Source organism: Lithobates pipiens, unplaced genomic scaffold (genome assembly GCF_037356315.1).
Source record: "Lithobates pipiens isolate NorthernLeopardFrog02 unplaced genomic scaffold, aLitPip1_a1.2 Scaffold_16, whole genome shotgun sequence".
In the NCBI taxonomy this organism is placed as follows: Eukaryota; Metazoa; Chordata; class Amphibia; order Anura; family Ranidae; genus Lithobates; species Lithobates pipiens.
In genome coordinates, this window is record NW_027507748.1 from 349318720 (window position 1) to 349607077 (window position 288358).

The 288358-nt window shown below is 41.0% G+C and overlaps 1 protein-coding gene across 1 annotated transcript; it reads right to left on the minus strand.

Moving 5' to 3' along the window:
* Positions 1-19769: 19769 nt before the first annotated feature.
* Positions 19770-203815, minus strand: RUNX3 (RUNX family transcription factor 3). Its single transcript, XM_077481884.1, has 6 exons — positions 203518-203815; positions 79850-80091; positions 67908-68064; positions 52982-53086; positions 28325-28489; positions 19770-20408 (listed from the first exon to the last, which is right to left on the minus strand). Exons 1-6 carry the CDS (start codon positions 203573-203575, stop codon positions 19891-19893), a joined length of 1245 nt encoding a protein of 414 aa, XP_077338010.1. The 5' UTR covers positions 203576-203815; the 3' UTR covers positions 19770-19890.
* Between the last annotated feature and the right edge of the window lie 84543 nt (positions 203816-288358).

Below are 288358 nucleotides of genomic sequence, written 5' to 3' on the forward strand. Positions count from 1 at the left end.
GTACAAACCACCCCCTTCATCAGTACAGACCCCCCCATGACAAACCACCTCCTTTCATCAGTTACAGACCTCCCTCAGGACAAAACACTCCCTTCATCAGTACAGACTCCCTCAGGACAAACCATCCCCCTTCATCAGTACAGACCCCCCTCAGGACAAACCACCCCCCTCCATCAGTACAGACCACCCTCGGGACAAATCATCCCCCTTCATCAGTACAGATCCCCTCAGGACAAACCACCCCCTTTCATCAGTACAGACCCCCCTCAGGACAAACCACCCCTTCATCAGTACAGACCCCCCTCAGGACAAACCATCCCCCTTCATCAGTACAGACCCCCCCTTCCCTCAGTACAGACCACCCCCTCCATCAGTACAGACCTTCCCCAGTTCAGGCCACCCCCCCTCAGTACAAATGACCCCCTCTGTCAGTACAGACCCTCCCTTAGGACAAACCACCCCCCTCCATCAGTACAGACCCCCAGTACAAACCACCCCTTTCATCAGTACAGCTCCCCCTCCATCAGTACAGGCCCCCCTCCAGCAGTACAGGCTCCCCCTTCCATCAGTACAGACCTACCCCAGTACAGACCACCCCCCTCAGTACAAACCACCCCCTCTGTCAGTACAGACCCTCCCTTAGGACAAACCACCCCCTCGGTCAGTACAGACGCTCCCTTAAGATAAACCACCCCCCTCCATCAGCACAGACCCCCTTCAGTACAGACCCCCCTCATGACAAACCACCCCCTTTCATCAGTACAGACCACCCTCAGGACAAACCACCCCCTTTCATCAGTATAGACCCCCCTCAGGACAAACCACCCCCTTCATCAGTACAGACCCCCATCAGGACAAAACTTCCCCCTTCATCAGTACAGACCCCCCCTTCCCCCAGTACAGACCACCCCCTCCATCAGTACAGACCTTCCACAGTTCAGGCAACCCCCTCTGTCAGTACAGACCCTCCGTTAGGACAAACCACCACCCTCCATCAGTACAGACCCCCCAGTACAAACCACCCCCTTCATCAGTACAGACCCCCCTCATGACAAACCACCCCCTTTAATCAGTACAGACCTCCCTCAGGACAAACCACTCCCTTCATCAGTACAGACCCCCTCAGGAAAAACCAACCCCCGTCATCAGTACAGACCCCCCTCAGGACAAACCACCCCCCTCCATCAGTACAGACCACCCTCGGGACATATCATCCCCTTCATCAGTACAGATCCCCTCAGGACAAACCACCCCCTTCATCAGTACAGATCTCCCTCAGGACAAACCACCCCCCTTCATCAGTACAGACCCCCCTCAGGACAAACCACCCTCCTTCATCAGTACAGAACACCTCAGGACAAATCACCCCCCCCCCCTCGCAAGTACAGACCCCCTCAGGGCAAACCACCCCCCTTCTTCAGTACAGACACCTCAGGACAAACCACCCCCCTTCATCAGTACAGACCCCCATTATGCACCGGGGTGGTGGGCAGAGGAGGATTCCACGTGCAGCCGCCTGGAGAGTTGCTTGCTTAGACTCTCACTCTCCAGGTGGCGGGTTTGTGACAGGAGCAGCCACATCAGCAGTGAGAGTGAGACTGAGCAGACTCACTCAGGGCTAGCACGTTCCAACTGAAAAGGGATGGTGTCACCCATCTGCGGTTGTCACCCAGGCGTGGGCCGCACCCCCTGCACCACCAATATACCTTCCTTTATACTTAGTAATGCTAACAGCATAAGGATTAAAAATAGTTAATGTGAATTGAGATGTGTTGTATGGACCTAATGGCGGTGGGCAGGGCAGCCATCAGAAATTGTGGGGCCTCTTACACAGATTTAGGCCTGGGCCCCCCCCCCCCGAGCCTGACCACCAGCATTCCCCAGGGTCCCACCCACTGGCCGTCCCACCGAATCTGCACACTAGCCATCCCACCAAGTCCTTCAGTGCCTCAGCCCCTCTCACACCTGTACACTCTGAGCCCCCTCACATCTGTATGCTCTCAGCCCCCTCACACCTGTACGCTCTAAGCCCCCCTCATACCTGTACGCTCTCAGCCCCCTCATACCTGTACACTCTCAGCCCCCTCTTACCTGTACGCTCTCAGCCCCGTCATACCTGTACGCTCTCAGCCCCTCTCACACCTGTACGCTCTCAGCCCCTCTCATACTTGTATGCTCTCAGCCCCCTCATACCTGTACGCTCTCAGCTCCCTCATACATGTATGCTCTGAGCCCCCTCAAACCTGTACGCTTTCAGCCCCCTCAAACCTGTACGCTTTCAGCCCCCTCATACCTGTACGCTCTCAGGCCCCCTCACACCTGTACGCTCTCAGCCTCCCTCATACCTGTACACTCTCAGCCCCCTCATACCTGTATGCTCTCAGCCCCCTCATACCTGTATGCTCTCAGCCCCCTTCACACCTGTACGCTCTCAGCCCCTCTCACACCTGTATGCTCTCAACCCCCTCATACCTGTATGCTCTGAGCCCCCTCATACCTGTACACTCTCATCCCCCTCACACCTGTACTCTCTCAGCCCCCTCATGCCTGTACCCTCTCAGCCCCCTCACACCTGTACGCTCTCAGCCCCCTCATACCTGTATGCTCTCAGCCCCCCTCATACCTGTACGCTCTCAGCCCCCTCATACCTGTACACTCCTAGCAAGCACCACTCACATGTGTGTATATGACAAGCATGTACATACACACAGGCATGTACACACACACAGAGGCATGTACACACACAGGCATGTACACACACAGAGACGTACACACACAGAGACATGTACACACACGGCATGTACACAGTCACACACACAGCCGCCCTTACTTGTGGCATTCCTAGTCCAAGCTCTTGTTTCCACATGCAGAGGGATGCACATGCAGGAAATGGCCAAAGGTGGCAGCAAAGATCCCAACGTCAGCTCATGACAGAGCAACAGCCCTCTGACACTAAACCACATACAGGAGCATCCACGGAGCTATTCTGCACCTGACCCTGCCTTCTCATATCCCTGGCAGTCAGCCGGCCCTGTCCAGACGTTGGGGTCCCTCACATGTGTATGGGCTGTAACCCTCTGATGGCGGCCCTGGCGGTGGGTATTACACATAATCTGGTGGTTGCAGCCACTGGGATTGTGTGTGAAACTGGCAGGCAGACTCCTGCCTGTCAGATGAGAGCATTTGGGCAGCTCTGCTGCCGCCCGATGGCTCTCCCCTGTTACCGGCACACAACCCCCCGCCGCCATGCCATGCCACGCCATGCTTATCGGGCTCTGCTTCCCCATTGGCACACCCGGGATCTCCATGGCGGGTGCTGGCAGGAAGGGAAGGAGAGCAGATGTGTGTACGCTCTTCTCCTTTCCTTCTTCTTGTGACTTGTAAAGCAACGTGTCTGACTTCACTTCCGGGTCAAGCTCTCTGTGTCCCTGGCTCGATTTGCTGAGAAAGTATGTTTTGCAATGCGATCTGCATTGCAAAACATTCAGTGGAGTACAGGGAAGACATGCAGGGTCTTTTAGATTTCAATAAAGAGAATCTGTCACCTAAAATACATCGCATAGGAGAATGCTTAAAATAATTTCTGAAACGTGTACAAAAAAATAAAAAAAAAAAAACGCGAAAACGGCTCTGGCAGCGAAAGGGTTAATATATGTTTTGTATATTTTAGCAAATTCTAAAAAGGTATGCTAAGGTTTGATATTCTAAGTCATTAAAGCAACTATGGTTTTAACTGAGTTATGTTACTCCTAACAAAAAACAACATGGACCCATTGGTGATAGCCTTTGAATGAAATTGCATGCGTTAATCTCTATTTCTCCTGTTGATTCATTTATATTCTCTTCCGTTTCCTTTGCCTTTCTAATACTCTTCAGGTTTTCACTAGACTCCACTGTTTCCTTCATATGGGTTCCAGATGCCCTATGGTAGAGCAGCACTTATACATGAATAGCTTTGCAACTTGGCCTGAAATATATCCATGCTTTGCTCTCTGATTGATATCGTTCCTGATATAATTATCTCTAATATGCCATAAATACCTAAAAACAAGCCTTGTGTTTCTTTTGTAACATTGTTAATTATAGGGCTTTGTGGGACAACATGTGGATAGCTATCAGAGGAAAGATTTGTGTGTGTACTGCATATGTGTAAAATGTACTGAAAGATAAAGTCGACTTTGGAGCTTTCCCAAGAAACCGTATTCGTTTCTTGAATACATTTATATGTGTGTGTGTGTTATACTTTTCAATTTATGTACATTTCTATTTCTACAAGACATAACATAACAAGATATAATTACATGTTATTACATTCTTTCTTAGGTTTACACTATTGTGGGTGCAGAGGTGCATGTAAATCATGTGGTTCTGTGTGGCTGCCGTAGGACTGGTCAGGACTTTTCCCCTGCAGGAAACAAAGGTACAGCAGCCTATACAAATGAATGGGCAGCTATGCCTGTGAAATCACAGCATGCAGGACACACAGTGGTGGGAAACTAGTCTTACAAGGCAGCATGGTGTTTGATGAAAGCGGTGGTGTGTCTAGCACATCTGGCACCCAAGGTCACTCATTTTTTACAACACCCCCCCCCCCCACCCTCCAAACTGATGAAGAATTGGTAGAAATTGATATAGTGAAAAGTCTCCATTGGCTTCCGCTCACCCAACAACTAAAATTCAAAATGCTAGCAACATCCTACAAAGCCATTAACAACTCTGCCCCTACATCACTAGCCTAGCTACATCACTAATCTTTTCTCAAAATACTAACCAAACACTTCTTTTTGGCCCTTACAAGACCTCCTGCTCTCTAGTTCCCTCATCACCCTCTCCCATGCTAGCCTCCAGGACTTCTCCAAAACCTCTTCTCTGGAACACCTTGCCCCAATCTATCTGGCTATTTACTACTCTATCCACCTTTAGGTGATCCCCAAAAATCCAGAGACGTCTACCCTGCATCTGATAAACTGTACTTTTATTTTCTCCATCAGCTCATCCCCCACCATTATTACCTTTTGTATCACTTGAACCTCCCTCTTAGATTGTAAGCTCTAACAAGCAGGGCCCTCTGATTCCTCTTGTGTTGAATTGTATTATAACTATACTGTCTGCTTTCATTTCGCAAAGCACTGCGTAAACTGTTGGCACTATGTAAATCCTGTATAATAATAATAGTAATTGTAGGCATGGTCAAATTGTTATAACGGTGAGAGGGGCTTTAAGGGGCATAGTTAAATAAAACCTGAGCCTACTCCTCCTATACTTACCACATACATACCACAGTCATTTTACCCACATAAAAAAGCTTTCATGAATGTACCACAAGCAACAGTGTAATGCCACGTACACAGGACCGTTTTTTCTGTCAGAATAAACTCTTATCCGCTAAAACATACTTGCCTACACACGATCACACCAAAGTCCGATAGTTTAGAACATGGTGATGTACAACATGTACGACGGGACTAGAAAAAGGAAGTTCAATAACCAGTAGCCAATAGCTGCCCTTGCGTCGTTTTTGGTCTGTCCGAACAGCATATAGACGAACGGTTTTCCAGATAGAAATTTATTCCGTTGGAAAGATTTAACCACTTAACAACCGGCCCATAGCCGAATGACGGCTACAGGGCGGTTGTTTAACTCTGGGAGGCCGTCATATGACGTCCTCCCAGAATTCCGCTCTCGTGCGCCCCCATGGGGTGCGCACTCGAGAGCATCCGTGACCGCCGTGTCCACAGGACCCAACACATCACGGATCACGGTAAACGGCCGCTCATCACGGCCGTTTACCACGTGATCGATCCGTCAAATGATGGCGTGATCACTTGTAAACAAGCCGGTTCCTCCCTCCCCCTCTCTGTACCGATCGGTACAGCGGAGGGGGAAGAGATCGTGTCAGCAGCGATGTGGGCTGCATCTGCAGTGCCCACATCGCTGCTCACCAAAATTTAACCCCTCAATTCCCTGCCAATACTCTGCAATACCAGCCAATACTCTGCAATGCCAGCTAATACTCTACAATGCCAGCTAATACCCTGCAATACCCACCAATACTCTGCAATACCCGCCAATACTATGCAATACCCGCCAATACTCTGCAATACCAGCCAATACTTTACAATACCGGCCAATACTCTGCAATACCAGCTAATACTCTGCAATACCCACCAATACTCTGCAATACCAGCTAATACTCTGCAATACCCACCAATACTCTGCAATACCAGCTAATACTCTGCAATACCCACCAATACTCTGCAATACCAGCTACTACTCTGCAATACCCGCCAATACTCTGCAATACCAGCTAATACTCTGCAATACCAGCTACTACTCTGCAATACCCGCCAATACTCTGCAATACCAGCTACTACTCTGCAATACCCGCCAATACTCTGCAATACCAGCTAATACTCTGCAATACCCACCAATACTCTACAATGCCAGCTAATACCCTGCAATACCCACCAATACTCTGCAATACCCGCCAATACTATGCAATACCCGCCAATACTCTGCAATACCGGCCAATACTCTGCAATACCAGCTAATACTCTGCAATACCCACCAATACTCTGCAATACCAGCTAATACTCTGCAATACCCACCAATACTCTGCAATACCAGCTAATACTCTGCAATACCCGCCAATACTCTGCAATACCAGCTAATACTCTGCAATACCCGCCAATACTCTGCAATACAAGCTAATACTCTGCAATACCCGCCAATAATCTGCAATACCCACCAATACTCTGCAATACCAGCTAATACTCTGCAATACCCCCCAATACTCTGCAATACCCGCCAATACTCTGCAGTACCCGCCAATACTCTGCAGTACAATTCCAGCCAATACTCTGCAATACCCTGCCAATACTCTGCAATACCCTTCCATAAATTGCCATACCCGGAGATACCCAGCCATACTCAGTGATACCCTGCAATACCCAGCCATAGACATCCCCCCTCCCGCCACCCTCCGGTGCTTCTACCGACTCGCCAATACGATCAAACCAGAATCTTTTTTTTATTTTTTTTATTTCAGGCTTCCCAGCTTAGAGGTGAGATGCGGGGTCTTATTGACCCCATATCTCACTGTAAAGAGGACCTGTCATGCCATATTCCTATTACAAGGGATGTTTACATTCCTTGTAATAGGAATAAAAGTGATCAAAAAATGTATTTTTGGGGAAAAAAATGTCAAACTAAAATAAATAAAGTAAAATGAACAATACATTTTTTTTTTTTTAAAGCGCCCCTGTCCCCATGTGCTCGCATGCAGAAGCAAACGCATACGTAAGTCCCGCCCGCATATGAAAACGGTGTCCAAACCACACATGTGAGGTATCACTGCGAACGTTAGAGCGAGAGCAATAATTCTAGCCCTAGACCTCCTCTGCAACTCAAAACATGTAAACAGTAAAAAAAATTTAAAGCGTCGCCTATGGGGATTTTTAAGTAGCGACATTTGGTGCCATTCCACAACCCTGTGAAATTTTGAAGAGTGACATGTATCTATTTACTCGGCGTAACTTCATCTTTCACATTATGCAAAAATTGGGCTAACTTTACTGTGTTTTTTTTTTTAAGCACAAAACAGTTTTTTTTCCAAAAAAAAGCATTCGAAAATTTGCTGCGCAAATACCGTGCGAGATAAAAAGTTGCAACGACCACCATTGTATTCTCCAGGTTGTTTGCTAAAAAAACATATATAATGTTTTGGGGTTCTATGTAATTTTCTAGCAAATAAATGATGATTTTTACATGTAGGAGAGAAATGTCAGAATTGTCCTGGGTGCTCCAGAACGCTTGATGGCGCTCCCTGCATGTTGGGCCTCTGTATGTGGCCACACTGTGTAAAAGTCTCACACATGTGGTATCGCTGTACTCGGGAGTAATAGCAGAATGGGTTTTGGGGTGTAATTTGTGGTATGCATATGCTGTGTGTGAGAAATAAACTGATAATATGACAATTTTGTGAAAAAAAAAAGTAAAAAAAATCTTGATTTTGCAAAGACACAATCGGAATATCTGATGAAATTATTCCGTCTGACTTTTTCCGCCAGAAAGCCTGACCGGGTGTACACGGCATAAGGGCTTGTTCACACTAGCCTTGATCTCTAAAGAGCGATTGGTGTTTGGTCCCAGTACAGACTGACCCCTCCCAGCACAAACCCCTCAGTACCAATGGATCCCTCCCCCCAGCTCAGACCAATCCCCCAACACAGACCAACATCCCTAGTGCTGGCTGCCCCCCCCAGCATAGACCGATCCCTCCAATAAAAATTCCTCAGTACATATTGACCCTCCCAGCACAAACCGATCCATCCAATACTAATTCCTCAGTACATATTGACACCCCCAGCACAAACCAACCACTCCAACAGAGACTGACATCCCCAGTGCAGCCTGATCCCCCAAACACAGGCCCCCAAGTACAGACTCCCACAAAGTTGTGGGGCCCAGTGCGGGCCACACCCCCTAGTTATGCCACAGAGTAAAAGTCACTTTCACTGCTTAATAAATATGCCCCTAAGTGTTTTCTAGGTTTTCTTCAACAGTCCTTTAAAAACATACTAATAGGTCTGTTCAATCCAAAAGTGATGATAGATATATTGTTAAGGGGGTATGGATTAATGTTTGTACTTACAGAAACTATTCTAATTGAAAAGCTACAGAAAGTTTTGATGCTGTATGATGAATACAATAAATGCTTGTGCGATACCTGTTCTAATGGGACCAAAATGGAACTTTGTAACATGGGACCTGCCTACATGGCACTTAAAGGCTTGTGTAAAAAATCTTGTGGCATTTTCATGTCTATGGGAAGTTGTAGAGTTTGCCAGTTGATAGACTTTGAAAGTAAAAGCAACAGGACGGTTTAGAAGAAGAAGAATAAAAAGAAGATAAACCAGCTCTAATGAAGGCTGCATGTACTTTCTACTCAATAACATAAACATGTACAGACAGTCCCCGGGTTACAAACAAGATAGGTTCAGTAGGTTTGTTCTTAAGTTGAATTTGCATGTAAGTCGGAACAGGTAAATTTTTTAAGTATAGCTCCAGCTGAAAAAAAAATTTTAAGCTTTTTGGGAAGGGTTAAAGAAATTGTAAAGGCTCACTTTAAAAAAAAAAAAAAAAACAAACATGTTATACTTACCTCCTCTGTGCAGTTGATTTTGCACAGAGCAACCCAGATCCTAGTCTTCTCGGGTACCCTTCTCCTTCTTCCCCTTCTTCTCGGGTCCTCTTCTCGGGACTCCTGTAACATTTGTTTTTGTGATAAAGCTTCAGTGGAGACACTTTTTTCCCATGACAACTCTTACAGGAGTGAATTTCCCTTCCTAGGGGTAGATTTCCTCTCACTTCCTGTTGTCTCCCTCTGTTTGTAAGTAGGAATCGTTTGTAAGTCAGATGTTTGTAACTCGGGGACCGCCTGTATGTGTTAGAAATTAAAGCTATATTCATATTTCCACTTACATTTAGCATGCATGTCTACAGCCAGCTATAGCCAGTTTACAGTGTTAGTTTGTCAAGATAGATATATTTGATTTGATAGAATACATTTGTTTAATTAAACACTTACATAAAAATTTCATAAGCGTATATATGTCCATAACAAAGGAGAGAAATCAATATTTTTATTGCCAGAGGGTTCATTGAAATAATACCTGCTGATCCTGCCATGAAAATCCCTGTTCAGGTGCTTCCTGTTTTAGGGTGATAGTTCCTGTCCCTGTTTCCCAGTTGTACCACTCTATTGTCATCCTGTCACACTGGCATTTGATGAGGGCAATATATGACTGTACCCATATACATTCCACAGACTTTGTTGCCATTAGGAAATCCGCCCTGAGAAATGTCATACAACTATCTCTAGAGCGCACACATGCAGAAAGAAGGGTGCTTCAAGGAGGCTGCAGGAGGTCCAATCAAGGATAAAAAAGAGGTAAAAAACATTTATAGTGCTGTGAAACAGTATTTGCCCCTTCCTGTTTTTTTTTTTTTTTTTGCATGTTAGATGATTCAAGTCACCAAACAAATGATAATATTACACAAAGATAATGCAAGTAAATACAACATGCAGTTTTTAAACAATAATTTAATTTATTAAGGTAAACAAGCTGTCCAAACCTACCTGGCCCTATGGGAAAAAGTAATCCCCCCCTTTGCTAAATCATGAATGAACTGTGATGAACTAAATTTTTTTGGAAAGCTGATTTAAAGTAGTTGTATACCCTAATTTGTAATTTTTATTTACAGGTAAGCCTATAATAAGGCTTACCTGTAGGTAAAATTAGCGTCAGCGGCTGCATGCAAAGGGAATATCTCCTAAACTGTACAGGTTTAGGAGATATTCCCTTTGCATGCAGCCGCTGACGTCAGTGGCACATGCGCTCTGAATGCCCGGCTGAAGGTCCAGCAGATGCTGCCGGACCTTGCCGGGAAGAAGACTCCCATACAAATAAACTCTGAAAAAACGCAGAGGGCAAGATGTCAGCTCGATCGGCATGGACCAGTTGCAATACTGGAGCTTCGATCTAAGGTATTTCATAATGAGCTAGTATGCGTGGAAACCCTGCGGCTCTCGCGGCTCCTCCCGCATCAGATAACTCTCTAGGAGAAGCACTCTCCCGAGGGGGTTACCTTGCGGGCACGCTCCCGAGTCCAACATTTGCGTCCACAAACATAAATTCCGGACACGGCCCCACCCCCAATGCCTGCGTCATTGGATTTGATTGACAGCAGCGGGAGCCAATGGCTGCGTTGCTATTAATCTATCCAATCAAGAGCCAGGACCCCATGAAGAGAGGGACAGCATGTCCCCACCAAGGAAATTAAGGGGCTCAGATAAGTAAAACGGGGGGGGGGGGGGGTGGGTGGCGGTTACTGCCAGGTGTTTTTTCACCTTTACAACCCCTTTAAGGTTTTGGAGTGGCCTAATCAAAGTCCGGGCTTAAATCCGTTTGAGATGCTGTGGCCTTAAACAGACAGTTTATGCTCGAGAACCCTCCAATGTTATGAGTTAAAACAATTCTGCAAAGAAGAGGGGGCCAAGATTCCTCCACAGCGATGTGAAAGACTTAGGTTTAGGGTGTAATTACTTTTTCACATATGACCAGGAAGGTTTGTACAATGTTTTTCCCTTAATAGATGAAATCATCATTTAAAAACTGCATTTTGTATTCACTAGGGCCATCTTTGTGCAATATTACATTTTTTTTGATGATCTTAATAATTTAAGTGTGACAGATATCCAAAAAAATAAAAAATCAGGAAGGGGCAAATACATTTTCATAACACTGTATTTTATAACAGAAAAATCTATGGTAATTGTTTTAGCAATTTATATGTCATCTATTTGGGGCTTACATTTAGTAAATTAAAGTGATACTAAAGTCTATTTTTTTAAAATAAAAAAGTGGTTATGATATTTCACAAAAAGCACCCTCTTTTGCTCTTTTGATTGGCTTCTCTCTGCTCCAAGGGGCCTTTTTAGCAAGCCAGGTGCTAAGAAGGCACTGGGGTGTATTTACTAAAGGCAGTGCTGAAGTGATATGGAGCCTGGTAAGTTTAGATGGTGGTGGGGGGGGGGGAGGGTATCTTAATGGAGAGAATACATTAAGGTAAAAAAACACTCAGACATTAGTACAACTTTAACTACTTCTGGACCGCCCGCCGCACATATACTGTGGCAGGGTGGCCTGGCTGCACGCAGGGCCGGCGCTCCCCCTAGGCGCACTGCCGCCTAGGGGCGCAGCCACAGCCGCTGGGTCCCCTCAAGAGGACTGGCGGGTGTTGGCTGGTGCGGTGCCGAATATAGTGGGAGGTGGCTCCCGCAGCTCCATCTGGCTGGCTGCAGAGTCACTCGGCGAGTAGGAAGAGGCAGTTCCCCCCCTCCCCCAGAGCCAACCATACCAATGTCCAGCAGCCGTGGGTGTAAGCTCTCTGCCCTCCCCGCCCCGCCTCCCTCCCTGGGTGATGTGCAGCCATTGGAGGAGCAGGGCGAGCGGCATTGTGCACAGGGACAGCCGGATGGACTGGCCATAGGACACACGCTGGTCCTGCAGCCCGCCCTGCTTACCCAACCTCTCCGCGGTCGTCAGCCGGAGCCCGGGGGTGGAACCAAACAATCAGCTGATCGGATGGGGATGAGCTGGAGGAGGTCTCCCGTGCATGAGCTATGACTCGCAGCCTGTAGGAAACCCCATCTCCTAATCCCGGGACTTGTGACAAATCGACTGCTGCCCGCTGCCATGTGGACGGAGCTGAAAAGAAGTGCCCCAAGGTAAGAACTTGTTAGGTGGTGGGGGAAGTGCTGCTGGGAATGAAGGCTTCCAGTCAGACATTTTTCACTGGTGTGTGTGACTGAATCCACCTGGCTTCATCCCTCCTCCTGCTTACACCCCCCTCCTGTCCACCTGGCTCCACACCCCCCCCTCTTATCCACCTGGCTCCATCCCTCCTCCTGCCTACACCCCCCCTCCTGTCCACCTGGCTCCACCCCCCCCTCTTATCCACTTGGCTCCATCCCTCCTCCTGCCTACACCCCCCTCCTGTCCACCTGGCTCCATACCTTCACTTGGCTACATCCCCCTCTCCTGTCCACCTGGCTGCCCCCTCTCCTGTCCACCTGGCTATAGCCTCCCTCCACCTGGCTGCACCTCCTCTCCTGTCCGCCTGGCTCAATTCCTCCACCTGTCTGCACCTCCCCTCCTGTCCACCTGGCTGCACCCTCTCCTTTCCACCTGGCTGCACCCACCCTCTCCCGTCCACCTGGCTCCATCTCCTTATCTGGCTGACCCCTCCATCCTGGCTGCACCCCTCTCTCCTGTCCACCTGGCTCCATCCTCCCTCCACCTGGCTGCACCCCCTCTCCTGTCCACCTGGCTACACCCCCCTATCCACCTGGCTCCATCCTTCCACCTGGCTCCACCCCCCTCCTATCCACCTGGCTCCATTCCTCTACCTGGCTACACCCCCTCCTATCTACCTGACTCCATCCCTCCTCCTGGCTATACCCCCCTCCTGTCCACCTGGCTCCATCCCTTCACCTGGCTACACCCTCCCTCCTGTCCACCTGGCTGTCCTCCTCTCCTGTCCACCTGGCTATAGCCTCCCTCCACCTGGCTGCACCTCCTCTTCTGTCCAACTGGCTCCATTCCTCCACCTGTCTGAACCCCCCCTCCTGTCCACCTGGCTCCATCCTCCCTCCACCTGGCTGCCCCCCTCTCCTGACCACCTGGCTATAGCCTCCCTCCACCTGGCTGCACCTCCTCTCCTGTCCAACTGGCTCCTTTCCGCCACCTGTCTGCACCCCCCCTGTCTACCTGGCTGCACCCCCTCCTTTCCACCTGACTGCACCCCCCTCTCCCATCCACCTAGCTCCATCTCCTTACCTGGCTGACCCCCACTTCTGACCACATGGCTCCATCCTCCCTCCACCTGGCTGCACCCCCCTCTCCTGTCCACCTGGCTCCATCCCTCCACCAGGAGTTTTTTTTAGGGGGGGGCGCAAGTAGTCGATCTCGCCTAGGGTGCAAAATAGTCTTGCACCAGCCCTGGCTGCACGAAACAACGTATCTGTACGTTGTTTGCGACTTCCGAGTCTGGGGCCTGTGCCCACCACCCATGATCATTCAGAGGAGAGCCAGAACGGCAGTCTGGCTATGTAAACAAGGCAGATATTCACTCTATCAGACAGAAAGAGAGAGATCTTGTGTTCCTGCTAATCAGGAACACAGATGTCTCTTCCTCGAGTCAGTTCATCCCCCACACACTTAGAAAGCACTCCCTAGGAGCACACTTAACCCTTTGAGCGCCCTTAGTGTTAACCCCTTCCCTGCCTGTGTCATTTATACAGTGAGTGAGCATTTTTTTTAATCATTGATCATTGCATTGGTGTCACTGGTCCCCAAAAAGTGTCACTTAGTGTCAGATTTGTCCATCACAGTCCCGTTAAAAAACACTGATTGCCTCTATTACTAGTAAAAATAAAAATAAAATAAAAATATTCTATAGTTTGTAGACATGATAACTTTTGCCCAAATCAATCAATATAAGCTAATTGGGATTTTTTTTTAGCAAAAATATGTAGCAGAATACATATTGGCTCAAATTGATGAAGAAATTAGATTTTTTTACATATTTTTATTGGGTATGTTTTATAGCAGAAAGTAAAAAATACAGTTTTTTTTTTTCAAAATGATCACTCTTTTTTTTTTTTATAGTGCAAAAGATAAAAACTGCAGAGGTGATCAAATACAACCAAAAGAAATTCATATTCCAAACACAGTACATTTTTGGAGGCAAGATAACCAAGGGACAGTGCAGAAGAATGGAGATATTGAACTAAAAACAACACATCTACAAGTGGCCTTGTTTTTATTTAGTTTTATATTTATTCTATATATTATTTTTTTAATTTTACATGCAACCTTTTCTAAGTATGATGACATTATCGTAAGAAATTATGCAAATGCATTGATTTTAACATCACATTTATTTCACGTACAATGCCTTTTTACATTTATTTAATCATTTAATAATTAACAATCAATATGTACATTTTTGTTTCAAAGCTGAGACAAAACTGAAATTTACATCATCAATATTTCCGGTTGATTCTTTGTACCCTGATATTAGTTTAAAGACACTCTGTGCATTCTATTTTTTTTTCTATTTTATAGAAAAGTTCCTAATAAATACAGTAGATACAGATAAAATAATTGTATTGTATAATATGGTAAAACCTGTTGTATAATACTGTTTGACCAGCCCAATGACTTCAATGTTCATCTAATGGCACTACTTTCACATTCTGGCTTTACAGACACACTGCTCTATTAGTTTGAAAAAGCTGACTATACCTTTGATGAATGCGGTATGTACCACAGGGAAATACTTGGGAATTTTGAGATCCCAAAATGGTTCCTGGATCCATAGAATATTTTTCTGGGTTTTATTCAGAACCAACATTTTTGTCCATAGGTGTTAATCTTTTTTTTACATTTTTGGAAACCGCAACCTTTTTGAGATCCCAAAATAGAAGTAAATCATTCATTCAATCTGTATGAAAGTAAAAAAAAAAGTCTTATTTAGGTTGCCAGCTCTCAAGACTTCAGAGGGCATGGAAAGCTCTTCTCCTTGGCTTTTGGTGGACCAAGCATATAAAGTAAAAAGAGGCCAATAATTATGATAGTTGATGAATGTTTTTATGTCCATTGGTAAACATACATGTCTTTGTCTCTACTTATGTCAGTATCTGGTGTCGTTGAAAATCATCTAAAAACCCAGATGCATTCAGCCCATTAAACTGAAACAACAACGCAAGCATTGAACTAAAATATATTCAGTTAATGTACAAAGTCAAAGTATCTCCACAGTTTGTAGTTAGACAGGCAGTATATGAACTAAATGAAATAGGTGCAAAGGAAAGAGTAATTAAACTGTGCTAACTGTGCTTTGGTGACATAATCATTTTAGAACATATTTTATAAATAATTACTACATGAAATAAGGACACAAAAGAAATTAAGGAGAACATCTATGCCATAGTGATATCATCAATGCCTTCACGGAAACCCTACAAATGTGTTAAAGTCAGAAATCCTTCTCATTTTACCTTAATCTGTAAATCAAAGTGGATTAGCTCCTTACATGTGGCTTGAGTCTGCTTCCTGAAGCTTGTTCTTTGTAAATCCCTCTCCTTCTAGTTGATGTATCACAAGTCAGATTTAAAAGTCCAAAGTAGGTTTATGTATGACTGGTGAATGTATATTGAGACTCCAATGGGTGTATTTTGGAATGCTTTTCCCACATTGCAAACAGGTACAGAAAAGGTTCCCAAATCACCAGATTAACAAGTGGGAATGGGATGGGCTGGTGCACTACAGCTGTTTCTAGATAAATACCTGAAGCATTAGGAGGGTAGGCTCTCTATATCTGAAGGCATTATTTTACATTTTGACTGAAAAGAACTTTTGAAGAGTAACCTTATGCTGACACAAAGTAAGCATTAGGGAGGTTTGATGTGCCATCTTACAACAGCTTTGGTATCATCTGCCACAGTAATGTGTCATTTGTAAATCTGAAATTTGCATTAAGCAGTCCAGGCCCTAATGCTTTATTCATTTGTGCAGAAATACAGTTCCCCTTTTATATGACACAAAAGATTTTTGATGGGTATTATAAATGTTATACTCACTTTGCAATGAAACACCAATAAATCATATTTATTTACTTGTTCTTAACAACATTTGATAAATGCAAGGTAATAATTTTAACACAACAAATAAATAAACAGCTTGTAAATATATAATGCATATGATTGTCCCTGCATTTTACGAAGCAATATGAAATAAATTTGAAAAATAGTATTTCATATATATATATTTATATATACAGTATATATACAAATGCATAAATTAAAAAATATCCATTCCATCTCTTTAAAATAATGCATATACAAAATAAGCAGAAATAGTGCAAAGCAAATAACATTAATAGAATTCTTAAGAAAAACATTTTAGCATTACTTTGAAATAAAGTAAGTCACACAGGCTTGTATCAAGCTCAATAATATCTACAGTATAGTACAAATAGAAAAAATTCAATAGATTTAATACAGTGTATTGACAGAGAAACACTAGATTTATACCATTTATTTGAACTAGACCACATGTGCATAGATAATTAGAATATCTTGTAAAAAAATAAGAGGAATTGTCTGTTTTGCTTCATTAATTTTCTCACACCTACTAATGAAAACGCACTTGAAATGAGAATGTTTTTTATGTTCAACACAGATACGCTAATTTCTTCAACTTTTTTGCATGGTGTTCTTAAAGGCCTAAAGCACTTTAAACTGGTCACCCACCTACTTTGTGAATCACTCAAAAACTGGGGCAACAAGATTGTCATGCTAGATTTACCAGATCCCCTGCTGTGGATATAACACAGATAAAGAATGGTATCCATCTCTTTAAGTGGAATTCTCCATTCTGTTGAAAAAAACAAAAAACTGCAAAGGTGGGGAAAAGTGATTGATTTACTAAAGGGGCTGAGAATGTTCACTTAATAAATTGTGTGAATATTAACTTAAATTATCCAATAATGCTCAAAAGATACAAGAGAACACATGATTAAGCAATCAAAGTAAATATTCATAGAATTTATTGAGAGAACATTGTGCACTTCCTAAGTAAATCAGCCTATGTATCAATATATAAATCTTACTGTAGCAGACCTCAAGATACAATAAATTATTGATGATTCAGCTCACCAGCATCTACCCAAAACTGAAATTTTTGTTTTGGCTGGATTTTACCTGCTAAGGTATAAAAGGCTAACACAAGATTGTTTAGAGTTTCAATAATGTCAGTTACGAATAAATTATTTTTACATTGGACAAGATTTTATGGCCCCTTGTTTCAAAAGATCACATCATTTTCTCCACCAAAAAACGATGTTAATGCAAATAATAAATCAAGAAAAAATCTAATATATTGTAACCAGACATAATTATTATTTGACATTTTAGACTTCCAATATATTTCCTTTCCTACATATTATCATATGTTATCTTTATTTACTGCTAAGAATGGGAGATAAGGCCACGTGATACTGCCCTTTTTTAACATAGTTTTTATAATACTGAAAAATATTTTAAAAACAGGATTCTAAGAATTGATTGTATTGATAAGAATTGTATTTGTCATAGTTTCCTTTTTAAGCACTTGACAGGGACAAGGATGTTCAGTAAAGTGCACTGTTGATATAATTAGCTACCAACATCCTTGTGATTTAGTTCAGCCAGACTTTTAATTCACACACTTCTACCATAGCACATCTGGAGTCTTGAGAGTGAACTCTATTTATGTGTCCAAATGTTCCCCTTCCTATGTTACCTGCCTGCTTGTTGTACTATGAAGGAACACTATCACGTAGCTAAAGGGTCCTTTCTGTGCTTCCCTCTGCAGGTAAAATCTTAAGCACACATACTTTCTCCACTGCTTGAATACACGATGAACATGATTTGCTGAAGGCATTACTTCCCAGTATAATGTCTATGAAGAATCTCATTTATCCAGGTCATGGTATAGCTGGTGGTAGTTAATACAATTCATTTGGACTTGCTTTGTAATGTTGAAGATGTTTCATAGTTTATACTAGCCACTTCTGCAGTTCTAATGAGTGCCAACATTTATCATCATCTGTCTTGACCATAGAATGTGTCAAGGCAGATTTTCAATGTCCAAGAGCAGGGTGGGAGGTGTGAATGTTGTAGGATCTAGTTACACAAACATGTGAAGGTTGTAGGTTCTAGTTACATAACTCCATCCTTGGTGTCAGGAAGTCTGCATAGGTTTTGGTCTTTATATTAACATGGCTGAAGGTGTGAATTGTTGTTGAAGCTCTGGGATACAGATAGCATAATATGTGGGGAGACAAACTGGGGAAAATTTACTAAGGCACATAGACTGTTCACCCCCCCCCCCCCCCCCAAAGCTTTGCTATTTGTTTTTCCTTGTATTTAAACAGCCTATTTGCCTTTAATAAATCAAGCGTATTTTGTAAAATGGCCATATTTCTATTTAGGGATGGCTGTTCAAAAACCGCTACGTCTTGACTTGTAGAATTTGCCTACCTATGATGGGCCATTAATTTGTTGAGTTGTTATTTTGTCTACATGGTGCACACATCTCTTCTTTATCCCTTCCACTGAATTGCATTTACCAAGTTACTTTGCTTAGGGTGAGGAGCTGGGTTTTTCAGATGCATAGACTTCTGTTGCACAGTGTTGTGGGCTTGAAAGACAAACAGGTGTAATATTTCCCAAGGATCTTCCTGAGTTTCTCTGATACTTCAGCTACATACAGGATGACTATATTACACTGTGTGTTCTGCATCTTCCCTCTTATAGATGGTCCTGTGTTTTTACTTGCCCTTGTGGATATTTTATTAAAAGCACAGTCTAGGTAGTTACAAACTGTCATCCCGAGATGTCAGTTTTTTTTTTTTTTTAGTTAATTTAGTTTTTGTTGTTTCCATTTTAGCCCAATATTACAGCAGACATCTAATAACCTCTAGGTTGTGTTCCAGTGGGTGGTGGGATTCAAACGCCAGACACTGACTTGTGTGGGTATAAGTCTGCATGAATAAATTCCTGACTTGAATGGCCCATCCATTGTCAGCAATCCTTACTCCTCCTGCTCATACAGGGGAATGTAATCACATGACTGGAGCGGGCTTTTTTCCTACATAGGTTAGTAAGTATAGATGTCAGGAGGGGAGAGGAGTTTTAAGAGTAGTTGTTGTATTGGGCTTCACTTGAACTGCTTGATATGTTACTTTCCCCCTAAAAATAATCAATGCAGTGCCTGCACTGCCTATCTTCACTTTCCACCACCTCTGAGTCTTCAGTATGTAATACACTGTTGATTATGTTGGATGCCTGGTCCCCACCACAGAGCATTGTGGTTCCTTCCACCAGGTACTACGTCAATACTGACTCCAGTAGTGAAGAAAAAGTCGAGGAGGAACCAGAGAGCCTAGAGGGGGATGAGGCATCCAGATACAGAAGATTCTTTGGGCAATGATAACTCTGCAACAGAGCAAAGTGGGCAGCGGAACAAGTGAGTATTGCAAAACTCTGGTCATATCCCTGAACTTTGTTGAATGATGTGGTTTTCGTTTGAGATGATAATGCTTACATAGGTACTAAGATTGCTACACTATAAATCTAAAAAAAACTGCACATACAGTGATAGTTCTTAATACATTTATATCTCTCTTATAATACAGTATGTACCATCAAGTGATTATAATGGCATCTGCTTTGCACATTCCAGTAACTTCTGATGTCTCAATATTTTTTTGCTATACTTAGTATGGTCTCCAGACAGGCTCATCCATTCTCCCGCTGCTGGCCAAAGTTGTGGGAGAATTACTATGGCTTCCATCTGCATCCACTCCATCACTCTGGTTGGCCAGGTTGTGATTCATCAAGTTGTTTCCAGCTGCCACACTAGTGCAAGAAGAAAGCATTCGTGAAGGAGAACGTTCTCCAGCAACCATGGAGAAATGGTATGATCCAGAAGATGTGCCATAGTATAAATGATAAGGAGAAGCATTGGCTTGGAATGGTCCACTTTGGTTTTGAGATGAACCAGGATATGGTGGAGGAAGGTATGTGGGATGGAAACGTGTTGTGGTAGGCATACCTGTCACACTAATGCCTCCTATTCCAGTTGTTGAGGGAGAAGCTGTGTAGGAAAATGCAGAAGACATGGCTCCAGGATAGTGCACTCGAGCATCTGAGAATCTTGTCTCTGAGAGAGATGGCAAAGTAGAAAAGGAACGATCAAATGATCGTGGATCTGAGAAAGGGCTTAGATCTTGTGCTGCAGTTAAAAGAATAAACAAAGCTCAGTTAATTGTGAATGACAAACTACTAAATGCAATCATACATCAAGGCTGTATCCGCATAAACATTTACATAAATCTTTTTGTTCTACAAAATAATATTATTACAGGCAGGGCTTCACGTTCTTGACGCCACTTCTGCTGAACACACACCCATGGTCAGAAAGGAAGAGTTTTCTAGTGCCGATAGTAGACACCTTTTATGTAAGTGCACACTTTGTATGTTTTTAATTATTTGTAATAAAGGGAATTACACTATTGTGGGTTTCTCTGATGTTTGCCTAAAGTGTGACAATTGTTACCCTAACTGGATGTGATGGGAAATCCCCCTTTTACAATACCAGTTCCGGCTGCAATTGTCAATAGAGTAATTTAAAGCAGTAATAAACGGCAGTTGGAGGAAAAAAATTACCTGCAAGGCAATGTCATAATGTGCTAATATGCATAGCATACAAGCACGTTATGCAAGACTTACCTTAAAACAATGCCCTCCAGAGCCGTGCTGTCACAGCTGAGAGGGCTTACATCTTCCCATTGTCCTTCTTCCGGGTTCGCAGCCTCTGGTTAGATGAGTGGCCGGGGGCAAGGTCACTTCACTCCCTTCGCATGTGCATGGGACCTGCTGTATTTACGGCATGGGCTCTGAAGGTCCGGCATGGTATGCTGGACCTTCAGAGCGCATGCACCGTTATTTCTTAAACAGTGCAAGTTTAGGAGATATTCACAGTATCTCACAGTACCTTACCTGTAGGTATAAGTGGTGTAGCAGAGTTTACTACCACTTTAACTTTCACTTTCCCCAAGCAAAAAGTGAAGGGAAATCTTGTAAAGGTAGAAATTAACAGCAATAAAAACCTAACAGCCTTTCCCAGCCTGAAGTTCTGCTGTAGATCTGTCTTTGTCTTTCATATTACCAGGTAAGTTCTGCGATAATAACTGCTTTTACACACAAATTCTTTGTGAGTCCCAAAAGAAAAAATAAACCAAATTTGCTGTCTGCAACCTAACCATTTCATTTTTGTATCATATAATAAACTATACAAATTATAACCAATAATAAAACCTGTAGACAGCGGCAGTAGTAAATTGTACAGACATAGCGAAGGAAGTAAATCTTCCACTAACACTACTAATTACTATTGTAATTTTACAGATACATTGATGTAATGTGTCATGTGTACTTTTTCAGATGTGGGCAAGTTAACACAAATTCCCCATTAATAAGAAGAGAATTTTAGCTACCACACCATGTAAAGGATTAAAACGGTTAACCCAAAGGAAGATGCCTTGTTAATTGCACAGCATAAATTGTTTACTTCATTGCGTGTCACACATAATCTGAAGAATTTACATATGGAACGAGCTGACTTTTTAATGCATTTCTCAGATGCATTGCAGTTTGTACTGTATATAGTTATATAAACAACTGTATATATGTTTGTGTATTTGTATGTTACATTTATACTCATAATATGCGTTGTCCACTCTTATATTGTCCTATGTGGCACAGCCGACTGGCTAGAGTGCTGAAGTGCACTTTGACTTTGCCAATCAAAATATTTCAAGGATATGTTTATTTTCTTCTCAAAATCACACCAGCTGCTTCACCAAGTGAATGAGCCCATTTATCCCTAAGAATTTGGCCATTGTAAGCTTGAGCCCAGGGACCAAGAGCTTCCAAATCTGACCTGATATATCTACGGAAATGTCAATGTTTTGGATTGGGAAAACGGCGAGGTGTGGTATGTATATAAATTAGAAGCCATATAGAGGTCAGAACTGCTGATTAGTTGTGTCCGTGTTCCTGGTTTATGGTGTCATTGCTTATGCTTTGCTAATAATCTGTCTTCTCTAACCTCTAGGAATCCTGCGAATCATGTGAAAGACTGTCTTGCCCACGCTATTAAGTTAATTAGTGATAAAAAATCTGTAAAGTGAAAAAATATTTCATTAATTGTTGACGTTGATACTGAGAGATGGCTTGAGGATTATGCAAGTGCCCAGAGACTAGTGTCCCATCCACATTACAGGTATTTTTATGTCATATATTTCCCACTGTTTCAGGCAAATTTTAGGCATGAATTCACACACATTTGTAAATATTTTTTGGATTTTTCACGCCAATTTACCAGAGGCAAGTGCAGAGGATGAATGCCAGCAAATACGAATGAGAATGTAAAGCTAGAATTAATAACAAGTCATTTACAAACACATCCAGTGTTTAAAAGCAATAGCTGCCACTAAAAGTAAGTGTAGTATATAATGTATATAGCAAATGTTACGGAAATTTGGATTTCTCTATGAAGAACCTGTGGGCAGATGGAATCCATGTCCATAAAGACATGAACGAGCTAGTTTGGGGTGGAGGAACTTGACTGGCCTGCCCTCAACCTGATAGAACACCTTTGGGAATTAGAGCGGAGACTGCGAGCCAGACCTTCTCGTCCAACATCAGTGCCTGACCTCACAGATGTGCTTCTGGAAGAATGGGCAAACATTCCCATAGACACACTCCTAAACCTTATGGACAGCCTTCCCAGAGGAGTTGAAGCTGTTATAGCTGCAAAGGGTGGGGCAACTCAATATTGAACCCTAAAAACTAAGACTGGGATGCCATTAAAGTCCATGTGCGTGTAAAGGCAAGCATCTCAATACTTTTGACAATACAGTATATATGTATATATCTTCATTAAAGCACACGATAAAGTAGACTAATACGGAACTAAATATCTTACTGTATGACAAGTATATGTATTCCAACAGGATTATGTTTTGGTTTATATCTCTCTCTCTGCTATACATGCCACCTAATCCGTTTCAGAATAGTTAGAATGGTTTGCCAAGAATTTAGATTTAGAATATGGAAACTTCCAACTCCTGCTGACATTAGATATTGGCCCTAAAATAACAGTATATGTTGTTTCTCTCATAGCTGGATTCTTGTGGGGAACAGGAAATTCCTATGTTTGCTACTAGATGTCAGACACAATTATGGTACAGCCGCTGTATAATGTTCAGGTCTCTTTTATTCCAAAAAGGACAAGGTTTTATATGTTTTCCTTAAGCTCAGCTCAAACAAGAAAAACATTTACAATAATTGTAGCTAGATGGAGAAGTAATGCATGTACAGTGTATGAGGGTTGGACTGTGTTAGTGGGGTAGCCTCACTATTATTTTTTTCAGGAAATATTGAAAAAAAAAAAGTATATTTTGGTTAAAAATGCCTTTTTGCCATTGGAGGTCACTGAGTATTAAACATTTGGAATTACTCTGTCTAAGCAACAAAATATACTGTAGTAATACATTACTAGACCTCCCCCAATGATGTGGCACAGTTGAACCTCACCAGCAGCAATTACAGGTAGGTAGCACAGAACTTTATTAGAAGTGAGCTTGAATGTACGTTGCACCTACAGTGACTGTCACAAAAATTTCTGTCCTGTAAAGAAAAGACTAAAGAGACAGAATTGGGTTCCTTCTGGCCGATGATAGATGATGACAGACTTGACCATGTATGGCTAATAAGATATAAACAAACCAATTCCGTGTGCTAGCATTATATCCTGCTATTTTATGTCTCCTAAATAGTCTCTATCATCATAACTATTCAAATCTAGCGGAGGTGAGGTCAATATCATCATACAGTGTTTATTTGACTCCTTAGCTGGGTCCTAGTTCTTGAGACAATGGCCATTTCAAGGAAAAACATTTGTTTTGTTCTAGTCAAGGATAAAGTGTAACAAGTGTCCCTTTAACCATGTGAATTGTCATGCCCTTTCTGCATAAATCCTCTTGAGGCTCTGATAGTTTTTTTATTTTTCAGCAATGTCTGAGTTCCATGCGTTATATTTTTTAGGTTTTGTAGTCTGCCCTAGCATATTATACAACTTTTTTTTGTTTGGTCACAAATTTGGACACTTATACTTTTAGTTCTTTTTTAATAATAACTACTAAAAAATTTGAAATAAAAGCATTTTCATGTAATTTTTCCCAAAACGCTGTTTTGTTTGTAATTTGTGCATCCCCATATACTCACTTCAAAACATAATCAATAAAGTCTCTTGATTAAAATAATAAGTGGTAAAGCTCAAAGGGAATGTATGTGTTTTACTGGGGGAAAAAAGAGGAACTTTATTACCCTTTCGACACTACATGGCTGTGCATTTATACAAGTTTGTATAAATTATTAGTGCAACAGTAAAGGAGTTTTAAAGGTTACATTTTTTAAAAATAAAAATAACAAACATGCCTATACTTACCTGCTCTGTACAAGGGTTTTGCACAGAGCAGCCCCGACCCTCCTCTTCTGGGGTGCCCTGCCAGCATTCTGGCCCCTCCTCTACATTGGGTGCCCCCACTGAGAGCCACTTTCCATTGGGGCACCCATGCAGGCGAGCTCCCTAGTCCTGCTGCTGCGTCCATTGACACAGACAGCAGGACTCAGCCCCGGCTCCCATGCCAATGGCTCCTGCTGCTATCAATATATACAATGAGGACAGAGACAGGGGCTGGAGCTCCTGGTCTTGTGCACGTCTCTAGAACTGATGGACTCAGGTAAGATAAAGGGGGGGGGGGCTCTGGGGCAGCTGCAGCATAGAAGGTTTTTCACCCTAATGCATAGAATGCATTAGGGTGAAAAAACGAGTCTTTACAATCCCTTTAAGATAAAATTAAATTGGTTTGACGAGGGCACAAATTAGAGCAACTGCAACTTTTTCACAAGTTTGCTATTGCTAAAAGTTTAGATGACATGGCTTTAATTTCTGTGAACATTTGATGCTTACGCAATGAATGCAAATGTATTTCAGATCATCTGACTTTATTGTTGCAACATGGGGATTACTCTGGGGAGGGAATGAGGGAATACAATATATTGTATATTAATTTACTTGTATTTTTTTGTTTTATATCGTGTTTTGCCTTCATGAGAGGTCTGGATATGATCAATCCAACCCCCCATGCAGCTGTGCAGCAAAAGATTACTTCTAATTGTTGTAAAACAGTGCTTGGGACTTAAGTGGTTAAGAATGTAATAAGAAAAGTGTATGTGTATTTGGTCAATTTTATCTAAAGTTTTGACATTATTTTTTGCTTTACATATTGATAGATGTTTTATATTTATTGTGTCTAATTTTTAATTGTAAGATAAACCTTTAGATCCCATTCACACATGTGTTTAAGCACACACCAACACATATAAACAGGTTAGCCATTGTTTTCCACCTGTGTGATGCGTTGACCTACATTGTTGTTAATATTTTGATGCACTGATTTTTTGGTACAGGGCCTATTGATAACAACTGCTGAGTATCAAAATGCATGATTGTTGCTAAAGCACAAAAAAACACATGAAAATGCGCAAGAAAAGGTGTGAAATCATCCATGACACTCAGACTGCAGAAAATGAAAGCCCAGCACTATTCTTATCATTATTATTATTATTCAGAATGTATATAGTTTGCACAGTTTATACTGCACTTTACAACATATAGAGAGATGGTGCAGTTCCTATATAATTCAAGACAAGGGGGTAGGGCCCTACTTGTGCGAGCTTACAACCTACAGTACTTCTGCTTTCATGCATACACTACCTGCATGTATGAAATCAAATATCAAAAATATATATATCATAGTTGTAAGCTCCTTAAAGGATTGGATTGATGAAAAAAGTACAGTATATAAAGTGCTGCATAAATGACCAGCACTATATAAATACTTTAAATATACAAAAATAAAAACAGTATAAAAATATAAAATATATATAAAACAGTATAAAATATTTTTATGCTGTTTTGTATTATTGTAGAGGATGATTTTTTACAATGGCTAGGAAATGGGAAAACACACCACCGAAAAGGAAAGTACACTACCGTTAATTTGGCTGCAAAATAGAGACTGGCCTGCCAATGGCAGCTCAGGAGTTCACATATATAGCTTGCTGAAGTAATTTATTGTTTCTTTTTTTTATCCCTAAACCAGGATTCTACAGTATATAAATGGAGAATGTTAAATCTGGTGTAGCTGTGCATGGTAGCCAATCAGCTTGTAACTACAGCTTATTCATGTAAACTTTGACTGGTTGATTGGTTTCTATGCGGAGCTGCACCAGATTTTGCACACTCCAGTTTTAGTAAATCAAACCCATAGACTTACATAATAAAGCAGTGTAGTCACCCATAGAAAACCATTGCACCATTCATTATTTTGAGCATCCAGAACAATGAAAGATGATTATCAACTCATTACTATGATTTACAACAGATTTGATGTTAGATCAATTAGATGGCCTTTTCTGTAGATTAAAATAATGATACAAATACAGAACATAGTTTGTTCTCACGGGAGACCGACAAGACGATCAATACCTTATTCACTGCCTCTGGCAAAATGAAGTGCTGCCTTCCCACAGGAGAAACTTTGTGGAAGCTACTTAACAAAATATGGTATTCTTCACCGCCCCTAGCATGACCACATAAGCAGAATGCTTACACATATAAATACATGTGCTCTTATATACACACACATACATTCACGTGCTTGCCTTTTAGTAGTGCTGGCACTTGCAATGACAACTTGGCAGTGTTCTGTTTAATTGCATGCCAAATACCTCTTGCTTAGGGGCATTTCCCATGGAGATGAAAAAGCCCTTGTTTCCAGTCCCAAAATATTGTAAACGGTTATGCTGCCAGAAGTGACTACTTGGTTATGAGGAAACAGTGAAGGATAACTGTTCTAAAACATCCAGAATTTAGCAAGTCACCTAATCATTTTTCTTAATCATAAACTTAGTGATGACATGTTTCAAAGCTCTTACCAATAAAGAGAACTCAGTCTTCCTATAGATTATTTATTATTTATATCAATGTGCACAAACTATGGACACTGCTCTTGGCTCGATGACATCATGAATAGTCCACAATTCAAGTGTGGGGGTGCCAAATTAGTCTTGTGCTGGGAGAATCGGAGGATTAGATAAGTATATGTCTCTTCTTCTATCCCCTAAACAAAAACGAGCAGTTAACCCATGCAGTGCGAGCACATCCCCACTGCATAGGAAAACTTTTTTTTCCTTGTAGATGGGCTTTAATAATAACCCAGCTTTATCTTTTTTCTATTGTAGGCTGACAATTTTTATTAGTTTCTGAATTAATTTAAAATTTAGTTTTGTAATAGTGTAATTGTATGTGACAATTACAGTATTAAATGGAGGCCCACTGCCATCTTTAAGCTTCAGTTCCATCTGACAACCTAAGGCTTATTATATTTGAATGAAACCTTCAGCCTGCATTTGATCACAATGTCATAGCCGACACTCTAATCGGTTCCCAATCTTTAGTGTCAGTAATCAGTAGCTTTCAGTAACATCTGGATCTGACAGGTAGCATCTGTGACCTGTCAGCAGGGGGAGCAAAGATTAAGGCTCTATCATCATTGGGTAGGGGAACTTTAATGTAAAAACATGTAGGTGGTAAGGTGTTAATCTATCATTCCTCCCTAGTAAATTTTTACCGATCCTTCTTTCCTGCTTTGCTCTGTTCAGCACCAGGAACATGGAGGAGAATGATATCTACTTCATTGGACAGAGCTCAGACAATTGTCATATGGGGAGTCCCTAGCCCAGTATAAGTTATGGCTTCTTCAACTCATAGCTAACACAGGACTAACTCTCCTGAACAAAGCTGTGTGTGAGCAAAAAGAAGTTGAATTTATGTTGCTGAGGAGGGCTAAATTGAGTGAGGTTATTGTTTTTCGTTACATGAGCAAAGCACAGTTTCATTTTAAATACTTTTTAAAGACTTTTTTTTAAAGACAATGTAAGACAAAGTAGATCATAAAATCACTTAATTCATTTGAGACCATGTAGATAACTTCAACAATTGATTTTTCATCTTACCTTGTAATTGAGATTGAGCTTGGCTGCTGAATGGGTTTGGATTAGCCAGTGATGGTCGTGGATTTGGGTTCGGCTGAACCCTTATACTTTGCCGCCGTATAAGCTCTAGATCACTATAGCGTTCGGTGAAATGCTTCCCCTGTTCTTCAAGTTTCTGCCGATGCCCTGAAATAACCAGAATTAAATAGAAATTTAATCAGATGCAAGAAGCTGTGATATAAACAAGGGGGTGGGCAAAGGCATAGCAATTTTGCAAGATAGGTACCTAATGATAAATAACAGTTCTTTTGGCCACAGTTGAAACCATGTCTGTGTGTAAAATTAGAACAGATTTCTAGTGGGATTATCAAGCAAAGCTTGCACATAGGCATCTGGTCTGCATATGAAGCAAGATATTCTTTTACACTTTATTTATATTCATGACCACATAAAAAAAAATTCTAATGTAATTTACTAAATAATGCTGGGTCATCGCTCAGATAATTTATTATATTATTTCCTATTATGACCACTCAGGGTCGAAGCTTGACCCCAACCAAAATGCACAGCTTGGTCATCTAGTGTGAGGGACGGGAAAAGGACTTTCATGCTGTAATTTTTGTGAAGTGTAAAACCTAATTGTCTCACAACTTTTAAATTCTTTATTGTCCTTTACCTCCAAGTTACAATTTGTGACTTATTTTTTGCTAGGAAATGCCTTAAGTCAAAGGAAAAATTCAAGTGAAAATATAATCGCAAATAATATCCTGCATACAATTTTGTTAAAATCAGCTATAGATCCACTTTAGAAAAAGAGCGATGGCTATTAAGGAAATAATTGTGAGACCATAGATTATGATAGCTATTTCGTTTTCTATAGGGACATTGAAATAACACATTAGGAACATAATTTGTTGTTATAAGGAGAATGAAACAAGCTGTAACTGGATTTGCACATGTAAGATTATGTACTTTAAAGCAAACCTGTGCTTTGTCCAGGGCAAAGAAACAGGTTTATTTTAATAGCAACCCCATCAGCAGCATGTACTGTCTTTCCTTTTGCTCCCCCATGTTCAACCACTGGCAGTGAAGAAAATACCGCCCATGTGATAGTGATAATGTCTGGGGATTGGTCACTGCTGAAGTTTACACTGAATTACCTCTTTCATTTCTGAAGCCTAAATGGAGCTGCAGGAGAACAAATGGAAGGTACAGTAAATATGTGCTGCTGGTAAGGCTGACATTGAAGTGTAACTGTTACTTTTACTTCAAGGATAAAACACTGGTTAATTTTAAGTAAGTAAAATATTCAATATGTCATTCATTTTAAATGTAATAGTGATAAGTGCTGATGAACTGTGGAAGCAGTATAAAATACAATTTGGACAGTATAAACAACTGTAGAGAATGATTGACCCACATACTAAGTATAATGTTACAAGACTGTTAGCTGATATGAATGCTAAAAAGGGAAAAGATGAAGCATATAGACCAACAATAGGCTCCTTCAATTTGCATTAAGTAAGCAATGATAATCAACAAGATTGGTTGATTGTGTATTTGAGCAAATGTATGAAAATAAGCAGTACAGACTGTGATAATAAAAGCATAAGTACAGCAACATGGATATCACCCAATGACAACTCAAACCAGATAGATCACTGTCTATCTGATAGAAGGCATGGAAGAAATATAATGTCCAAAATGGGATTTTAGACACAACATATTATAGTACTAAATAGACAAAAAATTTCATGTATGAACATAAGGAAAAGAACAAAGGTAAAGTGACTTGATTTTATTAAACTGAGTACAGATGGAAGTATAAAGTAGCAATATGGAAATAATTTAAAACTACTAAAACAGACAAAGTAGAAAATAAATAAGAAATAGAGGAAAGTACAAAGGTATTGAGAGACTCAGCAAAAATGTTCTTGGCCACCATCGAGAAGAAGGGAAGACAACTGGTTTAATATACAGGATAAAAAGACAATAGAAAAAGGAATACATTATTTAATTGAAAAAAACAAACAAAACAGAAGAGTTGTTTGTAAAAAAAAAAAATCAAGATAGAAATCAGCACAATGAACTTAGAGTAAAGAAAAGGCTTCAACCACAAATAATGATAAATACGGAAACCTAATTGGGAAGGAGAAGACAGTAATTAAATATTGGGCTGAGAACTTTGAAGAACTATCAAAGAAATGTAGAATCTCAAAATGAAAATTGAGAAGCCTTTTTTATCCCAGCCATTGAACGAGCCATTGAACAAGGGAAATTCTGTAAAGTCAGAAGTATTAATGGCATAAATTCAGAATTAACAAAACATGGAGGGCTGATTTTATGGAGGTGAAGGTATGAGGTATGGAGGTATATATACAGTATGAACTAAAATCTGAGCTATGAAAGGAGGCACTAATGTTAGAAAAGCAGAAAATGGAAGTTAGCTTGCCCAATCTAGAAGAAAGAAAATTAAAACAATATGTGAAAATGTTCTCACAAACTCCCTACTAAATGTCACATATAAAGTAACTACAAGAATTTGATCAATAGATTAGAAGCTTATGTTGAAAAAAAATCTTGGGAGACTATCAATGTGGATTTTGGAAAAACAGGTTAACAACACATTTTAAGCATGATGCTGGAAAAATTTGATGAATATAATATCAACTTACACTGTCTGTTTAGGTCTATGATAGTGTAAGAAGAAAAAGTATGATATAAAACATTACACAAGTGTAAAAATAATATTTATAAATGAAAGAACTAAAGTAAAAGTGCCAGTACAAAAACAGGAGAAATTACAATGAAGGCAGGTAGAGTGATGTCCTGTCATGTATGTTGCTGAATTTTAAGAGACTATATTTTTAAGAAAATAAAAACAATGTTGCTAATTGGTATGAAATGCCAGCCCCCAGCAACTTTCAGAACACCCCTGCTTCACCAGAATGCTGGACTGTTCTGATTGGTAAAGCTTTGGCACGTCCTGATGGTACTAAAGTTTGCCCACTGCTTCATGCCTCCTGCACATTCCTATTACCTGGTGGGGCAGCCCATCTTACTGATGGACACATCGTATTGGCAGACTAATAGGAATGGAGATGCGGGGTGTGGGAGGGATCTATTTAGCTCCGTTACTGTCTGAAAGTTTTGGAGTTTTGTCAGACTGGCCCAAAATTGGGGCAAAGCAAGGGGTACTGAAAGCTGTTACAGATACCCGTATATTATTTTCGAAGTGCACATTAGCGAATTAATCCACACTTTGGATGATTGCCATGTGTGAAACCACACTTTATTAAAAAAAAAAAAAAAAAACCTAGGAAATGCTTTTTTTTTAATTTTTGTAAATATACTTTTTTCTTGGTGTTACTAAGGCAACTAAAAAGAATACATTAAAGATACATACTGTATACATCATTCAAAGTGTTGTTTCATAATTACCAGCTAAATTCATTATCAAATTTAAATTGTAGACTTTTGATACAAAACACATAAATGATATCTGATTCCAACAAAAGTGCTTATTGTTAAATGCAATCCTACTTAAAATGCATTGGAATGGCTTTACATTAGCACTAAATTGTCATTTTGATAATTGCATGCTGTCAATATAATTAATAAATATATAAAATATCCTGCTTTTCAGCTCGTCATGATTTAGTCACATTCTAAATAATACTATTCTATTGCTGGTACATAGGACACATTGTTTATAGTAAATAGTAAGGCATAGGATTTATTAATATAATACTAAATCAATAATCATCTCACATCAAATATTCTACACACTGAATAACAGACAGTAACGTCAATACACAGGAAAAAAGATTGGGGTGTTTTCCAGGAATCAGCTGGGTGAAATTCTGCACTGCAGAAAGTAACTTGAGAAATTTACTGAATTAGCAGCTAGCAAATTAAATTGTGTCCCGATCTTGAAATTAAATAATGCCTTTGGGAGATATACGATGCTGTATTTTCATACATGTTTCCATGTGACAGATCACGTTCAGAATTGTGTAGAATGCCTTTATATAGATTGCATTGTTGGATGTTTTTAGATTTACTAATTATTTTAATTCTCTATGATTTAAGATCTATCAAACTATTGGAGGAAAAGTGGCTGGAGAAAGGTTACATATAAATAAAAATCTAAAAAAGGATGCCAACCAAATGGCAAACCCACACAGTGGATTTATTTTTTTATGTTCTGCCGCAGTGCAAACAAAAACATAGGTTCACAGGTAAAGTATGAGGAACAATAGTTTCAGGTGGAATGTCCTTTATTAGGTTTACAGAATAAACACGTCCTCTGCAATAAAAAGTGGATAGAGAAAGGATAAATTCATATAAAACACATGTATATAGCATGAGTATTTATATATATATCAATCAATAAACGCTTTTTGATCAAAAATATGTAGAAGAATATGTATCGCCCTAAACTGAGGAAAAAAAATCTTTTTTTATATATTTTTTGGGGATATATATTATAGCAAAAAGTAAAAAATAATGCATTTTTTTTTCAAAATTTTCAGTTTTTTTATTTATAGTGCAAAAAATAAAAACTGCAGAAGTAATCAAATGCCACCAAAAGAAAGCTCTATCTGTGGGAAAAAAAGGAGTCAATTTTGTTTGGGAGCCACGTCGCACGGCAGCGCAATTGTCAGTTAAAGCGACACAGTGCCAAATCACAAAAAGTGCTCTGGACTTTGTGCAGCCAAATGGTCGGGGCTTAAGTGGTTAATTTGTGTGTTTACCTCTCGTTCCATTTACACGTGTCTACAGTGGATTTCTTTGCAGATAATCTCTGCTGTGTGCTCAAAGAGGCGTGTCCTATTTAGGTGTGTTGAACACACGTTAATTATGGTTGTTTGTAATGCACCTTAATTTTTCTCTTTCCCTAAGGAGAACCATTACCAAAGCACCTGAATACAAACACAATGCAAATGACAAAAAGGCTATCCTATTGCAGTGTACATGTACCTATATACTTAGCTAAACCTATCGGGGGGGAGGAGGGGATGGGGTTAATCTGCATATGATAGATAACTATAAATGGACTTACTTTATCCCTTTAAATGATTTTGATGTTTTCTCAGGGTCAGTGTTAAAAAGACTGCCTGCAGAAAGTTGAACATTCCCAGCTCTGAAGTGGGAAGGCACACGCCAGAAGGGTGAAATTAGATGGTCACACTACATTCCTTTGTTTGTTAGGACTGTACAGTGGGAATCTTTCAGTCCTTGCCTGGAGCACTAGGGACATTTATAAAAAAAACTGAGAGTTGTCTATAGGAGGAAATCTTGTATTCTGATCAGTGTTTAACCGCCTCAGCCCCGGAAGATTGTACCCCCTTCCTGACCAGAGCACTTTTTGCGATTCGGCACTGCATCGCTTTAACTGACAATCGCGCGGTCGTGTTACGTTATATCCAAACAAAATTGACGTCCTTTTTTTCCCACAAATAGAGCTTTCTTTTGCTGGTATTCAGGGGCGTAACTATAGGGGATGCCGCAGTAGCGACCGCAACTGGGCCCTGTGATGCAGGGGGCCCATGCAGCCCCCTCTAGATATGGCCGGCAGCAGCATGGGCAGCTAGGGGTACCAGTGCACCATGCACATGGGTGGCTAGAGGTGGAGCTCCATGCTTGACTATCGCACTGGCTCCTCTTTAGTTGTGCATTCCCCGCATGACCTGTGTCCTTGGCCGGCTCCTCAGAGTACCCCTCTCCTGCTCCATGCATTGCCGCTCAGTCCGATGTCTGTTCTCCCCAGCCAGAGTCCCGCCCCCCCCTGGGTCCGGCCCACACTGCACTGCATACTTCTCCCGGGTAAACAAACTTTAAGCACACAGATGCAGTGCAGCCCTATGAGAGCCCCCCGGAGGACACTGCAGGCTTGTCTGCCAGCCCCCCTCCTCCCCCGTCATACACAGATGATGAAAGGTCTTTCTAGGAGACATGCTGATCGCCCATCCAGCACAATGGATGGAGCCCAGGCCAACATGGATGAGTGCACTGCCTACAGCTTGGTCATGGTGAGTGAGAGGACCCCATCCCCCCCACACTATTACATACCCCCTCCATCTCCCCCTGGGGACAGGGACCCCTTCTCACCTGGGGGCAGTAACTTCATCTGCCCTGGAGAAAAGGACCTCATCTCTTCTGGGGACAGGGACCCCATCCTGCCTTGGGACAGTCCCTCAATGGGGCACCTAAAAATGTAAAAAAAAATAATAAAAAAAACTACTGATACCAGTGGTGGAAGTACAGGGCTCACAAAGGTCATACCTGTGACCATGCCCTGGAGTTCCACCACCGTACTCGGAGGGAAGGGCCCTGGCTGGGGTTCAGGGGGGCCCTTCATGGTTTCTTGCATCGGGGCCCTGAAGGTTCTAGTTACGCCACTGCTGGTATTTCATCACCTCTGCGGTTTTTATTTTTTGCGCTATAAGCAAAAAAAGAGCAATAATTTTGAAAAAAGGTATTATTTTTTACTTTTTGCTATAATAGAAAATATCCCACAAAAATATATATATATAAAAAAAGATTTGTTTCCTCACTTTAGGCCAATATGTATTCTTCTACATATTTTTGGTAAAAAAAAAATGCAATAAGCGTATATTGATTGGTTTGCACAAAAGTTATAGCGTCTACAAAATATATTTTGCTATAAATCTGCGATTTTTATCGTGACTTTGACATTATGGCGGACACGTCGGACAATTTTGACACTATTTTGGGACCATTGGCATTAATACAGCGATCAGTGGGATTAAAAATGCACTGATTACTGTAAAAATGTCACTGGCAGTGAATGGGTTAACACTAGGGGGTAGTAAAGGGGTTAAGTGTGTCCTAGTTTGTGTTCTAACTGAAGGGGGGAGGGGACAGTGCAGTCTGTATAAACAGACGATTTGTCAATTCTCCCCTCAGAGAACCGGAAACTGTCTGATACAGACCGTCGGGCACTCGCATCGGCTCAGGGGGCATGCGCCCCTTAGTGGCCACCGGACGAAGCAACGTTACATAATGTTGTTTCGCCCAGCCTTGGCATTCTGCCACAGTACAACTGCGGCGGCTGGTCGTCATGTGATTAACTATCATGTGCAGGGAATTAGGCTAAAAAATACTGTTATCTCCAATATACAAATATTCAGACCATACAAATTATTCTGGTGCAAAATCTGGTTTTGTATGGAATGAAGGCATCAGGCAGCTTAGGTAATTGGAAAGAAAATGTGAGCCAATTTTAGTTGTGCCAATGGTATGTTCTTAAAATTAGGTGCAAAAAAAATAGTTAAAGTCACATAAAAATTTACTCAATTTACTTCAAAACATCTGTTCACTAAAATATATGCTAAACCTCTTCCTTGAAGCAGATATATAAGATAAAAATGAATGCAGTTCTGTAATCCTTAATGCCAAATTCTTTTAGTTTAACCACTTGCAGACCGGACCATTTTGCTGGTCAAAGACCAGACCACTTTTTGCGATTCGGCACTGCGTCGCTTTAACTGACAATTGCGCGGTCATGCGACGTGGCTCCCAAACAAAATTGACGTCCTTTTTTTCCCACAAATAGAGCTTTCTTTTGGTGGTATTTGATCACCCCTGCGGTTTTTATTTTTTGCGCTATAAACAAAAATAGAGCGACAATTTTGAAAAAAACGCATTATTTTTTACTTTTTGTTATAATAAATATCCCCCAAAAATATATAAAAAAACATTTTTTTCCCTCAGTTTAGGCCGATACGTATTCTTCTACATATTTTTGGTAAAAAAAATCGCAATAAGCGATTATTGATTGGTTTGCGCAAAAGTTATAGCGTTTACAAAATAGGGATAGTTTTATAGCATTTTTATTAATAATTTTTTATTATTATTTTTTTTACTAGTAATGGCGGCGATCAGCAATTTTTATTGTGACTGCGACATTGTGGGGGACCCATCGGACATTTTTGACACATTTTTGGGACCATTGTCATTTATACAGTAATCACTGCTATATAAATGCAGTGATTCCTGTGTAAATGACACTGGCAGTGAAAGGGTTAACCAGTGGGTGGCAGAGTAGGGGTTAAGTGTTCCTAGGGGTGTGTTACTAACTGTGGGGGGGTTGAGCTTTCATTTAGTGAACACTGATCTCTGCTCCAATCACATGGAGCAGAGATCAGCCTCACTAGTTGCTAGGCAGAATGGAGAAATGTTGTTTACACATCATTTCCTCCATTCAGCCGCTCCGTGAGACGATCGCGGGGATGCCCGCGACGATCGAGTCCGCGGGTCCCGCGACCGGACTCACGGGGGTCCCGACCAGCGCGGGAGCGCGCCGCCCGCGGCGTGCTCCTGATGGCAGGGCGGCATTGAATATTGGACGTACCTGTAAGCCAATATGCCTGCCTGTGCCATTCTGTCGTGCGCTGGTCGGGAAGTGGTTAAATCAGCTAAATAAATTCCAGGTGCATCAAACCAAAAAGTGTGCTAACGCTTATGGGCAATTGACACCTATGTGTTTCAGCAACACGTATTAACATGCAGTTACCACGTCAAATGCTGAATGCATTTACACACAACTTTGTGTGACCGTGTGTATGCAGGACACGTTTGGGCCAAAATCCGTTGGAATAAATCAGACATATTTTGTCGTTGGAATGTCCGACCGTGTGTACAGGGCCTAAGGCAGTGCATATGCTGTGCAATATGCAGAAATGCATGGTAATTTGTTTTTGATATGTCTGATAATCGATGATTTTGTTAATCGGAAACCTATTATTTTAAATGGGCTGTATTAATACAATGCATGTTAATAAGAGACGTTAATGCATGTGCCTAAATGTACCAACCAAACATAAAAGGACTCCTACAGTTTAGCCACATCCTGTTTAGAAAAGCCTGTCCCCTGCCAAAAGGTTGCAGAGAAGGACAATTGCTTACTTTGTGAAGGCAGTGGTCTCTCTGCAGAGGTCCGACACACCCACTGCTGAGTCAGAGTTAATGCCCATACACACAATCTGACTTTTTGACAACAAACATGCAAATGACCTGTTTTAAGGAAAAATCCGACTGTGTGTGCACTCCATCGGACAAACGTTTTCGTTTTTCATCGGACAAATGTTCGCTGTGCAAACAGACAAACTCCGGCAACAAAAGTCCTATAGTGCAAAATCCTATTGCGTGTACACAAGTCCATAGGACTTTAGTCCAAAGTACAAACATGCATGCTCAGAACCAGTGCAAAAGATCAGACAACAATACAGAAGTTGACCAAAGGGTGGCAGTAAAGAGCTGGAAAACCACGTGATTTGGTAAAAGTTGGCTGAAAAAGTCCTGCTGTGTGTATGCATACCAAGTTCACAGCCAATGCCCTTTGGACAGAAATTCCACAAAAAGTTTGTTTGAAGTCTGATCGTGTGTATGAGGCTTTACAGCTTTCCAATCAGCAAGGAACATAAACTTTGCTGATTAAGGTACTCTGACTCACCAAGGAGTGTGTCAGGCCTCTGCTGATAGACAATTGCTTCTACACACACAGAAAGGGTCCTTCTCTGTAACTTGCTGGTAGTGGATTGGCTTTTCTACTCTAAAGAAAACATTTTCCATCGGGAAAAGTTTGATGTGAACCTGATGTCGGAAAGTCTGACCATGTGTATGCTCCATCGAACATTTGCTGTCGTAATTTCTGCACACAGGTTCTCAAATTTTCCGACAACAAAAATTGTTGCACTGAAGTCAATTTAGAACATTAGTATTGTGTTTTTTTTATGGATTTTTGGTTGATATTCTGTCTCTATCATTTAAAATACACACGATAAAAATGATAGATCCTTCATTTCTTGGTAATTGGGCAAACTTACAAAATCTGTAGGGGATCAAATAATTATTTTCCCAACTGTATGACCAAATAAAGAAAGCATCGGGACAAAAAACAAACTCAACTCTCAACTTTCAACTTGACTGAGATAAAATTATCAAGCATCATACTGGTTGAAATACAGTGTCATTTTGTGCAGTTAAAGAGGAAAACCTCCGAAACCCCCCCAAAAAAAACCTGCAAGTCAAAGGCATAATAGTATTCATCGCATACTAGCTCAATATGAAATACTTACCTTAGAACGATGCCCTGCAGTGCCGTCCAAACTCCGCTCCCATGGCCGACATCTTTCACCGGAGTTACTTCCAGGTTTGCGGGCTCTGGTGCCGTGATTGGCTGTAGTCGGGATTACGTCACTCCCGCACATGAGCATGGGAGCCCCTGGTCATGGCACGGGCTCAGAAAAATGGCACCAGCAGACCGTTTCAGTGTGCATGCACCGATGATGTCGGCAGGAGCGTATATAGTGAATATTTCATAAACTGTGCAAGTTTAGGAGATATTTACAGTACCTACAGGTAAACCTTATTATAGGCTTACCAGTAGGTACTAGTGGTGTAACAGAGTTGACAACCACTTTAAATAAAGCTGTGGTAGCTAGACAGGTATCACAAGAATGGTTGGCCAAAATTAGAAACCGTTTAGAAGGTAAACATTTATCTGTTGCAACACTTTATATTGTTGTTTGCTTGGAGTTCCACTTTAAAGCAACACAAATGTGTATAAGTGGGTCAAATTCTGAACTCAGGTCACTTTTGCATTGTGTCAGATACTACAACAAGAGGAAGTTAGATTATAATTTTTATGCAATTCAAAACATATGTCGTGCTGTACATTTCCCAGTGAATCAATTCATCCTTTTTTAACATCTGTGTACCAAGTGCAAGTATCTTATTGGTGCCAAAAATCTGTAACCATTCAAAATCTCTTTACCGCTGCCAGAGAAGGAAAAATGATTAGTAGAGATACAATAACACCAACGCCATGTTTTTCAGTATAGGCTGCTCTCATAAAACAAATATTTAGGCAATGATATTAGGTACCCCTACAAGGAAGGAAGGACATATATGACAACAGGCTTAGTCAGTCATCTTTTCTCCAAAAATAGCAACATTTAGTTAATTTGGCAATTATACGACAATGAAACAGTATTGTCTTCCTTCACAGAATGAGTGTAACTGAGATTTTTTTTTCCTTTTCTGATTCAGTGGCATCAGTGACAGCTTAGACCTACTAGTAATACCAAGAGTTGGCTTTCTAATTATCTCTCATCGCAGCTTGTGATTTAGATACTGTTTTAACAGTAAGCCCCATGTTGCAACATCGGCGAGATTTGACATACTGCTGGCAACGACACCGTCCCAATCGGTGCGACGCCGACTTTGCGGCACCACACCAATTTCCAAAAGTAGTTCCTGCAATACTTTTGGTGGCTTTGAGGGCGATTTTAATAGATATATGTGCAGGAACAGATGTCTTTCAAATCGCCCCCAAATTCTCACTGAAATGAAGGTTTGAAATTGTGCGAGTTCAGCTGAAGTGTACTTAGCGATATCTGCAAATGGCCTCATCCAATTCCTTGAATATTCCTTAGGAGCTGCCGGGCCTAGTTCAAGTAAGCCCGCGCGGGGGGTGGGGGGTGGGCTTGGTAAAAACAGGTGCTTGATCCCCCGTTTTACCACCCCCTGACCGGCCACCTGAACGTTAGCATTCAGCTACTCAGGGATGTGCAAATTGCTTCACATCATAAATTATACCCCCTTTTTCATGTTCAGTGGGCAGTACTGCTGCCAAATGTGCCCATTCGCGTGAACAGAGCCTAAATGCAGGCCAAATGCCTGGTTCACGTTTGCTGTATGGCATTTACATACAAAATCCCCATTCAGCTTTCAAAGAAAAGGGCATTTAGGAAGCGGCAGTATAATGAGTACTAATGAATGCCTGGCAGCCACTCCTCTACTGCCCTCTAGAACGTGTTCCACCATGGATCACTTTTCAGAGGGATTTTAAGGGCTGCCTCCTGAGTGAACAAGCCCTTGGTGAGAATGGATTATCTAAGATTGCCTTCCTCACAGACTTGCTCTCACATTTTAAATGTTAAAACATTTCCTTGAAAAAAAATTCTTAAAAATTTTCTATACTTCTACCTCTCCAGACACTGCCTTACATACTGTATTTAATTGTATGCACTTTTTAGACCGCAATCTTTATCAAAGTGGACTTCGCTCTCTAAATCAACATCTCAATTGACACTGACTATTTTTAATCCTTATTCTGGTTGAATTAGTAAATACATAGGAAAATATATCATATTTACTTGTTTTGAACATTTTCTTTTTTACATTTCTACTGTTACTTCCTAGTTTCATGCATTGGCAAATAATGGCATACGTCCCAGGAGTCTTCAGAAGGGGAGAAGGGGTTTTCTCATCTAAGCACACCCTCCTTGTCTGCATGCCTGAGCTAAGGGCAGATTGATTCCAGGAAGTAAATGCTACATGGATCAACTGCCCTTCTCAAGATAGCCGCAGACAGAAATGCTAGGGTTGTTTTTTAGGGTGATTAATTAGCGTTTTTGGTTTGTGGTGCTCAGATGCAGTGCAGTTCCGCTTTAAGCAGGCTACTCTTCTCTTCTTGATTTTTAAATATAAATTACTTTTTTACTCCGTTCTGGATGTTGGATTACTGGCAGGGAAAAGCTGCATTAAAAATGCAAATTTATAAGCGTTTTGCATTGGCGTCAATGCGCATTTAGCTGCGTTTCTCTGCCTCTATTCAAAACCAATGGTTCCTATGGGAGCCCATTGATTTGAATAGAAGTTGCACCAGAAGTCAGATCATAAATGGAAAAAATTTGGCGTGGGGTTACCCCCCCAGACAATGACAGACCCTTCGGTCTGGTATGGATTTTAAGGGGAACCACACGCCCCAAAAAATGGCGTGTGTTCCACCCAAAATCCATACCAGATCCTTACCCAAGCATGCAGCCCAGCAAGTTAGTATAGAGTGGGTATGACCGAACGCCGCCCCCCCCCCCCACGGACTATAGCAGGTCACATGCCCTCAGAGGGGGTGGGTGCATTGTTGATGAGGACAAGTGCCTCTTACCAGAAACCCTGGCAGGTGGTTGACGGGGTCTGTAGGGGGGGGCTTATTGGAATCTGGCAGCCCTCTCTAAGAAGGGGGCCCCTGGATCCTGGCCCCCACCCTATGTGAACTAGTAGGGGGTACAATGTTCCCCTAAAAAAGATGTAAAAAAAACCACAGTACACAGGTTTTTAACCTCCCTGGCGGTACCATTATTTCGGATTTTAGGTGCTAAAAGCGGTACCATTATTTTGCATGAAAATTTGGCGTTTTATATTGTAGTCCTGCAATTCTTAGGAATAACTCTCTTAAATCTGTCCAAACCAGAGTCTAGCAGACATCCCGGGTATGATAAAGTTTGAAAAATTAAATCATAAATTATAATATAATAAATAATTATAAATAATTGTACCAAATAATAATATAACAATAATAAAAATTATTCAATAATGTAATCTAATCAAAAACACTGAAATTTGCCGAGTTGCAGAATTGTCACTGTCATTACTTTTCAGTATTTGATGACGGATCTCCCCACAAATCGCTATCGCTCAATTCTGCGAGTCATTCTAATTTATTATCGCTGTTTTCTAGCTGGTCTAAAATCATTTTTGATGTACAGTGACAGTTTTGGTTGCTATGGACAATCTCCAGTTTCCAGGCATAAAGAACAGTTTTTACAATATAAAACTGCATGCAGGACACTGGGCAGAGCACTAGGGACAAAGGGGATGTGAAATAATTACATACAGCAATGTAATCTGTAAGATTACATTATACTGTATGTATACTGTTTATTTCACTTTTTGAATTTGGCGCCGATCTCCGTGCCCGTGCGTCGCAACGCTCGCAGGGCACGGAGATCGCCGATGTGATAGATCGAGCGAGACACGGCTCGCTCGTACAGCGGGGAGACAACGCTGGATCCGAGGGAGAAGGTAAGGAAACCTCCTCCTGGATCCAGCGACGCTGTCCCGAGTCTGACTCGGGGATACCGCTTTTGGTATAAAAAATCCACCCCGAGTCAGACTCGGGAATACCGTCAGGGGGGTTAAAGTATTTTATTAAGGCAGCTCCTGCATCTCTTCTAATTCCTTGTCCCCTCTCTGGCTCTTCTCCCTCCTCCGGTGATGTCTTCTCCCTCTGCTGGTACTTCTCCCTCTCCGGTTCTTCTACTCTCTGCTCTGTCTTCTCGCTCTTTTGCTGGGGCTTTGCCGCTGTCTTCTCCCTCTGTGCTTTAGGGTAGGGGGTGCAGGGCCCCCCTGCCCCCACCTATCCTGACCTGCAGGGCTGCGTGCCTGGTATGGATTTTGGCGTGGGGATTCTCCTTAAAATCCACACCAGACCGAAAGGTCTGGTATCTTCCGGGGGGGTTGGTGGGAACCCCACGCCAATTTTTTTTTTCATTTTGGTGGGGGTTCCCCTTCAACATCCTCAGCACACAAGTCACACCGCAAGTTCGATCATCATGATCCAACTTCTGGTGCATTTTCTATTCAAATCAATGGGCTCCCATAGGGAACCATTGATTTTGAATAGAGGCAGAGAAATGCCCTATTTACAGCGTTAAACCGCGTTTAACAGCCTTTACCAGCGTCTGGCATTTTTAGGACTGCTTTTGAACACAATATTATGGCATACAGGCAACAGCCTATAAACATGGACACATAGGCTAACATAGAGGGGAGTTTATGGGCTGTTAAAAAAACACCCAAACTCCCAAAAACATCAGTTTATAAGCTTCACTGTACATGGAGCCTGAAATTCTATTTCTACTTATATCTATAGTTTTTTAATCAGATGTGGCAATAGATGCAGTCATTTTCAACGATATGCATACTGTGCTTCTTTCTATGTAGTGTTATATCACTGGAGTTCTAAAACATTTTAATCCAAGAACCCAAATAAAAAAAATGTATATGCCATATAAAAAATGTCAACAGAGCCATACAAATAACAATAGCCATATTATATATAAAAAAGCCTAAACCGTAAACATGTTTGCTTCCATTAAAGTATAGTTCTTATCCTTATCGTGTTTATTCATTTGTAAAGGGAACAATTCAATTGTTAACCCCTTTAAGCCCCCTCTTGGTGGTGCTTTAGGCAGGCTATAGATGGGTTCATTTTTTTTTTGTTGAAACAGTGGCTTGAACCTGATTGTCACATCCACACACTTGATGTGAATGAGGGAATACTTCCTGTTGAGCTATTGTATTCTGATGGTGGGGAGACTTCCAGGTTATAGCCAGTAGTGCTGATCAAGTGGGGAAAATCCAACAGGGTGGTTGTACAGAAGTCGACTAATAGATTGACTTCTGTACAACCAGAGGGGCCATACATGGATTAATAATTGGCTGGTCCTTGCTGAGAAGGCTGAATTTCAATCCATGAATGTGACTTGGTATATGCCTCTTTTGGTCCCTGTGCAGTAGAGCCTCACTCACACTCTAGCTTGCCACTTGAGTCTGTGCTGTCATTACAAACATTGTGCTATATCACTTACCACTTATCTACTAATTTTGTACTTGAACAAACTAGGGTATCCATTGCAAACACACCCATGACCCAAATTAGGTCCTGTCCCATAGAAACAATGGTTCCTATAAGTTCAAGTCTCTTTCATGTCTGAAAAAGTCATTGAAAAATAAGGTATTAAAACAACTAAGTCACTGAACCAAGTTTGTGTAATGAACTAACCTTGTAAAAGGATAACATAAATACTTACATTTACTGCTGTCCATGACACTGATTGCTACTCCTTTGTGAAGAAAACCTCCTCTGAAATATCACCTCTGAAATTAACATGTCCAGGTGTGTCAATTTACGGTGTCCCCTAATGCACTCAGCGATCCTTCCAGGTGACCCCTACATCACCATTGAGTCCTGCAGTGATGTGTAAATCTGCTGGAGCAACCACTGAGTGCAGCGCAGGGGGGTATAACAAATCAACACTCCAGGGAGTTTGGTCTTCGGTAGACTTTTTATTGGAGGATCTACTTGCAGCAGTAAGGGGTAAGGTCACTTTATTCTTTTATAGGATCTGCTTTTTTAAGCAAGTTTAGTAAAACTTTAGATTCATCTTAGTCCTAACTGTGGCTCCTTGACTGCACAGAAACACTAATCTCCCAAAGGGTGGCTAAAGATAGGGCCTATAACCTATAAAGCCTAACTCTGGGCTCAGCCAGCTGATCACCTCATATCCACCTTGGACATCCCCAGTATGTTATGCAGTTTTTAAAAATTCACCTACCTAAGTTTTTTTTTTAAAGTTGTCACATAATGGTAGTCTTTTACTTCTTCTCCCAGTGTTGGGTAGTCCTCAAAATGTTCTCTGCATACATAAAGTGTATATGAAGGGGCCCGTGTTGACACTCTCAAGGTGGGCCCATGATGTCCTACATTCACAGTATTTTTATCAGTTTTCTGAGTTAAGTGATGCTGAGCATGTTTCCACCTAGAAGACCGAGGACTTCTTGCAGGGGAAAAGAAGTACTGCTATGAACTGCTTTGAAATGCTATGAACTGAAGGTGACTACTGCAATCAGACTGCAATCAGAGATGTTTCAAGTGACCATGTGAAACAAATTGGGCTTTGAGCTTTAAGCGCATGTGAAAATTTAAAAGAAAATATTGAGACCCGTGTGTGACCACTCCTTTTTCTCAATATGTCCTAACAAAACAAATAAAAAAAAAGTCTTTGCTCTGTGCAATAGGAGAAATAGGAGACATCTTTGTTAAAGCAGAAAACCATTGTAATGGTAAATTGTAATGGTTTTACCTCTGAGATATCTTGGCCCTAACCATTCTGACTAGGGAGCCTTTTTAGAGCTTATTTAAAAAGCAGTATGCTATCGTTCACAGCAGCCTTTAGAAATCAGCTTTTACAATGTATGTTTAGTAAAACAAATTAATCAATTAAACATGTCAATACAACATCAATAAAGAGGCCTAAACTGAAAGACCGCTTCAAATGATGTTACATGAAATATAGAGAGGCCTAGATTTTTGAGCTTAGAACTTCTGTCTGTGAGCGATAAGTATCATAAATCAGTAAACTGAAAGTGTTTTCAACATGTCTGTTGAGAATAGTCACAGATGTGCTTGGTTAATGTAATTTCTGTTGTGCTCTCAACATGTGCTCTTTGAGGCTGGATATATGAATGGACTTACCAGTCGCATTTAACCTCAAAGAGCTGCAAAGTGTCAGCATGTTGTAGCCAAATTAAATGTAATCTATAATATTTGCATTTACACAAAGGCAGTTCTTGCATGCTAATAGACAGTTACTTAAAGGGAATGTACAAGGCTATTTTATACATTTGTTCTCTTTATTTATATTGACCAGGACTAAAAATACATTAAAAAAAAATGTAATTGTTCTTTTTTAAATATTGCATAGGTAAATTTTGCATTCTTATATCCAACCAGCTGCCAGTGCTGTAATATCCTGGTTACATTTTTATCACAGTATCCTCATCTGTTTTGCCGAAAAAGCATGTTATTTACATAGCTTAATAGCTCTAGCTATTGACACACAACCTATTGGAGCTATTGACACACACACACCACTGAATGGAGTTAATTTACAGTAGAGAACAGAGACTGTTCGCTTACCACAGTGGGTGTTTACTTAGCCTAGTGAATAATTTGAAGATAAGTTCACCTTGACTATTCAGTCATGTGCAAAGGAAAAATAAAAAAAACAGGATTTTAGTTAGCACTGATTGGATGATTTAGGTGAACACATATTAATGCTATCCTCTTATTCACTAAGGTGAGTAAACATCATTTTTTTAAATGTAAACATTCACTTTGGTGAGTGAACAGTCTCTAATCCTTTAGTAAATCACCATAATGAGCCTGAACCATGACTTATCCCCTTCCCTACCTGCCTGCCTTTTAAGGTAGTGCCCAAAAAGTTTCAGTCATAGAGAGAATCTTAAAGTCAAACTCTAACGGAAAAATGTTAAATGCTCTGAGACACCAGTGCCATAAGTATTACCAAGGATTTTATAAACATCCATTTAAAAAATAGACCAAATACATTAAATAAATCTGGCTCCAAACAATCACATTTTCCTTTGAAACATTTGCAGCAGTGCATAGAAAAGAGTGAACAATCGCTACCCCTTTAGTAAATCACCGTAATGAGCCTGATCAATGACTTATCCCCTTCCCTACCTGACCCCTTTTCCTCTTTCCTACCTGCCTGCCTTTCAAGGTGGTAACCAAAAAGTTTCAGTTAAACTCTCTGGAAAACCTATTATGCTATAGGACACCAGTGTCAGAGATATTACATATTTATTTAAATACGGTACTAAGGATTTTATAAACATCCAATTAAAAAAAAATAATGAAATACATTAAATGAATCTGACTCCAAGCCATCCCATTTTTGCTTTGAAATTCTTGTTTAGCATTTTCAGTGGTGCGTAGAAAACAAAGAAGTCTGATTTATACTCACCAGCAATTACTGTAAATGACAATGTGAACTTATTTATTAAGTAGAAACAATCCATTTTAAACCCAGCCTCATATTTATTTGGCTTGATTTACTGATCTTTCCCATTAAAACATCAGCCAGCATGTTTGCAATTATAGACAGTTTGGCTAGGGTATATACCGCCTGTCAACCATGCCATGTGTCTAAAAAATGTCGCTGGCACTGATCTATAGTTACAGGATAACAGTGCTTTGGAAAATTCAATAATAGAGATCAGAGGAGTGAAGGGGCAGATTTTTAAAACCTGTAGGAGAGAATAAAATAGTCTACTATGTTTTAGTTTACTAAATACAAATTGAAGCTGAACTCCAGGAATTCAGCAGGCATACTATGAGTTAAGTGCAACAAGGTGCCTGCCACCTAATGAATTTATCTTTAATTTACATCTGAAAAAATTGTTATGCTCCTGAAAGATAGTTTTTGGAGCTACTATGCTGGACCTTCTGCTCTCATTTCCTTCAAGTGTAGAGTTGATACAGCTACTATGCCTGCCCTGGCCCTCCCCTGCCCAATCGCAGAAGTCTTTATATTATGTGAACTTATTCACAAAAACAAAGGCTTCTCCAAATGGACAGCAGAGGGGAGGGGCGGGCATAGCTGCTGTGTGTACCTCTCTCCTTTCATGGCCCCAAGTGTTTCCTATGGGAATTTCATAAACCTGTATGATGTAAATAACAGGGATAAGTCCAGGAGGAGGCAGGAACCTCATTGGACTTAACTGATATTATGCCTGCACCTTTTACAAAGTTGCTGAATTTCTGAAATTCAGCTTTAATTGACAATTGAAGAGACAAGATATTACTGGTGTCCTGCATTTTCTTATGGGCATAGTGCTTGAAAGAAAATATATTACATGAAGTATTGGATCTTGTCTCAAACTGGTATGGCTCTTTTCTGCTACTGTTAGTAGGCATGGACTCTGCCAAAGTGTGGAATCTAGGAAGAGCCCAGTCTTTGCCAGAGATCCCTGAATGAGGACTGGAAAAATAAGAACAGATTCTTAAAATCTGGCCCTTGGGGTTTCCCCACTGGCAACAGCTGATGAGCAGGCAACCAAAGCAAGGTATCAAATCACTAGACAAGTGAAGTTCACAGACAGGGAAAGTGTCTCAACATAGGTAGAAAGCCAGGACAGTCAGCATTCCATCTTTAATACTAGAGACATAATGCTGAGAATGGCCACATACCTGGTAACACCATATAACAGCCTAGAGAGAAGACGCCTGTTTGGAAATTAGTAACATGAATAAAAGTTCTTGACCCCGACTAATCCTTGAATGCAATTCTATTCAAATTCTCTCCTTCAGTTTACCAGACAGTAGAATCTTTCAGCTGTTTTAAATGGATTTACACCATGAATTACAGATACTCACAACTAATTTGTAACTGTCTGTGCATATACATCTGTGTAGCTAAAAATCATCATTAAATAAAATCACCAAGGGCCCATAGCCTAATGTCCTGTAATATTACTGATGACTGTATGTTTGACCATATTTCTCATAGGACTCTAGCATGTGCTTCTATAAAATGATAAACATTTTCAATTAAAACATTTCTGACTTTGATGACATTCACGATGGTTAATAGATACATACAAACTATTCCATATAACGATCAACATTTAACAGGAAATTCATGCTTTTTCTCTCTTCCTGTTTGTTCATCTTTGTCAACACTTCAGCATGAAATGTGTGAGCATATTTTCATCGTTTTTTTATTTCCTATCAGAGTAAGTGTTGATAGTCAAAAAATTACAGTACTATATTTCCTGTTTTAAAAAGTATTGGTTGTTGTACAGGATATATATATATATATATATATATATATATATATATATATATATATATATATATACACAGTATTTCACAAAAGTGAGTACACCCTTCACATTTTTGTAAATATTTTATTATATCTTTTCATGTGACGAAACTGAAGAAATTACACTTTGCTACCATGTAAAGTATTGAGTGTACAGCTTGTATAACAGTGTAATTTTGCTGTCCCCTCAAAATAACTCAACACACAGCCATTAATGTCTAAACGGCTGCCAGCAAAAGTGAGTACACCCCTAAGTGAAAATGTCCAAATTGGACTCAATTAGCCATTTTCTCTCCCCAGTGTCATGTGAATCATTAGTGTTACAAGGTCTCAGGTGTGAATGGGGAGCAGGTGTGATAAATTTGTGTGTAAACGCTCTCACTCTCTCATACTGGTCACTGGAAATTCAACATGGCACCTCATGGCAAAGAACTCTCTGAGGAGCTGAAACAAAGAAATATTGCTCTACATAGAGAAGGCCTAGGCTATAAGAAGATTGCCACGATCCTTAAACTGAGCTGCAGCATGGTGGCCAAGATCACTAAAAGGTAAAAAAATAAAAATTTTGATTGCACAGATCACAGTACACTTGGATGCCCTGGATGGATTGGTATGGTCCTTCAGTCTATAGGATGCATTAAGGTGAAAAAACACGAGCCTTTACAACCTCTTTAAGTAGAACTTAAACAGTGTAATGATTATCTTTGCACTGTGCACAATATGTTAAACAGATGAAGGTACAGATAATCTACTGATATGGGTAGGTGTGTTATAATTTAAAGAGGAGAAATCAGGTCAAAATTAGCTATGAGTTTTGTCTTGAAGACTAAAAATAAAGCCTTATTCACACTCACAAAACTAAGGAGGAGGGAGACTCAGGTTTATGAGGACAGAAAACATTTATTTATTTCAGGTACTTACATAGCACTGTCAATATTACGTAGCGCTTTACAAAGTGAATGTTCACTTAGCTCAGTGGATGAAGTTGTTTTTACTTTTAATACCTAATCAAAAGCAGGATTTTTGCTGGGATATGATGGGACAAAGTGAACACAGCATATTTTTATTCAGTAAGCTAAGTGAACTTTTACTTTGCTAACTGACTGGTCTGTATAAATCAACCTCTTTAAAATGTAACTTATTTTGCATTTTTTGGTAGAGTAAGGAATGTATTTTTTTCCCCATCTTTGTCCCACTGATGAGTATTCCCTTCACTTCCTGCCCCATAGTCAAAACAGAAAGTGTAAGGAAATCCCTCAAAAGTGAGGGATTCCCGGGGCACCGCCAGGGCCACCAGAACTGGTGTCCCCATTGGAAGATTTCCCCTCTAATAATGTTCTGATGTCAAACCAAAATGTAGGATTTTTTTTATTTGCGATGATAATGGTAAACAGGACAAATAGAGAGGGGGAATGTCACTAACGGTGTCACAGACAGCAATAGAAGGTGTCAGGTGTTCTAATACCTGCCCACTCCATCCAAAACTAAAAAAAAAGTTTTAGTTGCACTTTAAGTAAATTTTTAGCTATTTCCGAATCCATACCTTACTTGAACACACCCAGGATGCTGTAGCTGTAATTAGCTGTGGATCTATTTGGGATCTTGCAACTGTAATATGAAAATATGCTAGCCACCAGGGGTGTTGCTAGGTCTACAAAAGATCTGGGGCTAGAGCCCATAGCAGCCTAGTAAAGAAAGTCATACGCTTTGGCAGGCATACACATGTATATAATATATGTGTGTGTGTGTATGTATATCCCTATAGAACCCCCCTTTACATCAGGGTCCCCAGAGAGCCTCCCCTCCCCTTGGGGACCCCTGCAGAGACTAGGGGCTATGGGCCCTAGATTCAGGGCTATATCCCCAAAAGCCACCCCTAGCAATGCCACTGCTAGCCACCATGTAAGTGGGTGACATCTGCCCATATATTGGCAAACAGGCATACACATACACCCATATACCAGCATATCACAAAATATTAGCTGTCTTTAAATGCTGCTTTAAAGCTTTGCAAATTGATTACAATTTCCTTGGTCTAAATAAATTACCGTACACCTGTCTTTAAATCATATAACAGATTACTATGTCCTCTGCTGCATAGTGGGACTTCTTCTTTCATTAGCTTGATCACGGCTGAGAGCTGCTCAGCATTCAAATGTTTGCATTCTGAGCCTACCTAATGTGGAACAACGCATCTTTGCAGAAAAGGAGCTGTGTCATTATATATTGAATAAGTTGTTTCAGTGGTATAAAATAAAATAAATGCACCTCCTGCAGTTATGCTTCTTTTTCTGCATTGAAGGGCCTTGCAGTAGATGAACTTCCTATAGTTATTCACTGAATTACAAACATGTGAACTGCTAATGTATTTGTTTAAAACAGTGGTTCTGAACTCCTGTCCTCAGGACCCACTAACAGGCCATATTTTAAGTATTACCTTGGGGAGATGCAGACTAGAATACTGCAATCTCTGAGCAGCAAATTATATCACCTGTGATGTATTTCAGTTATCTTGCAAACCTGGCCTGTTAGTGGGTCCGGAGGACAGAAGTTGAGAACCGCTGATTTTGTCCTTCAGATTTACCAAAACCATGTAATATGAGGTCAACTCTTAGGAGTTTCAGTGTGTATGCAATCAGGCAGGTCCTTGCACTACGTGGTTTTAGTAAATCTGAAGACAAAAATCATCAGAAAATCTGATAGTGTGTATGGGGCTTAAATCTGCTGTTGACTCCCCTGCTTCTAATATATCATGCTTCCTCTTTTTTCTCTATTGCTCAGCACTATGAGTATTTTTAGGTCATTGGATTACCAAACCCATACATTTTTAAAGTGGAGCTCCACCCAAAAGGAGATGCTACGCTTGTTCACACCCCCCCCCCCCCCACTGCCACATTTGGCACTTTTTGGGGTTGAGCGGGTACCTGGTTTTGACAGGTACCCACTCCCACATTCTGGTAAGATTGCTGCGGCAATCTCTGAGTATTTCCAGCTCTTCTTACTTTCTCCGGCTGCCTTTTGAGTCCCAGAAGACAGTGAGACCATTCAGTAAGCGCAGCGTGACTCGTGCATGCACAGTAGGAAACCGGCTGTGAAGCCTGATGGCTTCACTGCCTGTTTCCCTTAGTGAAGATGCCGGTACCTGCACCTGATGCCGATTGAAGAATCAGCTCGGGGGTGCCAACATCGCTGGATCCCTGGACAGGTAAGTGTCCTTATATTAAAAGTGAGCAGCTACAGTATTTGCAGCTGCTGACATAAATATATATATATTTTTTTTACAAACTGGAGCTTCTCTTTAAGATGATTGGCAATAATAATGCTTCAGAAACGTATATCTGAATAATCATTTATTATTTCCAGGGCACATGCAGCAGATTCAGGGTAGAAAGGGGTTTGATTGTGGGATTGTTTTGAAACCCTTTGACCTCCATTTCTTTTCCTGTACATCTTAGCTCCATCCTGTCTCTTGTGACCTGTATATTACCCCTCACCGTCTTTATCCTGCATATCTGAACATTATCCTCTTCATCTCCATCCTCTCACTGGATGTAACCTGTACAATAACCCCTTTGCCTCCTCCTCCCTCTGTGTATGACCTATGATGTTGCTGTATCTAGGGTATGATTGCCAAAGTCCATGTTTTTTTTTCAACCTTAATACAAAATTGTTTCTTCATTTCCAAAAAATTGTGGCACAAAAACGCCACCTTCAGATGACTACTTTCCATAAAGGGGTAATTTCAAGTGTGTTCATGCTGTCCTGTTTTATAACTGTTTTTTTTTCCTTTGTATATTAAAAGATGTAAAAATCCATCAGTTATTAAATACCACCATAAGGATGTATATGTCTAAAAAAAATTATATAAAATAAATTTGAGTACAGTGCAGATGTCACCCAAACTATTACAGCACTGAAAGTTGAAAAATGTCTTGATAATGAAGGAGTATATATAGATTGGTACTCAGGTGTTGTTGAATAATAAATACAGCCCAGTTTGCATCTGTGCTCATTCTACAGTTTAGATGAGTATGTCCTAATCTGTTCACTGAAGGGAAGATGGTACTTCTCTGTCTTTTAAGTGACAAAGTGAGCTATGAATTACAAATTAAAATGGAAAGTAATTTGTATTACGCAAACAAACTGATTACATTTGTATGGTTGATACTGTTTTATTAGATAGTTTGGTTAACTGAAGTTTTCTGAGAAAATTGGAACATTGTATGCAATTTATGAAAGTGATCCTTCATGTCGCTAATTGGGAGCCTCATTTGCTCTTTTTATCTTAAATTGAAAAAGGCTAAATTAAATTTATGGTAACAAGTTATGAAAGCCGATGTAAATAAAGTAAATTAGGCTTATTTTTGCTTTAATTATCATGCTTAGAACTTACTTCTCGGTTCTCGTGGACCATCCACAGTCACTTTGATGGCTCTGTGGTATGTAGCAACTTGGGTAGGGCTTGTGAAAACGGTGATTGTCAAAGTGAAACTCTTGCCTGCCGACCAAAAGAAAAAGATACATAATAAGTGAACACTGCTTACTTTATGTATGTTACAGTAGTGGCCTCTTTAGGCTGGGACACCAAGAGCTTTGAGGTTCTGAAACCACAGAAAAAAAAGATGTACATCCCAGTGTAAAGCACAGTGTATTGATACTACAACCCCCATAACCATTTCCCTCTGTATTAGTGATATATCACAATGTGGATATAATACAGTTGTGGGGAAGTTCCCAATTGGTCAGCCATCTAGAACCTAAATGCATTGAAACTTTAAAACGTAAAACCCCTTAAATGCATGTCTAATTAATAGAAAATACTAGTGTCACACCAATGTTTTTCAGGACATGGTTTCTTGCAGTTCAATATAAATTATACATAGAGCGAAGAGGTAATTACAGCTCACTTGAGCACAAAATTTAGAATACTGCTTCCCAAATTTACAGATTTTATAAACCTGGGAGGGATGAGGATGTCTATTCAGTGGAACAAGTATATAAAGTAGCCTTAAGCAGAATTTGAGACATATAAAAACTGCTATTAAATCCAGCAATGGGTTAGAAACAAATATTACATGTTACATAAAACTGGTAAAAGTACCTGCATCTTTCTTTGTATTGACTTCCTGTAATCCCTTGTGCAACACCACTGAGAGAATAAGAGGCAGCAATGTAAGTCAGTTTAGGCCTCTACTGATTTGCACAGTGCACACTAAAAATGTAGCAACTTTTTTTTGTTAATAAATTATGTAATGTTAGTTTTCTCATTGCAGTGCTCATAACATGGTAAATTAGACATTAGACCCCTTTCACACTGAGGGCGTTTTGCAGGCGTTATTGCATTGGAAATAGCGCCTGCAATCCGCCCTCAAACTGCTGCACCATTGTCTCCAGTGTGGAAGCCCGGCTTTTACACTGGAGCGGTGCTCTGGCAGGACGTCAGGAAAAGTCCTGCCAGCAGCTTCTTTGGAGCAGTGAAGGAGCGGTGTGTTTACCGCTCCTCCCCCGCTGATCCCCATGGAAATCAATGGGGCAGCGCTGCAATACCGCCGGCAAAACGCCGCTATTGCTGCATATTGTGGGCGGTTTAACCCTTTCTCGGCCACTAGCTGGGGGTAAAAGTGTCCCGCTAGCGGGCAAAATGTGTCGCAAATCCGATGGTAAAATGCCACTATAAATAGCGTCGTTTTACCACCAACGCTATGGGCGGCGCAGTGTGAAAGCCCTCTTAGCGCTTGTACACACGGTCGGAGAATCTGTCGGAATGAGTCTTATCGGACCGCGTCGTCAGATAATCCGACTGTGTGTGGTATGCATCGGACTGATTCCGTCCGAATCTCCGTCCGACCCAATTTTCCAACATGTTGGAAATATTTCCCGACCAACTGGGCCGGACGGACCTAATCCGATCATGTGTAGAGCATTTTTATCGGACCAAGTGCCACGCATGCTCAGATCAAATTCCTACATCAAAGCTATTGGCTACTAGCCTGAATGTAGTCCCATCGTAACAAAATTACGTCATCACGTTCTGAAAGATCGGGTTTTTTCGCCAACTTGGCCCAACCGTGTGTATGCAACAGTTTCGGACACAATCCGTCGGACTAAATCCGACGGGCAAAATCCGACGGATTTGGTTGGCAAAATCTCCGACCGTGTGTACAGGGGCTTAGAGAGGACCTAACTGCAAAAAGTCAATATTTGCTATCTACAACATAATAGGAAATATATAGAAAAGACTGATAATGCTAATGTTCAAAGTTTCCCTTTGTGCTTTTTCATCCTGACTGGGGGCACACTAATACAGAAGGTGTGTTACTGGCCAGATCCCCAGGTGAAAATAGAGGAAAAAATCCTAAAAAAAGAAAACTAATGCAACCATCACATCCAAGGATTACATTTTTGAATTTTGGTTTTAATACCACTCTAAGACTAGAAGCTTTGCAGCTGAAGTGTGAGTTCCTCTTATGCCGCTTACACACGATCAGATTGTCCGGCGTACTTAGTCCACTGAAACGCATTTCAGCGGACAATTCGATCGTGTGTGGGCTTCAGCTGACTTTTCCAGCGTGAAGTCCGGCGGACTAAGAAAGTATTTTTGCACTCCAATCTTCCCGTCGGACTTGGCTTTCAGCGGACAATACGTTCGTCAGTATGCTAGTACGGCGGACTAAGAATTACGCATGCTCAGAAGCAAGTACGAAAAATGAAGCTATTGGCTACTGGCTATTGAACTTCCTTTTTCTAGTCCCGTCGTACGTGCTGTACGTCATTGCGCTAGCAAACACCAGACTTTCTGTGTGTCCGTGTGTGGCCAAGTCCGTTTGGTAGAAAGTCCGCCAGACTATCCGCCGGATTGTTTGCCGGACTAAGTACGCCAGACAATTCGCTCGTGTGTATGCGGCATAAGGCATAGCTGCCTCAGACTGCTAGTCTTTTAAAATTTGGAGTGAGATTTGGTGATGTAATTACTGTGCTGCTCACTGTTGTCCTTGCTGGAGAGAAAGCTCTAAAGAGCTTCAGACAAGCATCTCCATGCTTTTGCTTCATTCATTCTGTGGATCTGTGCTTTCTCCACAAATGCTTCTGCCTTTAGAATATTACCCCAACTGTTAGCAGATACCTGGTCACTGAGGGGCAGCTCTGAAGAAACAAAGCTCTGTAACTCTACTCCCAAACAGAAACACAGTGTAGAATAAGGCATGTCTATAGAGAACTAAGTAATTGCAAGGAGCCTACAGGCAATATAGTTAATACCCTACTGTGCTTTGACCACTTCAATACCGGGCACTTATACACCTTCCTGCCCAGACCAATTTTGAGCTTTCAGCACTGTCGTACTTTGAATGACAATTGCGCGGTCATGCTACACCGTATCCAAGCTAAATTTTTATCATTTTGTTCCCACAAATAGAGCTTTCTTATGGTGGTATTTGATCACCTCTGGGATTTTTATCTTCTGCTAAATAAATAAAAAAAGGCTGAAAATTGTGAAAAAATAATTTTTGTTTCAGTTACAAAACTTTGTAAATAAGTAAGTTTTCTCCTTCACTGATGGGCACTGATGGGGCCGCAGTGACTGGCACTGATAAGGCGGCACTGATGGGCACTAATGATGTGGCATCAATGAAGTGGCACTGATAGATGGCACTGATATGCGACACAGATAGACACTGATAGGTGGCACAAATAGGCACTGATTGGTGGCATGGATTGTCATGGATAGGTGGCACGGATTGGCATGGATGGGTGGCATGGATAGGTGGCATGGATGGGCACTGATAGGCGGCATGGATGGGCACTGATAGGCAGCATAGATGGGCACTGATAGGTGGCATGGTTGGGCACTGATAGGCGGCACGGATGGGCATTGTAGTGTACAGTATTGTATAGGGATGGATGCCAATCAGTGCCAAACAATAATGCATGCCAATCAGTGATGCCCATTGTGGGCACTGATTGGCATCCATTATGGGCATTGATTGGCATCCATTGTGGGTACTGACTGGCATCCCTGGTGGTCTAGGGGGGCATACCTGTTGCTGGGCATCCCTGGTGGTCTGGTGGCATCCCTGGTGGTCCAGTGAGGGCATCCTCGGGGGGCTGTGCTGATAATTGATCAGCACAGACCCCCCTGTCAGAGGAGCAGCCGATTGGCTCCCCTCTACTCGCGTCTGACAGACGCGAGTGAGGAAAAGCCGATCACCGGCTCTTCCTATTTACACTGTGGTCAGCCGTGATTGGACATGGCTGATCACATGGTAAAGAGTCTCCGTCAGAGACTCTTTACCAAGATCGTAGTTGCGGGGTGTCAGACTGACAGCCCGCAACAACGATCGCCGCGCTGCGCACCACCGGGGGCGCGCAGCGGCTTCATATCCTGATCACGTCATATGACGTCCGGTCAGGATATTAAAACCACTTTGCCACCGCCATTTTGCTATATGGCGGGTGGCAAGTGGTTAAGCATGGTTAAAGTGGTTGTAAAATCTAAACATTTGTTACCTTAATGCATTCCATTCAGCACCCCCCCCCCCCTTTTTACTTACCTGAGCCCTCATTTGATCCAGCGCCATGCACGTCTGCAGTGCCAGCTTTCTATTACTTAGATAGTGGCACCTCATCTGACTGCTTACAAAAGAATTAGATATTGATTTTCCAAAGTCACCTATGTTTCAATAAATGTTCACCATGACACACTGGTGTTGTTTCAAGGATGTCATATCCATGTCACTTTCATTGGTCAGCCATTTTTTATATGCAAATGATAGCTTTTATTTCACGTTTGTGAGGGTACATACTACCACATCATATTAGTACATGCTTCACAAGGCAATTGCACTAAATGTTCTCTACTTAGCTTACAGGCAATATTGATGACTAGTCCATTGTGCTCGTCTTTTTGAGCACAGATTCTGCAGTACAGGTCTTATTTAATTCTTCCAGCAATACTGGTACTACAAATGGTTGTACAGTAATAGGATATTTGATAATGGGAGTAAGCTGTTTTGAAGTACAATATATATAAGATATTTATTAGTTGTCATGCACCACTCCCATCCGTTTATGTAATTTTCTGTTAAGCAGAAATTTTTTCTTTCCTTTCACTATATGACCATTTGTGGTTGGCACCAATTTAAAGCAGATATCAGTAGCTTCTTTGTGGTATGTAGTGATTACAAGCAGTGGAAATGTCGGTCAGCTACCTACAGTTTTCTCTGTTCAAGGAACTATGGGGTTGATTTACTCAAGGCAAATTGACTGTGCACTTTGCAAAGTGCAATTGCAGAAGTTGCTGCAGAGCTCAGTAAATGAGGTAAAGCTTCACTCTGTAAAGAGCACCCAATCACGTGTAAGGAAAAAAAAAACAGCATTTTTGCTTGCACATGATTGGATGATGGAAGTAATTTACTAAGCACTGGAGCAACTGCACTTTGCAAAATGCACAGTCTGGGGGAGATTTACTACAACTGTAGCATTGAGAATCTGGTGCAGCTGTGCATGGTAGTCAATCAGCTTCTAAGTTAAGTTTGTTCAATTAAGCTTTCGCAATAAAACCTGGAAGCTGGTTAGTTTCTATGCAGAGCTGCACCAGATTTTGCACTTTCCAGTCTAAGTAAATCCCCCTTATAATGTGCCTTTAGTAAATCAACCACTGAGTGTGCTTGCTTTCTGGGTATGCTAAAGGGTCTTTGACAGCTCTTCAAATTTGTATAAGCATAGTTCTTAACAGCAATTTTAGGGAGCAAATAAAACCAGTCATTGAAAAAGGTAATTGAATTGCTAATGCTGTCTAGTAAAATAGTAAAAACAGTGCTAACCTCTGTCCACCCACCTTAACCTAATATGAATGCTACACATTGCACTGAAACCATATTTCAAAGAGTGTCACATTAGTACTGTGGGTAGATCTACACCTCTAATTTTACCTCAATCTATCTATCTCTTTTTCTCTCTGCTTGATGTATAATCAGTTTTAGCATTGTCAATTTAATACATCAGACAGTCTGTAAGTGACATATGTCAAGAAGTCTGCATTGGGCAAGTTCGGGAATAGTTCTCCTGCATTAAAAACAGGTAAGGAAAAGAGGTATTCAGATCACTTAAACTGTTTCTAAAGTTAAAAATGTTTTTTTTACCTTAATGCAGGGAATGAAACCTTTTACCACTTGTTGAGGATTAATAAATGAATTTAGACCTTCTTGCTCCTGCTGGTGATCCCTCTACTGATAACTAAAAATCTATATAGAGGAATCAGGACCTCCTTCCCCTGCTGGGGGTCCCTCTAGTGAAAACCAAAGATCTATATAAGGGATCAGGACCTCCTTCCTCCTGCTGGTAAATAAACCCTCTAGTAATAACTAAAAATCTATTTAGGGGAAACAGGATCTCCTTTCTCCTGCTGGTAAATCTTCTAGTGATAACAAATATCTATATAAAGGAATCAGGACCTCTTTCACCCTGCTGGTGATCCATCTAGTGATAACCTAATATCTATATAGAAGACTCACGACCTCCTAGTTCCTGCTTGTAATCTCTCTAATTATAACTAAAGATCTATATGGGGGAATCAGGAGTTCGTTCCTCCTGTTAGTAATCCCTCTAGTGATCTTTATAGGAAAATCTAGATCTTCTGCCTCCTGCTGTTGATCCCTCTAGTGATAACTAAATATCTATATAGAGGATTCAGGACTTCCTTCCTCCCATGCTAACGATCCCCCCAAATATTCTACCTCTGACATGGTGCTCCCAATAATATACTCTGTTAGAGGATCTTTTTCCTAAATGCATTATTTTTCATTTAGGAACATTAAACTGCAGTTTCTACTGCTTTCAAATTTTTTTCCAGTAATGGCAAATTATGTTCCATGTTACAGACACCTCCTGGGATATCAACCCTATTACACACCTTTGTGTCATCAGCAAAAAGACATACCTTGCCAACCAAACCTTCAGTTATATCAATTGCAAACAGATTAAATAGAACAGGACCTAGTACAGAGCCTTGTGGTACACCACTACTGACTAGTCTCCATTCCGAATAAACCCCATTTACAACCACACTCTAATATCTCTACTTTCTTGTTCAATATTTTTATTGGCTCAGTATAAGACATCGTTTTCAAAATACAAAACGTGATAACATGAGGTCTCAGAGTACATAACAATCATATAGAAAAACATTACCATTGACATTAATCAAACAGCACAAAGAAAACAGACAAGATTTTATGTAAAACCTTGGCTAAAACTCGAGTTGGTAATTTAAAGGCAGTAAAAGAAAACCATGGGCTATTAGTTTGTATCAGGCAATATTCCTAACGCAATGCTAAGCATCTAAGTCTAAGAGGTGTAAGCTTGCAAGAAGTTGAAGGATAAGTTAACTTTTTGTAACATGTTACACCCCCATAACCACCGGCTCCCTGTTGTGACAGGTGGTGGCCATGTGCGGGTCTCCACCTGCCTGGAAACGCCATTGATTCACAGAGTTCTGTGAATAGAAAACGACAAGGTCCAGCGGCCTTTGTGGCTGTCGGCTTGTAGTTCTCAATGAACTACCATGGCATTGTTGAGCACTGTGGTAGTTCATTGATGCTTTCTGTTAGTGTGTAACTGCTGTACGGCCAGACAGCTTACACACAGACTCTGCATTGCACTCACAATCTTCTGTTAGTGAGTGCAATGCTTTACAGGCTCCCAATAAAAACAATAATAAATGCACATTTTGCACATTTTTTTTACCTGCAAAAAGATGTGTATTCATTATTTTTTTTAAAAGGTGAATTTATCATTTAAGTCTAATTTGGTGGAAAAAAAGAGAAGGGGGGGGGGAGGAGGGTAGAGGAGGGTCCTAGGGGCCAGGGGGCCTGGCTCCAGAGGGGGTAGGGGGTTAAATTAAGTAGAGTCAAGTTGGAAATGCTAAGGAAGCAATAAATAGTCATCAAAATGAGGAAGGAGGAAATGGCACACTCAGGGTTTCCACAGTTTTGTGTAGTATTCTATCCTATCTTGGAGAACTGTGTCAATTTTGGCATGGATCATAGACCTAATGATCCTGTGTTTGGGCTCTACTATATCAAGGGCGTTAGTCTTCCAATCCTTTGAATATGGTTTGGTTGGCGGCTGTGGTTATTTGAAGGAACAGTTTAAATTCAATTCGAGTTAGGTTCGGAGGAGCATAAAGCAATGCCAGAAGGGGGTCGAGAGGGACTATGATAAAAAACAGTTTAGAAATGACAATGTAGAAATGATTTAAAATATCTCCTCCCAAAACTGGCTAGCTATGGGGCAGGACCACCAGATATGTAAATGGGTACCTCTATCTTTACAACTTTGAAAACAGGTTGGCGAGTGGTTTGGAACGAATTTGGAAATTATAGCAGGAACTAAGTACCAGCGGGTCAAGACTTTATAGTTAGCTTCCAATGCTTTAATGTTTTGTACAGAAGATTTAGTTGGGGCCCAGGTAATATCTAATCAATTGCTTCTGAGAAGAATCTGAGGTCTTGTCCCTAGAGGCTCATAAATGTGGGGGTTTAGAATCAGGTTTTGAAGGTAGAGGTGAGATATGAGACCTGGGATGTGAGGGTCTCTTTTGCACACATTTTCAATCTTAGTAAATTGGTTTAGAGAGGAGCTTAGTGTAAGGTAGTGGGAGTAAAAATGTATGAGATGTAAGTAGTGGAAAAGTTGGGAATGCCATGTGATTACTGGAAGGATGAAAATAACTTGAAGGTTGCAGCGGTATTCAGCTTGTGTAGCCAATTAACTTCACAGCCTACCAGCCATGGAAGGTGGCATGAAAGCTGTGTAGAACGACAGTTTCTTAATACAGGCTAGTAGTAGATAATGAGGTGATTGAAGTGCAAAAGGGGTTTTGAGGTGGTCCCAAAATAGGAGAAAATTATTTGTGATATCTATCCTTTAGCCAACTGTGTTTTCAGTGAACCACCCAAAGGTTAGCTGGATTGGATTAATCCAAATCAGCTGATTTTAGTTGGACTGAGTAAAGGTCATTGAGGCTGATTTGCTAAGGGAGTTGAGAATCTTCACACAATAAATTGCAAACATATTCAAATCAATTATCCATTCATGTTAAAAGGACATTTCTTTTATTTATTTTTTTCATCTCTACATTCAAAGTGAAAAGGAATTTACCTTTCACACAATTAGATAAATGTAGTGATTTATTGTAAATCAGCTCAAAATATTATGTACTATTAAACACCTTCAGATGTCTTTCCTCAGAGGAATAGTTAATATTCTAATTTAGATTGTTTTACCTGATCACCCAAGGCCATATTTATTGTTAGGCTCGTGAACATTAACATCAATGACAAAGAGGCTGTTTTACTGTATAGCTGGGGACATACATTACAATTTGATTGTACAGTCTCAGTGTAATTTCCTTTAGCTTTACTAACAACAATGTGTGTGAATCATGTAGTCTATTGGTAGATCTACAGGACTTTGTAGAATCATATTGTAACTTGTGTGGCCAGCTTGAACACATTTTCTTCCATTATCAGCAAAAATACAGTAATTTAATATTAGGTTATTTGTGTATTATTACCATATTTTAAGACGGACTAAAGCTAAAGTTCACACTGGCATTGAAAGCAGGCGTTTGAATTTTAAAAGCTCCTCAAACACCTATGCAACTGATACTATGGACAGCACACAGTGCTGTTCACATTAACAAAACATGAAGCGTTAGCATTGCATCACTTTGCTTCAACATTGAAACCTCATGTGGAGTCTGGAGGAGTTTGAAGCCTTTCAACTCCTGCCAATCAAGTCTACGGAAACCCCCCGCAAACGTGCTGGCAGGTGTTTTGCAGTGCATTAAAATGAGTTTAAAAAAAATTATGCAGGAGGAATAAAACATCTCTTTTTCTCCTCTTCCTCTGCTCAGCTAATTTCTCATACATCAACTTCATCTACAGTAGGCTAAATATGAGATAAAGCATAGTAATGGAATCTATGCTGCTGCCTTCCCTGCTAATGGTGTATGCACAGGAAGCATTCACCATGACAAGCCACACCTCAAATAATTTATTTCCTGTAATGTCACTTCCCCTTATAAAAAAAAATAGGCATTTGTGCAGTTTTAACGCGCATTAAACGTGCCAAAACCATGCATAGGGCATTTGGGAAGCTTGTAAAATACCAGTGTAATGACCATACTAAAGCACATGAAAGTAATGAAAGTTTAACGCCTATACTAAAGTGCATTAACGCGAGTTTAATGCCCATACTAAAGCGCATTAACGCTTTAGAAGCGTTTGTTAAGAGTGAGAAATTTAAGTGTGAACAATCCCTTAGAGAAGTGATCCTTGTGGGGGGATGTGGCTTTGGGCAACAAAGAGTGTTTGCAAAGGCTCCATTGAGAGAAATCCGGTCCTGCTAATCACTGTTGTTTCCTCAAGATAAGTCTGCACCTGCTTCCCCTCTGCCTGAAAGTTTATGCTGCTGGAGATATAAATAAGCATGTTCATGCAAAAATTGTTTGACATAAAAAAGACTGGGATTTAAGTGTGCTTTCCTTTTCGACCAATATCTCATGTTGAAAAATATTTTAAAGTCGATGTAAAGCCAAAGCCTTTTTTTTACATTTTCTTTAAATTTTGCATAGAGTAGGGAACAATTAAACCCATCATAGGTTATTTTTTTGCTGTCTGTGTCCTGCTAGGGAGATTTCCTATCCTATTCATATCAAGAAATGAGAGGGAATCTCTCCAAAGCAAAGGAAATTTCCATCTTAGTAACTAAAATGTCTATCCCCCATATTATTTCACTGCAAGGGTGCAATAAAAACTTGGTAGAGGTTCTAAGCCTTGCCCACACTATCCAAAACTAAAAAAAGTTTGCCTTTACATACATTTTAAAGTGTATTTCCATATTTGCAGACAAATTGGGATAACACCTAAAGTACTTTATACAGTACTACAGTGTTATTTGTTCCTATTCACATTTAAATAGATCTATAAATTGCTGTTAACTTTTCTTTTTTTTTACTAGGTCTTTTCTGAAAACCTCAAAACTGAAAACATTCTACTTAGCTCTCTTCTTCTAGGTAATGTTCATGAGGGGGCTGAGTAAGTATTATATGTTTACAATAATTAATCCTGTCTATGAGTTTTGCAATGTATGTTGATGCACTTTTAGTACAAACTGTCCATGAAATGTTCCTAAATAAGTCAAATCGATATTCCTATCGCACACGTTCCTGGTATCAATGGCTCATAAAGTAGCGGGTGCTGCAGAGATTACCAGCTGGGTCCTGGAAGCATCAAACAAGCGTACATATTCGCCAGCACACCACATCCATGGTGTGCTGGCGAATATGTACGCATGTTCCTAAATAAGCACATTGTAAGTTATTCTGAACAGTACAAGCTGACTATAGAGTTCTGTGTATGATTATTTTCCAAAGAAACAACTAGAAAGTTGAGAAATAATAATAAAAAAATAACGTATGCTGTGTGAATTGGAACACATAATAAACATTTAGTAGGGGTTTCTTAAATTTGGCTGCAAAGGTGGAAATACATTTAAAGCTCTCATATCCACAATATTTTCAACATTGCTGAGGTATGTAATTTTTTTTTTAACTCAGGGATTGGCTACATTGCACAGCTGCACCAGATTTTGGTAAATCGTCCCCCAAGGCCCCTATTAATAACTCGTAGGGGTTGATTTACTAAAACTAGAGAGTGCAAAATCTGGTGCAGCTGTGCATTGTAGCCAATCAGCTTCTAACTTCAGCTTGTTCAATTAAGCTTTAACAATAAAACCGGTAAGCTGATTGGTTTCTATGTAGAGCTGCACCAGTTTTAGTAAAACCAGTTTTAGTAAATCAACCCCATTGGATTCCTAGTAGTTTTGATAGTAAGAAGAGAGTTTAGAGTTACTAGGGCAGCCATCTGTTGCAGAATGGTTCCATCCAATCAAAAAAGTCTGAGATGTGGAATGTAGGTATGTTGGAGTGTTTTATTATTCTTCAGTGGACACACCCTTAATGCCAGCTATCCTATTTACATCTATATTTACATCTAATAACCAGCATATTATTTAGCAAATTAAATTACAATCTGTTAAACACCAAATAAGACACATATCTTTTGCATATTTCTTCTTAGGCAGTCTAATGTGTCCTATTAGCCTTCTGGACCTTGCAAATTAGGCAGGTTTGTTGTATACTGATTGATATCTTATACATTAGTGCAACTTTTTATAAAGGTGCAACAGGTATTTTAGAATATGTTTAAAATTGAGAAGTTGAGATGGCTGACAGTTAAAATTTAAGTAAAAAAACTGACTCAATGATTTGTATTGCTCTAGACTGTTTACAACAGGTCCATTTACAACAGGCCTTTTTAGAAGCCTTTTGAGGACTCTGGCTAGTGGAGCTTTATGATATCCCTATTTTCTTTCTTATCTGGCCTGTGTTATGTCAAATGTGTCACCTTCTCTGGGTTTTATCAGACCTCAGTATCATCACATTCATGGTCTATTTTCTTGTTTTAGCTTCTGCTCAAGCCTCCCTAAGAGTATAAACAGGGGTACTGCATGCTTGTAGGGTTCTGTGGCATCCTATCATACTGCAATGAGCTCTGGTAGCCAGCCAAGTTCAGGGACAATTTACTCTGACATGCAATAACAATCCTGCGTATGACAGAAGGCCTTACCCTATATTACCAACCACTTGTACCCCAAACAGCCTGTTTTATCTTATCTAATGTTTAGAATTATACAAATATATTCACTGCCCAATGTTTTGGTAGTAGTACCAGTATACAAAAGCCTTGTGATAGATATAAGTCTATAAAGAGCTCTTATTCTGGATTTTTTTGAAATTACAGCAAGACGCACAAGATGAATCAGTTCAAAGAAAAGACTTGGAATTATAAAGCATTCCGGATTGGAAATTTGTTTTGGAAGCATGAACAAACTCTAACAGGATAATTGAGTGCAGAAATAAGAGCTTAATTCATAAAAGGAGAGATTTTTCCATTTGCCAATGTGCAGCCAGTTAAGTGCTGAGTTTGAAAGAGAAGAAAATAATAATACACATCTTTTAGAAACTCAAACAAGAAAACGGAAATGTTACAGAAATGTAAGCAATCTGGGTTTAGTAACATAAAACAAGTAAATGACAATTAGGCTATAAAACAATATATGAATTTAAAAGAAACATAACAGTGAACATTTGTATCTGTCAAAATAACAAGCCTTCCTTAGGATTTTGGTCCATGGCCTAAGTCTTTGGTAAATTGGTGTGCCAGGTGCACTTGTGTTCACTTTCAAGACAATAATATGCGGAGGATTTAAAAAAAAAAAGAATTTTTGTGAACATGACTGGAATGAGTACAGATTATTCAAGCTAAATGGAAATCACTTTACTAGTGACTTTTTTATTATTATTTTAAATGCACTGTGCAGAAGAAAAAAATGTTTTTTTATAGCTTCCAGCCTATGGCAGGAAATTAAGTTGGTCCTAAATGTACTGAAGTTATAGGTTCTGGAAGCATGCTTTTGCTTTTAGAAAGCTGTTCTAAGCCAATGAAGGGATTTTCAACATTTATTCAATGCAGTTCTGCAGCTGACAGAACATGACAGAGCAAATGCACACCACACCCTGAAAATATGTACCTTTAATAGTAGTCATTCCACAGTGAAGGTAATGAAGTTCTCCTTTGATTTTTAAAGTATATATATATATATATATATATATATATATATATATATATATATATATATATATATATATATCCCTATTGGAAGATTTACCCTTATCTCTTATTCTAATGACACATCTAATCATTTTGAATTTCCCATCCCTTTTTCTCTAGGTGGCATTGGTCACCATGACAAATAGAGTGGGGAGAATCTACTTAGCAGGGAGAAAAGCAACAGTAACATCTTGACAAGGATTGTAAACCTTTCATTACTCTATCCAAAACTGAAAAAAAAATAGTTTTTGCTATATCTTTAGTTCTATAATGTAAGTGAAGCCTCACAGAGAAAATTATTGAAGTGGCCTTTGCCTTCGCCCATACAGGGCACAGTAAAAGGATCATGTAACTCCACCATACTCTATGATCATATATTGCAGAAAACTATAAAAATAAAACCAAAAAGAACAAAATCTAGATAAAAAGTACCTATACATTTTTCACAGTACTCTTACAGCAGCTTACAAATTGTGGTAAACTCTGTAAAAAATCCTTATACTTGATCATAGAAAAGACAATAAAATATTTATAAATCAGTAAATGATCAATTACTCATAACCATGTCTGTTAACCTAAACCCTAAACCTTAAAGACATTTGCCAACACTAATCCCCAGCACCAATTTTCAGTGAAACTAACCATGCATTATCCCGTTCTGAGGGCCACATTTGGCACACATTCATTACTACCTAAATGAGAATTTTAGCCTGAACCTTGATTTGTAAAAGTAGCCTTTAATCCTCTGCATTTGGTGCTTTATTTATAACATCTGCAAGTTGCATGGGTGAATTCTGGCATATGAACAGTGAATGCATTTAAATTGTAAACTTGTTTGGATTCCACCATTTGTAATGACACTAATTAAAATATAATTTTATGCTAGGTAGACTTTTTAAATAATAACATATGCTTTAATTTATAGGTTTAAACAAATATGTCATCATAAAATATGTATACATACATATACATATTCCTCACTATACATATGTATAAATTCAATTTGTGGGATCTTGTGACTCATCTGTTGGGGGTCAAAGACAATGCACTACATTATAGCTTGTCTTTTTTTTTCTGCTAGCAAACCTGCAAAGATTTCACCCAAAAGTTTGCAGTTTGTAAATTGTGTGAATCACATTGCCACAAACTTCATGCTTGCAGATGATTAATTGTTTGAAAAAAAACAGTTTCATCTCATTCACTATTTCATAACATGGAGAACCCATTAGTGGCAGATGAAACCCTTATTTAGCTTTCCATGGCAGTTAGGCCAAACTCAACGTTCTGACTTGTTAATAATAACACCTAATTTTACTATCTGTTTTCATGGGATTTGGGTGCCTATAATTAAAAAGGTTCATTCTACATGACATTTATATTCTATATACTTTTTTTGCTTCACTGACTTGGGAAGTTTGTTTAAGGGTTCTGCTATTCCGGACATGAACGTCATGGTTTGAAAATAATCCTGCTATAAAAACACATATTTGTCATATTTCTAACATAGGGTTATTTATGCATTAACATCATGAAATTAAAGGTTGTTTACATTTGGAAATAATCAAAGTCAAGGGGGTAACCCACCTCTTCCGCTTCTTCCTACAAAACGGAGGTCATTGAATCGGGCTACTTGGTTTTTCATGACAGCAGAGGCATTCCTTAGCTCAGCTGAATAGTTCTCATCATTTCCAGCCATAACCGTCACAACTGTCCCATCTGGGACCTCACCCAGCGCTACAACCTGAAAATAAGAAAAAAAATCTGATTCACTATCCTTATAGAAATGTATTATTTATAGTTAACCTACACCAAGGTTTATAGCTTCATTTACAGCATTAAGCCAAGACCCTTGAAGGCTGATGAGCATGTAGCAGTATGTGCTTATACTATATGTCATTGGAGTTTATTTACTAAAGAGTTAATCATACTTCATCATTTAAATTGTAGCTGTGGTCACTGAATATCCAGTCATATGCAGATTACACAAATAAACAGGAATTTGTACATGACTGGGTATTTGTCAATGAATTGATAACTGAATTGTATGTATTGAGTGAAGATTTTCCACTCCATTAGTATACCAGCCTTATTATGTCTGCTTTCACATGTACTTAAAACCCATGACTTGATCATTTTTTTGTACCTGTAGGAATATTCATACTAAACCAAATGCCAGCCTTTCTGTACTGGCAAATCTCTAACACTACCTAGCAGATGGAGCTTGTCCGCACCTTTCATCCTTCTGCACAATTATATTGGTCAGTGATGAAGCTCATTTTAGTGATGGGCCAATAGAAATTTAGAATGTAACAGGGAACTGGCAACCTGGAAGGATCATAGCTTTCCCATTTCAAAATGCCTGCCATTCAGCCATAGCACAGGTGAATCAAAGGTGAATTAGACCTATTACAGGTATATCATTTTAATTATTATTTTTTTCAACATACCATGCAATTTTTCTCCAGCAGTTTGTAAATTGTGCAAGGTGTTCCAGAATGACAGCAGGTGCAAATACACAACAAACACACACATATATGTATATATATATATATATGTATATATATATATATATATAAGTGCTGCCATTCAGATTTCTCTTTTCTAAAAGCATGGATTTTTTCAGCAGGGATGCAGGGGAACACAGTTCTGGCAACTCCAGCACTGAATGTATCTAAAAGCAAAGGGGGGTTGGGGTGCGCTGGAGCATCTTATTAATGCTGGCTGATGGGGAGATCTATTGTTGTGGAAGGAAGATCTATTTTTGTTGGGGGGGGGGGGGGTGGTAGGCTGCTGTGGTGTCAATTATTGCTGGGAGGAATCTACTGTTAAGGGAGGGGTTAATTGTTTCTGTCTGCTGGAGTCTATTGATGATGGCTGCTGGGAGATCTATAGTTGCTGCCAGAGGTCTAATGTTGCTGGGGAGGATCTGCTGTCCTGACGGGCTATTTTATTGTGGAGGGTCTACTGTTGCTGGGGGGGGGGTGATTGTTGCTGGCTGCAGGGGATCTATTTTACTGCCTTTCTTATTACCATTAACAAATTCCATACACACTTGTTAGCATCAAACACTGGTTCTGTAATCCTAAAAAGGGGCGGTACTGGAAGATGGATAGGGGGTGGGACCAAGGAGCAATGCTTAGAGATGGGTAGAGAAGGGAGACAAGGTGTAATTTGGAAGGAGGAAGTACCTGCACATATTTTTTGATAAAAAAACATTTCTGTGTGGACAGTTTGGATTAATGTATGAACATAGCAACACAGCATCGCAATGCCAAACTACAAAGTAGCCTATGTGTGTTATAATTTTAAATATAGTGGTCTTTAAAGTACACCTGTTCTGACAAACATATAGGCTTTCTTTTGAAAATGCTATTCACCTGACTGTCTTTCTTTTTAATATTGACCCACTAGGTATGTAGCAAGGGAAGTAAGGATGTGTGTTTCAGGTCAATAATGCAAAAAGTATGGAAGATATTGAATCAGCATAGAAGTAAGGCAATTGCCATTTTGAAGAACCGAAAAAAGCCACAATGGCAGACTCCATATTTCCTTGGTTTAAGTACTTATTTAAAGCAAATATAATTAGTGAACCCATACCTGTAATTAAAAAATAAAATAAACTGAACCAGTAAGGGTCTATTACCACTAAAGTATTGCAGTGTTGTGATGTAAAATGCACATTTTCCCACACATTAGTGCACAATAATGCATAACATGCAGTGCTGTGTATTTTGGAGCCATTCATTTTGAATGGCACCCAAATGTACCTATTCAGTGCATCACAATGTGTTTTTGCTTCGTAGTGCACCACAGCTCACAGATGTGAACCATTCCTTCATTGTGATGCACCACATAAAAAATAGTGCATGTCCAATTTTCATTGTGTTTCTGTGTGTCATTTGAATGAGTTGCCTTAATGCAACACACAGTAACCCACGCAAATCGCACAATACTGTGTGGTTTTTACTGCAACACTCTAGGTATGAATGGGCCCTGGTACTTTCAGTCTTAAAGTTCTAAAGTAGACAGTCATTTACTTGTACACAGCTATAATTCATTAACATTTTCACCTAAACACTGATATGATCATCAAAGATGTTTGATGATACATAAGTACATTAAGTTACTGTATATAATTAAATGAGCACTATAATATGGGGTTTTGTGAGCAAACTTCACAAAGGCAAATAAACAAATTTTGATAGGTAAGGGACATCCCCAAAAGTCACACCCTCATGCCGTTTAATTAAGAAAATGTTAATAGATGAAATTTATACAATGAGTATTAGACACAGCAACTAACATTTTTTTTTTTAATCCAACATACTTGATATTTTTGTAGAGTAATTCTTTTGCAAATCTAAGCAATTTAAACTAAGCAATGCATATCATAAAAAAAAATGTAAGCAGAGGTTATCTTCTGTTACAACAACCAATAGATCAATATAATTGTATTTAGAGGTTAAGTTCAACTTTTCCTTGGCTTCACCCCCTTCCACCACCTTTAATTTTCCAATCTTTAGAGGAGTCAAATCAGTTATTTTCAACCATAATGCCCAGTGAATTCAAAGGAGCAAAATGGAAATTTTTTCTCAAATGAATGAATTTATAAAACTGTATGTGTTTTATATTTGGTAAATTACATTCATTCCATAATCAAATGCAAAGAGAACAACATTTGTTAAGTCATTGAATGTACTGAGAATTTTCATACTATTTTTCGTATGAACATTCATTCGAAAATCTACTAGTGTATGGTCAGCTTTATAATGTGACGAATGACCTTGCTGATCTATATTGAAACCAGGAGTGGGATGAGGCAAGGTCAAGACTGAAGTACAGGTAAGGTCGCTCATAATTTGTATCTAAATGTATCTGCCCATACCTCTGGAATCAGCTGTTTATTTTGATGTGCTATTTTACTGGCCTGTTTGGCATTTTTTCCTCATATGCTCAGTTTGATTTGCCTTGATTTGTGACAGCTTTTCTTTTGGTTGATTTAAAGTGGTGCATCACTTTAAATGCCGGTTCATACTGGAACGGAGTGGGGGAAACCCACACTCTGTGTGGGTTTCCTGCACCACATTCAAAACACAAAGAGGCTGATTTATTAAAACTGGAGAGTGCAAAATCTGGTGCAGCTTGTTCAATTAAGGTTTGAGAAAAAAAAAAAAAAAACTTGGAAGCTGATTGGTTTCTATGAAGAGCTGCACCAAATTTTGGAATTTTTCAATTTTAGTAAATCAACCCTAGTGTGCCTGCTGTGAGTGTCAGTGTAAAGTTAACGACACCCTAAATGCAAGTAGCAAATGCAGTGCGTCTGCCTGCACTGGATTGCATAATACCAAAATACCATGCGATCCAGTTGCAGTGTGCTTTTAAAAGTAGTGCATGCACTACTTTTGTTGAAACGCAGTGCAATTTCAGCCCATTCAAATGAATGGACTGAAAACACACTGCACTCAAATCACCTAGAAATCGCACAGGAACGCAAGCATGTTCCTGTGTGATTCCCAGTGTGAACTAACCTTAAATGATGAATTTGGTCATGTGAGAAATAATCTGGACAGACAAATGCCCCAGATCCTAACGTGTTGTAGTTTATATTGTATGGAAATAATCAGGATCGTTAAATGCTAAACATATGTCTGCTTTCAGATCTACAAATATCATAAAACATCTTGTTGTATCCTGTTTTTTTTAAAATGTATACACCATCTTATTATGTCTATTAAAATAACATTAGTAGCATTCTCTTTTCAATGGCTTGCATTAGCTTTCTTTACTCTGATTATGTGTATAGGTTTAAATATATTGTAGTGACCTATCATGCATTTATCTTAATCCTACTTTGTCTTGCCATCTGTCATATACAGTTCTTACACGTCCCTTTTTTGTTATAAAACATGTGTATGCCTGAGCAGCTTCCAATCTTAATACTAAGGCAATAATATTCGTAATAATCTACAAAGTTTACCTATGTATAACATTAATTGACATAAGGTACTGTATATATCAGACGTTCTTCATTTTGAATAAATTTTTATTGAGATTTTAAATAAATTAAATAGGAAAATTATAGGTACTTTTTTTCAAATAAATAATTGACTGATAACCACTTTTATATTACAACCTCAGAAATATTGTTGCTTTACAGTTGTAAAAGTGTTACAAAATAGTATTTTTTAGACATTCCCTAAGGCCCCCTTCACACTGGGGCAGGAGGAGCATTGGGGATAAAGCGCCGCTATTTTTAGTGGCGCTTTACCGTCGGATTTGTGGCACTATTCACCCGCTAGCTTCTGAGAAATGATTAAAAACCACCGCAAAACGCCTCTGCAGAGGCGCTTTGCCGGCTGTATAGCCATGCTGCCCCACTGATTTCAATGGGCAGGAGCAGTGAAGGAGCAGTGTATACACCGTTCCTTCACCGCTTCAAAGATGCTGCTAGCAGGGCTTTTTTTACCGTCCTGCTAATGTACCGCTCCAGTGTGAAAGCCCTCGGGGCTTTCACATTGGAAAGACAGCAGCGGCTGTTTCAGGTCAGTTTGCAGGTGCTGTTTTTAACGCTGTAGCGCCTGCAAAACGACCCAGTGTGAAAGGGGTCTAAAGAAAAATCCTAATGGGATGTCAACATTTCTGTAATTGGGACTTTGAGAAGTTAATGTTTTGGTGAGCAAGGTGGAACATTGACTACAAGAGTTTGCATTGGAAACAAAGAATAAGATGTAAAAGATGTAAAAGATTGGCCAATTTAATGGGGGAAAGGATAACTGTTGGAGGGTAAAGCAAGAGACCTTTCCTTTGACATCCTTGTAAGTTAATTTACCAGGAATGCAGGGTATCCTGGATGCAGTGATTGACAGAAGTGCATTCTTCATTTATCTCCTAACAATCAATCATCTTCCCCCTTCCTGTTAATAGGGTGGGTTAGAACATATGTGGTAGACACTGATTGGTTGCTAGAAGAAAAACACAGTTATCAAAATAAGATATTTATTACGTGATGTGTTAATATCATGTTTCCAATTAATGGGTATACATAGTTTAACTGGGAGAATGGCTCTTGTTTAACCACTTAAGGACTGGCTCCTGTAGAAATACATCAGCAGAACGGCATGGCTGGGCAAAGTAACGTACCTGTACGTTACTTTGAATTTCCCGCCGTGCGCGCACTGAAGAACAGGGAGATGCCAATGTAAACACAGCATCTCCCCGTTCTGCCTAGTGACAGGAAACTGATCGTCTGCTCCCTGTCATCGGGAGCAGCGATCAGTGTCCTGTCACTGGTAGCCCACACCCCCAGACATTTAGAATCACTCCCCAGAACACACTTAACCCCTCCCCTGCCCCCTAGTGGTTAACCTCTTCACTGCCAGTGACATTTTTACAGTAATCAATGCAATTTTATAGCACTGATCGCTGTATTAATGCCAATGGTCCCAAAAATGTGTCAACATTTTTGATGTATCCGCCATAATGTCACAGTCACAATAACAATTGCTGATCCACACCATTACTAATAAAAAAATAAAAATAATAAGATAAAATTAATAAAAATGCCATAAAACTATCCCCTATTTTGTAGGCGCGATAACGTTTGCACAAACCCATCAATAAACGCTTATTGCAATTTTTTTACCAAAAATATGTAGAAGAATATGTATTGGCCTAAACTGAAAAAAATATATTTTTTTGGGGGGGATATTTATTATAGCAAAAAGTAAAAAATAATGCATTTTTTTCAAAATTGTCACTCTATTTTTCTTTATAGCGCAAAAAATAAAAACCACAGAGGTGATCAAATACCACCAAAATAAAGCTCTATTTGTGGGAAAAAAAGGACACCAATTTTGTTTGGGAGCCATGTCGCACGACCGTGCAATTGTCAGTTAAAGCGTCGCAGTGCCGAATCGCAAAAAGTCCTCTGGTCTTTGGCCAGGCAGATGGTCCGGGGCTTAAGTGGTTAAAGCCTTAAAAACCATCTTGTATATTAAACTTTTATTCAAAGGTTTTTACCGATTCCTCCTTTTTCTGGTATTTTCTACACTGACAATACATTAAGCATTGTCTTAAATAGAGATGGAGTAGCCTAAGAATAGTTGTGCTAAAATTCTTTCCATTCATCTGCCCTAACATAGATATTTTGTTTCTTCTATCTAGCTTTGCTGCCATGAACAAATGTCTGGATAGAGACTTGGATAGGGTTCAAGGTTCTTTGACATTAAAACCATTTTGACCAAGCTGTATATTTTTATGCCTGAGAGTTTGTTAATAGTTCAACATTAAAGTAAGTACCAGAATGGTTTTTACATTGGGCCTCCTCATCAAATATGAGTCATAGGCCCTTTATCACAGTAACATGTCCGGCAGAGGTCTAACGTTTTTTGGTTTCTTTTTGTTATGATTTTATAGCAGCTTATCTGTTCCTTGTTATAAACTAAACATCTGTATGTTCGTAGCATTTAGAGAAGTTTTTGCCTTATACTGTTTTCCACATTTTTGCCTAAACTTATGGGTGCTGCCATTCATTCTATTATGTGTTACATAATGATAAAAAATATCATAGATGTAGGTGTGGTAGGTTACAGAGTTGCTTTTAGTTTAAGTACTCTAGAGATATGTAGGCCAACCTGTCTACCTTGGATTTGCAATGAGCAGCATGTAGATTTTCAGATAGCATGGTAGTAAGGTTTAGTGTATTTTTCTTTGTTGTGTTCTATCTCTTATTTAGACTGCCCTGAAAAGAGGATGCTTTCCAAACATTATTAATGGAACCTCCTAGCTGGAAACGTTGGTAATTCAAAAACAGATGACATGGGACCATTTTAGGGTTCAATGAAAAGTGATTTTGTCTTAATAAAATGTCCCATTATTCTAGAACTGTGTGGGTTATTGAGGACATATTGCCCAAATCTGATTTGCTAACCTGTGGTTAGATTCAGGCAATATTAAGAACTAGATGATAAGAATTCATATACTGACATTTATTTTACTGAAAACTATATGTGGGTTTATCAAATAACCAATAGTGCTCAATATAGGTGTACAGTTGCAAGTACATGAATCAAAGGCTCCAATATTTTTTGGTGGTGTGAGTGTATTACCAGTAATACACTTGACATGAGCTATGGTGTTGATTTACTAAAGGCAAATAGGTTGTTTGTGTTGTTTTGTTTTGCAAGGGAAATTTCCCGTAGCTTAGTGAATGAGGTGGAGCCCTGCTGACTTCCATCATCCAATCATGTGCAAGCAGAAATATTTATTTTTCCTTTTCTTTGCTCGGAAATGATCCTTCCCTAAGCTAAGGGAAAATGCCCCTGCAAAGTGCACCGCCTATTTGCCCTTGGTAAATAAACCTTGCATCATTCTATAAAAACATATTTTTCCTTTAAGTGTAGACCTTTAAAAAATTATGGCTTAATGGTTCACAGTACATACTAAATATTTAAGAAGTATTAGAAGGTATCTGAATCCAGAACTTATATAATAATTTTACCTCTTCGTGCTCAAGAATATCATATTTGAGTTGGGTTCTTTTGCTCTATAGATGCATCCAATACATACTGTAGTTTATTTTAAAATTCAAAACATTCCAAGGTTCTTAAACTATCTATGTTTGGAAGTGCACTTTAAGGGCCTAAAAATGCTGCTTCTACGGGAATTTTGTATTTTGCTTGTAGAAGCAGCTCAATGTTATCATATGTGTCCATGCACATTAGGGCATTTAGAGGCATATTTTAAACTCAGCATTTAGAGGGAGAAAAAAAAAACTCTTCTGGTTTCATTTTGAGAGGAGCTTTTTGCAAGAAAAAATGCTAAACGCTCCTAAACACCTGTACAAAAACACTCTATATGAGTGATTTTGTCTGTCAACAGAACTAGTATTTTTTTAAGCCCAGTGTGCATGGACCCTTAGAATGTCTAACATAAAGTATCAGGTTGTTGGCAAAGATTTCACGCACGGTGTTCCAGTTTATATTTGTACATCCAAATTTTGTTACCCAGCTATGGCCAGGTGTTACTTAGACAAAACATCTAAAAAAATCTACCTATAGATAAGAGGGTGGTTGGATGTAAAGGTCTGATCTAACTACTCTCAAGGCAGAAAATCTTCTGAGTGCTGCAGAGCAATAAATATGCAAATGGCTCTCTTCATGTAAAGATGACGGGAAGAAGGTGACATGTCAATAGTGATCGGGACAGGTTTTCTAACCCACACAATTGATGTCACCCTTGAAGGCTGGAATAGTATGGGTATCTGATGGATCAAACAACTGTTATCTCATGTCTATGGGCTACTTTAAAGTGATAGAATTCTCCCTGTTAATTTCCACTGCCACATGTTGTGGTATTATGGAGGATTCCACTTATTTAGATTTTAACAGAAGAGTGTAAGTAGAGAGGCATTGTGGTTGATTTGCCAAAGGATTAGAGCATGTTCACTTCAATCATCCAATCATGTACAAGCAAAAATCCCTTCTTTCCCTTACACAAGATTGGGTATTAAAAGAGAACACAGCTTCACCTTATCCACTAAACGAACACACAATTTGCAAAGTGAACATTCACTTTGTTATGTAAACAGCCTCTACACCCTTTGTAATTTTAACCCATTATCTTCTGGTGGGAATTGAAAGTGAGTAAAATGCCAAATTGTCCTAGAATGAGTAGTTAAAAAAGTTCCAATCAATCCTGTCAAAATGCCTTTTCTGTGTCAGTACATAGGAAACAACAAGGGAGACTCAGAAAACGTATGTGTCACTGCTCATTGTTTGGACTGGGTATCAAGTCATTGCTTTTTTTTTGTCAGGGGATCTTTACCTGCGTTGCAATATTACTTTTAAATTTGGTTGGTATCTGAATAAGTGCTCTACTAAAAATATGTTATGCCTTTCCCACAAAGACAAGGTGAGACCTCCATCTGTGGCCTAATTTTTTATATACTAAGTGAAAACGGGAGAAAGAATAGTATACTAGGGTGTGATCTGAATATAGAATGTTCCCGTGGAGCTTTTGAAATGCTATAATAAGTGTTGGCATAAAAAAAGTTATTTAGACTATAATATTGGTGCACTGTTGAGTAGAATCTGTACTCTATATCAGACAGGTGGAAGGGTTCCTAAAGTGTTCCCAATTTTGTATGCCATTTTTTTTTATCTCTTTAATGGCATTGTAGAATAGTATACTAGGGCATGAACTAAATACTGAATGTGCTTATTGAACTTTTATAAAGCTTTGATATATTGTATATTGTGTATTAAGAAAGGTATTTCTTAACTGGTGGAGGATTAATGCAGTGTTCCCATTTTTCAATTCCATTCAATTCTCATTCCATTTCCATTTTTTTGAGCTCTTTAATTGCTTTGTAGATGTGCTCTTTGAGCGAACATTATTCAAAATTTTGTGTGATATTGAAAAATGAAAACATGGATATAAGGAGCAGTTTCCAGCTAAGGTCACAATTGACAATTGACAATAACCTGTATATTGTAAAAGTAACAGCTTTAAATTTCTTCCTATAAACGGTTCTACAAAATTAATTTTGATAAGAATATGACTTTTGTAGCTTTGGGAATGAATTGTCTTTAGGTATATACAATATTTATTGCAGTAAATGTATGTGGTGCTCATAAGCTATTCTACGTGCTATAATAATGTGTATGTATAAAATAACCAAGTATATAAGGCAGTATGAATATACAGTTTCAATATATCAGTTTGATTTGTCAAAATACAAAAAAAAGTGTCATATATATATATATATATATATATATATATATATATATATATATATATATACATATATATATATATATATATATATATATACCTCTATTTATCTATCCATCATGATCCATTCATTCATGTACAAAATAGTATTGGACAACTGCTACACTATGCTTGTCTGTCTGTATATGCATCATAAGCTTTCAGTAAAACTATACCTCAAGGACTGTATAGTTTTAATAACTGCTAGAAGCATGTTCCAACATGATTTTTTTTTTTTTTTTTAAGCATTAGTCTTCTAATTTCACACTTTACTTCTCAACCTATAGTGCATATTAAGCCAAATAACAAAGGTGTTGCTAGAAGCTGGCTTAACAGTTGTAATTTCTTTGAACTGAGGATGGTGTAGATGGTGTAAAGGCATTTTACATTACAGACCTCAAACCTACTCGTTGTCACTACCTTTGTTAAAGTACGCTGTTTAGCTTGTATATTTTTTCCAACAAAACGTCTCCTTAGATGTGTTTTTCTCAGCTCTAGTTTGTCTGACCACAGAGATCTCATGTTTAGAATGTGTTAAATACCAGCCCACCAGTTTCCCACCATCAGATACAATTAAAAAAACCTTTGTACATGTACTATATTTTAGGTTTGTCACAGCTATAACTACAAAAAATGTTCTTGCAGTCAAGCCTTTTTGTAAAAAGAGATTTATTTTATCATTTAAATATTATAAAGTTATTTGCTGAAAGGTATAAGTTGTGTACCATACCAGAAGACCTGCTACAGAGAACTGATAGGGTTATAGGGAAATACATCCAAATAAAAAAGTATATTAATCATATGACTAAAACTAAAAAGGAAAAACATTGAAAATTACGCCTTCTGTATTTTAAATGAATTATTAATTACTTGTATAATTTTTTTTTTTACAGCCAAATGTGTTACTTGTTCTTCAATTTGCTGTGTATTTATTTTTCCTACAATTCAGCTTTGTCAAAATATTTCAAATAATATACTGAAATATAAGTAAATAGGTTTTTGCTGAATTAATGGTTATAGTAAGCTCTCTTTTTCTGATTATTAGACATGATAATCTTTGAAAGGGAAGGAGTGACACTGAGGTTAAGTTGCTGGTCTCTGAAGTGGTGTACCAATTATACCAAACCATACTCCATAACCATCTCTGATTCAGTGCATCTGGTTTAGGAGCACTTTACAGCTTCATTAAGTTACCTTAAATTCAACTTTCATTACATTGTGCTGCATTATAATACATGCTGATTTTGCAAATGTTATTACAGTAGTTATTATTATATATGTTATTATATATGTTTTTAAGGTATTGTAATAAGGCACGGTATTTAGCCACCTCCTTGTTGCTGTGTATAACTATATAAAAATATATTCTAAAAAAAAATGTATGTATCTCAGAGGTGCCCAATTGTTATATCCAATAATAACTAACGGATATTATATATTTACAATAAATACTAGAGCTATGATCACTAACTGAGTCATTTTAGGATGCTGGCCTATAATAAAACATCAGTAATTCCGGCTCAATATATTTTTCATGCTGTAGTAATATGTGAATTAGCATTAGCATTTCTGGTTTTGCAGAATACAATTGTGTAAACATTAAAATATATTTTTTGGAAAGTTAAAAATGGAGATTATGATTATACAACAAAAGCACCCAATGCACATACACACATAAACAAAGCACAATCATTCATGTTCTGTAGTGTAAACAGGCAGATAATGCCAACTTCATATACTTGAAATCATATTACCTTGAAGGCTACTGGTAATGTTTTGTTGCATCTCCAGTGTGAAGGCAAAACGGAGCAAAGGAAGTTGGGGCTGTCAGTCCTGACCAGTTCTCCTGCATGATCCGCCAGGACATCCACCACCGTTCGTATCTCTGTCCTTGTCCTTCCGGTGCCAGAAGAGCTGATGGTTCCATTGCTGTCCCCCATTTTTCCGCAGGAGAAAGAAGTTGATGGAGGAGTAAAGCGCCGGTTGGTACTGGGGTCTACGGGAATATGCATTACAACAGTAGGAGTTAAAATGTGGCAGACACTGTTTCCTCTTATAACAAACCTAATGTCTCTTTCGTTAGCTCTAACCAAGAGCCCTCAAGACGAGGCAGTAACTTCTCTCTTGAAAATTATCGCTAATCTTTGCAGAAAAGAAGAAGAAAAAAAAAAAAAGTCCAGTGAAAGATCAGAAGCTCAGGAAGTGACTGTCTGATCTGAAATCTGCAGGGGTGGCGAAGAGGAGGGAGCATGTGAAGAAATGTTGCACCCAACCTTGTACGCTCAAGTTTCTGTACCCTCCTATAGCACCAAAAACCACAACATAAATGTTACAAAGTCTTTCTGTAGCTTAGATCCCAGTAGCAGCAGCACTGCATACAAATGACACTAGACAAGCATTGAGCAGTGGTGGAGCAGCCTGCTCTTCTGCAAAGGTCCCTTGTGAAGTAGCAGAACAGGCTCAAGGCAGATCTTTTTTAGTTAAATAGATGCAGGCACTCTGACTGCACAGAACAGAAGATTTCTTTATATCACAGTCCAGAAACTCTACTAAATGTAAAAAAAAGTATGGGAGAAAAACAGAAGTTAGCACACATCTGTCTCCTTCTTCCTGATGTAGTTCATTAAAGACGCAATGTCAGCTTAAAAAAGACACAGGGGTGGTGCTGACTGTGTTATTGATGGTTAAAGGGTTTCTCTGAAGACTTTATTTTCAGAGCTGTGTGTTAATGGAACAATCCATTAAAGACAAGTTACACTCTGTCCTTTTTTTTTTAGTGGCTAAAAGCCCAGCAGCCAGCGTGGATAACATACAAAAGTGAAAAAGAAAGTTTTTTGTTTTTTTTTAGCTCATTCCAACTAACAGAGCATAAGCTGGCAAGATTCTTATCGCATATATATCAGCACAGAGGGGGAAAAAAGGAAAAATCTTAGTAGTTTCTTCTACTGATCTGCCAAAAAAAAGTGCAAGAGTGCTGCTCTGTCATGCAGCATTTACACCAAAGCTGTCACTGAGAAGGGAGGAGGAGGAGAGAGTGACTGGCAATGCACCGTGTCCCCATCTAGTCCCCAGTTAGAAGAGCACATGCTAACACAAGGGGGAGTGCCTGACAGGACAACTCCCCCTGCAAACTCGCACATACAGCTCTCGGTATGAAAAAAAGAGCATAAATGTAAAGCTTATAGTACAGCCTGACATCTCCTTCCCTTCCAAAACTTCAGAACCACCAGGAAATTAATTAACATTATAATGGCATCATCCTTTATTTGTAAATTTGATTGTTTTTAAGAAAGTTCATTGATTGTGCTATAGCTTGCCTGTGGTTAGACACCAAAAAGCACAGTCATCATTTCTGGAAGCAAAATAAAATATCTACTGCAACGTATACTAGATGAAAAAAAAATCCAGTAGATGACAGCAAACATCAGACAGGGTTTCCTTTAGCTGTACAAAAGATAGGACAACATTTACAGATATTTTAGATGTTTTTTTACCTGTAGGATTTATAATATGAAAAACTGCCACTGTTAAACCATAGAAATATCATTGGTAATTTATAATATGCAGTTAAACAATTACCCAAAGAATATTGGGTGCACTATATACTGGAAAAAAATAGGTATATTCTTTATGTATTAATAACATTAACAAAATTTGCAGCGATGCACATTTTGTTAATATTATTAGTTTTTTAAATACATTTATGGAATTCTGAATAGTGTTAGCGGCTTTTTTATATAATTTGTTAAATATTTTATTATTTATTTTTCCACAATTTTACTAGTATCCTGCAGGTTTATCTGTTATTTACACATGTATATTTTTATACTAGACCATATCCCCTTGAAATGAAATAAAGCAAAGAAGTGAGAAAATATGTTTGTGTGTATATATAGATATATAGATATATCTATATATCTATATATACATATATATAATATTTGCAAATTGTATAATACAATCGTTTTAATATACATCAATGCAAATAAGTGTTTAATTAATTTGTACCTTATACTGGATATGTCCATAATTTTTTTTCACTGAATACAATACAATCTAATAAACAATATCTGATAAACGAATGTATGAAATTTATATTCTATCTATTCACATGATCTATTCACATGATGTTTTATTAAAAGTGTTGCTGATTGTTTCTGACTATTTTAATAAAATAAAAAAAATATGCCAGTGTACAAAATAATTATGTAATTTAGAACTCAAATGCATTACCTAAATTGATTCAAATGTTTTTCCAGTGCGGTATACGTACATGTGCTATGCTGTTTACGTCTAAATTTCGTCAACGAGAAACACTTTTCCTGCCTGGTTTTGCTGTCATTTACTGTAATTAATAATTCATATTACCAACAGTTTGCATTAAAAGGCAAATTACTTCATCTTATGAATAATCCTTTAAGCCTTTCGTGGTAATTTTAGCTGTGTTGTAAATGTCCAAGCATAATACACCTTAAAATATTGACATAATAGAATTACAGTAAGGTTCTTGTTTTTTTTATTTTATCTAATATTACAATTCAACATGAATAACACCACCAGTAATGTAGGAATAATTGGCCGGTCATTGTATAAAAAAAAATCAAATGCATTTACAAAATGAAAAATGTATTCTGACAATCATATTGGCAGATGATGTTTTATCAGAAGATGTGAATTCTTTTATACGGAGAACACAAATTAAGAAAAAGCAAAGAACTAAATTATATTTAATATTCTTGGACTGATTTACTAAAAAATTAAATGTGTTCTGATTGTATTAGAATATATTAATTTGATTAAAATAAGAAAAATTTACCCCTTCAACTCATCTACAGTATCTTTGATCAAACTTTTGCTGGAATTGAGTGGACAATATTTGTACAGGAAAAAATGTATCGAAAAGGGATTCTCCCCAAAAGCAAACTAGCTGGCTCTTCTAATGTAATCTATACTGTATATAATGAACATGAAGCAAGCAAATCAAACAGCATCCTTTCACACATACAGAACCACTAACAGTCTAGTATGAGCACAACCATGGTATGTACACAAAATAGGGTGTTCTATTAAAGGAGAGCTGTCGTGGGTTAAACTGTACAAAATCTAGTGTTTAAAACATATCTTGCGTGCTATTTGTTTTAGAAATGTTTTTCCTTTTCTCCGTTTCATTCTTTTACCTGTTCAATCATACAGATCAGCTGAAACGAAGGGTTCTCTGATATAAGATTAATGATACAATTAATAAAAACTTTGCATCCAGAACTGTTTTTGAAATACAAAGCATTTAGAATACAATAAAAAATGATATTTCTACAAACGTGATTGGGTATTAGATGAATACATATACCTATTATTATTTTAAAGGATGGTACTGTGGATTCATTTATGTTTCCATCAGTCCATTTACATTATACGGATGCTGTAATACTTCAGTTGAAAATGGATTTGTAGAATGCACACCTATAGTATATTGTACACTAAGCTAGCACTACTTTCCATCATTAACCGTTTTCCTGCAGAGACTCAGCAGGCATGATTAACAGAAGCAGAACCCCATTTAAAGTATAACTTTTTTTTTTTTAGTTTTGGATTGAGTGGAGAGTAATTAGAACACCTGGCAGTTTTTATTGCAGCCTGTGTCCCCCCCCCCCCCCCCAATTAGGGAGACTCATCCTCTCTCTTTGTCCTGTTAACCATGTAAAAGTGAAAATCCCAAATTTTGGGTTGTCACTAGAACAGGAATAGAGGGGGAATATTTAAACGGAGATACTGGTTCTGGTGACCCTGCTGACAACCAGGGATTACCCCCACTTAAGGGGATTTTTTCTCACTTCCTGTTTTGACCATAGCTCCTAACTGTCCCTGATTTGGAGGGACTGTCCCTGATTTGGAGCAATGTCCCTCTGTCCCTCATTCCTCCTCATTTTGGTCTGATCTATATAGATGTATATAAAATGCACTTTTTATCTATCAAAAAGTGTTTTCCAGCGCTAAACCTTTCATCTGATTTTTAAATTGCTTGATTTGTAAATTCCAAAATCCAATCTAAAGGAATAGTAGTGGTATAAAAAGCACTTGTGGGTTTAACCAATCTTGTTTTTTGTACAATTCTCCTTTAAGGGGGCGTGGCAAGGGGTGTGTCCTATGCCTGTATACTTTTGCTGATAGGTGTTCCTCATTCCCATCTCAAAAAGTTGGGAGGTATGGTTTTGACTATAGACAGGAAGTGAGGGGAAATCTCTGCACATGGAAACAGATGGCAGCAAAGTGGTTGTACTTTTGAGGAACTCCATTTACTCAGATAATGTTTCTAAACGAAGCATCATTTTTTAATTAGTACAAGTATTACATTAAAAGCATATACACAGGAAAGCCTCAGGCTGCATGGCAAAAATATATCTAGCTGGTGTCAACAAAGGTCCGTATGGTGGCATTTGCAGTTTGGAACCTGAGAATACAGTGATGGCTGGCAGTGGGACACTGCAATGCCCTTCGTAGGTTGGATGTCAACTTGAACAAACTTTGAGGCTATCCTCTGATTTGACACAAGATATAAGGGGTATATTTGATGAGCAGCTTTTAGATACCACTCTGAATGCCATATACACTGTAATAATTGTAACCATGTGGTCTGTGGTTTTAATGTTACACTTGGAATTTCACTAGTTCCCCTCCCAGGTACCAAGTAGGCTTTGGGGTGCAAACAGTATTCTACATCCACCTGCATTCTACATCCATTGACCCATATACTCTTGAAGAAGCAGAAAAAAAACATTCCAAAAGACAATTTAAGTATATATATTGCCCATCTGATACCATTTACGTGGTGAAAAATGAATTGGATTTACCTAATCTTCATATCTAAATTGATGTAATGGGTGAAGGCGGTTGATTGTAAATGGGTTACTACAGACAATTGCTATGTATACATTATAATGTTATAACGATAATTGTACTAAGTAAAAATTTAGTTTTTTCTTTTTTTTAGGAAAAATTATCTGAGTGAATGGAGTGCCTTAAAAGTCTAACCATTTTGCGCCTATAAAGGTTATTAACAATAATAAGTAGGATGCGGCACTATAACCAGAGCCAGTCACCTTCATTCTTAATCTGTCACCCTCTCATACTCTATCCAAAATGATAAGGTTAGCTAGGAGGTAAAAAAAATAGCAACTATCAGTACTTGTGTGCCAGCCCTGAGCAGCTGGTGGGTGCATGGTTAAACTGCAGCTTAACCGCCTGCTTTTACCACCCTCCCGGACCACCAATGTGAACCAGCCCTAAATGTTCCTCCCATTCTGCTTTTATACAGTTTTCAGTGTCAGACTTAAAAAAAGGAACCCAAATCGCACATTTTCCACTGCTGATTGTTTAGCAAGAGTAGCATCTTTTTTTATAAAGTAAAAACAATTTTACAGCATTTCTATCTTACCCTATGTGTAACAGCATTGCATTGTTGCTTTTGCTGCTTCTTGTCGTAGTTGTAGTATTTAGTATAAGACACCTGACTGAATTAAAAAAATGTTTGCTTTCAAGCTGAACGCCTAAATATAGATAAATATACAGCAAGTACATTTGCAGGATTTGTATTTGCAAAAGGATTTGTATGTATTTCCATTTGTTCCTGAGATTTATACTGATCTGCCAGGCAGCACAGCCAGCCTGGTGATCTGAGATTTATTTGCTGTGGTTAAGTATTACAGCTTGGTCACCCCTCTGCCCACAGCCTGTGATCAGAGAGTGAAGAAGCAGCAGCAAACTAATGAGAACCTTGTGGGTGTAGCACACTTGGTTGGCACCTGGTGCTGCATCCCCCTCTTTCAGTCTGAGCCCTGCTGTACTGGAGATGACAAGAGGCTAATACTAAGTGAAATACACGGATGTACACTAGTTGCATTATAAATACATATATTAATATTTTTTTAAGAACACATAACATAAAATAAACAGCTGTGATAGTAAAAAGTTTCCTCAGTCACTTAAATGGGTAGTTATAAAAAAATAAAATCACGCATCACAGGTTCTCCTCTGTGCAGAGATCCAAAAAACATGTCCAAATATTTGTGTAAGTGAGGAAAATAAGAAGAAACCTGAAAATGGCAGATATGCTGGTGACTGCAATACATTCAATGAACTGTTCACACCACTAGTTGTCACTGCAGTCACATTCAACATTTGACCAAACTGAGTGTATAGTAATAGTGATCTTTGAGAGATGGATACAGTTAACCTAAATACTTTCTGGATATTACTTGTATAATTGTTTCTCTTTGAAAAATAACGTATGCTTTTAAAGATCTCCTGGTGCTAGGATCACTAACCCTTTTGGCGCTCGGGTTAAATAAAATCCAAATTCAATAGCTACCATCTGCACGCAGGTCTTGTAGATATAAAATAGCTCTGAACTTGGAAAAGAGCAGATTTTAGAAATGTCACTCATGAATTAAAGGAGATTTGACTCTTTTCTTTGTTAATATCAGTTAATAAGTACACGTTACTGTATATATATCTATATATATCTATATATATCTATATATATATAGATATATATATATATATATATATCTATATATCTATATATATCTATATCTATATATATATATATATATATATATATATATATATATATAGATATATATAAATAAATATATATCTATAGATATAGTGCTACCCCCGCAGAAGCCGCTGGTTAATAATTCCCACCCTGCCCATTAATTTTCCAATCACTCTGGAGACAAGAAGCAGTCCTTGCGGCCTTTTTGTTTTTTATTTAGGGGAAATAAACTTGGATGGGGTAAGGGTTGTTCTTATGGGGTGTCCACCTGATCAGCAAACAAACTCTTCAGGGACTCACCTATATACATCCAGTATATGCACTTCTCCTCTTCTACAGTGCCTTGCAAAGGTATTCAACCCCCCCCCCCCCCCCTGCCATTTTTTGTGTTTTGTTGCCTCGCAGCCTGGAATTAACATGGATTGTTTGAGGATTTGCATCATTTAATTTACAGAACATGCCCACAACTTTGAAGATTTTTTTTTTTTTCCGAAGCAAACAACAAATAGGACAAAATAACAGAAAAAGTCAATGTGCATAACTAGTCACCCCCCTAAAGTCAATACTTTGTAGAGCCACTATCACAGTCTCTATGAGCTTGCCACATTTTACCACTGGGATTTTTGCCCATTCCTCCTTGCAAAACTACTCCAGCTCCTTCAAGTTGGATGGTTTGCACTTGTGAACAGCAACCTTTAAGTCTGACTACAGATTTTCTATTGGATTCAGGTCTGGCCTTTGACTAGGCCATTCCAACACTTTTACATGTTTCCACTTAAACCACACAAGTGTTGCTTTAGCAGTGTGTTGGGGGTCATTGTCCTGCTGGAAGGCGAACCTCCATCCTACCCTTAAATCACACACACACAGAGTGGTACAGGTTTTGCTCAAGAATATCCCTGTATTTAGCACCATCCATCTTTCCCTCAACTCTGATCAGTTTCCCAGTCCTGACTGCTGAAAAACATCCCCACAGCATGATGCTGCCACCACCATGTTTCACTGCGGGGATGGTGTTCTTTGGGTGATGTAATGTGTTGGGTTTGCACCAGACATAATGTTTTCTTTGATGGCCAAAAAGTAACATTTTAGTTTCATCAGACCAGAGCACCTTCTTCCATACATGTTGGGAGTCTCCCACATGCCTTTTTGAAAACTCAAATCGTGCCATTTTGTTTTTTGCTGAAAGTAATGGCTTTCTTCTGGCCACTCTGCAATAAATCCCAACTCTATGGAGCATACAGCTTATTGTCATCCTATGTACAGATACTCCAGTCTCTGCTGTGGAACTCTGCAGCTCCTCCAGGGTTACCTTAGGTCTCTGTGCTGCCTCTCTGATTAATGCCCTCCTTACCCGGTCCGTGAGTTTTGGTGTGCAGCCGTCTCTAGGCAGGTTTACTGTTGTGCCATTTTCTTTCCATTTGGTTATGATTGATTTGATGGTGCTCCTAGGGATCATCAAAGATTTGGATATTTTTTTATAACCTAACCCTGACTTGTACTTCTCAACAACATTGTCCCTTACTTGTTTGGAGAGTTCCTTGGTCTTCATGGCAGTGTTTGGTTAGTAGTGCCTCTTGTTTGGGTGTTGCAGCCCCTGGGGTCTTTCAAAAAGGTGTGTATATGTAATGATGGATCATGTGACACTTAGATTGCACACAGATGGACGTCACTTCACTAATTATGCACCAGAGCTTTTTATGGGCTTCATAATAAAGGGGGTGAATTTCTGAAAAAGAGTTTTATGTATATATTTTTATAATTTTACTGCACCAACTTTGACTATTATGTTCTGATCCATCACATATAATTCAGATTAAAAAAATGGAACTAAAGGATATAATGTAACAAAATAGGTAGAAAGTCAAGGGGGGTAAATACTTTTGCAAGGCACTCCACCTCCAGCACAGACTTGCTTGTAGAACTACATCTCCCAGGACCAGCTAGCACTGACTGGTTGATCCAACACAATCTCAGTTAGATCCAAGCGAATGCCTTTTGCAGGCAGGGACCATGCCCTATCTTTGGTAGGGCAGCAAAAATAGAGGTCTGTGGTGCTAGCTATTCTTTTCCTGTGGCTACTGCTACTGCCTGGCTGCAGCTTCTACTTTCACTAGCCCTCCTGGCTACTTCTCCACAGTCCTCCCAGACTGACTCTGCATCCATCCCAGACTGCTTGCACCCAGTCCATTCATGCATGCCTCTCAGTCCTCTGACTACAACACCCACTTGGCTGTCTTCCTTCCTAGAGATTTGTCCGGCGGTGTCTTCCTGCTGTCCTCTCCTTGCTCCAGTGCCTCCTGGTCAAATCCCCCCAGACTGGGGAGCTACTCTCAAAGGCCTCTGATGGCCTAACACTCCATCTTCCACCTATTTGAGGGGGCCTGTCCCCTGCCAACCCATCTATTGGGGATTAAACAGGGCCCTCTGAAGACTACAGCCAGCTCATCCTAGACCCCTCCCAACTGCTTCTGGAATCTTCTCCAAGTTTCCAGAAAGCATGGAGGAGTCACTAGAGAAGCTGCTGCTGAGTCATCCAGCCCTCCCTGAGTCACTCACAACCCTGACCCAGAAAAACACACAGGCTGGGCTGCCAGCTTACACTAACAAAACCCTAACCTTAGCATTATAGCCATACTAGGATATATATATATATATATTTTTTTTTTTTACTATGCTTTTATATTTTATATATTTATTTCAGACATTTTTATAATGCAGACAATTTATCACATTGGTCCCTACCCTCAAGGAGCTTTCAAGCACAAACATACTTGCACATACTTAGCCCAATTAAGACAGCAGCCAATTAATATAACAGTGGGATTGATTTACTAGAACTGGAGTGTGCAAAATCTGGTGCAGCTGTGCATTTTAGTGAATCAGTTTTGAACTTCAGCTTGAGCTGCACCAGACTTAGCATTCTCAAGCTTGATTTTCTGAACACTGCCAAAGTGCATTAACAGTGACTATGCTAGGCCTAGATAGACTGAATGTGCACTGTCCATACAAATGAAGAAAAGAGGAGAAGGGAACAAAGGGGATTTACAATTACAATATATTTCCCATAGTTTGTAGACCCTATAACTTTTGCGCAAACCAATCAATATACACTTATTTGGATTTTTTTTTTACCAAAGACATGCAGAATAAATATTGGCCTACATTTATGAAGAATTTATATATTTTTTTTTTTTTATTTGATATGTATAAGAGCAGAAATTAAAAAAATATATATTTTTTTCAAACTTGTCAGTCTTTTTTGTTTATAGCGCAAAAAAATAAAAAAACACAATGGTGACCAATTACAACAAAAAGAAAGCTCTATTTACATATGCAGGCGTGATGTGCGTATGCATTCGTTTCTACACACTAGCACGGATGGATGGGGCACTTTAAAAAAAAAGTTTTATTATTTATTTTACACTGTCCCTTTGTTTTTATTTTATTTTTTTATCACGTTTGTTCCTATTACAAGAAATGTAAACAAACCTTGTAATATAAATATGCATGACGGCATGAAAGAAATGTAAACAAACCTTGTAATATAAATAAGCATGACGGGTCCTTTTTATTGAGAGATCTGGGGTTAAAAAAAAACAGATCTCTCATTTACCTTTAAAAGCATAAAATACATTACATTTTGGCTTGAAAAAAATAATCCTGTCGATCTGCCCGAGGACCGGAAGTGATGTCGGAGGTCGCTCCGGTCCTCCAAGGGCATAGGGCCAAGTGGGGGCCATTGTGTCCTTACTTGACTTTCTACCTATCCATCCAATGGATCAAATAGTTTCTGGGTTTACCAACAGGTCCGGTAAATGTGGAAACTACCAGAAATCAGTGGGATGGGGAGGGGGCACCTCTCCCTCCAAGTGGTTAAACCAAAGCAATCACAGCTAATTAAAATAAAACTTGAAACAGATGAAAATATGGTTTATGTTTAGACACCTTTGAGTGCAACATTTTTAATTTTAGGACTCTTCCCAATAGGACACAACCAAATTATCATAGTACACTTGCCTTTATTGTTCTTAATTACAGTGTGTTAAAGTGTCACCCAGAAGACATTTTTTCTTTTTGCTGGATAAAGTATTTATATTGGCATTTTAAACCTGAAACAAATGCTGTCTAAATACAAGAGATGTGTTGTTACTTGAACCTTGGTGTCCATTGTGCATGTATTCCATGTCTGTCCAGAAATCTAGCTTGAAACAGCTCCTACATTTTGCCCCTGTGAACGAGTTTCCTGTAATTAAGACCAGTCACTTCTCCTTATGCAGGTTGACTGGTCTTGTATCCACCCCCTCCTGTAGTTTTCTGCAAATAGCCTGTAGTGTTAGAACCCGAAGCATTCCATCCACAGCTCTGCTCTATACACAGCCTTTGTAAAGCACAGTGATGATGCCACTGCTACTTTTACAGGATAATTAGGCTGATTTACTAAAGAAGCTTAGAATCTTCACACAATAAATTCTGTGAATAGTCAGTTGAATTAATCAATCACGTGAAACATTTTTCAATTTGCTTTTGAAATGATTGGGTAATTATTCTCACATTTTTATTATACGAAGATTCTTAAAGTATAAGTTCACTTTACAGGTAAAAAAATATGCATTTATTATTATTTTTTTGTTTGGGACCTGTAAAGCATTGTACCCATGATCAGCAGATCTTGAGATGTCTGCACCCTCTACATTAGGTAGGTCTTAGAAGTAGGATTTTTGTGGCTAATCAGGTCTAGCTGTAAGCAGGCCTGATAAGCTGTAAGCTTGGCCTGTTTGTTTTGATCTGTGTGGGCTGGGAGTGGCCTAGAGTAGCAGCAGGTGACTAACATGCAGCATCACCTCTCGGATTCTAGAAGAGAGGAGGAAGAGAGGTGGCTCTGCCTGGGGTGTTCTAAGGATCCCTGGTCAATCCCCAACTTTTATTGGCAGGGGGCATGCCTCCTAAAATACCTAGAGTCAGCCCTGCTGGGGAGGAGTTGTCAGGTGAACAAAGCTGGAGATGGAGTGCTAGGTTGTCAGGCCTTTGAGGCACTCCCCAGTCTGGGGGGTGACCTTGACCCTGTGGGGTTCAGGTGCAAGTCAGAGCCTTTCTGAGAAACAAAGAAGGATCCAGACAGAAGGCACAGAGAGGGACCGAGAAGGACAACGGGAGCTAGTATTGCCGGCAAGTCTCTGGGAGGGATCCACCAAAGTGCAGCCAGGAGGGCTGGTGAGTGACAGGCACAGTTGAAAAAGCTGGGGAGGCATGTCGGAGTGGACTGGGAGTGTGCAGTCTGAGATGGGTGTAGAGCTAGCAGAAGAGACTGTGATATAATGGGCAGTGGACCTGGGCAGCTGCAGTTAGGAGGGCTGGCAGGGCCTGAAGAGGACTGACTGGGAGCAGTAGTTCACCATAGGACAGCTAGCATTAAAAGACTTTATTTCACAATTTGTTGCTACACTAAATGGGCTTCCGGTCCCTGCCTGCAAATGGCAGTTGTTGAGGCCTGACAGAGTCAGAGTTGGGTCCACCATGTCCTAGCTGTGCCTGGAACCAAGTACTGTAAAAGATAGAGAAACAGTCTACAAATTAGCGTTGTGCTGGTGGAGGCTGGAGATCTGGAGGAGTAAATAGAGGTTCCAATGAGAAGATCTGGAGGCGTAAATAGAGGTTCCAATGATCATCAATTTATTCTACTTTTGATTCTGGGCATCCCATAATTTCCCTTACCCTATCCAAGTTCAAAATCCCTCAATAAAATACAAAACAAACATTCAGACTGTTCATTGTCCCTAAGGTGAATGGGAAGTGAATGCTGGGCTGGGCAGAGGTGACAGGTGGGTTCTCCTACATATAATTGTAGATATTCAACTTCATGTTGTTTTACAGCTGTCATCCACAACTGTGGTTTGTTACTTTCAGTAGAAACAATACAAACCACACTGTTTGTAAGCCCTAATTGTGGGAAGATAAACAATTCATAGATGAAAATAAAACCAGCTATAAAGCGTTGACAACATTAACACCTGTGCAGTTGGTGTTTCTGCAAAAGTGTCTTTTTTGTGATAGAATGCTGATGTGCTAAAACCAAACTAAAGCCATACTTTTTTTTTTATGTATATGAAAAAATAATCCCTGTTAGTTTTTTTTTTTTTTTTGTAAGATTTCCCTTATTTTACTATCGCATAGCCGCATCAGAAAGTAAGAGGAATTTCCTCCAAAGTGAAGGAAATCTATAGTTGTCAGCAGTGTCACCAGAACTAGTGTCCCCTTTATCCCTCTATTCTTGTTCTGGTGACAACTAAGAACTTTTTTTTCACCTTCACTCTCAATAATAACAGTCTTTAGGACAAATAGAGAGAGTGAATCTCCCTAATAGGGACACAGACAGTAATAAAAGTGGTCTATCCCCTCTCTACTCTATCCAAAACTTTAAAAATAAAGTTTTCCCTATAGTTATACTTTAAATAGGGTTCTGCTTCTGTTAATCATCCCTGCTCAGTCTCTGTAGAAATGTTGTTTATGATCAAAAGTAGTGCTAAGTTAGTGTACAACTATAGGTAAACATTCTACAAATCCAATTTCTACTGTCTGCTGTGTTTCTACTGGCTGCAGTTGCACTTTAAGCTTTCCAGACCTAGTTTGTGTAATAGATTTCATACTTTTGGAACTATTAGACTAGCAGTGATCCAAGAACCTCTAGGACTGCCCTGCTGGCAGCACATTTACATTTTTTAATACAAAGAATTTCAGAATTGTATAGGTACTTCATGAAAATTCAGCTACTTGTAGGTGTGCCTATATTAACTTTTATAGAAATGCATTGGTGGTATTGATATTGTTTTCTTGTGGACTGTGACTTTAACCACTTGCTAACCAAGCCTTTTCTTGAACTTTTTGTTGTATTAGTTTAAATTAGTATTTTTTGCTAGAAAATTACTTCGAACCCCCAAACATTATATATACATATTTTTTTAGCAGAGATCCTACAGAATAAAATGGTAATCGTTACAATATTTTATGTCACACTGTATTTGCGCAGAAGTCTTTTAACCAGTTAAGGACCGCCACCTGTACATATACATCGGCACAATGGCACAGACAGGCACATGCACGTACCTGTACCCGATCGCACCCCCTCCCGCTGGCGGCGGCAGTCCGTTTCACCTTCAGGAGTGATCCGTGATGAGGGGGCGGCCATTGATTTCTGGCCACCCCCTTGCGATCACTCCTAGCCAATGAGAAGTTTCCCCTGCCTGTGAACTGTAAATACAGGCAGGAGGAAGTGATGTCACTCTCCTCCTGGAGGTCTTTTTGACCGGAACGGCGAGGAGAGAAGACATCATAGTAAGTGCACAAACATTACACTGACACATAGGCACACAAATCACCCCCAGTCACCCCCCGATCACCCCCCAGATCACCCCCTGCCCCCCCTCCCAGTCACAGTGTCACTGATTGCAGTGATCATTTATTTACTGATTACTGTATTTAGTGTCATTTGTGACTGTAAAAAGTGTCAGGGCAGTTAGCTTTAGGTCCCTTTAGGTCCAGGGTAGGCCCCTACCCCCCCTAATAAAGGTTTAACCCCTTGATTGCTCCCAGGTAACCCTTTCATCCCTTTTGCCAGTGTCACTAAGCGATCGCTTTTCTGATCACTACATTAGTGTCACTGGTGCCGCTAGGTAGCCAGTTATTTTTTTAAGTTTAAGTTTTTATAGCGTTAGGTACCATATACAGCCTAATAAAGGTTTTAACCCCCTGATTGACCCTAGAGTTAACCCTTTCATCAGTGATCACCGTATAAGTGTCACTGGTGACGCTGGTTAGCCAGTTAGTTATTTAGTTATTTAGGTTCCCTGTCAGGTTTTTATATAGCATCAGGTACCCCCATATATTACCTAATAAAGGTTTTAACCCCCTGATTTCCCCTAGAGTTAACCCTTTCACCAGTGATCACCATATAAGTGTCACTGGTGATGCTGGTTAGTCAGTTAGTTATTTAGTTAATTAGGTTCCCCGTCAGGTTTTTATATAGTGTCAGGTACCCCCATATATTACCTAATAAAGGTTTTAACCCCCTGATTGCCCCTAGTTAACCCTTTCACCAGTGATCACCGTATACGTTTTACAGGTGAAACTGGTTAGTTAGTTTGCTTTTTATAGCATCAGGGCACCTGCCATTTATTACCCAATAAAGGTTTAACCCCCTGATCGCCCGGCGGGTGATATCAATTAGGTTTTAGGATCAGATATGGTCTGCGTCATCCCAGGCAGTGTCAGGTTAGTGCCAGTACCGTTAACACCCATGCGCAAAGCATACACCTCCCTTAGTGGTATAGTATCGGAACAGATCAATATCTGATCTGATCAGATCTATACTAGCATCCCCAGCAGTTTAGGGTTACAAAAAACGCATTGTTAGATACCCAGATACCTGCTAGCACCTGCGTTTTGTTCCTCCGCCCAGCCCAGCCCACCCAAGTGCAGTATTGATCAATCACTGTCACTTACAAAACACAACACACATAACTGCAGCGTTCGCAGAGTCAGGCCTGATCCCTGCGATTGCTTTTTTATGGTAGCGTTTTATACACTTGCTGACAGCCTAGGTGCTTTTTTACCTGTGAATCTCACTAGTTGTACCAGTAAATTTAGAGCCCAAAATGGCAAATCGAAGGTACACTAGTGAAGAGCCCTACACGTTTCTGAGCATGACAGATAGTGAAGAGGAGGTCACTTATCTGTCAGATTCAGGCTCAGAATACGATCCTGTAGAGGACAGCGGCTCCATGACAGATAGCTCTGACGACGAAGGTGAGGTCCCTGCTAAGGTCAGGCATACCCGATCCCAATCTTCTGATGTTGTTGAGGTGCAAGAACCGCAGGTCCCTCGTATGGAGCAGAGAGCCAGTACTAGCACCGCTATTCTTTCTGGTGAACTGGCAAGCACCAGCAGCCTAGTACACCCTGTACGTACATCCAGCACTGCAGTAACACGTGGTGATGTGGTAAGTCCCATAAGTGCAGTTAAAGCTGGCGAGGTGGCAAGCACAAGTAGTGTCCTGCTGCCACCAAGAAGAAGACAAAGGCAGGCCCGTTGTTCCCATAGTGTCCTTCCCGCAGAATTTGCCAATCCTGATTGGGTGCCCACCACTTCTGCAGAAACCATACTTCCCCCTTCACTGGCCAACCCGGTATTTGGAGGAAACAGCTGATTTTATGCCACTTGATTTTTATTCGCTGTTTTTCACGGAAGATCTCTATAGATCTATTGTGGACCAAACTAATTTATATGCTGGTTAACACATCGCCGCTAATCCCCAGTTGCCTTCCCTTGCCAGAGATTGGAAGCCAATTAGGGTTTCCGAATTTAAGACCTTTCTGGGCCTTTCCCTCAACATGAGCATACATAAATTCATGACGTTGCGGACGTATTGGTCCACGCACCCAATTGACCATATACCCGTGTTCTCTGCCTCCATGTGCAGGAAACGATACGAGCAGATCTTGGGTTTCTTGCACTTCAATGACAATGAACTTTGTCTTCCTCGTAAAGACCCTGAATACGATCGGCTCTACAAAATTCGGCCCCTCATAAGCCACTTCAACCAAAGTTTTGCAGCCTTGTGTATTCCCAATCAAGTTGTCTGCGTTGTCCCTGATTAAATTTTCTGTCCGCTTGTCTTTCAAACAGTACCTTCCCAGCAAGCGTGCCAGATACGGGGTCAAGCTCTATAAGTTCTGTGACAGGGCAACTGGCTATGTAAGGAGCTTTATGGTTTATGAGGGAAACGATAGTTACCTAGAGCCGGAGAACTGCCCAGATTACATAGGGAGCGCTGGCAAGATAGTGTGGAACTTGGTGTCATCCTTATTCGGAAAGGGGTACCACTTGTACGTGGACAATTATTACACGAGCGTGCCACTGTTTAGTCATTTGTTTGATCAGCAGATTGGAGCATGTGGCACCATGTGACCTAATCACCGGGGCTTTCCCCAGTGGCTTGTAGATTCTCGTCTTAGGCTGGGGGAGAGAGCCTGCTTGCAGTGTAATAACTTTCTCGCTATGAAGTAGAGGGATAATAAGAATGTTTTTGTCCTTACCTCCCTTCATGCAGACACGACAGTCCAAATTACTACAGTGACTGGTGTTGTGGAGAAACCCCTCTTTGTCTACAAATATAACCAAAATATGGAAGGGGTGGACCTCAACGACCAGCTGTTGGTGCCGTATCTAGTTGCCCATAAGGCCAGATACTGGTACAAAAAAGTGTCTGTTTACTTATTTCAATTGGCTTTGCTGAATGCTCATGTGCTATACAGAGCTTCAGACGGGACTTTATCCTTTCTTATATTCCAGAAAGAGATTGTCACAGACCTTCTGTATCCAGACGATTCTGCACCTCACCATTCCCAACCAAATGCAGTAAGCCGGCTGCATGAGAGGCATTTTCCGTATGTCATGGAAAGTACCCCTACCCAACGAGCCCCCCAAAGAAGATGTCGTGTCTCTACCAAGTGCGGATATAGGCGTGACACCCATTATTATTGTCCACACAATCCTGGTCTTTGCATTGGTGAATGTTTTGAACGCTACCACACACTAGTGAAGTTTTAGCGTAGGGTACAGCATTTCACAGACTAGGACCCACTTACACAGGGTCTCCCAAGATGCCATCGCATTTTGAGAGACCCGAACCGTTACCGTTGTTACAATTACAGTTACAAAAAAAAGTGTAAAAAAAACAAAACACTAAAAATATAAAATATAAAAACCAAAAATAGTTGTCGTTTTATTGTTCTCTCTCTCTATTCTCTCTCTATTGTTGCTCTTTTTTACTGTATTCTATTCTGCAATGTTTTATTATGTTTTATCATGCTTTCTTTTCAGGTATGTAATTTTTTTTTATACTTTACTGTTTATTGTGTTTTATTGTTAACCATTTTTTTGTTTTCAGGTGCACCATTCAACTGCAGCGCGGATTTATTCATCTTGACAGCAACAGCGTTTGCTCCCACAATACATAAAGCCGTGACTCCAACGCTGTAGGAGGTGATTTCACCCCCACAGTTAAAAAAAGAGCATATATGCCGAAGCATGGAGGCAGCAGGGATGGAGGAGTGATTTGCTCCTAATCCCGCGCACATACGGTCGAAATTCCGACGGAGGCTTGCCCGTGAAAAAGTCCAACCTTGTGTACGTGGCATAACTTTTGCGGGAGGATGCCCCCATGCTTTGGAATATATAAATGTTGCATGTATGCCCATCATTAGAAGTGGGTGGATGAAGGGAGGTATTCTAATGGTGGGCATACCCACCGATCAATCTCTTTTTTTCGTTCAGCCAACAGGCTGCATGAAAAAAAAGATTACAATATATGTCCAACAAGGACCAGCAACGTACTAGTATGTTGCTGGATTTTGAATGGTTATACCAGAATGATGCCTGCGGGTTTAGGTATCATCTTAGTATCATTCTTTTCAGCCAGTGATCGGCTTTCATGTAAAAGCAATCTTAGTGGCTAATTAGCCTCTAGACTGCTTTTACAAGCAGTGGGAGGGAATGTTCCCCTTCCCGGATATAAACAGCGCCATTGGGAAATTGGCAAAGCATTTTATCACACCGAACAATGTGGTCAGATGCTTTGAGGGCAAAAAAAGAGTACCTGTCACTACCTATTGCTATCATAGGGGATATTTATATTCCCTAAGATAACAATAAAAATGATAAAAAAATAAAATGGAAGGAACAGTTTAAAAAAAAAAGAAAAAAGAAAAAAAAAAAAGCACCCTTGTCCCCCCTGCTCTTGCGCAAAGGCGAACGCAAGCGTCGGTCTGGCGTCATATGTAAGCAGCAATTGCACCATGCATGTGAGGTATCACCGCAAAGGTCAGATTGAGGGCAGTCATTTTTGCAGTAAACCTCCTCTGTAAATCTAATGTGGTAACCTGTAAAGGCCTTTAAAGACAAAAGTTGCGGGAAAAAAAAAAAAAAAATTTTTTGCAGAAAGCTTTACCGTGGTTTTAGCGGCGGTCTGCGGCCGCTAGTGGGGATTTAAATGGGTAGGAGTGGATTAGGAGCAGTGAATACACCGCTCCTTTCACCGCTCCAAAGATGCGGCTACCAGGACTTTTTTCACCGTCCTGCTAGCGCACCGCTCCAGTGTGAAAGCCCTCCGGCTTTCACACTGGAGTGAAAGGGGGAGGTTTTTTCAGGCACTACACAGGCGCTATTTATAGAAAAATAAAATCCTGACGATCTGCCCGAGGACCGGAAGTGATGTCTGAGGTCGCACCGGTCCTCCAAGGGCATAGAGCCATTACTTACTTGACTTCCTACCTATCTATCCAACGTTTCTGGATTTACCAACAGGTCGCCTGCCACCCCTAAAAGTGATCCTGTGACAAATCCACCGCCCGAATCACTTTTAGCAGATGCCGAAGCCACAGTAAAAAATAATACCAGAGTTATGGCAGTTAGTTGTTACTCTGGTATTAAACATCAAAGTAATGATGTTTATATATATAAAACTACCCAAACATTTGGGTTTAGAGCACACCTTTTCAACATAATGCATTGTATTTGGCCAACCCTGAATCTGCTCTGCCTCTGAAAGTTTGGGCATTAGTAACCTTCAACACTGGATTAAAACAAGCCTGTTTCTGGTAACAACTATCCTGATGGGTTTAATTTTAATTATTAATAAATCTCACTGATAAAAAAAAAAACAGCCAAAGCAGTGCTAGTGGTAATGTGATAAGAATGGAGGACTGCTCCTAAAAGTAGTCATGCGTAGTCTGTCCACTTTGCACAGGAATTTGACCCAAATCTTAACCACTTCAATACCGGGCACTTTCACCCCTTCCTGCCCTGGACAATTTTCAGCTTTCAGCGCTGTCGCACCTTGAAGGACAATTTGCGTGGTCATACAACACTGTACCCAAACTAAATTTTTAAAATTTTCTTCCCACAAATAGAGCTTTCTTTGGGTGTAATTTCATCACCACTGCGGTTTTTATTTTTTGCTAAACAAACTAAAAAAAAAAACGATTTTTGAATTTTTTTTCTTTGTTTTAGTTATAAAATTTTATTTTCTCCTTCAGTGATGGGCACTGATGAGGCGGCAATGATGGGCACTGATGAGTTGGCACTGATAAGGTGGCACTGATGAGGAGGCACTGATATATAGAATAGATGGGCACTGATAGGTGGCACTGATGTGCAGCACTGATGGGCACCAATAGGTGGCATTGATATGCAGCACTGATGGGCACTGATAGGTGGTACTGCTGGGCACTGACAGGTGGCTGTGATGGGCAGTGATGATCTGACAGGTTGCACTGAACAGCACTGATGATGAGGGACTGACAGGTGTTACTGTTGGGGACTGATTTTCACTGTGATGGGCAGTGATTGGCACTGTATTGGGCACTGATTGCCACTAATATGGGCACTGATATGGTCACTGACATCCATTTCTGATGGGGCACTGATTGGCAGCTGATGGGCTCTCTTTGGCAGCTGTGGTGGCCCATCTGATGGGGCTGTGCTTATGATCAATGTGCTGATAATCAGCACAGACCCCCCCCCCCCCACAAGGAGATCCACCAATCGTCTCTCCCTGTCAGCGCGAACCGAGGAATGCCGTTTACTGCACTTCCTTGTTCACGCAATGATCAGCTGTGATTGGTCACAGCTGATCACGTGGTAAGAAGCCTCCGTCAGAGGCTCCATACCATGATCGGTGATGCTGTTTGTCAGCCTGGCGCATGCCGTCCTGTTATCCTGCTGGACATCATCATATGACACCCAGCCAGGATAACAGAACCCCTGCCTGGCCATCATTCTGCTATAGGCTGGGTGGGAAGTGGTTAATTAATGATGTGAAGCTCTGCTGACTTCCAATCATGTGCAAGCAAATAGGCTGTTTTTATTATTATTATTATTATTTTCCTTGTCTGTGATTGGGTTTGCAGAATGAAACTTCACCACATCCACTAAGGTCTGAATTAAAGGGATTGTAAAGTAAATTTTTTTTTTTTAAATAACAAACATGTTATACTTACCTCCACTGTGCCGCTCATTTTGCACAGAGTGGCCCCGAACCTGCTCTTCTGGGGTCCCTCGGCGGCTGTCTCTGCTTCCTCCCTCAGATGCTTCTCACGTTCATGCAAGCTCCCTCACATGGTGAGAAGCATCTACGGGCGCGCTCCCGTGATACAGCCGACGGCTATAGCCGCTCGCTGTATCACACGGCCCCGCCCCCCGGCGCTCCGCGTCAGTGGATGTGATTGACAACAGCGCGAGCCAATGACTGCGTTGCTTTCCATCTATCCACTCCAGCCAATCAGCGGCCAGGCTGAATGGTGGAAAGGACGTCGGGGGACGAGTGCGGGACATTGGAGGGGTGAGGTAAGTAAAACGGGGGGGCTGGGGGCGCAGACACTGTCAGATGTTTTTTCACCTTAATGCATAGAATGCATTAAGGTGAAAAAACATTTACCTTTACAACCCCTTTAAATTCCTTTACAAAGTGGACAGCTTTTAAAAATCAAATAAGGCGGTGCTATGCTGTGTCTAGGACACTTTATCTTACACTATATGGATTAAAAATGTTATGATCAATAAATCTATGGTTTTAATATTTGAAAAACTTTTGCTGGTACATTTTAGTTTAATCATGTTAAGATGGGAGTCTTTTCTTTCTAAAAAAAAAAAAGACTTCTCTTGGTAAACACGTGTGTAAAATTTGCTGTCTGAATTCATTCACAAATTGAACCCAGGCTTGGTATGAAATAAACTGAAAAATTATGCAGTAGCTCAAATAATTCTCTTGGTTGGTCTGGCTGGATTTTATGGGCTGCTTTAAATAATTTGCTTTGCGATGCATGAGAAAATTTAGAAATGCATAACACATTATTTATCTGTCTGTTTCAACATTTATTTAGCATTTACTCAAGAATGAGGCCGGGTTCACACCGCTGCGATGCGGGAACGCCGCGAATCCGCGGCGTTTTCCCGCATCGCATTACTCCCGCCGGCAGTTCACACTGCCCTATGCGGACGGCTGGGAGTGTCAATGATATGTTAATGACACCCCCAGATCCGTCCGCATATCGCAGTGCGATCTGCCGACTCGCACAGGAATCGGATCGCATGGTGTGAACCCCCATGCGATCCGATTCTGTTGCGGACCAAAAAAAGGGTCCCGTGCGAGTTTGCTGCGGGACCGATGCGAATTCAGCCATACTATCTGTATGGCTGTACTCGCATCGCTACGGAGATCGGATGTGATTTGCGGTGCGAATCACATCCGGATCTCCCCCCGCAGCAGTGTGAACCCAGCCTAAATAAAATGGGAGGGATAGAAATACAATTCCTTGGATGTGTTAATTTATCCTTCATGGAATTTCAAGAATGTGTTTACCAGTCCTTCAACTAGTTAATTTCATATTTCATGTTTTTAGGTATCCAGCAAATGTGGGGAGTTCATATAACTTACATTCAGTAAATGAAAATATAAAAAAAACATAAAATAATGTGATCCAGTAATGCTCTTTACTTCTTAAGACACTCATGCATGATCCGCCCTGGACCAGTGGTATTTCAGCCAGGGCTAACTGACTGATCACCCCACATGATCTCCACTCATGTCTAGATTTTTTATCTCTTTAAATTATACAGGTAAAATTGGGTCATCATTGCCTGTATTGTTTACATTCACTGTTATTGAAATGTGCTAATAACAATATTTTTATTTGACAAATATCCTGTTTGTGCACGTATATGTTGACCTCCATGGTGAGACTTTGTCAGATTCACATGTCACCTGCAACATTCACATTATTCCCTCTGTGGGAACCCATATATATATTACTATTTTGACACAACAGATATTTTTTGTATCTTCACCATTTTACAAGGTTATATTTTTTACTTATTTTTTTCTCCACTTTTTTTTCACAGAATCAGGTGCATGACAAGTGCACATACGCTACACTAAGGAAATATGCCACAACAGTCTGTTATCCCCCCTGGTTGCTTCCTTCGGTCCCTATACCATATATTAAAAGATTTATTATCCATTTATCCTTTTATTATAACTATGCATCTAACTTCTGATGAGTGGCTGTATGCCATGAAACGCGTCGTTTCCAACATAGGGTGCCAAGACAAGCTTGCCTTAACTATTAATTTTTAACCTGTATATGTATTGATGTATGAGTTCATGTGAGTATATTTTGCTAATCTTGTCTTCATTATGTTTGACATTATCTATGCTGTATGTATTTTACCAATTACGTCTGTTGAACATTTATTAAATATTTTATCATTACTACTATGTTAAAAACATTGATTCTTTATTGCCAATTGTTGATATAGTACATTGTGTCTTATTATGTTATGAATTATTACATGCCATTGTGACAACTTAAATATAGGATATGTTCTTCATTCATTATTATCTACAACGGCATGCCTCATGCAAAGTCCAACTTCTCTTTCTACCCATGCTTGCGCTTGTTAATCTTTATGTGACCAGAGGTCATTGAAGCCTAAATGCCCAGGTCACATTTAGAAAATTATTATTATTATGCACAATTTATATAGCGTCAACAGTTTGCTCAGCGCTTTACAATGCAGAGGGAGGACAGCACAATTACAATACAGTTCAATACCGAAGTGACAGGATCGCCCTGTTCGTGGGGCTTACTTTTTGTAAAGCAAAGGGGGGGTGGTACAAAAGGTAATAGCGGGAGATGATTTGATGGGGGTGGCTTGGGTACAGTTCTTAGGTGGGTGTGAGATAGGCTTCCCTAAATAAATGAGTTTTTAGGGATCTCCTAAAGGTGGACAAGGTAGGGGCTGATTGGACATATCAGGGTAGGGAGTTCCTGAGGATGAGAGAGGCTCTAGTGCATTTTAAGAAATTACTGGATATTTTGTGCGCTCTGATATTAGTACACACATTCTTAAATGTTAGGAATAGCCACGTCAAACAATATTATGCTAAAGTATGGGTTGCTAGTTAGTTATTAGTTCTAGACCAGTACCAGTTATTTTATTTCTATCAGCATTTTTGTTTTATTTGTTGAAGTAAATTGGACAAAGCTTTATAAAAATTTGTTTGTTTGATTTGACATCACTCTAAATGCAAAGGTTTAAGTTTCAAAAGTTTTTTTTTTTTGCTTTAACCTGATATTTGTCTTTTAAACCTATGAGGGGGGCCTATTTAAAAAACATTAGTTGAACAAATGCCACAAGAATTTGTCCAGGCTACGTGAATTTTCTTTACATTTTCTCTAATATTATTATTTCCTATGATTGTGAGCTTCATTTAGTGGCCAAAATGTGGTACATTTTATGATTAAAGTGTTTTAGAAAAAAATATACTGTATTTCAGTCCAGCAAAATGTTTTATAAATAAAACCCCCAAGAGTTGGAGAGTGTTGCAGACGGGGGGGGGGGGGGGGGGGTTATTTACTAAAGACAAATCCACTTTGGACTACAAGTGCACTTGGAAATGTGGTCGCTGTAGATCTGAGGGGGACATGCAGGGAAAATAAAAAACAGCATTTTTGCTTGCACATGATTGGACAATGGAAATCAGCAGAGCTTCCCCTCATTTCAGATCTTCCACTCAGATCTGCAGCCACTACACTTCTACACTTCTAAGTTCCATTCAAGTGCTCTTGCAGTGCACTTGTAGTGCACAGTGGTTTTTCCTTTAGTAAATCAACCCCATTGCTAGAAATGTTATGCGTTGAGTGCTTCCTTTTTGCACACTTGTGCATGAAAGCTTAGATAATTATTTTACATTATAGTAGATGGAAATCTCCCCAGTGGACCAAATGGTACATTCAGCCCATACACCAACCGAATGACAATCCTATCCAGACTGCAGTTCTGTCATTTAGCAACCTGGATGTCCTCTCCTGGGTGGTATCCTTCTTCCCCCACCACCATGACACAGCATTCATCCTTTTCAGCAGGCATTAGCTGCCCAACTTTTCTACTTAATAAGCCAGCGATTTGTTGCTAGGATGCACCTCCAAGAATTTCAATTCAATTCAATACTGGTTTGGTTAAAAATCACCAAAAAAAGTAATTTTTTTACGTTTTTATTTGCATTTTGTGTCCTTTCTTAATCGCCTTTTAATTCACTGCCACTCAACTCAGGCACAATTATAGCTGCAATGGAGGATCCTTCTGCTTTCCCTGGCGTTGATGGTAAGCTGCGAAGAGAAGGGAGGGGAATGCTAGCTGGAAGTTAGCTATGCCCATTGGTGTCCACCTTTTTTTTCCTTCCAGGCTTTAATTTTGTCGTTAATGAAGCCCACCGTACACTGCTGGTATTTTGGTGAGTGTGAATTGAGTTAGGATGGGCCGCCACTGGGAGCACCAAAAGGATCCATCAGTCCAGAAGCTCCTTATTGGGTAGCACTACACATTTATTTTTTATAGGAATGATGGAAAGCACATTGTTGGCTAGGGAAGCACTTTAAAGGGGTTCTATTGATAGATTAAAACAATCAAATTAAAGCGATAGTAAGCTGCTACAGCAAAAGGAAAATTGTGGGGCCCCAGGAGCTTCATTCCAGAATGTGTTATCGTGCACAACAGGCTAGCCTGTCAATTGCTTTGGTCTAATGACAGGGTTGCTTTAAGAAAGCAAATTATATTACCTACATAATATTTAGGGTTGCACGATACCACTTTTTTAAGACCGATGATTTTTTTCAATTACTCGCGGATACCGATTACGGATACTTTTTTTAATGTCATGTGGCAGTGGCACCAATATGCAGCACTGATGAGGCCTGGACTGTGTCAGCAGTTTTTTATTTTTATTTTATTTTTTACAATTCGTTTTTTTTTTTTTTTACAATGAATGCATTCATTTTTACAATGCCTTCTTTTTTTTGGGGGGGGGGGGGCATGTGGAAATGGACAGCGTCAGTGTTATTTTATTTTTTTATTTTTACAATTTAACCATTTAAATATTTTTTTATTACAATTATTTATTTATTTACTTTTTATCAGCCCTGTGGGGGGGGGGGGGCTCTGGTGAGATATCAGGCCCTTGACATCTCCTCTTTAAGACAGGAAAAGGGACTGAGGACACAGATTCCCCAGTTTCTTTCTCTGTAGCCTCATCTGCACTAAAGATGAATGGACAGGTGACAGAGGCTTCTGTTCATTCAAAAACTGAGACATCATAAACACAGTTTATGATGCACAGTTATGAATGGACAGTCAGTGATCATTGCCTCTGTTCATTCAGAAAAGAAAGCAGCCGGTAAAAACCAGAGGGGTACAGAGGAGGATACGGAGGGAGAGCACAGAGTGGGACTACAGGAAAACGGAGCGGGAGCTCAGAGGGGGACCGGAGGAGCATGGAGGAGGACATGGAGGGGGAGCACAGAGGGGGGCCAGAGGAACACAGAGAAGGACCAGAGCAGACTCAGGGAGTGAGAGCACCAGGAGGAGGACCCGGGGAGCCACAGGAGGACACAGGGGACAGTTGGGACAATCAGTGTGGGCAGTTACAAGCACCAATCTCCCGGTATACCTTTTAATAAAGCAGCTGAAAACCGCAAGAGGGAGAGGAGGAGAAGCGGCTGACAGCTGCTTTATTAAAAGTTATACAGGAAGATCGGTGCTTGTAACTGCTCACACTGATCATCTGTGAGGCTGCTGGCCCCTCCTGCTACGCTGAGGATGCAAGTAGCGGGTCAAGTATCGGATCATTTGCACGGGTACAAGTACTCGTGAAAATGCTTGGTATCTGCACCAACACCGATACTAGAATCAGCATCCGTGCAACCCTAATAATATTAAAATAAAAGTTTTCTGAATTCATTATAGAAAATGGTCATAAAATTATAAATGTTTAGGCAGGTTGATATCTTCTGGGAAAATAACTCCTTGCCCCCCCCTTCACACTTTAACCACACGTTGTAGCGTGACAGCATATATGTTTTCAGTATGACAAGGTGTCCATCAGAAAAAAATAAGAACTTTTCCTTCTGCTTGGTTACTACAGCCATAACTTTACCACATCCTTTAGTCTAGGTAACAAACAAAACCACATGGAAATGAAAACAACATTTCTGGAAACAGTTGACCACTAACCAAAAATCTGAGTGCAAAAACATGGCAAATATTTAAAAGTAGTTATAATTACTTAACAAACGAATTACCTAATATTTCTACCCTTAATATAACATCTCTTGGGTTTTGCTTTGAGAGAAAGAGAGCTTATTGGCAAAAACACTGGGAGCAGTTAGGATAAATTTGAATGATGATTTTCCAAATAAATTTTGTCGTAAAACTTTTGTCCTAAGACTGCAATTATGTGACTTTATAGTGTATATGCTTTGCTTACCCTACATACTATGAAATATATCATACCTATGAACCCTAATCTAGCTACAGTATTCAAGGTATTTTGGTAATTTGCTATAAAAAGAAAAAGAAGAGATCCCTACTTTCACAACAGACTAGTTGTGTCATTTCACTTATGAAAAGTGAAATGCCATTGAGCATTGGGCAATTTATCTCCAGCCATGGCACAAACATTGCAAATGGAGACTAGAAATTTCCAGGTCAAACAGCTGACAATTTTATTTTTCTTTGAGATCATCTATCACCCTGTTCGGTTCATTAAATTATTAAGGTTACCAGTGCCACATGGCATACTCAGGTATGGACATCTTATAACCCACAGTGCAATGACTACATGAAAAATTGAACAATTGTGATTTGAGAGACCCTGTCTTCAGTTTACAGTTATTATTTTAAAACAAGCATCCTATTTTTGTGTAGAACACAAGTAGCTGTTATTTCAAATTTAGAAATTCTTTACCCCTTATAGAACTGAACAATTTTCACAGTTAAGATATAGTCATATTTATCTGTCGATAACGTTGTTGTTACTTACGGTACTTAAGTGATATATTATTTTTGTGGAAAAAAATACTTTTGTTACTTGTATTATCTCCAGGGATTGTTTTTTTTTTTGTTTTTTTGTTTTTTTGTTAGACCTGTGGTATTTTTTAAACTACTAGTGTTATTGTAAATAGAAAATATTATTTTTATTTTAGCACCTGTTCTGATTCCTGATATATTAAAATGTTGTTTCTAGTACAATGCCTGATGAAGGTATTCACAAATAAAGTGAAATTATTTTAGGAGGTATTTTTGACATATAATTACAAAATATTTGAATATATAAAACACTAAAAATGTTAGTGTGTAAAAAAAAAAAAAGAATTCTAATAAATTGGTTGAAGAGAGAAGAAGGCAGGGCCATTTAGGTTAACTAGTAATAACCAGGGGCTAAAAAAGAAAGCACAGGGGATCTGTCTATATGTATTTGCAATACAATAAAACAGAGCACTTTATGTTTTAGCTATATATTAGACACACATGTAAAGAAGCAGCATGCTCCCTAATAGATATTGTTTTAATATGTCTGTTAATATGTCTGTTTTCAGAACACAATCAAACACTTTGGATATATAGAACCCCTTTCAAATAGGGAGTGCTGAGCTAGCAGTGTGGTCTGGCACAAGAAGGCTTTGCATACTGTACATTCAGCAGTACACAGAATAATTACATATTTCAGTTTCTTTACAGAACAAATAACTTTTTATGCCCAAATGAAAATATGCTAGGATTTTGCCAAAAAAGGATGAAATATACCTTTGTAAGAATAAGCAGAAAGATTAATACTTATACTCCTTTAAGGATACTATTCATCAACAATCACTGTGAACTAAGAAAACAAAATTCTGTGTTTGTACACTTGGCAAGTAACATCAGCTTTAAAAGGAATAATATACATCCCAAAATTTAAAAATGAAAGCCCAACCTTGAACCAAAACACAGGGCTGCGGGGGAAAAAGCACTGCCAGGTTGTGAGAACACGTATTGCGGCGCTCCTCTCCTTCTGTGACCTTGCAATCACTTAGTTACTTGCTGACTGCAAGGATTAGGAAGGGAAGGTCAGAAACACTGACTCCAACCCTCTGACATGATAAGCATATTCTTCACCTCTACCCAACAACCCAAGGTCACAAGATGCCATCCTATGTGAACAAGGCATCCAAACATGCAACGGACACTCTGGGCACCAGCGCTTCAACACTTGTAAGAGATTGCGGGCCAACCTACCCAGGGTTAGAGATTAGGTTGGGACTAGAGGTTTCTAGCATCCACAATCAAAAGCTGCAATATATACTGCAATCTTTTCCTATTAAAGCTGACCTGGAAACTCTTGCATTGAGAGTGAAAGAAGCCTATAAGAAAGATTTTTTTGAGGTACGTCAAGACCTATCTCTTATGAACTCTAGGGTTGCCTGTCTTGAATGAGGCAAGGCAGGCATTGAACACAGACTGAACCGCCTAAACATTTCAGGAAAAACTCAAGGCCTCAATCCTTCTAATTACTCATTGTTCAAGGTGACATGAAGAAAAGGAACAGCCTCTCTATTTGAGTTCTGTTGGAGTTAACCTCCCAACCATTGTAGTGGGACTTCCTAATATCTTACTAGACCATATACCCATTGCAGACCTAGAAATACATTCACCATTCTACTAGCCTACTATTCAGTGATTCAAACAGACCTCAGGATATTATATGCCAGATCCAATTTTACAGAATAAAAATGACCATCTTGCAAAAAGTCTGGAAGAGAAGCCCATATCAACTTGATGGGATAAAAATTAGGACCGATACTGGTATTGGTATAGATGCCTTAACTAAGCATTTGCACGAGTATGAGTACTCATGCAAATGCTCCGATACCTGAAACCTATACATTTGAGGTGCAATTTAAGTCCATACAAAATGAATGGGCTCCAATTGCACTGCAAAGAATCGCATGTGATTTGAACAGGAATGAGTTACGATTCATGTCTGATTCACATGGCGATTCTCCAATCGTTCCTGTGTGAACCCAGGCTTGTAATAGTGACTTCAGCCTGGGTTCACACCAGAGCGGTGCACCACATTCCTTTTCAAATTGCATGCGATAGCAAAATTATCGGGACTCGGTACCGGCGAGTACTTTACTGAAAGTATTGGTACTCATTGCTGAGAAAAAAACAATATTGATGCAACTCTAATACAAATACATATCCTCCCAAACAAAACACCATCCAAAACTGCTGCATTTATAGATGAACAAAAACATCTTGGTGTTTTCTTACATTCACAGTGGTTAGAAACTAAAATCAAGACAAAGCATGAAAGTCTACAGAAAAAAAGTCATCCACTGGGATTGATTTACCGTAAGATTCGATCATTTTCACTTAAATTTGTGAAAATAAATCTGGAAAAAAATGCTTTTTTGAAATTTTGCATATAAATAATCTTTCTTCAAAAATGTAGGCAAACATATACTGCTACATTTCTTTGGTAAAAATACCCCAAATCAATGTATATTATTTAGTCAATAGAGAAGTAATAGAGTCCACAAACTATAGTATATGTATATTTACCTGAAAATCAATCAGTCCTGATGTACTGATGGCCTATCTTATTTTTTTGAGGCCCAAAAAAATGCCAGGGCAGTAAAAATACCTTTCAAGTGACCCCTTTTTGGAAAGTAGAAAGTTTGGGAAAAACATATTAAAAAAAGTATTTTTTTTATATTTCTTTTTACATACTGTCATAGTGCAGTATAGCATCATCATATAATTGGTATGGTGATGATCAAGGACACTGACTGGTAACAGTATGCAAAATAAGTAAATAAATAGAAAAAATAAAAAGACAGAAAATTTTGGGGAAAATAGTTCTTCTTTGTTTCTGTTATAAAATTGTAAATAAGTTAATAATTGTATATAAGTAAGTTTTCTCCTTAACTGATGGGCACTGATGAGACCTCACTGTTGGGCACTGATAAGGCGGACTGATGGGTACTGATGAGATAGTACTAATGAGGTGGCACTGATAGGCACTGATGATGGGCACTACTATGAAGCACTGATTGGCACTGATAGTTGCCACTGATGGGCATTGATAGGTGACACTGATATGCAGCAATGATGGGCATTGATAGGCGGCACTGATGGGCACTCATGGGTGGCACTGATGGTCACTGATAGGTGGCACTGATAGCTGGCACTGATGGACACTGATGGGTGGCACTGATGGGCCTGATGAGGAGGCACTGGCAGGCATTACTGATGGGCACTGATTGGCATCTATAATGGCCATTGATTGGCACCTCTACTGGGCACTGATTGGCATCTCTGGTGGTCATGGGTGGGCATACCTGGTGGTCATGGGTGGGCATCCCTGGTGGGCATGGGTGAGCATCCTCGGGGAGGGGGGCTGCACTGATAATCAATCAGGGCAGACCCCCTTGTCAGGAGAGCAGCCAGTCGGCTCTCCTTCCTCTACTTGCGTCTGCCATTGTCAGTGGAGGAAAAGCTGATAAACGGCTCTTCCTGTCTACACTGGAGATTGGACACAGCTGATCACATGGTAAAGAGCGTACATCAGGGGCTCTTTACCTAGATCGGAGATACAGAGTGTCAGACTGACATACCATACCAACAATTGCCGCGCTGCTTTCCCCTGCGGCGCACAATCGCGGCTTATCATGCTGGACATTATATGACGTCCAGTCAGAATAATGAAATCACTTTCCAGCTGCTATATGGCAGGCAGGAAATGGTTAAAGATAATCTGCTTTTAAACTGCTGAAAAAATTGATGTATAAACTGTAATATCATTGATAGTCTGGGAAGAGATAAATTCCCCCTCTTTCTACAACTATGTACCAGCACAAGTGCACATGCTCACTCAGACATGCAAAATACTAATTTTAACTCCAGTTAATTTTTTACCAAGCACTATAGTAAATTTGCAAACTAGCGACTGTCTAAAAAGCCTTTGTGAACGTGAAAATGCACGATATATAGCCAAATACAAGTTTCAACTATTGATTGTAATTGTACAATTGTTATTTCCACAAAAAAAAAACTATATATATATTTTTTAGATGAATTGTTTATTTCTCTAAAATAAATTGTCCTTGCTGGGTTTTTATGTTGCTTCTTCTTCATTTTTTTTAAGAATGCTAGTAATGTGTAATGGTTTCATGTTTTGGTAACATTTATTTCACAAAAATCTAATCTGAAACTCCTACAGGTGTCTTCACAAACCAAAAACAATACCATTGCTGATGCAAATTTTAAATGAGTCACAATTTTGTGTGCTTAGTATTTCCAAATAATCATAATTTGACCTAAAAAAAATTGATATGTGTACCAACAGCAGAAATAAAAATGTCATTCCCAAAATTCAGTTGGTAACATCACTATTTAATACTCACACACCAAGAACCACCAAATATCACAGAATACAATCTAGAAACATAACTCATGACTAATGTCACTCCACCACCTATAGATATATGTCCTAAGAAAAGTAGTATTTATGTGTATTTATTTGTAGGAGGGTTCCACCACCATTTCAAATCATGCCATATGTTTTCCATGGGCAAAGACAATAATCAGCATTAAGATTTCCATGTGGCAGCACAGTGGCTGATGGGTTATCACTTCTGCCTAGTAGTGCTGGGGTTGATGGTTCAAATCCCAAACATGCCACTTCATGTTGAGAAGTTCTCCCGATGTTGTTAAAGATAACTCCTGACTCAGATCCTTACATAACTTATGTCTAAATGTAGTATTTATGTGTAGGAGGGTTCCACCACCATTGCAAATTGTGTCATATGTTTTCCATGGGCAAGGACAATAATTAGCCTTAAGATTTCCCTACCAGCAGCACAGTGGCTGATTAGCACTTCCACTTAGCAGCACTGGGGTTAATGGTTTAAATCACAAATATGCTGCTACCTGGCTAGAGGTTTGTATGTTCTTCCTCTGTTGTGGTTTTAACTTTTATTTTTCACCAGTGATTATATTTTTGATGGGTTTCACATAATGCAAACCCAAGAAATGATATCATAAATCAATTTATAAATGATAAATTTGCACCAAATCTAGAAGTGTGTGTTTTGGGCCAGATGGCCAGTGTCTGGTGCGATCCTGCACGCATATTTTAATGTTGAATGCCGATGATGTATGACGAATGCAATTTGTCAACAATTTGTGTGAAGCAGCCCTCACAAAGTTGTAATTTCCTGTTTTGTAACCTCACATGCCCAACAACGTACAAGTTTCATTTGTAGCTTTTTGGTATCAGTGATCATGGCCAGAGCCTAAGCCCACGTACACACGGTCGGAGATTTTGCCAACCAAATCCGTCTGATTTTGCCCATCGGATTTAGTCCGACGGATTGTGTCCGAAACTGTTGCATACACACGGTGGGGCCAAGTTGGCGAAAAATCCGATCTTTCAGAACGTTCACGTTTCATTACGATGGGACTACATTCAGGCTAGTAGCCAATAGCTTTGATGTAGGAATTTGATCTGCGCATGCGTGGCACTTAGTCCGATGAAATTGCTCTACACATGATCGGATTAGGTCCGTCCGGCCCAGTTGGTCGGGAAATATTTCCAACATGTTGGAAAATTGGGTCGGACGGAGATTCGGACGGAATCAGTCCGATGCATACCACACACAGTCGGATTATCCGACGACACGGTCCGATAAGACTCATTCCGACAGATTCTCCCACCGTGTGTACAAGGGCTTAGACATTTGGTAATTTTAGGTTTGCCCTGCACAGATATATATGCTGATGCATTCTTTCATTTGTAACTTGAGGCACACATGAAGAGACAGAATCAATTACACTAGTGGGTGTGTGTTTTACCGGGTGGGTGGGGGTGTGATAGCAACTCTAGCTAGGTTATATAAAGGCCTGCAGTTGTGGCAGTTGTTTGGCCTAAGAAGAGGCCAGAGTCTTTGTTTGCAGTGCTTATAGTGGTTTACAAATATATATATATATATATATATATATATATATATATATATATATATATATATATATATATAGTGTGTATACATATATATATATATATATATATATATATATATACATACATACATATATATATATATATATATATATATATATATATATATATACAGTATCTCACAAAAGTGAGTACACCCCTCACATAATGTTTGCTGGCATAGTTTTGTATTTAGGCACTCAAAAGGGTGTTTTTGTGGGCATGGTTTTTGTTTGTGTGCTGCCTTTTTTGGACTTTGTGTTCATTGTGTCTGTTTTTGCTTATGATCCTGCAATTTAACAAGTTAGGGGTTTGAGGTGAGGAGTTCTGATCACCAAAAAGGTTTTTCATGATTGTTTTTAGCTTGATTTTTATCCCTGCTTTTCTACCTTGTAGATTGTAAGCTCTTTTGAGCAGGGCCCCTCTAACTATATTGTCAAATGCTGGAGCATCATTTCCATGCCTTTAATGTTTTTTGGTGAGTACATTAACCACTTGACCACTGGGCACTTAAACACCCTTAATAACCAGACCAATTTTCAGCTTTCAGTGCTCTCACAATTTGAATGACAATTACTCGGTCATGCAACACTGTACCCATCTGAAATTTTCGTCCTTTTTTTCCCACAAATAGAGCTTTCTTTTGGTGGTATTTGATCACCTCTGCGTTTTTTATTTTTTGTGCTATTAATGAAAAAATACCGAAAATTTTGTAAAAAAAAGCATTTTTCTTCATTTCTATTAAAATTTTTTGCAAATAAGTAATTTTTCTTCATAAATTTGGCCAAAAATGTATACTGCTAAATGTCTTTAGTAAAAATAACCCAAATTAGTGGATATTATTTATTCTGCGTGAAAGTTATAGGGTCTACAAGCTATGGTGCCAATCACTGAAAATGTATCAATTTGATCACAGCTGATGTACTGACAGTCTATCTCATTTCTGGAGACCCTAACAAGCCAGTAATGTACAAAACCCCCCCAAATGACCCCTTTTTGGAAAGTAGACATTCCAAGGTATTTAGTACGTGGCACGGTTAGTTTTTTGAAGTTGTAATTTTTTCCCACAATTCTTTGCAAAATAAAGATTTTTTTTATTTTAATTTTTTTTCACACCAAATTGTCATTTTACCAGGCTATTTCTCTCACACGGCATATACATTCCACAAATGAAACCCCAAAATACATTCTGCTGCTCCTCCTGAGTACGGTGATACCACATGTGTTAGACTTTTACACAGCCTGGCCACATACACAAGTCCAACATTGAAGTAGCAACTTCAGGCGTTCTAGGAGCATAAATTACACATCTAATACCTCAACCACCTATTACACTTATGAAGGCCCTGGAGCACCAGGACAATGGAAACGCCCACAAAGTGACCCCATTTTGGAAAGCTAACACCCAGGTGGGCACTGATGGGCACAGATGGACACAGGCGCCACTGATGGACACAGGCGGCACTGATGGACACAGGCGGCACTGATGGGGCACTGCAGTGGCACAGGTGGCACTGATGGGCGCAGGTGGCACTGATGGGCGCAGGTGGCACTGATGGGCACAGGTGGCACTGATGGGCACTATAGTGACTTTGGTGGCACTGGTGTGGCTCTGGTGGCACTGATTAGCACACAGATGGCACTGGTGGGCACAGGCGGCACTGGTGGGCACAGGCGGCACTGGTGGGCACAGGCGGCACTGGTGGGCACAGACGGCACTGATGTGGCACTGCAGTGGCGCAGATGAGCACTGATGGGCACAGATGGCACTGATGGGCACAGGTGGCACTGATGGGCACAGGTGGCACTGATGGGCACAGGTGGCACTGATGGGCACAGGTGGCACTGGTGTGGCACTGGTGTGGCACTGGTATGGCACTGGTATGCACTGTAGTGGCACTGGTATGCACTGGGGTGGCACTGGGGTGGCTCTGCTGGCACAGAGGTGGCACAGAGGTGGCACAGAGGTGGCACAGAGGTGGCAAAGGTGGCACAGGTCGCACAGGTGGCACAGATGTGGCACAGGTGATAGATGGCACTGGTCTGGCACTGGTCTGGCACTGTTCTGGCACTGTTCTGGCACTGTTGTGGCACTATTTGGGCACTGCTGGGCACTCACGGTTATTTTTTATTTTCACTGGAATGTTCTCCTCTCCTCTCACGCTGCATCGGTGTGAGGAGAGGAGACTGATGACCTTAGCTTGACCCGGCAAGCCGAATTGTTTACATTTGTGATCGCTCCGTCATTGGACGGAGCGATCACGTGGTAAAGGACCGCTGCCATTGGTCCTTTACCGCGATCCGTGTTGCGCCGGGTCCCGTGAACTCGGCGAGCACGGATGTTCCGGCGTGCGCGCCCCAGGGGGCGCGCACGAACGATTCTCCGGGAGGCCGTTAATTAACGGCCTCTCAGAGATAGCAAACCGACCTATAGCCGTTAATCGGCTATAGGCCGGTTATTAAGTGGTTAATGTACCAAATGTTTATACTAATGTTGAAATAAAAAAAAATATATAATTTTTTGCTTTATGTTTGACTTTTGCAGACTATAAATACATATTTTATAAGTGCAAACTATATTAAATCTAGTTGCATACAAAAGTATTTTGTTGTGCAAGTCCTTGAGTCAAAAGTGTAATGGGGGAGGGGGAAGAAAAACTAAAATAAAAAAACAAAAACAAATCCAATGCTGAATTTCAGGGCTCTATTAATTCTTTTGTTGACTAGGTAAACCATGAAATATGTCAGCTAAATGGGAATTTTCTCTAAACACCAAATTAACCCCCCAAAAAATAAAAAGAATTAAAATTGGTGTGGGCCCTCCAAAAAAACTCCATGCCAAAATTAAAAAAAGAATGGAATGGGGTCCCCCCAAAATCCATACCTGACCCTTATCCGACCATGCAGCCTGGCAGGTCAGGATAGAGGGGGACGAGCGAGCGTCCCCCCTCCTGAACTGTACCAGGCCACATGCCCTCAACATATGGGGGGTGTGTGCTTTGGGGTGTTGGGGGCTCCGCATCCGCTTCACCCCAAAGCAACTTGTCCCAATGTTGATGAGGTCCCTACAACCCTGACCACTGGTTGTCAGGGTCTGCAGGCGGGGGGCTTATCCAAATATGGAAGCCCCCTTTAAGAAGGGGGCCCCCAGATCCCACCCCCTATGTGAATGGGTATCGGACACATCGTACCTCTACCCATTCACCAAAAAAGTGTCAAAATGTAAAAACCATAAGATACACAGTCTTTGACAATCCTTTTATTTAAAAAAAAAAATGGCCTGCGATGTCCATCCACCGTCCATCATGCCACCCAACGGACCTGAAAAATCGAAAAATAGAACACAGCTTCGCCTCTATGGGAGGCATCCCGTTGACTGCTGTCTATACACTTTGACAGCTGTTATATTGGCAAGGGCGGGGCAACACGGTGATGTAACTGGTTGACCCCGCCCCTTCTGTCTTCATGTGCCATCATGTGATGTGGGAAGGGAGCGGGGTCATCTGGTTACGTCACAGGGTGGCCCCGCCCTTGCCTATATAACAGCTGTCAAAGAGAAGAGACAGCAATTGGTGGGAGTCCTCCCATAGAGGGGGTGCTTTGTTTGTTTTTTCAATTTTTCTGGTCCATCAGGCAGCGCCATTGAAGGACGGTGGATGGACAATGCGGGAAACTTTTATTTTTTTAAAAAGCTGTCTCTTGTAGTTTTTACAGTTTGACACTTTTTTGGTGAATGGGTAGGGGTACTATGGACCCGATATCCATTCACATAGGGAGGACTGGGATCTGGGGGCTCCCTTGTTAAAGGGGGCTTCCAGATTCCGATAAGCCCCCCCGCCTGCTGACCATGACAACCACAGCCTGGCATAGGCATGCCCACAGGGTGTCCCAGGGTGTACCCAGGCACACCCTAATCATTCCTGTGCTCTCATTGCTAGTTGTGACTGCTGCGAGCCTGTGACACTGTAGCAGTAGCTCATGTCACCACTAGGGTTGGTCCGGGCAAGCAAAAACATCTGTGTGCTGCACTACTGTGAGTGGAAGGTGATTAGCAGGGACTAGGGAGTCGCCAGGACCACAGCAGCAGTGAAGTGATCCAGCCGCATTTGCCGAAGGGTCTTCTATAGTTCCGGCTGCGCAGGTCCCACAGGCAGCTGCGGAGTAATGCACATCTGCACTCTGCCCCCCCTCCGGCCTCCTCTCTCTCCCGTGGAAGAAGCAGCGGAGCCTCAGCCTGGATAGCGGCAGGCAGCTGGCTCAGTGAGGTGAGCAGTGAGCACTGAGCAGGGCAGGCACTGGCAGCCAGACACACGATGGACCAAAAATGAAAATGCAACTCGATATGAACCCTGCCTATCTGACTTCTCACATGTGTTAAAATAACGCTTCGATAATGTTATTTTAAAAAAGAACAATTTTTAAAAATGACATTTAAAAATCAACTTAACCACGACTTTTGGAAGATTTTCCCCCTTCATGACCAGGACATGTTTTGCAATTTAACTGCACTACTGACAATTGCGCAGCCATACAATACTTTACCCAAATTAATTTTATATAATTTTTTTCTTTTTTTTCATATTGAAAATATAGCTTTCTTTTGGTTGTATTTTATCCCCATTAGGTTTTTTATTTTTTGCTAAACACAAAAAGAATGAAAAAAACAAAAAAACAACAAAAAACATATTTTCTACTTAACTACTGTTACTACTACTGTTATAAAACCTATCCAATGAAATCAATTTTCTTCAAAATGTAGGCCAAAATGTATTCTACTACATGTCTTTGGTATAAAAAAATAAATCCTAAGTGTATATTAACTACTTCCTGTTGTGCGTACAGCCCCAATATATGGCGGACAGGAAGCAGTGCCAATGTGGGTTAACGTACCTGTACGTCAGCCCACATTGGAGCAGTGGCCGCTAGTGCTTGAAATTTTTTTTGGGGGGGCGCAAACAAACTGAAAAAAAAACCATCAGTTGCAGCCACTGTGCCCATCAAACGCAGCTACTGTGCCCATTAATTGCCACCACTGTGCCCATCAAATGCAGCCACTGTGCCCATAAATTGTCGCCCCTCTGTGCCATCAAATGCAGCTACTGTACCCATCAATTTCTGCCAGTGTGTCCATCAATAAACAAAAATGTGCATTAATTATTTTTTGTTGCAGATGCCTGGAAAGCATTGCACCAGCGATCAGCAAATCACTGATACCATGCAGGTCTCATGTTCACTGTCGGTGTATCGGCTTACCCGTACGGGTGAACCGATGCTTCCTGACAGGAACACTCAATGTTCTACCAGAGCACTCCACAGCTCCGTGGTTGTTCATTGAGAACTACAAGCTGACAACTGCTAAGGATGCAAGCCAAGGATGGGCTTATAATTCACTCAGACACACAGAGCGGTGTGTCTAAATGATGCGGCCGTGGGGGGCCGAGCGCCACACAGCCATGCTGGTTTTGAAACAGTGGCAGCTAGTACGGGGAACTTCTACCTATACCGCTACCACAGGAAGGTGGACAGTGGGCAGCACTAAAAATGGGTGGAACATGTAACAATTTCCGAAAGGTGAATATATCCTTTAAGTATTATTTATTTAATTTCCACACCTCTTTTTTACTTGTTGAGTGTTTTTGATATATATATATATATATATATATATATATATATATATATATATATATATATATATACACAGATGCACGTGTGTTTGAGCTTTCGTTTGAGGTGCACACCCTAATGCAATAGACTGCGCACGCCTATGCAGCCTGGTATGGACTGGGGGAGACCCTACGCCTTTTTTTTATTAATTTTTTTTTTTCATCTATGTTGTTGGGAGGTGGCAATACATTACAGCCGCGAGCAAGTTTAAATTACATTTTTTCCTTTAGAAATGTAATTTAGTGCTGCGGCATGTTCTACACATTGCAGAGATGCGCCACTTTACAGGCAGACTAAGGGGACCCCCCCAGGCATGATATTTAAAGGCGTTTGCATATTTGCTAAAAATAGTTGATTGCCTAATAGCCAATGCCCCATCAGCATGAACATGGTTGTTTCCACAATATTAATGCCTCAAATGCAAAACATTATTGTATAGAATTAAAAGAATCAATCATTAGTAAATGTATGATTGTGCTCAGCTCAGTAGGCTAGTGGTATGCACTCTTACCTTGAACGACTCACACCATGGGTGCACATCCCACACATGACATCACCTACTGGAAGTTTGCATTGTACTCAGCAGCATATGCTGAAAATAGGCAAATGCCAATTAGCCAATGCTACATCAGTTTGGATGATTCCATAATATTAACTCAAATGCATGCAATGGTATTCAATCATATTATGGTGTAGAATTCCAAAAATCACACACAAGTAAACATGCAGGGTGTTAGTTTACATTTTTTTTGTTTTTAATTTGCTTGTGTACTGGAAGAGTCAACACAGCTACCTTAGGTGGGTGGTAGGTTGGCTGGGATTTGAACTCATAACCTGAGTGCTTTGGTAAAGATCTGTGTATACCACCAAACGATTGTGCTAAGTACGCTGAGTCTTGCATAATAATATAGTATGATAAAAGAATGAACATAAATAATTACTGCTTTGTAGTCTTGTCAAAAAGAAAAAGAACTTTACAGAATAATTGGAATATACATGAATAGATGCACACGAGGTAGAGCACATCTCACATAAGAATGTTTTATTCACATTCACGTGATCATGACTGCAGTGCAGTTCCATATAATAAACTTTTTTGCAAATGGCACTTGTAAATTCTCTGATTTGCCGATTTGGTATTTACAAACACATGTACGCCACTATTAGTGCGCTTTTTCATCCCCATGTTCGCCCAGTCAAGATCTTAATTGACTTAATTGGGCGTCACTAAATGTAGAGCGACCATTACTTCCTGCTTTAGTAAATCAACCCCATATTCTCAAGTAGACTCAAGTAAGGCACAAGTACAATCTGATTGTGTTTAACCTAAACACTCTGCAGATTGCTATGTAAAGTTATATTGTCTAATCGTGTAAATATATGGCATTGGACAGGGTAGGGGTAGTTGTGGTTATGGCCACACTCATCGCTGAGTGGAAGATTTGCAAAACAACAAAGCTTTCTAACCTTAATACCGAATGCTTCTCCCCAAAAATAATTGACCAGCGAGTGTCTCAGCGAGTGTCTCAGCAAGTGTCTCATGCTACTGTAGGCATAAGTTCTTGACCCACACATTTTGAAAAAGGCTGCGTGGAATAACCTTTCTCCTGACATGGCTTATGTTTTGGAAATGCTGACAAATTTCAATAGAAGACTTCCTTGATTCTAGGAAAGTAGACGTGTGACTGTGGTAGCACTTTGCCCACAGATATACAGTAAGTGCCAGTGATGAACACTTTAAAAAAATAAAAGTTACAAAGTGTTAGCAGAAATCTATATCAGGTTCTGTTAAATTGCACTTATTATATTAAAGTCAAAGAACAGATTAAATGGAAGTATTACACCTGTCATAGCGTATCCTGAACTGTTTGGACCCCACTTTAACAAAAAAATGTGTTTTCCTTGTACTATATACAGTATGCTCATAGTGTCCCATAGAATCTACTTTTGAAGAAATTATTTACATGTTGTTAAATTTTGGTCCTTATCTCTGTCTCAAAAAGCAGGCAAATGGTATCATGACCCCTTTACACTTGAACCTTGCATGGAAATGGATGGACAAGTTTAAAGATGTTGCATAATGTAGTGTTCCAGCTGTATCTAGTCTGGAATACCTCTCTCTGCCCTTTTTATCACCTTTTTGCACTTTACAGTTGTAGTGTCACAGTGGGCACAAGGCACACCAGGATTATTATATTTCAGCCAGCATGAGTGCATAGGAAATACCTACATGTGAGGTTTCTTTTAAAAATATTGTATTGGGACGAGCAGGATCAGGAGCCAATTTACTCTTTCATTATAAAGAAAAGGTCTGCAATTTTTGTTGCGTCTTCTGAAACTACTCATATCCATTTAGCATCCCATTGGTGTCTTGTCTTCTAAAGATGGGCCTAAATTACAAACTCCTCATTTTTATCCACGTGGCCCCACATGGCTACCCAAGACAGGCCTTATTGTCTGTCTGAACCTCAAAGTACCAAAGTACAGACGTTCTGCCTTCTCCCCTACACAATCCCTTCCCCCTTTCAGTTAGAACACAAAATAGGGAACACATTAACCCCTTGATCGGCCCCTAGTGGTTAACGCCTTCAATGCCAGTGACATTTTTACAGTAATCAATGCATTTTTATAGCAGAGATCGCTGTAAAAATGCCAGTGGTCCCAAAAATGTGTCAAAATTGTCCGACATGCCCGCCATAATGTTGCAGTCCCGATAAAAATCGCAGATCGCCACCATTACTAGTAAAAAAAAAAAGAATAATAAAAATGCCAAAAAACTATCCCCTATTTTGTAGACGCTATAACTTTTGCGCAAACCAATCAATATACGCTTACTGTGATTTTTTTAAACAAAAATATGTAGAAGAATACTAATCAGCCTAAACTGAGGAAAAAAAAAATATTTTTATATATTTTTTGGGAGATATTTATTATTGCAAGTAAAAAATATTGCATTTTTTTCAAAATTGGCTCTCTTTTTTTGTTTATAGCGCAAAAAATTAAAGCCGCAGAGATGATCAAATACCACCAAAAGAAAGCTCTTTGTGTAAAAAATAAGGATGTCAATTTCGTTTGAGTGCGACGTCGCATGACCGCGTAATTGTCAGTTAAAATTATGTAGTATAGCAAAAAGGGCTCTGGTCAGAAAGGGGGTAAAATCTTCCGGGGCTGAAGCGGAGACTAAGAAATTCTGTGGACATCCAAAATCTAAGGAGGACAGTAAACAATCCTTTAGTGTCTATAGGTATCTTTAATAGGTTTTCCATTTGCTCAAGGAAGTTTTCCAAGGCCGCGTACACACGGGCGGACTGTTCGCCCAACTTAGTTCGTCAGACAATCCGACAGACAGTCCGTTCAAAATTTGCATGAACGAACTTGACCACACACGATGAGCAGACAGTCCGCTGAAAGCGTGCGCGATGACGTGAACGGCACGTACGACGGGACGAGAAATTCGACGTCCAATACACTGCCATGCAACCTTCGGCCGTGTAAATGCTTTCTGAGCATGCGCCAAACTTAGTCTGTCGAACTAGCCTACACACGAGCGGACTGTCCGCTGAAACCAAGTTTGGACGGACTGTCTTACGGAAATTCCGTAAGACTTTGTTCGTCAGATTGTCCGCTGAAACAGTCCGCTGAAGCCCACACACGAGCGGATTGTCCGCTGAAACACTGTTCAGCGGACTAAGTTGGGCGAACAGTCCGCCCGTGTGTACGCGGCCCAAGGCTAGACAGCCAGAGGAAACCAAGCAGCTCTGGTGCCGCTTACACACGACCGTTTTTTCTGTCAGAATAAACTCTGGCGGTTTTTCCGACGGAGTTCCGCTGAAACGGACTTGCCTACACACGATCACACCAAAGTCTGATCATTTAGAACACGGTGACGTACAACATGTACAACAGGACTAGAAAAAGTAAGTTCAGTAGCCAATAGCCAATAGCTGCCCTTGCAGCGTTTTTGGTCCGTCGGAATAGCATACAGACAAACGGTTCTCTCGATAGGAATTGATTCCATCAGAAAGATTTAAAACATGTTCTATTTCTAGGTCCGTCAGAATTTTCGAAAAAAAAAAGTCAACTAAGGCCCACACACAAACAGAATATCCAATGAAATTATTCCGTCTGCCTTTTTCTGCCGGAAAGTCCAACCGTGTGTACACGGCTTGAATGTGGTGGAATCCACACAGCTGCTTTGTGCTAAATTACCATAAAATGAATGAAGTGTAGCAGTTTTCCATAACAGGGGGTAGATGTGAAACACCCTTTAATATCTATAGTGCAAAAACTGAGACTTTGGCTAGAAATGGACCCGACATCATTCTTGCCAGACTTTTGTATGGAAAGACCTTTCCATAAACAGTAACAATTTTATCCACTAGAAAGGTCACTCAAGTTCAAAATATGTCAAATTATATATACAGGAAATGTGCACGTGTAGCAGGTTTGATCATTTGATTATCTTGAAATTTAAAAATAGACAAGCAAAAAAGACTGGTAATCTAAGGGCTCGTTCACATTTGTGGTGCTCTCTGAAGAGCCATGTGCTTTTGGATCACTCTTCAGAGAGAGGTGCTGCGTCCCTTGATCTCTGCACTAGCACTCTGCAGCTATGTGCATTTGGTTGTGGGGCACTTGTTGTACAGCCCCATTCAGTTGACGAAGGTGCCATGGGGTATAATTCTTGACACAGCATGTGTATACCCCCTGTCACTGCCTCTACAGCTAAAGGGGGTAGCAGTTGGAGGGCAGTAAAAGCATGGCTCAACCGCAGGGTTTTATGTCTCAACCTCATGTGTGAACAAGCCCTTAGGGAAAACAGTATAGGCAATATGGATAAAACTCATTGAACAAAAAAGAGCTTTGGATCCTCCCCAGCCCATTAACAGGCCTTTGGGTCTGGTATGAATATTAAGGGGAACCCTAAAACCAAAATTTAAAAAAATTGTGTGGGGGTCCCCCTAAAATCCATACCAGGCCCTTCGTGTCTGATATGGAAATTAAGGGGAATCCTACACCAAATAAAAAAAAAATGGCATGGGGTCCCCCCAAAATCCATACCAGGCCCTTCGGGTCTGGTACTGGATTTTCAGGGGAACCCTGCGCCAAAATAAAAAAAAGCATAGGATCCCCCCCTTAAAATCCATACCAGACCCTTATCCGAGCACGCCACCTGGCAGGCCACAGGAAAAGAGGTGGGGGGCGAGAGAGTGCCCCGCCCCCCTCGTGAACTGTACCAGACCACATGCCCTCAACATGGGGAGGGTGCTTTGGAGTATGTTTATGGGGACAAGAGCCTCATCCCCACAACCCTTACTTGGTGGTTGTGGGGGTATGCAGGTGGGGGCTTATTGGAATTTGGAAGTCCCCTTTAACAAGGGGACCCCAGATCCCGGCCTTCCCGCATGTGAAATGGTAACGGGTACAAATGTACCCCTACCATTTCACAAAGAAGCGTCAAAATGTTAAAAATAACAATACACAGCTTGGGGACAAGTCCTTTATTAAAGAAAAAAAAATGTTGCATGATGTCCATTCATCTTCTTCTATCTCCTCGCGACGGACAAAAAAGAAAAAAAAAAGTCGAGACTGATCTGTCTCAATGGGAGGCTCCCGCTGTGTGATGCTTCTTTGCTTGTGACAGTTCTTATATAGGGTGGGGCCACCCATGACATACCTGGGTGACCCCTCCACCTCTAACACCACGAGGACTTCCCTATGGCCTCGTCCCCCTCTGATGCCACAGGGAAGCCATAGGCTAGCTGTTATTGTCCTCTTCGTCCACTGGGTGTCATATGGTGTGCTCCCGGGGTTGTGCTATTTCTTTGCAAAGACCCGGCGGGTAGGCTCCACCCATGCATGGCTAAATGGATGACAGGGATCTACTTATCTCCATGCGGGTCATATGTGCGGGGAGGAGCTCCTACCGGTCCCCACTGTGTTTCCTTAACACCGTTGGGGACTTTCCTTTCGCCGGTGATGCGCGTGATGTCACCCAATGAAGAAGCTCTGAATTCTGGCCTCAGCTGTTTTTCATACAGCTAATGGGGCAGAATAACCCGCATTACCCAAACAACCTGTGAGGATTGGCTCTCTTATCAGCTGACTCACTATATAGCGTGCTCAGACACAGCTGGCACATATCAGTCTGAGGACTGCCGCTCTGATGTCTGCACCTGTATCAGCACAGTGAAAGGTAACATACTTGCTTATATTGGCAATTCTAGGTAACACATGCCTGTTGTCCGGTTGTTAGAGCACACTTGTTGTGCTTGTATACCTATTCCAAAAACATTGATTGAATTTCCTTTGTTTATTTATGGCCTTTCAGACAGCAATACTCTTTTGCTGGTTTAACATAGGTACGTTTCATGTGAATGTGAATCAGTGGCCAGCTCTGGGTTGCATGCTTGTCCATCTTTGTGTCCATGTAAACTCTTTCAGCCAACGTGGATTCCCCGCATTTGTTTTTACCATTTCCCCATGTCTTTTCAACTATATGTAAGTACCTTTAAGCCTAAATACTATATAGCTCATTATGTAAAATCACTTGTTTTTTGTACTATTGTACAAATACTATATAAATATATCTATGTTGCAGATAAAGATAAAGTCACCCAAGTATAAATCTCCTCTGATGAAGGAAAATATATACCATTAAAATTTCCAAAACATCCCGGGATTGATGCTTCAAATCTTCATGGACTGACCTCAGCTTGACTTTGACAGTGCCTAGTATATTAGCTTTGGGTTTGATAAATATTGTCTATGTATTAATTGGTTTATTGGTGTACCTTTTGCATATTGTAATATGATTGTTTATGACTACAACATTTATCAGATATTGTGTACTCAATAAAAGTGGCACATGGTTGCCTTTTATTTACTCCATTACCTTTATTTCTGCCTTAAAAGTCCAAGGGGGCGGCCCCTGATGCACTTGTTGCATGCTCCTCTTTTCTCATGTTTTAAGGATGTTGGCAGTCCTACACATTTAATTCCCATAAATAACCTTCTTCTCTCATGATTAGTAAGGTAGCCCATAATAAATGCACCTGACATCACATCTGCTCCATTTTCTTTTCATTAAAAATATATGATTAAAGGAACACATTCATCATCCTAGTTTTAAAAGAATTCTTTAACAGCTGTAAAACGAAAACTAGGTCTGCAAAAACTCTAAAGTGAATTTGCAGGTTGCTAAAAAAAAAGTAAGGCTAATCCTTAAGCTATTTAAATCTGTAAAGGGAAACTATAATGGTTTTTGGTCATTTTTTTTAAATGTCTGCTTCACAATTACGTGTTTATAAAATAATTTCTTATATAATAGGTATTATTTCTACAAAATCTTTATTTTAAAAATAATCAGTTGTTACAGAACGGGGTGAGTATATGTGCTTGGGTCTGGTTTGCAGGCTGTTTGATGAACCCCTCGAAAGTTTGAAAATTGCAAACTTAAATCCGAACCCTACTAAAGTCTATGGGGGGGGGTGAATCTTGAAAATCAATTTTGTCCAAATGTGTCCAAGCTAATAGGGATTATCAAACAAAAAACATGGAGACCTGTACACTGCCACAGGGGGCATATATCTATACGAAATTACATTATAAAAAATACCACTCAGAAAGCAAAGTATCCACCTTTTCATGCGGTTTCAACAGTGTTAAAACACCAATCTTTTCAATTACATGCTTGGGAGATGTCCTTAAGTTGTATTTGCTTTAGGGGTCAACTGATATTGTTTTTTCAGGGCTGATACAGATTTTTTGGCTGCCTTTCAGGATGATAGCTGATATCAGGTGCCGATATTCTGTACATTTAAAGTTTTTATTTTCACACTGTCCTTTTAAAAAAAATGTTTTTATCACTGTTATTGCTGTCACAAGGAATGTAAACTTCCCTTGTGACAGTAATAGGCAGTGACAGGTACTCTTTATGGGGGGGGGGGAGGTGTGGGGTCTATAAGACCCCAAACCCCTTCTCTGCACTTGAAAGTATTCAAAATGTCAAGATTGGCATTTTTGAATACTTTCTATTTTTTTTAAAGTGGCACCTTTAGGATGCCAGTAAACCGAAAGTGATGTCATGACTTTGCTTCTGGGTTACTAGATTTGAGACCCCAACAAGGCCGATCTGGCTTTGTTTGGGTCTCCGGCCAGCTGGCAGACATGCTGGCTGGTCGCTCAGGCCTACAGTTGGAAAGGCCCCACCACCCACTGCTTGTAATAACAGCCGAGCCTCTGCTGAGCCAGATCAGTTGTTACCCTGTTTCCCCTAAAATAAGACCTAGTGTGATTGTCGGTGATAGCTGCAATAAAAGCCCTACCCCCAAATAAGCCCTAGTTAAAGTCCTTGTAGGTCTTCTTTTCAGGGTAGGGCTTATTTTTGAGGAAACAGAGTAGGGCTTATTTGGGTGGTAGGGCTTATATTGCAGCCAACACCGACAATCACGCTAGGTCTTATTTTAGGGGAAACAGGGTATTACAAGAAAGCTGACCGTCTGCTCTAAAGAACGGTACCAGGGTGATGCCTGCAGCTGCAGGCATCCCCCCAGTACAAACCTTTGAAGCAATATCGGTAACATCAGTAAGTTTGTGACCAATACAGATACTTAAAAAAAACTGAAAGGAATACTGCGCTGTGACTATCAAACCTCAAACTTAGAAAGCAGCAAACAAAACAGTTTAAATATACATACATGTACATAAAGAAAAAATGTTGCTCTAACTAATAGTATACATGTAAGCTACTATCTGTGTGTGTGTGTGTGTGTGTGTGTGTGTGTGTGTGTGTGTGTGTGTGTGTGTATATATATATATCAAATTCCCTAATTCCCCTGTGAAATCAATCCATGCAAATCTTCTTAGTGGTAATAACTCATCAAATCTTCACCAACCACCAACACCAGCGTGCCCGCCACCATACCTCAATGGGTATCCTCTCACCTGGTAATATGGACCTCATTATGAAAATGGAGGTCAGAAGCGCTTATATACAATGATAGTAACAGTCAGTCCAACACTCGGTTCTTTTGTGTGATCTCCAAATCTCCAGTCCTCAATAAGTACAGTACATGCCTTGTAAGAACAAGGCATAAACGGATAACTAATAGTGTAGTATGCCACAAACCATTTATTAAAATAGCAAAAAAAAAATCCATGCACAAAGGAAGCAGTATATGCACATATATAATTCCCAACAATACAGATAAACCTCCAACAAAAGCATGTCCTCACCCTGGCCAGCGAGGTGGAATCAACGGTTACCTAACGCTTTTCTTAAAGTATAAAAAATGAAAGGTATTCTAAAGCACCTAAAATCCTCTCCTAAAATTTTTTTGAGCCCCCCCCCCCATCTCCATGTACACACACATACAAACCTAAATGCATGCATGTGGGTGCCTACGCACAAAAAGGTTGATTGCACAACACATGTTACATATTGTTTTGCATGCTGGAGTGAGAGCAATAGTTCTAGTCTCATTATGCATGGTTAATTCTAAACTGATGACCTGTAAGGGCTTTTAAAGCATTGCCTATGGAAAATATAGGATTCTTAAATCGGTCACCATTTCACTAGCGCACGCACTTTTAAGGCTTGAAAAGTTGTCTATTTATTCATGCGGCACAACCTCATCTTTTATATTATAAAGCCCGTGCTGCTGTTTAAAATCACCCTCATTCCCAGTATCTTCAGGCGCAATTTATGCCTCACCACCTTTGATTTTGCAGTAATTTCAGAGACTTGGTTCAACAGGCCTCATGATTGGCTGGCAACCAATCAAGGGTATTCCCTATATCGCAGGCATAGAGAGGATAAAAAAGGGGGAGGAGTATGCCTGTATATCAAAAATGATGTACAAGTGAATGTGAGAGATGACATCACTAAGCGAACAAGGAAGGAGCTGGAATCCTTATGGGTATATCTGGGTATAGGGATGAAATTAAGGGGAAAGTAATACTAGGAGTATGCTATAGGCCCCCCTAACCCGAGGGAGGAGGTGGAGGCAGACCTGCTATCACAATTTGGATTAGCGGCAAGGATGGGAAGTGTCCTCATAATGGGGAATTTTAATTATCTAGACATAGACTGGGTATAAGGAACTGCACATTCATCTTAGCTCGCCAGTTCCAAAATGCCTTGCAGGACAATTTCATGGGTCAGATGGTAAATGCATCAGCTAGAAACAAAGCATTACTAGATCTACTGATTACCAACAATACAGACTTGATCACGGATGTAGTAATACAAGGCAAATTAGGAAACAGCGATCACAGGTCAATTAATTTCAGTATAAATCACACTAATAGGTAACATAAGGGTAATACAAAGACACTGAATTTCAAAAGAGCCAACTTCCCTAAACTACGAGCCTTGCTAAAAGATACAAATTGGGACAAAATCTTAAGAACAAAGAACAAGGAGGAGAAATGGATATGCTTTAAAAACATATTAAATAAGGGCATTAGCCAGTGCATCCCAATGGGAAATAAATTTAAAAGAGCTAATAAAAGTCCTGGGTGGCTTAACTCCAACGTAAAAATGCATATAAAAGGCCTTCAAAAAATACAAGGCTGAGAGATCATCATTACCATTCCAACTTTTCAAAGAATGCAACAAGAAATGTAAGGGTGCAATCAGGGCGGCTAAGATAAAACACGAAAGGCACAATCCCAAGAAAATCCCAAGAAATTATTTAAGTACATAAATAGTAAGAAAGCGAGGTCAGATCATATTGGTCCCATAAAGAATGATGAAGGGATTCTGGCTACTAAGGATGGAGAAATGGTGAAGGTATTGAATTTATTCTTCTCCTCAGTCTTCACGAGGGAATCGGGGGGCTTCAGTAACCAAAATTGCAATGTTTATCCTCATGATACATCACAGGAAGCACCCTCATGGCTAACAGAGGACAGAATTAGAAATACACTTGAAAAACTTAACATTATTAAGTCACCGGGACCAGATGGCTTGCACCCGAGGGTCCTTAAGGAACTCAGTCAAGTATTTGCAAGACCATTGGTCCTAATTTTTACAAACAGTCTACTCACTGGAATGGTACCAGCTGATTGAAGAAAGCCAATGTAGCTGATTGAAGAAAGCCAATGTAGCACCAATATTTAAAAAAAGGGCCAACATACATTCCTGGGAATTACAGACCAGTTAGCCTAACATCAATTATATGCAAGCTCTTGGAGGGTATCATAAGGGACTATATACATGATTTTAGCAATGACAACTGTATCATTAGCAGTAATCAGCATGGATTTCTGAAGAATCATTCTTGCCAAACCCAATCTATTAACCTTGTATGAGGAGGTGAGCTGCCATCTAGATAAAGGAAGGCCCGTAGATGTGTTGTACTGTACAAAGTAAGGTCAGTTGGCATGGACCATAGGGTGAGTACATGGATTGAAAACGGGTTACAGGGGCGAGTTCAGAGGGTAGTGATAAATGGGGAGTACTCAGAATGGGCAGGGTGGAAAGTGGGGTCCCCCAGGGTTCTGTCCTGGGACCAATCCTATTTCATTTATTCATAAATGACCTGGAGAATAGGATAAACAGTTCAATCTGTATTTGCGGATGATACTAAGCTAAGCAGGGCAAAAACTTCTCAGTAGGATGCGGAAACCTTGCAAAAAGATCTGAACCAATTAATGGGTTGGGTAACTACATAGCAAATGAGGTTTAATGTGGAAAAATTTGAAATAATGCATTTAGGTGGTAAAAAATATGAATGAAATCTACTCACTGGGGGGGAGAACCTCTGGGGGAATCTAGGATGGAAAAGGACCTGGGGTCCTAGTAGATGACAAGCTCAGCAATGGCATGTAATGCCAAGCTGCTGCAAGCAAAGTATACAGAATATTGGCATGCATTTAAAAGGGGATTAACTCCAGAGATAAAACAATAATTCTCCCACTCAGTATGCTGTCCAGTTCTGGGCACCAGTCCTGGGGAAGGATGTGCTGGAACTGGAGAGAGTCCAGAGAAGGGCAATAAAACTAGTAAAGGGTCTGGAAGACATTAGTTATGAGGAAAGGTTACAAGCACCAAACTTGTTCTCTCTGAGGAAGAGATGTTTGAGAGGGGATATGATATCAATGTACAAATAACGTACTGGTGACCCCAGAATAGGGATAAACCTTTTCCGTGTAAGGGAATTTAATAAGACACGTGGCCATTCACTAAAATTAGAAGAAAATTGGTTTAACCTTAAACTGCGTAGAGGGTTCTTTAATGTAAGAGTGGTTATGGTGTGGAATTCCCTTCCACAGGCAGTGGGAGCATCGATAATTTCAAAAAATGATTAGCTAAGCACCTGAATGACCACAACATACAGGGATATACAATGTAATACTGACATAAAATCACGCACATAGGTTGGACTTGATGGACTTGTGTCTTTTTTCAGCCTCGTTCACTACTATGCAACTATGTAACTATGCCTCCCTCCACCAGCATATGGAATAAGGCAACAGGAGGCAAATGAGAAATATAGGGTAGGGTTGGGTTACTGGGGGAAAAAAGAGGAGTGTTGGGGTGCTGGCAGTGAGGAGGAGAGTTAGGGTTGTGGTAGTGGGGAGGTTTGGTGGTGAGGAGGAGGAAATTTGCGGAGACTTCAAGGGTGAGGTTTCACTCCTCCCCAGCCCAAAAGGAAAATTTCAAAGGGGCCTGTTTTCACAATTCAAGAGGTAGCTCAAAATGCTACACACTGACCAGGTGTTGCAAAGAAACTCTTTGCCAGATATCCTGATGGTGGCAGAATACATTGCATTAAAAAGATCAGGGGGACTTCATGGGGAAAACCTACAGCCATAGGCTGCCTAAACTTCTTCCAGACAAGAGGAAGGGCACGTTGCAGCAAATATAGGAGGAAAATTGCACAGTGAGCACTTAAAAGGAGAGGAGTATTGGTGTGCTAGCAGTGAGGAGGATTATTTTTTGGGGAAGATTTCTATAGAGTGGTTTCACCATTCACACCCCTCTACTAGAGTTAAATGATGTAGGGATCTACTGTCAGCATCCAAAAGGGAACACAAAGTACCTCACCATCAGGCTGCATTTTTTTATGTGGCTGTATCCACTGATCTTTTCAAAAACACCCCCTGCTTTAACACTCCATTTGCCATTGCTGACACTTTTTTTTAAGAGCAAGGTCTGCCACTTCTCTGAAGTGAGAAGAAGACATTTTTCAGGCAGAGTTTGGTAGTCTTTATGTTTTTTCTTTGTTTTTTTATTGAGAGATTTACTTGTTTTTTTCTTTTATTTTCATTGTAAGGTTGGCCATCCCTGTTGTGTTAAGTAAAACACAGGCAGGGATGCAAATGCAGACTAGACACTACCTTTAGAATAAAAAGGAAGTCCTAGGGAATGCAGAAATGTAAATAATGGGTCTTTTGGTGTGATTTGTACACAGTTCTCTGATATTGTTTGAACTAAAATGCATCCCTAGACTCTTCTGACAATGTGGAAAGAGGGTATTGATAGCAGTTGAAAGTCTCACTCAAGGAACTCAATGAAAGGGAAAGGAAAATAATAATTAATACATAAAACAGAGTTGTAAAGCAAATTAAGGACCATATTTTTCTGTGATAAAGTATGTATCTACTATTATATTAAAATAAACCCCATAAAATAGCCAAAAAATATTTATTCAATGCACAACTTGTAAGCAGCTTTATTAGGCCACAATTTCACAATAAAGGATCAAAAAACAAAAACGAGGGTGTATTATTTCACAAACAATAGGCAAATATCATACACAAGGAGCTTCAGTAGGCTGCAAATTAGGAGGAAAAGTCAAGGCAGGTTTTTATCAAGAACTAAAAATCACAGTGTATTATTTCTCTAAGAACAGCTAGAATTATTGTGCAGTACAGTACATAGGCAGCTTTAATAGGCTGTAATTTAACATGGAGAGACCAGACATGTTTTAGCATACATTATATTAAAAATGCACTGTATTATTTCAATGCCTAGAAATATTGTATTGCCTCCATGCACTGTATGTAAGCAGCTTTTACTAGGCCACAGTTGCTCAAGAAGAAACAGGAAGGCTTAATTTCAAAAAATCAAAATGAGTGTTTTATTTGACAGAAAGGCCAGCTTTTAATCAAAATATCAGTATTATAGTGTATTTATTTCACTGAAAAGTGCCCAAAATATATTGTAGTTACTACTCTGACAGTTTTTAAGCACATTTCTAGGCCCCAGTTTGAGCAGGAGAGACACATTTAAAAAGATAAAAAAATTATAGTGTTTTGGTTAACTATAAAAGCTCCCCCAAATATTTTTGTGACTACGTGCGCAGTATTTAAAGAAGAGCTCAGATTTTTTTTTTTTTTTTTAAAGTTAGCACCTACAAATACTGTATCTGCTGACTTCTAATAAAAATACACTTACCAGCCCATTGGTCACCTGGGGCTGGCTCTTTGATGGTCTTTGAGCCATCAGTGCTACCGCGTTGACTGTGGGAAGCCAGGTGCGACTTCCTGCTGGGTCATAGCTGACATCTCACTGTGCATGCATGAGATGCACTGTGCTTTCTGAATGGTCTTGCAGGCTCTGGGGGGGGGGGGGGCATACCTGTAAAATCTAGGTGCCCACTCACTAAAAAAAAACAATCAACAATGAGGAGGGGGGTGGAACGGGATAAGAGGAACTTCCCTTTCAGATGAAGTCTTGCTTTAGCCACTTTTACTAGCCCACTTGTTGAACAGGCCAGACACCACAATCCAGCCTTTACTTTGAAAAATCAACATTAGGCTGTATTTATGTGACTCTCTGCTAAGCATTTAAGCACAAATATTACCATTACAGCCCACCCAAATTTTTTGATGGCAAGGACAGGTATGGTCCAACTGGGGCTTTAATGAAAACTTAAAGCTGAATTCTAGACAGATATAAATGACACAAACGAATGCAGCTCTGTAAATATTAATACCTCAAAGGTATAAAGTGTGAATTTGGCCTGGTTTTCAGCCTCTTGCAATTCCAGTACAGCAGGGCTCAAGTGTAATAGGAAGAAACCAAACTGGGGCCAATCAGTTTGTGTTCTGACAAGCAGGATGAGAAAAAAAAATGAGAGGAAGATGAGCTAATCACGTGCGTGTTTGTGTAAGGGTGTATGTGGAGTGGAAGGGGATAGTGGCAGCTCTGCTTTGACAATAATATTACAGAAAATGCATTTTTTTGTTTTTTGACTTGATAAATGAGCGATGTCTTAATATACTAGCAGCGTAAAGACACAGCCTAGTATAAAATAGAAGAGAGGCACTTCTAAGTGTAGCATAATGGTTACAATTAATAAAGGTACAATATTTAATAACTCACAAGGTTGGTGAATGAAACAGGCACATCTAGGTATGCAGGCATCTGGGTAAAGCTGTCCACATAGACCATCCTCTGCACCGCCATGGACATCATCCCTTCCAAGCTGCGTTCCACAAGTGCTTCAGCCTCATTTTCAGATTGCTGTACTTGGTAGTCTTCCCGGTCATAATTGCAAACTGACAGCGGTGAGAGCCGGCGGTACAGAGGATGGTCTATATAGAAGCTTTACCCTGGATGCCTGCATACTTAGATGTGCCTCTTTTAATGATCAACCATGTGAGTTGTTAAATGTTGTACCTTCATTAAACGTAACCATATTGCTACACTTAGAGGTGGCTCTCTTCTCTGTTATACTCTGTAGCTCCTGCTGGATTTTGCTTCTAATCCCCTTGTGGAGTCTGCCATTTGTGGATGGACATCATCTGAGTTTCCATTATTTCTTGTGTGGAAATTTGCTTTGATATAAGAGTGCTTTGGATTGCAAGCATGTTTCAGAAACAAATTATGCTCACAATCCAAGGTTTTACTGTATTTCTTTATTTTAACTTTTATTGTGCTGTTAAGTTTTATCTTGAGAAACCAATTTTTATTTAGTATGCAATAAAAATATCTATCTGACGGACAATGCTCAGTTCCATTTGCCATTTTGTAAAGTAGAAATGGGCTTTGCTGGTTGCAGGACTGAAGCTGGTGGAATGCAAACACTTAAGCTGCCTGCACATTATCAATACAACTACCCCACTGAAAGTCTGCTAAAAGCCTCTGCAGACTCTTCGCCCCCCCCCCCCCCCCCTCCATTCCAGCGAGCATACAACCTTAATAATCTGGTGTTAAGGTTGAGCTTTCTGCAGCTGAGGGATATGGTGCTTTAGATCATCATTCTTGTCATATGTCTGGCATGGGTTGCCTATTAGGGCCAAGAACCTTTTAGTGCTTGACTTGCCTCAGTTTCTTTTGCATCCTGCCGTTCCTGTTGCACCAAAGCCTGGTGATCCAAAACACTCACTTAGGAGGTGGTAGTTACAGGTATATGCAAAAGGAAAGCCCTAGCAGTAGTCATCCTCTGAGCAATGGAGGAGTTTCATTTGACTTTCCCTGGGGTTGGGATGGAATTGCTGAGAAACCAGGTGCATTAGGGGACCCAGGTCTGTCAACCAGTGCTCTGGAAAAGCCTAAGTGGCTTTTAATGTGTAGTGCAGTTTCCAGCAACCCAAGCTACCCAAAAGCAAGCTGCTCAGAAGTGGTGTGGAAAAAAATTAAAGCTCAACCCCAGCCTAAACTTGTTATCATGTTTGAGCCCTTGTACACACGGTCGGACATTCTGACAACCAAATTCGTTGGATTTTATCCGACAGATTTTGTCCGAAACTGTTGCATACACACAGTCGGACAAAGTTGTCGGAAAATCCGATTGTACATAACGTGATGACGTTATTTCGTTAGGATGGGACTACGTTCGGGCTAGTAGCCAATAGCTTTGGTCTAGGAATTTGATCTGAGCATGCGTGGCACTTTGTATGAGTATGTCTGATCGTATGTCCGACGGAAACAGTCCGATGGAGACCACACACAGTCGGAATATCCGACAAAACGGTCCGATAGGACACATTCCGTCGGAATCTCCGACCGTGTGTACAGGGGCTAAGAGTGAGGAAGGATGAGAATAACTGTCAAGTTTTCATTGCCATCTGTGGCCCTACCGGGGAGATTTACTTTGACGTCCTGTCAAGACAAAAAGTGACAGGAAATCTCTTCAGTGGGGACACATTTTTGAAGAATGGGGAAGGGTTGGAAATTTTGGCATTGTTTTTTTTTCTGTCTGTGTCTTTCTGTCTTTATGATAACCACACTCACCATTTTTTTTACAAGTGAAATAAATTTCTGAATGTGGTCACAGACACAAATAAAAAGCTAACAGGATTTTTAACTATTCCCCATTCTATCCATAATTATAAACACAATGTGGCTGTAGTTAAGCATTAACAAAGAATGTGTTCTCTGAAAAATATCCATGGCTATGTTATAGCATGGAAGTAAATATGTCATGTGAATACAAAGAGGCAAATTTCTGGAGTATGTATATTCTTATTACTCGGGCAAAAAAAAAAAAAAAAACAGGGAATATAGTTTACCTCAACTATTTTAATAAAGACTTTACTAAGGAACACAGTAGCTGAAGCACATACAATATCATGGAGAACATATTTAGCAGATTTTATCATTACAAAATATTGATGCAATTACAGACCATGTACACTAATGCTGCCTAAAAATGAAAGTGGCAGCAAGATATAGAACACTCTGATGATAGTTTATTTCATGTGTTATCAAACTTTTTGGGTTATTTTTCTTCTTTGATGTGTCTTGGTAAGGAGATTTTCTTGCACTTTGTCCCAGAGGCACAACAGGAAGCGTGAGAAAATCTCTCCAAAGTGAGGTAAATCACTGAAAAAAGTATTTGCTTTGGAAGGATACCCCTCACTTTCTGTACTGGCGACGACTGTAAAATGTAGTATTTTTCAGTAAAGGAGGCTATCAATTCTGCATCCTGTGCCAGCTGAGTCACTGTACATATGGACATGCAGGCACAATCTTTCTCAGCTTGGAAGGAGAGGGTAAACGCACAGTGGCATTTAAAAGGACCTGGTTCTGGCAATGCAAGTTAAGAGGACCAAGACAGAGAGTGTTTTTCTAGCTAATATATAGATATCAGTATCAATCTACCATATTTGTTTTCAATAATACACTTCAAGCTCTTCTTTACAGAAGCATTCTGATGCCCCAACAAAAAGCAAAACACACACACTATATTACCAAAAGTATTAGGACACCTGCCTTTGCACACACAGGAACTTTAATGGCATCCCGGTATTAGTCCATAGGATTCAATATGATATCATTAACAATCTGATACACTATCATCCATGTCTTAATGGACTTTGCTTTGTGCACTGGTGAGCAGTCACGTTGTAAAAGGAAGGGACCATCCCCAAACTGTTCCCACAAAGTTGAGAGCATGAAATTGTCCAAAATGTCTTGGTATTCTGCCGTCTTAAGAGTTTCCTTCACTGGAACTAAGGGGCCAAGCCAAAGCCCTGAAAAACAATCCTACACCATAATCCTCCCCCCACCAAATGATTTGGACCAGTGCACAAAGCAAGGTCCATAAAGACATGGATGAGCAAGTTTGGGGGTGGAGAAACTTGACTGGCTAGCACAGAGTCCTGACCTCAACCCGATAGAACACCTTTGGGATAAATTTGAGTGGAAACTGCGAGCCAGGCCTTCTCGTCCAACATCAGTGCCTGACCTCACAAATGCACTTTTGGAAGAATGGTCAAGCATTCCCATAGACACTCCTAAACCTTGTGAACAGCCTTCCCAGAAGAGTTGAAACTGTTATAGCTGCAAACTGTGAGCCAACTCAATGTTTTTTTTAAGAACAGGATGCCATTAAAGTTAAAGTTATATATATATATATATATATATATATATATATATACATTTTATGTTTTATGTAGAGAGGTAGAGAGCCAGGATGAATAATTATTATGGTGCATTAAATATGGTGTCTTAAGGCTACTGTTATTTGGGGAAAACCCACAATTTCCTTCTACATAGCAAATGCCAAGCAAAGCAGGTAATTAGCTAAAGTAGCTCCACCACAGTAATGTTCTCTAACTGCTGAATGGTTTGGCTGATTTCATTGCTGCTTAACCAACACATATTAGGCTAAAGGAAGACATACAAAGTGAATTGCTATTTAATAGGAATAAGCATTTTTCCTTCACTGGGCACAGTGATATTTAAAAAACAAAACAAAAAACAGTGTAATTAAAAGACAGGAAGCCTTGGTGCAAAATCCAGTGTTATCTAGGTTCCATGCTTTGTTAGCTTTATGCTGCGTACACACGCCTGGACTTTCCGGCAGACTAGGTCCATCGAACAATCCAATTGTGTGTATGCTAATCTGTTTGTTTTTCGGGAAAAAAATCCAGTGGACCTAGAAATATTAAATGTTTCAAATCTATCCGACGGAGTCAATTCCGATGGACTTAAATCGGGAAAACCGTTCGTCTGTATGCTGGTCCAATGGACCAAATACGACACAAGGGAAGCTATTGGCTACTGGCTATTGAACTTGCTTTTTTAGTCCCATTAACGTCAACATGTTCAAAATGAACGGACTTTCGAACGGACTTAGCCCTTGTACACACGGTCTGAGATTCTGACGACCAAATCCGTCGGATTTTGTCAGACGGATCTTGTCCGAAACTGTTGCATACACACGGTCGGACAAAGTTGTTGGAAAATCCGATCTTTCAGAACGTGATAACGTAATTTCGTTACGATGGGACTACATTCAGGCTAGTAGCCAATAGCTTTGATGTAGGAATTTGATCTGAGCATGCGTGCCACTTTGTCCAATCGGAATTCTCTACACATGATCGGAGTATGTCCTATCGGAGCATTTTGTCGGAAAATATTTCCGGCAAGTTGGAAAATTTGGTCCGACGGATATTTCGACGGAAACAGTCTGATGCAGACCACACACAGTCGGAATATCCGACAAAATGCTCCGATCGGACACATTCCGTCTGAATCTCCGATCGTGTGTACAAGGGCTTAGTCCGTTCATGTTTGTCCAAGTCTGTTCGTTTGGAAAGTCCGTTGGGAAGACCATCGGACCTATGCCGGAAAGTCCAGTTGTGCGTACGTGGCATTAGTGTTGGCACCAAGCTTTCAGTGAAGCCAACATGTATAAATCCTTCAGATCACTTTAGCTTTCACATGGTCTAAATTTCAATTTCGATTTTTCTAAAAGCAGCTGGACTCATACAATGCAAAGTAATCATTTTATTCATACCTAAAGATTAGCAACATACAGTTACAGTTTAGCCAATTACCAAACAGACAGAGTAGGTATCAGCCTATGGGCCCCCCACTGTTTAAGGGTCCTGCGACAATAGATTCACATAATATTGATTTGATCTTGAAAGAAAATTACACAAAATCTTTCTTAATTGTTTACAAAAGATGTAAAAAAAATGAAACCACTCACAGAAACAAAAACTTTAGATGAAAAATTCTATTGAGAAATTACAGTATTGATGTAATGTACCCAATAACAACTTAAAGTACATAAACCATACACATCAGGCTCAAATTACAGTTTGTCTCTTAAAAGCTCATCTTCTTTTCAGACAGGAAAAACTTTGTTGCAACATATGTACAGTAATAATAGTCATCTCCGTCTAGCAGCTGACGTGCACACTATTCAGTTCTGTGTTATCCCACTAGAGCGCATGCACAAGAAAGTTCCAGAAACTGGCGATGGGGGCTACAAGGTTTCGACTGCCTAGGGGCCTCCACAGAGTTTATTCATTTAATTGGTTTATTTATAAAGATTGGGAATTCTTTGCAAATTTAAATTTTATCAAATCCACTAAACTCTGTGCATAAGCCCCTTCCAAAATGTAACTTATTTTTTAAAAGTGAGCAGCCTATTTGCCTTTAGTAAATCAACCCAATAGTTGTCTATAAGCACCAAAAGTCGGCCAGTTCAGTAGGAGCTGTCTTACTTTCAATATGCGTGTACTCTTCTCTATTCAACAGGTTGAACTAGAAAACCAGCATTCATCAGTGCTCACAGCCACTGGCTGCAAGAGCTGATCAGTGTATTCTGGCGGGTGGGGGGGGGAGTTCCCGTTGTCAGAATACAATAACATAGCAGGAGAGATCCCTGCATCAACATTGCTTGTGTTGATGTGATGATCTGTCATTTTTTTTTTCATTTTACCCACTGGTTCAACAAAAAAAAAATTTCTGTGTGTGTATACCCAGCTTAAAGCCTCGTACACACATGATCGGATTGTTGGCCAGCAAAACCGTGGACTTTTGTCCGAAGAGCGTTGGCCCAAACTTGTCTTGCATACAAACGGCAAGGAATTGTCAGCCAACAAACACGAACATACTGACGTACTAGGTGTTTCTTCAGCTCTTTAGCACCACCCTTTGGGCTCCTGCTAATTTTGTTAGTAGAAGTTTGGTGAGTGTTGATTTGTGCTTTTCATTTAATGCTTTTCATTTTGTGCTTTTCAGTTTGTTTCTGAATGGGCGTTCGTCAACCAGACATGTTGCGGAAGATAACGTGTTATTTATTATTGGCCTTGGAGTTATTGCTTTGACATTATTTTTTTGGTTGAATAATTATTTAATTTGGCATATTTTCTATATTTTTGGATGCATAGAATGCACTTTATGGTTAAGTTATATTGGCAGAGAGCATGTCTAATTTTATTTGTTTACTTTTTTTAATGCACAATAAAAAAAATTGTGTAGAATAATACTTGGCTATGTGTTTTACTTCAAATGACAATTTGGGAGTAGGCAGTTACATTTAAAAAAATACAATGTAAAATTGACAAGGGACACCAACATAGTTGTACCTTTGTGATAATGTGATACTGCGCTGTCCTAAAAGTAATAAACACCCATTTAACTGCTGCAACTAAATTATGTGAGATACCCACACTACCATACCATTCCAAATCTGTTAGTTGCGCTGAAAAAATGTTTCTTACATAATTTATCACACAAAAAGTTATTATGCAAATATAAATAATTGTGACCGATCAGTGAAAATGACACAATCCCCGAAATGATTAATAATTTAAGAAAAATTATATACATAAATTTCCAAAACATCCATTCAGACAAATAAAAAAATGAATGAAAAAAAGTCCTCCAAATGTGCTTGTATCTTTAAAAGTCTATTCCTCGTGACATCACATAACAAATATACACCCCAAAAGTGATGACCCGTTCCAAGAAAAAGATCCTCCACCTCTGCTCACACTGTCGCTTACCAGATTTTATGATCTCTTTTTAGGGAGATCTACACAGGCATGTAATCCTTTCACAGGCAAGGGTTCACTTTAAGGATCTCAAGAGTGGCTCCCACAGAGACGTCACAGATGACACTGAAGGTATTCTAGACAATATTCCTCCCCCATGTGAAAAACAAGAATGCCTCCATAGTGTAATTCGTACACACAACAATTTATTTAAAATAAAGAATTGCACTTACACACATATTCTTTCTCGTGAACGCTCAGATTAAAATAAACAAGCCGGCCAGCTCAATTAGACGCTGCCCGTGTCTTCCGGGTCCAGCGCAGTATGCTGCGCCCCTGGAAGACATCAGTTGTGACGAAACGACATAGGGAGGAGCGACGTGCTGACGTCATCGCGTACTGCGCTGGACCCGGAGGATACGGGCAGCGTCTAATTGAGCCGGCCGGCTTGTTTATTTTAATCTGAGCATTCACGAGAAAGAATATGTGTGTAAGTGCAATTCTTTATTTTAAATAAATTGTTGTGTGTACGAATTACACTATGGAGGCATTCTTGTTTTTCACATGGGGGAGGAATATTGTCTAGAATACCTTCAGTGTCATCTGTGACGTCTCTGTGGGAGCCACTCTTGAGATCCTTGCCTGTGAAAGGATTACATGCCTGTGTAGATCTCCCTAAAAAGAGATCATAAAATCTTTTTCTTGGAACGGGTCATCACTTTTCGGGTGTACATTTGTTATGTGATGTCACGAGGAATAGACTTTTAAAGATATAAGCACATGTGGAGGACTTTTTTTCATTCATTCATTTTTTTATTTGTCTGAATGGATGTTTTGGGAATTTATGTATATCATTTTTCTTAAATTATTAATCATTTCGGGTATTGTGTCATTTTCACTGACCGGTCACAGTTATTTATATTTGTATAATAACATTTTGTGTGATAAATTATGTAAGAAAAAATTTTTCAGCGCAACTAACAGATTTGGAACAGTTGTATCTTTGATCTTACCTGTGGTAACCTGCCCAAAAAAATATAATATAATAAAGCATAATAATATTATTCTTGATATCACTAGAAAAAAAAAGCCTTTAAAAATGAGTTTGCAATAACTTTATCAGTATCACCAGCAAAGCAGCTTCATTATTATCCCATTAAAGAAGAAGAGAATGTGCGCTGCATTTCGAGATTTCATAAATTGCCACGTCACTTTTGGACTTTTTTGTCCGATGGACTTGTGTACACACGCTCAGAAAATCCAACAACAGACGTTTGTCTGCGGAAAATTTTAAAACCTGCTATCCAACATTTGTCCGCGGAAAATCCGACAACAATTTTACGATGGAGCATACACACGGTCAAATTTTTCGCCAACAGCCTGTCATCACACATTTCTCGTCGGAAAATCCGATCATGTGTACAAGGCTTAAGGCACCATGCATGCTAGGCATCAGAAACGTGAACCAAAAGTTTTTTTTTTTTACTGCCTCTAAACGTTGAGCTCAAATTATGCCTGTAAATGTCCTAATGTGCATGGACACATAGAATAATATTGAGTTACTTCAACAACCAGAACGCAAAACTGTAAAAGCAAAATTGTGTGCATGGAGACTAGTAACATATTTGCTAATGCTTTACAACTTTAACCCCCCCTGACGGTATTCCTGAGTCTGACTCAGGGTGGAATTTTAATGCCAAAAGCGGTAACCCCGCGCCAGACTCGGGACCGCATTGCTGGATCCAGGAGGACGCTTACTTACCTTCTCCTCTGGATCCAGTGATGTCCCCCCGCTGTACGATCTCTCACGGAGCCGATCTCTATTCCCTGCGAGCGTTGCGACGAACGGGGATAGAGATCGGCGCCAATTCAAAAAGTGAAACACTTACTTACAGATTACATTGCTGTATGTAATAATTTCACATCCCCTTTGTCCCTAGTGGTCTGTCCAGTGTCCTGCATGCAGTTTTATATTATAAATACTGTTCTTTATGCCTGGAAACTGGAGATTGTCCATAGCAACCAAAACTGTCCCTTTACATCAAAAGTGATTTTAGACCAGCTAGAAAACAGCGATAATAAATTGGAATCACTTGCAGAATTGAGGGATAGGGATTTGTGGGAGATCCGTCATCAAAAACTGAAAAGTAATGGCAGTGACAATTCTGCAACTGGGCAAATTTCTGTGTTTTTGATTTGATTATTGAATCATTTTTATTATTGTTATATTATTATTTGGTTATTTATAATTATTTATTATATTATAATTTATGATTCAATTTTTCAAACTTTATCATACCTGGGATGTGTGCTAGACTCTGGTTTGGACAGATTTAAGTGAGTTATTCCTAAGAATTACAGGACTACAATATAAAAAGCCAAATTTTTATGCAAAATAACTGTACCGCTTTTAGCACCTAAAATCCGAAATAATCGTACCGCCAGGGAGGTTAATCATGATTATAATTGTTATAGGATGCAAAGCCTAAACACGTTAGTGCTCTTGTTATTAGTGTATGCTGTTGATTTTTAAATAAAAAAGTTGAAGAAGACCATTGCCAGATTCCAAAATTTTTTGTTTCTGTGATTGGATTGTGAGAGGACAGAAACCCAAACAGTGGGTAGAGTTTGATTTGCGGCCATGATCTGTGAATGTGAAAACTAAAAGTACCAACAGCATTTGCGGCTGTCAGCTTGTGTTACTCAACAAACTACCAGGGCGCTTTTGAGCGCTCTAATAGTTCATTGAGTCTTCCACTCTGGTGTAACTGCTTGCCCATATCGGAGGTATGGACAGACAGCTACACAGACAGTCTGCAGGACTGTAGCATTACACCCATGATCTGCTGATTGTGGGTGCAATGCCTTACAGGTTCCTAACAAAAAAATAATAAATGCATATTTTTTTACCTTATTTTTTTGGAAAGGTGAACTTATCCTTTAAACTTGATTAGCTGTGCTATTTCTGAAAATGCTAGTTTTCTTGGCTGTCTTTGGTTTGATACTTTCTAAATCATCAAATAAGTCCATAACAAGTGAAGTTAGAGTAAAGCTGAGCCTACACTGTTGTTTTTTTTTGTTTTTCGTTTTTTTCGTTTAGCTGGCAGGCTTAATGAAAAACAAAAACTAACATATTCTTCTTTCCTCAAGAACAAGGTAAATGGAGGAATTTCCATCTCCAGGACAGTATATTCTGACAGCGGTACCCTCTGCTTTCACAATACACTGATCAACAGCTGCAGCCGCTGATCAAGAGAGGTTTTCCAGCATGACCTTCCAACAGAAGTCAATCAAACAATCAAATTCTGTCAAGCAGGGACTGTTGCACACTGATCGAAATTTGACTGGTCCCTGCTGAACTGGCTGAACTTCAGCTAGTGTATGGCCAGGTCGTGTGACATAGAAAATACTAAAGACGCATGGTTTCCAGACAGCTAGCATTTTTTTTAGCTATAGAAAGGAAGGTTTAGAAACTCTATCTATCAAGCTTTTGATCTTGTCTCTGTCATGGTAAGAGTAATTTTCTTTCAATGTCCTGAAGAGAGAGTATCACAGAGATTTGATGAGAGACCTCTCCAAACCCCTTATTTACACCCATTGCCATACTTTTAGTTACTGATAAGGTCATGAAGTGAGGGTAAATCCTGTCAGAAGGGTCACAGCAATAAAAGGTTGACAGAAGCTCCATTACTTTCCCGATATATCCAAAGACTAACATGTTTTAGGTTTTAGTGATTTATATAAAGATGAGTCTGGAGCAGTGTAATGTTTCTCAACCGTTTTTCAGTCAAGGCACCCTTTAAAATTCTCCACAATCAAGGCACCCCATTCTAAAATGAAAATTTTACATAACACAGCAACATCTACACACGTAGGACACCCAACGTTAAAGGTGATTTATTCTTACAAACCAAATATACCTTTGCACACTGGTACTAACTAGTATTCCAATGTTTCTCTTCTCAGTTACTTTCTCACTCAGCTAATGTGATGGAGAGGGGGCAAAGAAGAGTCAAACAAGCATACTGTGCAGGTGCCCAACATCCTCCTTATCAATGACATAATTGGTTGTTCGGATGCAGAAAGCTAGAAGGTTGTAATGATGCACAATGAAAACCTGTAGGTTTATGTAACTAAAATGTAAGCTTGATCTATCCACTGGCTTGTATACAAATTTTGGTCAATTTCTAAGCATTTTGCCAAGGCACCCCTGAAGAAACCTGAAGGCACCCTGGTGGGAAAAGACTAGTCTGGAGAATAGTGAAAAATAGTAATTTATAAAGGATAAGGTTTTTTCCTGTGCTTTCCTTAGATTAGAATTCTTCTTTAGTCAAGACTAGAACATTTTAAGTTTGATACAGTCTGCACATGAGACATCGAGATATCATTCAGCCAATGTATTCGGTCATTGGAACAACTGTTGAAACAAAAACTTATTTTGTGGGCAGACAGGAGATTCCAGTCTAAATCAGCTGCAAGACAATAGAGTTACATAAATGTTAACCGAATGCTGTAACCCAGACATAGTGTTTTGTCATTTAGAGAAAGTATAGCTAATGTAGACTTGAGCGCTTTACAAAATGCAGAACTTCACCAGACAAAATGAGAGTGGTTATCAACCTTGCATGACGAGCTTGAAATTGTGGTAAATTTTTTTGTCTTTATCTGTACCTTGCAGATTTTGTTGTTTCCCCTTTCTCAAAGGCACACATTTGACTGTCTGCAGTGGCTGTCTGTATCTTACCATACAATGGAGATGTTGTGGTTACTTCTGAGAAAAACTTGATATTTGATGTTCCTAAATGGACAGCAGGAAATCTCTTATCATTTATCAGACGCATCCTATTTGGTAAAATAGCTCACCTTGTGTTCTCTCAGCACACATCATAAAGATGACAAAATAATGAATTCAGGGCTGCTATAGATCATCAGAATGACTATAGACTACTAAGTGTGAATCCTCAAATGTTTTTGGCCTTGTCATTTAATAAACAACCTGCTAAAAACACACACACACACACACACGTTTTGTCTGGATTTTTGGCGTGTTACTGTACCTTTTTATATATGCCCCATAGTTTTGAGTTAGGGACATACTGTACAGCGGTGTATTTGCACAGCAGTGTGGCCTCAACATATATTTGCAAGTTCTGAAAATACAACTTCTGTTTTTAACCTGAGTAATCAGGACAGTTTAGCTGGGGTCTTTTTTTCCTACCTAGCCTGAAAGTATGCTGGAGACCAACTTGTGTATCATTTTATATATTGTCTTGGCCATTTGGACCCCTTGCATTTTTACTAGTTTCAAACTGTTCCAAATGACTGCCACTATTTGAAAAAATAAAATAAAAATAGAATGTATATATATATATATGTACACCCCTCACATTTTTGTAAATATTTTATTCTATCTTTTCATGTAACAACACTGATGAAATGACACTTTGCTACAATGTAAAGTCATGAGTGTACAACTTGTATAACAGTGTGAATTTGCTGTTAATGTCTAAACCGCTGGAAATAAAAGTGAGTACACCCCTAAGTGAAAATTGGGCTCAGTTAGCTATTTTCCCTCCCCGGTGTCATGTTACTCATTAGTGTTACAAGGTCTCAGGTGTGTTAAATTTGGTGTTATCGCTCTCACTCTCTCATACTGGTCACTGGAAGTTCAACATGGCACCTCATGGCAGAGAACACCGAGGATCTGAAAAAAAGAATTGTTGCTCAACATGAAGAAGGCCTAGGCTATAAGCAGATTGCCAAGACCCTGAAACTGAACTGCAGCACGGGGGGACAATACCATACAGCGGTTTAACAGGACAGGCTTCACCATGTTCGACCAAAGAAGTTGAGTGCACGCGCTCAGCGTCATATCCAGAGGTTGTCTTTGGGAAATAGACATATGAGTGCTGCCATCATTTCTGCAGAGGTTGAAGGGGTGGGGGGGTCAGCCTGTCAGTGCTCAGACCATATGCCGCACACTGCACCAAATTGGTCTGCATGTCTGTCATCCCAGAAGAAAGCCTCTTCTAAAGATGATGCACGAGAAAGCCTGCAAATAGTTTGCTGAAGACAAGCAGACTAAGGACATGGATTATTGGAACCATGTCCTGTATTGTGATGAGACCAAGATAAACTTATTTGGTTCAGATGGTGTCAAGCATGTGTGGTGGCAACCAGATGAAGTGTACAAGTACACTTGTGTCTTGCCTACAGTCAAGCATGGTGGTGGGAGTGTCATAGTCTGGGGCTGCATAAGTGCTGCCAGCACTGGGGAGCTACAGTTCATTGTGGGAACCATGTATGTCAACATGTACTGTGACATGCCGAAGCAGAGCATGATCCCTTCGGAGAGTGGGCCACAGGGCAGTATTTCAACATGATAACGATCCCAAACACACCTCCAAGATGACCACTGCCATGTTAAAGAAGCTGAAGGTAAAGGTGATGGACTGGCCAAGCATGTCTCCAGACCTAAATCCTATTGAGTATCTGTGGGGCATCCTCAAACAAAGGTGGTGGAGCGCAAAGTCTCTAAAATCCACCAGCTATGTGATGTTGTCATGGAGGAGTGGAAGAGGACTCCAGTGGCAACCTTTGAAGCTCTGGTGAACTCCATGTCCAAGAGGGTTGAGGCAGTGCTGGAAAATAATGGTGGCCACACAAAATATTGACACTTTAGGCCCAATTTGGAAATTTTTACTTAGGAGTGTACTCACTTTTGTTGCCAGTGGTTTAGACATTAATGGCTGTGTGTTGAGTTATTTTGAGGGGACAGTAAATTTACACTGTTATAGAAGAACTGTACACTCACTACTTTCCATTGTAAAAAAGTGTCACTTCTTTAGTGTCACATAAAAAGATATTAATGAAATATTTACAAAAATGTGGGGGGTGTACTCACTTTTGTGAGCTACTGTATATATATATATATATATATATATATATATATACACACACACACACTATATATATATATATATATATATATATATATATATATATATATATATATACATAGTATATGTTCAACTGGGCATGAGACAAGGACACCAGGAATACTCCAAGCAACTTTGTCCTGCCCTTTTTTTTGGCAAGACAGCAAACACAGTTTTCAGTACAAAAGGGTTTTGTATAGCGAGTCCGAAACTTAATATCTGCTCATCGAAATTATTAACCAAACTCACACCTTGTAATGTCCTAGCTAATAGGCTTCCCCCTCAAAAAGTTCCCCAAAACAAACAGGCAGCACTTGTGAATTTTAAGTGTTCTATCAGAACTTAGCATTTTCACTCAACAACGGGCTCTCATGGCAGAGAGAGCATGAGAGAGGGTAACAGAACCCCAAGCATCAGTCAGCTCACATATGTAAAAGTGTGTGGACAGCTGAGGGTAATAAGGTGGTCTGACTATCAGGGTAGATTTGGACCTAAGAGTGGAGACTTTATACCACTCAAAGCATTACAAAGCTGCCCCGCAAACTGAGCAAAGAACCCAATCGCTGAGAGCCTGTGAGAGATTCGTTTGGGCATTGTGCTTGTTGGCAGATAAAAAGTGAGGTGTGAAATAATCACATATCCAGGGCTGGTCCAAGGATTTTTTACACCCTAGGTGGAATCTCATTTTGGCCCCACAGCTGACCCCACCCCCTTTTGCCTGCCCATATATACCCCACCTTTGCCCATCAAATGCAGCCTCACCAGTGCCTATCAATGCAGCCTACCAGCGCCCATTAATGAATGTTTGCTTACTTCTATTAATTTGGGAGTCAGGACGCAGACACAGTCCTCTGCCGCCGCTGCGACCCTGACACTATGTGTGAACAGGGCGGTGGCTGCCTGCTGATGCTGAGACTTAGTTGCTTGCTGCAGAGAGAAGGGAGTAGGAACACCAGTGGCCGGGCGCCCTAGGCAGTAGTGCACCGTAGGTGGCTGCCTAGTTTGCCTAGTGGTAGCACTGGCCCTGCACATATCAGTGGTCACTTCAAGAATAGTTGAAGTGTCTTCCCATCCCTGGATTCTGCCGTGTGGCTAAGGGAGTCTGAACGAACTGGATTCCTTGGGAAAGATGTGCGTGACCTTCCCAAGTGAGCCTGAACAATGATGGGAAAATGGCTGCTTATCATGCACATGATATTATGATATCATATCATAATATGTGACGTGTTTTACTGAGGGGTTGATGTGTCAGCAACCCTGAGTATTCCTCTGAAATGCTCTGTAACGTAAGAGAAAGTGTAGTCGCCACAGCTTCTGAGATCATCACCTGACTGGGTGACCGTAATGATTGTGGATAGCTTTACTAAAGTATTCACAACGCTTCACTTTTTCTACATTTTTTTATGTTACAGCCTTATTCCAGAATGGATTATATTCATTATTTTCCTCAAAATTCTACAAATACATACCCCATAATGATAATATGAAAGTATTTTTTTTTTTTTTTAATCTTCGCAAATTTATTATAAATAAATAATCACATGTACATAAGTATTCATGGACTTTGCCATGACGCTCAAAATTGAGCTCAGGTGCATTCTGTTTCCACCGATCATCCTGCAGATGTTTCTACAACTTGATTGGATTCCACTTGTGGTAAATTAAGTTGATTGGACATGATTTGGAAAGGCACACACCTGTCTATATAACGTACCACAGATAACAGTGCAAGGCAGAGCACAAACCAAGCCATGAAGTCCAAGGAATTGTCTGTAGACCTCCGAGACAGGATTGTATCAAGGCACAGATCTGGGAAAGGTTACAGAAAAATGTCTGCAGGTCCCAGTGAGCATAGTGGCCTCCATCATCCGTAAAAGGAAGAAGTTTAGAACCATCAGTACTCTTCCAAGAGCGGGCTGCCTGGCCAAACTGAGCGATCAGGGGAGAAGGGCCTTAGTCAGGGAGGTGACCAAGAACCTGATGGTCATTCTGACAGAGCTCCAGTGTTTCTGTGGAGATGACAGCCTTCCAAAAGAACAACCATCTCTGCAGCACTCCACCAAGTAGGCCCATATGGCAGAGTGGCCAGACGGAAGCCACTCCTCAGTAAAAGGTACATGACAGCCCACTTGAAGTTTGCCAAAAGGCACCTGAAGGACTCTCAGACCATGAGAAACAAAATTCTCTGGTTTGATGAAACAAAGATTGAACTCTTTGCCCTGAATGACAAGCGTCATGTCTCCAGGCACCACTCATCATCTGGGCAACACCATCTCTACAGTGAAGCATGGTGGTGGCAACATAATGCTGTGGGGATGTTTTTCAGAGGCAGGAACTGAGAGACTAGTCAGGATCGAGGGAAAGATGAATGCAGCAATGTACAGAGACATCCTTGATGAAAACCTGCTCCAGAGCACTCTGGACCTCACACTGGGGTGAAGGTTCATCCTCCAACAGAACATTGGCCCTAAGCACACAGCCAAGATAACAAAGGAGTGGCTACGGGACAACTCTGTGAATGTCCTTGAGTGGGCCAGCCAGAGCCCAGACTTAAACCGGACTGAATATTTCTGGAGAGATCTGAAAATGGCTGTGTACCGATGCTCCCCATCCAACCTGATGGAGCTTGAGAGGTCCTGCAAAAAAGAATGGGAGAAACTATCCAAAAATAGGTGTGCCGAGCTTGTAGCATCATATTCAAAAAGACATGAGGCTGTAATTGGTGCCAAAGGTGCTTCGACAAAGTATTGAGCAAAGGCTGTGAAAATGTAAATGAGTTTTTTTTTCATTTTTTATTTTAAATAAATTTGCAAAGATTTCAAAGAAACTTCTTTCATGTTGTCATTATAGGGTGTTGTTTGTAAAATTTTGAGGAAAATAATGAATTTAATCCATTTTGGAATAAGGCTGTAACATAGCAAAATGGGGAAAAAGTGAAGCGCTGAAAATACTTTCCGGTTGCGCTGTACATGGACCTTTAGATTTGCATCCATCCACAACTATATAGAACAGACCAACATGAGGGACAGATGAGGAGGAAAGAGGGACAGAGGGACTGTGTTCCAAATCAAGGACAGTCACTCGAAATCAGGGACAGTTGGGAGCTATGATATTTTGAATTACCTTATAAAGTAGGACTGAATAGCTGGGGGCCTTCAGGCCAGATTTGGTTTTGTTATGTTTCCTTGTTGCAGATATCTTTGCAGGAGAAGGTGAAGCTTCAATGTGTGAGACGTGACATCAGAAAAATTTCTATTTCACACATCTCTGTTCTTTCCCCACTCTACATGACTAAGCATGTATATATGTTTGAGTGCATTTGTGAGCATTAGAGTAACGATATGTATGAGGGAGTGTATATGCATCTGACTAATTATAAGTGAGACTGTCTGTTTTTTTGTATGTGATGTTTTCAGGTTAAAGTATTGTGTAAGGGCTTACAAGGTGATACTTTTATAATAGTTATAATTAATTTTACACATTAGCTCAATCATACAATCATACAGCTGTAAGTAGAACAGAAGTCAAAAGCCTAAGAACAGAACAGCCAGCTAGATGACATCGTAAATATAAACATTGTACTTATAACTGGCGCTAAGTAATTGTGAGCTGAGGGGTCCAACCCTCTACCCAGTCACCCCAATGGGGTCTAACTTCAACCAGGAGAGGGGTACACCCCAACCAACATTGGATTTCCAAAAGAGTTTAGTAAAAAATTTTACACAATACAGAATAAACATCATACTAGGAATGTTTGAACAAAGGTAAAAATACAGGAACCTAACATATTAGGCAGGCGATGCCGCGATTGCCAACAGAAGATCATCCATAAATTTCACATTTCTATTAGGAATTTATAACTAGCGTCTCATCGACAGATGCATCTGTGAGCAGTCATTCTCTAGTGTTCCGAGGAAGATGGGGCTAGGTGGGGGTGATACCCAGAGTCTCTATTGGGTAGATCCTTATGTAACATTGAAGGTCTTTATAATAGGATTTGTAGAAGAAACTTGTTATAAGTACATGGTATCATGCTGATGGAACAATATGATTCTCACAGGCCATGGCCGGTAGATCGAAAGGTTGTATTGGGGGTTATAAGTCTGGCTAGTAGTAAATGTCGTCAAGACCAGTAGACCAGTATGATTGAATTTCTGAAATAGAGGAAAGGAAGATGGATCGAATCCTAGGTGAGTGAGGGAAGGGTAGGATAAGGAAGGGTTTTATTAGGCTGTCCCCGTCTGCACCGTCTCCTAAGCTCCCCCTACTGAAGGAGCTGTTTATATTCCGATGTAGAGATAAAATGAAGCCAGAAAGCCCAGGTAGTGGCAAATTTGGTGAGTTTATCATGAGCTTGATGGATTAGGTCTTCCATTTCCACCGTTTTGCCGATATTTGTTAAGTATTTTTAAATCCTATTGGACTTAAATAAAATTAACTGTCACTTTTTTTAGTATTCTTATTCAAGAGCCCAACTTCAAGCTCCTCAGCCCAACCCCCCTCCAGTTTGTCCCCACCAGCAGAAGCATCTCCTAAATCTAAAAAAAGAGACGTTAATATTACATTTATACCTTCATAACTCCTGAATGCTGCATAATGATGTGGCACCACAATCTGGGGTGTTATCCAGTGATTCCAGGCAGGAGTGAGCTGTTGATGCCATGTGAATACGTGAAGTAGGTTGAATGATTGTGAGTTTCATTCAAACTAGAAGAGGAGTGGCACAGATCCACTGGGACATCTTTTCCCTATATTACCATATGCTGTAGTAATATAAAGATGAAAGATGTCTTAGGATGGACTTACATGGAATGAATTTCATCTGGTTTCTAATGCTGGCCATACACTATGTGAAAAATCAGCTGAAATTCATTTTTTTTAGACAGTTTGTTCCTTTTTTGGCCAGTTAATGGGCACAAATCGGTAATCGGTTGGGACATTTTTGAGCCAAAAAACGAAGGACAAGTTTTGAAATTTACTGCCAAACGAATGATAAATTGAAAGTTTAATGTGTTTCTTGTCAAAACTATTTGCACTAGGTATATGTGAAAAACTAACAAAAAATTGATTAATTTATGTCCATTGAACGATTTATTGGTCATTACATGATGGCACTATCGTTTGCTCTCACGGCCAAATGTTTGTTTTTCGAAAATAGGTTTGAACGATTTTTCGTATAGTGTATGGCCACCATTAGGAACAGGATAAAAATGTGATCCATTGATGGCTCTGCTGGCCTCACATCCTTTGATCAAAATACCAAAGGAGCTGTGTAGAAAATTGTTGGTCAAACATTACCTGCATCATGGCTGGATCTAAGGGAGCTGATCCCCCCAAGGCCAAGGAATTTCAACTATCAAACGTCGCTATTAGCACTACAGCACTACCTACATCCATTTGTAAATACAGAAGAACTGGGTTGGTTGATAGAACCGCCCAGCATCTGAGCAACCACCCACATGCACACAGGCTCTGCCTTCTGCCTTCAGAGGAGGGGAACTTTGTCCTCCGAACCTGCTGGAAGTGCCCAGCCTCCCAGCTTTCCCCACAGAATGGACTGGAGTGATATAAAGAGAGTATGGGAGACCCTAAATATTCAATATTGGGGGAGGAGTGGCTCTGGAGACCCCAATGTAAAGGATTAATATTCTAGGGACCCTGATGTTAAGAGAATATGTATGAACACCACTCTAGGTCAGTCTCCCATCACCACCCCATCTAACACACTAACCTGGTCCCTCAATCTGCGAGTGGCACAACCAACATACTAAATATGGCAAAGGCTGCATGTAATTACATATTTCAAATACTTAATGTTACAATTCATAAAGGAGGTAATGTCATGATTTCTGTCATTACTAGTATTATGCACACAATCTCTCCTCTTAATATGCAAACAGCAGAGACATCCACTAATTCTGCATGCAAAAGTGATTTTAAAAAAAGCCAGTGAAGGATTTTCCTTCCTGCTGGGAAATAAACTTGGAGACAGATACCTGCCTAACGTTGGTGCCCTGCTGGAGACTACCTTAATGCCCTAAGACAGCACTTGTGTAGATCAGATCGTTAAACAAAATAGGTAAATACCTTTCAACAATGTTTCTAATCTTATTAAACTTAGCACTGTAGGGAGTGGAGAAGACAAGGATATTATTAGATCTAGAAGTCTTTCCCTTTTTATCTTTTAGTAATTCCTCATGAGTTGTTTTCTTAGCAATACTCAAAACTCTATTCAGAACAGATTTCAAATAACCCCTAGACACAAAGTGATCTCACATCAGTTTAGCCTCTTTGTCAAAATTTGTCTCATCACTACTTACTCTATGGAGTCTCAAAAAACTGGACAACGGGAATGCATTTAATTGTGTGAAGTGGGTTCTCCAAGTTGACTCTGAGTACTCTGAGTACCATGAGTACTGTATTGCCAGTCACTGGCTTTCTGTAGAGTCCTGGTGTAACCCAATTCCCTTCACTGGATAAAATGACATCTAAAAAGGAAACTGAATTAAGATCCTCGTCGGTCAGTTTTTGAGACTCCGTAGTCTTGATTTAAGGGAATGTAGGGACCTTAATGTAAGAGAGAGTGACTTGGGGGACCCTGACATAAGGGGGGGTGGCTCTTGGGACCCTGATATTGGGGGGGACTCAGGACCCTGATGTAAGGGAGGTGGCTCTGGGGACACTGATTTTAGGAGGGGGAGCCCTGGGAACCCTGTTGTAAGGGGACAGACTCTAGGGAGCCTGATGTCGGGGGAAGGACTCTAGGTCCTTCACAGCCTGGCTCCCTACTGCGCGTGCGCGATTTGTGCTTTGCGTCTTGACTGGTCCCTGCTGTCTTCTGGGACCCGTGTCTCCTAGAAGACAGCGGGGGGGGGGGGGGGGCTGGACATGGCGTAGATCGCTGTGGAATCTGCGGCAATCTATCACCGGAAGTGCCAGCAAATACCTATATTAGACAGGTATCTGCTCCCCCCTCCCCCTTGAAAAGTGCGAAATGTGACACCAGAGGGGGAGAGGAACTGGAAAAGAGGAAGTTCCATTTTTGGGTGGAACTCTGTTTTAAGAAGGAGGGGGATCGTGATGTGAAGGGCGGACTGTAGGGACCTGATGCAACTAGGGAAACTCTGTGGACCCTCCTTTAATGGAATGACTGTAGGGAGGGGATAGGGCTCTGGGGACCCTAATATTTGGGGGTGACTCTGGTGGGCCCTAACATGGGGGGAGTAACTCTAGTGACCCTGATGTTCAAGAGGACTCTGGAGACTCTGTTTGAGGGGGAACTCTAATGAGAATTCTTAATGTAAGGGGGGAATCTCCCACTCCAAGTACCTCCAACTGTTAAACAAACTCTGTCCTCAGCATCACTTACTACTACTGCCCTCTGAACTCTGCCTCACCTACTATTGACCTCTGAACAGACCTTACTTACTATTGGACCCTGTCCTCTGCTCTGCTGACCTCTGTCCTCCCCCTTGCAGACCCTGAACACTGGCCTTCTGACCCCTGTCCTTCACCCTGCTGGCATCTGTAAACTGCCCTAGAAACGAATGGCCTCTGTACACTGCAATAGAAACTGCTGACCCTATCCTTTTCCCTGCTGTTCCCCTATACACTACCCTGCTGAACTCCCATCCTCTGCCCCCCTGACATTTTTTTACCACATTCCCCACATCAAACAGGCTAGATCTGCCCATGGGCTGTATCCAATCAGATAGAGGCATTATTTGGGTATTTTCAAAGCCAGCAGTGCCACGCTGTTTAACATTAGATTTCTATGATTGTGTGGCCAGCTTTAGGGAAATTCGGTCAATTCATTATTTCACTATAATTCAACCCAATAGTAGATCAGTTTTTGTTTTGTTTTTTGGGATATAGCAATGTACCATACAGAGTGTGACAAAGTACATCTTCACTAATCTAAAGTAAAAATAAGTCCCTTTGTGAATCACTCCACTAGTGAGGCTCACTTGCCTTTTAATTTTCAGCCTTCACTAACCTTGGTTAGTTTTATTTGAATATTAGATTGATACAATAAAAAAAATATATATATTCATACTTTTCCTCTGTGGTTAAAGTATATCTAAATGCAAAACATTTTTTTTTGGTATGGATAAGGTAATGAGGGGCTATCTTCTATTGCTGTCTGCATTCTCATTAGGGAGATTTAATCTCTTTAACTGTGTTAATCACCAATATCATTGAGAATGTAAAAGAGATTAAATGCACAATTTTGAGTTGCCGCCAGAACAGGAAAAAGGTGAATCTTCTAATGGGGACACTTGTTCCCACATCAGCTGTCCAGGGGATTTCCCTCACGTTTGAAACATACTTTTTAATTTCCTGCTGAATTTACAGAACAGGAAGTGAAGAGAAGTCGCCATTATAAGATACTTAGAGCAATTACAGTACAACCATCTTCTACACATTGCAAATTTTTTTTTTAAGTTTTGGCTTTAGATAGACTTTAAATTAGATTCCAGTCACCATTCTTTTTAACAATAAAGGAAATTAGCTAAAATAAATGAGAAATTATATTTGTTTTTCCATATTTATTTAATAACAGTTAATATATTTCTTATGAATGGCGGAAGTTCTTTGGCGTGGTATTGAAAACATGTTTGCAGTTCGTTAACATTCATGTAACACATGTTTTTCTAATTCTATATTTTATATTGGCTTAGTGTACAGCAGATATGAAACTGTAGATATTCTGCAATTGATATGTATTTTTTAACCGCTTGCTGACCGGAACATAGGCACAAAAACTACTACAGTGTGGTCAGATAACTCTAGGAGGGCGTACCATAACGTCCTCCCAGAATCGCGCGCACCCGAGAATGTCAGTGACCGTTGGGTCTCCCAGGCCTGGCGTGTCACAGATCAGGGCAAAGGGCCAATGACAGTGTCGCTTTACCATGTGATCACGCTGTCCAATGACAGTGATCACTTGTAAACAAATCGAAGCATGTCCGGTTCGGCTCCATGCTCCATCCCTGGCACATTCATCCACATTCATGCTCATTCATGCTCCATCCCTGGTTCATCCATCCATCTCTGGCTCATCCATCCACATTCATGCTCATTCGTGCTTCATCCCTGGTTCATACATCCATCCATCCCTGGCTCATCCATCCACATTCATGCTCAGTCATGCTCCATCCCTGGCTCATCCATCCACATTCATGCTCATTCATGCTCCATCCCTGGCTCATCCATCCACATTCATGCTCATCCATGCTCCATCCCTCGCTCATCCATCTTCATTCATGCTCCATCCCTGGCTCATCCATCTTCATTCTTGCTCCATCCCTGGCTCATCCATCCTCATTCATGCTCCATCCCTGGCTCATCCATCGACATTCATGTTCCATCCTTGGCTCATTCATCCACATTCATGCTTCATTACTGGATCATCCATCCTCATTAATGCTCATCCATGCTCCATCCCTGATGCATCAATCCACATTCATGCTCACCCATGCTCTATCCCTGGCTCATCCATCCTCATTCATGGTCATCCATGCTTCATCCGTGGCTCATCTATCCCCCATCCATGGCTCATCCATGCTCATCCATGGCTCATCCATGCCACATCAGTGATCATCCGTGCCACATTCATAGCGCATCAGTGATCATCTGTGCTATATCCATGCCACATCAGTGCTCATCCGTGCCACATCAGTGATCATCCATGCCACATCAGTGATCATCCATGCCACATCCTTGCCACATCAGTGATCATCCATGCCACATCCATGCCACATCAGTGATCATCCGTGCCACAGCCATGCCACAACAGTGATCATCCGTGCCACATCCATGCCACCCCAGTGCTCCTCTGGGCCACCTCAGTGCTCAACAATGCCACACCCATGCCACACCAGTGCTCATCCATGCCACATCAGTGCTCAACCATGTCATATCAGTGATCATCCGTGCCACATCCATGCCACATCAGTGCTTATCTGTGCCACATCCATGCCACATCAGCTCTCATCCATGCCACATCAGTGCTCATCCATGCCACATCAGTGCTCATCTGTGCCACATCCATGCTACTACAGTGCCCATCAGTGCCTCACAAAGGTGTAAAAGGTGTAATAGCTAGTCAAATTAGATTTGAGACTTATGCCCCTAGAACACTCTGCATGTTGGGCCTCTCTATGTGGCCAGGTTGCATAAAAATGGATGAGTAGCAGAATATATTTTGGGGTGTAATTTTTGCTATGTACATGCTGTGCGTTAGAAATAACTTATACATGAACAATTTTGTGTAAAAAAATATGCATTTCATTTTCTTTCCACATTTTCCAAAAACATGTGGAAAAAAATCAAAGAGATTCATTATGCTTTATAGAATTTACGTTGGGGTGTTTACTTTCTGAAATGGGGTAATTTTTTGGGGCATTTCCATTGTCCTGGTTCTCCAGGACCTTCAAAAGTGCATGTGGCCAGGCTGTGTAAAAGTCTCACACATGTGGTATCACCATTCTCAGGAGGAGTAGCAGAATGTACTTTAGGGTGATTTGTGTGGTATGCATATGCTGTGTGTGAGCAATAACTTGTTATCATGACTGACAGTTGCATAGAATTGTGGGAAATAAATTACAACTTCAAAAAACTCACCATGCCTCTTACTAAATACATTGCAATGTCTACTTTCCAAAAATGGGTCATTTGGGGGGAATTTGTACATTCCTGGCTTGTTTGTGTCTCAAGAAATGAGATAGACCTGTCAGTACATCAGGTGTGATCAATTTTCAATGATTTGCACTGTAGCTTGTAGACTCTATAACTTTCACAATGACCAAATAATATACATTGATTTGTGTTTTTTGCCAAAGATATGTAGCAGTATAAATTTGGGCCAAAAAATTACTAATTTGCAAAATATTTTAACAAAAATTAAGAAAAATGCATCCTTTTACTAAATTGTTGGTCTTTTTTCATTTGTAGCGCAAACAATTCCAGTGGTGATTAAATACCACCAAAAGAAAGCTCTATTTGTGTGAAAAAAAGGACAACAATTTCATATGGGTACAGTGTTGCATGAGTAATTGTAATTAAAAATGTGAGAGCACCAAAAGCTGAAAATTGGTTTGGTTAGGAAGGGGGTTTATGTGCCTAGTGGGCAAGTGATTAAACGAAAGCATGAAAGTAAAACTCATCGAATTTTGTTTAATTTGGGTGTCCCAAGATTTCTTCTTGTTGCCAAAAAGAAATCCAGTCCAAATGATTGGTCTGGGGGGGAAGGGGAGGTATAAACTGCTAGTATTGAACTAGGAAGGCATAGAGAGTTATTTACGAAAGGCAATTCCACTTTGCACTACAAGTGCAAACTACAAGTGTAAAGTGCACTTGAAATTGCAGTCGCTGTAAATCTGAGGGGTAGATCTAAAATGCGTGGAAGCTCTGCTGATTTTATTATCCAATCATGTGCAAGCTAAAATGCTATTTTTTACTTTCCTTGCATGCCCCCCTCGGATCTACAGCGACTTTACTTCCAAGTGTGCTTTCAGTGCGATTTCAAGTGCACTTTGCACTTGTAGTGCAAAGTGGATTTGCCTTTTGTAAATAACCCCCATAGTGTCAATGTCAATGGTGTTGATTTACTAAAAATGGAGAGTGCCAAATCTGGGGTAGCTCTGCATAGAAACCATATGAATGAATACGTTTTAATATTACATAGTATAAGTTCTGTAAACCAAAGGTTTTGGATGCACCCAATGCTGCTGATCAAGTGCTGTCAATGTTAGAAATCGAGTGCTGTTAATGATCAGAACACCCTCTTCTCCTGTTTGCTTCCCTCTCCTCTTTGTTCATACGTGGAGTGCTGGCACACTTCTTACATGAAACAAATGTAAAATTATTTGGTGCACTTTGAAAAAAATTTCAAAAAATAAAACCACACTAAAAAAAGAGATTGCTTGTGTGCAGTACAGAGTTTCACAATATTGATGCTGCTGTAAGATGAAGTTTGAAATTTCTAATAAAGTCTCTGTATTTTATTATTATTTTTTGTAAAAAAAGAGTGTTGTACCCCAATTGTTTGAATATGTTAGTGGTGTGATTAAGGGCTTGTTTATATGGTCATACACTGCCCAGATCAGCCTATTTCAGCAGTGGATTCAGCTAGCTGTTCAAACTCTTCTGCAGTCGCTCAGCCTGTACAAATCATTGACAGGCTGAGAGACTCCACAGATCCATATGTATATGGAGTGATTCCTTGATGTTAGGGATAGATGAGCAGCAAGGAACAGCTGCAGATAGTAGTGGACAGTGTCAGCCTTTCATAGATTTGTACAGGCTGCCTGTCCGCAGCTAAATGCCTAGCAGTACATGCCACAAAAATACACTGTTCTGGGTGGTGTATGAGCCCTAAACAGATGTGTGAATGAGCCCTAAAGCTGAACTTTAAGCAAACAGGTTAATACAAATTTGAAATATGAGAGTTCTTTCTACAAAAAGCTTCCACACTTTTTTTATACGTTTTGTAGCCATTTTCACCACAGCATGACAACTCTTATACTAAACTACAAGGTCATCAGGCTTGCCATACAGACTTGTCACATGACGCTCTCAAAGTGTGGAAAAGTTCTTTTTTTTTAAGTTTTATTTATTGCTTTTTAACATAACAAGTATACACAAGACCCAATGGGCCACACACAAAAACAACTATTTACATTTCTTCAGCATTGACTCTCTCCTCCTCCTTCCAGACCCTCACTCAGTGAAAAAGATCAAAATAATAATAAGGGCCACCTTTTCTTAATAACAGTCAATGGTACATTAAAGAGGAGCTGCACCTTTAAAAAAAATATTAAAAGCCAGCAGCTACAAATATTTTATTAAATTAACACTTACCTGTCCCAGGGTCCAGCGATGTCGGCGGCAGATGACGAGCAATCGCTCATCTCTCCGCTGCCCCGCCGCCATCCTCTGTCAGGGAATCGGGAAGTAAAGCATTGCGGCTTCACTGCCCGGTTCCCTACTGCGCATGCGCGAGTCGCGCTGCGCATCTCCACTGGTCCCCGCTGTGTCCTGGGAACTGTGTGTTTCCCAAAACACAACTGGGGGGGGCATCTGCAGCTAGCTGCGGCTAGCTTGTCCCGGAAGTGGGTGCAGATACCTGGATTATCCAGGTATCTGCACCCCCTCCCCCCTGAAAGGTGCCAATTGTGGCACCGGAGGGGGGGAGGGATCAGATGAGTGGAACTTTCACTTCAGGGTAGAGATCCACTTTAAGGAAATAAGTGTGGCCTCTGTGGTAAATTATTAAAGTAAACATTGTTAGGGGCTTGTACCATCATCTAGAAATCTAGAAATAATAAAGTTGGGAGCCTGGTCCCCAGACAGGCTACCACAAAAACGTGGGTGCAACCTATCCAAGGGAATCCCATGTTTATCCCGGTCCACTCTGCATGCAATCTATTCGCAATGGAAACTGAAAGGACTCACGTCCACGAAAGCTTTATATCAAGCTGGCCATCGTAAGTTTAAATCATTTGAAGCCTTATCTCAAGAATTCTCACTATCACGACCCATGTTTTCTAATATGGCCAGCTGACTGATTACTAAGCTCGCAATGCGGTCCCCAGACGGACCCTTTCCAGCAGTCTTTCATCGACACTGTATTGAACTCAGGGGACTAATCAATTACTAACCTCTTTTCTTACCTCATCCAGCACCAGTCTGACAAATACCGCCTCACGCCTTTCCAGAAATGGGCGACCCTCCTAAGAGATGAATCTCTCCCTGATAAAATTATGGATGGCTACCGGCAAATACGTAAACTCACACTTTCCGAAGCATGGCGTGAAACACAATTTAGGATAATTCATAGAGCCTATTACCCCGTCTACGTCGATAAAAATAATACGAACCTGAAAATATGCCCATGGTGCTCTACGCCTCACCCCACTTTAATCCATCGACTGTGGGAATGCCCTGCCATAGAAAGATACTGGGACGCAGTAACTACTTATGTTGGTTCTGTTTCTAAACAACGGATTCCGAAGGATATTATGCTTTGTGTATTTGGTTATGCACCTCAAACGCCCCCGACGGCAGATGGAATTCAGTCCTCAGTTTCTCATTGGGCACAGCTAGCCCTTCTTGTTGCTCGCAGGACTATTATACAATCTTGGATCTCCAAGACTCCGCCTACACTACCAGCGATGCAAAAGGCCATCGAATCGCTTTTTTACATGGAAAGATTGGATACCATCACCAGGAATCCTAGACCTGCACACCGTTTCTTTGCGCGGTGGCGCAAATATATGGAGGCCACGTTAACTCACTCCGACATCCAGCAACCATTTTGTTTCACGGCTTGGTATCTTCAAAGCGACCTTGCTTGATCTTTGGGTAGACTCAAACTACTTTCCTGTGGAGATCCTGCGGACTTTAGGCCACCTTGACATACTGGACCCTAAGCTGTGCATTTTTTATCAGGACTTAAAGTCATCCGTTCTTCCCCCCACTTTTGAGGGTATTTATCCTAGGGCTACGGAATGTAATTATTTAGCTGGTATACTTAGATCGTATAGATTACTAGGACCCATTCGGGTCAGTTTATCACGAAACCCATGGATTGTATACAGTCTACTGTTTCATGTTTACTACGCAGGTACCTGTATCTGTAAACTTATTTACTGTACAGCTATGTTGTGTAACCTTTTATTTGTAAAACCAAATAAACATAAAAAAAAAAAAAACGTGGGTGCAATTGGACTATCGCGGTACAGTAAAAACAATAACATGTTGAATAATATGACAGATTTATAAAAGCTACAGATGATTTTATTGATGCAGAGAAACAAATCATCAGTTACAAATTAAAACAAAATAGCAGTACAGCTATACCACCAGTGAAATATCTAACCCCGGAGGGGGAGAAACACAGTAGAGCAATAGATCACAGATGTAATTTTCCTCAACTAGTTTTGCGGACAGTAACCGCTTTATCAGGAGAGTATCTGTAATTCAGTTAGTTTGATCAGAAAAAACAATATATTTGCCGAAAGGCATAAACAATAAGGCTTTTAATACAGCATCTTAATTTAACAAGATATTGATAGAGATGGAAAGGGGGAAAGAGCGAGGCTGCTTACCCATGTCCCAACAGAAGCCAGGCGCAGGGCTCCACCACCAAGGGGTGATCCCCTGCGGTGACACGGAGGAGCTACCAATAATGATGAACTGGGATCTGGGCAAATGAGGTAAAGACAATGGATATGCTGTAGACTTTGCCAAACCAAGTTGTGAACCACTGAAATTATAAATAAAGTGAAAAAAGATGGGGTGCTATAATCAATAGTGAAAGTTGTAAAATTGAAGTGGAACAGTGAAAAGTGCACAGTGAACCAAACGTGAAGGAAAAAAGGTTTATTGGTAAACATAAAATTATCACATAGTGAAGGGGTAAAAGTGGAGTTGAAAATGGGGCGTGCCGAAATGGCACATTAAGATATGTTAAGCAGTTACATACATGTCAAATCCTACTGCAGGTGCCACTCAATCTGTCACGGTAGTTTCACTATTCCTCCAGGTGCCCCACACTTTATCAAATTTCTGTGGTATGCCCCTGCTAATGCATGTAGCCTTGTATAAACATGCAACATTATTAATCACACCCTTCCACGCTGATACAGATGGAGGATTGGGCTTTTTCCATGATAACACATTCATTTTCCTAGCGTAATAGATTAGGATCGTCAGCAAAGTACGACGTACTCCTTTTGGGGCTAGATTGTCTACCAGTCCAAAAAAGCATACCTCTTTTGTGGGCTGTATAGAAATGGCAGTTATTTCTGCTATACATTCTGCGACCCCCTTCCAAAATAATTGGATGTTTGAGCTATTCCAAAACATATGCATGAAATCAGCAGTGAGGGAACTGCACCACCAGCAACCAGGTGACTGGGTAGGGAAAATGTTAGCCAATCTAACTGGAGTAAGATATATATGATGCAGGAATTTAAATTGAATGAGTTGGTCCCTAACAGAGACAAATCTGTTAAAATTAATGTCCCATACATCATCCCAGTCATCCCTGTCCATCTGGGGGAACACCTCACCCCACACCGCCCTACACTTTGCAAGGAGATATCCTCCCTCTACGACCAGTTGTTTATAAATTGTAGACAAGGCCTTGTCCAAAGTGTCCTCCCAAGACTCTAAATCACAAATTTGCAGGGTAATACCAATATCTCCAAATTGGGCATTGTATGCACGTCTGAGCTGAAGATATCGGAACAAGTGAGTGTTGGAAAGATTAAACTTAGTTTTCAGGGCGTCGAACTGTAAAAGTTTCCCACCACCCACTATGTCTTTCAGCGTCTTAATGCCAAATTTAGTCCAGATGATTGGATCAGGGTACTTGCAAAAGTGTATTAATTTGGGATTCTTCCAAAATGTTGCGTGAGGAGAATTCTTATGCCCCCTACACACGAGAGGACTTATGTCCGACAGACTTCCAAAGGAGTTCCGCCGGAGTTCCAACGGAGTTCTGACAGACTTTTCGGCCGAACGGACTTGGCCACACACGATCACACTAAACTCCGACGGATTCGAACGTGATGACGTACGACCTGACTCGAATAAGGAAGTTCATAGCCAGTAGCCAATAGCTGCCCTAGCGTCGGTTTTAGTCCGTGGGAGTAGCATACACACGAGCGGAGTTTTCGAAGGGGACCGGGTCCGGCGGAGTTCCTTCGGGAAAATTTGAAGCATGCTTCATTTCTAAAGTCCGTCAGACTTTGGCGAATCAAAAGTCCGTTGCAGCCCACACACGATCGGATAGTCTGACGGACTCGGTCCTTCGGACTTTGGATGTTGAAAAGTCCGCTCGTGTGTACGGGGCATTAGAAGCGCTACCCAACTTGGTCACTGCTACTCATGGCCTACTGGTTGCACACATGGATATTGTGAGCCTATACGGAGCTCTAATACACCGATGCGGGAGATATATCAGCGCCTCATAAGAACCGACAATAGCTGCCTCTAGTTGTATTGGCCATGTCATCCTCAAGTAGAATAAACCACCTGTGTACGAATACTAGCTGACCCGCTAGGAAATACCTGTGAAAGTCTGGGACCGCCAGTTCCCCTTGTTTCCACGGCAGTTGTAACACCTGGAGTTTAATTCGGGGGTGTCGCCCCTGCCACAGGAAAGTCGTTATGAGTTGATCTATTCTTTTGAATATATATCTCAGTATCCAAACAGGGTAATTCCGAAATATATATAAAAACAGAGACAGAAATTTCATTTTCACTAAATTCACCCTACTTACGAGTGTCAAAGGTAGATTCTGCCATGCCTGTAGTCTGGATTTTAGTTTAGCCAAAAGTGGATCGACATTACAATACAATAAAGTCTGCTACAGAATTGGAGATGTGTAACCTCCAGATATTTGATCACCTCTACCTTCTGCAAGGGACAATCTGCGAGAATTTCACATCTAGGGGATGGCGTCCTCCTGAGTAAGAGAAGCTGGGATTTTCCCCAGCTCACTTTCAGACCCGAAAAATTAGAAAAGGAATTTGTGATGTCTAAAGCTGCCAACAGGGAATTCTTGGAGTCTCGCAAGAAAAGAACCATGGCATCCGCATACAGTGCTGTTTTTTCGGTCAAGCTACCCACTGTTATCCCCTGTACCTCCTCAGAGGCTCGCACGGCCACAGCCAAGGGTTCAATCATAATAGAGAAAAGACCCGGTGATAAAGGGCATCCTTGGCGAGTGCCCCTATGCACTGGAAAAAATTCTGATAACATAACATTATTTAGCTTTATGGCTGCTGTGGGGCCATAATGATATAGAATGTCAATCCACTTCCGGAACTGAGGACCAAAACCAAATACCTTCATTACTACCCTCATGTTATTCCAGTCCACGGAATCGACCTTTTCCAGATCCAGAAAAAGCCCGTATCCTACCGCTGGAAATATCCGGGCCCAACTGAATGTGGGTGAAAACCCTGCGCAGATTAATATCTGTGGCCTTTTTGGGCATAAAACCTGTCTGATCAGGGGAAATAACATGCTCCAGGACTAACATAAGTCTAGTAGCTAATGGTTTGGTCAGTATTTTAAAGTCCATATTTAATAGTGAGATGGGCCTATATGACGAACAGTGCAGTGGGTCTTTATCCGGTTTAGCCAATAATACAGCAATCAAAGCATTATTTATGGTACAAGAAGGCTTTTGTTTCATTTAACCATGCCCCTTTAAGTCCCCCCCACCGCTAACACAATTTGGCCACTTCCGTTGTTTATCACGGTGCTCTACATGCACTACGTTACTATTTGCCTTGGGGTATCCACAGGTGCCCCAGGTCTTTTACAATCCTACCAACGCCCCTGCACCAAAGGTAAGCACACTGACCACCAATAAAAGGGGAACACACAAACCAACAATATTAGGGGAGAACACTGACCACCAATGTAAGGGGAGAACAATTGAACACCAATGGAACGGAAATACAGTTACCACCAATGTAAGGGGAGAACAGTGCAGTGCTGAGCATTTAAAGTATAAACAAAAAAGTCTACTACTCATACGCCACATAGATAGCAGAGCTCCCAGGAGCTCGATCCACAGTCGCTGGCTGAGTAGAGTAATGTGGAAAAAATGATTCGCACTCCATTTGTTGCTTTTAAAATTTCTTAATTTTATTGTATAGCCACAGTGAACAAACGCAGATTAAGTCAGTTGGCGCGTTTCAGCCTATAAGGCCTTAGTCATAACCACAAGTGATGAGGTTTATTCTTGTGAAAATCTGGCGGATAATTTTGGTGTTGTGATAGGTGTTTATTAATTTACTGGTTGTTATTGCTTGCCCTGACACATGCTGGGGGTCATTGCTAGGGATTATCATTGCTGGCCCTAACACTTGCTGGGAGTTATCTTTGCTGGCCCATACACTTGCAAGGGGCTATCATTTTACAACCACAATCTCTTCAGTGTACCTCCAGGCAAATTTTGTCTATAGAAAGAGACAGAGGTGGCACACCACAAGAAACACCTACTTTTTGGCCATTCTCTTTATTGCTTGGTGTACTGCCTTATTGGCTATTAGTACTGACCCGCCCTCTTCCAGTCCCTCAGTGCTGTGATACAGATAATTTCAGAAGGCTGACACCAAGACAATGTTTATGCACCTCTGTTAATGCAACACATAGTCTTAATTGGCTTTTAACAATTTGAATGAATACATTTTAATGAATGCAACGCTAAATTGTTTTTGTAATATTTGTCTGAAGATCATCTTTAACCTTGTGCGTTTTAAATGCATTCATTTAGGTGATAGCAGTGTTGGACTAGAGTACCTGGAACCTATTAGCAAAAGCTGTGCACAATGTATGCTATGGCTTACAGCCTGCGTTGATGGAATTTAATCAATTTCAAATAGGTTTTGCTTTTCAATGCAAGTCTATAGCAAATGAACAACTTAACGAAGTAGGTCAAATGAAGGTTAGAAGCAGGTCAGCTCAGTAACATGAATATACTGGCTAGGAAGTTCAACCCCTACCTGCAAACCACTATGACTGTTGCCATCTTCTAAGGGACTGCAAAATTCAACTTACTTCTTGCAAAAGACTGCTGACATTTTTCAAAAAACAAACAGAAATTGTTTGTGCTAAAAGAGGTGCAAGATGGCATGTTATTTATAAATGGCTGTTCTCTAATTTATGTAGAAGTTTTACAGACAGTTCAAACCATAGTAATAGGCCAGAGTGGTAAAAATGTTACTAAATAGTCTAAATGTTGGGAAATAGGATCTGCAACTTACAATGTTATGTACTATACTGTATATTAAATCCATATTGCTGATACAATATTCTTTATTATTCCTCTTATTTGCCTATATCCAACTACACACTATTTACTAACTGTGGAATATTGAAACAGTTGGGGATAATTCACATAGGAATGAATGTTATGATCATTGATTTGACTGGGTGCTGCAGATGACCCAGTATATCTTCAGCACAACTTGAATATTGATGTGATGTAATATAATGGGATCTTCCAAGAATTGTTTGGATTTGGCACTAAGATTCAAAGTATGTTAATGATCTTTGTTACTCGATAGTTCTTACAGCATCCTAATCTGCATTTATTTATGATTATACATGCATGGGCATATTTTCTAGAACGAGCAAGTGTTTTGTTTAAGAAAAATCATCCATGTGCGTGCATGTGTATTTTGTGATACATTAATATTAGGTGTGTACTCACTTTTGTTGCCAGTGGTTTAGACATTAATGGCTGTGTGTTGAGTTATTTTGAGGGGACAGCAAATTTGCAATGTTATACAAGCTGTACACTCACTACTTTACATTGTAGCAAAGTGTCATTTCTTCAGTGTTGTCACATGAAAAGATAATGAATAAAATATTTACAAAAATGTGAGGGTGTACTCACTTTTGTGAGATACTGTATATATGAGGTAGAGACCATAACCTATAAGCTCCTTGAAGGCAGGGACTGATGTATAATTGTACAGTATGTAAAGTGCTGCATAAATTGTCAAGGCTTATAAATACCTAAAATAAATAAATACCCTTAGTATCACTAACAAGATCAGACATGTTAGCCATTCAAGGCTTGGTGAGGAATCTGAGCGCAATAGGGTTGATTTACTAAAGGCAAATACACTGTGCATTTTTGCAAGTGCAGTAAATGAGGGGGAGCTCAGCTGACTTCCATCATCCAATCAAGTAAAGGCCCAATCAACTAAGCTCTGGAGCAACTGCACTTGCATAGGTGTGTGCAGGAGGCGTGCCAGGCATGCCTGGGCATGCCCTAATTACTCTGTGTGGTGCTGACCCCCCCTACTGCCTGGGCTTCCCCCTCGTGTTACTCCCCCGCAGTGCTGCTGGCTTCCCTCCTCTTCTCTCCTCTCCTCTTGGCTGCATGGGATGTTTCCCATGTGCAAAGTGCACAGTTGTTTTCCCTTTAGTAAATCATCCTCAGTGACTTAAAGAGTAGGGCAAACTGTTACCCTACTCAGCTATCATTATGATTAGTACCAGTACTACCTGATAGCTTCAAGAATGTAGCCATGGCATTTCATAGGGCCTGGTTTATCAAATCTGACTAGTTACATTGCAAATAAAAGAATAGAATATAGGGGTGCCACACAGCCAAAATCAGGAATCTTCAAACTATGGCTCTCCAGCTGTTGCGGAACTACACATCCCATGAGGCATTGTAAAACTCTGACATTCACAGACATGACTAGGCATGATGGGAATTGTAGTTCCTGAACAAATGAAGGACCGTAGTTTGAAGACCCCTGGCCTAAACAATACATTTGCTGTTTAGTGTATACATACAATTTTTTGCTTTATAGATCTTTTACAGGAGCCAACCAGTTACAGAGCAGTTAATCCTTGTTTATGATTTGATAACAATAAATCTAATTTATTTGCTTATCTGACTATGTCAGGGGAAAACCAAGAGTAGTGTTTAATGTGATGGAAAGACAGGAGGTCATTTTTTTTAATTAACCACTTAAATTAGTAAACTCTGACAATTTTTTTTCAATATTCTGGAAATTCCCTGGAATTTATTTAAGCTTTAAATATAAACCCTATTTTAACAACATCCCATATAAAACAAATATAAAATATGTAGACAGCCACACTGATAGCAATAGAATCATACAGCTAGAATAGCTTAAAGTTGTTGTATATCCCTTTAGCACATTTTTACCTACAGGTAAGCCTATAATAGGGCTTACCTGTAGATAAAATGAATATCTCCTAATCCTGTATGGTTTATGTATGATTCCGACAATCTGAGAATCCGATTGTACATAACGTGATGATGTTATTTCGTTACGACGGGACTACGTACAGGCTAGTAGCCAATAGCTTTGGTCTAGGAATTTGATCTGAGCATGTGTGGCCTTCGGAGTAGGCTACACATGATCGGAGTATGTCCGATCGGAGCATTTTGTCTGAAAATTTTACCGGCAAGTTGGAAAAGTTGGTCCGTCGGATATTCCGACGGAAACAGTCCGATGCAGACCACACCCAGTCGGAATATCCGACAAATCGGTCCGATAGGAAACATTCCGTCGGAAGGGCAAGGGCTTAAAGTGGTTGTAAACCCTATAAAAAAACAAAAAACAACCTGCAAGACAAAGGCATAATGAGCTAACATGCATTGCATAGTAGATCATTATGAAATACTTACCTTAGAACGAAGCTGTTGCAGCGGCCCCCGTACACTGCTGTGACTGAATGTTACTTCCGGGTTTGCGGGCACCGGCACTTGATTGGCCAGAACATCGATGACGTCACTCCCACATGCCGTTTTTTCAGTGCACATGTGCCGATGATGTTAGCAGATGCGTATACAGTGAATATCTCCTAAACTGTGCAAGTTTAGGAGAACTTCATGGCAAGCCTATAATAAGTTTTACCTGTAGGTACCGTGAATTTCTCCTAAACTTACAACCTCTTTAAATTGATGTCAAACTGATGTCATCGACATAAGCCCAAAGCTCATTGACACAGGCCCCAAAAAACGTCCCTACTGATACCTGCAGTAGCTTCAAGTTTAGTAACTACAGCTGAATGCTGGGCCATTCTGGTAAGGCAAAGCTCTGACATTTTCTGTGAGTGTCATATTTTGCCCTCTTCCTCTCTCCAACACATTCCTACTGGCCGATTACCATGATGGGCTACTTTACTGACCAAAAGGAACATTCGGCAGTTGGGGTAGGCAAGCTTTTTACAATTTAAATTAACAAAACATAATTGGTTATTAACATTTACAGGTAATAATATCAGCGATTGTTGATCCAGGGAATATTAAATTGCTCTATAGGGTTTTTTTTTTGCCTTCCCCTGGATCAACAGTGAGTATGGGATTCTGTATTTGGTGGTTTTATATTTAGTAAGGTTATTTTTTTTCTATTGTTTCAACTAGATGAACTTATGTCCTCTTCAACTAGACTATGTAATTGCCAGAGTTTGTTCAATTAGAAAGCCAATTTTCAGAACCTATAATCATTTTACCTAGGCCTTGCCAGTTCCACATGCTTTTAGTACAGGGTCTTCAGGTTATTGATGCAGAGGTTCATGTAAAGGATGAAGGGAGTGAGCAGCAGAATATAGGTTGGAGATTTTTTTAGTACAGCTTAGTTTAGGGGTTGGTCAGTGTTAAAGCGGAGGTCCACCCTAAAGTGGACCTTCCGCTCATCGGAACCCTCCCCCCCTCCGGCGCCACAATTGGCACCTTTCAGGGGGGAGGGGGGTGCAGATACCTGTACAGTACAGGTATCTGCACCCACTCCCAGGATAGCTCTCTGCGGAAAGGGGCGTAGATTACGCCCCTTTCCGCAAGTGCCCGCCCCTTTCCGCAAGTGCCCCGCTGCCTGCTGGGAAACACACAGATCCCAGAGGCAGCGGGGACCGTCCTTATTGCGCAGCGCAACTCGCGCATGCGCAGTAGGGAACTGGGAAATGAAGCCGAAAGGCTCCATTTCCTGATTCCCATACCCAAGATGGCGGCGGCAGGACCCGAGAGACGATCTAGAGATCAGCTTCGGGTGCCGACATCGCGGGCGTGCCGGGCGGGTAAGTGTCACTATTTTAAAAGTCAGCAGCTGCAGTATTTGTAGCTGCTGGCTTTTAAAAAAAAAAAAACGCGGAGTCCCAGCGGACTCCCGCTTTAAGTGTAAGGGTTAAGTGTTATGGAGGAGAATAGGAGAGCACACATAAGTGGGGATTGAATGATTTTGGCCCACTACAGGGGTTAAGTATTGGGAGAGTGTATATTTAAACTAAATTCTGCTAAATTTTCCCTCCAACCCTTCCTTCTCCAAGCCATACTCCAGTGAGTAATCCCTCTGTAGCTGTTAATTTTGCTTTGTCTAGAGCCAAAGCCTACATGTTGGTTTACTTCCTGTACAGTAAAAAACTGCAGTGGCTGTTCCTGCGCAATTTGTCCCCATTACCTTGAATGGACCATATATTGAGGCTTCTTTTTGGCAACAGCATAGCTTTATGTGTTTGGGTTTAGGTCTATAAGTGAAGTTGAGGGTGCTTTAATATAAGGCATCGTTTTTTTCTTTCATTTATGCTAGGAGAAATGTGGGTTCTTAACTTGTCCTTGACACAGACAACTTTAAGAGATTAAATGTACAAAAATGTAGGTAACAACTACCAGGTCCATTTCTTAAATGGTAGTAGAGAAGCTGTCAACCTGCTAAAATAAAATATTATTATTGACAATAAATTCCATGCACACTTTGCTAAAATGCTAAAACGCATTTTTTTCCTCAGTTTAGATATGTATTCTTCTACATATTTTTAGTTAAAAAAATAGCAATAAGCGTATATTTATTGGTTTGTGCAAAAGTTATAGCATCTACAAAATAGGGGATAGTTTTATGACATTTTTATTATTATTATTTTTTTATCAGTATTGGCGGCGATCTGCAATTTTTATCATGACTGCGGACACATCAGACACTTTTGACAGTATTTTGGGACCATTGTCATTTATACAGCGATCAGTGCTATAAAAATGCACTGATTACTGTGTACGTGACACTGGCAGGGAAGGGGTTAAACACTAGGGGGCGAGCAAGGGGTTAAGTGTGTCCTAAGGAGTGATTCTAGGGGAGATGGGCTTCCACTGACATGACAGCGATCACTGCTCCAGATGACAGGGAGCAGTAGATCCTTGCCATGTCACTAGGCAGAAAGGGGAAACACCTTGTTTACAGACATCTCCCTGTTCTGCAGCTCCATAACAAAATCACCTGGACACTGGCAGACATTGAGTCCACGGGTCCCGGGGGCACGGTCAAACAGTACGCAGCGGGCACGCGCCCGCTAGCCTCGCCAATTAAAGAGGACGTACTATTTGCCCACCGCTGCCATTGTGTCTACGTATATCGGCATGCAGCGGTTGGCAAGTGGTTAAATACACCACTTAAAGCAGAAATAAACCCAAAGATTTAACTGTTTGCCATGAACGATAACTGTCACAGTTGCTTGTGCTCTTCAAATGAACTGTCAAGTCATCAAATAGCTGGTGTTTTAACTGATCACAGGTGAGGCATCCCATGGCAACTGCAGATCAAACAAATGCTAAGATGGTAGCTTCCTTGACTGTAAATGACAGTAGGGTTTAGTTCTGCTTTAAAAATACTAAAACCTATAGAATGAAGTGATGTGTTTCTTAAGATGAATAAAGACCAGTAGACCTATTTTTTGTCTAGCTATTTTGCTGAGGCCTTAAAGGTGAGAGCTATAGGGTGGCAAAGTGTTTAGATCTTTCATACTATTGTGCTGGTATACCTATATCCTTTTATTCATTATGCAAGTTGAAACTGACTCAGAGAAAAGGAAAATTAGTGTGTGACCAAAGGAAAGTCTGTGAAAATTCCCAGTAAAGAACACACAGTGTGAGTTTTTAGATTGTTCACTGGTTATGTACTGACTAAGAAGATGTGAAGAGCAGAGGGTCAGCTAGTCGTCACAATGCACAGGTGTCTTCTCTACTCACAAGCTGTCATTCTTCATGTGAGAGGATGAGTAAGGAGTTACAAGATGTGAAACTCGAAAGCACACTTCTCAAGATGCTTTATGTAAAAGGTAATACTGTATCTCATCAAGAACACCTTGTTGTATAACGAAACTTTATCTTTCTAATAATAATAATAATAATAATAATACACTATTTACTAATTGTACACTATTTTTTTTTTTCAGTTTTTGTTTTCACTTTTGCAAGTTTTTAGCAAGTCTATTTTTTTTTCCAGTTCTCTGCTATTACCTAAATATACAAGAGTCCGGAAGTTTTGTTAAATTAACCACTTCAGCCCTGGGAGCTTCACCAGCCTTCCTGACCAGGCCATTTTATCCGATACAGCACTGCGTTAGGACAATTGTGCGGTCATACGACGCTGTACCCAAATACAATTTGTGTTCTTTTTTTCCCCCACAAATAGACCTTTCTGTGGTTTTTATTTTTGTGTTCTAAACAAAAAAAACCCCACAATTATGAAAGAAAAAATATATTTTTTACCTACTGCTATAAAACATATCCAATAAAAAAAAACAATGTAAAAAATCTAATTTCTTCATACATTTAGGCCAATATGTATTCTGCTACATGCTTTTGGTAAAAAAATATCCCAATACGCGTATATTGATCGGTTTGCACAAAAGTTATAGCATCTACAATCTATGGGATATATTTATGTAATTTTTATTTCTTTGATTGCTTTTACTTGTAATAGCGGTGATCAGTGATTTTTATCAGGACAGCGACATTGCGGCAGACAAACCTGACACTAAGTAACACTTTTTGGACACCAGTGACTAGGGGTGCTGAAATTAATCGCTGCACCGATGCATCGCGATTCGGGTGTCCCCGATGTGGCACCAATGCATGCGACAGTATTAATCGATTACCGTGACGTCATTGCCCCACCCCTCCCAGCACAGCGCTCCGAGTGTATTCCCTGTTGTTTAAAATGCTCTCCGGTGTCTTGTCAAATAGCGTCCTCCATCAGATAGTGTCCCCTGCATACTGCGCATGCGCAGTACACAGGAATACAGATTCCGAAAGTTGCCGAGGATGAACGGCGCCTGCGCCGTGAGTCCAGGTTCTATCCCCACTATCCAAGTGGACATAGAGTTAGAATAAAAAAGAGCCGAGCGCAGCGAGGCTGAGCCCGAAGCGTGGCGAGCGAAGCTCGCCCGCGAGGGGCCCTCTAAAATTCACAACCCTATGTCCGCTTGGATGGTGGGGCTACCACCTCCACTCACGGCGCAGGCGCCGTTCAGCTTCGGAGATTTTACTGTGCATGCGCAGTGCGGAGTGGACACTATGTGATGCCCGGACTCTATACGCCAGAACACCGGCTCACTTCCAGCTCTCCTCACGTCAGCGGAGAATTCTCAGCCCCACCCGCTGACTGTCACTATCAAATCAGAAGAGGCGGGCGGGGCTGAGAATTCCTGCTGACATCAGGAGAGACGTGAGCCTTGAGAGCAGAGAGGCGGGCAATGTCAGGACACAGTAGGGAGGGACTAATGAGGGAACTTGAGATACCCATTGGCAGAGAAGCTGCTGCCTACTCAGCCAATGGGTACACAGGGCGGCCTGTCCATCACATTCTTTGTACCGTGATCTTCCTCTGCTGGGCTCTGCAATAGATGATGTCATCAGTCAGAGCCTGGCAGAGAAGTGAGCAGAAGAAGTTTTCTTTTGTGAAATGTCTGAGCTATCACTGCACTGGCATCCCCAGCATCCCTTTAGATGAGAAAAAGCAACAGACAAGAAAAGTGAGAGGGGGATGATTCTTCTACAGAATTCCATATGGATCAAGCAGCCAGGTAAGGAGCACCAGTGCCCCCCTCCCCCACTGACTGGCAGTGCCTCCAAACTGCCCCATTGGGCACCAGGACCCCTATCTCCCCTCACTAAGCTCTTTAGCCTCCTATCTCTCCCCACTAGGCCCCAGGAACCCTCCCATCTCCCCTCACTAAGCACCAGGACCCCCCATCTCTCCCCACTAAGCACCAGGAACCCCCTAATTGAGCACCAGTTATCTCTTTTGTCCTTGAAAAAAATGGGGATATTTGTTATAGCAAAAAGCAAAAAATATTGTGTTTTTTTCAAAAGTGTTGCTTTTTGTTTATAGCGCAAAAAATAAAAACCACAGAGATGATCAAATACCACCAAAAGAAAGCTCTATTTGTGGGGGAAAAAGGACATCAAAAAGGACGTTAATTTTGTTTGGGTACAATGCCGCACGACTGCGCAATTGTCAGTTAAAGTAACAGTGCCGAATCGCAAAAAATGGCCTGGTCATTCAGCAGCCAAATCTTCCAGGGCTGAAGTGGTTAAAGTGGTTGTAAACCCTTACAAACCACTTTGACCTACAGGTAAGCCTAGATTAAGGCTTACCTGTAGGTCCCCTAAGCCGCAGATATGCCATGAGTGTCGGCTCCCATGCGCATGCTCCCATGCCCATGTGCTGGAGCAGTGAGACCCTCGGAGACCCACCAAGAAGATGGACGCTCGGAACTACAGGGGACAGCGGTGACTTTGCTGGCTCCTGTGTCAGGTAAGTGACACATAATGGACTACTATGCGATGCATAATAGTCCATTATGCTTTACCTTTGCAGGGAATCAAAGAGGAAGTAAACCCATCAGGGTTTACTTCCTCTTTAAGGGAGTGAGGTTATTTTTAATTCAAAGTTCCAGTAAATATCTTTATTAAAAGTCAGCAGCTACAAAAAAAGTGTATCTTCTTTTAATAAAAAGTCACTAACCTGTCCCACAATCCAGCGACGTGGCCACCCAAACCCTCCATTCTCTCCCCCGCCTGTCCACGGCGCTGGCAATACTACTGTGGGCATCCGGCTGTGACCGCTTGCAGCTTCACAGCCGGGTGAGCATGTCTCACTGCGCTGTCCTGAATGGCCGCGCAATCTTTTGGGACCTGTGATGTGTCCCAGAAAAATGCAGGGTGGAAGGGCCGCCTAGGCGGCCCAAGCAGAAATGGGAGTTCGTCAGTAATCGTGATGCATCGTGATGCATCGTGGAATCGAATCGAATCGAATTGTTGACCAGATAATCGTAATCGAATTGAATCGTGAGACCAGTGAAGATGCGCACCTCTACCAGTGACACAAACACAGTTATCAGTGCTAACAAAACGCACTGTCACTGTACTAATGGCACTGCCAGGGTTAACATCAGGGGTGATCAAAGGGTTAAATGAGTGCTTTCCAGCTGTGGGGGGGGGGGGGGAGGGGGCTGCTTTGACTAGGGTGAGACAGAAATTTGTGTTCCTGCTCAGCAGGAACACAAAATCTCCATCTTTCCCTCTCACAGAACCGTGGTCGGCCTTGTTTACATAGGCAGACCGCCATTCTGCCTCTCCTCAGAATGATCACAAGGTGTCAGTGAACATCAGGTCCGCCAGACTCGCTGTTCGGCTCCCACTGTATCCAATCACAGCAGAAGCAGGTCGCCAGTGGCGCGCGTGCCCCAGACCCGGTGCACAAAATCCCGTACAGGTATGTGATTTGCACAGGAGGGCCGCCCTGCCATATTATATCTGAGTGGGGTTGGTCCAAAAGTGGTTAAACTAGAACTCCATTTAAAACATTTTCTGCAGTTTTGGATAGGGTGGGTAAGGTTCACTGGTTCCCTAGTGTATTCTACATAATGAAAAAGAAAAGCTGCAGCAGCACACAGGTAAGGAAAGGGAGAAACTAGCAAGGTTGGCCTCAATGCCATTTTCATTCATATACAATGGATGGATCCTCCATGATGTGTGAATCTATGTCTTACTAGGCTCCTATAAAGTGGAGTCTAGTTATCCGGTAAGGGCACATCTTTTATTATCACGGTGGAAGGGGTACTTTGGGTGTTTTTGTCATCCATTATCTCACAAGATAAGACTTCAAGGATTTCTTCATTTATTTTGTACACTTATGGACTCATAAGTTATCAGTGCAGCAGTCTTTCTGTTTTTAAATTCTACATAGTGATATAAAGCACAGAGGGGATAGGGAAAACTTAGCTCACAGCTATGCACTGGGTGTCTCTGAAAAAGGAAAATCTCCCCAGCAGCAACAAAGAGATTAAAAACTCTGCTGTTTTCAGACAGGCTTTTGTGGAACCCTAAGATTCCTCCAGCGGTTGCTAGGGGTTCCTTGAACAATGAGCAAGTTCTTCCTTCTTCCTACGCCCGACACCTACTGTACAATCTTTTTAGCTATCTGTTTAGGGGATATTTTTCCCACTGTCCACTTTCCACCAATGTAACAGTCATTCTTCTCGTTGTCCACCAATGTATGGAGAATTCTTCCTCCTGTCCAGCAACGCAATAGGCATTTTTTTCACTGTCCACCAATGTAAGGAGCATTCATCCTACTGCCCACCAATTTAAGTAGCATTCTCCCTACTGACCACCAATGTAAGGTGCAGTCTTTTTACTGAGTACAAATGTATAAGGCATTCTTCCTGCTGCCCATTAATGTAAGAAGCATTCCTTCCACTGACCACCAATGTAAGGAGTATTCTTAACAACTGCCAACCATGCTGTCTTTGTACTCTTCACCTGGTCCCCGACACATGCATGACATCATCTGAACCAAATAAGTTTATCTTGGTCTCATCAGACCACAGGACATGGTTCCAGTAAGCCATGTCCTTAGTATGCTTGTCTTCAGCAAACTGCATTGTTCACAGGTTGCCTCCATGTAGACATCTTAGGTGACTCTGCTGCCTTCCAATGAAGTAGAATTGTTTTCCTGCTGTAATATGCAGTATAGAAAATAAACAGTTTTTTATGCATGGAGTTGGGTAAGTTGTCTGTGGTACCCAACAACAGGATCAAGGGGTCGAGCCTGATAGATATCCCACTAATCTGGGGTATGTCAGCAGCCACTGTTTGCCAAAATTCTTGCACACGTGGGCAGTGCCATACCATGTGTATGTAGTTACCTACTTCCCCACTACATTTAGGGCATTTATCGTCATGGGTATGAAACATCTGTGCTAATCTTTGGGGTGTATAGTGTACCCTATGGAGAAATTTTAACTGAATAAATTTATCCTTGGCAGAAATCATGAGAGGGATAAACTATTGTAGGCTCTCAGACCAATCCTCCTCTGTCAATGTTGGGAGGTTGCAGTGTCAGGCTGAAAGGGCCCTACTGGCCCCGGGGCCACCCGCGCATGTGAGACAAAGGTAGATGGAGAAGAGTGTTCTATCCACTATGCGTGATGTGAGCAACCTTTCGACCTGATGGGGCTCTACCGTAATAGGGTCTGGAAACTGTGCTCCAAGGGCTTGCCTTAGTTGCAGGAACCTGAAATACATCCAGGAGGAAGCTCAAATTTGTGGCGAGAAAGTTTGCGGCTTCTCTAAGTGCTTAGAGACTTGTCTCCACCCCCTCACCGTGGTTCTCATGGGGGTGGTGGTTTGCGTGGTGGATGAAGCCCATCTGTATACTAAATTACTCAGTTCCGAGTAGGAGCCCACTATAGCTGCCTCTAAGTTGACTGATGGATTGGATTGGTCTTGCGTGAACCACCACCGTAGCGATACTAGGACCGCTGCCCGGTAGTATTTACAGAAATTAGGAAGGGCAAATCCACCCTCCGAAAGTGCTAGTTGGAGTGTAGATTTAGCTACTCTTGGTACCGCTCTCTGCCATATAAATGAGCCTATTGTCTGTTCTAGTTTCTGGAAGAAAGAGTTAGGAAGAGTAATAGGGGTGTTCCTGAACACATATAAAAACTTAGGGAGAAAGGACATTTTGATTAAGTTGACTCGTCCTATGGGTATAAGTGGTAGGTTTTTCCAGACAGAGCATTTCTGTACGAGCTTGTGAAGGACTGGCTGAACATTGGATTCCATATATTTGGGTAGGTGTCTGTAGATTTGGATTCCTAGATATTTAAAACTATCCACCAATTGTAGGGGAGCGGGAAGTCTCGGAGGGGGTGTACCTTGATTTAGCGGGAATAGAACAGATTTATCCCAATTGATTCTGACTCCAGAGTACTTGCCAAAAGAATCTATCAGTTCCAGAGTGGCTGACAGAGAATTTTGGGATTCTTTGAGGTAAAGGAGGGTATCGTCCGCATACATGGATACTTTTTTGACAATGGGGTAGACTGATATGCTGGCTACTGTCAATGAGGATTGGAGGTGGATGGCTAGGGGCTCAATGGCAAGAGCGAAAAGAGTCAGGGAGAGGGGGCATACCTGCCTGGTACCTCGGCGGAGCGGGAGTGGCGCAGAGAGGAGACCATTCGTTCAGACCCTAGCTGATGGATTAGAGTATAGCATCTTGAGCCATGAAATAAATATCGGGCCTAGGCCAAATCTCTGCAATACATTCCATAGATATTCCCACTCCACCGAGACAAAGGCTTTTTCAGCGTCTAAGGATGCAATCACCTCCTCTCCCCCCTTCCCAGCTATCCTGTCTATCACCATAAACAATCTCCTCAGGTTGATATCTGTGCCCTTGCCTGGCATAAACCCAGTCTGGTCCCCATGTATCAAAGAAAGTATAACTGTACTGAGGCGATTGGCCAGTACCTTAGTCAATATCTTTGCATCTACGTTCAATAGTGATATTGGTCTGTATCACGAGCATAGCTCGGGATCCTTCCCTGGTTTGGGAATGACCACGATCACAGCCTTCATCATAGAGGGTGGTAAAGTGCCTTCCCGAAAGGATGCCAAGAGGGTTCCCCTCAGTCTGGCCGCCAGAGAGCCGCAGTGTGTCTTACAGAACTTGGCTGGGAGGCCGTCCTCTCCCGAAGTTTTGCAAGCCTGCATAGAGGAGATTGCCGTCTGAACCTCCCTTAGGGTAATGGGTGCGTCTAATTGCAAGCGAGCTTCATCTGACAGAGTGGGAAACTGAAGACTATCTAGGAACTGTACTCGGCCCTAGAGGAATATAGGTTCCTATAATAGGTTGCGAATTGTGCATTTATCTCATCTGAGTCTGACAGCAGCCTCCCAGACTAGTCCCTAATATTGGCAATGTGGGTAGTGTCAATTGGCACCCTAGAGAGCCAGGCGAGCATGCGGCCCGACCTCTCACCCTGTTTGAATATTCTTTGCGATTGAAATAGTATTTGTTTCTTTGCTGCCGCTAGTCTAAAAAGTTGAACTTCCCTCAGGGCCATGAGAAGGTCTTTTCTCTGTTCCTCTCTCCCATTCTCTAGCCTCTGGGCACCGGTCTCAGCCTGCATAAGCGAGGCCCGGGAGGATGAGCATTTGTGCACCATCTTTAGAAGAGGCTTCCTTCTGGGACAACAGCCATGCAGACCAATTTGATGCAGGGTGCGGCGTATGGTCTGAGCACTGACAGGCTGACCCCCCACCCCTTCAACCTCTGCAGCAATGCTGGCAGTACTCATACATCTATTTCTCAAAGAAAACCTCTGGATATGGTGTTAAGCACTGTCTAATGCAATCCTTAGGTTTAAAAATGTGGGCCTAACTGCATTAATTCCTTTGCGTCTGAAAAATAACAAAACAATAATTCCAAATATTTTCTTTATACATGAATGACTAATCTCCCAAAATAATGAACTAACACATTAATACTAATATAGCCTATGTTCCCAAATAACAAAAGAACAACAGGACTTCTGAAAATACGAATCAAATTGGTAAAACAAATACATACTATCATGAAATAAGGAATTGTTCTAAAAACAAATATTTCTAACATAACGGTTATGACAAAATTAAGTTTGTAATTGTCAGTCAGTTCCACAGTTTAATGCAATCCTTAGGCTTGAAAAATGTGGGGCCCAACTACATTAATTCCGTTGCATCTGAATAAAATAAAAATAATTCCAAATATTTTCTTTATATTTGAAGGATGACTAATCTCCCAAAATAACAAATTAACACATTGAAAAAAATATAGCCGATGTTTCCAAATAACAAAAGAATAACAGAACTTCCGAAAATACTAATCAAGTCGGAACAATGAATATGCTATCATGAACTAATATATTAGGTATAGATATTAATGCCTTTGAAATCCATTCTGGGGATACTCATTTTTTGTTTATGACATTTAAGGATGTGGCATTATATCTATGAGAAATCAGTCACCGACCGCCCTATTTTGTTCATCATGAAATAATGAATCACTCCAAAAATAAATCATTCTAACATAACGATTATGAGAAAATGAAATTATTTGCTTCACTAATGAAACCGAAATGAAACAAAATACATTTTTCGTCATATACATCTCTACTGATTTACTAAAACCGGTTAGTGCAAAATCTGGCGTATCTCTGCACAGAAACCAATCAGCTTCTGGGTATTTTGTCAAAGCTTAATTGAAAAAGCTGAATTTAGAAGCTGATTGGCTACCATGCACAACTGCACCAGATTTAGTTCTCCCCAGTTTTAGTAAATCAACCCCAATTGCTCCTACAGTGCTCAGCTATAATTACACAGATCATTTGAGTAAGGATGTGCAATCCTAACACCAAAATCCGTTCTATTCTGGATCTGCAAGTATGCAGCGTGTCTATCTCTTCCTGCAATTTAACCCAAAACCTAATGTGTATTGTATCTGTCAGCTTACCAATTATTAGATGCGGGGGCTGCATTAGTTTTCTTTTTTTTAGGCTTTTTTCCCTCTGTGATCTGGCTGGTAACCCACTTATTGTAGTAGGGTGCAACAGAGACACCTTTGGAAAGCAGCTTTGTCAGTCTGGGGGGAAGGGTAGTGTTAAGTGTAGTAGCTGATATAGATACACTATTTAAATTGAAGCCAAACTGCAGGTAATAACCTTTTAGGCATTTACAGCAACCGTTTTGTTCCTTTTGGGGTAAAGTTTTACATGAATAAATAAAAGCAGATTTTTGTAACTACTCCTGTCTGTGGTAAATGGTTTGTCCCAATTCTCTAACTGCTACTTCTGCAGGACAGCTCATTCTGGTGAAAAAACAACAGACTTACAGGCCAGATCACCAGATGAAAATAAAATGTTTGTGAATAGCCCACATGAATATAAGCCACCTACTTAACTTGGTGTTCCTGCTGACTTTGAAACATCAGCTAGGAGAAGAGAGCTAACTAGGATAGTAATAAAACCAATGGGCATCTGTCAAGAGTGCAGAATTTGGGGCAGTGAGAATGCAACTCTGCGAGTGGCTTTGAGGTCATGCAGCTGAATAAACCACTACAGCCCCAAAGTCAGTTTGCCCAATGAGTGTCAGGAACACAAGCAAACACCCCCTTTCTGTGACTGATTTGGTTAGCTTGTAATGTACAAAGATAGATATGTAACATAAACATAGAAAACATAGGTGGATTTTTTTTTTAACCACTTGCTTACTGGGCACTTAAACCCCCCTCAGTCCCAGACCAATTTTCAGCTTTCAGCGCTGATGCACTTTGAGTGACAATTGCGCGGTCATACAACACTGTACCCAAATGAAATTTTTATCATTTTTTTCCCACAAATAGAGCTTTCTTTTGGTGGTATTTAGTTACAGCTCGGAGTTTTATTTTTTGCTAAACAAACAAAAAAAGATGCAAAAAAAAAAAAAAAAAAAATCATGTTTTAATAGTTTGTTATAAAATTTTGCAAACGGGTCATTTTTCTCCTTCATTGAAGTGCGCTGATTAGGCGGCACTGATAGGCTGCATTGGTGGGCACTGATGGGCTGCATTGGTGGGCACTGATGGGCTGCATTGGTGGGCACTGATAGGCTGCACTGGTGGGCACTGATAGGCATAGTTAAGGCGGCACTAATAGGCACAGATAAGGCGGCACCGATGGGCACAGATAAGGCGGCACTGATGGGCAAAGATGGGCACAGATAAGATGGCACGGATGGGTGGCACGGATAAGTGGCACGGATGGGTGGCACGGATGGGCACTGATAGGTACCACAGATAGATGGGACTGATGGGCACTGATAGGTGGCACTGATAGGTGGCTCTGATAGGTGGCACTGCTGGGCACTGATGGGCGGCACTGCTGGGCACTGATGGGCGGCACTGCTGGGCACTGATGGGCGGCACTGGGGTGCAGCACCTGAGGCAGATTTTGGGTGGCACTGTGGGTGGCACTGCTGGGTGGCACTGTGGGTGGCACTGTGGGCACTGCTGGGTGGCACTGTGGGCACTGCTGGGTGGCACTGTGGGCACTATGGGCACTGCTGGGTGGCACTGACAGGGGGGCACTTACTTTATTCAGGATGGCACTGCGGGTGGCAGGTGGGCACTGGCAGGGGGCAGGTGTCCTTTTATATTGCTGGCCGTGATCGGGACTGATGTCCCGAACACGGCCGCCGGCGATCGGCTTTTTTTTTTTCTCCTCGCGCTGTCAGCGCGAGGAGGAATACTAGCCGATTACCGGCTCCGTTTTATCACATGATCAGCTGTCATTGGCTGACAGCTGATCACGTGATAAGGGGTCGGGATCGACCCCTTACACGGATCGGTGATCAGGCGAGTCTCACGGACTCGCCGATCACAGAGCGCGCCGCGCGCGCCCCTCAGGGGGCGCGCAGGCCGCTCGTAACCGGGACTACGTCAATAGACGTAGTCCCGAAAATGTGGGTCCGCGCTATTGCCGTCATTTTGCAATAGCGCGGATCCCAAGTGGTTAAAAGGTGTCAAAGTTTACAGCTTGTGTTATAAAGGAAACCTCTGCTAAGTGACTTTTCATTCTTAAACTGCTGGTTGCCTGGTTGTCACAATAATCCAGTGGCTTCATTAGATTCTGACTCACTGACCTGGCATAAGTATACAGATTAACCTCCCTGGCAGTATTCCCAAGTGTGGCTCGGGGTTAAATTTCAGTACCATTAGCGGTAACCCCGAGCCACACTCGGGATTGCATTGCAGGATCTTGGTGCGGTATACTTACCTTGTCCCCAGGATCCTGCGATGTCCTCACCACTGTGTCCTTGGGCTCTATCCTCCGCCCGATACCTCTGTGTACCGGGCTCCGTTCCCTGTGAGCACCACGACGCACGGGGGCGGAGCCGACAGCAAATTCAAAAAAGTGAAAAATCATAATACATACAGTACAGTACAGAATACCTTACTGTATGAAATTATTTCACCTCCCTTTTGTCCCCAGTGCTTTGTCCAATGCCCTGCATGCAATTTTATATAATATATACTGTTCTTTCTGCCTGGAAACAGGAGATTGTCCATAGCAACCAAAAAGTGTCCCTTTACGTCAAAAGTGGTTTTATACCAGATAGAAAATAGCTATAGTAAATTAAAACACTTGCAGAATTGAGCGATAGTGAATCGTGGGGAAATTTATTTTATTATTATTATATTATTATTTTTTATAATTATTTATATTTATTTATTATTTATCATTTATGATTTTTTGTTGCAAACTTCATCATACCCGGGATATCTATTAGGCTCTTGTTTGGACAGATTTAAATGTGTTATTGCTAAGAATTACAGGCCTACAATATAAAACTCCAAATTTCTATGCAAAATAATTATACTGCTTTGAGATACAAAAATCTGACATAATCATACCGCCAGGGAGGCTACGAATGGTATTTGCTTGCTGCATTCTTTTTCTTGATTTGTGACTCGGAAAGTCAAACACTTGGTATTTTGAACATGAAAGAAATGCCATCCTATGTGTTTCTTCCAACTTAAGTTTCTTTTAAACTACACTACTTTACTAAAGTGGAAACCATTATTGGTGGGCTATTAATAAGTAAGGATACAACACACATCTGTAATACACATGCATAGCCAACCTTTAACAATGCACATGCAAATTCATTGACTTTGAGCATCCATCCCCATTATTTGGAACAGCCTATTTCCTAGCTTACACTAGAACACAGTTACAAGTATTTTAGAAGTATATTGTGCAGTGTTTGCATTACGTTTCAAAGCATTACTTGTGTTGGATACTGTTTTTTTAGTTATTGAAAATATTTTATTGGATTCCAACATTTCATTTTAATAAACCTGCATTATCATTCTACTCATTATCATTAATGTGTATCTAGCAATCTTTTGTCTTTAGTTTTGAATAGATAGGAATTAGGAAATGATTAAAACTCCTGCCAGGTTGTTTGCTGTCTGTGTTCCACTAGGGAAATTTCCCTTCATTTCTTGTCCTGAAGATACAAGGGAGAGGAAATCATTGCAAAGTGCAGGGAAATCCCCTCTTAGGGTCATGGTCTTAACAATTTCCCACTATTCAAAACTAAACAAAAATAAAACGCTTTGGATCTACATATGCTCTGCCTATATATATATTATTTTCAATATTTTTGACATCCCAAATATGCAATATTTTGTAACTGTATGTATAGGAATACTAGCAAAATATACAGTACACCTATTTTTTTTTCTTTTTATTAATTGCTGTGAAAATCCTAAAACATATACTAAATGGAGTGCTTGTTAATATCCTTGATCCAAACTGTGCCAAAGAGCATAAAGATTTCAGAAAATTAACTATGTGCCAGATAAACTGTAACACTTCTATTAGGGTCTGTTCCCACTGCCTGCATGCCAAGCTTTACGTTTGGCGTGTGGGCAGCTGTCACTTTTTGGCTGTATCACACAGTTTCCTTTTTTTTCTAACTTTAAACTTTTTAAGAAGAGCACAACGTGACAATTAACCTCCCTGGCTGAATTCCCGAGTCTGGCTCGGGGTGAGATTTAATTACCATAAGCAGTATTCCTGAGCCTCGGGATCGCTTCGCTGGATCCATGTAAGGGTTACTTACCTTGTCCCCTGGATCCTGCAATGTCTCCCCGCTGTGATCAGCGAGGCCGCCATGTCTCGCTCGATCTGTGACAGTGTCGAGCTCCATTCCCTGCGAGAGTTGTGACGCACGGGGACGGAGTTAAGCGCCAAATTCAAAAATGAAAAAACACAGTATAGGTATAGTATAATGTAATCTTACAGATTACAGTACTGTATCAAATAATTACACATCCCCTTTGTCCCTAGTGGTTTCTCCAGTGTCCTGCATGTAGTTTTATATTATAAATACTGTTCTTTATGCCAGGAACCTGGAGATTGTCCATAGCAACCAAAAAATGTCAGTTTACATGAAAAGTGGTTATAGACCAGCTAGAAAACAGCGATAATAAATTAGAATCACTCGCAGAATTGAGCAATAGTAATTTGTGGGGAAATTCGTCATCAACTACTAAAAGTAATGACAGCGACAATTCTGCAACTCAGCATATTTCAGTTTTGATTACATTATTGAATCATTTTTAATATTATTATATTATTATTTGTTATAATTATTTATAGTTATTTATTTTATTTTATATATATAATATATATATAATATATATATATATTATATATATATATATATATATATATATATATATATATATATTATTTTTTATGATTTCATATTTCAAATTTTATCATATCTGGGATGTCTATTAGACTCTTGTTTGGACAGATTTAAGTGAATTATTTCTAAGAATTGCAGGCCTACAATATAAAAATCCAAATTTCCATGCAAAATAATAGTACCGCGTTCAGCACCTAAAATCTGAAATAATCATACCGCTAGGAAGGTTAATTCATGTCTCCGCACAGCAGCACAGTGTATTGTGCAGCTGTGCAGTGATGTGCGGTGGCTACCTTTGCACTGTGATAAAATGCAGCATGTCTGCATTTTACTACAGCTCAATGCACCTTCAGGCTAGGCTGCTGTGCAAATGGAGCATATTGAAATTGTTTTCTATGTGCCCTAGGGGTGACTGACCAGTGCAGAAAACTCACCAAATGATGTGTGAATGAGTACAACTTTCATGGTGCAAATCGGGTGATTTTTAAGGCTAGGGTAACATAAGAAATCTTAGAAACCCAACAAAAATCTCAAAACAATTGCTCTTGTGTGCTACTGCTGATTGTTGGCCAATTATTACGAAATTAATTTCATGGGATTAATCTCACAGGGGTGTACTTGAATAGAAAAAAAATCACTCAAGAGTGTCCTACATAAGTGATTGATGGGCGATTAATCTTCTACTCCCATTCAAGTCTACGGGGGAAAAAGATCAATGGCTAATAGTTTCAGCTATGCAATTATATTGTGGCATTGTGTGATTGTGGGAGATGGATTGCTCTACTAAATTGTGCTAGTAAAAAAATTCTAATGTAGAAGTTCACATTAAAATAAATGTTACATAAACATAGAGATCATTTAATAAGATTTAAGTTGCTGAACCAAGCTAATACAAATCTCCCATGTAGCCCTAGTGTACCAATGTAGCTCTAGTCTAAATTTTTCAGGGAGCCTTTGTGTAAATTGGGGCTACTGCAGAGATTAACCACTTGACCACTGGGCACTTAAACACCCTTAATAACCAGACCAATTTTCAGCTTTCGGTGCTCTCGCATTTTGAATGACAATTACTCAGTCATGCAACACTGGACCTATATGAAATTTGTGTCCTTTTTTTCACACAAATAGAGCTTTCTTTTGGTGGTATTTAATCACCGTTGGGTTTTTTTTTTTTTGTGCTATAAAAGAAAAAATACCGAAAATTCTGTAAAAAAACGAATTTTTCTTTGTTTCTGTTAGAAAATTTAGCAGATTAGAAATTTTTTCTTCATAAATTTTGGCCAAAATTTATACTACTACATATCTTTGGTAAAAATAAGTACAAATTGGTGGATATTATTTGGTCTTTGTGAAAGTTATAGAGTCCACAAGCTATGGTGCCAATATCTGAAAATTGATCACACCTGAAGGACTGACGGCCTATTTCAATTCTTGAGACCCTAACATGCCAGAAAAGTACAAATACCCCCCAAATGACCCCTTTTTGGAAAGAAGACATTCCAAGGTATTTAGTAAGAGGCATGATGAGTTTTTTGAAGTTGTCATTTTTTCCCACAATTCTTTGCAAAATCAAGATTCTTTTTACTTTTTTTTTTTTTTTCACAAAATTGTCATATTATCAGGTTATTTCTCACACACAGCATATGCATACCACAAATTACACCCCAAAACACATTCTGCTATTACTCCCGAGTATGGTGATACCACATGTGTGAGACTTTTACACAGCGTGGCCACATACAGAGGCCCAACATGCAGGGAGCGCCATCAGGTGTTCTGGAGCACCCAGGACAATTCTGACATTTCTCTCCTACATGTAAAAATCATCATTTATTTGCTAGAAAATTACATAGAACTCCAAAACATTATATATGTTTTTTTAGCAAACACCCTGGAGAATACAATGGTGGTCTTTGCAACTTTTTATCTCGCACGGTATTTGCGCAGTAATTTTTCGAATGCTTTTTTTTGGAAAAAAAAACTGTTTTGTGCTTAAAAAAAAAAAAAACACAGTAAAGTTAGCCCAATTTTTGCATAATGTGAAAGATGAAGTTACGCTGAGTAAATAGATACCTAATATGTCACTCTTCAAAATTGCACACGCTCGTGGAATGGCGGCAAACGTCGCTACTTAAAAATCCCCATAGGCGACGATTTACATTTTTTTTACTGGTTATATGTTTTGAGTTACAGAGGAGGTCTAGGGCTAGAATTATTTCTCTCGCTCTAACGTTCGCAGCGATACCTCACATGTGTGGTTTGAACACCGTTTTCATATGTGGGCGGGACTTACGCATGCGTTCGCTTCTGCATGCGAGCACATGGGGACAGGGGCGCTTTAAAAAAAACATTTTTTTTTTATTGTTCATTTTACTTTATTTATTTTAGTTTGACATTTTTTTCCCCAAAAATAATTTTTTTGATCACTTTTATTCCTATTACAAGGAATGTAAACATCCCTTGTAATAGGAATATGGCATGACAGGTCCTCTTTACAGTGAGATGTGGGGTCAATAAGACCCACATCTCACCTCTAAGCTGGGAAGCCTGAAAAAAAAAAAGATTCTGGCTTTGATCGTATTAGCGATTCGGTAGAAGCACCGGAGGGCGGAGGGCGGCGGGAGATGTCTATGGCTGGGTATTGCAGGGTATCACCGACTATGGCTGGGTATCTCAGAGCATGGTGTTGCAGAGTACTGCGTTGCAGAGCATTGCAGGGTATTGGCGGGTGTTGCAGAGCATTGCAGAGCATTGCAGGGTATTGGCGGGTGTTGCAGAGCATTGCAGAGTGTTGCAGGGTATTGGCGGGTGTTGCAGAGCATTGCAGAGTGTTGCAGGGTATCGGCGGGGGTTGCAGAGCATTGCAGAGTGTTGCAGGGTATCGGCGGGGGTTGCAGAGCATTGCAGAGTGTTGCAGGGTATCGGCGGGGGTTGCAGAGCATTGCAGAGTGTTGCAGGGTATCGGCGGGGGTTGCAGAGCATTGCAGAGTGTTGCAGGGTATCGGCGGGGGTTGCAGAGCATTGCAGAGTGTTGCAGGGTATTGGCGGGTGTTGCAGAGTGTTGCAGGGTATTGCAGAGCGTTGCGGAGTGTTGCAGGGCATTGCGGAGTGTTGCAGGGCATTGCGGAGTGTTGCAGGGCATTGCGGAGTGTTGCAGGGCATTGAGGAGTGTTGCAGGGCAATGCAGAGTGTTGCAGGGCAATGCAGAGTATTTGCAGGGAATTGCAGAGTATTTGCAGGGAATTGCAGAGTAATGCAGAGTATTTGCAGGGAATTGCAGAGTAATGCAGAGTATTTGCAGGGAATTGCAGAGTAATGCAGAGTATTTGCAGGGAATTGCAGAGTAATGCAGAGTATTTGCAGGGATTTGAGGGGTTAATTTTCGGTGAGCAGCGATGTGGGCACTGCAGATGCAGCCCACATCGCTGCTGACACCGATCTCTTCCCCCTCCGCTGTACCGATCGGTACAGAGAGGGGGAGGGAGGAACCGGCGTCATAACATGACGCCGGCTTGTTTACAAGTGATCACTCCGTCATTTGATGGAGCGATCACGTGGTAAACGGCCGCGATGAGCGGCCGTTTACCGTGATTCGTGATGCGCCGGGTCCACTGGACCCAGCGGTCACGGATGCTCTCGTGTGCGCGCCCCAGGGGGCGCGCGAGAGCAGAATTCTAGGAGGCCGTTAATTAACGGCCTCTTAGAGTTAAACAACCGCCCTGATGCCGTTAATCGGCAATGGGCGGTTGTTAAGTGGTTAAGGCAATGCAATCCTGTTGCCACTGAGATATTTATGACAGTTATCTCATTAGCATCACATTGATTTCAGTGTGCTACAAAATGAGTGCCAACAAGTGGTTTCCAGCAACAAAGCAATCACCTGTGTAGCTCGAAGCTAGGAGCTAGTTCGCACAGGGTGATGCATCGATGCACATGTTGCTGTGGTTATAGCAAGCACACAGCAACGCATGCACAACGGTGCAATGGCATTCAGTTTGAGGCAGACACCAATGCACTAATGCAATGCACTTCAGTTCTGCACCACAAAGATGGGAACAATCTGTGTGTGACTTTAAAAAATACCTGATTTTAGGTGCATTGCAGTCCATTCAAAATGAATACGTTTCGTAACACAACACTTGAAAACTGTGCGATAATGGATGGTTAATGTGTGTGTGCTAAGATAACACCCTTGTTGAAATGAATCCCAAGCCTGGGGCTACATGGTTGATCTGTTTTCTCAGACAGTGACATTAATCTCCTAGTGCAAAAATACTTAGGATACTTTCACACTGGGGAGTTGGGGGCGTTGCCGGCAAAGCGGCACTATTTTTAGCAGTGCTTTACCACCGTTTTTGAAGAGGTTTTCGGGCCTCTAGCTTTTAACCCCCGCTATCAGCCAAAAAAGGGTTAAAACCGCCTTCAAAGCTCTGCTGCAGTCGTGCTATGCTGGTGGTTCGGCGGCGCTGCCCACTGATTTAAATGGGCAGGGGCACTTTAGGAGCGGTGTATACACTGCTCCCACAGTGCTGCAAAGATGCAGCTTGCAGGACTTTTTTTGGCGTCCTGCCAGTGCATCGTTCGGGGGTGAGAGGAGAGGCTCCTTACAGGCGCTATGCAGAAGCTATTTTTAGCGCTATAGCACCTGTAAAGTGCCTAGGGGTGAAAGCAGCCTAACAGTAAGGGATAGTTGAGTGATTGTTAAATTATTAGTCTCAGGAGGGATGCAATTGAATGGGGAAAAAATTGCCTTAGAATTTCCTAAATGAGAAATTGTAGAGTGGTTATTCTACTCCTGTTGACATCTATAAAAGCAAAGAGAGGGGATTAATCACTTTTTATGCTATGCATGCAATTAAATTGAGACTCTGAGTTGAATTACTAAAGGAGTAGAAATTGTTCACTTAACCAAACGAATGTTCACTTAGTGAACACTGAATGCTTAAAACTGTGTTCAATTAAGCAATCATATGTAAACAAAATCCAGCTTTTTCTTATTTCACTTGAACATGATTAGGGCATTTAAAGTGAACACAGCTTCACCTTATTCACTAATCCATGTAAACATTCATTTTGCTTAGTGAACAATTTCTACTCCTTTAGTAATTCAACTTAGAGTCTCAATTTAATCGCATAGCAAAAACAGTGTCTTCTTTCCTTTAGTTAAAAAAACAAAAACAAAATACAACTGTAGGGAATCAGTTGTGCCACTGGCAACTCCTATGTTGCAGTTCACATTACATGTGATACATCTCAATTTTACAAGATTTTAGTGCCGATGTCCCATCATATAAGGTCCCCCATCAGATAGTGTCCGCTGTGTACTGCGCATGCGCACTACACAGCAACACAGATTCCGAAAATAGCCGAGGATGAGCGGCGCCTGCGCCGTGAGTCCAGGTTCTAGCCCCACCATCCAAGTGGACATAGAGTAGGAATAAAAAAGAGCCGAGCGCAGCGAGGCCAAGCCCGAAGCGTGGCGAGCGAAGCTCGCCCGCTAGGGGCCCTCTAATTTTCCGAACCCTATATCCGCTTGGATGGTGGGGCTAACACCTCCACACGCCGTTCAGCTTCAGAGATTTTCCAAAGCTTCTTCTGCCCCTTACTGCGCATGCGCAATACGGGGCGGACACTATATGATGGCAGGACACTATCTGCCAGAACACCGGTATAGAGCTAATTAAAATCTACTATGTAGCTCGCGCATCACCCTGGGTCTACTGGTTTAATTAAATCGCCTTGATACTGAGAGATGCAATCACTTATATACCACCATCTCATTAGCAGCACATTGGTTTTTGTGTATTACAAATGAGGTGCATGCCAAAACCTAGTTAAATGTTTTAGTAGCAGTCAGGTTGAATCACCCAGATTATAGCCCCCAGGGTTATTGTTAAGCTGGCATGGTACATTTAGCTCAATTATGTACCCGATTCCTTGTAAAAATGAATAATAAAAAAAAAAAAAAATATATATATATATATATATATATATATATATATATATATATATATATATATATATATATATATATAAAGAAGCTGGCATTTTGTTTTCAGCTGCTTCATTATAAAAAAAAAGATTGCTGGAAAACAGGCCAAAAGTTTTTAAAGAACACACATTTCCTAAAATGCTGCTATAAAAAAAAAATTGCCAGGCACATAACTTCACAAAAAAGGCTTATAGATATGACTACTTTTTTAGCATTACATGCCATACATACTATATCTATGCAATATTTTCTATACATTTACTATCCAAAATAAATGGCAACTTTTGTTTGAAAAATCCCAAACTCTTTCTATAAACCTGGCTTTCATATTGGTAGTTTCTTCCAGTCTGGACATTGTCACATTATATGATCCAATTATTAAATTCTGCGTCTATTGTCAGAAAATAACATGCTTTTCGACTTCTGTACAAAAATGACAAACAAACCCCAGTAAAAGTAGAAACATTTTTTCTTGCAGCAAAATACTGATTATTAAGTAATGAAATGATTCTATAATATTTCGTACTGTATATAACATAATAACAATACTAAGCATAATAATATAGCATAACAGCAACCATAATTTAGTGAAGTTGGTCTGCAAAATGTTCTTCTAGAACAGTTTCTAGAATAGTAAAAATAACACATTTTAACATACAGATAATTATTAGGTGATATTTACCTGTACATGAAAAATCAACCTCTAATGGTAAAGATTTTCCAAGAAACAATTTACCTAACTGTCAACTCCACCTATTTGCTGGGTTGCTGGGAATCACATTCTGGCTTATTTTATCATAAGGGCCTTAAGTGGTGATTTATCCCCAGAATTTCAAATCCATTCAGTTGCTGCGGCTATTATAACAAGCCAGATGATAGCAATACAGTTCCCTAATATGTTCTTCTTGTGTAGAATAAATGAACCAACTGAGAATCCACCTTCTAAAAAGTGACACCTTTTCTATAGTGTGTAATAAACAAACTAGTTTGGGGATATATCACCAATGAAACCCTTGAGGGACTTAACAAGATGGTAGGTGGAACAGCAGGTGAGAAAAGTATACAAGAAAGTGCTGTTCAGCCCTCACTCCAGGCAGGGAAAAAGGATAGAGGAAAAGATGCAGCTGCAAGGCTGGAAGGGTTTGCTTGGAGTGTGAACCGGGACGCAAACAGAGTGCCTAATATGCCTGGTATGTCTAATCCATATAATATTTCTGATATAATAAAAGGCAAAGTGAGAGATGAAGTGGAGATGGAGGAGGTGATGAGGATGGAGAGAAATGAAAAGGGGAAGGCTGACTCATGTGAGATAATGGAGGGGGCGATACAAACAGAGCAGAGTGGAGCTGCTGGACGGATGGAAAGAATAGAGAAAGAAGGGGGGAATGTTTCAGGTGTTGTTGCTCTGCCTGTCCAAGATGAGTTGGGGAGAGAACCAACAATTAAGGATGTGTTCCTGGCATTACAAAATTGTAACTGTACCTTGACTTCACTATCTACTCAGTTTAACCATCTCAGGGAAGATGTGTCTATTATGCGCCAGGATATGCAGAAAGTACGTGAGCGAACATCTGCAGTGGAGGGGCGGGTGGCTACTTTGGAGGAAGAGATGAGCCTAATGCAGAGGGACTTTAAGGAAATGGGTATGCAGTCGGGTCGCAATGCAAATCGCATGGATGACCTTGAGAACAGACTCAGAAGAAATAACGTGCGAATCCTTGGTATACCTGAACGCCTAGAAGGGGGGAAGCCAACGGAATTCATAGAGCAGTGGTTACTGGAAGTGTTTGACAAAAAAAACTTTACCCCTTTCTTCGCTGTAGAGAGAGCACACCGTATTCCTGCTAGACCCCCACCTCCGGGTAAATATCCAAGGCAGTTTATCCTAAAAATGCTTCATTACAGAGACAGAGACAAAATATTATCACTGGCTCGTATTAAGGGCACCATCGAAGTCAATGGGTCTAGAATTTATTTTTTTCCGGACTATTCTGCTGAGGTTCAAAAGCAAAGGGCTCAATTTAAAGATGTTAAAAGGCGACTTCGTGATATTCAAGTTCAATATTCCATGCTTTATCCTGCCAAATTAAGGATTATAGCTAGAGGAGAAACTTTTTTTTTTGATAATTCTAAGGCAGCGGCATCTTGGCTTGACAAAAATGAGCAACATATTTCATCGCTTGTTGACAGCACTGATGTTGTGCAAGGAAACTGAACTTTTTATGAATAAATTCAAAGGATAATGATTAAAAATATGATGAAAAATTGTGAAGTGAAGAAATGCGACTGGGATTTGGAAAAGAACTTTTCTCTGTACTATATGGGGGAGGGGACAGAGACAAAAATGTTTTGTTTTCTAACCTTTAATCTCTTTTTTTTTTTTTTTCTTCCTTGTCCCCAACCCTGCCCCTTCCTGCCCCTTCCTTTCCTTGTCCTTTCCTTGCGCCCACCTGAGGCATTTTTTTTTTCTTTTTTTCTTCCTTCCCTTATCCCTCCCCTTTTATTTATATGTATATGTATGCATGTGTATGTGTGTATGTGTATATATATGTGTATGTGTATGTATATATATGTATATATGTATATATATATATATATATATATATATATGTGTATGTATATGTGTGTATGTATATGTGTGTATATATATGTATATGTGTGTATGTGTGTGTGTGTATATATGTGTGTATATATATATATATATTTTTTTTTTAGGCAGGAGCCCCTGCTTTTGCTTTTGTACTTGCAATAGTACAAGAACTCCTCCTCATTAGGGCTCAAGCCTGGATGGATTTTTTCCTTCTCCCCTGTATACACCTTCCTGCGGGAAACAATGTTTTTTTTTTTTTTTTTTTTTCTGTTTTTCTTGTTTTGTTTTGTTTTATTTCTTTTTTTTTTTTTTTTTTTTTTTTTTTTGTGTGTGTATGGGTGTATGTGTGTGTGTGTATGGGCGACAATTTACATGTTACTGCTTGATGCTGTTGTATTATTTTGTTTATGTCTATTACAGTACGATACGCTTAAGAGATCAACTGAATGTTGGGCTGGTCAGGTCTGTAACTCTTCAAATGGAGGAAGACCGTATAATGACTTACTGTTGTATGGTTTACCGTATTTTGGGGATCATGTGGACAATATGGGCACCATGTCATGTGTGTGTATATATAATTATTAATGGATAATAAGATCAGAATATGGTCATGGAATATTAGAGGGATTAAGAACCCTATTAAAAAGCGTGCTATGTTCAATAAACTGGTCCAGCATGACCCGTTGATTGTTTGCTTGCAGGAAACACATTTAACTAAAGATACTGTTAGCTTATTACAGAATAAAAAGTACACTACTCAATACCATTCAGTATATTCAGCTTACGCAAGAGGAACAAGTATATTAATTTCCTCAAAGGTCCAGTTTTCCTGCAAGCAAGCAAGGATAGATCCACAGGGTAGGTTTGTTTTGCTGGTATGTACACTGTTTTCTACGCAATGTATTTTGGGGTCTATTTATATCCCTCCTCCATATAACAGTGAAGTAATGCGACAGATAGGGATGATATTGGCTGATAATCCAGGGACCCCCATGTTTATTATGGGGGATTTCAATAATGTGTGTAATCCCAGCATGGACAGATATCCAGCAGGCCCTAATGTGAATACTACATTCTACAATTATATTCAGGAGCTTGGACTGTATGACATATGGCGGCTTAGGAATCCATCTTCTAAAGAATATTCTTGTTGCTCTGGTACTTTTCAGACCCTATCAAGGTTAGATATGTTCTTGGGAACAGACTCAGCTATTGTTTGGGTTTCTGATGTTTATTATTTAACGAGAGATTTATCAGATCATTCACCGTTAGTAGTAACAGTAGATAAAATAAAGCCTAAAATTAGGTCTAACTGGAGAGTTCCTGCTTTCTGGTTTAAAGTTCCCCATCAGGGGGATGAAATGAGGTTGGCCTTAGTTGAATTTTTTCAAATTAATAATAACTCAACATCACCTCAGGTAGTATGGGACACCATGAAGGCATTTTTGAGAGGATTATTGGTTAAGGCCATAAGCGTCTACAAAAAAGCATGTAGAGAACGGGAATCGCTGTTAGCAGCAGAGGCGCAGCAGAAAGAAGTTCAGTATATTCAGAGTCCTACTACCTCTAATCGTAGGGTGTGGAAGGATGCACAATTATTATATAAACAAACTTCTATGAAAAAGGCTGCGCGGTCTGACTTTTTGTCTAGATGTCGCAGATTTGAAGAAGGGGAAAAATCAGGCAGAATGCTATCAGTAATAGCTAAATCCCAAGAAGATAGTAAAATTATTTCTGCTATTCGTACAGTGGAGGGAGATATTACTTATGACCAGAAGGAAATAATGCGATCCTTTGTTCATTTTTATAGTAATTTATATCAAAATAAAGTTAATTGTTCCGAGACAAGACTTAGAGAGTTTTTAGAACCTTTAAAACTCCCCTCTCTTTCTGAAAATGATAAACAAGAACTGGGTGCTCCTCTGACATTGGAGGAATTGATTAAGGCAGTGGAAGAAAGTCCAAATGATAAAGCCCCGGGTATTGATGGGTTACCCTCAGAAGTATATAAACAATATGGTGAGGTTTTGCTTCCAGAATTATTGAAGGTCCTTAACCAGGCTTTGGAATCATTCAGGCTTCCTGAATCTATGAGGGATGCATGTATTATTGTATTAGCAAAGCCGGGAAAGGACCCTTTGGCTCCGGAATCCTACCGCCCGATATCATTGTTGAACTCGGACGCTAAGATTTTAGCCAGGGTCCTGGCTAAAAGACTAAGTAGACATATGCAGGGATTGATTCATCATGACCAATGTGGCTTTATCCCAACAAGGTCTACAGCTATTAATATAAGGAGGCTTTATTTGAATATGCAAATACCAACTGATAATATTGGGACAAGAGCGATTTTGTCACTCGACGCTGCGAAAGCTTTCGACAGTGTCGAGTGGACATATCTGTGGGAGGTGTTGGGTTTGTTTGGCCTGGGGGACAAGTTTATAAGGTGGATCAGGATGCTGTATGCCACTCCGAGGGCATGTATGCAAATAAATGGCACGGTTTCAGAATTTTTCCCATTATACAGAGGAACAAGACAGGGGTGTCCCCTGTCTCCTTTACTATTCGCATTGGCCCTTGAACCACTGGCCGAGGCCGTTCGACAGGCAGAATCTATTTGCGGATTTATTAGAGGAACGAGGATTGAAAAAATCTCCTTGTATGCTGATGATGCATTACTGTTTCTTGGGGATACAGAAGGTTCTTTAAGCTCCTTAATGTCACTAATAAAACAATTTGGATCGTTTTCTGGTTACATTATTAATTGGGATAAATCCGTACTACTTCCCTTAGATAATCCTAGTCTGTCCAGGTTAAAAGAGGCCCCTCAAGTTAAAATAGTGTCATCATTTAAATACTTGGGAATAATTATAAACTCTAGAATAGAAAACTATTTAATGGATAACTTGTCACCTATTCTTAACAAATTTCAACTTAAGAGCATGGCGTGGACCAAATTGCCATTATCGGTGGTAGGCCGTGCAAATCTCATAAAAATGATCTGGACCCCTCAATTGTTATATATACTCCATAATTCACCGATATGGATAACTTTAAAATGGTTCAAAAAAACAGAATCAATATTTCGTAGGCTATTGTGGAAAGGAAAAACCCCGAGAATTAAGTTATCAATTCTCCAGAGGGCAAGGGATTGGGGTGGATTAGCGGTACCACAGCCAAGACTCTACTTTATAGCCTCCCAGCTTCAGCATTTTGCAGGCTGGGGGGAAAGTAATTGGGAAGACCCCATACAGGTTTTACTGTTAAATAACAGTTTTCGATATAATCTTGTGGCTCAGTTGGAATCCGGAGCCCTGGGTAACACCTGTAGGGGTCTAACAACGACACTTATGAATAGAGTCTGGAAGGAAATGAGGAGTATAATGAAATTTGAAGGAGTCTCAAAATACTCCCCGCTTTGGGGGAATAAGCAATACAAAGAACTATATAAATTGGAGGGATTCGAAAGCTGGCACTCTAAGGGGCTTCAATATATAGAACAGATGTTTACACATATCGTTCTGCGCTCCTTTCAGGACCTGCAAGAATCCTTTCAACTGCCTTCTAGTCACTTCTATAAATATTTACAATTACGGCATGCGATTCAAACTCAGTTTAGAAGGGAAAAGATAGTGATAAAACCTACCCCACTTATAACATCATTAGCAAGGGGGGAGGAAAAAAAGGGCTTGATCTCGTCTTTATATGGTCAATTGATGAGACTATATCAGGATAAAGTTGTCAGCCCGGGTAGAACAGGCTGGGAGAGAGACATAGGGGACATCTCAGATGAAAACTGGCAAATTATTTTGAGAAGGGTACCCCTAGTATCATTATCACCGGCTCATTGCCTGACGCAACTATTTATAATATATAGGGTATATAGAACACCAGTTAAATTATTTAAGTGGGGCAGACGCGATTCTCCAGAGTGTCCTAGATGTCAAAAGTCTCCAGCGGATTTAATACACATGATGTGGAATTGTCCAAAAGTGGCTAGATATTGGCGAGAGGTGGTTAATACAATCAATGCTACATGTAATACGCATATCGACAGGACCCCTATGACATGTCTACTGGGATATTTGGACGAGGAAGGTTTCTTTCCCAGGGAGGTGATGATATTAGTTACCAGACTATTGTTTATTGCACGTAAGTTAATTGCTCTAAGGTGGATATCTTCGAATGCACCTTTACTTGAGGACTGGCGTCTTCAGGTAAATGAAAACATCTTGAAAGAACAACAAATTGGTTGCAATAGGGGAGAATCCAATAACTGGATTAAAATATGGAAACTATGGATATCGGATCCACGGGTAGCTCCACCCTCATTGGTAATGGGGGAGTCTGTATTGAGTGGTTAGTATAGTTTTTCTTTTTCTGTTTGAGTGGGACAGTAAAAGCAGTATTCAAAGGAAGATGTGGGTATAAACATTCTCCTCCTTTGTCAGCTTGTGATATATAACTCACTATGGAAACTACGTTATGGATTTTTCGCCCGGAGAGTGCGTGTGTTTTTTATATTTTTTTATTTATTTTTATTTTTTTTGTTTTTTTTGTGTTTATGTCTGTGTGTATGTTTGTAAATACTTGTGTCTAAAGGATGGTTAGGTAGTATATATGATAGTGGCAAGTAAGAATAAGAGAAAAATATAAAAAGTTGTTTTGAACGAATCAATTGAAATAAATAGGAAAACGAGAATATGATGTATTAGCGGTATAAGGAAACAAAACTGTAAAATATAAAACTGATATTGTAACTTGGTCTATTATAACTTGTAATATGTCAAATAAAGAAATAAACAATAAAAAAAAAAAAAAAAACAAGATGGTAGGTGATCAATTCAATAATGCTCATCCTATATAAAACATCCCTTTTGAATAGTGTTTGTCTTGAAAAGAAACAAGCTAAATTCCCATCCTGTCACATGAATGTGTGGGAAAGGATTTCTTTTCCAAAAAAACAATCTGAACTTAAAAGGTAATTTTAAGCATAGCATATTGATAATAAGTAATAGGTACAGTTTATGCAAAAAAAAAAAAAAAAAAACATTAAAAATATATCCAAGGCCACAGTATTGTCTCCAGTGAGCCAAATTAATTGTCGTAAGGATGTCCAGACAACAACTGTTAACAGCTGTAAATCATTGATTTTCTAAAGAAATTGAGACTGTTCATTTAGTAAAATCTGTGTTTATTTGTCCAGTTGTGCTTATTTTTGGGGGTTTTTTTTTCTGCACATGGCTATTAAAAATAACTTTACCTTATTTACTATCTTAAGAAAACATTTTCTACTCCTTTATTAAATCAAATGTAATTCATCAAATTAGTTAAATAATTAATTAAATTAGAAAAGCTCAAAAATACATCCAAAACAAGGGAAAACAACACTATCTCAAAAAGATGATCAATACATGTTTTGCCCAAAATATATATATTTTTTTAGTAACACCAATCTAATCATAACAAAGAATCATAAAATATCAGGTAAATATTTAAATCTGTATATGCCTGCATAGTTCTCAGAAATAAGGCACTGCTGATAATACATTGACCTCCATCCTCTGATTTTACTCCACTAGAGAATCCAGTTAAAAAAAAAATATTCCTAGAATTCTTCAAGCCTAAAAAAATGGAAAACTGCTTATTCATTGTGACTAAAGAAATACATAATGGTTGATGTAACTAACATCTGAATAGCCATGTAAAATACTCAGAATATTGTAGCACTATAAATTGGGGGGAAAAAATGAATTTTCAAAACCACAAATTCTTTATGAAAAAATATAAAAAAATGTTTGCGTGTTTGGTCATTTGAGTTTAATCGTGCAGATCTAGCAGGTCTAGGAGCAGCTCAAAATAGGTAGTTTTATAGTGAGCATATGTAGTCACAAAGCAGTACAGTAAGAGATGGGGCTTACACTTACCACAGTAAATCCACACTTGACAACTTTAATTCAGGCAAAATTTCTGTGGCAGAATGGCCGCACAGTGTCCTTTTATCAAAATTTGTCATTTGTGGATTTACAATAAGTGTGCCCTCTGCTCTCTTTTATAGATAGATTTTTCAGAGTTAAATATAAGAGGTTGGAGAATCACACTAATTATAAAATATAGCACTTTAAAAAAATTATATTAATATTAATATTAATAACTACAACTATATCTCAGAGTGTTTTCTATAAGTTAAATTATATTACATTGATAACTTCTGATTGACCTATTTGTTTTGCAGAGCTTTAATATAGCATGTGTTCAGATAGGCAGGTAGCAAGCACCTGCTAAAAGGCCGTTGATACAAGCCACAACAAAGGAAGCTATGCATAAGGTTCATGAGCCAGTTGCGGGGGACCACTGATCTAGTATGACAGAAACATCACTTCAAACAAAAATTGTGGGATTACTGTAAGTGCTACCCCCACTCCTTTATGAATGATAGATAGATAGATAGATAGATAGATAGATAGATAGATAGATAGATAGATAGATAGATAGATAGATAGATAGATAGAGTAATTAAGGCTGACCATACATTATACAACTTTCTTGGTTAACATTTCTTTAGATTGACCAAAACCAAATAATATAAGGTCAAACCTAAACACTTTCAAATTACACGCAACCAGGTAGCCCCTTGCACTACATAGTTAAAGGTAAATCTAAATGAAATTAAACAAGAAAATTATATAATGTATGGCCAGCTTAAATGTGTTTGTGAATGTGAATGTGCATTTGTTTTTTTTCTGTCTGTATCAGAATCTAAACTACTATCATTGTTAATAATATTATATTATTATTATTATTATTATTATTATTACTATTAAAAATATTATTATTATAATAAGTAAGCTTTTTCAGCTTTGACTGAACTTATTAGCTATCCCTATCCTTGAGAAAAGTAATGATTGCTATCAATATAGGCAGACACTACTGTCTGCTAATTTTTATATACTGCTTAGAGTACAAATGTTTGGGGGATGTATCTGGTTGACTGGTAAATGTGTGACTACATCTGCGGTGAAAATAACCTGGTTGAGGCTGCCATGATCTAGCAGCATTTGACATTCAAGAGATTTTAGTTGACATTGTAGTAACCAGAATATTCTCAGTGACATTAATAACACATAAAGAATAAAAACCAAGCTGCATTTTCACTTTACACAGACATAACATTAAGAACATCCTGTTTGCACATGTATATGTTGGAAATCTATTCAATAGATTTTATGCCTTCTATTAAAACAGTTCAGATCCTTAACCATTAACAAAAAAACACACTTAATTTAAATAGCATAATCTATTTTGTCCTTTCAATTTTTTTAAATATCCATTTTAGCAATTAACCAGCTTGATGAAACAACAATAATAATGTTATAAGTCATTGAGTGAACACATCACCTATGTAAAAAACATATTTTTATATATTTTAATAAAATTGGTCAGTAAGGGAAATAAAGCAAAGATATAAAAAAAAATTATATTGGGAAAGGAGAGTAAAGAAAACTATTACTTAACATCTCCCAGAATGCTACACCAACCACTTCCTAAACCTCAACCTGGCATGCATCTATAGAACAACTCCAGACCCCTAACCCCAGAGCAGCAAAATTAATGCATTATTAATCTGTCAGACTGTCCACACTCAGATGCCTTCAAATGTTAAAGAAAATCTACTCACCACGGAAAAAGCCATTGGTAAATGTATTAAATGGTTCAAAAGGGTTACTGGAGTCCATGATGGTGGCCTGGTTGAAGGCGACAGTTTATTCCTTGTGGTTTAGACTGAACTGGCAGAGAGAAAAGGAAAAAATATAAATTTCCTAGAATAAAAGAGGCAGTTCCCCAAAGACATCAAATGTCTCTGAGTTTGTATGGCCACAGGAATGCATAACCACTAATTTGCAGCATCATTTTTTTCCAACTTATAAAACACAAGCTAGAAGTAGAAGTTAAAGCATCGGCAAAAGCAGAAGAGAACTGATCGTGAATGAAAAGCAGATAAAGGAACTCTACCTTTTTTTTTCACAACTAGGTTGGTTTGATTACACTAGATGTGGTGCTGAAGAGGTTGCAGTTTTTAAAAATTTCAACTGTGCAAAGACTGTGGTTGTGTGGTTGTGTGTGGAAGGCCTCAAAGAGCTTTAAGTCAAATGGAGAAAGAAGACAAAACAGTCATCTTTCTCAGTGGATAGAGGGTGATCACCTGATCTTTGATGTCAACAACTCTGTACGCTGTCTGTGGCTTTTTCTACGTCTTTGTGATTGGTGTTAAGTTGACTCATAACTTGTGAAGGAAGACTTAAACCGTAAAGCAGTTGATGCTGCTTTATAAATGAAACAGAAACCTATGTGAAAGTCTGGATCGAAGAAGATGTTTTTAGTAATACAAATAAAAATAATTGATGTGTATTTTAACACAAAATGGGAAGATCATTAAGCAAGCATTATATTGTTTTGTATGTTTTTAAATAATGGAGGGTTACATGTTCTTTTAGGGATACCATTAAAAAAAATATGCTGGACATTTTTTGAGTTATCAGCACCCCCTGTCTGCATTTGTATGCAAATTGATGATCAATTACTGTCAGAGACACGTTTCTGCAAAAGAAGCACATACAGATAAAATGTTGCACACATAATGCACTTTTATAGCATGACCACTATGTTTATTTATGTAGGATAGTGTTTGTGTGTGTGCGTGCCAGCATTTCATTTGCTTTTGAATTCATTCACCGCTTGTTTAGTTAACATGTTTTAAATGGGGTTTTCCAAAGCCCACAAATAAAGCGTCAAGCTTTCACACAGTGAATAACAATGGGCCCATCAGCAAAAAATCCTATTGGCTTCTGTTCAGCTAACTTTTAAAATACTGCCACTTCCATTCAGTTATTCAGGTATTGATTCCTGAATGTTCAATTATCCTAGTGATTATGGTGAAACTTTGTTCACTTCAAATCGATCAATCAATCAGTAATGTGCACTTGAGTCCCCAGTGCCATATTAAAATAGTGCAGAGACAGCAACAAACGTTTCTGTGTACAATCTTATGAATTTATGTTTATTATAGATTACTTATTGTATGTATCTATGTTTTCTCTTGTAGTAGACAGTGACTGACAAATGAAAATCTCTTTTTTTTTTTTAGTTTGTATATTTATTTATTTATTTCTCTGGGAGGGAAGGGTGAGGGAGGGGGGAGGATGACGTGGAATTGAGGTATGGATTGAAATATTATAAGATTGTTATAGCTGTTAAAGAAGTTGTAGATGTATAACGAAATGTAATGTGAAATCTATGGAAAGAAAAGATGAAAAATAAAGAATTTATAAAAATGAAAATCTCTTGAGGAAGCTACTAATCAGTGGTGAAACATGTAGAGAATTTTGTCATTATGCACATTTTTTAACTGATCTCTATTTGATGGATTATATTCTGTTGATTTTAACTTTTATAAAATAAAATTATTTTATATATATTTTTCTATGTGTTTTTGCACCTCTAAAGTCCCATTTCTTTGCATTTCTTGTTCAAGTATCTCAATGGTTTTAAATCTTGCCACATGCACTGCTTAGGAACGCCTGTAGTAGATTGCTCTAAACACAATCATGCTTCAGCAATGTGTTTGCATTGAGAGTGATGTGATGGCACAAGTTATGTATGGATGCTGGGACAGAGCTGTTACAGCTGCAATGCATGCTGATTGCAGCCAGCAATGAATCACTATTGTAAGTGATCTCTTGCTACACAGCCTTATTAAAAAGAAAGACGTTTAAAAAAAAAGGTAAAATAAATGTAAATATACAGTTGTGCTCATAAGTTTACATATCCTAGCAGAATTTGTGATTGCTCATTTTTCAGAGAATATGAATAATACACAAATACATTTCTTTCACTCATGGTTAGTGTTTGGCTGAAACCATTTACTATCAATCAACTGTATTTATTCTTTTTAAATCATAATGAAAACAGAAACTACCCAATTGACCCTGATCAAAAGTTTACATACCCCGATGATTTTGGCCTGATAACATGCACACAAGTTGACACAAAGAGGTTTGAATGGCTATTGAAGGTAACCATCCTCACCTGTGATCCTTTTGCTTGTAATTAGTTAGTGTGTATAAAAGGTCAATGCGTTTCTGGACTCCTGACAGACCCTTGCATCTTTCACCCAGTGCTGCACTGACGTTTCTGGATTCTGAGTCTTTTCAAAGGATATACTGGAAAAGGTAGTTGAACTGTATAAAACAGGAAAGGTATTTAAAACGATATCCAAGGAATTGAGAATGCCAATCAGCAGTGTTCAAACTCTCATCAAGAAGTGGAAAATGAGGAGTTCTGTTGAAACCAAACCACGGTCAGGTAGACCAACTAAAATGTCAGCCACAACTGCCAGGAAAATTGTTCAGGATGCAAAGAAAAACCCACAAATAACTTTAGGTGAAATACAGGACTCTCTAAAAACATGTAGCGTGGCTGTTTCAAGATGCGCAATAAGGAGGCACTTGATGAAAGATGGGCTGCATGGTCGAGTCACCATAAGAAAGTCATTACTACACAAAAGCCACAAAGTATCCCACTTACAATATACCACACAGAACAGAGACAAGCCTCAAACCTGGAGTGATGAGACCAAAATTGAGCTTTTTTGGCCACAACCATAAATACTTCATTTGGAGAGGAGTCAACAACGCCTATGGTGAAAAGTACACCATTCCTACTGTGAAACACGGAGGTGGATCGCTGATGTTTTGGGGATGTGTGAGCTACAAAGGCACAGGAAATTTGGACAAAATTGATGGCAAGATGAATGCTGTATGTTATAAAAAAACTGGAGGAACATTTGCATTTATCAGCCAGGAAGCTGCGCATGGGACGTACTTGGACATTCCAAAAATGACAATGGTCCAAAACACAAGGCCAAGTCAACTTGTCATTGGTTACAGCAGAATAAAGTGAAGGTTCTGAAGTGGCCATCTAATTCTCCTGACCTCAATATCATTGAGCCACTCAGGGTAGATCTCAAACATGCAGTTCTTGCAAGACAGCCCAAGAATTTACAGGAACTGGAGGCTTTTTGCCAAGAGGAATGGGCAGCTTTACCATCTGAGAAGATAAAGAGCCTCATCCACAAATACCACAAAAGACTTCAAGCTTTCATTAAAGGGGGCAATACATGGTATTAAGAACTGGGGTATGTAAACTTTTGATCAGGGTCATTTGGGTAGTTTCTGTTTTCATTATGATTTAAAAAGAGTAAACACAGTTGACTGATAATAAATGGCACTAACCATGAGTGAAAGAAAAGTTTTTGTGTTATCATTCATATTCTATGAAAAATGGCCAAAAAATCATACATTCTGCCAGGGTAAGTAAACTTATGAGCACAACTGTGTATATGCATATGTATGTATATATATATATATATATATATATATATATATATATATATATATATATACAGTATCTCACAAAAGTGAGTACACCCCTCACGTTTTTATAAATATTTTAATTATATCTTTTCATGTGACAACACTGAAGAAATGACACTTTGCTACAATGTAAAGTAGTGATTGTACAGCTTATATAACAGTGTAAATTTGCTGTCCCCCCAAAATAACTCAACATACAGCTATTATTGTCTAAACCGCTGGCAACAAAAGTGAGTACACCCCTGAGTGAAAATGTCCAAACTGGGCCCAATTAGCCATTTTCCCTCCCCGGTGTCATGTGACTCATTAGTGTTACAAGGTCTCAGGTGTGAATGCGGAGCAGGTGTGTTAAGTTCAACATGGCACCTTATGGCAGAGAACTCTTTGAGGATCTGAAAAAAGAATTGTTGCTCTACATAAAGATGGCCTAGGGCCCTAGGCTATAAGAAGATTGCCAAGACCCTGAAACTGAGCTGCAGCATGGTGGTCAAGACAATACAGCAGTTTAACAGGACAGGTTCCACTCAAACAGGCCTCACCATGGTCGACCAAAGAGGTTGAGTGCACATGCTCAGAGGTTGTCTTTGGGAAATAAGCGTATGAGTGTTGCGAGCATTGCTGCAGAGGTTGAAGGGATAGGGGGGCCAGCCTGTCAGTGCTCAGACCATACGCTGCATGCTGCATTCAATTGGTCTGCATGCCCGTCACCCCAGAAGGAATCGTCTTCTAAATATGATGCACAAGAAAGCCCACAAACAGTTTGCTGAAGACAAGCAGACTAAGAACATGGATTACTGGAATCATGTCCTGTCCTGTAGTCTGATGAGACCAAGATAAACTTATTTGTCTTCAGATGGTGTCAAGCGTGTGTGGTGGCAACCAGGTGAGGAGTACAAAGACAAGTGTGTCTTGCCTACAGTCAAGCATGGTGGTGTGAGTGTCATGGTCTAGGGCTGCATGATTGCTACGGGCACTGGGGGTTACAGTTTATTGAGGGAACCATGAATGCCAACATGTACTGTGACATACTGAAGCAAAGCATGACCCCCTCTCTTTGGAAACTGGGCCGCAGGGCAGTACTGCAACATGACTCTAAGGGTTTTAAGCTGAAATAGGCCTGGCGACTCAAGGAGTTAAGCAAGTCCATCCCCCCTAGAATGAAAGCAGGAAAAATCTTAAAGTGATTGGAAAGGCAGAAGATTGTTTATCTTAATGCATATGCATTATGATCAAAAACTTTCTGTGTGGAGCAGCCCCACTAATATCTACCCGAGCCCCATCTAGATCCAGCGATGTTGCAGGAGTGTCTCGGCTGCCCGTGACTCCCCTTCTCTTTGGCTGAGACAGCAACGTTGAGTCATTGGCTTCTGCTGCTTTCAAAGTCCATCAGCCAATGAGGAGAGAACATGGGACGGGCAGGGAAGGGCTGGGTCACGGCTCTGTGTCTGAATAGACACAGGGAGCTGCGGCTCGGCTTGGGTGTCTCCATAGCAAGCTGCTTCCTGTGGGGGCACTCAACAGGAGGAAGAGGCCAGGAGTACCGAAGAGGGACCCGATCTGGGCTGCTGTGTGCAAAACCATTGTACAGAGCAGGTAAGTATGAAATGTTTGTTATTTTTAACACAAAAAAAAAAAAAGAGTAACTCCAATTTTATTGAGAAAAGAAAATCCCCTCAGGGTGATCAATGTACATTGCAAGGATTTTAATATACTTCGTTACAGGTTCCTAAATTTTTCTTTGAATGAAAAGCTGCGTGTTCCACCAAATTTTTGTTATTTTACATTAGTTATGTAAAATGGTGTGTATCCCATTATCTACAGGCTGCTTCTACTCAAAATTCTCTCTGCAGTGCTTCCTCACAGCTGCCGGACATTGTCCTGTGTGTCTCTATTCCAATGATGTTAGAGTTAACTGCAGGCACTGGAGGACCAGGGGCTGAGAGGTCACATATTTGCATACGGCCGGCACCAAGGGGTTAAAATGTATTTTAATCTTTTGTGAGGCCTCATGATGGTACCAAGAAAATCCTGTTGCCCCGCCCCTTTTCTTGTTTTTACATATGTTACTATAGAATGTGGGTACTTATACATCTGATATTTTAGGGAATAATTCCTTCCTGAGCGTTTGAATTCATAAAATTAATAAACTGCACATTAGCTTGATACTAGAACTGACACTCAGAGGGACAAGGATTTTATTAGAGAGGTTTAGGCTAGGACTGTTGGCTAAATCATAGGGTATGGTAATTGTTGTTGGGGATGTCTAAAAGAGAGCTATAGTCACAGCATGCATTTCATTTTATAAGATCAGCATTGTAATAACAATGCAAACAATAGTTATTTTTGACAATCCAATATAAGCTTACTTGAAAGATAAGCTTGCCTGTCCGCTGGCCATCTGATTTCACAACTTCTTGGATTTCCTGTATGCTGTGCAGCTTCTCCTCTGTTTACTTTCAGTTTCTAAGGACTACATATCCCATGGTACCTTGCTGTCTGCAAGTAGTGATTTCTGCACTGACTCTGCCTCCTGAAACTCCTCCTACCAGCATGTTTGTAGTTCAGAAGGCCGACTCTGTGAAATGTGTGACTCAGCAGTTCCTACTCCCAAGGCTTAGTGAACGTGTGTCACAGAAGTCAAGGAAGTAAATTTGTGGGGATCTTCACAAAGTAAGTTTACAAACTTCAAGAATGATCAGATTTATATGAGTAGGCTAGAAATAACTGAAGTACTAAGAGTAAATGAACATATGATTTTACATTTTGACCATAGATTTACTTTAATTGTTTTGCCCTGTTCACACAGTCAAACTTTCCGATGGAAAATGTGCGATCGGATCGTGTTGTCGGAAAATCCAATCATGTGTGGTGTCCAGTGGACTTTTTCCGTCATAATTTCGGACACAAAAAGTTTGAGAGCTGGATCTAAAATTTTCCGACAACAAAATCTGATCATTTAAATTCCGATCGTGTGTAGACAATTCCGACGGACAAAGTGCCACGCATGCTCAGAATAAATTAGGAGACAAAAGCTATTGGCTACTGGCCTCTTTATAGTCCCTTCGTATGTGGTGTACATCCCCTCGTTCTGAACGATTGGATTTTCCAACAACTTTGTGCGACCATGTATGGATGACAAGTTTGGGCCAAAATCCATTGGAAAAATCCAATGTATTTTGTCGTCGGAATGTCTGACCGTTTGTACAGGGCATTAGAGTGTATTGGGATTATTACATAAAGAACTCCAATTTCTTCTGCACCCATGATTGGTTTTGTAAGGTTTTGGCATGGGACCAGCAAACATATGGCACACAAAATCTCAAGGTCCAGAATGGAAGAAGCAAAACAGATTGGAAGTAAACCATCTGCTGCCCAATAATAGTACATTTACTGCTAGTGGGTGGCACAGCTAGGCACCACAATGTATCCATACATCCCGGTGTACTTTCTGGTTTAGCTGCGCTTGCGCCTGTCCCCTGCTGACCTGTACTATGTTTGGACACGGCACCAGTTTGTCAGCAAGTTTCAGCCAATCATTTACAAGTTTCAGCTAAATCACAGCAATGCTCTGTGTGTTTGTAAAAACAAGCTCTGGCTGGATTTCTCCTTGCAGTTCAGAACTAAAAGCAAGGAGAGAAACCCAGCCAGGACTCTGAGTAAAAGCACACATACACTGTTAGGCACACAGTTAAACCCTTGATTGCCCCCCTGATCTCCCCGTCACCCAGCCAGTGCCAATAGTACAGTGTCAGTGTACAATATAAACACTGATCACTCTATTAGTGTCACTAGTGACATCACTGTCAGTTAATCAGTTAGTGTCCCTCTCAGCCAGTGTCAGTTAGCGCCAGCTTTCCTGCCACACTAGCACAATGACTGTAAGGCTGCTTTCACACTGGGGCGGTATTCAGGCGTTACAGCGCTAAAAATAGCGCCTGTGTAGCGCCTGAAAAAAACCGGCCCCTTTCCCTCCAGTGTGAAAGCCGGAGGGCTTTCACACTGGAGCGATGCGCTGGCAGGACGGTGAAAAAAGTCCTGCTAGCCGCATCTTTGGAGCGGTGAAGCAGCGGTGTATTCACCGCTCCTAAACCGCTCCTACCCATTGAAATCAATGGGACACCGCAGCAATACCGCCGGCAAAGCGCCGCTGCAGCGGCGCTTTGCGGGCAGGTTTAACCCTTTTTCGGCCGCTAGCGGGGGTTAAAACCACCCTACTAGCGCCCGCAGACCGCCGCTAAAACGACGGTAAAGCGCCGCTAAAAATAGCGGCACTTTACCGCCGACGCCGCTGCCGCCCCAGTGTGAAAGCAGCCTAAGTCGCTGATCACGGCCATTACTAGTATAGTGTCTGTACGGATCAGTATCTTGGTGTCAATCAAAACTATACTAGTGTCTCCACTAGTATAGTTTCCCCAGAAATGCAGTGTTAGCAGGATCATCCCCTGATCACTGCCAGCACTTGCGACATATAGCACAATACATTTTGGCCTACATTTTTGGAGAAATTAGATTTTATTGTATATGTAGAAAAGTAGAAAATATAATTTATTTTTCAACATGTTCGGCCTTCTTTCATTTATATATTAAAAAATAAAAACTCAGTGGTTATCAAATACCACCAAAAGAAAGCTCTAGCTTTGTGAAAAAAAAATGTATAAATTTAATTTGCCTGCCGTGTTGCATGACCGAGCAATTGCCACTTAAAGTAGCACAGTGCTGAATAGCAAAACATTGCCTGGTCATAAAGAGGGTAAAACCTTCTGGAGGTCAAAAAATGTTACAGCTTAGTTTAAGAGGCATACACAGCCACGCCCCCCACAGTTAGAAACACGCCCCTAGAACACACTTAACCCCTACACTGTCACCTAGTGGTTAACCCCTTCACTGCTAGTGTCATTTACACAGGAATCAGTGCATTTGTATAGCACTGATTGCTCTATAAATAAGAATGGTCCCAAAAAAGTGTCAAAAATGTCCAATGTGCTCGCCATAATGTCGCAGTCATGATAAAAATCGCTGATCACCGTAATTTAAAAAAAAAAATTAATAAAAATGCCATAAAACTATCCCCTATTTTGTCAACGCTATAACTTTTGCGCAAACCAATCAATAATCGCTTCTTGCAATTTTTTTTTACCAAAAATATGTAGAAGAATACGTATCAGCCTAAACGGAGGAAAAAAAATTGTAAAACAATTGTATAGTTTTTTTTATATATATTTTATGGGATATTTATTATAGCAAAAAGTTAAAAATAATGCGTTTTTTTCAAAATTGTCAGGTTTTTTTATTTATAGCACAAAAAATAAAAACTGCAGGGTTGATCAAATACCACCAAAAGAAAGCTCTATTTGTGGGAAAAAAAGGATGTCAATTTTGTTTGGGAGCCATGTCGCACAACCACACAATTGTCAGTTAAAGCAACGCAGTGCCAAATCGCAAAAAGTGCTCTGGTCAAGAAGGGGGTAAATTCTTCCAGGGATAGATTTCCCTTTGCTTCTTCCTGTAGACATAACAGGAATTGAGAGGAGCTCTCAATAAAGTAAGGGAAGTCCACTCTTATGCTGCGTACACACGGTCGGAGAATCCGTCGGAATGCGTCTTATCGGACCGTGTTGTCAGATAATCCGACTGTGTGTGGTATGCATCGGACTGATTCCGTCCGAATCTCCGTCGGACCCAATTTTCCAACATGTTGGAAATATTTCCCGACCAACTGGGCCGGTCGGACGTAATCCGATCATGTGTAGAGCATTTTCATCGGACCAAGTGCCACGCATGCTCAGATCAAATTCCTACATCAAAGACTAAATCTGACGGACAAAATCCGACGGATTTGGTTGTGGAAATCTCCGACCGTGTGTACAGGGGTTTAAACAGTTGTCACTGGAACAAGTGACCCCATTGGAGAATGTCCTCTCTATTCCTGTTCTGGTAACAACTTAAAGCGGGAGTCCACCGGGACTCCGCGTTTTTTTTTTTTTTTTAAAGCCAGCAGCTACAAATACTGCAGCTGCTGACTTTTAAAATAGTGACACTTACCTGTCCAGCGCGCCCGCGAAGTCGGCACCCAATGCCGATCTCTAGGTCGCCTGTCGGGTCCTGCCGCCGCTATCTTGGGTATGGGAATCAGGAAATGGAGCCTTTCGGCTTCATTTCCCGGTTCCCTACTGCGCATGCGCGAATCGCGCTGCGCAATAAGGACGCTCCCCGCTGCCTCTGGGATCTGTGTGTTTCCCAGCAGGCAGCGGGGCACTTGCGGGAAGGGGCGGACACTTGCGGAAAGGGGCGTAAGTTACGCCCCTTTCCGCAGAGAGCTATCCCGGAAGTGGGTGCAGTTACCTGGATTATCCAGGTAACTGCACCCCCCTCCCCCCCGAAAGGTGCCGATTGTGGCACCGGAGGGGGGGAGGGTTCCGATGAGCGGAAGGTCCACTTTAGGGTGGACCTCCGCTTTAAGTTGTTGGATTAGCCTAATTTCCAGTTCAAGAGAAAGACATCAACAGGACAAAGTAATGAATCTTCTTAATGAGGACAGAGACAGCAAAACAAAACTAGGCAGGAGTTTTGAGAAATTCACCACCAATCCAAAACAGCCTTTACATAACCTATAAAGGACAAACTAAGGGTTAGATAGTTAGTAAAAAGTTTTAAAGAGGAAGTAAAGGCAAAAAAACACACCCTGTAAGGCAAAGGCATAATGAGCTAGTATGCATAGCATACTAGCTCATTATAAATAACTTACCTGAGAACGAAGCCCCCGAAGCGGTCCTCCGTCTTCCTCTTCGCCGCTGCCATGTATCCCGGAGTGACTTCCGGGTCTCGCTGCTCTGGCGCTGTGATTCGCCAGAGCCGCGATGACGTCACTCCCGTGCATGCGCACGGGAGCCGACATAAGCGGAATATCGCCGCGATCTGCGGCCTGTCCAGTGCGCCTGCACGCCGCTGTCTACGGCGCATGCGCCGTAGACAGCGGTGGCTGCCTTTTTGTAAATATCTCCTAAACCATATAGGTTTAGGAGAAATTTCTTGGACCTACAGGTAAGCCTTAACCACTTGCTTACTGGGCACTTAAACACCCTTCCTGCCCAGACCAATTTTCAGCTTTCGGTGCTCTCACACTTTGAATGACAATTACTCAGTCATGCAACACTGTACCCAAATGACTTTTTTGTCCTTTTTTTCCCACAAATAGAGCTTTCTTTTAGTGGTATTTGATCACCTCTGGGGTTTTTATTTTTTGCACTATAAATGAAAAAAGACCAAAAATTTTGAAAAAAACGCATATTTCTTTGTTTCTGTGACAGAATTATGCAAATTATTAATTTTTCTTCATACATTTTGGCCACAATTTATACTGCTACATATCTTTGGTAAAAATACCCCAAATTAGTGGATATTATTTGGTCTTTGTGAAAGTTAGAGAGTCTACAAGCTGTGGTGCAAATCATACAAAATTGATCACATCTGATGTACTGGTGGCCTATCTCATTTCTTGTGACCCGAACAAGTCAGGAAAGTACAAATACCCCCCAAATGACCCCTTTTTGGAAAGTAGACATTCCAAGGTATTTAGTAAGAGGCATGGTGAGCTTTTTGATGCTGTCATTTTTTTACCACAATTCTTTGCAAAATTAAGATTTTTCATTTTTTTTATTTTTTTCCACGAAATTGTCATTGTAATAGGTTATTTCTCTCACATGGCATGTGTATACCACAAATGACACCCCCAAAATTTCTGCTACTCCTCCTGAGTATTACAATACCACATGTGTGGGACTTTTTCACAGCCTGGCCACATACAGAGGCCCAACATGCAGGGAGCGCCGTCACATGTTCTAGGAGCATAAATTACACATCTAACTTGTTGACTACCTATTACACTTTTGAAGGCCCTGGAGCACCAGGACAATGACACGGGACACTGATGACAGATGGCACTGATACGTGGCAATGATGACACTTATACGTGGCACTGATGACACGTGGCACTGATGACAGGTGGCACTAATATGTGGCACCGATGACAGATGGCACTAATATGTGGCACCGATGACGCGTGACACCGATGACAGATGGCACTGATAAGTGGCATTGATGACACTGACAACAGATGGCACGTGACACTGACAGGTGGCACTGATGACAAATGGCACTGATACGTGGCACTGATGACAGATGGCACTAATATGTGGCACTGATGACAGATGGCACTATGTGGCACTGATGACACGTGGCACTGATGACAGATGGCACTTAAACGTGGCACTGATGACAGATGGCACTGGGGACAAATGGCACTGACAACAGGTGGCACTGGGGACAGATAGCACTAACAGGTGGCACTGGGGGCAGGTAGCACTGGGGTGGATGGCACTGAGGCAGGATGGCACTGGGGTGGATGGCACTGGAGCAGGATGGCACTGGGGCGGATGGCACTTTTTTAAACTTTTTTTTTTTTTTTTTTACACTTACGGCCCCTGCAGCCGTTCCTCTCTCCCCTCTCACACGCTGTCTGTGTGACGAGGGAGAGCGGCGCTGAGAGATGATCCCATATGTTTACATATGAGATCATCTCACATTGGACACGCCGATCGCTCTGTAAACGGCCGATGTGATTGTGGAAAGCCACAAGGAGTCACAGCCAGCTGTCCACATTTAACATGCTGACAACGGAGACCCAAAGACTGGTGAAGAACCGACTCTGGTGAGGATGGAGCTGGATCCTTGTCCAAGTGAGTGTCTGTTTATTAAAAGTCAGCAGCTAAAATTGGGTGCTGCCATCCACACGGATGTTACTTGACTCATACCACCTACTTAAAAATTCTTGCTGACCTAGTACACCCCTTAATAGAAACAGTATTCCCTCATGGTGTGGGCCTCTTTCAGTAGGATAATGTTCCATCACACACTGCAAAAATGGTTCAAGAAAGGTTTAAGGGACACACAAGTTCAAGGTGTCGACTTGACCTCCAAATTCTTCAGAGCCAATCCATTCAGCAACTGTGGAATGTGCTGGAAAGACAAGTCTGGTTCATGGAGGCCCCACCTCGCAACTCACTGCACTGTTCTGGCGGCAAAAGGGGGACCTACTCAATAGGGTGCGTGGTCATACCTACTCAATAGGGTGCGTGGTCATAAAGCTATGGCTGATCACTGTATTTGAGAGGCTGGCACCTAAATATTAGAGGAATCTTACTAAAACGAAATTGTGGCTATAACAATTTGGGATGTGTTAGCCCTTGTACACACGGTCGGAGAATCTGTCGGAATGAGTCTTATCGGACCGTGTCGTCAGATAATCCGACTGTGTGTGGTATGCATCGGACTGATTTCGTCCGAATCTCCGTCCGACCCAATTTTACAACATGTTGGAAATATTTCCCGACCAACTGGGCCGGACGGACCTAATCCGATCATGTGTAGAGCATTTTTATCGGACCAAGTGCCACGCATGCTCAGATCAAATTCCTACATCAAAGCTATTGGCTACTAGCCTGAATGTAGTCCCATCGTAACGAAATTACGTCATCACGTTCTGAAAGATCGGATTTTTCGCTAACTTGGCCCGACCGTGTGTATGCAACAGTTTCGGACACAATCCGTCGGACTAAATCCGACACGCAAAATCCAACGAATTTGGTTGGCAAAATCTCGGACCGTGTGTACGTGGGCGTAGAGTTTCCTTCTTCTATAAAAAGAGCTCATGAATATATAAATTTGTCCTAGGTTTATCTTAAAATGTTAAGCCATCCTGAACATTATATTTTGTTTTCAATAGATTTAGGAATGGTTGCAACATTTGTCCTGGTTTTTTTTTCTGTCTGGCGGTCTGGCTTTTAACGACAAAACTTTGACTAAATATCCAGGCCCATAGTGGACTTCTCCGGTATATAAAAAAAGTATAAAGGTATGAGAGCTGAAATGGTTAAGGACATTGATTTGAAGAAAAATCTAATCTGCTTATATTCTTTATTGCCTGCCCCCCCCCCCCCCCCCCAATCATCAATATGCCAATAAAATTTAAATTAAATCTTTCTGTTTTCATTACAGTCCTTATTTTAGGCCCATGAAGGGTGCTAGACATACAGTAGCTTCCTGAAATCATCACAGCACCCTGCCTTGGTACTTTCTGAAGAGTCCTCAGCACTGGTGCAAGCGGTGGGCTGACTATTGGGAAGAGAGAGATACACAAAAATCGAAATTCTTTGATATGTGGGTGTCAGCCTTGGGGAGTAGCCTTTTCTTGGATTTGTATGTAGACTATTCTAGGTAATGGCCATAATGCTGAGGTAATGCTGAACCTCAATTTACCACACATTGTCCGCATGGGCAGTTGGGCTGGGATGCCAGACATCCTCCAGACAGGAATTTAGGCAAACTAATTTTGCCCTTCATGGGCATCATCCTTGAAAATAGTTTCTCAATAGTTTTACAAATATAGGTGCTGCCGAAAACTGATGACCTGAATGAGGCAAGATTGTGAATAGTAGGATATTTTTTTTCTTTGGGATGAGAAAGCGTATAAAAGTCCAGTAAAGGGACAAGTTTTTCTTTGCCCGCATTCGTTCGTGAAGTGTACATTTTTAAAAAGGGATTCCAAAAAAAAAAAAAAATCATAATTTTCAACCACTTGCTTATTGGGCACTTTGCTTATTGGGTACTTAAAGTGATTGTAAAGCTTTGATTATAAAAAAAATAAAAATACAACATGTCATACTTACTTCCACTGTGCAGCTCGTTTTGCACAGAGTGGCCCTGAACACCATCTTCTGGGGTCCCTAGGCAGCTCTTGCGGCTCCTCCCCGCATCAGATAACCCCCTAGGAGAAGCGCTCTCCCAGTGGGTTACCTTGCGAGCATGCTCCAGAGTCCAACATTCAGCATCCATATCCAATGAATGTATCACTCGGCCCCACCCCCCCTTCGCCCGCATCATTGGATTTGATTAACAGCAGCGGGAGCCAATGGCTGCACTGCTATCAATCAAGAGCTGAGAACCCTGGGCAGAGGGATAGCTCGTCCCAGCCAGGTGAGATTCCAGGGCTCAGGTAAGTAAAACAGGGGGCTGGGGAGGACGGTCACTGGCAGGTGTTTTTTCACCTTAATGCATAGGATGGCACTGATGGGTGGCACTGAAGCACTGATGGGCACTGATAGACACTGGTAGGTGACACTGATAGGCAGCACTGATAGGTGGCACTAATGATGAGGTGCTAATGGGCACTGATTGGTGGCACTGGTGGGCATTGATAGGTGACACTGGTGGGCACTGGTAGGTGGCACTGCATAGCAGCAGTAGCTCTCTGTGTATGGGATCAATGTCCCTCTGACAGAAGCCAATAATTGGATTTTTTTTCTCCTCATGCTCTCAGCGTGAGGAAAACAAAAGCCGAATATGATCTTCTGTTTACATCACGTGATCAGCTGTCATTGGCTGACAAGGGGGCTGGACAAGGATGAGATTTTGTTATAGATAAAATCTGTAGCAGATAAAAGAAGAGAAGGGTTAAGATGGCGAAGGTTTCTATGGGTAATAGTTTGGTAGTTGGAAGGCAAGGAGGAGGAAGATAAGGAGAGAGTGAAATGAATAAGGTGGTGATCAGAGAAACGAAAAAATAATTTTGGAGAGGTTGTGCGGAGTGCATAGGTAGGATAGAGTAAGAGGTCAAGACAGTTGCCAACAGAGTGAGTAGAAGCGTATGTCCATTGTTTTAGGTTAAAAGAGGAGGTTAGGCTCAGCAGCTTAGAAGTAGCGGGAGTGTTAAGATTAACAAGGATGTTGAAGTCACCAAGAATGATTGCTGGAATTTCAGAAGAGAGGAAGTAGGGTAGCCAGGCAATGAACTCGTCAAGGAAGCTTGATACTGGTCTAGTATAGACAAATACAGTGACCTTCAAATGAGGAGAGGGACAGAGAGAGGATTCCAACACCACCTCCTTTCCATCCACTAGGCCTGGCAGAGTGAATCCACAGGAGGCCATCAGGAGAGGACAGCAGGAGGAGGAAAGTCAGATTCTTGTATCCCGGTCTCAGTAATTGCAAGTAGGTTCAGGGAGTTTGTGATAAATAGGTCATGGATGGTGGTGAGTTTGTTACAAACAGCATTCCAAAGGGCACAGGAGAAGGGGAGACTGGTTCTAGGCAGAAGAGGAATAGAAATACCATTTTGTGGATTGCGGCTGCTATCAGAGGATAGGGGGTGCCAGGTATGTTGGCCAAAGGTAAAGGATTTGAGGAAATATCTCCAAAAGTTAGGAGAAGCATAAGCGTGAGAGAGGTGATATGGGAGTGTGACTTGTAAGGGGACACGTCCCAGAGGTTTTATTGGTATATGAGTTCAGAATTAGCAGGGGCTGTTGCATGCAGTAATAAGATGAAGATAGGAGTGAGGGTGATATAAATAAGCTGTGGGGTGGAGAAGATGGCATAAGGAGAGAGAATTCAAGGCGAGAGGATGCAACCGTGAGAAAGAAAAGTAGGGAGTGCATGATACAGAGTGGTGAGATGGATATGGAGAGGAAGCCTGGATGAGAGATGAAAAATGTTGATGGAAAATCAAGTCACCTGTAGCCTGTTTAGTGTTCTGCAGTAGTCTGTTGTGGATTTTCACTTTGTGCATTTGCTGACGTGCTGAGCCGAAGTGTAATACTTAATCCAATATGAATACTTTATCCAAGATGATAGTTGCCAATGCAATGCAATCAAGTAAGTTTACGATTTTGTCTTGGGCCACATTCATAGCTGTCTTGGGACACAGGTTGGACATCCCTGATCTAAACTGTAAAATCTCAATGCAAAATTAAAAAAAGTATACCGTGTACAAGGAGGTACTTCATTTGTCCACAGTTACCTGCTAAGGTTGTTTGCTGTTTGCCACAGTAAATTATATTTAGTCAAATACTACTTGAGTGCCACAGAGATAGATTACATTTGCTTGCTCTTCATATATTCTTTAATATTGGCCCTTTTAGATATATATAAAAAATATATATATATATATATATATATATATATATATATATATATGTATATATATATATATATATATATATATATATATATATATATATATATATATATATTATAGTGTAGATGTTACACAAATGTTTTTTAATTTGTTAAAGGGGAATTGTGCACCCCAGAAAATGTGTCACCTTGGAAGATTTTTATGGAATTTTCAACCAGGCATCCGCAGAACACTTATTTCTACATTGTATATTTCACCATAACGAATACTACGGGACAAGTCCATCACACTTTAAAAACTAAAATTTAAATAATTATTGTTCCATATCAATTTTCTCTAAGAAATAATAAGTTTAAAATGTCAAGCTAATTTTGTGCAAACTGATTTTTCTGCAATGGCCTCTGTTCTCTGCCTTTTCACATCTGAGTGACAATGCCACTTTTTTGTGCGTTTCTGTAGAACGGCACTATTCATTTTGAAAGGGTCTCCCTCCGCTTCTGCTCCAAACACGTGCCCAAGAAGCACATGTACCAAATTTTGTCACTGGGCTGGTCGGCTCGCATTTTGACGCATTTTTACTTTATTTGCAATTTGCTTGTTACATATAAGAGTAAATGGCATGTCTAAAGACAAGTAAAGTTAATAGAATTTAAGAAAGAAATTTCAAAGTGGTAAAAAATAAAACAGCAGATTCACAGAAATCAAGGTTTGTGTTTAATCTTCCTGTAGTCAGTTCTGTTTGAAGGTACAGTTCATGTCTTTGTAAAAAGAATAATCAATTTGATTTTCTACCTTTGCATTTATTCTGTGTCTTACCCATTGTAAGTCAGACCTCAAGTCTACATCGGGTAACTCTTAGCCCAACTTGAAACCACACTCCACACTCAGCACTTAAACCTCAGCACTGTTTGTGAAAGAAAACTGTAAACAGAGCAACATTTGAAGTCACAGAAACAGTTTACTGTATCTAATACACATACATTTGCATAAGGATAAGAAATGGCTATTTCTCTAGAGTTGCAGACGCATTCCAATATATGTATGTTTATTTAACTAAAAACCATGGAAAGTCAAGGGAGAACGAGAACTGGAAATGCTGGTCATGGGTGAGGAGCATGGAGCGGGTGAGCTGCCACAGCATGCCAAATGTCATCTCAGTGAGTGAATACAGCAGCCTGTCATATTCAGGACATGAGGTGCCAGGCATGAATTAGGTTCAGTTTTGCCCCGCAGAGGGTCTGCAGGGAGTCGGGGGATCAAGGTTCACAGTACTGGTAAATTTATGGGAAAAAGTGTCAGCACCAGTAAAGGACCCATAATGCCCTGCCTGCCCTTTCATATTTAGTTAGAACAGCCAATAATATGGGCTTTGTTATTTTCCAGTCTCCTCACTACAAAAGGGCAGGTCCCCATTAGCCAATTGTCAGTGTGGGCTGAAGTAGTTTAGGAAAAACTAACAATCTGTGTAAGGAAAGCTAGTTGTTGTGGTGCTAAGCTGTGCTATACTGGCCACATTTACTATGGATTGAAGTGTAGTTGCCTACCTATTCTTGTGGAAATCTCCCCCGTGTTTGAGGACTGCTCCAACAAAAAGGAGTGGGTGGATGAGGAGGTGGCAGACATCAGTTTGTGCCACTGATTGAAGAGAAGGAAGGTTCGCAGGGAGAGGCAGAACATCAGTGAGGGAGGATTTTGTCCATGGACAAAGACAGATTGCAATGGACAGAAGGGATTAATTGCCCTAATATATCTAGAGGCATTACCTCACGGGTACAGTTCTCTGCTATCCCTAAAGCCAGTCCACAGAGCTCTGAAATGTGGGCCTTTTTTAAATGTATCTGTTACCGACAGCACCATTAGAATCTGCAGCCTCAGCGTATCAGGCAAAAATATCATCCATTTGGGTACCACATGCATGAAGAAATACATCCTTCCACTGGGCGCTTCAGTAACGCATGTATCACACATATACAGTATAATGTTATGTATGTAACCCATTGCAACCAATGTTACTGCCATCTTAACACACTATCCACCAGTGAAACCCTGGTTAGAAACAAATCCAAACAAACAGAAAGCACCACTCCCGATGATGACAGCATGTAAAAACGCATAGGATGGAGGTTTCCTGGACTGTCGTCATCTTGCATTGCCTGTTCACGCACATCCGCCTGGTTTAGCAGCTAGAGCCGACAGTACCTTAGAGTGATATGCAAGTTAACCTTAGTGTCGGGTAGAAACTTTACAATGTAAGTGCGCTGTACTTTAATTTTAACAATAAATTTAAGGGTTTTACACCATTTGGCACTTTTTGTTTTTCATACATCGTCTCAGATAGGAGAGTAAAATGTGAGGGTTTAACCCCTTGGGAAATGGTGAGGATTAACCCTGTGTAAGCTGGAGAGGCTTTTGAGATACATTTATTTAAACATTCTGTTAGATTAACAAGGGTTAAGAAAACTGGGTGCGGGATTGTTACATATAAAATTTTAATTTAAAATTGCACTAGTGGGGCCTGGTGATCCTTCAAGTGCTGCCACCATTGTAGCTGCTGAAAAAAAAAAGAAAAGTCTAGAATGTGGGGGGGGGGGGGGGGGGGATAATCAAACCTGCATCATGTGAAACACAGAACAGTCCAAAGCAAGCTATCAACAACTGCTACACTAATTACAGAGGAGCCAAAAAGAACTAGATTTGCCTAACATTCTAACAACCTACCTGGGAGGGTGCTACATCCAAGTATACATACAGTATTGGAGCATTCACCCAACTTTTTAGACACACCTCCTGTATGGAAGCCGCAGTGCCTATGTAAAGGCTCCTCTATACACTGCGGTCCTAACTCTATATTTTTGAGAGTTTCCAAGTTGGAGCATATGTAGCAATAGATACAACGAGGGCATGATATCCAATATGTCCCTGTGCCTTTAGGGAGCAGTGGGCCCCCTCCAGACAAACCTGCCCTTAATTTATCCACTGCTATATATGCTCCAACTTGGAAATTCTCAAAAATTTAGGTTAGGACTGAGAGGAGCCATGATGTAGGCACTGTGGCTTCCACATATATTTGCAAATGTGTGTGACTAAAACCTCAGTTTTTAATGTAAATTGTTAGACAGGGTCAATAAGCTAGCTGGTATGTGTGCTGGAATTTTTTATCTGTTTGTGATTTCTTCCGTGTCTAGCCAGTTAGCATATTAGGGCAAATAAGGACATAAACTTCTCCCGGAGTAAAGTAGAAGGGTGGAATGTTCCACCCTTCCATTTATATCCCCCTGCCAACTGTGCCATTCAGCGTTGGCGTGCTGCCATTTGCACCCCCATGTGATGTCCTCAAACGTGCACACACGCAAGGAAGTCTATAGGAGGCAATATCTGGAGAAGTACCACCTCACTGCAATGGAGAAAGTGTGAAAGTAGGAATATCTAAAAAAACGATGTGCTGCATATGCTTTTTTTGTTTTGCTTTTTTTTAATAGAAATAAACTAGGTTTTTATTATTCAGGATACCATTTTATGACAAACTTTGTTTGTCTGAAAACAATTTACAGTCTTAGCCCTTGTACACATGGTCGGACATTCCGACAACCAAATCCGTCCGATTTTGTCCGGATCTGGTGTTGCATACACACGGTTGAACAAAGTTGTCGGAAAATCCGATCGTTCAGAACGTGATTACATCCTTTTGTTATGACGGGACTACGTTCAGTCTAGTAGCCAATAGCTTTGGTCTAGGAATTTGATCTGAGCATGCGTGGCACTTTGTCCGATCGGAATTCTCTACAAACGATCGGACAAAGTCCGATCAGATCATGTTGTCGGAAAATGTTATAGCCCAGCTCTAAAACTTTGTCGGTCGGATATTCTGATGGAAACAGTCTGATGGAGCCCACACACGGTCGGATTATCCGACAACGCGGTCCGATCGGACATTTTCCGTCAGAATGTCCGACCGTGTGTACAAGGGCTTACAGTTTACACCCTGGGTCGGCAAACCTTCAATCGCAAGCTACCTGCAATCATGGGTAGATCTGGATCAGGGCTGTACTGCTGGCATTGCTCTTTCTTCACTGGCAGAGAAGAGAGAGAGGCAAAGCCTTGCTGGATGGAGGGTGGGACCGGGAGCTATTTTAGTTAACTTTGCAAGTTAAATAGCAGATGATTAGTTGCTAGGAGGTCCTAGCAACCAATCATCAGCTTGTTAACATAAAAAGTTAACCAAAGCAGCTCCTGGTCCTGCCCTTCATCCAGCACCGTGCAGCCTCTCAACTCTTCTGTCATATACAAGTGCTGTAAGGTAGGAGAGGGCTACCTACAGCTTTGTGCTGTGATTAGCAATAGGAAAAACGGCTAAAGGGGCAGATGACATCACTGGGGGGAAGAAACAGAGGATAGTGCTATGCGGGGGGGGGGGGGGGGCAGAGGAGAGGACATTACTGTGGGGGAGGAGGGTTGCAGGGGAAACTGCCATGGGGGGGCAGAGGACACTACTGAGGGGGTTTAGTGCAAAGGACATTGCTATGGCGTGGCAGATGGCACTACAGGGGGGCAGAGGAAACTATTGTGGAGGGGGTAGGGGGCTGCATAGGACACTGCTATGGAGGGTACTACAGAGGGGGCAGAGGGTTGTGTGTGTGTGTGTGTGTGTGTGTGTGTGTGTGTGTGTGTGTGTGTGTGTGGAGGGTGCAGAGGACACTGCTATGGGGTGGCAGAGGGCACTACAGTGAAGATGGATGGAAGAGGATACTGCTATGGGGGTAGAGGGCACTACAATGGGGGGAGGGGCAGAGGACACTGCTTTTGGGGGGCACAGGACACTACTGTTGGAAGGGGCAGAGGACACTACCATGTTTGTGTGTGTGGGGGGGGGGGGGGAGGGGGCAGAGGACACTACAGTGGGGGTGGCATAGTATATTACTAGGGGGGATGTGAAAGGAGGCAGAGAAAACTGATGTGGGGGAGGGGAAGGCAGAGGATACTACTGTGGTGGGGCAGGGTGATTTGAAGCGAGGCAGAAGACACTACTGTGACACCTAATGTGTTTTTGGTGAATGTTTTATTTATTTCTATTTTTAAAGCGCGACGCCAATGCACCAGCCCTCCCTCCCACCTGGGATCTTTGATTTCCTACATGTTGCCCAGGTAGATCTCAACCTCTGAAAGGTTGCCTACCCCTGGTTTACACCTTTAACCACTTAACAACCGGCCCATAGCCGAATGACGGCTACAGGGCGGTTGTTTAACTCTGGGAGGTCGTCCTATGACGTCCTCCCAGAATTCTGCTCTCGCGTGCCCCCTGGGGCGCGCACTCAAGACCATCCGTGACCGCCGGGTCCACAGGATCAAATGACGGAGTGATCACTTGTAAACTCTCTGTACCGATCGGTACAGCGGAGGGGGAAGAGATCGGTGTCAGCAGCGCTGTGGGCTGCATCTGCAGTGCCCACATCGCTGCTCACTGAGATTTAAACCCCTCAATTCCCTGCCATTACTCTGCAATACCCTGCAATACTCTGCAGTACCAGCAAATACCCTACAATAGTCTGCAAATACTCTGCAATTACTCTGCAAATACTCTGCAAATACTCTGCAATTACTCTGCAAATACTCCGCAAATACTCTGCAACACCCGCCAATACTCTGCAACTACTCCGCAAATACTCTGCAACACCAGCCAATACTATGCAACACCCGCCAATACTCTGCAACACCAGCTAATACTCTGCACTACCCTCCAATACTCTGCAGTACCCACCAATACTCTGCAGTAAAATTCCAGCCAATACTCTGCAATACCCTGCCAATACTCTGCAATACCCTGCCATAAATTGCCATACTCGGAGACACCCAGCCATACTCGGAGATACCCTGCAATACCCAGCCATAGTCGGTGATAGGCTTGTGCAATTAGTTTCGTAACGAATCGAAATTCGGCCGAATTTTGCATCTTTTGGACATTCGGATGCATCCGAATGTCCGAATACAAAATTAACGAATAACGAATACGAAAGAAATATAACGAATGAATTTGGTAATTCTTTAAAGCTCTAATGAAACAAAAAGTCAGCTCAAAGTAAATCTTATAGTCCAATCAGCTGATTAATTTTGTGCCGGAGGATGGATTACTGGCAAAGTGCAATCCTGAGAACTGAGTTAGAAGGGTGTTGTATTGTATTTGAGCCGAGGAGAAGAGACGTTGTCATTGTGTGTGTTAAAAGATTCAATAAACAAACGACTTTTCAAACTACGAATCATTATCACGAATGTATATACATACATAAATAGCGAATTTCTACAAATACGAAAGAATGAATTCGACACTCTACGAATAATAACGAATTATCCGAAAACGTATTAACGTAACATAACGAATATAACAGAACGAAATGATGTACTTTACAAATGACAACGAACCGAAACTAAACGAAATTTTCCGTTGTGCACAAGTCTAGTCGGTGATACCCTGCAATACCCAGTCATAGACATCAACCCCCCCCCATCCCGCCGCCCTCCGGTGCTTCTACCGACTCGCCAATACGATCAAAGCCAGAATCTTTTTTATTTTTTTTATTTCAGGCTTTCCAGCCTAGAGGTGAGATGCGGGGTCTTATTGACCCCATATCTCACTGTAAAGAGGACCTGTCATGCCATATTCCTATTACAAGGGATGTTCACATTCCTTGTAATAGGAATAAAAGTGATCAAAAATTTTATTTTTTTTCAATTTAGTTTTTGTTCAAACCACACATGTGAGGTATCGCTGCGAACGTTAGAGCGAGAGCAATAATTCTAGCCCTAGACCTCCTCTGTAACTCAAAACATATAAACAGTAAAAAAAAATTTAAAGCGTCGCCTATGGGGATTTTTAAGTAGCGACATTTGGCGCCATTCCACGAGCGTGTGCAATTTTGAAGAGTGACATGTTAGGTATCTATTTACTGAGCGTAACTTCATCTTTCACATTATGCAAAAATTGGGCTAACTTTACTGTGGTTCTTTTTTTAAGCACAAAACTGTTTTTTTTTCCCAAAAAAAAGCATTCAAAAAATTGCTGCGCAAATACCGTGCGAGATAAAAAGTTGCAACGACCACCATTGTATTTTCCAGGGTGTTTGCTAAAAAAAAATATAATGTTTTGGGGTTCTATGTAATTTTCTAGCAAATAAATGATGATTTTTACATGTAGGAGAGAAATGTCAGAATTGTCCTGGGTGCTCCAGAACGCCTGATGGCGCTCCCTGCATGTTGGGCCTCTGTATGTGGCCACGCTGTGTAAAAGTCTCACACATGTGGTATCACCGTACTCGGGAGTAATAGCAGAATGTGTTTTGGGGTGTAATTTGTGGTATGCATATGCTGTGTGTGAGAAATAAACTGATAATATGACAATTTTGTGAAAAAATAAAAAGAACAAAGCATTGTGGGAAAAAATGACAACTTCAAAAAACTCATCATGCCTCTTACTAAATACCTTGGAATGTCTTCTTTCCAAAAAGGGGTCATTTGGGGGGTATTTGTACTTTTCTGGCATGTTAGGGTCTCAAGAATTGAAATAGGTCGTCAGTACTTCAGGTGTGATCATCAGATATTGAACCATAGCTTGTGGACTCTATAACTTTCACAAAGACCAAATAATATCCACCACTTTGTACTTATTTTTACCAAAGATATGTAGTAGTATCAATTGTGGCCAAAATTTATGAAGAAAAAATTACTAATCTGCTAAATTTTATAACAGAAACAAAGAAAAATACTTTTTTTTACAGAATTTTTGGTATTTTTTTCTTTTATAGCACAAAAAATAAAAAAAACAAGCGGTGATTAAATACCACCAAAAGAAAGCTCTATTTGTGTGAAAAAAAGGACAGAAATTTCATATGGGTACAGTGTTGCATGACTGAGTAATTGTCATTCAAAATGTGAGAGCACCGAAAGCTGAAAATTGGTCTGGTTATTAAGGGTGTTTAAGTGCCCAGTGGTCAAGTGGTTAAACTTCAAGATACTTCAACTTCAAGATACTGCCTTCACAGGCCCGTACCTGAAGATCCTAAAGTTCCAAATATGATCTAATTTGTGGAAAAAAGGACCACAAAAGGAAAGGTGAAAATGTTAGATACTTACTAGTAGCTGGGCGTATCTGTGTGAGATTTGGGAGAGGTCTGTTTTGTGATCTGTACACTGATGTGATTTGTTTTCTGTTTTCCTGTTTGTTTTCACTAAGAATGGGTGACACCCGTTTCTCTGTTTCAGAATGACCTTTTCAATGTTAACAACAAGAGCAATACCATAAATATCATACCTTGGTCTCCAACCGCATGTGTATTTATCTACTTGAAGGTCTTATTTACAACAAGCTAGTTAAAGTCTATGTTTACTCTTCATTCTGTAATAAAAACATGAAAGAGAAAATTTAAACGGCTTATTGTATAGGATTTTTTTAATCAAGAACTTTTATGCTAGCAAATTTTAAACAACCACCTGGAATAAATGGATTGGGCTGACATATACAACAGTGGCAACTGAGCTTATTATATGACCTTTACAACAAGACCTCAGAGCATCATATTAATACAAGTACAGAGTATTTTCCTCACCACACCTTACCAACTCACATACTGCCAATAAATAATTTCCTGCGGAGAGCATTTTTAATATGTAAAATAAATATAACAAGTACTGTGTTCTACTGCTAAGGTAAGGCTGGCATACACTACCAACAGAGATGGAACAAGCCAAAATATTGTCTGCAAAATACATAGTTATTCACAATATGCCGGTGTTTATAAGGGGTAATGAGAAGCCAAGGGGACAGGTGCAAAGTTAAAAGTAGGGCCTCCTTGTCTCTCATACGACGTCCCTTTACAATCTTATTATTAAGACTATGGACATCCTTTTAAAAAGGTGAGAAAGGTTTCTATTTTATTTCTTTTAAATTGAAACTAAACACTCAAAAATTAAAGACTTGGTATTGGGAACATCTAGAGGTGTTAAGCAGTACCCTGATAAATGTACATTTGTATATTGTAGCATAGTGGTGCACTTCCTGGTATGTGAGGGTGCCTAGGCACTCCTGTATCTAAAGCCTCATAATTATGAATTTGCAGTGAGAGATCTGAGAACCCTACTGCCTCTGTCTGTTATTCTCAAGAAATTTGGTGTGAGATGTCATTACTCTGCTACTCACTGTTCTTCTTTCTGAAATCTCATTGAACAGTTCAAAACTTCCAAATGGCAATAAGGTTCACAAATAAAAGACTAGAAGAAAAAGCCGCGCTAAGGTGTGTGATAGGTTGCTGCCGTCCCACAAGTCCTCGGCCACCAACAAGAGGCCATGGACCAACAACTAATTTATAAAATTATAGTAGGGTCCTAGTCGCTACCTTAAAAAAAAAAAATGTTTTACAAGCTATACCCGTAATATATAGAAGATCCTGAAATCTCTCCCTCTGTGCTAGGTCAATGACCCGCTTATGCCGAGGAGAGGCCACAGAATCTTCTCCGGTAGTGAGACGTCACTAGTATATTTTAAATAGAACTATGTGGTCCAATAGAGGCTGAGAGAGTTATGTGTATTCTTTCCTTATCTTAGGTGTATAACAATCGATATATACCGATTGAACAGTTCAAAACTTCCAAATGGCAATAAGGTTCACAAATATGCAATGAATGTATACATACCCTTGTAAAAATATTTCACATAAAAATATATAACTGCAGGGCATGTCAAAGATTGAGCTAACTGAAGACAACTGACTGTGAGGCGCCACTGTCCAGCCTCACTTATCCATGGCTCCATCGGTGCAGGTACCGCTGTCACCCGCCTTGGCTTCATTTCTTCTGCCCTGGAAACTGCCAGGCTCTGATAAAAGAGTGAAACTATTTTTCAGCCTGCTGGGTGTGAGACTGCAACCACTCTCCTGAGGCCACCTGCTTCTTTCCCGCTCCTTCCTCCCTGCACACGGTCGAGCTCTGACGGGGGAGATGCCTTGCTCTGCTCAGCTGTGTGAGGGTCTGCAATCGCTCTCAAGAACAGAACCCCTGTCACTGGCCTCTGCCCTGCTCTCTCCTCCCTGTGCACCTCTGGACTCAGACAGAGGGAGAAGTATTGTTCCAGTCTGGTGAGCAGCCTGCCTCTTCCTTGCTTCTTCTTCCTTGTACACTGCTGGGCTACAACAAGAGAATATCTGCCTTTAGCCCACCCTGCAGGGTACCCCAGCTGCTTCTCAGAGTGGCCCTTGGCTCCTGCCTTTGCTTTGCTTCTTTCCTCCCTGAGTACCCCGGCTTTGACAAGGGGGAGAAGTCTTGTTTCAACCCGTCATACAAGAGACCCCAGCCATGCTCCTGACCTAGAGGGAAGCTGTGCCAGTGCTGCTTACTCCAATATAGTCACCCAGACAGAGGCTCTGGACCCTGTACAGTCAGAATCTGCCAATTTTTCAGCAGTTTTGCAGGTCTTATTAAGCTGCCAGTCTGCTATCACTTATAAAATTGATTATCAGGTATTAGACTGATCAGACGTGACCTGGTTGCTTTCTGTGAACGCATCGTGGGCGTAGAACAGCATGACTCAGTTACAGAGGATGTCCTGAGAGATCATATGGCTGAACTTCATACTCTGAAGACAAAGGTGCATGAAGTCAGGTCCATAAATATTGGGACATTGATACAATTTTAATCTTTTTGGCTCTATACACCACCACAATGGATTTGAAATGAAACAAACAAGATGTGCTTTAACTGCAGACTTTCAGCTTTAATTTGAGGGTATTCAATTCATTCATCCAAATTAAGTGAATGGTGTAGAAATTACAACAGTTTGTATATGTGCCTCTCACTTTTTAAGGGACCCAAAATAATCGGACATATTAACAATCATCCATCAAACTTTCACTTTTAAATACTTGGTTGCAAATCCTTTGCAGTCAATTACAGCCTGAGGTCTGGTCATAGAGCATTTTCCCTTCAGTTTTGTCTTCAGCAAGTGAAATGCATGCTCAATCGGATTCAGGTCAGGTGATTGACTTGGCCATTCCATAACATTCCACTTCTTTCCCTTAAAAAAGCTCTTTGGTTGCTTTCGTAGTATGCTTCGGGTAATTGTCCATCTGAACTGTGAAGCGCTGTCCAATGAGTTCTGAAGCATTTTTCTAAATATGAGCAGAAAATATTGCCCAAAACACTTCAGAATTCATCATGCTGCTTTTGTCAGCAGTCACATTATCAATAAATACAAGAGAACCAGTTCCATTGGCAGCCATACATGCCCACGCCATGACACTACCATCACCATGCTTCAATGATGAGGTGGTATGCTTTGGATCATGAGCAGTTCCTTTCCTACCTCCTGGAGAGTGTTCCTGATCTTGCCAACTGTTGTGAAGGGTGTTTTCTTCACCAGGGAAAGAATTCTTTAGTCATCCACCACAGTTGTTTTCTGTGGTCTTCTGGGTCTTTTGGTGTTACTGAGCTCACCAGTGCGTTCTTTCTTTTTAAGGATGTTCCAAACAGTTGATTTGGCCACACCTAAAGTTTTTGCTATCTTTCTTATGGGTTTGTTTTGTTTTTTCAGCCTAATGCTGGCTTGCTTTACTGATAGTGACAGCTCTTTGGATCTCATATTGAGAGTTGACAGCAACAGATTCCAAATGCAAATAGCACACATGAAATTAACTCTAGACCTTTTATCTGATCCTTGTAAATGGGATAATGAGGGAATAACACACACACCTGGCCATGGAACAGATGAGCAGCCAATTTTCCCATTACTTTTGGTCCCTTAAAAAGTGCAGCCGAGCATGTCTAAGAAGCAGCTGCAGGCCCCAGAGTCAATGATGGCTGACAGCCGAACTTCTTTTTTTTCCACTGATAGGGTGATAGGGAGAACAGGGTGAGATGAGTTAAGTCCTGATACTTCTACACAGTGTGTAGAAGGTCGGCAGGGTGGTTTATTCGGCCTAAGGTGCCAATTTTGCAAGAAATGGCTGTTGTCTCCACAATAGAAGCAACGATTCACCTGTCGGTGGTAGAGACTTTCCTCAGGCGACAGAGCAGGGTGGAACAGACTAATTTGTCTGGACTTGACATCAGACACAGAAAGGCTGGGAGGACCGGATGCCAGAGAAAGGGGAGTTTCAGACAGTCTTTGGGCTGATCAGAAATTCTGAGACCTTTCAGAGTAACGTTCACGGAGGTGCCTATCCTGCTGTATGGTTAACTGGATAAGGCCCTCTAAAGTATCCGGAATCGCTACCCTGGCCCGCTCATCCTTGAGGGACTCAGATAAGCCCAATCGATATTGGAACATTAGGGCAGCTTTATTTCAGCAGGTGTTTGCAGCCCAGGTGCGGAAGTTCACTGTATAATCCTCTGTGGGACACTGCCCCTGCTGCAGGGTGTGCAGAGCATTTTTGGCCGTAGCTGTATGTTGGGGGCTGTCGTATAGCTGTGCCATAGCCCTGAAGAAAGAGTCCGCAGAATCAATAATGGGACTTTTCTGCTCTAATAGTCCATGGGCCCAAGCTTGAGGATCGTCCAAGAGCAAGGAAATAATGAATCCAACTTTGATATTTTCAAGAGAAAAAGTTCTTGTTTGCTGAGTCAGATGTAGTAATCAGGCATTTCTGAAAGCCCTAAACTTTCTTTGGTGCCTCGAAAATCGCTCAGGGTTTGGCACACGTGGTTCAGGAGGAGGAATAGACACTGTGCGGGGGGATTCCTGAGGCAATGCAGCAGAAGGAGTACAGGTGGAGGTAGGTCCTGGATCGAGAGACATGGAATCAAAAGATAAGTGTTGCAGGCGACCCTCTAGTTGAACATAGGAGCTTTGCAAACTCTGCACTACTTGGGTAAGTGTGGAAACTTGCTGACACAGCCTCTACAGGAGAAGCGCCTCTGTAGATCTCTGTCATGGCTGGATTATACTGTCAGGTGCGTGTATGGAGATCGAGATGCTAAGAGGGCTCCCCTTGCAGCTAAGTGCAGCGTGTTCCTGAAGTTGGGAACAGGAAGCACAGTGCCCAAAGAAGCATGGTTGGCTGGGTGCTTGCTTGCAGTTCGATGAGCTTGGCCGCTGAGGGGTGGCCGGAGCAGAACTTGCTGTGTTCAGATGAATGGAGAAACCAGGAGCCAGATCAGGGATCACACACAGATAGATCAGTCCAGAGAATACACAAGGATGAGCCAAGGTCAAACACAGGCAGGGTCCAGGTACAAGCTGAAGGTCAAGCTGGGAGATCAGGAAGCAGAATCAGAGTCCAGGAGCAGGCCAAGGGTCAGGCTAGGAGATCAGGAAGCAAGGTCAAGGCAAGCCAGTTCACAACGGGTATCTCAGATTAGGAAGCAAGGTCAAGGTATACAAGGGAGCTGAGGAGATAATCCAACAAGGTCCTGTGGTTACAGGTTGGCTTAAATAGGGCCACTGGCACCAGTGTCTGTCACACCAGTTGTGCGCCATCACGCACGCGTAGCATTGAGCGTGTGTGTGCGCCGATGCCCATCGTATGCGCCAATGCACTGATGCGAACCGGAATGTGCCAATGCACGCCGGCATGCGCCAATGCGCGCTGATGCGCCGCACATGCTCGTGCACATCTTGGGACCCTCCATGGGCCTCCACGAGTGTTCTGGGTGGCATTGTCAGCACCGTGACAGCCATGTACCTGACAGTAAGTGAAAAATCTCCAGAGCAAAAATAGAAGCCAGTTCCTTAGAAGTGGGAAACTTCTTAAGTGGAATACAATGACGCATCTTTGAGAACCGGTCAACCACCATAAGGAGTCTTACTCTGAGCACACACAGAACAGGCAGCTACGAAGGCAGTTACATCAGCACGTAGACTAGGCCATCAGAATTGTTGGTAAATGGCTCAAAAGAGTTGATTCTTCCCAGGGTGGCCAGCAGCCTTGGGAGAATGGTAAGTCTGGAGCACGGTAGTACAGAGACTCTCTGGGACAAAGCAGCAGTCACAAGGTTTCTCAGGAGGAGCATGGAGAATTTTGTCACCCAAAGGAGAAGTGAGACTGGTGTGAACCGTAGCCAGAATTTGATCAGGAGGAAACACGGGGACTGGAACCGACTCCAACTTGGAAGTGGAGGAAAATTGTCGTGACAAGGCATCAGCCCTTTCATTCTTAGTACTGGGTAAGAATGAGACAATGTAATTGAAACTTGACAAGAAAAGAACCCATCGTGCCCTTTTGGGAGAGAGGCATTTCGCTTTAGACAAGAATGTGAGATTCTTATGGTCAGTAAGAATGAGAACCGGCACAGTGGTACCTTAGAGGAGATGTCTTCATTCTTTCAGGGCTAAAATGACCACCAAGAGCTCTCTGTCACCAATCTCGTAATTGTACTCTGCAGGTGACCATTTCTTGGAAAATTAGCCACAAGGATGCATAGCGCTCTCAGTGGTAGGACGTTGAGACAGAGGGGCACCAACACCAGTCTCAGAAGCATCAACCTCAAGGATAAAAGGTAACATAGGATCAGGATATGCCAACAGAGGAGCAGAAACAAGGCAGCCTTGAGACTCTCAAAGGACTTAATGGACTCCAGAGATCAACTCTGTAATCAACGGAATCGGATAGGCATTCTTAATCGTGAAACTACTGAGTCCCCTATAATCAATACAAGGTCTCAGTTCACCACTCCTCCTCTTCACAAAGAAGAAACCAGCAGCAGCAGGAGATGAGGATTTGTGGATGAAACCTTGAGAAAGTGCGTCTACAACATACTCCTCCATGGCCTTATCCTCCAAGACCGACAAAGGGTAAACCTGGCCACGAGGGGGTATGGCACCAGGTTGAAGATCAATTGCGCAATCATATGGACCGTGTGGAGGCAAACTAACGGCTTGACCTTTGTCAAAGACATTGCTAAAATCACGGTACTCCTCCGGCAGGGAGGAGAGTGAAGAGGTGCACAGGACCTTGGCTACCTTCTGGAAGCATGTCCCACTGCATTGTGGTGACCAGGAGAGAACCTCAGCACGGAACTAATCAAAAGAGGGGTTGTGCCTCTGTAACCAAGGATAACCAATAACCAGCAGAAATTTAGGTGAGGAAATAACTTGGAATTGGATTATCTCATGGTGAAGAGCCCCTACGTCCATGGACAATGAAACTGTCTCATGAGTCACATAGGCAGGCTGTAGAGGTCTCCCATCAAGAGCCTCAATGGCAAGTGGAGTGTCACGCAGCTGCAGTGGAATTGAGTGCTTTGATACAAAGGCAGCATCAATGAACAGGTCTGCAGCCCCAGAGTCGATTAGAGCCTGTATCTCGATGGAAAGGGTGACCTAAACCAGGGGCTTATCCTTCTGGGTAACTGGGGATAAATGCCACCTAAGGTCTGTTCGTGACAGGACCTCAAGGTTCGGGCGTTCCCTGGACGGGTAAGAAAAAGTGACCTGCCTGTCCACAATAAAGGCACACTCTCTCCCTCCTCCTAAAGGTTCTCTCATCTGCAAAGAGCATGTGAAACCCAAGTGCATAGGTTCACCTTCACTGACCTTCACTTTAAAGTCCCAAAATGTTCTTTTCCTTGCTTGACAAGTTCTCATACTCTGTTCGATGGACATGAGGCACTTGGCAGAAGAAGTGGAGCATGCGGGAACGTCAAATACCCTTTTAAATGAAGCCACAAACTCAGGGTAGCTCAAGACAACATTTTTTTTGCGTCTCCCATAGAGGGTTTGCCCAGGCCAAGGCTCTCTCAGAAAGCAAAGATATCACGAAACCTACTTTGCTTCTGTCTGTGGGAAATGCCTGGGGCAGCATCTCACAGTATATCTCAACCTGGTTAAGAACCCTTCTGCATTGGACTGGATAGGCCCCAAATCACTGGGGAAGCAGAACCAGACATACCTCTTATAGAGGTGATACTCGAGGTGGGTGCCTGCACAGAGACTGAAGCAGCAGCAGGGTCAGCCTGCAACATCGGTTGTACCGGGGCGGCCACAGTGGGAGATTCCAGGTGAGCCGTGCAACTCAGGAGCGTTTATAACGTGATGGCAAACTGATCCATGCGGTGATCAAGTTTATCCAATCTGGAAAAAATATTACCAACAAGTGGACTTACTGCATCTTCTGAATTCATGGCCTTTGACTACTGTCAGAAACCATGAAATCAGACCGAGACAGAAGTACAATTAAATCACACTTGTTTAATAATAAAAGTAAAAAGAACAAACATAGTCAAAACATAGACAAAGTTCAGTAACTTGAACAGATAGTCAGCCAAGCCAGAAGTCAGGGATTAATGGAGTGAAACAGCAAGCAGGATCTGGAGCCAGAAAGGATGTCAGCAAAGCAAGTCTTTAAATAGCAACGCAGAATATCATCTCTGTGATGTTGACCAAGGCCAAGGCAGAGATCCTCTGGACTGGACAGCTTAAGTAGGCAGGATCTCTCCCACGATCCTGTGATCTAGCGCTATCTTGGAAGCCTCTCCTTTTTTTCCTCCTGAGAAGAAGCTGTTAATGGCTCCCTTGCTAGTGCTGGTGGATCCCTGCAGCTGTGAAGCAGCTCTCCAATGCTAGGGCATTGCAGACAGCGGTGAGGGAAAGTTAAAAACCCGAGTTTATTATCTGTGTATCAGCGGTCTGTGAGGAGCTCCAGCAGTCTACGTTCTCACTCCTCAATGCGTAAACCACTCCCCTGTTAATTTTCATTTTAAAACAAAAATACAAACAGGTTACCTTTAAAATACATAAGTTCAGTTCACATAGCCTGAAATACTGCTAACTTCAGTATGTGATATCATTTACCCAAACCATGTCCAATGCATTTTAGATAATAGGCCATTGTCAGGGGCTAGAACTAGTGACATGCAATGACCATATATAAAGACATGCTCCCCACCCTCATCAAGCTACATGTTCCTGTAGAAATATGCATTTTTTCATATTATACCGGAACTTTTTTATTATCTGGGCTAAACAAGCATTTACAAAGCAAAATATTAAATATGAAAACAGACTAAGTAAAAGAATAATTGTACATACAATAAATAATATCATATGTAAAATATACTACAATATATATACTTTAGCTATCTGCTAAATATATAACTAGGTCACTGTTTAACTGTTTAATCATGCTTTGGAAGGGGTACTGCAAATGTTTCAACCATACCTGCAGACCAAATATCTCTAATGCTTGTGTCATGAAGATGGTTGAGTGTATTCTCCATCATCATACTCCATCTGACCAGATCCTACAGCCAGGTGTATAGTCTTTACAGTTACAATGAAAGATCAGGGGGCCTAACCCCTATTACAGACATCTGGTAATACTAGACCCTATTAAACAGAAATTCATTATTGGCTGAAAAGAAATGAGCTTGAAGAAAAATGGTCAGTAGTATAAATTGATCACAGTTTATTTCTCACTGCTACAGTGTGTTGGAAGTTCTCAGTGTTGCATGCCAATCTCCATCATCATGTCGTAACGCTATTGTGTGGCAGATTACTTATAGTTCCTATCTTAATTTTAAAAAAGGAGCAAAAAAAACATCAATACATCAATTGGAAAACAAAAATACCAGATCTCTTTTCATCTTTTTTCAATAAAGGATCCAACCATATAGGCCAACCATTACCAATTAATTTATCGACTATCCTGTCCCTTTATACACTAATCAGCCATAACCCACCCAATATTTAGTAGGCTCCACTTTTGCTGCCAAAACAGCCCTGACCCGTTGAGCCATGGCTGCCACTAGACCACTGAAGGTGTGCTGTGGTATCTGGCACCCGTGGCAGATCATTTAGGTCCTGTAATTTGTAAGGTGAGGTCTCCATTGATCACACTTTTTTTTTCTATCACATCCCACAGATGCTGAAATGGATTAAAATCTGGAGAATTTGGAGCCAGAGTCAACATCTTGTACTTGTGTTTCTCAAACCATTTTAGAACCATTTTTTCAGTGTGGCAGGGCACATTATCCTGCTGAAAGTGGCCGCTGACATCAGGGAATACCATTTCCATGAAGGGGTGTATTTAATCAGCAACAATGTTTAGGAAGGTAATACGTGTCAAGCAGTGGCGGCTGGTGAAGTTTTAGGATGAGGGGGCGCCAGACCCCGCCCTTCCTTTTTGGCCCCTCCCACTTGGTGAAAATGGGCGTGGTTTGAGTGAAATAGTGGGCGTGGCTCTAAGGTGGCGTGGTTAGCATCTGAGATGAACGAGGGATGGAGGGAGAGGGACGAGAGGAATGAAGGGACAGCAGGCCCAGATCCTACACAATAGAAATTGACAAAAAGGCTTACCCTTATAAAGTTTAGACTTTAAATGGACCACAATACCACAAAATTCAATATAAAATATATCATTTTTAATCCATATGACAAAATAAAAAAAACGGAGAAACTTACAGACACTCAATATCTCTGTTAAAACATCTGACAAACATACATAGAAAACATGTATACACAATAACTCTCAAAATATCCCAAACCCGACGTGTTTCCAGTCACTGCGATTGCAGAACTTTCATCAGGGGTGTGGAGAGAAATGTAACAAAGCAATTCTATAGAAAAAAAAACAAAAAAAACAAACAAAAAAAAAACAATAGTAATGTGTATTCTAGAAAGTTTAACAATCAGCAGATAAAGATACTCCAAACAGCTGGTGTTAGCACTTCAATCATCCTGGCACCATGGTTGTTGTGGTGTCAGGATGATTGAAGCGCATTATTTCTATTATTACATTGTAATATAAAATTAAATCATTCAACTCACCATAATGCAGAATTAGTGGGAGCCCTGAGCGTGTCACTAGCCACGTCGCCTACAACCAGATGCTATCAGGTGTCCCCAGCGGAGCCCGTCCTTACATCAGGTGCCCTCAGCGGAGTCCCACCTTACATGCAGCCTGTGTCACATCAAATGCTGCCTCTGTCCCACCAAACGCAGCCTCTGTCCCCCCAAATGCTGCTTCTGCCCCCCCAAATGCAGCCTCTGCCCCCCAATGCAGCCTGCCTGTGTCCCATTAAATGCAGCCTGTGCCCCCCAAATGCAGCCTGTGCCCCCCAAATGCAGCCTGTTTCCCCCCCAATGCAGCCTGCCTGTGTCCCATTAAATGCAGCCTGTGTCCCCCCCAAATGCAGCCTGCCTTTTTCCCATTAAATGCAGCCTGTGCTCCCCCCCAAATGCAGCCTGTGTCTCCCCTAATGCAGTCTGTGCCCCCCATGAAGCCTGTGTCCCTTCTTAATGCAGCCTGCGTCTCTCCCCCCTAATGCAGTCTGTGTCCCCGCCCTAATGCAGCATGTGCCTCCCCAATGCAGCCTGTGTCCCCCCCATGCAGCCTGTGTCCCCCCTAATGCTGCCTGTGTCCCCCCCCCATGCTGCCTGTGTCCCCCCCAAATGCAGCCTGTGTCCCCCCTAATGCAGCCTGTGTCCCCCCTAATGCAGCCTGTGTCCCCCCAATGCAGCCTGTGTCCCCCCAAAATGCTGCCTGTGTCCCCCCAAATACAGCCTGCCTGTGTCCCATTAAATGCAGCCTGCCCGCCCCCCCAATGCAGCCTGCCTGTGTCCCATTAAATGCGGCCTGTGTACTTACCTTGCTGTTGTCCTCTCCAGCGGTGTCTCCTTCCACTGGCAGCGCTGATGGAGCGGCATACTTCCTGGTTCCTCTCCCAGGCGCAATGGGAGAGAGAGAGACAGGAAGTGACATCTAACTGAGGTCAGATGTCAATCAAATCTGAAGCGCTGAAGTAGCTTTCACCCGGCGCCTGTAGTATATGTTACTATGGCCGGGCGGATGCTACTTGACGCTTCAGAAAATGCCGCAAGACGGGCTAAAGGCCTGCAAATGCAGCGCCATGTCTGCAATCTCGTGATCGCATAGCCGTGGCACTTCCCATAAGGGCACTGTGTCCGGCGTCGGACTGTGTCCAGCGTCTGAACACAGTGCACTTAAGGAACTGTATTTTTTTTTTAAAGGGCCAGTAATATATATATTTTTTGTGGCTGCCTGGAGGGGGGCGGGCTTAGTTACAAACTAGAATCATTGACATGGAGAATATGGAGAATGCATGATGTAGTGTAGGTACAGAATGTTTCCTAATCTCACAAAAATAATGAACCTTATCAAGAATTATCTGAATAAGTGCAGGTTCACACAGGGGCGACCTGTCAGGAGATTTAGCCGCCTGACAAGTCGCGCTCCATGCATTGCAATGGAACCATTCTAATAGGAGCGACTCAAGTTGCTCCGACTTAGAGAAAGGTTCCTGTACTACTTTGAGGCGACTACGGAGTGGCTTGCATTGACTTCTATACAGTAGTCATTTTGCAAGCCGCGCTGAAGTCCCGCTGTATGGGGTGGCTTCAGAGTCAGACTCTGCTTGCTCAACAAGGATCACTCCGTTGATCCCCGATGAACCGGCGGATGGCAAGTCCGTTTCTGCTCACCATGCAGAGATGGACCCGTCAGAGCCCCGCTCTCCCCTATGGGGGATCACATTAAAACGGATCCTGCTGTCCATTTTCATCCGCTCCGATCCACCAGACAGATGCAAAATAGGGTTTCCATCCATCTGGATTTGTGCATTTAGTGGAGCGGACTAGATGTCAGCAGACATGTCACCGCTGACATCCGTCGCTCCATAGAGGTGCATGGAGCGTCTGTTAAGGTCCACCTGAAAAACTGACAGACGGACCTGAACAGTCCGCATGTGTGAAAGAACCCTAAGGCTAAATAACAGGTCTATAAATATGTGAACAGACGGGGTGCTCTATCTTTTATATTACATAGTTTTGGTTTTAGAAGAAGTTTCCCCTTACGCATAAAAACTTTTAGCATTGATATAGTTAAACGTGAAAAAGGAAATAAAACTGGTATCATCCTGTTAAGAGCTGTTGATATGCTACATGCCGATCTCATTTACTGGAAGGCAAACGTATTGTCTTCCTTTCTCACAGTCAGTGCATCACTCCATCCCCTGTAGTGAGAGCAGATGCTTATCTTAAAATGTCATGATCATGGCAAACCATAGCAACTCTTTACAGCAGTGGTCAGTAGCAATGTCATTGCTTCTACATTTTACTAGCAGTAGTTATGTTAGACAATGTATTATGAATCAAGCAGAGCCTTTTAATTGATTAAAGTGACCTTTTAAACAACTAGACAGTGTTTAGCTTGGCACATCATTTTTGGTGAAGTGTGCCATCCAACTTGAACTGATTTAAGTTGAATACAGAGCAAAACCCATCATTTAGGGGTAGAAGGGGGGTAGTCAATCATGGATCACTGTAAAAGGAGTGACAATTGACTGTGAACGGGTAAGGTGGGGAGGCAAATCATGGAACACTGAGAAAGAACACAGGGAGGAGGCCTACTGTTTAACTTTTCAAAGAACCAGGAAAGGGAGAGAGTGTGAAGCACTCTTTTCTCCCCTCTTTTATTACGAAAGAGGGGAGAGAAGAGCAAAAGCTGACTATCCATAGGGAATAATAAAGGCTACATGGGGACTTATCATATACCATGACAGAGAATAGACAGAGTGACAGCTATTTATTCTTGGAATAAATAAGAAGACGAAAACAATATTGTTACCTAGGGGTGGGAAAAGGGGGTGTAGTGGAGACAGGGGGCACAAAGGGAGTAAATTAAGGATGTGAGGGAGGCAGTCAAAGTGGAAGGTAACTGTGGAAGGGCGATAGTGTAGGGAGAGTTGGAGCTGATTGTGGAGGAGAGGAAGGGAGAGAGGGCTGGCAGCTGTGTACCATTGGAAAGGAGGCAGAGCAGCAGCTAACAAAGGCCAGGAAGAGGAAAAAGTCAGGACAAGACTTCATCTTTGTAGGTGAAGGAGCCATTTTTGGAAGTGGTCATGACCTGGAGAGAGAGGTAAAATGGGTGATTCGGAGCGAGGAAAAGCAGAATCCTATTGTAATGGGTTGAGGGGAAAAAAGAGTTCAAGTTATGCAGCGTACACACGCGCAGAATGTCCAACAGAAAAAGTCAGACGGGAGTATATTCCGATCATGTGTATGCCCCATCTGACTTTTACATTGAAAATTCTGACGGACCTAGAAATGAAACATGTTCTAAATATTTCCGACAGGAACCAATTCCTATAGGGAAAACCATTCGTCTGAAGCAAGTATGACACAGAGGCTATTAGCTACCGGCTATTGAACATCCGTTTTCTAGGCCTGTCATACATGCTGTACGTCACCACGTTCTTGACGGTCAGACTTTGGTGTGGCCGTGCGTGCTCAAGACAGTTTCAGCAGAATTCAGTCGGAAAAACCTTCACAGTTTGTTCCGACTGGAAGACCAGTCGTGTGTACAGGGCATTAGATGCACTACGAAGACGGCAGTGGCATAGAGCATATTCACTTTGCAAAGTGTATTTTCACTTAGCTTAGTGAATGAGGAAAGGTTAAGTAAGAATTCACATTGAAAAGAATGCCAACTCATGTGCAAGGAAAATAAAGCAAAAACGTTTAAACAGTAACTAGACTTTTTGTTGAGAAAAAATATTCCCCTCTGGGTGATTTATGTGCAATGCAGAGATTTTAACAAACTTTGTTGCAGATTCCTACCTTTTGTTATTCTGAAGAAATAGCTGTCTGTATCCATGTGCACAGTGAAACGAATGGGATTCTCTTTTTAATTATAAATCAGCTGCTGCACGTGCAGAGTTCTAATGAGGAGAGTGGCAGGATCTGCATCCCTTTAGACGTGATTTCCCTTTGGGAGTATCTAAAAAAAGAAATCCCATTTTTGTTGCAGGGAATGCCCACAATCTGACTACACCATTTCTGTACAGAACTCCTCTAGGTTGCCATATAGCATTGCATTTGACAGAAAATGACAGCGCTGCAGATTGAAAATGAAAGGTAATTTTTAATAACATTCAATTGTAATATAACTTGTGTAGCAATTTTATATGTTATAATATTTTTTTCCCCACTAAAGTGGAGATACCCTTTAAAGTGAAAAAAAAAGAATAGAATTAGGCACCAGCCATTGGTGGAATGGTTGATGTGTGCAAACATGTTGTTTTTCACCTATGGGAACATAGGGTGACTAGGGGTTTCCGGTCTGGTATTTAGACAGTACTGGTATAGAGATGCAGAAGGCAGGGAGCACATCAGTGCTGGGAAAGCCCTCAGCTGTCATCACTAGTCAGTACCAAAAAATGCTAGAATATGCTACCACAGACACATGGTCTGCTTTATATTCACGGCTATGTTTTAACTGTGTACAGACCACCCAAACAAGAAAGAGAAGATATGGTTAATGTTTCCTGAACTATAGCAAAACTTCTGACTCCCCTCACCATCCCCTGAACACTCATCCCCTTATAGACCATTTGCTGTATATAAACTGTCCAGAGAAATGACGACAGTTTGAAAATTTCGAGGCTGGGTGCTATCACTACTACAGGCTGGTGTCAATAGGCTTTTGCATTACAATACAAGTCAATGAAAATGCCAGACTTGCTTCAAGAAGGACAATTGCAGGCCAAAAGTTGGTCAACTGCAGGTCAAATGCATCTGTTAATGAATTTTCAATGATCTCAAAAGTGTCTCAAACTAATGTAAAACTGATTTTGTCAACACAAAGCATGTTGACACAGGCCCTAACTCTGCTCCCCTAAGCACTGATCCACTAGTGGCAAATATAGCCAAGAAAAAAACTGAATTTTCAATGTCTATTGAGGACTTTTAGAATGACATTAAAATTATGATAGACTTAAACAACTTGAAATGTTATTGGTGAGAAACAAATGTATCTGCAGCTCTGAGCAACTAAACATATTCAGAATTGTCTGCAACATACTTCTCAGCAGGAAAACCACAGTTTAACCACACAACCCAATTGTCTGCTTGCACCTGTATTCCCCAACGCTATAGCTTTATCTACATTTTTCTCTCGTACAAATGTTCTTATATACATTACTGCTAAGAACATTACTTTGCAAGGCTCACAGAAACAAGATGATAGTTGCACTTGACTTAAAATTATTTAAACTACCTGCATATATATTATACTTAATGGCTGTATCAATTGACTTTATTTGTCTATTTTCAGAGCAGACCGTGGGAATGTCTTTAAGACACGCATGTTTCATCTCAGCTAGTTCTGCATTTTACTGTCAGTGGCTGAATCAGAGTTATGTTATCAGTCAGTAAACTAGAGATACCGCAGTCAAGTGTAAACCAATATAATATGATAACTTACTGTAGGCTGCAGTCTCAAAATATTAGACATCTTTAACCTTTACCTTTCATTAAAAGTCACCGACCGCTATTGTAGTCCTTATCAGCAGCCACTTCATTGCTGCCCACATTCTTAAGCCTTGTGTTTTTCCAGGCTAGGAGAATGCGTTACTTTAGGCTGTTCAAAACTTTAGAATGGAAGGATTTAGTAATTGATCAACAACATTTATAATGGACCTTTTATAGGATAGGTGGATTTTTTCAGAAGCTCATATCTATGCCTCCTGATGACCAAGAAGGACAAAAAAAAAATATGTACCTTTGGTTAAAGCGAATGTGGACAGAAACATGAAGGCTGTGAAAATAATACTATTACTTGGTTTAAAGTAGTTCTAAAGAATTAAGTTTTTTTTTACCTTCATGCATTCCATGCATGAAGATAAAAAAAAAACCTTCTGGGTGCAGCAGTCCTCCCAACCTCCCATTACTTACCTGAGCGCCCTCTCGATCCAGCGATGAGCATGAGAGCATGAGCTCCCTCTCGATCCAGCGATGTGCACGAGAGCATAGGCTCTCCAGGGACTCTCCCACCTCATTAGATGAGACAGCAGCTGGTGCGAATGTCAATCACAGCCAGACGGCGAATGAGGAAAGAGCGGGGGCGGGACGAGGCCGAGCCATGGCTTTGTGTCTGAATAGACACGCAGAGCAAGCTGCTGTCTCTGGGGGTACTTGACAGGAGGTTGGGGCCAGGAGCGTCAGTGAGGGACCCAAGAGGAGAAGGATTGGAGCTGCTCTGCGCAAAATCGCTGCATAGAGCAGGTAAGTTAGACATTTTTTCTTTTTTTCTTTTTTTTTGCCTTTAAATTCTTTTTAACAGCTTAGCGAATAATTGACCCAAAACAGTTACATGAATTAGCTGTTCTTACTTGTGATGTTGCAAAATTGTTAATTTATGGGCATCAAATGTGCATGGTGGCAATACATGGGCAATAAAATGCACAGACAATAACTGGATGAAATTTACCCAAACCCAGTTGAATTGACTAACTCTATACTACTCACAAGCTAAGCCCAATTATCTCCTTTCCCTTGCCTGCACACCTTTAAAGTGACACTAGACTAGGTTTAAAAAATAAAATTCTATTCAGTTAAGTATTATTAACTTAAAAAAGGTGCCTTCTATTGTTCTCAGCTCCTCCAAACCTCCAATGTCCTTTTTTTTTCTGTGATCTAACTTCTTGTTCAAGGGTGGCTACAATGATTCTCTAGGGGCCCACTGTATGTAGGAACATAGTCACCCTCTCCTGCTCAATCTGAAATGAACTATAGACTATGGGATTTGTAGTGTGCATAGAGCAGTGTACATGGCCTCAACTAAAGTGCATTGCATGTTCCTAATGTAGCGCTACCCCACAGTAGGGCCAGATTAAGAACATCATGGGCCTGGTGCTGAGGATTTTGGTGGGGCCTTTTATAAAGAATAAATAAATAAAAATGCAAACTATTTTTTGTTATAACAAACTCAATTAAAGAGAGAGAGAGGGGATGAGAGAGAGAGAGGATGAGAGAGAGAGAAAGGGGATGAAAGAGGTGTGAGGGGTAAGGGAGGGAGGATGAGAGAGAAAGGGGGGATGAGAGAAAGAAGATGCACATAAGCATGTGTGGGAATGACATCAACGCAGCCTGGCCAAGGCAAGTGACCGAAGGCACAGAACCCAGAAGGAAGACCGGGTGTAGATGGAAGTGCCCGGGCCCCGCCGGACTGATCACAGCACAGCACTGCAGGGCTCAGTCTGACAATTTAAGTGTGCCCTAATGTGCTAATATGCTGTGAATTCTTGTACATTATGGCATAACCTACCCCAGGGTCTCTAAAAAGTAGTAATGTTAGAAAAGTTTACTACCGCTTTAATATCACAGGAGCCTCTCCTGGGGCCCCCTATTGACCCGGTGGCCCTTGGGAAGTGCCTAAGTGCATAGTTGTCAACAGTTCAAAAATAATTTCAGGGGCGCTTTTTTTACAAGTGCTATATTTAGAGTAGCTGAGATCCCCTATGTTCCTCTATACATCACAGTAGTAATTACAAAATTAAATAAGTACTATACATGGGGCAGAACAAATATGAGGACTGTGAGATTCCCTTTAGTTGAACTGACAAAAGTGCCCATTCTAGAGCTGGTAGAGCTGGTAGAGGATATTCAGTATAATTTTAAAGAACAGTTTTTGTGGGTAAGAGACATAGGGGAGGAGTATGGATGGTATAAAAGTGGGAAGTATGTGCAGGCGAGGGAGAGGAATGTGGAGGGTCTAACAGTGGGCACTATGTACAGGAGAGGAGTGCAGAGGGTATGGCAGAAGGCACTATGTACAGGAGAGTAGAGTGAAGGGTATGACAGTGGGCACTATGTATAAGAGAAGAGTGTGGAGGGTATGACAGTGAGCAATATGTACAGGAGAGAAGTGTGGAGAGTAGGACAGTAAGCAGAAATTACAGGAAAGGAGTGTGGAGGGAGGGTATGACGGTGGGCACTATGTATAGGAGAGGAGTGTGGAGGGTACGACTGTGGGCACTATGTACAGGAGAGAAGTGTATGACAGCGGGCAACATGTACAGGAGAAGAGTGTGTAGGATATGACAGTGAGTGTTATGTATAGGAGAGAAGTGTGGAGGGTATGACAGTGAGTAGTATGTACAGGAGAGGAGTGTGTAGGATATGACAGTGGGCATTATGTATAGGAGAGAAGTGTGGAGAGTGTGACAGTGAGCACTACGTATAGGAGAGAAGTATGGAGAGTATGACAGTGGGCACTATGTATAGGAGAGAAGTGTGGAGAGTATGACAGTGAGCACTATGTATAGGAGAGAAGTGTGGAGAGTATGACAGTGGGCACTATGTATAGGAGAGAAGTGTGGAGAGTATGACAGTGGGCACTATGTATAGGAAAGGAGGATGAAGTAATCTGGGAAGGAAAAACTTAAAGGTTTGTGGAAGGATGTTTAGGGAAAGTGGTTAAGCGGGCCATACATGCATTGAAATTACACCAATTAAGCAGAGACCAGCCATAGTCGATCTATGTATGGGCTAGCTGGTTTTACACAAGTCAACCTATTAACCGACTTGAGTACAACCAGCCTGCCAGGTTTCCCCCCAAACAATCAGTGCTGCCAGCTATATTTAGCAACACTAATCATTGTATTCACTGGCAGAACACAATAACACTGCGGGAGTGATTGCCCCATTCACAGGTCAGCAGGTGAGAGGGTGTGTGGGGACAGGCTGGGGAGAGATACTAGTCAGTCCCTGGGTAGGCACTGGTTAGTATCAGAGCCAGATACACACAGGTTACATATGCCACAATTGTTAGAGCGAAAGCAATAATTCAAGCACTAGACCTCCTCTGTAACTCTAAACATGTAACCTGTAAAAAATCGTGCTAACTTTAGTGTTTTTTTATGAATGAAACAGTTTCTTTCCAAAAAAAGTCTGAAAAATTGCTGAGCAAATATCATGTAACATAAAAAGTTGCAAAAACCACAATTTTATTCCATAGGGTGTCTGCTAAAACAATATATAATGCCTAAGGGTTCTGAGTAATTTTCTAGCATAAAAAAATGATGACTTTTACATGTAGAAGAGAAGTCTCAGAATGGGCCTGGGTGACAAGGGGTTAATTATCATAAGTAATATACAAATAATTATTATAAGTACTGTGAGTTCATCCTCTCAGTCTGCTGCAGAGTGTTCCAGCTTGTATTTAAACTGGCCACTCTGTATGTAGCTTCTGACAGGCTGTGCAAGTAGCCCTGTATCTCCATAGATGATAGCAGCCCCATATTTTAACCAGTGCTGGAGTGGGTCTTTAGCTACCTACCCCCAAAATGTGGGGTCTCTGTGACTCCTGATCACCGAACTACAATCCTTGAAGTCAATCTTTTTATTTATTTATTTATTTTTTTGGGGCAAATGGGCCTATCTTGAGAAAGGGGCCTGGAGCTGCAGCTCCAATAGCCCTATGTTAATCTGGTACTGCCCCACAGGAGCTGCTGGTAAAGATGGGTCCTATGTTTTTTTCACCTTGACCTTCTCAAAGGCCCTCTGACACACCAGGATGAATGCAAAACAGCAAGCAAACATAAGGAAACACTAAAAGTAATTCCTATTACCCAATAGAAGTGCTATTGTCAAAGAGCAGGCACCAAACCAATTAGCAAAGTTAATCTTAATGTATTGTCACTCAGTAAGGTTGATAACTATAGAAATACTATACATAAACTGGCAATTGTGGCAACAAAGCTCAGCATACAAGATGACTAACAATAATGTCTAAGCATAAAATGACCTGTAGTGCCCAGATCAGCATAAACAGTAGCAGCGCCACACAAAATGTAACAATGAACAGAAATAAAACTTGATTTACCCAACACAGGAACTATACAGTCAGTGTGTACTAATGGTGGCTGTGCTAGGCCTAAACCAACTGGATAGGCACTGTCAGTGTTTAAATGACAAGAAAGAGTAAATAGAATGAAGTGGATTTGCAGGATGGATTACAGGAGGGGCAGTCCTTAAGTTTGATCTTCTGCTGGCAATCGTTTGGGCCATTTAACAAGTGCTGATGCACTTAATGGTAGTCTTTGAAACCTGCATGCAGAGAGAAGTGAAGAGGTGCAATGCAGTTTTATCACTGAATGATGTGGATACGGGTGATAGGTGGGTAACAGGTGGTAACAGTTCAGTGTAAGGGTAACCAAGCAAAGGCAGCAGGGCTGATAGCGCTGTTGAATTTCTGGTGACTCTCCTCCCGGGCTTGTGCCTAGCTGTCTTGGCCTCCTGCTTGCAGATAAATGCACTGGCACCTGTGTATTAATTGACTCCAGTGGTGTCAAGAATGGAACCTGTAGTTCAGAAAGTCAGTTGCTTCATTACATGGCTGCCTTCCTGGACTACAACTTCCAAGGTTCCAGATGCTCAGCAGTAAAGTCTATAGACTTGCTTGACTTTTGCTCTCCATCTGCTGGCCAGAGGAAACTGGTGAAGCACAATATTAATTTCACGATAGAGAGAAGAAGGTAAATAGAGGCCAATGTCTCCTTCACCATATTGCTGTAGCCCAACACCTGGCTATACAAACACATGGAAATGAAGGGGAAATTAGCTCATTGAGGAAGTTAAGAAAGCAGAAAACAATTGAAGAAATTATTTAATGAAAACTAGATTACAGGGTCATTAAGTAGTGGATTTGTATGGGTTATTTTTGTAGAATAGGAATATAATTTAGTGCCATTTTAATTTTGAAGGAAAAATATATGTAAGTCTTGACCCTGACACAATAACCACTCAAGACATTGGCCTCAAGTTTGTAGGCAGGTAGTGGTTAATGCTACCCCAGCCGGGAGGGAAAGAGTTAACTTATCTCTTAACCTATCTAAAAATCTCTGCTGCGTGCTTCTGCTGGGCTCTGCCCCCCTACCTGTGCGTATACATTTTGGAGGAATGCTCTGCTCAGGAGTCCAGACCAGCCACGTGGGAAGAAGAAAGGCTGAAAATTGAAGATGTAACCCAATCTCACTGTAAAAACCGCCCGGGGGGGGGGGGGGGGGGGACGGACCCTGCTCAGCTCTCTTTCAGCTATCTTCTTGTCCAGCTGTCATCACTGGGGATCGCCTGCAAAGAGGAGCTTGTAGTCCCACAATACACAGCCTGCTGCATGGGAAGGCCTGTAGTCCCACAACAAACAGCCTGCTGCATGGAAAGGAAAGGCACAAATAACCAGCAAGGTGTGGAAGAGTACTTCTGTCCTGATTCCAGCGAAGCTGCTACAAACCTGTGTCCTGGAGCCTTCCAAATGTATGGGGATTGCTGGGATGTGCAGTCCTTCGTGAAGGTACCAACCAGGGACTCGGCTAAGAATGGACTCTTTCCTGTGCAGGTATGCTGGGGCAGCCACAAGCCTGATGTTAGGGATTATGGATGTTAGAAAAGACTGAGCTTATTGATATTTGTGTCTTGTGATTCTCACTATGCTCAAGTAAAGCTTTTGATACTTAGCCTTTGTCTGGTCTGAAGTTGCTAAAGGGGTGTAGTGCAAGTAACCGGAAATTATAGTCTACAGCTCGAGTCACTAACACATTGGGGTATGAAGATATCAGGAAAAAGAGTTACGTTTTGGCAAGCAGCCTGTTGTTAAGCGTGTTCATGCGGCAGGTGAGATAGCATCTTGCAGAGAGGGAGATGTTGTCGGCACTCCCTCTGCTACGACCCTCGGGGGCCCTTAGCCTGTGCACAGCTACAGACGAGGAAGAGTTAATTAAATCTATGCATCCAGTGTATTTGTTCAAGTGGCCCTGTTCTAAGTGCCAGTGTAGCGCCCCTCCCTACAAGTTATTTCCAAAACATTATGCAAATTTGCTACTCAGAAGCAGGCTAACCCCCTTCCTGTCTGACATTCAGGACAATTTAAAGATGTTATTGGGCAGTTACCTTACAACTCACCCTATTGCTTAAATCCCTTGTAATTTTAAATTGTTGTATCACTCTTTTTCTCTTTGCAGTGCTATGTGCTGGGTGGGAGGTCAGGAAAAGCATTGCTGTAGTTCATGCTTTAAACAGAAAAATAAGGCATAATTTAGACAGCCGTTGGCCCCTGTTCTGTGTGTATTGTTGCCAAACAAAACCAAAGAAAATTCCCAGCTCAGCTCCCTAGTCTGCAACCAATTAAATTCTCCTGTCTAACAGTTTGTGCTAAAAACAGGGGTTTAGTTTTCACACATTTGTAAAAACATGTGTAAGCTGCAGAGCCACTCCACGGCACCCCAGTATTATCTACATGCCTAACTTTGTAACGCAAACTGTTTGACAAGAGAATTTGGTTGGTTGCAGACTGTGTTGAGCTGGGAATTTTTCTTTGGTTTTATTTGACATGTTTTATGTGCTCCTTGCTGCGAAGGACAGTTATAGGTGGGGCAGTGGCCAGTTGTTTGTTACTGATGTAATATTGGTGAGTTGACACACTGGACACCTTTGCTTCCATTGTGCTATGTGTTGGGTGTTTAGTGTGTCCCTGTATCTTTAAGGAGGGGTGGGCTCCCTCCAGGCTCACCTGCTCTCTATCTATCCTTTAGAATGCATGTGCTTCTACTACGGAGGCTCTCAAAAATGTACAGAGTTAGGACTACTGATAATAATGGGGTGCCGTGGAGTGGCTATGTAGCTTACGTATTTATTTGTAAATGTGTGCTAACTAAACCCCTGTTTTTTAACAGGAGACAGGAGGATTTGGTTGTTTGCAACTGGCTGGTGAGTTGAGCTAGGAATTTTCTTTGGTTTTGTTTGACATGCATCACTCTTCCATGTATTTCTTGCTGCGAAGGCCAGTTAGGCCCCTTTTCATGGGTGCTTCCTTGAAGCTCAGCGGTGGATCTCTGCGCTGATCCCCATTGAGCAGGCAGATGGCAGATCCATGTCCGCTCCGCTATGCAAAGCATGGACACAGCGCCCTCATGTCAATGGAGCGATTGGATTGAAACAGACTGCCTGTCTGTTACCATCCGATGCTATCCAATCCGCCAGACGGATGGGGAATAGGTCCTCCATCCATCTGATTTTGGAATCGTATCGGATAGGGTGGTTGTGGGTGTCAGCAGACATGTGTCCGCTGATATCCACCACTCCATAGAAGAGGCTGGAGGGTCCAATCAGGTCCACCTGAAAAACTGACAGGCGAACCTGACTGGCCAAAATTTGACATCCTTGTGCTCCTACAAACATGTCAGATTTTGATATGCTGCTGCGTCACTGCTGCATCTGTATCCACCTCTATAAGCTAACTGCTCACAGCCCATGGAAGATACAGGTGTATTAATAAATGCTGAACAAAGCCTTATGTCAGGACCTGGCCTTGAACCTCTGCTGTGTCTGGCAATGGCTCTTTCCACTGAGCTACCTGAGATTCTGGACAGCACCCTCTCTGTTCCATTGGTCTCTGACTTCTGCCTTGACTTCTGCTGAACCTTGAACTCTTTGCTCCTCCCATGACCTTCCTGATTTAAATCATGTCTCTGCACCTCCTGTTTTGCCTGATTATTGCGCTATTTTCAGCCAGTGTCTCGCTCTAGTCTTCCCTCCATATTTTGCTACCACTCGTTATCGACCCTAGGCTTGTTCTTCAACTACACTTATGCCTGATCCCAACCTGCAACTGCTCATTACTGACCTTTGGTTGTTTACTGACTATGCTTCTGTTTGATCTTTACCTGCTTATCTGCTACTGGACCCCGGCTTGCTCAACTTCTGATGGGGCAATCCTGAGGGCCACTACCTGGTATTAACAAAGAGCAAAATCCATCTCCACCATCAGGAGCTCTGGTGAACACCGGTTAGGACTTAGACCGATGAGCCCACGTCATCCGCTAGTCCTGCTATAGCAACTAGTCTTGGAGTCTGACCCCTTGTGACACCTTATTTTGCTGTATAAAACAGTTCTAAATGTCAAAACCCCTAAATAAGCCTAAATAATTGTTTTTTTAGTTATGCCTATGTGTCAGCTTACTTTTTAGGCTAATGTATCACGCACTGTAGATACAGTAATTAATACAATGAGACCAATGTAGCATCCTCCTAAATAGGTGCTAAGATTAGTTAGATTTAGCACCGGCTCACTGTGTTCAGCAGAGCTGTGTGTGTTTTTGATAGATACATTTAGCGTGCCTCACTGTAAACAGTATGGCTGCATTTGTTGTTTAAAGTGGATGTAAACACAATGTCATACTTTCTAAACTACTGCCATAGGGGTTATCTATAAGGATATACATGCCTCCTGCATGTATCTTTACCTGTCAAATGTCTCCCCTCTGTTTGCTATGAGACCCGAAAAACTGCATATTCTGTGGGTGGGTCTGTTGTCTAGAGATTGGTGGGTGAAGTCATGATGTCAGTAGACTCCCTGCCCACCTCTACACTACCCTTGTCAATATGCATATTCCCCTGTGTATTTCTTACACTGAACTTCTGCTATGATCTCTAACATCCAGTGAAAAGACAAGAAAGTAACCACAGGACTTCAGCATGCCCAATCATGGTGAGGTGTGGAGCAGCCAATCCTGGGAGAGCTAGAGAAGAAAGGAGTGGGAGGGAATTAAAAAATAATGCATGTCTCTTAAGCTAGTGCACGAGATATGTAAATCACCTGTCACTCACAGCAAGGGGGAGGATTTGACAACGTTTTTCTCTGTTTGTCAAGATTTATCTCACTGAACAATAAAAGAGGATTGCTCAGAGATGGAATAACTCTTTGTGCCAAGACTGGGCTCAAATGATAGGAAATATTATACTCTACATTATGACATAAAAAAAAAAAAAAAAAAAAAAATTGGGTTTACATCCACTTTAAGGCTGGGTTCACACCGCTGCGGCAGCGAGAACCGGATGTGATTCGCACCGCACTGCAGTGCAAATCACATCCGATCTCTGTGCGATGCGAGTTCAGCCATACAGATAGTATGGCTGAATTCGCATCGCACCCGCCGCAAACTCACACGGGACCCTTTTTTTGGTCCGCAGCAGAATCGGATCGCATGGGTGTTCACACCATGCGATCCGATTCCTGTCCGAGTTTGCAGATCGCACTGCGATATGCGGACTGATCTGGGGGTGTCATTAACATTTCACTGACACTCCCAGCAGTCCGCATAGGGCAGTGTGAACTGCCGGCGGGAGGCATGCGATGCGGGAAACCGCCGCGGATTCGCGGCGTTCCCACATCGCTCCAGTGTGAACCTAGCCTTAGGCAAATCTAGCTGTGCACACTCTAACCAGTTCAGCTGATTAATTAGGTCAGTTGAGTGTTCGCAGCTGCTGCTAGTCTGATAGCTCCCTCTGCTTTCCAGGGAGTTGCAGAATTCTCTGGAACATAGGTGGGGAGCTATACAGATGGCAGTATGAATATTTATACAGACCTAATCAATCCCAGGGAATAGGGCCCTGAAGGCTGTTGGGAGCCTGCACAAATACTCTGAATCACTGGGCTTCTGGGTCTTTTCCTGCAGAGGATCAGTCGATCAGGGCGACAATGTCATGTGCTTGATGTTTGTGTGGCTTCAGTTGGGTGCCCTGAGGGCCAGGTTGCTGAAACTACAGAGAGCTGACTGTTTAGTCTGCTATCACTGGAGAAAGATGTCACTTTGAAGTTGCAAGGAGGCAACCAACTGTCCCTGGAAATTTTGTGAATACATACTGCTATGAGAGATCTTAGAGACATTTGGGCTGCTGCTTCAGATTTTTAGAAAGGAGTTTATTGTCCTCAATCTGTACATAGTTCTGTTTTTGGAGTATCCCACTCAATTCCCTCAATCCTATAGAAGTTCTCCCAAAATAAAAACAAAAAGAATACCCCTAGGTTATTGAGGAAAAGGGTGTCTGGCTGTGAGACAATCCACTGGGGAAGAACCTTGGCAAAGTATCAGTGGCTCCTACGGGAGTAAGTACCCCACTTCTGTGGCTAGTGTCTATTCCAAAGAAAATATATGCAGAGCTTCAGTGCCTGGTACACTCCTTTGCTGTAAGTCTCACCTGAATATCTGCATAAGTTCCTCAACAGATAATAGTAGTAGCGTGTGTAAGTTTAAAGCAATGCTCTTTTCTTCCTTAATATGGAAATCCAGCATAATGCAAAAGGCAAAAAAATAACCCTGTGTGAAGAAAACATCTCATTCTTCTTGATTTTATATATACACATTATGTGTACATGATGAGCTTGAAGTATGTTAGAAATATAGCCCTACAGAACAGACAGACAGTGCACAGTCCACATGGACTTTGCAACTTAACTGCAAACAAGAAATTTTATTCAGGAAGAAGACAGGGAGGTTGATTTACTAAAGGCAAATATACTGCAAGTGCATTTAAAGTGCATTTGCTCTAGATCTGAGTGGAGGCTCTGAAATGAGAGAAAGCTCTGCTGGTTTCTATTATCCAATCATGTACAAACCAAAAAGCTGTTTTTTCATTTTCTTAACATGTGATTTAGTATTCATTTCAAAGTGAAACTTTACCTCATTTACTAAGCTCTGGAGTAAGTGCACTTGCAGTGCACAGTATATTTTCCTTTAGTAAATCAACCCCATAGAGTATAGTCATTGTGACAGACCCAACGGAAACAGGCTTTTGGAGGGCACTGTAAGGTAGCCTCTAGCCTACTGACTATGGGCTGTGGCTTTTGAGGGGGGTCTATGCTTTGGGAGGTGTGTGTCTGCACCAGGGCCACTGATAGGGCAGTACAACCGGCCCTATTGTACTGGGCCCCCGCCCCTACAGCTACACAGTGGGCCCAGGCAGCTTTACAGTTAATTACTGCCTTAAAAAAATTGAACTTGCTAAACTGCTCCCCCGCTTCTCCTTCACTCCTACTTGTTTATGGAGGGGGGTTATACCATTTTCATGGGCCCCATCAGATCAACATAGGGGCCCAGGAGGTGAGCGCACTAGAGGGACTATTTCTTAAATTTTGGGGGCACATGTACATCATTCCGCCCCGCTACTCAATTAGTTTCGGCCAGTGGAGAGATACTATGAATCTCTGCCCGTTGCCTGGGCTCCCACCTCCAGTCCTTAGGTTCTGAGATACGAGGTGGCAGGCAGCTGACAGAGAACATCAGAAGGTGAGTGTGACTGCACTGGACACAGTGAGTGAAGAATAGACCACTGAATCTTCACTGTCCTATTATATCAATGCACAGCAGGTTGTCATCATTGTAATTAGCATTACAATAACATAGGCAGCACAGTAAGCAAGTACTCTATCATTAACCACTTCCTGTTCAGCGACATACCTGTACTTCGCTGGATTGGAAGGTTGATATATTGGTCATCACTGCAGCAATGATCAAGATATAATTTTTCTAGCCCCAGCGAATATGCAGAAAGTAAAAATAATCTGAGTGGCTAAGGCGGCACTGGATTACTTTTACAGGCAGTAGTAGGGGGTCCCACCACCACCTTTACTTCCTTTTAAGATGCAACCAGTAGTATCCGGTTCCTGGGTCACTGTCAGAAACCATGAACCAGACCGAGACAGAAGTACAGTAAAATCACATTTGTTTATTAATAAAAATAAAAAGATAAATAGAGTAAGCGTAGTCAAGCATAGCCAGAGTCCAGCAACCGGATGGGTAGTCAGCCAAGCCAGAGTTCAGTAACCAGATAGGGTAATCAGCCAGGCCAGAAGTCAATGGATCCAGGTAAAGGAACAGCAAGCAGGATAAGGAGCCAGAAGGCATGTCAACAAAGCCAGTCTTTAAACAGGAACGCAGGAGATGGTTTCTTGTGATGTGACCAAGGCGAAGGCAGAGATCAAGTGAGCTGGATGGCTTTAAGTAGGCATGACTGACAAGCAGATCCACAACAGCTGGGTGACTGTGGAGAGAGATGGGTGCTGGCAATTAGCCGACAGCTGAGTGGCCAGCTCAGAGAAGGAAGGGCTGAGCCCAGTCCTGACAGTCACAGCGAGAGGGATGGATGTCATTCCTCCCACTGCGTGACGTGCAAAACCAGAAGCAACGAGAATTTTGTCACTTCCAGTTTCAGTCGCATGTAAACAAGCCAATACTGGCTTGAACAAGCATCTGATCAAACAGATCTTGGTTTGATGATTTTTTCTGTTTTACTCTGGTCAAGATGAATAAAGAAATTTCTGTAATTTGTCATGTTATTCATAGCTCAAGAATCAACACACTATGTCTGCAAAGATGAGGTGCGACTGTTGGATTGAAAAACATATTCCTTATCTGAAACAAAATCAGTTTCTTTCTTCACACTTTTGGCCTTTTGTAGTTTAGTTTGTTTTTGCATTCTAGCTTTCTAGGTTCTGCAAATTACCTTGTTTCTTGCACACAAAACATTCATCTGTTTCTTGTTGCATGGTATTCTTTTTCTTCTATTTTTTGTCTGTTTTACATTTATAATGATCCACAAGCTTGTCCTTAACATATTCCAATGTCAGTTCACCATCTGGATGTACATTAAGTGCTGTGACAAGTGTTCCTTAACTTTTTGGTAAACAACTGAGTAATAGTGCTGCAATGGGAAAATATTTTATTTATTCTATACCCCTCAGGTGTTCAAGCATTTCCATGATGTGTCTTATGTAATGCTTCACATCCTGGTCTTTCATTACCTTGGCTTGGTATAACTTTCTAATCAAATACAGTTTATTGCCTAAATTAGCTTTTTCATGCACCTGTTGTAATCCTTCCCACATTTCTTTAGCAGTTTCACACTTACATATACAGTATGTATGATATGATCATCTTCTATGCTAAGAGAGATATTGTGCTATTATATGTAGCACTAACCCCCGAAGGAGTTGCTAGTTATTTTTGGGCTTACCGTTACCTTTCGTTCTCCTTGTGACACGTCTAGGGGATGTGCCGTGGTAGATGGCCCAGTAACTTGAGACTGACAATAGATCCAGTTGAATGGATTTTTATTTGCGAACGTCAACCATTGAACAGTCTTTTTAACTTGGGATCAGAAGGTTGGAAAGGAAAGTTCAGGTACTCTCAATGTCAAAGTCTATAAACGTTAAGGAACTTGCTTACTTTGACTGCATCCAGAGAATAGCCATTCGCAGCTGGATGAGCACTCAGGTTGGACAGTCCCTCTCTCACAAGGCCTAGCAGCCAACAATGTGCTTACTCAAGAACAAAGTCTTTTATCACTGTAGTTGTTGCAGAACACATAGGGAAAGTAGTGTTATAAATATTGAAGAAACCGCGCTAATGTAATACAGGTAGTAGAAAGAGTAAGTAAATAAAGATTGGAAAAAATTCAAAATAATTTTTTTGAAAGAATAGTAAATAGGTTGCAGCCACCCCAGCAAAGAAATCCCCACAAGGGGTTTTCACAGGTAATAAGGATCTAAAGAGACGGGATATCTGGCGCTACCTAATATTGGAAATTTAAAAAATAAAAAATAATAATAAAAAAGGGATGTGGTAAACCCTGATATCACCAACAATCCTAGTGTCACATCAATTTCATAGATATGACCTTTCTTTGCCAAATATAACTATTTAAGATGCCTTATCTCTACACTGTGAAGATTCAAAAAGAAACAGAGTTCAAATATTTCCAAAAAGTGCTTAGTGCAAAATCTCTGTGCAAATTGATAGTGTAATACTCTATGCGACTTAAGCTTGAAGTCGCATAGGTACTATTACGTGTTGAATTACCCAACAACTAATAAACCCCATACGTTACAGTCATCAGATTATAAAGTGCAAATATGTAACAAAGTAGATCAAGTTATAAAGTGCAAATATCTTTAAACATATACTCCAAATTACATAATAGTGCAAAAACACCAAAAAAAAAAGGGGGAGAGAAAAGCAAAACAACCCTATATAGGTATATGTATGTGGGATATATATCAAAATTACTAGATACCATAGACAGGAGAAAGTATATCACAGGATATATGTATATATCACAGAACTTGAGTCTATATAAAAAGTCTATATGACAAGAAAAAATAAAAAATAAAAATAACTCAAACCAATCAAAAAAATATCAAAAAAATCAAAAAAGTATATATATAAAAAAATATATATACAGTAAAAAAGGAAAAAACAAACAAAAATCTTCAATGTCCACAGTTGAAAAAATCCTCTATTGTGCAAATCCAGCAAAAACGGTAAATATTCGTAAGGTGACTTTAGTGCTTGCTATGCATCCTTCAAGTGATTTGCGTGCTCCCCCACAAGGTTCCCTACTCACCAGAAGGATACACCCCTGCAGGGGTACTGTGCCTTTAAATCAGCCTTATGCAGTTCCAGCTCTCTGGCCCATATACGTTGTAGTCCTTCGTATCCAAAAAAAGGTTCCGTTTATCCCTCATAGGAAATAAATTATAGTCTCCATAGTGTAGTATATATATATATATATAATTAAATGGGAGTACTAGTAAATAAAAAAACGTTTATTTCCACAAAAAAAAATGTTATATAACAAAATCCATGCATTTAAAACCAAAAACGTATATGAAAGACTGTCCAATGCTCCCACTTATCCTAGGATCCACAGGGCAGTGAACATTTTTGTTTATTTGATACAAAAAACCCAAAAACAGAGAAAGAAATATATAAAAAAATAAAAAATAGAAGATATAAAACAAAAACCGAAAAAATGCACAGATGGTTCTTTAACCCAAAGGAGTCAGGATCAGTCCTGAGTTAATCAGCAAATTAATTTGCTTTACATAACCTCTATTCAATGAAGTCAATCCCGTTTTCAAAAATAAAGCAAAGATATGGATAGCTCCTAGGGTAGGGCCATATGTGTCATCTCCAATAGTGTAACACCAAACTACTGCGGGGCTCGCTCGGTGAATGCGCAGCGTGCACTTCAACTGCGCTCCAGTCGCTCGAGACAACCCGGAAATGACGTAGTGTGCGTGGCTTCGTCGAACGCGTTTCGTCATTGACGTCTACACTACACACTACGTGTTATATAGGAACACGAAAGGAAGGAGAAAAGTTCCGTGTACCGCTCGTCCCCCCAGGCCAGCCTATCACATCTTAGGAGGCGGGCATGGGGAGCGAACACCAAGCTTGCATAGGGAGATGGAAAAAAGAAAACAAAAGAAATCTCCACATGCCGTTCACGTCCCTCAGATAAACAAATCAAGACATAGGAGGCGGGCAAAAAGGAGAGTCCAATATATATATATTTATATACAAGAAATTTCACCTGTTTACATTAAACAATCCTTGCCCCAGGATAACATTTTAAAACACATCAAATCCATCACGTATAGAGAATATATTGCAAAAAGATAATGCAGTCCTCAGTACAAACTTCTCTAAAAAGAGCTTTTAATAAAAATAATAGATAATAAATATAGAGCCTGCAGCAAAAAAAACGAAAACTCAGACTAACATATTCCCATTATCAATCAGTGAACCTATACATCTCATTTATGTTATTCATTATATTTCTATATAGTCTTCCTGTCCCTGGACGAGGAGGGGAACTGACAAACTGCAGGCCCTAAAACAATCCGGATATTATCTGTTAAAGTTTATATATCTGAGAAAGGGGACTAAAAAAAAGCACATAGGGAAACTAAGCTGTAGAACACTTGTAGGATACCTGGATCTTTCAGCCCACTTGGCGATATCCCCCAAGACCGGATTCTCTTAGTTACTTCAGCCCTTCCAGACTCTTGTTAAGAAAAACCAACCTCACGCGTGGCATTCTTCTAAAGAGTCCTCCCCTGGAATGCTCGAAGCACACTGGGTTTCTCCCGAACCGGAGACAGCCCCCATCCACCTCAGAATCCTTCCTTAGTTCCTCTGCCTTGGGCCAGCCAGCCCCAAGGCAGAAAAATCGAGTGGAACCACACCCCAGGCCATAGCCTTCCCGGGGGCTGGTCAGGAGGATCAGGACCATACACTCAGCACAGCATACTGGACCGGAACTCAGAACCACGTGATGTCCGTGTCTTAAATACCCTCTCCCAGAGGGCACAGCGGAAGGGCCACTCCCACGGACCTGACTCTGAGAGGGAATAATTCAAGCGCCTAACCAGACCATAGTTCCATGCCTACCACCAGAGACAGCGCCCCCTGTGGCCAGGCTGAACATCTCACAGTCTAGTCAGACTGACACCGAAGCCAAATTTAGTCAAATAGGCCCAAACCAAGCTGTGGTTTGGGTAAAGATTTAATTTTGAAAACATAACGCATGCTCTTCAGGAGCCTTCCGCTATATATATATATATATATATCTTTTTGATCTTTCTCGATCCATTCATCTGAAGAGTGGCCTGACTTTTTTTTATACATTTCCATGAACATTCTCTTATTAGCAGCATTTTCATCTTGAATTTCAAAGACTGGTAGTTCTGGTTTTTCAGATTTGCAAACGAAAGCTTTGTTGCAGCTGTGTTGCTAGCCATATTCTTTTATTCTGCTGCAGTCTTCTTTTTGTTGCTGTATCTTGCACTGTTGCCGTAACTGACTATGACTGGGCTATGACTGGGTTCTCAGCTTTTATTGAGGTGTCTGGGCTATGCCTGGGCCCATAACCTGTTAGAAATTCTGAATATAGCCCTACAGAACAGACAGACAGTGCACAGTCCACATGGGCTTTGCTGCTTAACCATGTTTAGAGCTAAAGAGGAGGTCTAGTGCTCAACCACACGCATCAATATCTCACATGTGTGGTTTGAACAGTGTTTACATATGTTGGTGCGACTTATGTGTGCGTTTGCTTCTGAGCGTGAGCTACTGGGGACAGGGGCGTTTTAAATTATTTTATTTTTTTTACTTTCTTTTCTTTACTTTTACACATTTTTACTTTTTTTTATCACTTTTATTCCTATTACAAAGAATGTAAACATCCCAATAGGAATCGTTCGTGACAGGTCCTCTTTATGGTCCTATTTATTATATCTTTATTCAGTAAGACCCCACATCTCTCCTCCAGGCTGGAAAGCATGAGATCGGGAAAAAAAATCCACAATCTCATGCTTACCAGCTGCAATCGCAGCTTTGTTTACATCTGCGGCCATGAACAATGTATTCCAACAATGTAAATAATATTTTCAATGTACTGTAATGTGTTAAAACTGTGTTTCTATGTATTGTTTGTAATTATGTAAGAACATAATGTGTGTGAATGGGCAATGTCCATTCACAGGAGCATGGCTTGGGAGCGAGCCTACTCGAGTGCCCTCATAGGCTTGCTATCCAGGGCACTCAGCAGGGGGGGGGAAGCCAGGATCACTGACAGGGGACCCAAAAACCAGAACTGCACAGAGCAGGTAAGTATAACATGTTTTTTTTTTTTTTTTTTTTTTTAAATATAATCTTTAAATCACTTTTCCATTGAAAATGTGTGGCAGATGGGCTGATTCATGCTGCAGTGCTGACACAAGGACCATAGGATATGGGTCATCAAAGAGATAGACCACTATTGGTTGGCCATCCTTGTGGATCCATGTTACAGGAGGAAAATGCCAGAGCTCATCTTGCCATCACAGAAGGAACAAAAAATACATCTCTTAAAGGCTTTCCTTTGCAGCTGATGTTAATAAATTGGCACCCAAAAACATTATTAAATATTATCCCATACAGCATTAAGCATTACCATCTCCAACCACCAATGCTGACCTGCCATCATTTACATAGCTGCTGTTCAGTTGTGAAATCTATAGTGCTTGATACACTCTAAACCATATTTTTTGGCGCCCATTTTCCACCTACTCCTGTGCTCCATAAATCCACAATATGTGTAGCTACTGTCGCTCTGAAAGAGTGTAGTTCTCTAAGATATTTGGTATAACCTATCTGCCGATGTTCCTTCAAAAACTGTGTGCAAACATACCTTGAAAAATTGATGCTGGTTTGAAGCCAAAGGGTGGTCACACCAAATATTGATTTGATTTACGGTAGATTTTTCTTCTGTTTGCTCACTTTGCATTTTTTTAATTGATAAACATTTACAATATATATATTTTTGAAAGCGTTCTTATTTTACAGCATTTCTTCACACCTGCCTAAAAATTTTGCATAGTATTGTATTATATATCTATTCTATTTCTGAGTACGTATGTTGGCAACTCGTAGACGTAGGCTAGCAACATCCACATTATATTAATGATCTGTAGAGAATCTATGTAATATTTCTGCCTCATTTCTCAGATATAATTCAATGTAATTTTTATTTCTGAACCAAAAATGTCTCAAAACTCCTTTCTTAAATGTGTCCTCCTAAATTGACTTGGATAATGTGGAGCATGTAATATTTCTGCCCTGTGTACCTAATATAATCAGTGTAATTTTTTTTGTGATAAAAAATACCTTATCACTCACCTGATGTACAGCGTATCTCTGCAACATTTCTATCTTGTGTCTCTGACATAATCCACTATAATTTTTATTTCTGCAAAAGAAATGCCTCCTCTTTCACTCTTCAAATGTGGCATACTAAAAGACTTTTGTGTGTCTGTGTAATATTTCTGACTCGTGTTTCTAACATAATTCATCCCATTTCTATTTCTGGATCAAAAATGCTTTCTTACTCTCACTCTTCAAATGTGTCCTACTAAAAAGACTTACATGATACGTAACATGTTTCTGTGACATTTCCACCTCACATCTCTGACATGATCTATCTACTGCAATATATATATTCTGGGTCAAAATTATGGATGGCCCGAACACTCCGTAGTTTGGTTCGCACCAGAACAACACGAACAGGCGAAAAGTTCTAGCGAACATATGAACCCTATTAAAGTCTATGGGACACGAACATGAAAAATCAAAAGAGCTAATTCTAAAGGCTTATATGCACGTTATTGCCATAAAAAGTACACAGGGACCTGGGTACTGCCCCAGGGGGCATGTATCAATGCAAAAGAAGTTTTTTGAATGAAACTTTTTTCCGGAGCAGTGATTTTAATAATGCTTAAAGTGAAACAATAAAAATGAAAGATTTCTTTAAATATCATGCCTAGGGGGTCCCCTTAGTCTGCTTGTAAAGTGGGGCATCTGTGCGATGTGTAGTATAGTGCCGCAGCAAAATGACATTTCAAAAGGAAAAAAAAGTAATTTAAACTTGCTTGTGGCTGTAATGTACTGCCACCTCCTGGCAATATAGATAAAAAATCAAGGAAAAAAACAGCATGCGATCCCACCCACCCAATTGGCCTGGTATGGATTTTAAGGGGAACTCCACGCCAAAATATAAAAAAAAAAATTGGCACGTGGTCCCCCCAAAATCCATACCTGACCCTTATCCAAGCATGCAGCCTGGAGGTCAGGATGGGGGGGGCAAGCGAGTGTCCCCCCATCCCTCCTGAACCATAACCAGGCCACATGCACTCAACATGCTGATGGGGACAAGAGCCTTTTCCCAACAACCCTGGCCATTGGTTGTCGTGGTCTGCGGACGGGGGATTTATCGGAATCTGGAAGCTCCCTTTAACAAGGGGACCCCCAGATCCCGGCCCTCCCCTATGTGAATGAGTATCGTTACATTGTGCCCCTGCCCATTCACCAAAAAAAGTGTCAAGAAGTAAAAACCACAATAGACAGTTTTTGACAATTCCTTTATTAAAAATAAAAAAAAGTGTCCCGCAATGTACATCTATCAATCATGCCTCCTGACGGACCAGAAAAATAGAAAAAAGAAGAAAAAACTCTGCCTCCATGGGAGGGCTGCCAACGTCGTAACCGGATAGTCAAGGGCGGGGCCACCCGCTGATGTAACCGGATGACCCCACTCCGTCTGACGTCATAAAACATCAGAAGGGGCGGGGTCACTCAGTTACATCACCGGGGGCCCCCGACCTTGCCTATATAACAGCTGTCATAGCCAAAAGACAGCAGTTGCCAAGAGGCCTGCCATCAAGGCAGAGCTTTTCTTTTCTCGATTTTTCGGGTTTGTGGGTGACCCATTCACATATGGGGGGGCAGGATCTGGGGGCCCCCCTTGTCTCTCTTTCTCTCTCTTGCATTTTTTGTCCTATAAAGTTGCTTACATACTCTCCAGCCACTGGGGATTATTTACGAAAGGCAAATCCACTTTGCACTGCAAGTGCACTTGAAAGTTTTTTATTTTCCTTGCATACCCCCCTCGGATCTACAGTGACTTTACTTCCAAGTGCACTTGTAGTGCAAATTGGATTTGCCTTTAGTAAATAACTCCCTCTGTCTTGTATGTCAAATGATTGTCTCAGAAATATGGGTCTGTAATTTTTATTTCTTCCTAACAATCGCCTCATCTGTATAGATGCACACGTTGCATGCTGCAATGATGTGTGTCCCCTGTCCTCTGGCAAACTTCACAATCACCTACAGTTGTGGAGTGGTTCATCTGAAATAAAAAAAAAATAGCAGAAATTGAAGAATTTGTCCACATTGCACAGAACAGAATAACGCATTATACTAAGATTATCATGACTATTCTGCATACACGAACTCAGGAAATGCTCAGACATGGGATGATAGAACTCACAAGTGGGCATCTAACAAAAATGAACTTTAAATAGAACAATTGCAAAGTTAGGGAGGGGTAGAGATAGTTTTTGAGAAGAACCAAAGGGGGAAAATGAACCTTAGCAGGAAATCATTTTAGCGGGCACCAGTTAAAGCGGTTCTTCACCCTAAATAGGAAGTTCCACTAATCTGATCCCTCCCCCCCTCCGGTGCCACAATCAGCACCTTTCAGGGGGGAGGGGGGTGCAGTTACCTGGATAATCCAGGTATCTGCATCCACTTCCGGGCAGACCGCCGCAGACCCCCGCAGATGCCTCCCCCCCCCCCCCCCCCCCGTTGTGTTCTGGGAAACACACAGTTCCCAGGACACAGCGGGGGATCTGAAGAGACGCGCAGCGCGACTCGCACATGCGCAGTAGGGAACCAGGCAGTGAAGCCGACGTGCTTCACTTCCCGAATTCCCTGACAGAGGATGGCGGCGGGGGCAGCAGCGAGACGAGCGATCGCTCGTCATCTGCCGCCAACATCGCTGGACCCTGGGACAGGTAAGTGTGATTTTATTAAAAGTTAGCAGCTGCAATATTAGTAGCTGCTGGCTTTTAAAATTTTTTTTTTTAGGTGCAGAACCACTTTAATCTAATGTAATCTTTATGCATCCTGTTCTGAGATTACTACTCCCCTACCAGCATAAATCACATATACCCTAATATCTACTTTGTTCCCTGATGAACTAAACCTTGTTCATTTTACCTCAGGTGATCCCCCTTCCTCTTTCTTTTTTTTTTTTTTTTTGCTTTCTTTTCCCTTTGTTTTCTTATCTCCCCTTATTCTCACTTCCTGACAGACTCCATTGGAGCCTATGTGTGGGTTAACCCTGCCTCCTCTCCAATGACCCCATTCCCATAAATGAGAGCTCACCACTAGGTACTGCGTTCCTTTTTTGTCCTCCTTCATGGACCTACATCACGATTGTTCCTGTTGGCATCAATGTTTTCGGAATCTAGCATACCATTCATGCAGTACAGCTCAGGGCCCAGCTATGAGCGGGCGAATAGCTTTTCATGACACTAGATACCCCATTGTTGGAGGGGAGGTTGCCTCGGTATGCCTGAAGGCATATATATATATATATATATATATGTGTATATATATATATATATATATAGAGAGAGAGAGAGAGAGAGAAGTAAAAAGTATATCCCTTTAAGGAAGAAGAAGTGAAGTGTCTGGGAAGCGCTCCCCTCATGGAGGCAGCATTGTTGCTCCTGGCAAAACAGGTTACTCTACCTTAGAAGATGCTATGTCCTGCAGGATGGGCTTCAAAGAAATTAGATCAAGACCTCCAGGAAACGTACAGGTTTGCTGGTACGGCTTGTAAACCTGCCCTGGTTCTAGCAGCTATGTCTAAGGCTTTGGAAGCCTGGACAGAGAACATAGTCTTCGTACTCATGGGAGCTTTGGAAGAGTTCACCAGAAGTTCAGCAGTTAAGGAGCTGAAGCTGGCATCAATCTAATCCACCTGTTGGCTTGGACTAAATGGTCCTCAGTCACGGTTTATCGGGCCATATAGTTATGTCTTCCCCAGGATAGGCGTCAACTCGGTCAGAAGAGTCCCCAGTACAGAAGGTGCTGAACGCTTGAAAAAAGCTCTCTAATAAAAACCTGGCCGGGACTTCAGAAAGAATTGGAGCAGAGGGCAAGCATTCTTCTGAGAATCCACTAAGAGAAAGGCATCCGATGGTTGTGAACCGGCTAAATCTTTCGGGATGCGCCTGCCCAGGCAGTTAGGGCGGGAAGGTTCGTCTGCTCCTCTTCCGGTACGTCTGGGTGGCCTCTACAGTTCTTCTACCTCCCTTTTGGGCTTACAACCTCGCCAGCGTCTTCTCAAAAATTCCTCTGGCCATAGTGGCCCTCATCAGAACAAGAGGGGTACGTTTTTATCACTATTTTGATGATCTCCTGTTGCTGTCCCAAGACAAAGACCAGCTGCTGGTTCATAGGGAACAGGTAATCTCCACCTTGACCAGCTTCAGATGGCTCCTAAATCTGAAAAAAAAACACACCTAGATCCAGTCCAGCGCCTGTTGTACTTTGGGGCCCAGTTTGCTACAGTGGAATGCACCATCTCTCTTCCAGTGGGGAAGATCCCAGTCATCCAGTAGAAAATGTTGTGGTCTCTTCACGACTGAGGGCCTCACAGTGCCTAAAAACTATAAGCTCAACAGTCTCCACGACCCCTATGGTCAAGTGGTCCCTGTAGAGCTTATACCCTTGCTGGTCAGGTTTTCTGTGGCAATGGGAATCAAGGGGCAACAGTCAACCTATTTACATATCATCATTGACGAAAAGCAGCCTCTCCTGGTGACTTCAGTGCAAAACCTGCTTAATTGCCACTCTGTTGCCCCATCTCATGGATCAGGGTCACAACCAATGCCAGCGGTACCGGTTGGGGAGCCCTCTGCATTTCAGATCTTGCTCAAGGCAAGTTGGGTACGCATAGATGGGTGAACTAGAGATACTATTGTACAAGGAAGATTTGGATTTTGTGGGAATTTCATAGACCTGGTTCAACAGCTCTCATGATTGGCTGGCAAACATTCAAGGGCATACACTTTATCGCAAGGATAGAGAGGGCAAAAAAGGGGGAGGGGTATGCATATATATCAAGAATAATGTACAAGTGAATGTGAGAGATGACATCACTAAGGGTGCTAGGGAGGAGGTGGAATTCTTATGGGTAGAGCTCCAAAGGGATGAAGCTAAGGGGAAAATAATACTGGGAGTATGCTATAGGCCCCCTAACCTGAGGGAGGAAGGGGAGACTGATCTGCTATCACAATTTGGATTAGCAGAAAGGATGGACTCCATGTCCGCCTGCACCCACCGATCCTTCAGTACAGAGGCAGAATGGCGTCTGCTTATGTACACAAGGCAGATTGCCGTTCTGTCAGTAGGGAAGGCATTGATCCCGTGTTCTTGCAAAGCAGGAACATGGATCCATGTATTCCCCTAGTAAAAGCACATCCCACAGTTTAATAAAACACATGCTGGGCACACATGTAACCCTTTGCTTGCCCCTGATGTTAATCCCTTCCCAGCCAGTATCGTTGGTGCAGTGACAGTGCATATTTTTTTAGCACTGATCACTGTATTAGTGCCATTGATCCCCAAAAAGGGTCAAAAGTGTCAGTTAGTTTCCCCACAGTCCACCATAATATTGCAGTTCCACTGCAAGTCACTGATCGCCACCATTACTTATAAAAAATTAAAATAAAAATTGAAAAAAATTTAAATATCCCATAAATTGTAGACGCTATAACTTTTGCACAAACCAATCAATATACGCTTATTGGGATTTTGTTTAACTAAAAATATGTAGCAGAAAATATATTGGCCTAAACTCATGAAGAAATTAGATTTTCTATATATTTTTTATTGGAAATGTTTTATAGCAGAAAGTAAAAAAATAAATATATATAACAAACAGTTGTTGCTAACAACTATGTTCACAGGGAACTTCAGCACTTCAATACCAAGACCTCAAGTGCTCAATGTAGTTTGTCAGGCCTGGTTCACAGCTATGCATATGCAGTTTGCTTCTGATCCATTTCTGCAGTGCTTTTTGCGATGCAATTTTGCATTTTTACACATGTGTTTTTAGCATGTTTTTCACACATTTTTGAAGGATTTTGTGTTTTTTATGCTTTTTTTATGGCCAATTTATTGTTTGGCAGATTAAAAAATGCAAAACACATCAAAAGGGCATCAATATGCTTTTCTGCAGTGTCCTCATTGAAGTCTATTGAACCAAAAATGCAACATTTCTTTTTAAAGTAAGCCCCTTGACCCTTTGCAAAAATGCAGCAGCTGAAAAAAGCATAAATGTGAACGTATACCATAGGAAGCTATGTTAAATGAACTGTAGTGTTTCTGCAAAAAGCACCCAAAAAAAACGCATATGTGTGAACCAGACCTTAAAGTAGATGTAAACCCAACCATTAAAATCTCATCTAAGCAGTAGCAGCTGTTATTACTAATATAAAAGTCCTTTGTGCACTTTGTGTTATGGGGTGACATCACTTTGCCCGTCTTTCACAATCTCTTGCATGTAAAAAATGCTCCCCAAAAGGAAAAAAATAAGCTTCTGTGTTAATGCACATTGCCCAAGAATATTATACATTTTTTTATTTTATTTTTTTTAAAGAACATGCCTTTAAAAACAAATATGCAGCCTATTATGATTGCAGTGCATGTGGACAGAGACAAGCTGTAAAAAAAATCAATTGAAGCCAGCAAAAATTAGGAAATATGCCCTGCAAGAAAACCCATGCAGCATCCCATTATGATTGTAGTACATGTGGACAGGCTGTGAAAAAAATCAATTGCAGGCAGCAAAAATGAGAAAATATGCCCTATGAAAAAACACATGCAATCTGCAATGTCTATAGCAAATGTGGACAGGGACAAGCTATATAGAAGCTGCAGGACACACATCATAAACTTTAAGATATGCAAATTCTTCACTCCCCAACTAAAAATTCCTTTGCAATGCATAGGGGGCTCTGCTATGCAGAGAAGGGTGGTAAATTATTGTTTACCATAATTAACCCTGCACTGTCATTCGTCGGAGCCGCAATGATGTCACTCCCGGTCATGCGCACAGGAGCCGCCACTCGCAACATATCGCTGCAAAGTCACCGCTGTCACCTGTAGTCTGGAGCCTCCATCTTCTTGGTGGGTCTCGCTGCTCTGGCGCTGTCATTCGTCGGAGCCGCAATGATGTCACTCCCGCGCATGCGCACAGGAGCCGCCACTCGCGACATATCGCCGTTAACTGTGGCGCGCTCAGTGCGCCTGCGAGAGGCTGTCTACGGCGCATGCACCATAGACAGCAGTGCCTGTCTTTCGGCAAATATCTCCTAAACTGGGTAGGTTTAGGAGATATTTCTTGCACCTACAGGTAAGCCTTAATCTAGGCTTACCTGTAGGTCATAGTGGTTTGTAAGGGTTTACAACCACATTAAACGCTGTCTGTCCTAAGAAAGGGTTAAAGACATAGAAGTGTGGCGCCTTTAGAGTAAGTTAGAGAGGGAAAACACGTTTTTAGTGGGAACAGATGGAGTTTACTGTCTTTGCTCAGAGTAGCTTGCAGTCTGCCTGAAGCCTGCTCTAATCAAACACCTAGAAATGCAATAAATATTTTTGTTTTCGTATAATTATTTATTTATTTATTTATTTTTTTTTCCAGTTAACATAAAATGTATATAAGGAAAGATCCAAGCTGGAACAAGTTGTAGGTAATTCACATCCATTTGTCGTCAGTAGAGAAATATAAAGCAAAAGAAAACATATTCTCCAAACAAAAGGTAGGAAGTGCGTTCAAGGAAGATGTGTTAGACAATTTGAATCAGCCAAATCAGGATGGACCAAAGGCAGATGCATCCCAATAGTAACGTAGCTGGGGTCAATTCGTGAAGGATGTATCGGTGGAAGTTCCTACCTAGCCAAGTCGAAGGGTATTTATGTTCTATAATAATTCTGCGAGAACATGTAGAAGGGTCGGCTTGGATATCTCAATTTAGGCATCTAAAAAATAACCAGTGAATTGTGGTAGATATGAAGGACAGGAGGGGGTGTCGGGGGGGGGGAAGAGTCGGGTTAGTAAATTGAGGAGGAGGGGGGGGGTCAGGGTCAAGGGAATGCATATAAGGAGGGGGAAAGCTAAGAAAAGGGAAAGGGGGTGGATAATGTTTCTTCGGTCTCCACTGCACTACACGAGATCTGCCTATGTTTGCTTCTGAAGGGCTAGGGTGAAGAAAAAAAAAAAAAAAAAAAAAAAAGAAGAAGAGCTCTGTATTAAATCTAATGGTGATTCTCAGGCCCATCCCTCGAGAGGGAATGGGAGCACCCCGTCACCCGGAGAACTGGGATAAATACCGGGTCCGATCTCCTTACGGACATTTACACCGCATTACATGGAATCGCACATTCGCTTGTCAAGTTTTGACACCTGTCTGTGGTAAGGAAATGCTTCCAGCAGGCCCATGTCTTGGAGAATTTGGTTGTGGAGTCTCGAGCTATGGCGATGAGCTCCTCCATTTCCGCTATTCTATTCACTTGCTTAATCCATTCTGAGATTGTTGGGGGGTGAGGCGAGGCCCAGTGCCTGGGAATGCACATTTTGGCTGCATTAAGCAGGGGCAGGATCAGGGTCCTACGGTAGTGAAGGATTGGCATATCAGAGAGATGAAACAGACAGTGAGCTGGGGTGAAGTTAATTGGATATGTTGATATTATTTCTGTGAGTTGTCTGACCTGTGTCCAAAATGGTTGTAAAATGGGGCAGTCCCATAGTATATGAAGTAGAGTACCTGGCGCTTCATTACATCTCCAACATGTGATAGGGTACGAAGGGTTATATTTGTGTAAAATCATCGGGGTTCTGTACCAGCGGGTCAGGGATTTATAATTGTTCTCTTGTATGGAGACATTGAGGGAGCCCTTATGCGCTATTGTGTAAATATGTTCCCATTGATCTGCCGTTATTTCTAGCTGCATTTCTTTTTCCCATGCTTTGGGGGCCTTCCCATCTTTGGCAGATATATTTGCAAATAATATGGCATATGTGTTGGAAATCAAGTGTCGTTGGGGTGTCGACTGAGAGCATAGGCTTTCAAATGGGGATAGGCCTCTGGAAACCTTGGCGTTTCGGTTTAATGTTTGTAGGAAATGACGAATTTGAAAATAGGACCAACATGGGATAGGAGCTTCAGTGTGATTGGGGATTAGAGCGAGACGGTCTAGTATTAGATCATTGTGGAAAAAATGATGCGCTAGCATGTCGGGGTGTTGCCATTGCTGCGCTAGGAATTGTGTAGACATGCCGGGGGGGAAGGCAGGGTTCATTCTAATAGGAGTGAGAGGGCCTGGGATAGATGATATGTGTGCCGATTTGCAGATTTCTCTAAAAGATCGGAGGGTCGCGTCGATAAAAGGATGGTTTTTCCATAGGGGAGAGATGAAAGATGATTCGTATAATTATTTTTGTGTATGATGTGTGAAGTTTTCTCAAATTTCACTGCAAAAGTGGAAATGTATTTAAGACACCAGTGCCTACAAGCCCTACACTAATCTGCCCAATGCACTTTATCACCAGAACTCTCTATGCTTTCCCTATGGCAGCTAAGCTTATTTTCAATATGAAGACACAAAGTGTGAAAGATACCCCGAGGAGTTCAAAAGGAAGGAGGGGAATGGGGCGAACAGTGGTCTTACCTATGATTATCAACTTTATTACATATCAACATTGGACAGATACAGTAATGCGGACTGCGCAATACAGGTTAAAGCATAGGATGACTTTGACGTATAAAGCACACACGCGGACCACAAACGTAAATTATAATGAAGTGTAGGTGATATTGTAATTAGATATAGATAAGTGTGTGTTTTTCAATATGGCTGCTGATGGCTGACTTATCCAAATGCTTCCTCTTTGGCTCTTTCAAGCTTTCTGACCAAAGTTTAAAGACCAGAAAGTGCATTATTAGTAGTTGGTTGCTATGGGTGCGAAATTGCTCATTAGTTTTCTGTGTCATGAATTGAAAATTGATTTGGTTTGCCTTAAACCTATGAGCGACCTTAACCTCATCCCCAGTTTTTAGACAGTGTCCCAAAGGGTGTGCATATATCATGTAGACAACCTATCACATGAATTCATTTTTTGTCTCACATGTCTAGGAATAGAAAGCTGTCCAGACTGTGTGAACGACGCTGTGTTAAAACTGAAACATCCTTTCTCACGCACTATAGCCATTAAGCAATGCTATGCAGTATTGTACGTAAACCACTATGGTTAAAAAAGCCAATGAATTCCGCAGACTTCTGCTTTTTGACACACAGATCAGACAGTCCATATCTTTATACCTTTGTCTGAATCAGTAAGACGGTTTTAAAAATATACCCTGTTGGCGGATGACATTTTGACATTATTTCTAGGTATTTGTGGTTTATCTGATAAATTTTAACTGGTTTGGTTCATTTGATTGGAGCACTGATATAACATATCATCTATTACATCATAAGGCAACCTCCTTAGGTTTGCTTATTTTGTATTAATATGCTATATTTTCACTAACATATAAGCATAAAAGAAGCTACACTAGTAAAAGGTACCCTGCATATTTTAGGCTGGATTCACACCTATGCAGTTTTAGTGCTGTTTGCATTTTGCAGATTTGCACTACAGAACGTGTTCCATAGGAAGCCATGTTAAATGGACTGTAGTGCAAATCTGCAAAAAGCACTAAAACTGCATAGTTATGAATCAGGCCGCGTACACACGGGCGGACTGTTCGCCCAACTTAGTTTGTCAAACAATCCGGCAAACAGTCCGCTCAAAATTTGCATGAGCGGACTTGGCCACACACGATGAACGAACAGTCCGCTGAAAGCGTGCACGATGAAGTGAACGGCACGTACGACGGGACTAGAAAAACGACGTCCTATACACTGCAATGCAACCTTCGGCGTGTAAATCCTTTCTGAGCATGCGCGGAACTTAGTTTGACGAACAAGCCTACACACGAGCGGACTGTCCGCTCAAACCAAGTTTCAGCGGACTGTCTTACGGGAATTCCGAAAAACTTTGTTCGTCAGACTGTCCGCTGAAACTGTCCGCTGAAGCCCACACACGAGCGGACTGTCCGCTGAAACACTGTTCAGCGGACAAAGTTGGGCGAACAGTCCGCCCGTGTGTACGCGGCCTTAGAGAACCATTGCTAACATAGGAATCAGAACATTCAAGGGGAATGTATCATTTTTTTATGGCAGAATTCTGGAGCAGGAAACATGGGTGCCATGATCACTTACCTGCCTTGCTCTAGTGCTGGTGCCTCCTCTGTCTCCTGTGACTGTGGACTCTTGCAGGTATTCCCTGTGGGTGTTGCATCACGTGACCAGGAAATCTCTATAATGACCTTGTGCTGCCCAAGCTCTTTGTTTGGTATTACCAGTTAGTTGCCAGTCTGCTCCAATCTATCATCGTTCAGTCTGCTATAGCCTAGTATAATGACTTTGTGCTGCCCAAGCTCCTTGTTTGCCATTACCAGTTAGTTGCCAGTCTGCTCCAGTCTATCATCGTTCAGTCTGCTCTAGCCTAGTATAATGACTTTGTGCTGCCCAAGCTCCTTTTTTGGCATTACCAGTTAGTTGCCAGTCTGCTCCAGTCCATCACAGTTCAGTCTGCTATAGCTTAGTTTGCTACAGTCCAGTGCACTACAGTCTGGTCTGAGCTGTGACACGGGAGCAGGGGGGTAGCTGAGTCCCACTGTCTGTGTCAATGGAAGCAGCAATAGCACTTGGGAGCGAGCCCGTGCGGTTGCCCCATGGAAAGCAGCTTTCCGCGGGGGCACCCGATGAAGAGGAGGGACACCCCATAAGAAGAGGATTGGGGCTGCTCTGTGCAAAACTATTGCAGAGAACAGGTAGGAATAGGTATTTTTGGCATTTTTATGGAAAAAGCACACTTTTACAACCACTTTCTTTATTCATGTCACACATTTCTCCTCAATTTGTGAGGGTTTAAAATTTTTTCTAATAAAATCTTTAATAAACTCTATCACTTCGGACTTGTTTTATTTTTGTTGAAGGTTCAGTTATATCTTCACTCTTGTTCTCCCCATTTCTCTGACTGTGCTACCTTTTGTGAAGTAAATGTAGCAGGGATAGTTACATTTGCACAATTTTATTCATACCATATTTATTATAACCATTTGTGCTGATTTCATAAAATTGGAATTGGAACAATTTGCGCAAATTGTTGCGCCAAATGCACCTGTGACATTTCACTGGCTGCAACTGCTCTCTGTAGCTGCTGCTCTGCGGTGCTGAACTGGTTAACAGCTATATCAGCAAGATGAAGGAACTGCTGCATGGAAACAGTCCAACAGATTGAGACAGACAGCAATGCACTGTGGGAACTGTAGTCCAGAGGAGAGAGACTCTACTGTATCCAAGAGCTTTTGAACTGCTGTTTGGTATTATAACAAAATATATATATTTTATTCATCACTTAGCATAATACCAAGTCAGCTCTGAGTGCTAATGCATTTGGAAACCCCTTTTGAAGGACTGTCCCATATTAAAAGACATGTGCTGGTATTAATGTGTCAGGGGATCAAAAGCTTTGCTATGGGGATCCAGATCTGAATGTGCTGGGCTGGTAGCATTGGCGCACCACTTATCTAATCATCAAAAATCTATTATGAATCTTACAAAAAGAGATTAAAGCAGTATTAAACCCATAAGCAAACATTTATTACATTGCAGCTTACCAATTCTTAGATGTAATGGCTGCATTCGTTTTAGGCTTTCTTTGCATTATCTTCACATGATCTGGGCAGTAAGCTTTTTGTTTTTCCAAAGAACAAGCTTTCTTGAGATATAGCAGTTATTGGGATGAGACAAATAATTTACAACTGACAAGGGTGCTTACTACAATCAGCGTTTATGTAAAGCCTTTTGTCATGAATCTACAGTAATATTTTATGCTCTGCCTATCTTCTTACCTCTCAGGTCTGTGTCTCAGGTCTAGAGACCCCACACCTGTGCGTTTATGTATGAGCTCTCAGCATGGTTCCACCCCAGCCTCTCAATAGGAAACACTATTTAACCCTGCGCACTGCAAGCCAGCCTTGCCGAGCAAAGTTGTGTTTAGACTTCCAGTGTGGTGTCCTGGTGTATGTTTATCTCTGACTTCCATCTACCGACCTTGGCTTGTCCTTCTGACCATCCCTGTCTGCTAGTTGCCCCGACCTTGGCTTGTTCTCCTGACTATCATGTGTTTAACCCTGAACTGCTGCTTCCTCTCTGTCCATCAGAGCCAGTCCATGAGCATGAACTGAGAGACCAAGGGGGGGGGGGAGCGACCTGGAATCAGCTGAAGCCAAATCCATCCTCACCACCAGAGGCCCTGGTAAACCTGCTGGATCTTAGATTCTGCTCCCTGAGGAATCTTATGCTCTAGATTCCTGTTTGATCCATGTTGGTGTTCAGGTAGAGCTGCTTTCCTGATCCACTCAGAGCTCCATTCGCAGCAGTCACCAGAAGGGTCCCCAACCTTAGAGGTGCGCTCGTAACCCAAGTGGTGTGCATTTATCACCTGGCCTCAGGTGACCTGAAACCTTTATCCCAAAGTGAAAAAAAACTGATGCTGTAACCGTAAAAGTGCAAGCTGAATTTTGGGTTCAATGTGTTAGTATATCTAAATCTGCTTGTACATCCAACACTCCAACCTCCCTGGATTAACCGCTTTAGCCCCGGAAGAATTTTCCCCCTTAATGACCAGGCATTTTTTTGCGATATGATACTGCGTCGCTTTAACTGACAAATGCGCGGTTGTGCAACATTGTACTCAAACAAAATTGACGCCCTTTTTTTCCCACAAATAGAGCTTTATTTTGGTGTTATTTGATCACCCCTGCGGTTTTTATTTTTTGCGCTATTAAAAACAAACAAAGATGAATTACATATAAGATCAATTTAATGTTTAGCCTTTTTTAAATCATGAGATCCTGCTTTGCAATAATATGTTGGGTATCAGGGTATAACGTCTTCTCATAAGAAAATATGGATGCATAAATCTGTCCTGGGGGGGAAGGCCTGCTAAAAGTATCTTGAATAGTTTTAATCTTCCTATTTTACATCCCTAAGCTCTTTTGATTGAATTGGGGCTTGATGACTAATGCCATCCAAGGACCCACTAACAGGCCTGTTAGTGGGTCCTGAGCAGGGGCGGACTGACAACTCATGGGGCCCCCGGGCAATAGGAGATTATGGGGCCCCCAGGCAATTGGATTTAGGTCTGGACTTTGGCTGGGCCATTCTAACGCATGAATATTTGATCTAAACTATTCCATTGTAGCTCTGGCTGTATGTTTAGGGTCGCTGTCCTGCTGGAAGTTGAACCTCTGCCCCAGTCTGTTGCAGATTCTAATGCTCTGTACACACGGCCGGACATTCCGACGGATTTTTTCAGCCGTATTTTGTCCCAAACTTGTCTTGCATACAAACGGTTGCACAAAGTTATTGGAAAATCCGATCGTTCAGAACGAGGTGATGTACAATTCGTATGATGGGACTATAAAGAGGCCAGTAGCCAATAGCTTTTGTCTCGTAATTTATTCTGAGCATGCGGAGCACTTTGTCCGTCGGAATTGTCAACACACGATTGGAATTTAAAAGATCGGATTTTGTTGTGGGAAAATTTTAGATCCAGATCTCAAACTTTGTGTGTCGGAAATTCACACGGAAAATACGATGGAGCCCACACATGATCGGATTTTCCGACAACACGATACGATTGCACATTTTCCGTCGGAAAGTCCGACGGCGTGTACAGGGCATAACAGGTTTTCTTCTAAGATTGACAAAAAATATGTGAAAAGTTGCACTACAAGTGAAGGGGTTTATAGCCTGTTGCGCTTTTTTTGCCACACTTTTCTTTTTATATTTTGTGATCACTTCATGTACGCATCGTGGTTGATGGTCTGTAGGTTTTTATTACATATTTTTGCTTTTTTATCGATTTAAATACATTTTTTTTTTACCTTGGAATCTGGAGGCCCTTTTCTTTCCATTTTTTTTCATGATTTATGCTGCTGATTGGACATCGGTGTGATGTCGGTGTGAGGACTACAAACTCTTGTCAGCCTAATCCAGTTTGAGGATACCTGCCAGCGGTTGTCCCCAGGGTGAGATATCCATCATCCTTCCTGTCTGATGTGGACGCAGGTACACACTGTTGTACCACAAAGGTCCTGGTTGGAGAGTCCGCTGGAGACGACTGTTTGATGCCTGTTTGACCCATCGCCATACGGTGCGTGTGTCAACACTTTAGGGTAAGAAGTATCCATTCCCTCTGTTGTCCCATATATACACCTGTGGTTACTGCATGGAGAAGTCCGCTTCCTCATATTTGTCAACACCAGAAGAAACATCTTTAAAAAACATTTGATCTGAATAGACTATGCAGCACCACACAGAGGAGCTCTTAGATGTGCTCTTTGTTTACCATAGATTTATTAACATTTTAATTTTTTATTTGTATATCACTTGCACATGTGATTTTCTCATGTGTTTGTCACACACATATGAGTCTTCTTGTCAGTATTTATGCACATATTACTCTCAGTGTTTATTTGCATATCACTATTTTCACTATTTTTGACTCACTAGTTGAACGTCCACTCCCAAAGGTGATCCTGAGGGGGCAGAGGTTTCAAAAGCGCTGCATTTTATATTTCCTTTTTCTTCTGAGATTGCCCTGTATTTGGCTCCATCCATCTTCCCATAAACTCTGACCAGCTTCCCTGTCCCTGCTGAAGAAACGCATCCACACATCAGGATACCATGTTTCACGGTGGAAATGTTGTGTTCAAAGTGATGAGCAGTGTTAGTTTTCTGCCACACATAACGTTTTACTTTTAGGCTAAAATGCTCAATTTTTGTCTCATATGACCAGAGCACCTCCTTCCACATGTTTGTGGTGTCCCCCACATGGCTTCTTGCAAACTGCAAACAGGACTTCTTATGGCTTTCTATCAAAAATGTCTTTCTTCTTGCCACTCGTTCATAAGGGCAGATTTGTGGAGTGCACTGCTAATAGTTGTCCTGTGGACAGATTCTCCCAGCTGAGCTGTGGTTCTCTGCAGCTCCTCCAGAGTTACCATGGGTCTCTTGGCTGCTTTTCTTGTCAGTTTAGGTGGACATCCATGTCTTGGTAGGTTTGCAGTTGTGCCATACACTTTCCATTTTCGGATGATGGCTTGAACAGAGCTCCATGAGATGTTCAAAGCTTGGGATATTTTTTATAACCTAACCCTGCTTTAAACTTCTCCACATCTTTATCCCTGACCTGTTTGATGTTTTCCTTGGCCTTCATGATGCTGTTTATTCACCAAGGTTCTCTAACAAACCTCTGAGGGCTTCACAGAACAGCTGCATTTATACTGAGATTAAATTACACACAGGTGGACTCTATTTACTAATTAGGTGACTTCTGAAGGCAATTGGTTCCACTAGACCAGGGGTCTCAAACTGGCGGCCCTCCAGCTGTTGCGGAACTACAAGTCCCATCATCCCTCTGTCTATGGGGAATCATGCTTGTAACCCTCAGCCTTGCAATACCTCATGGGAATTTAAAAAATCAAATAAATGGTGTTGCGCTACCTTAAGAGATAAAACTATACTATAGTGTCTTATGCATAAATGTATATTAACAGTTGTGCTAAATAATAAACTAGCAGAGATACAGTTTCCACCTATTAAGCAGGTGTAGCACACCCTAAACTAAACAGTTATATATTACACAGTGTATACAGAATAGTTCAAAATATATAAAGTGCCTCAAGCAAATACAATTGTGAATAATCAAATAAGTGAAATAAAGTGTCCAGTGCTTAAATAAAGTAGCAGCAATAAATATCAAGGTGTCTTGTGCTTAAAAATAGCTCTAAAATAATTCAATCAAAAGAGCTGTATAGAATTCCAAACGTGGCACACACCGTGCAAGCTAAACAAAACAAAAAAGAAAGCAAAGACAAAACAGCTCATAAATAGAGTCTTTATGTGGACTTGGAGTGAATAAAGTGACCAGTGATTTTTTCAGTGCTTTTCCAGATAAGTGCCAAAAAACGTGTCTCTAGTCCTTATTTCCAGTGTTTCACGGCACATCAGGTGGAGTGGCCCCTTACCTTACTGTTGTAAGGTAAACAGCAGGACAACCAAATAAAAAGATCCAGGGATTATATCCCTATTCCTGGCAGGTAAGTGCTGGCCCCCACGACAGATGTTTTGTATCTCTATAGCTTCCACACAGGTCTCACTGCTCAATGTTATTCCACAAGCATCTCATAGGAAAGAGAGAAGTATGCTCCAATAGTGAAGTACGTATTTATTTACACAAATGTATTAAACAGGTACTCACAAAGCGGGAAACAGAAACAGCTTTAGAAACAAACGAGCGTTCCACTCGTAGTATGGACGTCACTTCCGGCATCCTAGTTCCGACGCGTATCGTCACCAATCACGTGACTTCCTCAGGGAATCAAGGAAGTCACGTGATTGGTGACGATACGCGTCGGAACTAGGATACCGGAAGTGACGTCCATACTATGAGTGGAACGCTCGTTTGTTTGTTTCTAAAGCTGTTTCTGTTTCCCGTTTTGTGAGTACCTGTTTAATACATTTGTGTAAATAAATTCCTATACGTACTTCACTATTGGAGCATACTTCTCTCTTTCCTATGAGATGCTTGTGGAATAACATTGAGCAGTGAGACCTGTGTGGAAGCTATAGAGATACAAAACATCTGTCGTGGGGGCCAGCACTTACATGCCAGGAATAGGGATATAATCCCTGGATCTTTTTATTTGGTTGTCCTGCTGTTTACCTTACAGCAGTAAGGTAAGGGGCCACTCCACCTGATGTGCCGTGAAACACTGGAAATAAGGACTAGAGACACGTTTTTTGGCACTTATCTGGAAAAGCACTGAAAAAATCACTGGTCACTTTATTCACTCCAAGTCCACATAAAGACTCTATTTATGAGCTGTTTTGTCTTTGCTTTCTTTTTTGTTTTGTTTAGCTTGCACGGTGTGTGCCACGTTTGGAATTCTATACAGCTCTTTTGATTGAATTATTTTAGAGCTATTTTTAACCACTTCAATACAGGGCACTTTCACCCCCTTCCTTCCCAGCCCAATTTTCAGCTTTCATCGCTCTAGCGCTTTCAGTGACAATTGCGCGGTCATGCTACACTGTACCCAAATGAAATTGTTATCATTTTGTTCGCACAAATAGAGCTTTATTTTGGTGGTATTTATTCACGACTCCGTTTTTTTTTTTTTGCGATATAAGCGCAAAAAAAGCGGAAATTTGGGAAAAAAACAATATTTTCTTTTTTCTATTTGAAAAGAAATCCAATAAAATCAAATTTTGTCATAAATTTAAGCCAAAATGTATTCTGCTACATGTTTTTGGTAAAAAAAATTCCGTTAAGTGTATAATAATTGGTTTGTGTGATCACGGACATATGTACGCAAATGATCATGTACATATGTGTGCAGGTGATCACGTACATATGTGTGCAGATAATCATTGGGACATGTGATTTTAGTGGGACATATGTGGGGGACATGTTTTTATTATTAGGGACATGTGTTTTTATTATTTGGGGACATGTATGTTTTGGGACATGTGTGTTTTGGGGACATATGTGGGGACTGTGTTTGTACTGTGTGGTGTGTTGTGTGTTGACACTACACTGATGATCAGTGAGTAAAAAGCTGTGAAAAGCAGCCCATACTCACTGATCATCAGCCGGCTGCAGCGATCCGCTCTCCTCTCCTCTGCGATGACTTCCGTGTGAGGAGAGGAGAGCCGATTGCCTAGCAACCGGCTGTTTGTTTACATCACATGACGGCCGTGATTGGACACGGCCGTCATGTGATCAGGAGGGCCAATCACAGAGCCCTCCTGCCGATCTGAGATGTGCCGTGTCCGGGTGACACGAGCACATCGGGATCGCGCCGCTGCGCGGGCGCGCGCGGGCGTGATCCCGCTACTCCTGAAGGACGTTCCTGAACGTCCTATCAGGAGCAGGCGGCTCCCACCCGGCCGTATATATACATTGGCCGGGTGGGAAGTGGTTAAGCACAAGACACCTTGATATTTATTGCTGCTACTTTATTTAAGCACTGGACACTTTATTTCACTTATTTGATTATTCACAATTGTATTTGCTTGAGGCACTTTATATATTTTGAACTATTCTGTATACACTGTGTAATATATAACTGTTTAGTTTAGGGTGTGCTACACCTGCTTAATAGGTGGAAACTGTATCTCTGCTAGTTTATTATTTAGCACAACTGTTAATATACATTTATGCACAAGACACTATAGTATAGTTTTATCTCTTAAGGTAGCGCAACACCATTTATTTGATTTTTTATATTATTACTATTTGGGGGGTAGGGTGTATACCCCTGTCGGTGGTTTGCTGCAACCCATCCTTAGTGATAGCTTATGCCCTTGATGATAGCACGGGGATACTTTAACTCTATTCTACCTCATGGGAATTGTAGTTCTGTAACAGCTAGAGGGCCATCAGTTTGAGACTCCTGCACTAGACTTTAGTGTAACACTAACCCCCAAAGGAGCTGCTAGTTTGATTGGGCTTACCGTTACCTTCTTCACCTCGATTTGCGTCTAGGGGTTTCCATGGTAGATGGCCCAGAAACTTTAGAGACTGGCGGCAGATCCGCTTAAAGGGATTTCTATTTGCAAAAAACGTAGTTAACGAACAGTCTCTTAGTATAGGATCAGAGGGTTAGGAGGAAAGGCCAGGTACTCTTAGTGTCAAAGTCAATAATAACGAACTCTCTTACTTTGACTAAATCCAGAGAATAGCCATTCACAGCTGGATGTTCACTCAAGTTGGATAGTCCCTCTCTCACAAGGCCTAGCAACCAACAAGGTGCTTAAATCAGGAACAACTCTCTGCCACAGATGTTGTAGAACATGTAGAAATAAGTCTCTGCCACCCAACCCATACGTGGCCTTCTTTTGAAGAGTCCTCCCCTTGGATAGCTACGAAGTTGTTGGGCCTCTCCACAACCGGAGACGGCCCCGGACCACCTCGGAATCCTTTCTTTAGTTTCCTTGTCTCGGGCTAGCCAGCCCCGAGACATAGAGTTGGGTGGATCCGCACCCAGGCCATAGCCTTCCTGGGGGCTGGTCAGAAGGACCAGGACCATGGAGTCAGAACATACTTTTGGACCGGAACCCCAAACCACGTGACATCTGCAGTACCCTCTCCCAGAAAGCACAGCAAGAGTGACACTCCCACTGGGCGGGCTCCAAGAGAAAGAAACCTTAAAGCACCCAACCAGACTGTGGTTCCATGCCTGCCAGAAGAGACAGTGCCCCCGGTGGCCAGACTGAACACCCTATAGTCCAGTCAGACTGATGCTGAGGTCAGAATTTGGAATAATTATACCCAAACCAAACTGCAGTTCAGGTGTAACATTAAATTTCAAAAACATTCCGCATGCTCTTCAGGAGCTGGCACTACATTAGTTAGGGGTATCAGAGTAAAGGGGGCTGAATAGAAATGCATGCCACACTTTTCCGATATTTATTTGTAAAAAGAATTGAAAATAATTTATCATTTTCCTTCCACATCACACTTATGTGGCACTTTGTGTTTGTCTATCACATAAAATTCAAATAAAATACATTTATGGTTTTGGTTGTAACATGACAAAATGTGGAAAATTTCAAGGGGTATTAATACTTTTTCAAGGCACCGTATATACCATAACCACTGATTGTGAAATATTTCTTCAAAATATATACAGTATGTCAGAAGACAGATCAAATGACAATGATGTATTTTGTGCTACTGTGGCTGCTTGTGCTGTCAGGCAAAACATAACCACAAGTATTCAACAAAAAAAAAAATTACCGTATATTAGTGCAAATAGGGTGCACAAAGTTCATTGGAGATCTACGGAGAAAACTGTACCTTCAATCTAATAACAGTTGACCAAACTTAGTAGAACTAAAGGTGTGAGCCAAAACTCTTAGGGTAACCAATATCAAAACCCCAATCTGTGTTCTCATTTTATGAAACCTTATATGGTTACTATAAACCAATGCACTGCTCTTCACATCACTGGCAGGTTTGCTGAAGCATGTTTTGTGAATCAAGTTATCAAACGTTCTTGCCTTTTTTTGTGTCAGGATGTCAGAGGCATTCCTTACAATGGCATGATACCAGAAATGGAAGCATTTGCATTTCTCTTAGCACAAGCTTCCTTAGATTAACCACTTAAGGATGTGAAGCATGTATAGCATTTTTATTATTTTCTTTTTACTAGTAATGGCAGCGACCTGCGATTTTTATCATGACTGCGACATTATGGCAGACACATCAGATTACATCACATCAATTTTGACACATTTTTGGAACCATTGGCATTTATAGTACAGCAATCAGTGCTCTAAAAATGCATTGATTACTATAAAAATCTCACTGGCAGTGAAAGAGTTAACACTAAATCAAGGGTTTAACTGTGTTCCCTGGGAGGTGATTCTAACTGAAGGGGGAAGGGACTGACTAGAGGAAGTGACGGATCATGGTTCCTAGCTAATAGGAACTCTCAGAACAAAACATGGATTTGTGTGTTTTTTGGTAAAAAAAAATCGCAATAAGCGTATATTGATTGGTTTGCGCCAAAAGTTATAGTGTCTACAAAATAGGGGATAGATTTATAGCATTTTTATTATTTTCTTTTTACTAGTAATGGCAGCGACCTGCGATTTTTGTCATGACTGCCACATTATGGCAGACACATCAGACAATTTTGACACATTTTTGGAACCATTGGCATTTATAGTACAGCAATCAGTGCTATAAAAATGCATGGATTACTGTAAAAATCTCACTGGCAGTGAAGGAGTTAACACTAGGGGGCGATCAAGGGTTTAACTGTGTTCCCTGGGAGGTGATTCTAACTGAAGGGGGAAGGGACTGACTAGAGGAAGTGACGGATCGTGGTTCCTAGCTAATAGGAACTCTCAGAACAAAACATGGATTTGTGTGTTTATACACACACTTCTGTGTTCTGGCCCTCATGCCCCCGATCGCTCGTGGCCAGCGTTCATCGCGGCCATCAGCTACTAACATTGGCCCCCCACTGTGCTGCTATCCCAATCCCACAAGCCAATGTATAGCTATGACGGTTCGCAGGGATCTGCCGACCTGCCGCAGTATAATGACGGCAGCTGGACGGCAAGCGGTTAAAGTAGATCTAAGCCTGATGGCTACATACATAGCTCCCAACTGTCCCTGATTTGGAGCAATGTCCCTCTGTCCCTCATTCCTCCTCATTTGTCCCTCATTTTGGTCTGATCTATCTAGATGTATATAAAATGCACTTTTTATCTATCAAAAAGTATTTTCCAGAGCTAAACCTTCCATCTGAATTATAAATTGCTGCATTTGTAAATTACAAGAGCCAATATAAAGGAATAGTAGTGGTAAAAAAGGCACTTGTGGGTTTAACCAATCTTGTTTTTTGTACAATTCTCCTTTAAGGGATGTGACAAGGGGTGTGTCCTATGCCTGCATACTTTTTCTGATAGGTGTCCCTCATTCCCATCTCACAAAGTTGGGATCTATGGCTACATAAACTTTAACATGTTAGTGTCATTTTGGAAGTTGCTTTCAAACTTTTTAAACCTTCCTGTGCATTGTCACCATGTTACAAAGGATACAAAAGAAGACTACAAACAGTTGTTTTATTACATATTGTGCAAGTATAGTCCATTTTTGATACTATCACTTTTTATGCAAAGACCCAAATAGTGTTGTCAGACCTGTCCATACACTCACTTTGTACTACACTAACACCCCTCCCTCTCTTCACCTAAATAACACAAAGGGAGTGCTCTGTAGTCCAGCAAGGGAGAGAACTGGGAAAAACATTCAACACTGCTTGGGATTTCAGTACAGCCACTACATCATTTTCAGAGCACACTGGATTTATGGCAATTTTTTTTGTATTTTTCTATGCTTTCTACGCTTGCGGTGTTAAGGATAAGCCATTAAAAAAGAGGCATGTTTTGAAGGGATGTACTAAATACATTTGTTAGCTATTTTGAGAGACATACACATTAAACATAGTATTGATAAAATGGCAATTGTTTCCATAAGCATTATGTGAGAAAATCTGTGAGTACTGGACTGTACTGTATCCAGGAATGCAAACATAAAAGAGTTAGAGGGGGTGGCACCAAACACCCAAATGTAATAACTATAATAATGTATTTTCTAATTTTACCACTTACTCACTGGGCACTTAAACCCCCTTCCTAGCCAGACCAACTTTAAGCTCAACGCTCTCACATTTTGAATGACAATTACTCAGTCATGCAACACTGCACCCATATGATATTTGGTAAAAATAACCCAAATAAGTTTATATTATTTGGTCTTTGTGAAATGTATAGTGTTTACAAGCTATGGTGCCAATTGCTGAAAATTGATCACACCTGATGCACTGACGGCCTATCTCATTTCTTGTGACCCTAACAAGCCAGCAAAGTACAAATACTCCGCAAATTAAACTTTTTGGAAAGTAGACTTTCCAAGGTATTTAGTAAGATGCATGGTGAGTTTTTTGAAGTGGTAATCTTTTCCCACAGTTATTTGCAAAATTAAGATTTTTTTTCTTTTCTTTTTTTTTTACAAATTGTTATATTAACAGGTTATTTATCACACACAGCATATGCATACCAAAAATTACAACCCAAAACACATTCTACTCCTTCTCAGGCCTTCTCAGACACCATCAGGCCTTCTAGGGACATAAAACACACATTTAATTTCTTGACTGCCTCTGGCACTTTTGAAGGCCCTGGAACACCAGGACAATGGAAACGCCCAAAAAATTACCTCATTTTGGAAAGAAAACACCTCAACGTATAATCTATGATCTATGAGGCATAATGAGTCTTTTGAAAGTGTCATTTTTTTTCCACAAGTTTTTGGAAAATGTGGAAAGAAAAAGAAAACACATTTTTTTATACTCAAAGTTGTCCATTTATACAATATTTCTAACACATAGCAAGTACATTCCAAAAATTACACCCTGAAATAGATTCTCCCACTCCTCCCGAGTATGACGATACCACATGTGTGAGACTTTTCCAGAGCCTGGCCACAAACAGAGGCCCAACATGCAGGGAGCACCATCAGGTCTTCTAGGGGCATAGATTTCAAATCTAATTTGACTACCTATTACACTTTTGGGAAGCACTGTAGTGGCACTGATGGACACTGTTGTGGCATGGATGTGGCATAGATGAGAACTGATGTGGCATGAATGAGCATGAATGAGGCACAAATGAGCCATGAATGGGGATAGGATGACTGAGCATGAATGAGCATGGCTGAGTATGGCTGAATATGGATGGGTATGACTGAGCATGACTGAGCATGAATCAGGGTGGCTGAGTATGGCTGGGGATGACTGAGCATAAATGAGTATGGCTGAGTATGGATAGGGATGAATGAGCATGAATAAGGATGGCTGAGTATGGATGGGGATGAATGAGAATGAATGAGGATGGCTGAGTATGGATGGTGATGACTGAGCATGAATCAGAATGTCTGACTATGGGTGGGCATAGATGGGATGGCTGAGCATGGATGGATGGATGAGTGCAAGAATTGTCACAGAGTAGTACTGTTAGCACTACAGATCCAGCCCACAGTGCTGCTGCAACCAATCTCTCCCTCACTGTACCGATCGGTACAGAGAGGGGAAGAGCTAAGCTGGGCATGCACCGGCTTATTAGCAAGTGATCGCTCCATTATTTGACGGAGCAATCACGTGGCAAAGGGCCACTGTCACCAGCCCTTTACCATGATCCGTGATGCGCCAGGTCCGGAGGACGTGGTCACAGATATTCCCGGGTGTTCTCCCCGGGGGTGCGCAGGAGCAGGATTCTTGGAGGTTGTCATAGTACGCCCTCCCAGAGTTATCGAACCATGCTGTAGCCATCATTCAACTATGCCACAGTTGTTAAGTGGTTAAATGAGTTCTAGACAGAGAATTTACAAACAATAGTTATTTTGACAATCCAGTATAAGCTTACTTGAAAATTCTTTGTTTTGCCTATCTGCTGGTCACCTCTTTCTACAACTTTCTGGATTCTTTGCATGCTTTGCAACTTCTCCTCCACTGTTTAGTTTCAATTTCTAAGGACTACATATCCCATGATACCTTTATGCCTGTAAGCATTGATTCCTGAAACTTTCTCTCAGCACCTATTTAGTTCTTTCCTAATCAATGTTATTAAGGTCATAAACC

Coding starts and splice junctions, on each gene's coding strand:
- RUNX3 (XM_077481884.1), bottom strand. CDS start 203,575: ATGGACTCCAGTAACCCTTTTGAACCATTTAATACATTTACCAATGGC. Junction 28,490..52,981: donor TGGTCCACGAGAACCGAGAA/GTAAGTTCTAAG, acceptor TGGTTATTTCAG/GGCATCGGCAGAAACTTGAA. Junction 20,409..28,324: donor AGCTCAATCTCAATTACAAG/GTAAGATGAAAA, acceptor TTTTAACTGCAG/CACAAGATCTAAGCCCTTTC.